Below are 288358 nucleotides of genomic sequence, written 5' to 3' on the forward strand. Positions count from 1 at the left end.
AGCCATGTCACCTAATTGCTTGAGCCCCAGCACCTCTTTCATTACAAATTAAGCACTGCCTGCCCCCAAGTAATCACAAAGGAATTACTACCAAACTATAGATTTCAGAGTAGCACTCCGATGAAGTGAACTGTAGCTCACAAAAGCTTATGCTCAAATAAATTGGTTAGTCTCTAAGGTGCCACAAGTCCTCCTTTTCTTTTTACCAAACTATACTGATTTTACAGGGGTCACAGTTTAAACCAGGCATAGAGAGCATTAAAGCCAGCTTGCCCTCCAGTGTCTAATCAATATGTAAATAACAATCCTTTCCCATGCAAAGAGAACACTTGGCATTTTGATTCAAGAGATAATGATTGGACTGTTAACAGACCATCTCACAAAGCAGGAAGACAGGAATGAAAACCCTAACTGTTCAAAAACAAAGATAGAAGTGTGCGCACCAAGAGAATTAGCACTGAAAGAAGGACTACACGGAAAAGGTAATAGGCAGCATTGGAGAGCTCCAATTTAACAAAGTATTCATCTAAACCAATGGTGGCTGCCAGATGTATACTGTCTGAATATCATATGTATTTTATTCTGTCTGTAAAGCACGGTGCACATTTTCGTCATCATTAGAATAGTGTAGGTGCAGAGTACATTTCTGAGAAAGTTTTAGTGCCTGATCTCTGTCATGTCAGAAAAAAATATTTTAGGGGCTTGCTTCAGTCTGACAGTCGGAGCACTTTGAACCTTGAAAAGAACAAAAACAGAACAGCGACCAAAAGAGATATCAGCAGGGGTGGTGAGTAAAGAGAGTACCGTAGACAGAAAGGCTTTTGTTCCCATAGTCGATTTCATGTGGCGATTATGGGGTGAATGGCTTTGAAATGAAACTGGTTTATGAAGGAGTTGCTAGGTCACAGGAAGCAGGACTGTCGGAACTTGTTTTGTGAGTTGATTTCTTAAAGAAACGAAGCTAATCTTTAAAAGATTTCACCCTCAATCTCTCTCTCACGCCCCCTCCTCTTTCGTAGTAGAAATTCATGTCATAGTAAGTGATCTTTGTTAGAAGGGGAGTTTCAAAAAGTTTGGGGGTGGGTGGGATCCATGTTACCTTGTCCCCACAATTCTGCCCTTTTAGCCAATAGTAGGAAGCTATGCAAATGAGTTCAGTAGTCTGCCTCCAACAATCCCAACATGAGCTCAGAGACATTGAAAATTTAGCAGTACCGAGACCTCTCAAATTAGACTGGCAAACCAACTGCAATTCTGGGACTATTTTCATTTGCTTTCAATAAGACATTACATGGGTGGGAAAAGACGTGCGATCTCGACGTATGCTGTCTAGTTTTAGAAGACTACTCCATATAAGCCTGCAAATATGAAGTATAAGGTAAGGAAGTGGCTTCTTTGAAGGGGTTTTCTTATTCAATACCGTATATGTGGGGCGGGAGCCATTTACATCTTTAATTCCAAAGGGATTCTGATTGACAGCTCCATTCCGGTGCACTGCGGGCTAGGAGAGGGACTGGATGAGCGGGTGTATTCCCTTCGATGGATGTAGAGCACTTCGCTTGAAATACAGTCTAAAAACTAGACAGAATTTAGGGTGTCACACTGTCCCTAGGCAAGCTCGCAGCTGATTTCCTGCAACTGCTGCAGATATAGTAGTAGCTCAAAGGAGGTGGGAAAGCCACGCTTCCAGGTCTCAGACTCACTTATTTTTGGATTCATCCTAAGGCAGTTTTTAAAGTCTCTCTTTCTCTTCTGCTGTGAATGACTTTGCCATGTGTGTTTCAAAGAGACCTTGCAAAATTCTACCCACCATTTTCTGAAATCGTTAATATTGAGGCTCGAAACGTGGATAAAGGGTGGATTTGTTGCTCTTTTCTGAAAATATAAGGCGTTTTTAGCAGAAAGCCTGGCACACATAAAGTGAGTAGTACATGAATTAGGTTACAGTTCTGTTGAACCCTTGTAAAAATTCTTCTTGCGTTCATCCCTGGCAAAACATTAACTGGCACTTTATAAGAAAACGGTCACTTTAACCTTGTGTCAGCAGGTACGTACTGTATTAATGTATAATCAAGAAAAGGAGCTAGCCGGCGGGGGGGGGGGGAATCTTATGCTGACTGAGACACGGTAGGATTCTGCATGAATTTCTTGGACCGAGTTCTGCTCCCCCATATTCCAGTGTAAAATCTGAATTGACTGCACAGAAGTCAAAGGAAGTTACTCCAGATTCACGACGAAAGCTTATGCTCAAATAAATTGGTTAGTCTCTAAGGTGCCACAAGTCCTCCTTTTCTTTTTTCCAGATTCACGATGGTGCAAGTGAGAGCAGAGTTAGGTCCCTTAAATGGAAAAGAAGTGTATAGTATATAGTGATAACCTGGAAGAGGATTCTCTGATTTTTTAATCTTGTTCGATTTCAAAGGAGAATGTGCTTTTCTGTAACTTTTTTGATGCAAGTGCAGCACTACACATCTGTACAAGGAACTAAAATCTCCCCTCATTTACACCAGCATAATTGCCGAGACTTCAGAGTTTCACTGGTATAATCAAGAAGGACATTTACATCTGTGGATGTAAAATGTATTTATAGATATATCAAAATACATCTTCCTAAGTGATTTCCAGCATTATTGTCCAGCACTGTTTATAAATATGGAAATTGTTGTTTTCCCCTTGTGAAATGATGAGCCTGTTTCCCACACTTTAACAACATATGGTTTATGTGAACATGCTGCAACTTTTAAAACATAGAATCATAGAATATCAGGGTTGGAAGGGACCCCAGAAGGTCATCTAGTCCAACCCCCTGCTCGAAGCAGGACCAATTCCCAGTTAAATCATCAACCACATGGTTGGTTTTAATTAGCTGTGAGCAAGAAACTAATTATATATTTGGAAATTAGAACCATATTCCTCTCTTCATTCTTTAACAAACCAACCAAAACACTTTAATGTATCAGATCTATTTAATACAGTTGTTCTCAAAAACATAAACATGAAGTGCTGATGGGTCAATCAATCATACTGTTACACAAATTATAAATAACTGGGCAGGGTACTGGATTGCTGCATTAGACTAATGTATAGACCCTACAGTAATCTTTTGTGATTGGAAAAAAGGGGGAGGGAAAGAATATTTTAGCTCCTCCCCTACAAAAAAAACCTCATCAAGGTCAATAAAAAGGTGAATTAGAAAAGTCACACCCATCATTCACACTTAAATTGCAAGCTCTTTTTGGGAAGGAGCAATCTTTTTATTATATTTGTACTGTATCTAGCATCAGGGAGCCCTGATCTTGAGGTGGTGAGTGTGGTTTAAGAACCTATATAGAGTGGGACCTCCAGATGCTACCAGAATACAAATAAATAGTGGCAATAATACTTGTACACCCACATTCACTTTTAACTGTGTACGTTCTTATTTGATCCTGAAGATGAGCTCAGTCCAAGCCTTTAAAAACGAAACACTCACAGACTTTAGAAAAGTTTGGATCCAGATCCAGACTTTATGGCCAGCTCCCATTTCTCTAATTAGCTGAACCCCAGATTCCATCTATGGCACTCAGATACCATAGCAATAGGGGTCATATATGACCCAGAATGACAAACAGAAACACCAAGTCATTTGGGAAGTTCAGATCTGGATCTGAACTCTATGGCTGACTCAGTGTTTATAATGGGCTGAGCCAAAACCACTGATCCAAATGCCCCCAAACTTTAGAGTTCAGGTCTATCTTTATTTGGTACTGGTTTGGAGAAAGAGTCACTTACACACAGAGGGAACGTGAATAATTAATAATATAACAAAATATGGAAAGCGCTGAAACCACTGTCTCACTTAGTGGAAACGGTCATTTGTTTTAGCATTAAACTTTAGCTAATTAAATATATTCTCACTCACAAATGACCTATACTGTGCTTTGACTGCAAAATGACAGATCTGCAAGATTATACAACTCCCTACAATCTCATCACCCTCCCTCCCTTGCACACTGCCAAGAAACAACTCTACAGTAGTAAGGTGATCATATTTCACACTAGCCACGAGGCACTGAGAGAGTATGAAATAAGCCACTTCCACAACTGAAATCTTCCCTGTTCTGTAATGTTCCTTCCCTGTCTAGTGAGAATGAGAGCTTCAGTTTGGAAGGGGATTACGTAATTCTAGATGGAGCAGGCTAGACAAAGAAAAAGAAAGAACCATAAAAAAGACAGAAGGTTTTTGGTCTCCATGAACCTTCCTGCCAAACTAGTGTGTTTACATTTCCTGGGAAGTCTGAAGTATTTATTTAAACTGTTTATCCAGGACAAATATCCTTAGATTTATTTCTCAGCCACGGGGAAGGTGGGGGGGGGGGGGGGGATGGACTACAAAGAGAATACCTGCTTGTACAATATTTCCTCACTTGAATATATTTTTTATTTTATATTATTTTTCTCTATGTCCTTGCTTACTGGAAGGAGAAGAAAATAATAGTATAAGTATTAATATTTTAAGTTTTGATTTGAAAAAAATGTCAGGTTGCATTTATGACAGGTGTACAGTATACAGTGTTTCACGAACAACTTCCTGTAATTTTCCCAGTGCAATAAGTGCTGGCTGCTGGTTTGTTTTTGTTTGTTTTACTTTTCTTGTACCTGTACATCAGAAGAGCCTCTGTTTACTGAGGTAACTGAGAAAATGGTTTTATTTCATGTGGAGTGTTGCTTCTTGGTGAGAGAAGGATCTGGCTCACTACCTAACCTGAACTACTTCTTTTTGTCTTGCTCAAAATCTTCCTCCAACAGATCTGGTAGTGAAAAAGGATTTGATCAGCTAAACTTCTTTCATTTGCCCGCCTGGTCCTCAAACTACAGGGGTGAAATTATGGCCCCCACTGAAGCCAATGGTAAAACTCCCATTGACTTTAATGAGGCCAAGATTTCAATCCAGTTTTTTTTGTCTGTGGCATTCCTTAATCCACTCCCTAGGTCAAATTCAGTGGAACTGTGTCTATGTACACCAGAACTGAATTTGACACTAAGGTAGATGAGATTTTTCTTCTATGCTTCACCATCAGTCCTACATCTTTAATCTCCTAGTTTCCCAATATTTAATTAGTCAGACCTTTATACCTTTCACCTGTGTTCTACCAGATGTACCTACATTGCAAGCTGTGTTGTGTATGTGTATTTGCATATTGACTGTGAAATGTCTCGTGATTTTGTATGAAAGACTATCAAATATATATTCCATTACATTGTGATTGTATTGTGGCATACCTCAGGTTCTTTTTTATCCAGTTATGGCATGTTACATCCTATAGACTTTTCACTGGGAGCACGTCATCCCGGTATTACATATTTCAAAATTCACAATTTCTAAATCCAAACCCAACCTATGATTTGGCAAACAAAATGTCCATTACTAAAACTTTGGACTACGGTAATGAAAATGTAATTAGGTGCTACCATGACTAGATACACTGTGACACAATGGAAGAGTACTGTGGTAACAAGGCTTTGATAGCTATTCACCAATCACAAGCAAAGGGGGGAAAAAAGTATGTTATAGAATCCAAAAAGGTGTCTGTGTTGGGTGGGTGGACTATGACTGTATTCCTCGCCTTGTTTAAAACACATAAGAATGATGTAAATGTCAAGTATGAGGTCGATTATCCATTTTAAAATAATTTGCCAGGCAAGAAAGGAACCTAAACAAACTGGTTTGAAATGCCTGCCATTTGTACTGGACAGTAATATATAGACTTAATTACAGTGCCCTGCATGCCAAGTCAAACAAAATAGTGCCACTGGGAAGAAATACTATATTTCCAACCAGAAATGCTTGTGAAAAGCTATTTGTAAACCGGGCAATGTACAACAAATTATTTGACTACGTGAAGGAAAAAGAACTGCCTGTATTTTACTGACCAAAACCCTTCTGTTTTGTTTACTCTTACATTCCTGACTTCACCCTGTGACTGTTGAGGTATGAAAGTGCAGTAAATAAGGTTTGTAAAACCTTATCAAAAATTACACCACAGAGCAAACTAACAAAGTTAAAGACTACCCTTCAGTCTACCAGGCAATAAACAGCGTTTAGACTGATTTAGTCACTTTATATCTTAAAGGGCAGATCATCATCAAAAAAGGAACATGATAAACTTGTAACAGATTTTTCTTGCTGATTTTTAGCAGTCTGGAAACCAGTATTGTTGACAGGAAGGATTTTCTTATTAGAAGCCAATTTAGCACTAACAAATTGAACAAGTTACACACACTTCTAGAAGACATTACCATTGACAACAATCTTTGCAAATCTGGTTCAGTTTTTGAGCCTGCCTCTCTTAAAAATGTTCCCTTTAAGAATTTAAAATTTACCTCATATTATACAATTCAGTAATACACATATATGTTTTAATTCATATTGGGCCATGGGACTAATCCTGCAGCCTTTACTCAAAAAAGATTCCGATTAAATGTAATGGGAGTTTTACCTGAGGGATGACCAAGAACCATACTGACCCCCATGTCAGTGGAGAGGGGCAATACAAATGGATGTATGTTGGGTGAATGTGAAAGAGAAGAGTACAGTCTCAGCGACCATGGAAATGCCTCTCTGCAGGTGCTTTGAAGGGTTTGTGCACCATAATGTAGGACAAATGGGTTACGATTGGAAAGCAGCTGTTAACCTTGACATCACGCACAAAAGGCGGTGGCAATGAACAAGGCAATGGTGGCATTGACATACTGCCAATGCCCCGGAGAAGACCAAAGGGGTTAGTAGCGATTAGATAGGTACTGGGCAGGTGGCTCTTGTCTCCATGCATCTTAGGAGTCTGCAGGACTTGGGACCAGACTGCTGGTCATTTCTGCTGAAGCCATTCCCCACCAAGGGCTGACTGTATCAGAGACCATAGTTATAAACTCAGTTCTCTCTCTTCTGTTAGTCTGTGAGGAGGACAGTATGGCATGGTCTCGCCTATCAACTGTCTATTTTAGGTACTTATAGGGTTCCCATCACCATAGTATCTAAGCACCTCACTCACAACACCCATTTTACAGATGGGAAACAGGCACAAAGAGGCTAAGTGATTTATCTCAGGTCACAGAGGAAGTCTATGGTGGAGCAGAGAACTGTAACCAGGTCTCTCAAGTACTAAGCGAGTCCCCTAACTACTGGGTCATCCAACTCTAAACGAACCTACTATAAAGTCATGTCAAAGAACTAGATAATGATGGGCAATTGTTTAAATGGTTTGTAGGCTCTCTACATAAGGATGCAAAAGTTCAGGTGTTGATGATAAATGTATCTGAACCTATTTAATCTGGAAATTTGGCTAGATTATCTATGGTTTCTAAACAAACAAAAATAAAACAACAACAACAAAACCAAATGGAACAAAAAGCCCAGTAGTTCCTGGTGTGGGCTGAGTCATTAGAAATACCATGAGAACAGTCTTACTTGTGATATTTTGTTACTTCTGCTTTCACTTGAGTCCATGAGTTATAGAGGCCTGGGAAAATTGTATGTAAAATGGATTTTAACCACACTTTTTGAGATCTCTATAAAGGTTCAGATCATGCTGTTAGTGAAGATTCAGGTCCGTTGTTACTCTAAGGCAGTTTGCCTCTATTAATAACACCTCAACTGATATGATGATGATGACCTTCAGAAGACCTGAACATTGTTTTTATATGCCAGAAGTGGCTTTTATGATCCATTACTAGTGTGGTGGTAGCAGCAGTAATAGCCTGTGAAGTTGCCCTAGGAAACGTATTCTGAAGATGGCTTTAGGATAGCCCAGACAGACAGAGGAGGAAATTTTTCTGTTAACTGCACAAAAACTGATGCTGATGAAAACATTACTGATAAATCTGGTTATCATCAAGGATCGCTGTATCCTAATCCTGAATTATAGCATTTTATCATTGACCATTGAACTCTTTGTGTGTGTTTACTGGGGAGCGGCTTACACTACAGTGAGCTTGCACCCACTGGAGTCAATACTCTGAGGTGTGCTGCGACTGGAGTCCTCAGAAAGAATTCTATCGGACTCAGTCAAAAGTTCTCCTGAGTCACAGACACTTGTAAGTGGGTGCAGCAATCTGTCACCTCCACACTCATAGACTCCACAGACTTTAAGGCTAGAAGCAACCATTGTGATCATCTAGTCCAGTAGTCCCCAACCTTTATATGGGAATAGCATATTCCTGTTCCCAGAAGACTGTGGCGGGCACCAGACACCCTGCTGCCGAAATGCCGTCGAGAAACAGCAGCGCTTCCTGGCGGCATTTCAGCAGGCGGTTCTCCTGCAGCCACACTTGGTGGCGGCATTTCGGCGGCGCGGTGTCCTGCGGGTGCACACAACTGCCCTGGCGGGCGCCATTGCACCCATAGGCACCATGTTGGGGACCCCTGATCTAGTCTGACCTCCTGCACAGTGCAGGCCACAGAACCTCACTGACCCAGTCCTGTACTAGACCCATAACCTCTGGCAGGGTTACTGAAGTCCTCAAATCATGATTTAAAGACTTCAAGTTACAAAGATTCTATTGTTTCCTCTAGTTCAAACCAGCAAGTGACCCATGCCCCATGCTGCAGAAGACAACAAAAACTCCCCAGGGTCTCTGCTAATCCGACTGGGGGCCGGGGGGGGGGGGGGAGAGACTTTCCTTCTCAGCCCCAAATATGGTGATCAGTTAGACCTTGAGCACATGGGCAAGACCCACCAGACACACACTTGGGAAAGAATTCACTGTTGTAACTCAGAGCCCTCCCTATCTAGTGTCCCACTGCTAGCCCCTGGATATATTTGCTACTAATAGTTGCAGATGGGCCGGCCACATGCTTTTGTAGGCAACCTCATCATACCACCCCGTCCATAAACTTACCAAGCTCATTCTTGAAACTAGTTAGATTTTTTTGCCTCCACTGCTCCCCTTAGGAGGCTGTTCCAGAAGGTCACTCCTCTGATGGTTAGAAACCTTTATCTAATTTCAAGCCTAAACTTGTTGATGGCCAGTTTATATCCATTTGTTCACGTGCCAACATTGTCCCTTATCGTAAATAACTCCTCTCCCTCCCTTGTGTTTATCCCTCTGATGTATTTATAGAGAGCAATCATATTTCCCCTCAGCCTTTGTTTGGTTAGGTTAAACAAGCCAAGCTCCTTAAGTTTCCTCTCATTAGGTAGGTTTTCCATTCCTATGATCATCCTAACAGCCCTTCTCTGCACCTGTTCCAGTTTGAATTCAAATTTCTTAAACCTGGGAGGCCAGAATTGCACACACTATTCCAAAGGAGGTCTCACAGTGCCTTATATAATCGTAATAACACTTCCCTGTCTCTACTGGAAATACCTCGCCTGATGCATCCTAGGATTGCATTAGCCTTTTTCAAGACCCCATCATATTGGTGGCTCATAGTCATCCTGTGATTGACCAATACACTCAGGTCTTTCTCCTCATCTGTTGTTTTAACTGATATGTCCCCAGCTTATAGAAAAAAAATTGTTGTTAGTCCCAGAGTACATGACCTTGCAGTTTGCACTAATAAATTTCATCACTTTTCTATCACTCCAGTTTTCAAGGTCATCCAAATCTTCTTTCATGATATTCTAGTCTTCCTCCATATTGGCAAAAGCATCCAACTTTGTGTCACCCACAAATTTTATTAGCACTTTCCCACTTTTTGTGCCAAGGTCATTAATGAAAATGTTAAATAAGATTGGTCCCAGGACCAATCCCTGAGGAACTCCACTAGTAACCTCCCTCCAGCCTGACAGTTCACCTTTCAGCATGACTAAGGCTACGATTTTGTCAGGGATGTTTTTAGTAAAAGTCATGGACAGGTCATGGGCAATAAACAAAAATTAACGGAAGCCATGACCTGTCCCTGACTTTTACTAAAAACATCCCTGACAAAATGGGGAGGGAGAAGGGTCCAGCATCCTGCCCCCTCCCCTGCCCCGCAGTGGCCAGGAGCTGCAGGGACCCCATTGCCCAGTACCTGGGAGGGATCCCCTGCCACGTGCGGAGGCTGGGCTGCTGTGGGCATGGTCCCCAATGTCACAGAGATCGTTGGAAGTCACGGATTCTGTGACTTCCGCGATCTCCGTGATATAATCCAAACACGGTATCTTATGATTACCATAATATCACTATTACTAGCTGGTTTAGGACCATTAAAACAACCCTTTAACAAAACTGATACCAGGTAATTTTTTCCAAAGCAATTTAGGAGCCTAAATCATATTTTCAAAGTGACTTAAGTACTTAGGAGTTTTAATCCCATTGATTTTCCATGGGACAACTAAGTTGCTTCTGAAAATTTCACCCTAAGTCACGTAGGCACTTTTGAAATTTTTACATGATCGATGGGTATCTTTCTGTGATTACAAGATGCTTTATACTAGGTCTTCAGTAGGAACTCTCACACAGACATACTATGGGGCATCAGTGTGTGTACAGCAAAGTAAACAGTGGTGAATAAAATATACCTTAAACACAATTTCTGCTATTGCTAATTAAAGCTGGATTTAGAGATATTAGGCCAAATTCTCTCCTGGTGTAAACTGATGAAGCTCCATGGATGTTAATGGAGTTGGACCAATTTACACCAGCAGAGAATTTGACTCTTGAATATTGCTGCCTATCACAGGCTGCTCTTGCAAAATGGCCCTTTGCTTTTTTCCCCTTTGTCTAGGCTTTAATAGTAGTGGAAATTACCCTCATTTTTAAGGGGTTAATTTTTCCCGAGTGCACTTTTGGGTGTGCCTTGTATTTGTCAGGAAATGGGACAGCTAAAGCTGCAGTTCAGAGTCCCAGAAACAGTTGTGCAGGATGACGAAAATTGTATATTTTTTCCCCTCTCTAGGATTGGAACCCACGCCTGCCTTTTTATTTATGTATTTATTTTCAAGCCAGTTCATTCATAGTCAGGCTGGATTAGCCTGCCCTGGAAAGGAAAAGCAATAATAATGGATTTACTCTACAGGAATGCAATCAGCCCATCAGAGGCCTTTTCTTAAACACGTCCCGTTCACTGAGAGGTTGAAATTTCAGCGGGAACAACCCTGTGAATCATGTGGAGACAATGGGTCCTGGGAAATGTAGAAGTGGCCTGGGAATAAATCTGGTTTCCCAATGAATGTCATCTTGCTCACTAGGGAAAACAGACCATGACAATTCAGAAACCCCCTTCAATGCACAATTCTTTATCCAGAAGCGAAAACAACGAAATGTATCCTTTGCCTGTCTGACACGTACTTTGCAGTAGCTGGGTTTGTGTGTCTTTTCTTAGTAAATTTACATTGAGTTAAAATGCCGGTGACAACCAATCAGTTGCCTAGGATTTTTAAGGTTCTATTGCCAAGAAGAGATCTTCTAGTGGATTTTTCTTTGTGTTGATGCACTGTATTAATCTGTAAATACAATGGACTTTACTCTCAGTTATACTGGTGCTATCCTACTGAATTCAGTGCGGTTTTACTGTTGTAACTGAGAGAAGGCCGCCTTATATATATATATTTTTTTATATTACATTACTGGGCTGCCTTATATATATTTTTTTTTATATTACATTATGTGTGCGTGTGCCTTCTGTCTGTCTGTTTACGCATTTATATGGTCCTCACAACCATAGTAAATATCTGAGTGCTTTATTATTCAAGCAATATTAGGCCTCGTCTACGGTACAACTTCAACTGTGTTGGAGAACCCCATTTAAGACACAGTTGTCTCCCACACTGGTGACACCACATTTGCAATATAAAAAAAGTCCCCAAACTGTGTTAAAGACTTGAACATAATGAACCACCCTGCTAACGTTTGGTCTTCACTTCAAAATGAGTGTTATAACTAGTCCGGGACCACCGTGTTGTCATGATTTTCCCTAACAAGTTGTACAGAGAAAGTGTAAGTCTATCTGGGAAAAGACTTGTTGCAAGTGCCTGCAAGTGGAAAGTTTCAAAACTTAAACCAGATTTAGGGTTGTTTTTTTTTTCTTCTCTTTCACATTGTTTTTCTGCTCTACTCTTTTTACCCATAAGCATGCAACATCCAGTCTCCTTTAACTAAGGAAGTAATTGACTGCCTCAGGGAAAGAATTTACGTTTTCCACATACTTCTATTTTTTACTGCTGTGGGGTTTAATCAGAGTGAGATCACTTATACAGTATTGTTTGCTTGGTGTGGTGCTGTTTTTGTTTTTTTGTTCTTTTGTTGCTGTTACGGAATGCATACCGGTCACTGTGCAGATTTGAAAAGCCCTTTTAAAATCATAGTGCTAGATCACCGCCCTTTGGGAAAAAACAACGGGTAGGGAAAAGATGTAGAAAAAATTGAGTTATTAACATTGAGGGAGTTTCCCCAAAAATGGCCAGGTTTTGGAGGCAGGACAAGGGCTGCAGTTTACCTTCCCACAGAGTAAGCAGGGACATGTTGCTCCAATGTTGCTGATTTTCCAAAGGTCTACAGGAAAATATGGTGAGAAATTCACATTTACATAGATGGTGTGGGCTCTTCTCTCCACCTGAAAGTACTGCTTCATCTTGAATTATAACATCAACAGCTAAGCCTGGTTTCTACACCATCTCTAAGAGGGTTTTAAAACACAGAGCAGGAGCCCACAGATGTTAACAGTATTGGGGTCAGCATTAACTCATTGCTATTTTCCTTGATGACACATAAAAACAGCATTACCCTCACTATCCACTTTTTTACCTAGCCATGACCTGCAGATTCCCAATTGCATAGAATCCATGCAGAGGGCATGCTATGTGGTGAGAGGAAGAGCTGTCTCCACGTTAGTTGAACTCTTCTTCTTTTGCATCTGGCAGGCTTTGATGCCATTTTAGTGGCCTTTCTGCTACTTTTACCCCTTCCAGAGCAAAAATTAAAAAGGGACAATTTGGCTTCTTATTTAGGCACTTAAATTTTAGGCCAGATTTCCCAAGTTTCCTTATCACAATCTGAGAAGCAAAAACCAAACCAAACAAAAAAAAACAACCAAACCCCACCTCCTCCAGTTTACTTGATGATGTAGAGATGTGGTTTATTGCTTTTCCAGGAATATAGTTACATTTACAGGGCATTATAATTTAACCAGAAAGTGGAGGGTTTTTGTTTTGCTTTTAAATCGCTTGTCCAGTTGAAAACGTCAAGCACAGAAATGACGAGAACAATGAGGTATTTTATTCACACAGGGTAAAGCACTGGTGTGCTTTCCCACCCTCAGTTTGAAACTCTCCCTATTTCTCCTTTCAGTATCTCCCTCCCTTTCCCCAGTGGATGGCTTTCATCATTGTGCATTAAATCCTCCTCTGGAAACTACCACCAAGATCTGACTTATCGGAGCCACAGATTTGCTACTAGACCCTCCGCTCAGCCCTGCAAGGTGCTAAGTGCTTTCCATACCTAGGGCCCAATGAAGTGTGTGTTACAGGACAGGAGTAGCTCCCATTATCTTGACAAGGAGTTACTTTTATTATAGGGCTGGAACATAGGCCCTTCATTGTTAAGGGTGCTCAGTTACCTCACAGGATTGGACCCTAAATTTGAATCCCCATCTGGGATCCATTCATGGAGCACATCAACATCTTAAGTGGCAGAGTGAAACCTCTGGGGCCTGACCATCCTATCAGATGACCACCTGTCACTCCCGTTGAAGTCAATGGGTATTGCGTCTGCTACTGCTGGCAGTGAATTTGGCCCAACATGCCAATAGGAAAAAACAGGAGGTAAACTAAAAACCCCTAACCCTGTAATCCACCTTTCTATATACCATAATATTGCCATTAAAGAGAGTTTGTTTCCAGTTTTTATTCCTGCCATCTCAGCTACTGATCACACACCACACAAAATGCACACACCTCCTGCAGTCCAGAGAAGTCTCTGAAATTTAGGCCCTTCAGGCGAGACAAAGGGGCTGGGACAGCTCAGTGGAACATTGAAATAATACACTTGCCTTTCTCCTCTGCAGACCAAAGATTTTCCACATCATATAACCTCCAGACAACTTGGCATACTGTAGCATGACTGCTCCAAAGATGCATAGGAATGGAATGGCACGGTACTTAGGACTGAAGACCTTCCCTTATTAGGCCTGGCTAAGGCTGGTGCTAGGAGACCCTCACTTTCATTAGCTGTAAAAATAAAAAAATCAACCTTCCTAAACTGTGGAAGGAAAATGCCTTAATTTCAGCTAACAAGACCTCTAATTATTTTGGCTGCTACCACTTCACCAGGGGGAAAAAGGTCTCTTTTTAAATATCACATTTATTATTTTTTATTATGAGTGAGAGGGGTAGAAAATCAGGGAAGTGGGCTGGTGCTGTGAAGCCTATGCACACTGGCTTTCCCTTTTGTCATCAGCTCTCTGAGCCAAGGAAGCCCTCCCTCCGTACTGCAGCTCACACCTCAGGATACCAGCCAGTCGAACTAAGGGACAGAAAGGCATTTATAAAATACTTCTTTGTTGGCATCTAGGCCATTTTACAATTCTTTCCCTGGGTGAATATGCACCTATATGTCCATATGTCTGCCCCCGTGTCTATATGCACGCATACATACCAGAACCTGTGATTGCTGCACTCACTGTCTGTCCCTCACTCCCCTTCCCTGCTCCCTCAGTTGGGAAGGCAAGCAGAAAACCTACCCTGAGGCAGAAGGTCTGACTTTGAGATATTGGTGGCAGAAACCACAGTATACTCAAACCACCTCAGGTCTGTAAGTGTTGTCTCTGTTACCTACATGGCTTGCAGCACTACCTCACCTTCTTTTCATAACAAGTTGTACCACATACTGAGCCCCAATCCCTTTAGTAACTCAGCCAGACGTTAGGGGTCTAGTACAGGCATGGGTGGATGAGATTCTGTGGCTTGCAATGTGCAGGAGGTCAGACTAGACCAGGGGTTCTCAAACTTTATTACACTGCAACCACCCTTCTGACAACAAAAATTACTACAAGGCCCCAGGAGGAGGGAGTGAAGCCTGAGCCTGCCTGAGCCCCAATGCCCTGGGTGGGGAGGCCAAAGCCAAAGCCCAAGCCCCGCTGCCGAGGGCTGAAGCACCACCCCTCCCGGTGGTGGGGCTTGGGCTTCAGCTTTGGCCCTGAGCGGTGAGGCTAGGGCTTTGGCTTCAGCCCCAGGCCCAGGCCATCTAATGCCAGCCCTAGATACCCTATTAAAATGGGGTCATGCCCCTCTTTGGGGTCCTGACCCACAGTTTGAGACCAGATGGTCATAGTGGTCCCGTCTGGCCTTAAAGTCCACAAGAGCCAAATGAATTCTTTTTAGTGTCCCAGAAGAAATCGTCCCGATAAAACCCAGTTTCTTACAGATAGACTTGTTACCTACAGTGCTTCAATAGTTTTCTTCCTTGAAAGTACAGTACAATAGCTCCTTTATTCTAGGGCAGCGATGAAGGAAATGGGCAGGGAGGCAGAACTTAAAAAAGAACTGATGCAAAACTGCCTGATAACTCTGAGACTGAAGCTGGTCTTTGTCAACAGGCACAATACAGCATGATTGTCTTTCTCTACTGGTGTGTTCTGAGTGGGCCCCTGCCACTGCTTGTGTCTAAGTCGTTTATTTTAGGACACTCGGATTTTCCACTTGGTTCCCCCCCTCCGCCTCTGCTCTGATGGAGAAGGAGTGAGACAAAGACACTGTGATTGTGCTTCACAGCACTATATAAGGGGCAGTGTAACATAAATGCTGGGTTCCTGAAGCTAACATCAGACCCGTGGAAATTTACTTAGTGACTTGAAGCAGAAACAAGGGATACTGACAAAAAACCTCAAACAAACCAAAAAAAAGGAGAATCAATATAAAATCATGTTATCGGAGATTAAAAATTATCCGGTCAAATGAAAGCCACCGGTTGTGCGTAGACTCACATCATTCCTTTATTTCTGTTTTCTTTCCCTTTTCCTGCAACTGTCTAACACAGAAAAGGGGCTGTTTGGAGTTTGAGGTAGTTTGTCTGATAACTGAAATGAGAAGTCTTGCCCTTCTTTGCGTAGGAAAGGCAATAATTATAAACCCTGTGTGCACAGGCAGTAATAAAAAAAGAATAGTCAGCCCACATACAGGTGTACACATAAGTGTACGTGCTCAGGAACATTTTCACCCACTTCCGCCACAGTAGCATGAGATTCTGGCAAAAGTGTGGTCGGTTAAACTTTTTCCTCATTCATTCATTAGCACGGCCTGGTGAGGAGTTAAATGTTGGCACTGCACCATAGTACTTTGCCTGTAAAGAACCCATTGTATTTAATCCATAATATGTCACTTATTATCTCACTATTTGCCTCAGTGTTTGCTTTATGGCAGTGTTCACCCAGCACAGTCTTGTTACCTACGTCATCCTCCCTGTTTATACTAACAGAAGGAATGAACCCTTCCACAGTTCTCTCCCTGTCACCTTGTCTTCTCCTCTCTTTAGCTGTTACAGCCCTAGTAGCCATGTTTTCCCTTTTTGTTGCATCAGAGGTGTCAGAGCATCATCTTACGTCCCTGCTCTGAAGAACAAACAAATCAAAAGGACAGCATGCCAGATTTTTAAAGGTATTTTGGAGTCTAAAGAAAGAGAGAGGTGCCTACTGAGAGTTTCAAAAATACAGGGTCCCACAGTAATGCCATTCAAATGCAGGATCTGTCTAGATCTCAGGCTCCTAACTCCTGTTAGTTTTAATGCCTAGGTTCTTTTGAAAATCCCAAAGATACAAGTAAGCATCTATTAGGTGCCTAAATGCTTATTAAAATCTGCTCCAATCTGCCTTTGCCATGCAAGTGAACTACTGGCCTCATAGTCTTGTTTCTTCCTTAAATTTCTGAAGAGAACACACTTTATTGAGTCCAGCATACAACAAATCCTTCTCTCAATCTGTCTTTGCTGGCAAATGCATTTGTGTTTACAATGATGGAATTCCTCCAGGTCTGTAGTTTGGGATGCTATTTTACTAAGTGTCTTAAAGCAAGGATAGCTGCTGTTTGAGGATTATTTAATGTTTTATAATTAGTTCTTTTTCAATTGAGATCATTTGGAATTATATAGAATTTAGGGATCCTGAAACCCCTGTTGATGGGCAAAACACTTGATTAGATAGTGCTTTAAATTCTACTCTTATCTCAAATATGCACAGTATTTGGGGTGACAAAGTTCTAATCTACATTCAACCAGAAATTATCTGTGTACAGTTTAGGTCTCTCATATAAAACTCCTAATCAGCTGCCACCAACATGCTTTTCCAGACCACTTCTACAGCACATGCTCCAGCTAAACCTCTAGGCTCCAACCACCAGGATCAGGCTTCCTTTGTGTTCCAGTGCCCAGAATTTGACCCACTGGTGACTGGACAAGGTTTCTCTAACATCCCTGCTTTTTTAATAGCCTCAGGGAAGGTAACTCTCGATGTTTAAACACCCAAGGTTAAGATGAGCTCTTTAAGCTCTTTGGAGCAGACACCATCTTTTTGTTATATGTTTGTACAGTGCCTAGCACAATAGGGCCCTGATCCCAGCTGAGGCCTCTGGGAGGCCTCCAATGTTACTGCAATGTTATGATGAGAACATAGCCTATGGCTGAGCTGCTTTTCACATCCAGTGATTTGTTGTAAGGGCCCAGGAGCACTTGTTGTTAAGGCCTGGCTGTTGTACCATTATGCAATCAGGGGTGCAAAGCACAGCCTACAAGCCATTAAGTGGCTCACGTAGCTTTATGACCCATGAAAGCTAATGCCCAAATAAATTTGTTAGTCTCTAAGGTGCCACAAGGACTCCGTGTTAGTCTGTATCAGCAAAAATAACGAGGCTACCACTCTGAAACCTGACAGCTTTATATCGTGGCCCAAGCTACCTTCAGCTTTACTAAAGAGGTCAAGAACACTGATGCTCCATCTTGATCTGAGCAGCCTGCTCCCTGAACCAAAGAGCGACTGCAATCTGCTCCATTTTGGGAAGCACAGTTGGGTTCCTCAGCTGAGCCAAGTTTGCGTGCCTTCATTACAGTATCATTAAAGTAACTGATCTCACTTTTACCTTCTATATTCCCTTCTCCACTACTGCCTGATAGAGCACCTATCTCGAGATTTTAGCTCCTGGCCTTTCATTAGCAATTACTGCATATTGTATTAGAAATATAAAGGGACCTTTGTACAATTTCCTCGCCTGACAAAACAAACCCAAAGAAAAGTTTCTCATCAGGTCTGCTACCTACAGCTGATTTTCTCACTTGTTAAGGAAGTAGCCTTAAAGTGCTCTTTAACCCTTCATCATATAAAGAGGCCACTGCTGGGCCTTTGCCTTCAATGTAACAAGCTTCAGACAGCCACATTAATACTTATTCAGTGCTTGATACTTCAGACAAGTAAAGTGACAGATCCCTGCAGGGGTGCTGGAACAATTTGAAGGAGAGCCATTGAACCAAACTGTAAACCCTGTATATGATGGAAACTACTTCAAGCCCCTAGTTCCAGCACCTATGCCTGCCCCAAGGAGTAAACTTAAATTAAACCCAGAATAACCCCGCCTGCTAATGAGAATGAGGGTATGTCTACACAGCATTTTGGAGCGAGAGCCTGTGTTGACAGACTCAGGTGCTAGTGCTCTAAAAATAGCTGTGGAGACAGTGCTTTGAAGCTGGGGCTCAGGCTCTGAAGCCAAGGGGAGGTGGGTGGATGTCAGAGCCTGAGCTCCAGCCTGAGAGGCAACTTCAAAGCTCCGTCTTTACAGCTGTTTCTAGTGCATTAGTGCAAGCCCCACTAGCCCAAGTCTGCCAGCTTGCGCTGGGAGGCTCCTTCCAAAGTGCAGTGTAGACACACCCTTTGAGGCTTCAACAGGGGTAGTAAGGAAGAATGGACTTAAGTTGCTTACAGCAGCCTAATGATATTCAGCTCTGTGGGCCTGGTCAAACGAAGCCCATTGATATCAACAGGAATCTTGCATCAGGTTCCATGTCTTCATCACCTCTAATCTCACTTGTGTAGTTAAGAGACTTACACACTGTCTGGCTGAGATAGGGGCTTGGAGGAGGGAAAATTAGCTGAGACTTAACCAGAGATGATGCATGGGGTCATGTACTCCCCCAGAATTGCTGGATGGCTTGTACTGAGCATGCTTAGTAACACTGTTGAAGCTGGCTGCCCTCACTCTGGCCCCCAGCCACACTATCAGGCTTGGATGAGGGATAATTAGCTGAGTCTTAACCCAGATGAAACTTGTGCTTGTTGACTGTGGAAAGCAACCAAAAGAAATGGCCACTCTTCGTTCAATGCCCTGATGGACTAAGTGCGCCTGCCAATTATCATTTAGGCTCACAGTTTGTAGATAATGCTATATCCTTGGCTGGATGTTCGTGTAGCAGCTGCGAGCAAGACTGTTCTTTCAACTGTGTCTGTGAAGGAGGGTGAAACCTTTTCTCTTGGATTTGGTCCTTGCTACAACTTTCCAGGCCTCTGACACCTACAGATTAAACTGCTACAAAGCATCCTACATGGGTTTTACACCATTTAGAAATTTAGCAGGCCGACTGACACTTTCTTTACTAAGTGATGTTTCATGTGCAAGGTCTATTGCACTAATGCAATCTGCACTGGCTTCCAAATAGTTTCCAGGTAGAATTTAAGGTGTTGCTTTTTATCTATAAAGCCCTACACAGTTTGGGACCTGACTACCAGAGAGGTGTCTTTTTTCTCTGCAATATTTTCTTTATAATAATACAGGGTCCTTTTGCTAACACCTTTTTAGTTTTAAGAGGGGAGGGCTTGAAGTAGAATATTTTCAAAAGGGGTTTCTCAATTCTAGAACTGACAGGTTTGATCCAGAAGATTTCAGATTTGTTGACCTTAATGAGACATTGATAGACTCCTCTACATTACTGATTTTTTCCTGAAGGTTAGGTTGAAGGAGAGAGGGCATATCTATACTTCAAGCTAGAGGTGAAAATTCCACCTCAAAGAGACACACCTGCAGAAGCTACCTTTAAGGTAGTGTGCTAAAAATAGAGGGTAGCTATAGCAGCTGTCCCGAGTGCGCACCCATCCAAGATGATAGGTATGCACTGGGTGCGGCTAGTCCCTCCCACCCCTTGCACAGCCATGGCTACGCTCTGTTTTCAGCATGCTAGCTCGATCAGAACCACCACAGATATGTCTCCTTAGATGGGAGTTTACATCTCCAGCTTGATGTGTAGATGGTACCCATAGTTTGATTTGGCAGGAAAAGTTATTATTCACATGGGCTGACTGAATAGACAATTTACTGAGCTTCAATACTTCATTACCGTATTTTGAAACGTGGTCATTTAAAAAGTAAAAGGCAAGTAAAGAATTGCAGGCTAAGAGGCAAAGAGAAGAGACAGTAGAGCAAAGGTTCCCATCAGGGAACACTTGAAAAGTCTGTTTATGCTGTAGTTCTGGAAAGAACCAACCTTAGTGGGACTGACATTGATCATATGAGTGATATCAGAACCTTGCCCTTATTAGAATTATTAGATCAAGAAGGACATGTTGTGACAGGAGACAGAGCCAGCAATAGGCGTAAGCAGACTAGCAATTGCTCAGGGCCCCGAGCAGCTCAAGGGCCCCCCCATTAATTATTTGCGTGTGCGCGCGTTGGGAATGGGGGAATATTCCTGCTTAGGGTCCCCAATGGGCTAGTACATGCACTGAATCAGACTAGATGAAATAAGGCTCCTCAAACAGCTAAATTCGAACATGGACTCCAAATTGTTCCTAAATTCTAAGGAAGTGTCATCTGCTCCTTCTGATTTAAATGGCGGCACTAATCCGTGTTGGTTGACTGCACCCGGCACCATCCATGTGCAGACAGTACAAGATTTAGCCTGGGAAGTTTAGCAACTTCAAAATCCCTCCCTGCACATAAAAATAAAATGTGTTTCCAACTGGATTTGTGGGTTGGTATTTTCCGTAGTGCCTTGTTTACTTCTCTGTGTTTCTGAAGAGATTTCAGAGAAGAAATGACTATGAGACAGGCAGGAAGTAATATACTGACAAATGGCACAGCCCTACAGTCTGATGTGTGGGGGTGGTGGTAATGATGAACAGGGCTGAGTAACTGATGCCTGGGGCAGCAAAGGTAACATTTGGACAGCATCATAACTATAAATAACCAGCTTGCATCTTCTGGTGCAGGGGAAGGGCTGTGATTTTCAAAAGTTATTGTCTACACGCTTGTGTGAGCAGCTTAATTTTTTCTACAGGCAAATATGCTAATGAATGTAGCACCTGGGAGGTATCTTATTTCCCTCCAGGAAATTAAAGAACTTCCCATTGAGTGAGAATCAGGACTGGGAAGATTTGCTCTGTCTCCGGGAGAGGGATGACAGGGGGGGAAATAACTGCACTGGCAACTGAGCAGTCAATGCAGTTACTACTTACTGAGCCCACCTACTTACAGGCAGGCACTAGATGAATGTCGAAAACTTCTAGTGGTCATTCACCGTTGGCTGAAAATATTCCCCTGCGAGTCAATACCTGCTGCATTGTTCCCTGACACTGATGGTGCTGCTGAGGGCCATTTTCAAAATTCTAATCTCTGCAAGCACTTGAGGACAATGGTGTGAAATAACTGACACCAAATGAGGATAACTGACCTTCTGGTGCCTCAGTTAACATCGACAATGAGGGCCGGAAAGTATTTGCAGCGAAGCAGTACTTGAGACAGACCCAGAAAACATTAACATACTGCTAACCAGATGGGGAGCAGGTCACAGGGAAAAGATAATAAGCAACTGGAAGGATTTTCACATGGGAATTTTTATCTGCTCTAATACTAGCACCGCTCAGGGCTTTGTCCGGCATATTGTTCCACAGAAACTATCAGGGTCTCTCAAATCTTTCATCTTTTGGTTTTTTTGGATTAGCCAGTCATTTATTCTTGATTTACTGTGGAAATATTGGTGGACCTTATGCAGTCTTCCTCCTCTTTCCCCATCTTTGAACTACTCCACCTTCAAAGGCCCCATTAAACAGCCGCGGCGAGCCAAAGAGGACTGAGACTTGATACCTAATCACTACAGTGAAAGGCACGTTAGAAGTATATGTAGATAGATAATAGATTAATCCGATTAAATAGACTGCACAGGAGTTCTTCCCTTCTGAGCTTCTTAGGGCCCTACTTTACAGAAAAATCTTTATAGTCAGGGAATTGTGATGTAACAGGGCAGATGGGACAGCTCTAAGCATGCTACAGGATAATCTTACAGCGCTGTAAAGACAGGGGCCAAGTTCTTCTCTGATGTAACCCCACTGAAATCTCTCAGCATCAAAGGCTCATTATATGAACGGACTTAGCCCAGGGAGGAATTTGGCACTGGTGCTGTAGTTTTAACTTGCAATACAGTTTTAAAATGGTTGTTCTGTCCACCCAGGTAAGACCAAACCGTATTTCATGTTGACCTCAGTGATAATGCTGACATAAGACAAATTAAGCCAACTGTTCCCAAATTTTTGAAAGCTGAGCTCACATTTGGAAAATGAAACCAAATCATATGCACCCAGTTCAGGCTTGCTGTGTGTTAAAGGCCTACCCATCTTCATGTATACATCTTCTGCACCGCCCAGTTAATCCTTCATAGTATCCCCATGGCACACCCCAGACTATGGGGAGCACTGAGCTAAGCAAAGCCAAGTAAGCTTGGATATTATCTAAGAAGCATGGGAGAAGGAGGGAGATCGATGAGAAAAGAGGACAAGTGGGGATAAAAAATATTGCTTTGGAATGCCTGAGGGGAAGGATAAAAATACACCAAATCAAATCATCATTAAAAAGCCTTTGTCAGCATCCTTTTAAATGAGGCAAGGTAAATCCATGAGCCGGTTGAAGCAAGCCACATGCCTTTTTTCAATAAATTAGCACTGTTTCATTTATGTGCACCGCATCCAAATATTTTAACTACAGCACTTCAAATACAGTACCCCTTATATTTTTCCCAAGTGCTTAAAATTAGTTTATAACTGTTTCTGCCGACTGCCTTCACTGCAAAGCAGGCAGGCGTGGAGTAGTAGTTGCCAGCACACTTGGAAACATCACCAGAGCCAAGAAATGAAATGCTGAGGGCCTTTGTGAGGGTTCCAGGAATGTCAGCATACACTGCCTGCCTACTTTCCATTGAATACCTCATTGGCTGACTACTCAGTACTGAATGTGCCAGACAGACAGACATGCATACAGAAAGAGAGAGCAAGAGGGAAAGCGTGTTTGGTCTGTGAAAGGCGACAGCATATTTTTAGATATGTATGGATAGGCTTGCATAATAAAGTTATATAACTAGATGGAAGGTCTTTGGGATAAGGACAGCACAATATGGTTTTGTACAACATTTAGTGCAATGTGTCCATAACCTCAACTGAGGCCTCTGGACATTTCAGAAATATAAATGTTTAATAATAATGATGAGACAGCATTCTCTCAATAGGCATATTCATTGTACACAAAGGAAAACAAACATATACTTTAAGGGCCCTGCTTTGCTGTTCTTGGGCATTATTATCAATGGACATTTTATCTCTATTAGACTGAAAGTGTTATTCCATGGCAAAGGAGATTATGGAAAGAATGAGGAAAGGGAGATTTGGATATGAACCACCACCAGTGAGTGGTGGTTTATAACAAAATTCTCATGCTCGTAAGTGTAAAGAGTAACCACTCTGATCATTCAGAAAAACTCAGGCCCGCAGATTATATTCTCCCAGTTGATCTTCTGAATTATATCACTTAGAGTTCTATTCACCTGCAAGGAATTTTTCTAACTGTAATTTAGTTAATCAGTACACCTCTGTGAGGCAGGCAAGTATTGTTGCTATCCTTATTATACAAATGGGAGAACTAAGGCAGAGGAATGACATGACTAGCTCAAAGTAATAAGTGGAATAGGAGGAATAGGTGTCTGAGCTGAGAGTAAAACTCAGGAATGCCTGGATTCCTCTATGTTCAGGCCAACAGCATACATGCAAAGCCTTTTTTGTTATCGGTATACTCTGATAATCTCTACCTGGCTGTTAGCATTACTGGGAAATCTCTCAGTATCAATATCTGTAATGTAAACTTGGCATTTTACCTGGTTTTTTGGAGAGAGAAATTCCATATTGTGTCTTTTTCATGTTATTTAACTTCTTTTTTAAAAGCAATTCTTATTCCTCCCAGGAAGCTAGATGCATCCAGAACTGAATGTGCTTTAAGCTCTGAATGGTGCTGTTGAAATTCTAATTCCTGTTCAATTTCTCTTCCCCCTTCCCTCCCCCCGTCTCTCTATAGAATCTTATGGCAAGAGCCTTGTATGATAATGTCCCAGAGTGCGCAGAGGAGCTGGCCTTCCGCAAAGGAGACATTTTGACAGTGATAGAACAGAACACTGAAGGGCTGGAAGGATGGTGGCTCTGCTCTTTACATGGCCGACAAGGCATTGTTCCAGGCAACCGGGTGAAACTTTTGATAGGCCCAGTACAGGATAGTCCGTCTAACCAGGACGTGTCCAATTCAAGATCAATGCATCATGCCTATAACCAACAGAAAGTCTACCAAACGCCAAGCTCACAGGCTTCAACTTGGGACCCGGTATACCAGGTGCCACCTTCCCATCTGAATCAGGGCATCTACCAGGTACCTACTGGGCATGGTCTACAGGAGCAAGATGTTTATCAAGTCCCACCATCTGTGCAGAGAAGCTTGGGTGGTACTGATGGTTCACCTTTCAACAGCAAGGTGGGTGCCTTGACCTTCAGATCTTTGTTTCAAAGCAGGTTATGTGCACTATGCAACAGTAGGGTAATAAATACAAAGTCTGAGCCTGATGGCTTAAGAATTTATGAGTGAGAATGATGTGCTGGGCTTCCACTCACTTTGCTTCTTAACAGGCTGCTATTTATCCCTGCAGATCCCCCTCTTTCCTGCTTGAACAGATGCTGCACAGGGAGAAGAAAGGTCAGGTGCATAATGGGTACCAGACTTCACAGCAAAGGGAGACTATTCTGGGCCTGCTCCTAGAGGAGCGGCTGGTGACAGATGTGGTAGCATCTTCCCATCCCCAAGGCACGTCTGCTCCATAACACTCCACCCACTGCCTTTGTTAGCACATAGGAGCTTAGAACTCATTAGGCAGTATGGTGTATTGCGTATTAGCCAAGCCATATTTACCTTGTTTAATTAAATAAAATGCCCAGTTTTTATGATGCACTGTCTTGATGGAGGATGATATTTAAAAAAAATTAAGTGTTGATAGTGGTGACAGTATGTCCCTACCTGGAAGAACTGGAAGCCAGATAATGGTGATAAGAAGGGATACTTTAATATAAAACCTAAAGTAAATATAAAGCTTGGCAGTTGTCTTCAGTGTACATGCATGATACAGGGAACCTGCCCAACGTGGGAGGAGGAACAATGTTGTAAAACCCTTTCTGTTTCACATGATATAGAACCGCTGACTGGCACAGCCATCAGTAAATAAATGCATACTAATCTGGAGCAGACAGAAGAGGGAGGGAGACTTGAGCAGGAAGTGAGGGACAAGAAGGTGCCATAGTTTAAACTTTCATCTTGAAGTTTATATTGGCCAGAAGGTCAGGTGTTTTTCTTTCTAGCCTCAGCCTTTTCCATTTTGGGCCTTTGGAAAACTTCCGAGACTTTCGTCTTATTATAGTTTTGTTTTCATTGGTAACAGGTAAATTTTCAAAAAAGGCAACAAAGAGTTGTGAAATCATTTCAACTCATGCTCTAGAGAAGTTTATTTGGACTTTCAAAGTTATTCTTTTTTGGAAGAAAAGCATCATTTTGTGCGTGAGGATCTGCAGGTGGATGAAATTGCCATCTGAAAACTACTGGCTTGCTTCACAGGTGGAGATATGATCTTTATTGGGGCAGTTAGACTGGTTTTATTAGTGGAAATCCCACCTCATTTCTCCTTCCCCCATCCCTGAGACTAGGTAGTAATGAACCTCATTCAGAGACCTCTGCCTGAAGCTATGTAAGTAAGCACCTTCAAAAGCGGTTGAAGGAGGCCTGGATAAATTGCCTCTTTGGAGAACATAATTGATGAGCAACTAAATCTTAGTCTGACAACCAGCTAGAGCAACTGAGGCCACACTATGCTTTCATTCCATGTGCAAAGCTACTCAGTGAAATCAATAGGGCATTCTGTACAAATATCCGGTTGCAGCATGAGTATGTAAAATCCTGGGTCTGTTCAATGGTTAAATGCAAACTTCTTATCGGGATGCAAACTCAGAGCACTAAAACACCTGTTTCCTCTAAAATTCCTGCCTAAACTTGGATTTTAGAAAGCCTGGATAGGCATTTTTCTGGCTGAGTCATTTTCTGAGGAAAATAAAGACCATTTGTTTAGACTGACTTATAACAGGATTAATTTAGTCCCTTGCAAGTTATGAAAGACCATCTGTACTGCATGAAGATACATTGCTAAACCGCCCACTATTTATAGACTATAACATGTTTTATAAAGCATTTGATCTCCAGCAATAGATGCTACCAGCCTGCTTAGCACTGGCCGGGAAGGAACGATTCCGCTGTCAGTTCAGCCCTGCATTCCTCTCCTGACTCACATCTGCTGGTTTATTGCTACTGAATACAACTGAAACTCTTCTTCAGGGCTTCACAGGAAGCCAGTGTAGGACTATCTGTGCTCCAGTTACTCAGGAAAGGATTATTCTAATCCTGACACGATAGAGGTTTGAACCAACAACCCTGATTCCTCACCAATCACACATTAATGACAGACTCAGTGGATGACAAACTCACTATCAGTGACCTCCCTTGATTAGCTGCAGACAGTGAGCATTACACATTTCCAGTTCCTGAAGTTTCCTCTGGCTGTAAATGAGCAAGACATGTTCTAGACCAAAATAATGACACTGAGATGAAAGGGAGCTGTAAGTCTGCTGGATATGAAAGGTTCTGAGATGGATCGGGGACTGAAGGGGGAAGGAGAAGGAATAAATAAAAGATGTGTCTTTCCTCATAATCTCCATATTGTTTTGCAATTTATTTATGCTACTGTTGCACTAAGAGAAAAGCACAGTAGCAACAAGATTCCAGAGCCTTTGTAAAAGAAAAGCCTAATTAAAAGGGAACTTTTTTTTTTGCCCTTGATTCCTTTGGCTGAATAATGAAGCAATCCCTCACCCCAAATCCGTACTCTCAAGGGATCGGTAAAACAGTCTGTAAGTATTAAAGAGAGCTTGAACACTTGATCCCAGGGCTCCTTGCTCTGACTTCTATAATGATGAATATCTTTTCTCAGATTTGCAACACCTGCCCTTCTGTCCTAAGCAAGCTGCTGTGCCTGCTTTTGTTAACAGAGTCTCTGCTTGTCAGTGTGTTGTGGGTCTTGGCGATGCTACTGAATTGAAAGATATTCGCCTCTCAAAGAACTATATTATTATGCACTCTACATATATGTAAACCTTCTCACTGCCCAAAATAATAGCTAGAGACAACCATACTCAAAGGAGCCTTCTAAGCAGCAGCAACATTTACACTTATACCCTTTTTGTACACAATTACCTATTTTCCTCTGACCAAAAATGGTGTTTGGCCTCCACACACAATTTTACACACACAACTTGGAAGCTCTTATCAGGCAGGAATAGCCTATCCTTAAGTCATAGAAAATCATCAGCAGCAATGATGTAAACAGATAAACCCTCACTTAGGTAATATGTCTTGCTGGCAGGAATTGCAAATCAAATCAAAAAGAAACCCGAAGGCAGGAAATTGTGGTGAGGTAACAATTCTGGAATGCTTAAATTGTTTAGAACGTAGCTGTATCAGCTCCTCTCATAAAATGAAAATACCACCTTTTACAAATGGCCTTAAATTGCCTAAGACAATGAGGGATGGCTTAGAAGATCCCTCATTGAGGATTTCTGGCTGAGTGGTGGTTTATAACAAAATTTTCATGCTCGTAAGTGTAACAAGTATCCAAGGAATAAGAATAAAAAGCCTTCTTTTACAAGTTTCCTTCTATCCGTGCTCTCCCTTCATGCTCTCAAAAAGATAGGAGAGTCTTGTTGTAAAGGGACAGTAGTCTGGCAGTCAGGAAACCTGGGTTCTATCCCCTGCCAGAGACTTCTGTGTAATCTTGGGCAACTTCTCGGTATCTCAGCTACCTCATCTGTAAAATATGCAGGGGTGAATTGAAGCTACATTCATTGTTTGAAAATTCCTTTGATATCATCAGCTGGAATGTGTTATAGAAGTATATGTTATGTGTACAGTAGGTATAGTCAATCCCAGATTAGTAACAGCTCTGAGCACTAAAACAATGGCAAAAAACCCCCTCACTTTTTCTCATTGATTTATGGAAGTGCCCACTGTCTTGGAAGAAAGGCCAGTCAAAAAATTTCTAATGAAATGTTTTCCCATTGGAAAATGGAGTTTCATCAAAATCAAAGTTTTTCACAAGAAAAGAGAGATGTCAGCAGAATTTTCTCTCAGAAAATTCAACAGAAGACAAAATATGGGACTATGATGAACCATAGCAGCTCAGGCACAGGGGGACTGTGATGCATCCTAGATGTCATCCAGCCAGGGAGCAGGACCTATAGGAGAGAATGGGGCCATGAGGGACCCAGAATGACAACTTCCATGAGGCACTGCAGTGACACAAGTGGATGTTGACCCATCCCAAAACAAAACATTTCAGCATTTTCTAGTTGAAATTTTTCAGAATTTAGATATATCAACGTTTCTACCATGGACTAAGCTAAAACAGAAAAAGGCACTCTTGTTCCAGAATAAGAGTGTACACCGAGGGGCTAATTCCAAAATAATTATTGCAGAATAGCTATTTTGGTAAAATTCAAGAGCAGACAAGCCCATATAGTGAAACAGAATCATTGCTACCCCACTCTGCCATGTTCCTTGCCCTTGCCTTCACTTGTTTTTTTAGGTAAACAAGGACTGAGGGAAACAGGCCTCCCCTGAGGGACTTGTATTTGTCTAACAGTTGCTGCTAGTTGCTTCTACTTTCTCATAGACTCATTTCCTCAGCAGCAGCACCACCCTGACAGCTTTGGCCCAGACTTCAGCAGTGCAGGCCAGTTCACCAGTTCAGCCACGTTCTGACGTTTCCCCTCCCAGTTAAACAACTACTGTCTTATTTGGGAGGAAACAAACAGCAGATGACGTTTGTTCCAGAAATATTCTCCCTCCCCGTTATTTTTTGGTTGCTTATTTGTTTCACATTCTGTAAAGAGTCACACTTTGAGCATGGTAAGAAAACAGCATTTATTGTGCCAGGATATTTTAATATCTAAAGGAAAGAAAAAGCATTTGTACTGAGTTTTGTAATCAAACAACAAATATTTCTATTCAGACAACATACAAATTTATCCTCTTTCAAAAATACCACAGTTTCCTGTGATATGATTGATTTAAATGACTCAAAACAATAAAATTAGTCTCTGTTTCTTTCACTTTCATGTTGCAAATTCTACTTTGGGGATTTGTAACCTTCGTAACAAAATGTTGGTTTAGTGTTAAATATACAGCAAAACTGCAGAGTACAGCATGAATTGAAACATTAGCCTCAACAGTCAGTGCTCTGTTTCATATAATGTGCTGAAAGAATGATTCCTTCCAATTTAATGCAACTGTTTATATATTTAAAACAAGGAAAGCATGCAACCTTTCACTATGTTTGGGTGTTTTATTATAACTTCCCGTATGACATGAGTAATAGAACAGTAATTTACAGATATAAAGCATGTGAAATTATCAGCAGTTAATCTAGCCTCCGTGGTGTTTTAGAGTGAAGAAACCCGCACCCACAAGCTGAAATAAGATGTAGTTAGGAGTTAGTCACTGATTTAACTTGTAAAGACGCATTGTAAGGCAAAGCCCACATTTTACTCAACCTTTGCTGTGTGAGTAAATAGATGAGCTCAACATTACTCACAACCTCTCAGTAGGTATAGGGCTCTTCTCAATCAGGTCTATTTGGAAAACACAGGGCATATTTTTTCTCCTGGTTACATAAAAAGAACCAACAATCTGATCCACACTGGTGGGCTCTAAATGAGCACCAGACTCTGCCCACAGAATCAGGTCATTAGTTTCAAAAAGAAAGTTTTGTTAGATTTGGAAGATTTAAATATTCCCCTGAAAGAAACCCAGCAGTGGAAACAACAATGGTCTAGTTCATGAGAACCAGAAGGAGGAGTTGACTTTAAACAGAAAGTGAATCTAATCAAAAGGAACATGTCCAATTTCTAAAGGGGGTTGAAAAAGAAAAAAAAAAAAAACTTTGAGGGAATAGTTTTCCATTAGAGAATTCAGTTCTGTTGAAATCTAAACACTTTCTGAAATCATGCTGATTTCAACAAAATTTCGTTTTGGAGAAAAAAGGGGGGAAGTTCCAATAATGTCAGAACATCTTGTTTCAACATTTGTGGAACGAAACATTTTGAGTTTTCCTTTTCCAAAATGACAATGTTTATTATGTATTAGAATATAAAATGTAAAAAAAGTCAAATAGATCTAAACTGATGGCTTTTTAAAATTTCCTTGTGGAGAATTTCAAAATTTTCAGGTTTCGTTCCTAATCATAATGAAAAAAAAATTTTTTAAAAATGAAATCCCCTGTGAAAGGCAATTTCCAGTTCTTCAGACAGCTCTACTTGTTTCACAGTCCAAACTGGAAAAAAATAGGGGGTAGCGTAAGGAAATCAGCATGATATATTTTAAGATTCATTTTTATTAATGCATTAAGCGTCACTTATCAGGATTTGTTTCCTTACACTGTAAGGGGATAATTCAAATCCCACTGAAGTCAATGGAGTCTGACCGTTAACTTCAGTAAGCTTTGGATCTTTTTGTGATTTTTATCTTGACAGTGTCCCTAAGTGATCTGGCTAAAATATTTCTTGCTACCAACTAATATACTGGGGTTTTGGGTGGCAAACACTTTCATGGGACAGAAGCAAGTCTAGAAAAAACTTGATATTTTTTCCATGAGGGGTTGTTAAATTTTTACAATCCCCTAGTGTGAATGCAGTCATATGGGTATAAATGTGCTATATCTGTACAGCTTATTACATAGATCTAGCTTATTTTGATAAATTTATGGTAAGTAACCTTCGTTAAATTGGTACAAAACTGTGTAGAACAGCCCTGAGAAATGTATGCAAACTGGAATCAGGATCCTTTTTCAAAGCAGCAGATCTCTGTGGCGAGCCAAAGAACTTCCTGTTGTCCAAACTGCATTGAGGTTCTCTTAGCTACAAGTTATTGTTTGACCCATTCTTAGAGCAATACTGCTCCCAACGTAAATAGCTCTGTGACTCATTTCTTTCTTGTGCCTCACAGTGACCATTAGCAATGCTTTTGTGGAACCATCTTTTTTCACTTTCTGAACCTCCTCTTATAAATAATACATAATTTAAAAAACCCTCTTCCTTTGAACATCTAGAGCAGTATAGAGGATGGAAGTTCCATTTTGCAAGGGATTTCAGTATTCGGCTTCATTCTAAATAAGCAAAAACTGAAAATTTTGTAATTCTCCTCAAAGAAAGATTCTAAATGTTTGTTTGCTTGCTTCAGGTTGATCAAAACATTGCCTTTAGATTTAAAAACTTGTAAAATTTTGAATTATATAATGCAAAATTTAAAAAATTCTAAATGAAAGATCATTTCAAAATGAAAACTCATTCCAGAAATATCAAAATCGGATGTTATGACACTGGTGGAATTTCTTTCACAACAAAATCTTGGCTAACATGATTCAGTTTCACAGAGCATTTTGATTTCAACAGAACCACATATTCCAACAAAATTTCTAGTAATATAATTATCAACAGTAAAAATGTTTTGCATTCAACAAATTATGCCTCTATAGTCTCTTGTTTTGTCTTTCATTAGACAATTTAGTCTTCCCATGTTAGAAAAGTCCTATTTTAAATATTTGTAGTGGGCCAGTCACCATAATATTGAGGTACTGAGTTTTGTCCATCATTAGCTAAAACTTTATCAGTTTTATCTTTATCAGCTAAATCCAAACAGAATTTAAGCCACAGGCTGCTTGAGGGACTATTTGTTCTTTAGCACAAGAGTATATTTTCCCAGTGACAGATGAGCCCAAAGCATTATGAATGAGATTTATCCACCAGACCTTCTACCCATGCACAAATCATTCACTTCAAGTACTCCAGGGTGCATGACCTGTCATGTCACAAATGTTGTGCTGCATCAGACCCTTAGTGGTTGTGGGAGTACACTGACATAAGAAATCATGAGGTCACTCAGTCTGAAATGATGAATTTTCACAGAGAGAGGGGATAAAGCCTATGTAAAGAGTATTGGATGAGTTTCCTCTTCTGAGAAGTTTTTTCTGCTCTTAAATACTAGTTATTTAGTGCAATCTGGTGCATTTCACCCTCTCCCCTCCATATCACCCCTCTTCTCTGGTTTGAATCAAGGTCTCTGCATTATTTCCTTCTTTCTCTCTTCTCCTGCATATTCAAAACAAGTTACACAACTCCTGCTTTACATTTTACAGCCTCACAGCTTAAAACGTGTCAAGCTGGCTCAAAAAAGACAAAGATCAACACTGATTTAAAAAAATACTTCTATTTTTATTATGATAGCACAGATGCCCCAATTAAGATTGGTCCCCATTGTACTAAGCACTTGACAGACCCATAGTAAGACAGTCCCTGCCCTAAAAAGCTTACAGTTTAAGCTCCCAATCCTACAGAAATGGAAACACATGCGTGACTTCATGCACTGTGAATTAATGTAATTAGAATTTACAGTGCATAGCGTTAAAGTACATACATAAGTCTTTGTAAGATTGGCACCTAAGCAGAGCAGGTCGACAAATGATGGGAGAAAAGTAAGTAGGAGTTAATTAGGATGCATGTAGTAACATGAAATAAAACAGTTCTAGGTAGGAGCAGCATTTGTCACATCTTTACTGATATCTTGCCCTCTGAAGCCTATTTCTAAGAAAATTCATGTGAGAACCTAAAAAAATTAGAGCTATAGATTATAGAATCTCACATTCTTCTCAATTTTCCATCAAACAATGAAGTATATATCTCCCTCCACCCAAGAGGAAAATGCTTTTGTTCATTTAATCTTTCCTTACAGTAGGTGTTGAGTTGATAGCACTATATATCCATGTCCTAGCCTTAGCCACAAACAAGGTACAGTACAAGAAACTGTTATGCACGCTTACCCCATGCTACCCTGTCAGTATGACTCAGCCTTTGCTTGAAGGGACTTCATTTAGGGGTAGCTCAGTTTCCATGCCCATTAAGCAACTATTCTCTCTGCTGAGGATACTATGATTAAGCATTTTATGGCAAGCCACACCATCTGCCAGTTAGTGAACCTGGATTAAAAATTAGATTAGGTTAAAACTTTACTTAAAAATGGCTTTTAAAAACATGCTGTATGTTTATAACAATGTGGTTTACCCTAACTCATGAAAGGAGCCTGATAGTCAAGTAAGAGTAATTCTAGTATAGGGGTGGGCAAACTCTTTGGCCCGAGGGCCACATCTAGGTATGGAAATTGTGTGGCGGGCCATGAATGCTCACGAAATTGGGGGTTGGGGTGTGGGAGGAGGTGAGGGCTCTGGCTGGGGAGTGCGGGCTCTGGGGTGGGGCCAGAAATGAGGAGTTCAGGGTGTGGGAGGGGGCTCTGGGCTGTGGCAGGGGGTTGGGGAGGGTGTGGGGGGGATGCGGGCTCTGGGGTGGGGCTGGGGATGTGGGGTTGGGGGTGCAGGAGGGTGCTCCAGGCTGGGGCCAAGGGGGTCAGAGGGCAGGAGGGGATCAGGGCTGGGGCAGGGGGTTGGGGTGCAGGAGGGGGTCGGGGTGCAGGCTCCAGATGACGCTTACCTTAAGCAGTTCCCAGAAGCAGCAGCATGTCCCCCCTCTGACTCCTACGCAGAGGCATGGCCAGATAGCTCTGCACACTGCCCCATCCGCAGGCACCGCCCTTGCAGCTCCCATTGGCCATGGTTCCCAGCCAATAGGAGCTGCAGAGGCAGCCCTTGGGGGCGGGGCAGCATGCAGAGCTGTCTGTCCGTGCCTCTGCATAGGAGTCGGGGGGGGGGGGCGACATGCTGCTGCTTCCGGGAGCTCCACGGAGTCACATCATGTGATGAGCAGGGCAAGCCCCGGATCCCACTCCCCAGCTGGAGCTCGAGGGCTGGATTAAAACGTCTAAAGGGCCACAGTTTGCCCACCCCTGCTCTAATATATCTAAACTTCAGTGGATTGTCACTAAGGCTGGGAGACCCACTGTAGATTATTAATAAGTAAGCAGTTAAAAAAAAATCAGGTTACTGCTTCATAATATGTACTTTTGTTCATTTATTGTGACAGGGAATACCGCTTAGTAGAGGGTAAATGTCAGTTAGTGATTTGAGATCTGGCTACACTGTTTTGCTATGAAAACTTGCAGGGAGTAAACACTAGGTTAATTTTTAAAAACAAGTGAATGTAATTAGCAAGATTCTTTCTGTACTCCTATTGTCTTCAGACACCAGTTTCTAACACATGTTCTTGCTGCTCAAATGAGCCACCAGTTCCCAGAAGAAAATTGTTATGTAGATGCACTTCCCTCTGTCTGTATGGAGTGCGGTGGATTTTCCTGATGACTACTGTCATTCTTTCCTTCAGAGGCCCAGAATCAGTTAAAGATAGTGAGGAAACCCTTTCATTTCAAATTCCCTTTCTCATGTAATTTCCCCATATTCTCTTTGTTTGCTTCTCTTTGCAAAACAAAAGTTGGCCAGGCTGTTATGTAACCTTCCAGGAGCCTGGGAAGCACTGTATGAGCAACTGCAGTTTTTGCTCTGAACACATTTACAAAAGCACTTTACCACACAGGCAGCTATGTGTTTTCTTTCATTTACTTACTTTTTAAAGCCATCTTTCCTGCCTCAAAGCTTAGACTTTCCCAGTTTCTCATACAACTGTCAGGCTCTTCCTCTTCAGCCTGTGTCTTTGCTCCATAGTGAGGCCATGCCAATGGTAAATTCCAGCTGATTTCAATAGAAACAAGATTGGGCCAGGGAAGAGGAGGAGGGAATTAGCAGCAGGCACAGATTAACCTGACCGAAAGGGGGTGTACTACTCTCACTAGCATCAATAAGCATTGTGAAGTTAGCCCTTCAGAAAAGAATGCAAATGTCCTTTTATAATATTTTTTAATCAAGACTGTTACCCCTAACCCGTATGTGCTGAATTGCCACTTTAACACCAAACTGTAGGAGTCCGTAGGGTCTGTGGTAAAGGCCTGAGAGTGGGAATTAGGACACCTATGCTTTATTTTTAGCTCTGCTCTCTGTGTGACTTTGGTCAAGTCACTTAACATGCCCGTGCTTCAGATTCCTCACTGGTAAAGCAGGACAAAGAGACGTACCCACCATTGTAAAGCACTGAAATAATGCGGAAGTGCTAAGGAAATAAACCCAATTCTGCTCTCAGTCAGGGCAGTGTATATCCAAAGTAGTTCCATTGGCATGAGTGGAATTACTCTAGTTTTACGCTAGTGAAATGGAGAATAAAATTTGGCCCAGTGGCTTATAACATTTTCCACGAAAAATCAGCTGCACTTTAAAAGCCACCTCCATCTGCAGGAATCATGAAAATCCGCCTGTTTGTATCTAATTCAGGAACATTAAGGCAATTTTCCTTCCATTTTAATGCTGAGTATTTAATGCTGGAAAGACAGTGGAAAGGCTTTTCCCTTATGTGTAAGGAAAATGGATTTAATGCACCACAGAACTGGGTACTTTACAAAGTACATGCATATTCAGCTCTTTTTTCTGGTTGAAGAACACACAACTGGCCTGCAAAAGGCCCAAGCAATTGCTTTTGGAGGAGCATGGCCCTCAGCAAGAACAGAACAAACTTTCAGCTCAATTGTCTTTGTTCTTAATGCTGCGAGTTTGCTGTATGCTCACTACATGTTTTACCAGAGCCAAAGCTGGTCCCTGTTAGTTGCTCTGCATGGATTAAAATGGTTGCAATGTTTTCAGAATGTTGGGATAGATAGTTTGTGGGCTCACCATCTGTTTCTTTTAATGCGTAAACAAGGAAAATTGTGGGTTTGAAAGGCAGGATTTTTCAAAGCCAGATGACCGCAGGCATTCTTTAGAAAAAAAGAGAAAGAACGACAACCTAGAGTTCATTGACATTTGTCAGGAAGTAAATTCCTAAACACCAGAAAGGGCCACTACCCATACCAGAGGGGAAATAAGAGAGGAAAGTTTTTCTTATCCTGACATTGCCTTTCTTCTGAGGTCTTTAACATTAAATTACAAAGTACTATTTTGGCTTTTAAAAAGTAAAGATTAAACAATTTAGGCCAAGGTTTTTAAAAGTGACTTGTGATTTTGGTGCCTTCATTTAGTCCAGATTCACCACTGTATAAGGGTCTGATTTTCTCAAAGTGCTGAGCATCCACCCCCCTCAGAAAATCAAGCACTAATCACTTTTGAGAGACCTTATTTCCCTCCTCCTCCCATTCCCCAATTGCAGATTATCTGAATTTGTGAAACAGCAAGGGGGCAAACACACACAATAAAAAGGATACTGCATCACAATATGGATTTGGCTTAGTTCATTTTGACAAGTCTAGTATGGTTTTAGTTACTAAGGATTATACAGCATAATATATTAGTTTTGTACAGCAGTACATGGGGTAAAAAGAGCAGGCATTTAAATTAATTTAAGGCCAAGAGCAGGCATTTAAATTAATTTAAGGCCTTGTTAACAGTAGTCAACTATTACAGCTTTTTCTGAGAGATGTGGGGAGAACTCTGTGGTGTGCTGTAAAAGAATAATTGGATGTACAAGATTCTACTGCATGACAGAGATCATGGTTCTGAGGGTATGTTTCTCCTATAAATGTTTGGAGATAGAATACAGCTTTTGTTCTATGTATACATCATCCTAGAGAGGGTTGGGATGTCGTTTAAATTGATACATTGCCATTCAGGCATATAATTTCAAGCACATAAAATGCTGTTAACAACAACAGACTTTTGTTTGTTAATAGCCACACATAAAATCCAAAATGATGCTGTTTAGGGCTCGATCTTGCAAGCCCTCAGTGCCTGAAACTGACACTGATGTCAATGAAGTCTATTGATGGAGGACTAGCAGCATTGGAAATCTAGCGTGCCTACTTTCAAGTACAATTTGGCTGCTCTATGGCTGACTCCCAGTGCCCTTTACTGTAAAACAGCAGTTAAGAATTAAGAAACTTTGAATTTCAACAATTTAGCAATCACTCGCCACCCACCTCCAGGGCTGCACTGCTATCTCTGGCTGAGTTCCAGAGCACTACAATTCTTCAACCCTGCGGCTGAGCATTTCCCCTATAATCTAATAAGCAGCTTGATGTCAGAGTTTTCACATTAGAGAAAGGATTAAAGATGATGGCTACCCAGAGAGCAACCTTTTGTTTCTAATTTGCAATGTCTTCTCTACTGGAGGATCATCTGTAAAACCCTGGGGGCTTATTATTGATGCAAAATAGTCACTACAATTTAGAAACCCCTGGAAGGGACACTGAGTAAACATGCTTAAAAGTGAGTCCTTTGATTCCAAGGCATTTCTCTTACACTATGGTGCTCAGCATTACTATGGAAACCTGTTAGTGGGCCAGGTGAGGTTCATTGTGTTTGCTTTACATTAATTCCTGTCTTTGACTGGTGTTTGGTGCCACACTTGGAATTCTACACAGCATCTGCCAGTCTAGTAAAAGTAAGCTAATAATGCCTTACATTCATATCATGCCTTTCGCCCTGAAGGATCCCAAAGCACTTTGCAAACTATATATATTGGCCAGACTCACTCCAGGATCTTCTTCACCGTCCCCTGATGGCAGAAAGACTGCATGGAGAAAGGGTAGATTGCTATTCCCCCTACCCTACTCCCCCAGGGAGTCCACAGGCAGACAACACAGCCCCAGAAGTGTGTAACAGTGGCCAGGGATGGGTAACGACCAAGGTGATCTCTTACGAAAAAGTCCTGTAGAATTTAATGGCAAATGATAACGTTCTCATAGGTTTTGCGTTTAATCATCCGATAAAATTTAATGGAGAATTCTAATCCTGATATAGAATTCTATAGGAAAGAGGTCGTCCTCTATTAAATTCTATAAGTTTTAGATTAATTTCAAGAGAACCTACTAATTTTATCTCTATTAAATGCCAGCCTGGCATCCTAGTGGAAATCAGAGCCTCCAGTGGAAATTTAAACTGTTTGAGCCTTCCCCCATCCTCTGGCAGAAACCCAAGGGTAGGGCAACTATGAAAGTAGCATTTACCATCCCCCAGAAGTGAATGCGACTCCTCTACCCTCCCAGGGCATCTTAACTTCCTTGCATCAACCAAGGAAGGTTGATTCAAGGTTGATTCAAGGTTGAATCCGGCTCAGACTATTCAGGAATGACATCAGCCACCTCTGTGGAGGAATTCAGCAGCTGTTTAACAGTGCAGAGGCAAATGCCACAAAACACATAGGACGGGAAGTGAAGAAGAACAGTGTATTCCATTGAATTTGCAGGGAGAATAGAGATATGCAGAGTGTAAACATCAGGGACTCAGTCCTGCAATCCTTAGTTAGGCAAAACTCACGGTGGAATTTGGCTAGGCCACTGGGACTTACTCCTGTAAAAAGTGTTGTGTGATCGTTACCAGCAGTGTGCTCAGGAACTCTGTTTAATAGCTTGCTTACTTTTACAAGGAAAATTAAGTCACCCTTGTTCACAGTTCTCCTCAGCTGAACCTGAAACCATTTCTTGTACAATCCTATGACATTCTGTCATTGTATGTCTTTGTTCTACACTGTATATTTCTTTACTGGAGCTAAATTGGACAGAATTTAGAGTAGATCACTATTTCCACTATAAACACTGTTTTTCAGGGGGTTATGTAACAACATTTCTTTTAAATCAAATTATACTGAACTCTTGCCATGCAGATGGTTGTCCCAGATGTAATGTATTTATTTTTAACCACATTTTATTTGAAGTAAGTGTGGGCAGTTTATGGTTTTGAAAACACGAGCAATGTCAATTCTCACCATCACAGAGACGGTTTTGTCACATAGTGTAGTTCAAGAACAGCTTAAATTTTCCAGTCTGTTAGCTGCTAATGTGGACTAATTATGCTTAAGCCCCAAGAGTAAATTTCCTGCTTTAGCATCTTCCATTTAAAGGAGCTTCAAAGCCACAACAAATGCTCCATTGTTTAGGACTTGCTCACACAAGTAGTCCTACTGAAGTCACTGGGACACATTAGTAAAGGTTGAAAGATTAGGATTTTAGGCCCAGATCCTCAAAGGTATTTAGGCACCTAACTCCCATTGTAATCAGTTGGTACCTAAGTATCTCTGAGGCCAAAGATTAGGATCATAGAGCCTGATCCAGCAAGGAATTGAGCACCAGTCAAGGTTACTCAACTCCTTAGTAAATAACTACTGCAGGAATATTTTATACCAGTGGCAGAGCTGCTCAAGGAAGAAATAATGGTTTCATTGTAACCAATAAGTATAGTTTTGTAATACACTTTTAAAAAAACATCAGACGTCTGTAGGGACTTTCATTAATAAAATCGCCAGATAAAAAGTGTAGAAGTTAATAACACTGGAATGTTTGTGTAGAGAAGCATATCCAATTACAGACAGAACATGCTAAATGCCTCAAGTAATTTTGTTTTCATCTCCTTCTCTTTTAACCCACAGGTAGTAACTCCAGTCAGGACAGGACAAGGTTATGTTTATGAGTTCCCTTCCAAATACCAGAAAGATACCTACGATATCCCTCCAGTTCGTCCTTCCCAAGGGGTATGTACCAATAAAACTGTCAGCGGCATTGAAAAGCTCCAAAAAGTCTTTCCATTCTATCTGCAGTTGAAGTACAGGAGACATTATGTCATTCCAAAGTGAAAATATTTTTCAATTAGGGCAGGTCTACACTACTGCTTATGTCAAAATAACATATTATTCAGGGGTGTAAAAAAGCCACCCCTCTGAATGACTCAAGTTACATCGCCCTAAGCACCGTTGTGGACAGTGCTGTGTTGTCGGGAGATGCTCTCCCGCCGACATAGCTACCGCCACTCGTGGAGGTGGAGTAATTACACCGACTGGAGAGCTCTCTCCTGTCTGCATAGAGGGTCTTCACCAGATGTGCTACAGCGGTGCTGCCTCCAACGAGATGGCCTTTTCCGTGTCATTGTGCACAAAATGCATTTGATGTTAAGATCTGGCAGTACACAAACATCAAATTCACATTTACTTGCCAAGGGATGCGATGCATTATTTTGGTCAAACAAAATACCCAAACAGAAGAAATATGTTCCCAAAGGAAGTGTTTTCTTCTTCTGGTATTGCACAGGTGGCACTAGTTTACTTAGTAAGGGCACAGTTGTCTCCTGTACTAGCTACTTCCATGTAGGAGGTTGTTCTTACCAAATGTCCGCTAGCTTATTTTCCTGACACTGGATTGTGCCCCTACTCCTGTGAACAACTAGGGAAGTTGGCCCCCAAAGCCTATGAATTTCCAGGATATAGAGACCCAGGAACTATGCACTTTGGCTGTTCACCAGGGCCCCTTAACAACACAGCTCCTGCAGGAAATGTGAAACTAAAGCTCCCCCTCAGCAGATGCCCCTGGCATACCCCTCAACATTCAAAACTGCCAAGGCACCAGAGTCACAAATGACCAAAACATGGAACAATCACCATGCCATACTGGACAGATTACATTGTTTGATTTTAAGTATGTTTCCTCATTGTATGCATTACATAAACAGGTTTTGTGAGATTATAACTCAGGCGGCTTGAAGACGTGGGAGTTTGGCGTGAGAAGTGGAGTCCACCCACGCAAGTGGGAGGGAGATTTGGAGGGAAAGGAGTGGTTCCTGATTAGGGTTCTCCTGATAACATTAATTCTGGATGCCCCATAAAAATGAATTCAGGCCCAGGACTCTGCTCCACTCCTCCTCCAATTCAATTAACATAACACCAGCTGTCCCTAAAAAGATTAATTCAGGCCACTCCTACCACTCTGCAATATTCCATTGCTCCTGCCCTGCCCCCACAGAGGTCCTTGTTGCATTGATAGCCCGGAGCCATGCTCCTCTCTAACAAGCAGAGAAAGCAAGCCCAAGAGATGAAACATTGTTTTCTACTCGAGGAAGGGGGAAGTTGGAGGGGGCGAGCTGGACCAGTACACTTCTCACAGCAAGTAGTGCCGCCTCCCCTTGAAGAACCCAACAGGTCAGGGCCTGACACACTTCTTGCTCCCCAGCCCTTCTTTAAATAGCGGGAGGGGGGGCAGTCTGGTCACTCCCTATTCATCCCTCCCCACCCCAAAAAGCTTGTTAGTTCCTTGGCTCGCTTCTTCTCTGAGACCACTTGCCTGCTCATCAGAGATGAGGAGCAGAGAAGAGTAGGAGCCCGAGAGCTGCCAAAAGAGAGTCTCCTTTTCCTTTCTCCATCCCTTGCTGCTGCTGCCTGTCCTTGCAGTGCATCACCTGAGAATGCAGTGCAGCAGGACAGGGAGGCAGAATCCTCTCTAGTGCACGACCTATCACACCATGTAGTACACTTAAAAGGTCTGGTCCCTGCAATCTTCTCAGTAGGGTGGCCCACATCACCAAGGGGGGCAACGGATACATAATGCTGACAAGGTCAAGCATTAAGTCTCAAAGGTTTGGGGAATGAGTGACAATGCTGCCACAGAGAGCGGTTATCCCCAACACTATCTTGGAGATACAAAAACCCAGGATATCAGGAATGATCTTGAGCCCCTAACGCTGGACAGCTGGCAGTGTATACTGAGCACCCTTACAGATTTCCCAGTACACCTACCTCAAAAAAAGGTGATCCTGGGTCCCTGTGCCCCCCACCACCTCCCACACTGCATGTATCAAATCTTGTGAAGTGTACCTGCTGTTGTGGCAATCTCTTCTTCTGTCTCCACCCCAGTAGAGCTCTGTCATGATTCAGTCCTCTCTGCATCTGTAAATAAGGAGGGGATGAAGGGATCCTATGTGCAGATCTTGATTTAACTTTGTGACTGGAATTCAAATGAAGTGTTTCCATTCAGAAACTTCATCTGTCCAGCCCACAGTCTACACAATCCTACTAAAGGGAGCTATCACAAGCATATTTGTCTCTCAGTACCCACCCTGCAAGCCTCCACATACACAAAAGCTAAAACCCTGCTCCTCTTCTTCCTTCTATTTCAAAATAAATAAAATATGAGAGAAATCATCTGAAATCACAGCTATCATGGGATGGCTCCATTTTCTGTAACAGGTTTATTCTCTCTTCAGATATATGACGTTCCCCCTGCATCAGTTAAGGGGCCTGTGCATCCAGTCCCAATGGGAGAGGCAAGAGGTCAAGGGGTGTATGATATACCTCCTATAAAAGGGGTAAGTCTGATGCAATTTCAGTAGATAATACATGCTTTTTCATGTCAGATGGAAGACGTGTTTAGACATAAAAGTGCATATGACACTGAATAAGGGTATTGAATTCAGGTACTTTAAACAGTCCCTCAGGCTTTTTGCACATTCATTAAAACTTTGTAACATAATTACTCACCTCATGTAGGGTAACTATAAATTAGAGCTAAAGCTACATTTAGGAGATCCCCCACCCCCCACCCCCCGCTTATAAAAGATTTCATGTTCATTTTGATGGAAATGAACATTTTTTAATTAGTAAGAAAACTGTGACTTCTTGAAATCCAGGGTGAAAGTCTGGCCCCATTGAAGTCAGTGGCAAATCTTCCGTTGACTTCACCGAGGCAAGGATTCCCTACCTTCTCCCCCTGAATTTTAATTTAATGCTAGTTCCATTGAAGACGTCTTTGCTATTTTACCTTTGTGCTCATGGCTTGCTTTCTGCATTTCAGATCTATGATTTCCCTGCATCTGCATGCAGAGAGGATACAGGGCTGAGGGAAAACTTGCTGGATTTCCCTCCTTCAGTGAACCATAATGCAAGACTGGAAGGAGTGTATGACATCCCTCCTCCTACTACCAAAGAACTTAGCAAGAAATTTACCTCTGACGTCCCTATACCTAATGATTTAATGTCACGCAAACATGGCCTGTATGACATTCCAGTGAGCCATCAAAATCAATTTCTTGGTCAGCAGATTGCTCCTCAGAAGGATGTATACGATACCCCTCGTGGAGTCCCATTTCCTGGACAGCAGTCAGGATTCAGCAAAAGCCTAAATCCAGAGGGAAGGGAAGGTGTGTATGATGTGCCACCACAAGACACTAAAGGATTGAAAGATGTGACAGATGGGATAAATAGATTATCTTTCTCCAGTACAGGCAGCACCAGGAGTAACATGTCTACATCTTCCACAACTTCAAAGGAGTCTTCTTTTTCAGCCTCGCCTTCTCACGACAAACGATTAATACTGGATCCAGACACAGCCATAGAGAGACTTTACTGGCTTCAGCAGACAGTGGAGACTGTGGTCTCTAACCTCATGGCCTTTGTTAACACAGACTGGCGGTCTTATGGGTACATGGAGAAAAATATCAATGAAATCCACACTGCTGTGGAGAAAGTGGAGCAGTCGTTGGTGGAGTATCTTCAGTTTGCAAAAGGAGCAACAGCCAATGCTTCCTGTCTCTCAGAAATCAATCTCTATAACAAAATGAGAAGGGAGCTGCAGAGACTGGAGGATTCTCACCAGATCTTGACCCAGACCAGTCATGACCTGAGTAGCTATAGCTGGTCATTGAACATCTTGGTGGTCAACAAATCCCAAAACAAATGTGATGATCTAGACCGATTTGTTATGGTGGCAAAGACAGTCCCAGATGATGCCAAGCAATTGACCACCACTGTCAGCATCAATGCAGAGATGCTATTCAAACAGGTATCAGGCAGATCACGTTTAAAGAATGTTTCAGAGAACATTATGAACACATCTGACTATGCATATAACAGCCCCCAGAATCAGCTGTTACATCATGGAGAGAAAACTCAGGACCACAGCAGTTCTTTGCCCCCACTTCTGAGTAAAGACCTGCATCCCCCCGGTATCACTAATGAGGGCTCTGAGAAGAGCTGGATGGATGATTACGATTACGTGCACCTACAGGTAAGCGAGCCAGACACATTGTTCTGCTCAATGCAGATTAAGATTTGTTGCATGCTCTTTTCTGTAAGAACTGTTCATGGCACGACAGGAAGCAGACTGTCACACCAAGATAATCTTGAAATTCCTTTTCTTTTTTTTAAATGGATGCATATCAAAAGTTGCCTGAGAAACTTCATTCAGCCCAGACTGCACATTGGGTACAGATTTTAAAAGTTAGTTTGAATCCCAAGAATGGGATTCAAATGGGACTACTCTGTACATAATGGCTGTAGCCTATCACCAACATAACATTGTCCATTTCCTATTTGTCCTCTTGTGGGTGTGCTACAAATTAAGATGGCAATACAAGAAGGTACATTTGTCACACTATCTGTGGGCATTTAATTATTAACTCTAGAGAATTACCGTTTGACACAATGTCTATTTTTATCTTGTGCCACACAGGGAAAAGAGGAGTTTGAAAGACAACAGAAAGAGCTTCTAGAAAAAGAAAATATCATCAAGCAGAACAAGATGCAGCTGGAGCATCATCAGGTACGTCCAGTCAGACTTGGAAAGCACCAAGCTGTCAGAATTGGAAGGCACCATGCAGGCCATTTTGTACCACGAGACGTGTCAGCCAAATAAAAGAGAAAGAGCTCATCTCTCAGCCACTTAATGGCGGCTTAGTAACAAAGGAGGCATGGGTGTCCATTCTCCCCTCAGATTCAGAAGTGGTTAGCATGCGAGAGAGTTTCCCACCATTCTCTCCTGTAGATTTTCTTCAGCCCTGGAGGCACTAAAGAATGCAAGTACCTCTATGGCAATTTAGCCCTTTCAGACTCTTGGAGATAGCCTGGGAGTCAACATCATCATCTCGTTTGTTACCTTGCTGCCATTAGATAGCAGAACTGCAGCTCTTCCTGTGTATTTGAGAGAGGTCTCCTCTGCTGGGAAGAGATCTGTCCCCTGAAAGCACATTCAAAACATGTCTGTTCAAGAGGTTAATTCTTTTTATAGCACCTAGAAGCCCCTCTGTACTAGGCACAGTATACACACATAGGCTGCGTCTACACTACACACCACTGGTGATAGCATGTAGGGTATGTGAAAAGCAGGCTCCATCCACACTGGCTGAGCCTTTCCCAGCTGTCTCCTCCCTGCTGGCATCTTTCCCTGCTGCCTCCCTCTGCCCGAGTCCTTCCATGTGGCAGGGAAAGGCTCTAGCAGCTGGGAGATGGCAGCACCTTTCCCCACTGCAAGTAGAGAGCGTGTAGGGTGTGCATTGGATACACACCCACACCCTTCAGGCATGTCTTTATGCTACTTGCCAAAGCCCAGGCCTCATGGTCTACATTGCTCTTTATGCCTGTGCTGGGGGGCTACGCACATATATACTCTACCCGCCACCAAAAAGAAGCATGCAGTTTAGACATACTCATAGTAAGAGACGAGTCCTCTTCCACAGAGTTTATATAGGAGGGGAAATAGAGGCACAGAGCAGTGAAGTGACTTTTCCAAGGTCACACAGCAGGACAATGGCAGAGACAAAAACTGAACCTCGGTCTCTTGAGTCCTAGTCCAGTGCCATATCCACTGGCCCACACAGAATACAAGTGTAGATTATGCACACCCACTGTCTAAATACGTACATCACTAAATTAAAAAAAAATCTTAGGATAACTTTAAAATTGTGATTTTTAAACACCAAAATGATCAGGTAACAAAATGTTAACGCTGTCATAGTAATAGTAACTCGCCAGCATGCTGACATGAAATGTACAGTTTTCATAAATATAAAATGTTAACAAATTTAGTAACGAAGAATACTCCATATGTGCAATATGGGAGTGGTAACCTTGATTTTTGCATTTCCTGACTTGTGAGCATTTAAAGCTGTAATCTTACCATTACATTAATGTAAGGTTTTGTATTTAAATTTCCCTGTGTGTTTTTGTTTGCTTGAAGAGCAATGAGGAGCTGAAAGATTAACATTTGATAGCTCACGATCATGCATAGATAGAAGTGTCAGCTATTTATCATAGGAGAGAGTCTCAAGTGGATGGACAACAACTGTTTCCGACTCTGTAGTGCCCCAATATATCAGTTCTTAAAACCATTAGCTTTTTAGATATAGCAAAGCTGTTTTAGATTGTTACGACTTCTCTGGCCCTGTGTAGTTGGACTCATGGAAACTAAAGCACCTGATTTTACAGGACGTGGGGTCCAAAGATGTCCCAATAAGTTTTTTAAAGTCTTCAAAATTGTCTACAGTAGTTTTCCTATATGTGGCATGTATAGATATACATGATGGTACACTCGGGCATAAAGGATTAATTGGCCCCCATTTAGATGAGATGTGTAAGTTACTTGTGAGTAACATAGCCAAACCAAATCATAGATTCATAGATTCATAGATATTAAGGTCAGAAGGGACCATTATGATCATCCAGTCCGACCTCCTGCACAACGCAGGCCACAGAATCTCACCCACCCACTCCTGCGATAAACCTCTCACCTATGTCTGAGCTATTGAAGTCCTCAAATCGTGGTTTAAAGACTTCAAGGAGCAGAGAATCCTCCAGCAAGTGACCCGTGCCCCATGCTACAGAGGAAGGCAAAAAACCTCCAGGGCCTCTTCCAATCTGCCCTGGAGGAAAATTCCTTCCCGACCCCAAATATGGTGATCAGCTAAACCCTGAGCATATGGGCAAGATTCACCAGCCAGATGCTACAGAAAATTCTTTCCTGGGTTACTCAGGTCCCACCCATCTAACATCCCATCATAGGCCATTAGGCCTATTTACCATGAATATTTAAAGATCAATTAATTACCAAAATCATGTTATCGCATCATACCATCTCCTCCATAAACTTATTGAGTACACACTATGGGAATAGTATTTAGAAACTGTGCTTGCAGCTTGCATACAGGATGTTAAGAAATCAGTGTGAAATGTATTTGCGTTTATCAAAGGCAGGATAGGTTTGTGAATTATAACGAGGGTGATGTGATGTGTTAATAGCTTTTTGAAGAGACTCTTCTCTTTGCCATTCAGATCAATCAGTTCCAGCAACTGGAGCAAGAGATCACAAAGCCTGTGGAGAATGACATCTCAAAATGGAAGCCACCTCAGAGTCTTCAAACTGCAAGCAGCAATGTGGGCTCTCAAGACAGAGAGCTGCTCTTCTTTTATTCTGACCAGTGTGAGACTCATTTCGTTTCTCTCCTAAATGCCATTGATGCTTTTTTTAATTGTGTTAGTGCTGCTCAGCCACCGAGGATGTTCGTCGCTCACAGCAAGTTTGTCATTTTAAGCGCTCACAAACTGGTGTTCATTGGGGACACGCTCACAAGGCAAGTGACTACTCAGGATATCCGCAGCAAAGTGATGAACTCCAGCAACCAGCTATGTGAATTGCTAAAGAACATTGTTATGGCAACCAAGATGGCTGCTTTGTATTATCCCAACCCGACTGCCCTGCAGGAGATGGTCGACCGAGTAACAGAACTGTCTCATCACGCACAGCTGTTTAAACGCTCTCTGGTACAGATGGCATCATTCTGAAACAAACAAAATGGAATCCAATCAATGGACAGTAAAAATTATTTTAAAAAACTGGAAATATGTCCTATTTTATGTAAATGTTATCAATTTTTGTAGATATTTTACATGAAATATTTTAAATACATTTTTATGGATTAGAAAATCTAAAATTCAGGGATCTGGGGGTATATCTGTTTCCCTATTATGTTTTTAATATACATATATATGTATACACTGCATATATGTATATGTTGCTACATTCCATAAGACACCATTATGTAAGCACCTTAAAAGTATGCATCAGTTAAGTGGTGCATATCACTGTATATACTGCCTGGTTTTCGATATATCCGTTAATTGGATGCTGCACTCTCTTTTTGGGGGGCATACTGTGTATTTTACTTCAACTTAAATGTGGCACATGGACAAGGCTGTCAAATCTATTTGTAGCAGTTCATGATGTAGATGTAATAGTTCTAATGGAACCCCAATCCCCTCCTAGAACTGACTTGATTTGAATTAATTTAGTAAAAAATTAACTGTACCCTCAATTTTATTTTGCATACAGGAGTCAATCATTTTGAGCATTGTATGTGTGTGTGTATATATATATATATATATATAAGTTACATAACAGACAATAAACCAAGGCTCAAACTAGTGGGGCAAAAATCATCCTCGTATAGCATGATAGACAGAACCTCCTCACAGGAGCAGGAAGGATTGTATATATTTAAAAATAACGTCTTAATGCCACAAAATATTTTAAAAACCTGGAAGAATTCCCAACAATATAAATTGGCATATGTTTATCCCACCTTTCCTTGCATTTGCAAATAATTATCTCTCTCAGACTTTAGAGACTTTTTTTTTTTTGCAGACCTAGGGACTTATTCAGAGTTGTTGAATGTCCCTAAATCTTGCTGACATCAGTGGATTCTGAAGTACACAACATCTCACAAGATCAGGATTAATGAAAATGCATGGCATCATAATTCCCCATGAAAATGCCATCAGTTTTGGAACATCTGATTAGAACATCTGTAATTTTAGAGGACAAAATAGCACTTATCTCTATGACAAATTCTTATGAATCATTTGCACTTTTGCAGCTCTGAGCTTCACTCAGATTTTGGACTTTTTCCAAATTTTCCTTCCTAGCCCAGGGACACACCATGGGTCTCCTGGGCTACACAGTCACCAAAGCAATACCCTATATTTAAAGGGGTAATTCCATATGTAGCCGACACAACAGCGACTTGACCACAGGTCACATTACATGGTCACTCCTAACTGTGGAGTAATGGCGATTCTGGCAATCAGGCTCAAGGGAATGAAGTCCAGGTGATGCTCAATGTACTTGTGATTCAAAACAAAAATATAGTTACCCCAGTTTCTTTGTGAGAATTCAGGCTACAGTCCCAAGTCTTTATGTATTCTGAGTGTTTGCATAAGAGACTAGCCTGATGGTAAATACAAAAATCACATCATCATGTAGAATACCTAGTCAGGAGGCACTTAAGTAAAGTCTTTCTTCATAAAACTATATCTGGTATTTTTGTTCCAGCCTATGTCTAAACACGTTCTCCAGTGCATGCCTCATTGCAGTGCATTTGTTTATCTTGGCTAACAGAACTGGTTTACCAGCAAATGAAGTTATGCTTTCCTAATATATTGTCTCAGAGTGATGACTGCTCATCATTGAAATTTACCATAATGTTGTTTTCAGAGGGCTCAAACCTGCTTCCGTTAAAGCCAGTGGGAGTTCAGAGAGACTTCAGCAGCAACAGACTCATACCCAGCACTTGCATCAGCTATAATATTTAAAGCTCCTCTCCATTTTACAAGAGGAGAGGAATAGTTATCCCATTGTAAACAAAATAGGATTGCCAGAAAATACCAAAGAATCCACTTGAACCTGTTTTGTATTTGTGTTATTTGGGATTTTTCTATTTTTTTCCATTGTAATATTTTTAGAAAGTGACAAAGTGTTTTGAACTTTAGCCATCATGTCAATAACTTTTGAGTTTTCAAAGGGGGGATTCTTTTCATGACAAACTTATATTATTGTTTACTTGTTACCTTGTAGAGAGTATTTTTAAAATCATTAAATATACAATGCTTTTTTTTAAAAAAAGTATATAATAACTAGTTTCATTCCTTCTTTGCAATTCTCTATGAACGGTGGAAGCAAATGTTCCAGGCTAAAGCTGTGGTGAGACGGAGTGCTTATGTTCCCCCCCACTAAAGAATGGAGAAAAGTCAATGAACCAGTCATTAAACAAGCTGCTATCATGAAGGAAGAAACTAACTGGAAAGGGTTTAGGGGAATTTGGTCTGTAGTGATCACTCTTTATAGGGTGAAGTTTAAATCATCCATAGCAAACCCCAGTAGACTGGCTTTGTATGAGTGTGGAGATTGAGGGGGTGAAGAAAATCTCTACTCGTTCAGAGGACGTTGGTGGAGCACCTGTGCAATTGGTCTGCAGCAGCTACCATGCCTCATAGATTATAAACCCAGCTACAGGCTGCTGCGCTCCTCATCTCCCTGCAGGGTTTATGGTTAGTGGATGCATAATATTTATGGGTCTATTTGGCCACTTCCCTATCTCATTCATGAATCCCCGGTGTATTCTCCCACAGAGACTGCTGCTGTGTAGCACTGTCCTATGGAACAGGTATAATCAGATGGAGAGGACATGTTCTCTCCCCTTTATACTATCCTGTTAACGTACCCATCAACACAGCTGCAGGACTCATTCCATCTCATGCCCAGTTCCATCCCTGCCCTCCAATCCAACTTGGGTGGTAACATCTATGCTCCGCGCCACATGGGAGACTGAGGGGCCGCTCCTCACAGTCTGTAGTCCCCCGGCCCCACACAGGTGAAACCTTAGCAGTTCAGCTGTGGTTCAGGCCTTGCACGTCTGGGGTGAGGGGTCAAGATCCCAAATAAGTATGTGGCTTTAAGGATCAAAAATCCCTCTCCAAAAGTTATGCCCTATTGGTACTGACAGGCTTGCCTCTCACTTACATACCTATTGAGCTTCATTGGTCGTAAGGATGAAAGCGGAAGCAATGTCTTTGTTTCCAAAGTTAGGAAAGAATTTTGCACCTTTCTGAGAGCTGCTCTTTGGAGTGTGACAACAGTTGGCCGTCAGTAAAGAAAGTCCCATTTTGTGTGAGTGCAAATTAATGCCTACTGCAGCTTACTCCATTCCTTGCAAAATGAAGAGGTTGCTTCCATGCACATTTGACTCTGGGTTTCATGGATTTGAACTCCGTGATTGGTGCAGGCAATGCCTGTTTTGATCACAATCTATAAGACATATTCTGGTTCTAAATTTAAAACAACCTAATAATAAAGGGGTTGGATAACTGAAGGAATTGGAAATGGGAGCCACAGCCTTTTATGTCTGAGTCACTTTGTCCTGGGACAGCAGCTGATTAGGCTGCTGCCATGTGACAGCAGCTTGGTGGCCAACCTGAAATGGGTTCTGGTTTCTAATGAATAGATGACCACATCACAAAAAAAAAATACTTAAAACACATCTAGCTCTTTACCTCAGAGCTCTTTATAAACATTAATTCACAAAAACCGTTTGGCACTAGTCACCTCTTTAGTTCAGCTACTGGAGGGATAAGGAGATAGAGTACTCTCATACTGTTCATTCTGGTTTAGACATGTCACCAGCTCCAGGGATATTCTTTATTTTTAAAATGGAGGATATTGCTAGCAATATTTTAGATCGTTGGACCTCTGAATGACCCGCTGGCTGGCAATTGCAGCATGGGCACTAAGGATTAAATGGACCGAGAGGCTGAAATACACCCTCAATAGTAGACATGATCTTGTTTGTGAGGCAGTTTCGATGACCTCTGCTGCGCATGCTGAAGGTGAACTTGTTTCCAAACTTCGTTGTCAGTCTAGAATCTTTGATGACTGTTTTAAAAATTATTTTCCCTGTAGAAGCAATTCAAGAGTGGCCATATCTGTGTAAATACCTTGTACACCCCCATATACATGTTCTGCTTCATGTCATGGTTTTCTCTTGGCTGCTTCCATTCTCTAGACTCTCTCAGATGCTCGCCTCTTCACTCTATCCAGCATTCGCCAGCTTTTCCCATTGCTCTGACTGCATCATTCTCACCACGCCGTTTCCCACACTGGTGCACTGTCTCTTTTTACACAAAGTTCCAACACCACAGTTAAGGCACTGCTCCTCTGTGCATCTCACCCCTCTTCCCATATGCCTGCTGCACATTTCTCACACCTTGCTGCTCAGCTTGTCTCCTACATGTCTTCTCATCTTCATGCCTGTTCCCCATATTGCTTCCTTTGCCTGGAATATCATCCCCCTGTGACACTACCCAGGGTACAATCTGGACTGTTGAACAGCAGTGTTCCCTTAACTCTCTAGCCTGGGGTGCCTTTGCAACTGCTTTGCTGTGGGAACAGCCACTCCTGGCCTGTCTGTACAACCTTCAGCATGCAAATTCACTTCCACCTAAACACAGGAGCACTCTGGCCAGTCACTCATGAATTGCATACAGGGTGACACCCAGAAATGTGCATCTTGTACTGTCCAGCACACTACTGAACAGTACAAGTTCATAGAAAGTCCATTTCATCAAAGGAAAACGATACATGCACCAGCCTTGTTATCTTAAATGGAGTTTCCCACTGTGATGTAGTGTGGATTTTCCCTTATATTGTATGTGAGCCTATGTGAGTCTTACTGTTTTGCATGAATGCTGTGTGTGCCTCAGTTTCCCTGTGTATTGCACCAATGTCTACGTGGTGGGAATAAGGGTGTGTGACTTTTGTGGGTGCTGCTCCAGCTGCCTGCATGGATGCTATGGCCGCCCCTTTAGCCCTGGGTCCCAGCAAGTCTAATGCTAAGGTTACAAAGGCGACAATGAGGCAACGGGGCTCAGGCTGCAGCCCCCTCTCCCCACACCCAGGGGTCATATAGTAATTTTATTGTCAGAAGGCTGGTCGCGGTGCAATGAAGTTTTTGAACCTCTGCTGTAGATAGTCACACCTCCTTGTGAGCCAAACATCCTTCCTGTCCTGCCCAAATACTATTTTCATCCAGTTTCCCAGTCTACTCCTCCGCCACTTGCCCTTCCTCCATGTCAACTTTTATAATATTAGGTTTGTAAGATTCTCTCACTGTGTGATTCACATTTTAATAAGTTTTAGCCCTTTTCTGTGTCTGTTACAGTATCTTCATGTTCTACTTTGGTTAAATTTAAATAGTAAATTAGATTGCACTTGTAAGGGCAGGGATTGTCTTTTCTCCATTCTTTAACTAGGGCCACACAAAGGGGCAACGCAGATCCCTGAAGTTGCTCCTTAGTGTCCTATCATGCTAGTGCTTAAGGAACTAGTGCAAAGGTGATTGAAATATACACTATCTTTGATCTGTTAAATTATTATTTTGGCCAAAATGATGGCTATTTGAGATCTTGAAGCAGAGTTCCCCAGATACTATTTGCAGATTTTTAATTTTATTTATTTATTTATTGAAAAGCTTTGAAGGGATTCTTAGTTCGCCATTTACACCAGATTCCACCAAGGACCCATGTCAGAGCATCCTTCCATGCCTTGGCTGAGAGGCCTAGATGCAGCTCTTCAGAGCCAGTCTGTACCCTGAGTAGCACAGCAAGAGGTGCAGCGGCCACCTCAGTGTCCTCACAGAAGTGTTTGTGGCTCACAGAGAAAGAAGAATGCAGGTCATGAGTCTGCTGGTTTGGCTGGCCTGAAGTATAAGGTAAGGAACATGTACACTGTCTCATCTCAGAAACATTAACTTTCTGGTCTTGCCTCTCTTGTGAGCCAAAGGCCTTAATAAGAGGTCATTTTCCATATGGATTCCCCAAAACTATTAACTGGCACCTTTGGTAATTTTAATCCATGAAGAGTTGCTCACCGAACTGCCCCCAACACGTTTCCTTTACTTTTAATTAAACTAGAGCTATGTTTTGACTATGGACAGCATCATTAACAATGTCTGATTATTCTGGGCAGGCTGAGGCCCATTGGTATTGCGCTGAAAATTCAAACATGCTGCCCTCATACCAGATACCTGAATGTGCTATCAAGAGATTTGTTCAGCAGAAAGCAAATAAAGTACTCTGAGCGATATACTGCCACTTAAACTTATTTCAGCCACCTTCGCTCCACATCATCAGTCGGTACCTCCTTTTGTTCCAGCTGCTGAGTCAGAAGCAGCGCTCTTTGTCCTGTCATCTATCCAACTCATTAGGTAGGATGATTCAGATAATTTTGGTCTCAAGGGAAATGACTGGACCTCCTGAAGTGAATGAGCCCTAACAGTTTATTGCATGAAAGTTAAGGTGAGAAAAGAGAAAATCAGGTCATGATTGGATACCAAAACCATGGAAAAGGGAAAGGATGTGTGTGGGGGAAAGCAGCAAGTTCATATAGAGTAAATTATGCCAAATTCTGGCCTGATAGAAAATAGCCAGGCTAACTTAGTTGCACATTATGGCATTATGTCTTCCTACCACCCTTGTTGTTTTCTCAATCACGTCAAGAGATTATTATTGAATGTCTCAGTTTCCACAAAGGTAGGAATGCTCTAAAACTCATGAACCCATCTTTCTTTAATGTTTGATAAGTCTTTCAGGAGCATATCAAAGTCAGAAAAATTGAAATCCATAGCAATTAAGGACAGAGAGAGACCTTTAAATGCAAAAATTGACAAATGTATGTTCATCTGAAAATGTCTCCTCTCTGATTATTCAGGTCCATCGTTCCTTACTACAGATTGTCCCATCTCCATGAATTCTGTGAGTCCCTGTCCAGGATTAGCCTACCATCTGGGAAAACCACTCCACAAAGAGGGCTGCTACATCTGTAACAGATTCAGCATAAGACATTTCCATATCAAAGCTTTCTTTATTCTGTGGAGCTTGAAGAGGCATGATATGTTTTTCCACACAAAGAGATATATAGTCTGATATATCAGTCTGAATGGTTCTGTTTAGATTTAAGGAGACAACTAAACAAGAAAGAACAAAAATTAAGTCTCCAGGAAAGTGCACAGCACATCTCATCTGTAACATACTGCATTAGCTTTGCTTCACAAAATGGCAGTCGCCTCTGCAGACAGTAGTCTCCTAGAAGTTTAAAGGTGTAGTATACCAAAACTAAAATCACAACAGTTACAGGCTATATACAGTGGCAGATTAGCCAATGGGGCCCATGCCCAGGGGCCCTGGCCAATGGGGGGTCCCAGAAAAATGGGCACCCCTGAGCCCCAACCCGCTCTGCCAGGCGCTCCTGCCAGGGAGCGGGGTCAGGGCGTGGGTGCTTGCCCCACTCCACCGACCTGGCGCTCCTGCTGGAGAACAAGGGAAGCCCCCGCACCCTGACCCCACTCCCTGGCAGGAGCACTGGGGGGTGGGGGACCGCAGGCAGAAGTGATGGGGAGGGGCCCCCATTTGCTCTGGCCCATAATCTGCCTTTGGCTATATATACCACAATATCAGCTCCTAAGAGCCAAGGATAGGACTCTACAGTCAAAAATGGAACCCTGATGACTGGCAATGGAATCTTTAAATACAGGTCACAGCAAGGGGAGCTGTTTTTTTTAAAGCTCTCTTAACTACAGAACAAACAGAGTTCCCTCTTCAGTGCAAGGCCACAGGAGGCTGAAACAAAACCGACATTTCCTTGCTCTCTGCTTCAGCTTTTGTCTTGTTCACTGTTTTGACCAAGGCTACGTAAGGTGCTTGCAATCAGGAAAGCACCATCGTGAAGATCCAGAAGCATCAACTGCTTTATATTATATATGAGGGGCAAATCAGGACAGCATTAAGTGAAGGTTGAATTTAAAATTTCACTGAGATGACACTATGAAAGGAAAGGAAAAAAATCAACCCCAAATGCCCTTCAGAAAGTGGTCTGGAGGCATCTTGTTGCTGCTTGTAGATATAGAACAAACTGGGTAATTTTCCCATGCAGTGACTCAGTTCTGGTTTTGCCCCCAGCTACATGGAAATGGAAAAAGCCACAAGGCTGAGTGGTCGTGAACATGAAAGAGAAAGATGGATTTTCGGCGGCTTTTCATCTTGTGATACAGGGTTTCTTTATGAAAGATGTTAAAATTCCTAAGTGCAGCCTACACAAAGCCTTTTATCATACAAGCTGATTTAAGCCAGATACCAATAGCAGCTATAATTAACCTGCATTCCAGTAGGGTTGAACATAAAAAATTTGGTATGGAAAAAGGCAAAATAAGAGAAACTAATCTTTGATAAATGTAAAGGAAAATGAGCATTTGGATTTTCCAATGTCTGACACTCTGCTCTTGTCAAATCTGGTGCTCGGTACCAAACATCTCCTCCAGTTGTCTAATAATAATGGAGTTACTTTTTCAGTCTCCATAATTACACAGGTAACAAATCAAGTGTGTGGAATTTGAGATCTGCAACTCTGAGAGATACTGGGTTTGTTTCTTTATACGAACCCTACTGAAGTTTATTCAATTAGCAACCTAAGTGTTCTAAGAGCACGTAGAATTGCATATTTACAGTAAAAAGTGGAAAACAATTTTATTCAGCTGCAAACCATGAAAACAAAAGGACCAAATTCATCCTTGGTGTAAATCCACTGAAGCCAGTGGGGATAAATCAGGAATAAAGCTATGTTTGGTTACTGATTTTTCAGAAGTGTTCCCCGTGTTCAACTTAAGACAGCTGGTGTCGGCATTTCAGAGGTGCGAGCACTCTCACCACCTAGTGAAGTCAACGGGATCAACACATCAGTGCTTAATTTGTGCCAGAAGTGAGCCTGGCACTTCTAGGCTTGGTAGTTCACAGCCCTGTACCTCTTTCATTACAAATTAAGCACTGCAGGACATCCCCAACCCATCTGAACGTCAAGCACAAGGTGCCGCCATTTGGGCATGCAGAATTAGCAAATATCTACAAATTTTGACTCTCTCTTCCCCCAAATAACCATGACATTTAAATAATGAACCTTGAACTCTGGTACCAAGTTGTGATCACAGTTATGATTTACTGACCCAGTACTAAGACCTACTGCTGAGAGCAGCTGAGCACCACAGCTTCCATTGCCTTCAAGGTTCTCATCAACACTCAAGATCAGGCCTCCCCTTAAAATCATATTGACCAAAATGTTCTCTGCACTGAATGGGAGGAATCATGTGTGTACTCAGGGGAAGGCTGCTCCCTTACTGTGTGAGAAGTTTTCTTGCCATTTCTATGCTAGTACAGAGTATGGAGTGAAGTTAGTTGAATGTTTGCTGTTTCCCGGCAGCTGTCATTCCCAACAAGGGTCATTTTTTCATGCCTGTGCAAACAGTTGTATTCAGGCAGATTGGCTCAGAACATCAAGCAGCCGCTATTTCCAGGGCTCACACAGAGCATGTTGAAAGGGGCTGATTTTAACTTTGCTTCGGTAAGCAGCACTAGATACAAAGTCATTGCCTTACATTTTCAAAGCAGCATGGAGACAGTCAGCTCCTACTCAAATGAATCAGAGATACACAGCTAAATCTCTGTGCAGTGTATGAAAGTTTATTAGCTGGCAAAAGAACAGTCTGGGAGTATGTCTACACTGCAGTTAGGCACCCATGGCTGGCCTGTGCCAGCTGACTCGGACTTGGGCTAAGGAGCTGTTTAATTGCAGTGTAGACATTCCAGCTCAGGCTGCAGCCTTGGTTCTGGCACCCTCCCATCTCGCAGGGTCCTAGAGCACAGATTCCAGCCCAAGCCTGAATATCTTTACTTCAGTGAAACAGCCCTTTAGCCAGAGATAGCTGGCACAGGCCAAGCTGTGGGAGCTTAATTACAGTGCAGACATAACCTTTCTAAATGTTTCAGGTGATTTTGGGTAAGGAACTGCTTATAATTGCACAGCATTTAGTTATGAAACTGTGAAAAAGTAAATAAGTTACAATTCGTTTTATGATTCAGAAACATTTGATGGATGAAAGAAATGCCTACCCCAAATTTATCCCTGTTATGAGTATGAGCCCCCCCCCTCCCCCCAGTCCCGCTTTTGGGTCAAGATCTCATCAGTTGGAAAGAGCATAAAATATTTCAAATTTTAATCTAAGTATATCTAAAGCAATAACCTTGTACAATACAATACAATACTTCCATATCTCTTTGCAGAACGCAATGTTTGGGAATAAGCTTGATGCAGTCATTGAAAAATTATCCTTATTCTCAATCTCAAGGCCTCCTCTAATTATGTAACTGCAGTTTTGCACCCACAATTAATTGCACCTATCTATAATGTGTAGGTAAAGAAAGCTGTGTGATCATGGGCAACTTCAATTTGAGTGACACATGCTGGAGGTCTCAGGCTGCTAGTACTAAAACATCCTTGCAATTTCTAAACATAACAGATAACAATTCCCTCACTCAAAGAGTGTTGCAGCCAACATGGGGAAATTCTATATTAGACCGTATCTTAACAGTGAAAGAGGAAACTGATCACAGAACTAAAAATTAATGGCATCTTAGATACAAGTGATCATGACTTGATCACATTTGCAAGATGCACATAGAACAAAGTCCAGACCAGTAATATATATACAGTATACTCCTGATTATCCTAATTGCACAGGGGACATGCATTTTATTCAACTAATTGGGAGTCTGGATAAAATGAGGGGGCAGGATCCATTCAGCAGCAGGGTGGCTTAAACCGTAGTCAGGGGCTCATTGCCCTTCTTCACCTCACAGTCCTATCCAGAGGTCTCCTCTCTATTTTCCAAACCTCTGCATTATCCAGGTCCCTTCCTTGTGCCCAAGGAACAGATTCAGATAATGCAGAGGATCAGATAATGCAGAGGTTTGGATAAATGGGAGTATACTGTACTTGGTGCTTTAATAGGACCAACATCAGAAAGCTAAAAACTATTATGAGTCAAATCAGCTGGGAGAAAGAATTTAATCATACAAATGTAAATGATAATTGGGAATAATCTAGGAACACCTTACTAGTTGCCCAAAAAAGCCATAATCTCACAATTGAGCAAAAAGGCTGTGCTGGTTAAAAAAATGACCTAGTTTAGAGGGGAAGTAAGGCAGCTGTAGAGAATAAATAGATAAAAATAACATATAACACATGAAAGAAAGGGGATGTTGATAGCAATTAATACAAATAAGAAGTTAGGAATTGTAGAAAACTGATAAAGGAAGCCAAGGGACACAAGGAGAAATCTATGGCCAGCAGACTTATGGACAATAAGGAGTTTTTAAAATATATTGGGAACAAAAAGAATCTTGACAATGATATTGGTCCATTACTAGATGGAAATGATGGAATGATAAATAATAATGCAGAAAAGGCAGAAGTGTTCAATAAATATTTCTGTTCTGTATTTGGGAAAAAAGCAGATTATATAGTCTCATCATATAATGATAACATTCTTTCCATTCCACTAGTATCTCTGGAGGATGTTAAACAGTGGCTACTAAAGTTAGACATTTTTAAATCAGCAGGTCCAGATAACTTGCACCCAAGAGTTTTAAAGGAGCTGGCTGAGGAGCTCAATGGACCATTAATGTTGATTTTCAATAAAACTTGGATCATTGGGGAAGTTCTAGAAGACCGGAAGAAAGTTCATGTTGTGCTAATTTTTTAAAATGGCAAATGAGATGACCCAGGCAATTACATGCCTATCAGTCTCGCATCAATCCCAAGCAAGACAATGGAACAGCTGATACAGGTCTCCACTAATAAAGAACTAAAGGGTAATGTGATTAATGCTAATCAACATGGGGTTTGTGGAAAAACAGACCCTGTTAAACAAATTTGATATCTTTCTTTGATGAGATAGTAAGTTGGGTTGATAGAGGTAATTGTGTTGATATAATACACTTTTGAAAGGCATTTGACTTAGTACCACAGGAAATTTTGATTAAAAAGCTAGAATGATATAAAATTAACATGACACACATTAAATAGATAAAAACTGGCTCACGGATACATCTCAAAATGTAACTAAATGGGGAATCATCATCGAGCAGGTGTGTTTCCAATGCTGTCCTACAAGGATCGGTTCTTGACCCTGAGCTATTTAACATTTTTATCAATGACCTGGAAGAAAACAAAAACCATCACTGATAAGTTTGCAGATGACACAAAAATTAGGAGAGTGGTAAATAATGAAAAGGACAGGTAACTGATTCAGAGCAATCTGGATCACTTGGTAAACTGGGTGCAATCATGCAATGTGCATTTGGACATGGCTAAATGTTAATGTATACATCGAGGAACAAAGAATGTAGGCCACACTTATAGGATGGAGGACTCTATTCTGGGAAGCAGTGACTCAAAAAGACTTGGAGGTCATGGTGGATAATCAGCTGTACGTAAGTTTCCAGTGTGACACTGTGGCCAAAAAGGCTAAGGAGATCATGGGATGCATAAACAGGGAAAACTAGAATAGGAGCAGAGAGGTTATTTTACCTCTGCATTTGGCATTGGCGCAACCACTGGTGGAATACTGCATCCAGTTCTGGTGTCCACAATTCAAGAAGGATGTTGATTAATTGGAGAGGGTTCAGAGGAGAACCACAGAAATGACTGAAGGATTACAAAATATGCCCTAGAGTGATAGACTCAAGGAACTCAGTCTATTTAGTTTAACAAAGAGGAGGTTAAGGGGTGATGTGATTACAGCCTATGCTTATCTATATATGGAACAAATATTTGAAAATAGGCTCTTCAGTCTAGCAGAGAAAGGGGTTACCCGATCCAGTGGCTGGAAACTGAAGCTAGACAACTTCAGACGGGAAAGAACGTGTACATTTTTAACAGTGAGGGTTCTTAACAATTGGAACAATTTACCAAGTGTTGTGGTGGATTCTCCATCACAGGCAATTTTAAAATCAAGATTGGCTGTTTTTCTAAAAGATCTGTTCTAGGAATTATTTTGGGGGAAGTTCTATGTCCTGTGTTAGGACAGGAGGTCACACTAGATGATCACAATGGTCCCTACTGGCCTTATCATCCATGAAAAAGATGGTCCATGCCTCAAGAGCTTACAGACTAAATATAAAAGACCAGAGACAACAGATAGATACAGACAGATGGGGGGGGTGCAAGGTAATAACAGGTATGTCTACACTGCAATTAGACACACATGGCTGGCCCGTGCCAGCTGACTCAGGCGCACAGGGCTCAGGCTAAGGGGCTGTTTAGCTGTGGTGTAGACGTTTGGGCTCAGGCTGCAGCCCGAGCTCTGGGACCCTCCCACCTCACAGAATCCTAGATCCCAGGTTGCATCCTGAGCCCAAACGTCTACACCACAGTTAATTGCAGTGTAGCTGTACCCAATGAGACAATATTTAGCATCATGATCCACAGAAAGAAAGAAAGAAAGAAAGAAAGAAAGAAAGAAAGAAAGAAAGAAAGAAAGAAAGATACACGGAAGGAACAATTCAGCCTCCCGAGCTATCCAGCCAACACATTTCACAAGTAGTACATTCATGAACAAATACTAATCTAAGTTTCCAAGCAAGGCGGGGGGGGGGGGGAATTCACTGTGCATTGTCTGCAAACACTGCCCATTTTCCATTCAGTAAAATAACCCTACTATAAAAGAAAAGAGAAGTATCATGTTTTGTACCAAAATGCATTCCATTGTTTCTCAAGAGAAAATATTGAGACAGGTCCTCTAAAAAGTGTTCCATCGGACTACACAGAATGGTATGCACTACCTTATTTCTCTCTTCCCCTTCATTTCTTAGAAAAAAATGAAGATCAAGAAGAGAGTTAATCTCATTTACAGAAGCGCCACCACTGTTTTGTTTTTCACTAATTAGGGTTCCCTTCATTCCCCCAAGCAAACTGTACAGCTGCAAACCTTGTGGGTGTGATTCTCCAGTGCCTGGCACTTTGAACAGTGAGGGAGAAAAAGATTGTAGAATGCCACCAGTGGTACACATGAGGGGAGAATTCAGATTTGGTAACACTTCACACTACTTTGCACAGGTGGAAATGACTACTCAAAGTAGTAGAAAAGCTCTTGTTGATTAAAATGGAAAATGTCCAATAATAGAGCAGATCACTCCCGGCAAACAAGGAGAGATTGAGCAGCTGTGATAGCTTTTCCTCCCTCAGAACACCATAGCTATTGTCTCTCTCTGCTCATTTATACACCCATTTCTTAGGCTACTGATCAGGGTCACCGGTGTAAAGAAGGTGGACAGAAAAACGTGAGCAAAGTAAAGAACACTATTTCATGTAGAAAACAGAGTGACTTCTGCAAGAATGATGGTCATAATTATTAACACGGTTGGGAAAAGGAAAGAAGATCATGATTTTTTTTTTTGTTTCTGTACCAAATTATTTGGTTTCGATCAAGGTTTTATTTAGCTGAAAATTTTTCAGCCCTCTCTAGCAATCATGTATGTATTTGGTGCATCACTCTTTTCAGCACTCCACATCATGCGCTGCCAACTTTTAAACAAGAGGCTCACTCAAAAACGTTCTGCTTCAGTCACCAATACAGGTGACGTTCCTTGGGTAAAGTATTTCTTCCCCTCCTGTTCCCCGCAAACTCCAATAACCAATCAATTTCATACTCTTCACCCCACCCCAAGCACAGACCTAAACCTCCAAATCCAAACTCTACTTCCATTTCTTTCAACCCACTCTTGCCCTTCCCAAGCTCCTCACAGGGGCTTCCCTACCAAGCAGCTGTCCCTCACGGCAGCAGCAACTTTGAGGGCAAGGCCTGTCCTGCAGCCTCTGGTAGCAGCATTGGTAACAAGCATGTTTCCTCCAACATCTAGAGCATGGGTGGAGGAGGAGTTAGCATACACACCCTCTTTAGTCATTTGGAGAATGGGTTCTTATTGGTTCTTGAGATGGGTGGGTCCCTTTGGCCACTCGTGGTCTCACCTACTTGGTGTGGGCAGTTATTCAGGAGAGCAACTCTACCTAACTTGTGTAGGGATTTCGGAGGGAAAATAGGGTTCCCTGGGTTGTGGATGGAAGCAAGAGGGCAGAGAAAAAGACTCCAGGTCTTCAAACTGCAGGTAGAAGGTCAGCAAGGAGAGAGAAGGCTACAGCTACTAGATTCACGCTCAGTGCAGCACCAATAGAAACAGGCTGCTTGTTTCTCCTCTACTGCTAGAGCTGGTGAGGGCCTTTAGATGTGAGCAGTCAGAAAAGGTGCCAAAGCTGGTGACTATCTGGTGGGTCTATGGTGCTGTCCTAGTCATGCAGGAAGGAAGCTTATCCTGTAGCAGTAAGCACATCTGCAGCACCACAGCTGCTTAAGAGCCAGATTGTAAATCCCTTGGTATTGGTGAGCTTTCATGTCCACAAGCACATCCCATACAACTATTCATGGAAATGACTGCTCACCAATGTGAGTAATGAGCTTACAAGCTGACCCTAAGCAAACACCATCCGATTCCGTTGCTGCTACAATGGGCAGGGAGCTGAAAGTGTTAATAAGCAGACCTGGCCCCAGCTTTAAGTCAGGCCTGCAAAACAACTCTCTACTTCTCCCTCCTCCTAAAAGCTGATTACTATCCAGCATGATCACAGCTCAGGGCCTACCTGGGGATTCGGGGAAGAGTAAGTGAAATGACTCCTTGGGATGCATTCCAAACACATACCTTCTCCATAAAACAATTCAGTTACATGTTTGGAAAGTGAGATCTCTAGGGCCTTATTTTTCCTCTCATACAGGCTCCTGCTACAGGAAGTGGAGCCCAACCACTTCCTCTTTTAAATCCCAGTGAGTTAGCCCAACATATAAATTAGTTTAATCTTAGCAAAGAAACTTAAAAGAAAAGAAAAAGCAGTTCTAGGCAATAAATGGCTGAAACCAAAGGAGAAAAGCAGTTTTTAAAAAAGGTTTGTGGAACAGTGTCTCCTCAAACCCCTTAGGGTTGCCAACGCTCCCAGATTGGCGGGGAGTCTCCCAGAATTGGCCTCAATCTCCGGGTGACTCTTAAAAGCAATCAGGGAGATTTTAATAGGCCAAAGTCCGGTTGGCAGCACAGTGGGGCTAAGGCAGGCTTCCTACCTGCCCAGGCCTAGCACGGCTCCCAGAAGCGGTTGGCATGTCCGGTTCCTAGGCGCAGGGGCGGCCAGGGGAGTCTCTGCATGCTGCTCCCACCCCGAGCACTGACTCTGTAGTTCCCACGGGCCGGAAACTGGTGGCCAATGAGAGCTGTGGGGGCAGTGCCTGCAGGCAGGGGCAGCATGCAGAGCCACCTGGCTGCCCCTAAACCTAGGAGCTGGACATGCCTGCTGCTTCCAGGAGCTGCCCAAAGTAAGCACCGTCTAGCCGGAGCCCGAACCCCTTACCTTCTCCCGCACCCCAATCCCTACCCAAGGTCAGAACCCTCTCTGGCACCCAAACTCCCTCCCAGAGCCTGCACCCCTCACCCCCTCCCATACCCCAACCCCCACCCCAGGTTGGAACCCCCTCATTCACCCAAACTCCCTCCCAGAGCCTTCACCCCAAATCCCTCCTTTACCCCAATCCCCTGCCTTCACCCCAAACCCCTGAGCTCCCTCCCAGATTCTGAACCCCCTTTCCCCAGTCCAGAGCCCCCTCCCACACACTGAACCCCTCATCCCTGGCCCCAGCCCAGAGCCCATACCCCCAAACAGAACCATCATCCCCTCCTGTACCCCAAACCCCTGCCCCAGCCAGGAGCCCCCTCCAACATACTGAATCCCTCCTTTGTGGCTCCACCCAAGAGCTCACACCCCAAGCCCTCACCCTGCCCCAGCCCCGTGAACATGAATGGGTGGTGGGGGGGAAGAGTGAGCCACAGAGGGAGGATAAAATGAGCAGGGGGCGACGCCTTGGAGAAGGGGCAGGGCAGACAAGGGTGTTCAGGTTTGTGCAGTTAGAAAGTTAGCAACACTAAACCCCCCATCGGACTCTGCCACTGCCTCAGTTTCCCCACTCATGTAAACCAGCAGGTCACTTCACCAGTCACTGCATCAGTGAGGCTCCCACTGGTGTCAGCATCTCATTCCTTTTTCTGAAAGGTCAATGTATTGATTAACCACAACCTCAAACAAGGCAGCTAAACCAGGTCCTGCCACCTCACTCCTTCCTAGGGCAGCTGCAGCTTCCTTGATAACAGGTATTAGCCAGCTGCTGGGGCCGAGGACCTGACCCAAGATTTTCTGCACTCTCACCCTTAAATGAGCTGCTTGCTGACCTTTTCTCTCACTAGCTGAATAGTCACTGGGGGGAAGGCTAAGCCCTTAAAGGGCCATCCCACTGTCTTGACAGTTTTTCACGTCTCTACAGTGAGGTCATCATAAGAGATGAGATTCTGATGTTATTACAGCATATAACTTTTAAATGTGCTGGAGTTGTCAGTATCCTATGCTTGTGATCAGGATAAGGGAAAAAAGCATTTCTAGAAGTAATATGCCTCTTTGATATAAAGAAATTATACTTGTTTTGGATAGTGAGAGGTATGGAAATCAGATCTAGTGTCCTACTCCTCCCTGTTCTGCTGCACGTTTTTCATTTGGGGAGTGCACGACGGATGAAGACCATAGAATCCTAGAATATCAGGGTTGCAAGGGACCTCAGGAGGTCATCTAGTTCAACCCCTAAATCAGTTTAGTTTAGTCCACAACTAAATCATCCCAGCCAGGGCTTTGTTAAGCCTGACCTTAAAAACCTCTAAGGAAGGAGATTCCACCACCTCACTAGGTAACCCATTTTGTGCTTCACCACCCTCCTAGTGAAAAAGTTTTTCCTAATATCCAACCTAAACCTCTCCCACTGCAACTTGAGACTATCCCATCTCCTTGTTCTGTCATCTGGTACCACTGAGAACAGACTACATCCATCCTCTTTGGAACTCCCTTTCAGGTAGTTGAAAGCAGCTATCAAATCCCCCCTCATTCTTCTCTTCTGCAGCCTAAATAATCCCAGCTCCCTCAGCCTCTCCTCATAAATCATATGCTCCAGCCCCCTAATTGTTTTTGTTGCCCTCTGCTAGACTCTTTCCAATTTTTCCACATCCTACTCGTAGTGTGGGGCCCAAAACTGGACACAGTGCCCCAAATGAGGCCTCACCAGTACCGAATAGAGGGGAACGATCACATCCCCTCAATCTGCTGGCAATGCTCCTATTTATACAGCCCAAAATGCCATTAGCCTTCTTGGCAACAAGGGCACACTGTTGACTCATATCCAGCTTCTCGTCCACTGTAACCCCTAGGTCCTTTTCTGCAGAACTGCTGCCTAGCCACACGGTCCCTAGTCTGTAGCAGCGCATGGGATTCTTCCGTCCTAAGTGCCAGACTCTTCACTTGTCACCCGATGATCTAGCCAGCTTTCTATCCCCCATCAGTGCAATGGCCTTCCCTACTACAAGGACAGCTAGATGCTATTCTTGGGCTACCAGGGAAGCAACATGCTCATCCTCAGCACTCTGATTCCCAGAGAGTGCATGAATAAGGAAGAAGGCAAGACTCAGACTATCCCCTGCATGGTGTTGTCCTTGAACTTCCACCCAAATCTAAACTATCACACATCCATTATTGAAAACAGTAATAAGTGCTACAACTATTTACTGTTCTGCCTCCCCCTGTGCAGAGGACTTTGCAATTGTGCTGAAGTATCAGCCACTCTAAATTTAAATCTTGAAGCCAGATGCCACCTTGTGGTGAAAAAAGTCAGGCCCCAAGTTGCTCTTTGAACTGGCTTCCAAGCTGATTCGGGTGGATGGAAAAGTGAGCTGTATAGTACTGTTCATGGTTCTTCTAGAGTCGTTTTCTTGAGTAGAGTCAGTTCAATGAGTATAGCAGTTTTCCTTGGATTTTGACCACACAATTTATTTGGTCTAAGGAGAATTTTGAACATTTCTTGGGTCAGGGCCCCTGGAAAAACAGGAACATCATCACCTCAGTATTACTGGATCCTACAGAAGAGTAAGTAGAAGCCTTATTGCACCATATGTTTAATACTTCTCCAGAGTCTGTATGTTGTACAAATATGAGTCAAGGTTCATGACAGTATTGTAATATAGTATGAATAATGCTACAGGAAGCAAGATTACATAGAAAGTCAACTGTGGAACTGGGAAGACAATCCAGGAGCCCAAATTCTCACTTTTGTGGTTTAATAACTAGACCAGGGTTCGCAAAAAGAAAAGGAGTACTTGTGGCACCTTAGAGACTAACCAATTTATTTGATCATGAGCTTTCGTGAGCCACAGCTCACTTCATCGGATGCATGTCGTGGAAACTGCAGCAGACTTTATTTATACACGGAGAATATGAAAAAATACCTCCTCCCACCCCTATAGCTTATCTAAAGTGATCATCAGGTGGGCCATTTCCAGCACAAATCCAGGTTTTCTCACCCTCCACCCCCCCACACAAATTCACTCTCCTGCTGGTGATAGCCCATCCAAAGTGACAACTAAGAGTTGTCAAACTCCAAGTCAAACTCCAAAGTCAAACTCCAAGGGATTCAGTCCTGGGGAGGGGGGTCTGTAACCTGAGCCCCGCTACCTGGGGCTGAAGCCCACGGGGCTTGGGCTTCAGCCCCGAGCTCCAGCAAGTCTAACGCCAGCCCTGCTGACCCCATTAAAATGGGGTCGCAACCCACTTTGGGGTCCCGACCCACAGTTTGAGAACCGCTGAACTAGACTATACTCCTGGGCATATGTGTATCACATTAACACTGAAAGGGGGGCATGGGGAGAGAAATCAGTGATGGTCATCTCAGTCCCAGGAAGCCATTTCAAGGGTAATGCTGAAAATGCCCTCTGCACAGGGTACCAGAAGTTATCTATTCAAATTCACTCACTATTCAGTGTTTAATTACTGAGTATTTTGTGGGTACAGCATTTGTACGCAGACTTGAATTCTTAGACACAAATCTGCTGCCATTTCTTTTCTGAAAGGATCTCAAGATCCAGTTGTGGCAGGCTAACCTCAGTGACACTGTGCTAGGTAACAGAGGTTTTGTCAATGCCAGAGAATTTCACCCTGTTGTAGCATCCTTGGGACATCTGAACATCCATGGTTATTTGTCATGGTGCAGTATGTCCATGTTAGCCATTTTGTTTCTGATACACCACTGCTCTACACCATACACAACATTGCCTGCAATCATTGCAGTACCAGAGCATTGTGGGTACACATTCTAGTGTTCCTATCATAGGTCTTCACAGTGGAGGTTTGTGGGAGTACCAGTTTACAGGTGGAGAGGTGCTATACCTTTTAAAAAAATGGAAGCCATACAAATGATGGTGTGTCAATGTATGAAAGAGCATGTGTCTCACCAGTATTATGCAATGGCTACACCATTTAATTTATTTTCAGCATGAAAAAGCCGGATGACTGAATGCATTGTCCTGTGTAAAAAAAAAAAACAAAAAACAAAATTGAGTACATATAGTTACAGAAGCTGCAATAACTAAAAATAAGAAAGTAATCCAGAGTACAGAAGACATTGCCCAGAGCGACCACTGAGAAGCACTGTGTTGGGAGGACAAAGACCTATTGCAACTGCACAGCTGTAACATTATTTAGCACTGAAAAAGCAAACTATGAAACAATAGAGAACACAGAGGAAGTGAGCCTTGCTCCAAACAAATGCTAGCAATACTTGCAAACTCTTGTTTGTAGATATGAGATGTGTAACAGAAAGCACAGCAGCCTCTTGCCATGCCAGAATCCTCCAGTGTAGCCAAGAGGAAATTGATCCCTACAGACTGTGCCCTGACAACTTTTAGCTGTTCTGATCAGCCACACCAAGAATGCAATACATAAATAGTACATACTGTACATAATGGAATAATTTAGTGAACCAGAAATTCATATAGCTGAGTAGCTTCTACAGTCATGGACTTCTAGGTGCAGATATATGCATACAAGTAACAAATACAAATCGTCTTGTTCTGAGTGCAGCAATAAATCTTGATATGCAGGTCTGGCTGTGGGAAGGGTTCACAGATACACACAGTTCAGATATGACTATGATGTAGGACCCATCTCTTCTGTGTTTTGTAAAGTTGAGACAGCTGACAGCACTCAAATAACCTAAAGCAAGCAGTCCTGGTGGCAGTGTGCATGCCTACTAGAAATGAAAGACACACCACAGATGCCTACAGCCTAGGGAGCATGTAACAGCCAGAGCGCAAATGTGCACACTTTTTTTTTTTTTTTTTTTAAAGATATGACCCTGTGTGCTGCAAAACACAGACCATATGTTTTAGATAGGCCATCTTTATTGAGCTGAGTTCCCCCATAAGGTTAGTGTTTACACAGCATCCATTTTGCACTTTGGAGGCAGTGTAGCCTACTTGACAGATCACTGGACTGGGACTCAGGAAACATGGTTTCTCTTCTTGGATTTGCCATGGCCTGCCGGGTAACCTTAGGCAAATTGCTTCACTTCTGCCTCCATTTCCCTAGCTGTAAAACAGGGATAATAATGATGCTTAACCTCCTTTTTAAGGAGACCTACTGATGAAAAACACTATGTAAGAGCTACGTGTTAGTTGGTCATGCCAGAAGTCTGAAATTTCAAAAGGCCTAACTTCTGGATGTGTAACCTTACTGCATTAAAGCTGCTCTCACTCAGGTCTCAAATTACTACTCCTGCAGATTCAACAGGCTTATATCTCCTCAATCTGCTGCCTTTAGTACCTTGGCCCACTTCCTACTCATCTGTGTTCTCTAATTCCTGGGCTTCCAAGACTATGGTTTCTTATTTTGCTTTTTAAGCTCTCCAGTAGCTCATCAGGTCACTTCAACCCCTTATCCCCATCTATGACCTTCAAGACACACACATCAGCCAGCTCCCTTTTGGTAACCTTATTCACTCCTGCGGGTTCAGCTCTCTGCAGAAGAATCAAATCTACATCCCACAATCTAGGATTCCTGCATTAGCTTCTCTATTTCCCCACAGAGTTCTCTTCATTTTCAAGGCACCTCACCTGACTAAATTTTGGCCATTTCTTCTCCTCTCTCAGGTCTACCTAAACCTCTATCCTGTCAACTCCCTTTTGTTTGAAGCACAGACTATGTCTACACCCTGGGGAATATAGCCACATAGCTATCATGGCACAGCTATGGCTGCCTAACTAAATAATGTAGACGCAGCCTACAAAGATGAAAGGGAGAGACAACAGGTAGGTCGACAGAAGAATGCTTCCGTTGACCTAGCTGTGTCTACATCGGGGTTAGGTTAACATAGCTACGGCACTCAGGGGTGTAAAAAATCCACACTCCTGAGGGCCATAGTTATGTCAGCCTAAACTAAGTATAGACCAGGCCCAAGTCTATTATTGCTACCTCTTATGCTTGGAAGTCAGTGTATCTACATACCCACATACACAAGCACCTGAAAGCCACCAATTGTGCTTAGCTTTCAAGACCTAGGTTTCAGAGTTAACAACCCACTGGGAATGAAAAAGGGTTACTTCATACCTTCTTTCTCATAATTGTTTCAGGCTGCCTGCAGACTCAGGAAGACAATATAGTATCAATTTACACTCTGTGAATTAAAACTTTCCAATTGAAAACAATCATCACAACCAAAACAAGTTTTTTTAAAATGACAGTTTAGATTCTGAAGCAACAATTCCATAAGAAGGAATGAATTGTGCAGCCAATTCAGAAGTTGCAAAATACATGAATGTCTTGGCCTATATACAGTAAGAAAATTTTTAAAAAAATATTTTCAAACTTTTAGACTTAATAGCCATATCTGTTCTTTATATTTAACACACACAACTCTCCACACCAATGTAGAGTAAGACAATGCTGACAAACAAATTTGTATACTGAGCAAAACAAAGCCAAAAGAAACCTCCCCCCAAAACGCCACACAGTACTTTAACTGGATCCTCCACACACATTGGACAGCACAGAAGACAAGGTGTAACGCAGTGTTCTGCCCACAAGAGTGCCTGTAGGGAAGAAAAACTGTCAATCCTCTTCGTGGGGGCTGGTCAGATAAAGGAGTGGAGTTAACTCAAGAGTCTTTCTATGCCTCCTGCTAGAGATTGAAGAAAAGTCACCATATCTTTCATGGTCAGTGTCAAAGACTGCTAACAAATCCAACGGAATCAGCATGGATATTTTACGCTCTTCCACTGCTGGGAGTAGGTCACAAATCAGCAACACCAGTGGACTTGAAAATATGTGACTGGGGACAAGGAAATCCAAGAATCCAAGTATTAGAGTTGCTCTGGCACAACCATCTTTCCTCAAAAGTGCAATGTTACTGCATTAATCCATTTTTGCAGATGAGAAAAGTGAGGTGGAATGAAATTGTAGCTTGCTTTAGGTCAAAGAGCAGAGACACAACATAGGACTCCCCAACGTGTGTGTTCTAGTCACAAGACTACACTCTCTCCCAAAGTGTATTTCCTCATTCTATCCCTCACCCCACCCCTAAATGTGCTTCCACTTTTAATCTAAAAAACCACCCCCATACTATATGGTGCTCATTTTTTGTTTTAAATGAAACTGATAGGTCAGTACTGATAAACAACCTTATATAGAGCCACACTAAAGTGTAACAACAATGTAGAGGGGGAAAAGTGTGAAAGGAACAGGTGTTAATTTCTAATTTGAGGGAATATTGTTTTAAAAGTTAAGGATGTTAATTTTTAATTAAGCAGTTGGCTATTTTTATAGATTCAAGCCATTTGCATCCGTTATAACGGTTGAAATCTGACCGTTGGGTTTGATTACATACTGTTCTGCACCCAAACTAAAGAACCACCATACTACTTTGCAAATGAGATACCAATACTCCTCCAAAAATATTAACTTGTACCAAAAGAGTTCTCATATCAAGTCTATTTTATTTTGTTTTTGTTAAGTTATCTGTGCAGTCAGTTTAAAAGAACAGTTAACATGATGAATACAGACAAACCACGGAAGCATTAGGTACAGTATCTTTTAACAGTTAACACTGAAGACGCAAATGACTACATTAAACACATTCTTTATTCTGGCTGTTGCCAAACAAACTGAAGTTGAAACATACATAGGTCTGGGTCAGTGTAAACCTAACGCTAAGCAGCAAGTTGCTCACTGATTGCAGCGCAGTATATAGCATTTACTGCAAATAGCTACAGCAGCAGTGCTTAATGAATGAACTGCATAGAATTAGCCTTGTGGGCAGGTGTTAAATAACCATGATAAAAATCATAATGGCTTCCTAACAGGTCTTAATTTTGCAATAGTCGTAAGAAAAATCCTACAAGAATACAACTGTCCTCAGTTTTCTCCTGAATTTGTAGCCATTATTTACCTACTCTTTTCAACCAGCCTATATTATGTGCTTGTTCTACGATCCCTGGCAGTAGCCTTTTCAAATAAAGTGTTTCACATACAAAGCAGATAACTGCTGCTCACTCAACCATTGCTACAAAAGTGATATGAATATATTTTAAATTAATTGACCAAAACCAACCAGCATATTCAGTAGAATGGTTGCAATAAGGCATATATATTTAAAAATAAATCTAATTAAAACAAAGATTAAATCAGTCATTTATATTTTTGCCTTACAAAATGGTTTTTTTAGAATTGTATTAATTAAAAACTAAGTGCTCAGCTACAACTAAAATACTTTAGATGTACATTGTTAAAAAAAAGTCCAAAACAAAATTTTTTGAAGACAAGAACATGAGTTCTATTGGACTGGTAAAACTTAATACCTTGGACCTGCTCACAGGCACATGTTCACATAAATACACCCTTGTTTTATAGGTGTGTGTAAAACCCCAATATGCCGAAGTTTCCACATGGGACATGTGCAGAAAACCCTTTTTATTTTCTCCTATTCATATTATACATTGACATCTTCATCACCGAAGCCACACAACTCACACTATCTCTATAATATAAATCTCATTGTCATGCTGCTACTAGGAGCATGAATGTTATGTTATAGGTGGATTTAGTGTTACTGGCAAGTAGGTCACATCAGCATTATTAATTAGTAAGAGTGTTGGCTATTTTTCACAAAATGACAGACAGACTAGATGAACTCCATGTGGGGGAAAATGTTGATCAGAAAGGCAGGACAAACTTGCTTCCCAGAGTTCTATATTCATTAGTTTTAATTTCCATGTTATTGCATACTTCCAGGTAGAAGTGTCAGCACTGAAACTTACTGGGTTTCCCTCATCAACTTACTCAAGGCATGAGGCACAAGGACTTTCGAGTGCTACCTTGCTTGGTATCTGTATAGCTGTAATTTCACATTTTTTCACAGCTGTTGAAATTAGAGCCTGTCTGTGGGTTTCCATTACCTCTTTCAGCAGGAGAGATTAGAAATGTCAGCTTTTTGCTGTCTGTGCATTTCCTATGTGTACTTATATTTCAGTTAAAACTGAAACGTACATATAGTAGGAATGCTTTATATCAAGATTATAGTCCTTTTGCAGACTAAAATTAATGAGAGTTTACAAAAACGTATGTTCTTAATGAAAAGATTAAGAAAAGTGCTCCCAAATCTGCTTAGAACTGTTCAGTTGAAGGTATACTGAACATCAAATGGACTATACTGTTGAGTATGTCCTAACAGCAAACACTTGAAACAAGCAGGAAAAGGAAACAATGTTGTTGAACAGTTTGAATACAGTACAATGGGGATATTACCTTAAATCAATAGCCATTTCCAGTTCCCATTCTCACCAGTAGGAAGTATGGAATAGGAAAAACTATTAATATGTTTTACATGTGTTTTGAGGATATGTGCAAACTGATGTGTAACCATGCTTGAAAGTGTAATCCTGTAATAAAGCATGTTTATACATACCTGCTGGTAAACAAAGAAAGAACATAGAACTTGCAGGGAAGGGTCAAGGACATCCATTACATATTTTAACACTGACACATTAGGAAGAAAGTTTATGTCAGCTGTTTGTGGTATATTTCAGTGAATACTGTCATCTTCAAATCCTAACACATTGGCTTTCAAATAATATCCACAGATAAATTAGAATATAAAGGCAGTAAAAATGTGCTCTTCTCCCAGACATAGGAGTCTATTCTATCAAAGAGCTAAGCATTGCTATTGTCACTAGAGGTTCAAGAGAGTTTGTCCACAGATGTAGGATTCATAGTTTGTATTTTTAAGACATTTTCCTGTAGAGCAGAATCTGAATGCAGGGAAAACTAAGGAGAAATTAAACAAATCAACAAGATGCATCCAAAGTTTATGAAAGGAAGTCAAATGAGCTTGTTCCAAAACACAGACACTGTTCTTTTTGTAGCTTCATCCCCCAACATCCCCCTTCAGAGGCAGCACCTGCTTATTCTTCCTTGTTTGATACACATTAAACTCTAGTTTACAAAGTTGCTAGACTGCTGCAATGTGGGATTTAATTTTGCTTGAAGTACAATGCAAAAAAATAATAATAAAAAAAGGATGTTCACCTGGAGTACAATTCAGGTACTGAAGAACTGGGAGAATCTGCTAAATTGCTGATACAACCAGTAACCACCACCACCAAACATGAGGTACTAAACACATTGCTACAATACTATTAAAGTGGTGTCCACCAAATTGGTCACAAATTCTTCATAATAAATGGCGCCAGAAAAAAAAAATCTGGTACCAAATACCTGATGTAAAAATGTTTACATTTTAAAGTGAGTTAGAACTGTGCTTGCCACTTTAGGATACTAAACAGTGAAGACACTTAACCCATGCTGCACCTCCCCATCTCCAGTAAAAATGGAGTCAGAGATTCAGATGACAAAACACAGACGTCTAGCAGAATAGTTTTACCTGTAACCCTTCTTGTGTCAAAACCAAGAAGCCAGGTATGGTCACCTGATTAGGTTTTTCTTTAAGGAGATAGTTACAACCTCCACATCACGTGCATCTAGTACGGATTCTCTCATGTACAGAAAAGGTTACTAAACCTCATTTTAGAATACCGTGCAAGCAGGATATCCTTTGAACATCTTTCAAGTTTACATGCATTGACAAGTTGAAGAATATATATATATATATATATATTTATATTTATATAGCTGAATGAAATGCAGAAATAAAATTAAATTTTACTACAACTAGTTGCAGTGCTGTGAAATAAAAATAAAGTTCGGAACCATTTCCAGTCTGACATGCTTACCCTGTTCAGACGAATGGAAAGGCTAGGTCTAGGGACCAGGAAACCGCATCCATTTGCAAGGGCGAGAGCTACAGCAGCTCAGCCTTTTCTAGGCGGAGAGATTCTCCCCCCACCTTCTTTTTTCTAGTTCTATATGGCTTACCATTAAAGCCCTTCCTGAACCGCTACTAAAGTAGTGTATATCTGAAATCCAAAAGTAAAGACTCACAGGTATTTGGCTTTTTTCAGCCCATTGTTTTTAGTAAAACCAAACCGCTGAATCACACAGAGCAGCAGAAGTGTTTAATCTGTTCATAGTTGACTATTTTTTTAAGTTGCTTCTTCTGCTGGTGCCCTTCTTTGCCGTGCCGATTTCTGTCTACCTCTCTGTGGAGTGGGTGGAGTCTCCTGTTCAGCTTCAGACTCTGAAGGCTCATTATCCCCCTGCTGGGATCCTGTGTCTCCTATCAACTCTCTCAGGAACTTGAATTTAGATAAAAACAGTTGCCACACCACATACCAACCTATGGGAGACAAAAACCAAAGAGTTACTCATTTATGTTATACAACTTCATATTTTTCCAACGTACAAAAACCCAGGCTACAAAAAGTGCATTCATCAACTGCTTACCAGCGCTCGGAAAAGGATTACCCCTTTCCAAAGATTTTAAAATGATCTACCAGTTCTCAATTTGATTCAACTAGTAGAACTCTCGTCTCTGGACCAGAAGAGGCCAAGTTCAAATTCCAGATTAGGACTTGAGCTCCCTGTGAACGTTAATATGTCAGCATAGCAACAGGGGGTAATGAATATCGCACAGTTATGGGTATCATCCTTCCAGTGTTAAAATGAGCTTCCTTCTTAGTTTCTTGACTGGCCATGACACTTTTTCATCGTAAAAAGATAAGCCCAGCATTTCTAGCCTAAACTTGCTCACTCAATAAATAGACCAGAATACCTCGGTCTCTGCATAAACTATTGCTGAATGCGATCATGCTTTGGCTGTTTTACTACACTGCTAGTTTTATAACAGGTGTGGGAAGATCTAAAATTAGGATTAAGTACAAACCACAGCTCTGTTCTAGAATCAGACAGACGAGGTTCTCATTCTTCTAGCCCTCAAAATATTCTGAAGTGATACTTCAACTGGAAGAGTTGATCCCTTCAGTTCAAAAGTCTTGCTTAAACAAGGTACTACCTCATTTACCCTTCCAGGATTCCATTACAGAAAAGTTAAAATGATCAGGGAACACTATTTAGTATTGGACAGCTTCTCCCACCCCAACCTCCATATACAGGGAAGGGACTATAAAAGGCAATTTAAAACATGTGCTGTTTAATCAGAACAGCAAATTACAGTAGTTAGTCTTCATTTTTAATGCCCTGCACAGCCTACCCCCAATCTAACCATTATTTTGAACAGGATATCAAGAGGTCATCTTTCGATTCTTACTACTGAGGGCATTCTGCGCCAAAAAATTAAAAATTCTGTGCACAATATTTTAAAATTCTGCAAGTTTTATTTGTCAATAAATAAATGTAGAGGCTCCAGCATGGCAGCGGGAAGCACAGGCCACTGGCTTGCTGAAGGTGGGAGATCACCCTGCAACCCCCACTCCCAGGACGCGGACTCAGAGGTGAGGCACCACCCAAACCTGACAAAGCACAAGGCTTGGGCCTGCCCCAGAAACACCCTGTGACCCTGCCCCTCTGCGCCAGGCACACCAGGTGTGGAGAAGGCAGGCTCAACCAGGTAGGATCCAAGTGTGGAGGGGCTCAGTGTGGGGGGGATTCAGGTGTGGGGTGAGAGGATTTGGTGTGGAACAATCTGGGTGCAGGCAGCTCAGAGGGGGGATCTGGATGCACAGAGACTCGTGGGGGGGAGGGTTCCAGATGGAGGGGCAAGGGGACTCTGCAGAGGCTTCCAGGTGAAGGTGGTTGGGGCTCAGCGGAGGGGTCTGAGCATGGGAAATCTCAGCGGGGGGTTTTGGGTGTGGGAGGAGTATGGCTTAGTGGAGTGGGGGTCTGGGTGCAGCTAGTTGGGGGTCAGTGGTGTGGGGGCTCAGGATGGTGCAGCAGGTGGGGCATCAGGGTGGGGGTTTGACTGCAGGGAACTCAGTGGGGGGTGGTATGGGTGCAGGGGTGGGGGTTCAGAGGCAGGTGGTGTGGGTGCAGGGGGGGATCCAGGTGCAGGGGCTGAAGTTCAGTGGGGTTGAGGTTCAGGTATGGAGGGCTAAGGGGGTTCTGAATGTGCCCAGTGAGGCTTGGCAAGAGTGTCTGGGTATGGGAGGTGCGGATGCATGGGGGTTGGGTGGATGGGGGAGCAGTTCCCTGTACAGTGAGCCCCCTCCCAACGGTTGAGGAGCGATGGGGGCATGAAACAGGGGAGGATGCTGAGCTTCCTGCAGCTGGGGGAGGTTTTTGGGGGTTGGGTCTGACACAGTCCCAGACACTCCTTGCAGGGAAAGAACAAATCCCGTCCTCTCCTGCCTCCAGTGCAGACAGGACTAGCAGCTGATGCTGGCTCAGGGTAAGAGCCACTGGCCCGGTGTCCCCAGCCCCGAGATGATTTACCTCTCTGCCAGGTTCTCCGGGTGCCTGAAACAATGTACCTGCACTGCTAGGGAGAGGTGTGTGACTGCTCTTACAGCTTCCCTTTGCTTCCCTGTCAGAAAGGGATTTTTCTGTGGGAAAGCAAAGAAATCTGCAGGGAACATGAATTCTGTGCACACGCAGAATTCTCCCAGGAGTAAATTCTGCTCTATCAATGTTTCCAGTCTTCAATGCCCAATTGTTACATTTTCCAAACCAACATCTTTATGCTGTCTTCCATGCCTCTCCTCAAGCATGGAAGGATCTCCACTAAATATCTGAAAAGCCATTTTATTGTCTCCCATATCCTTCCTTAAAACTCTCCTCTGCCATGATGCCTACAAAAAAAACTTGACCATATTTAGGGAAGTTACTGAACTGTGATTACTGGTCTTGTCGGCTAGCATTGTCTCATTGTTTCCCTGTGCTCCCTCTTTCTGCTTGTTGCATCCACCTGTTGTCTCTAACCATATACTTCAATCGTAAGCTCTCTGAGGAAGTGACTATCTCTGTTATGCATTTGCAAAGCATCTAGCACAATGGGGTCCTGATGACTGGGACTCTTAAATGCTACCATCATAATTAAGGCTTCAAGTTTGTCACAGAGGTCACAGAAGTCATGGATTTCGTGACTTTCCATGACCTCCGCGACTACTTCAGCAGCCGGGGCACCTGGCTCTGGCATAGCTCAGGCAACCCTTGTGGCAGTCGTACTGGCAGCTGCTGGGGCAGTCTTGGGCTACCGTGCCCCCCTTGCCTCACCAGCAGCAGTGGAGTTTGGGCATGAGAGGGGGCTGGGGCACAGGACTGGGTGAGGCAGGCTCTGGGCAGCTCTTACCCGGGGGGGGGCTCCCCAGAAGCAGTGACTTCCCCCTGGCTCAGCTGCTAGGCAGAGGCGTGGCCAGGCAGCTCTGTGGTGTGCGCTGCCTCCACCCGCAGGCACCACCCTCACAGCTCCCATTGGCCGCAGTTCCCAGCCAATGGGAGCTGTGAAGCCAGTGCTCTGGGTGGAGGCAGCACACACCACAGAGTTGCCTGGCCACGCCTCTGCCTAGCAGCTGAGCCAGGGGGAGGTCGCCAGTTCTGGGGAGCCTCCCAGGTAAGCACCACCCAGAGCCCGCCTCACCCTCTCCTGTGCCCCAGCCACCTCCCACACCCAAACTCTGCTGCTGCGAGGGAGGCATGGAGCCAGGTAGGGAGCCTTATGGCCCCGCCAACTCGCCCCTCCCCCGCCAGCACCCGGGCAGCCCTCCCCCAGTCCCACCCACCCTCAAGTTTTAGTCAGAGGTATTTTTAGTAAAAGTTATGGACAGTGATTTGAAAAATTATGCTATATAAAAGTGTTATGTGTTATACTAGAAATGTTAGTTTTATCCTGCTTAGAGTTAATCATTAATACTTTGACTCACATCATGAACTGGGAAAATCCTGTCAATCCCAAATTTAAGTCACTGGCCTATATGAATTTTAATTACCTTTAAAAAATCTTGTTTGCCCAGAACTAGCAGAACCAGTCCTGATTATTTATTTTAGGTGTTACCAGAGAATGATAATAGACATCCTTTAAATGTGGACAATAACGCAAGGCTCATCAAGGAAGATGATAACAATACAGAGACATCTAGGGAATCAGTGAGTGTGAAAGATGATAGTTCTCTCTCTGGAAAGATAGATTTTAAAAAGATTATTTTTTGTGCCCTAAGATCATGCATACTTCAACTGGCTCTACAGAATCTGTAGTTAAATCCTATTTCCCTCACTGGCCCAATTTTTATAGAAAAGCAATCAAACAATGCAAAGGCATGTTAGTTTCTACTCACAGGAGAGAGAGAGGAAAAAAACAATAAGTGTGTCAAATGAAAACAGAAAACTACCAGCAATATACATATTGCTAGGATTAAAACTGTACTCATTACTACTAGTTTTCTATTTTCATACACATTTAATATAGATAAATGATACTCAAGATATTACAAACAATTAAAGAAAACCTATGAAGCAGCTATGAATCTCCAGTTCTATAGATCCTCATTCTTGCCACTAAATCATACACTAAGATTTGATTTTTTTTAAAAAAGATGTAATGTACTTTATTAGACCTTACAAACGTATATATAAAGAAAAAACAGACAACAAATTGTCTATTTTTTTCCCTAGAAGCCCTTCAAAGAAAGCCAATTCACATAATAAAGAGTACAGTTTTAATTCTAGGGACAGCAGAGAACAAGATATCAAAATATTTAGCATCTTCCACAAAATAGTATAAGGTGCTCTAGAATAACTCATTTAAAAGATGAACGAAAAGTACTGAAATGTATTTAATACCCTAGATTACCAGCATAAATGGGGCACTGAGCACATCACTTGGTATTACACAATAAGTGTTCCTTTTATTTTTGCGAACTGAGCCATTCATCTTACAAATGATCATTTGTATATCTACAAAACTCTCTAGTTTAAGACAAGAATTTGGACATTTTAGATAACCAGCCAATTCAGACCTCACTGAGCAACTAAGAATCTACGGTCAACTAAGTACACTGAATCACTATACAGATTTAAAAAGCAGTGCAGGATTTTACAGAAAACCAATGTCTTGATACTAAAGAGATGGTCAATTTGAAATCTAGTCATTTATATTAAAAAAGTTAGAAGTACTCTGAGGTGCGACACCTGCTCCCAACTGTCACTGTCAATTGTGGAGGTTTTACAGCCATTTTCTTATTTTCTTCTCCCACAGGTTCTCTCCCCTTGTTGCTGTGTAAAAGGCATACCTAAACATGTAAAACTGACTGATTGTCCAGGGGAAACCCTGGAAGTGTCCCCACATAATGTAATCAAAGTGGATAAAGCCTTTTTTTCTAATTGCTTTCAGTCACAGTGTAAGAATTAAGATTTAAGAAAGTGTTATCTGAAGCAATACTAAATAAACAGATTCAGAGAAGAGTGATTTTTAAATTGTCTCTCTTTAAAAACATAGGTGTTATACTGGAATTGCTGAATGCCTGTAAGGACACAAACTGTTCCTTAGATATAACGTGGTCAGGAAGAAAACTGACAATCAAAACAGATTATGGAAAAAAACACAGAGGCCTGTCAGCATTTTCAAGAATCTCACTGAGAATGAGAAAAAGAATTGTGAAGAGCTCAAATACTATGGTAACACAGGCCATGTACATGCAATAGACATAGTATGTGTGGCTTGGTTCCACAGGGCTCTTTGAGCTTGACTCTCCCTCAGTGCAACTTTTCAAATACAGTCCAGGCCTATTTCCTTCCCAACAGGAAAAGAATTTATCGCCTTGCTAGCTCCTCTTTACAAACACGTTTTAAAGACAACTTCAAAGGAAAGGGCATTTTCTTTTCAACTGTCCTTAGAAGGACAATGTTGGTTTAGGTCTCTTAGGCTATGTCTACATTAGAGACCTTACAGTGGCACCTCTGTACCCATGCAGCGGCACTGCTGTAAGATCTCTTGTGTAGCCTTTCTATGCCAATGGGAGGGAGCTCTCCCATCAATATAATTAAACCACCCCCAATGAGTGGTGGTAGCTTCTCCCGCTGACCTAGTGCTGTGCACACCACAATTATGCTGGCAAAACTTATGTCACTCAGAGGGGGGTTTCCATACCCCTGAGTGACATACGTTTTGCCAACTTAAGTGGTAGTGTAGACACAGCCTTAGATTTTGAAGGTCTGCAAAATTAATTAAAGAGTTATGAAACAACTGAATGTAGCATTAAAGAACAGCTTGTGTCGTAAGTGTGTTCCTGTCTACAACTAAATTCAGCCTTCTAAAATAGTACACAGAAGTCCCCTATCTCAATGTTTGTTAAATCTGGTCTGGTTTTTTGGGGAGGGGGGTGGAGTTATGCAAGATGTAAGTCAAACCACATCCTGCTAGTCAAAAATTCACTAGAAATTTTCAGCACACATCAAAATGTACCTCTTTGCAGTCACAGTGTAGCTCAATGTGTGCGTATTGTGAGGAACTAAATCAAGTACAGACAACAAATGCCCAAGTTAGTAATATCACAGTTCAGCTTGCCTGACACTTCATCCTAACCTCACTTTCTGGACTGTGCTTCAATATTGTCAAGATCCCACCATTCACAAAAGAGTGTGTGCTGTTACATATAAACGATTATGTTTACTCAGGTCTGCATGACCTGAATAAACTTGTTTGTTGTCTGATGTGGCACACAAGTTTGATGACCATAGATCTTGGCATGTTAAAGCTTTTTACTACCAATGACAAGAGGCACGAGATGACCAAGGCTAAAGCAGTAAAGTGAAAGAAGGCAGGCTAAAAAAGATTGAGGAAGGGAAGGCTATTAAGCCAAAAGGGAAAATGGGAGGGAGGGAGGGAAGGAAGGAATTACTGGGGAAGCCAAAATCTGACCTGATGGAAGGGAATGAAGAAGAAAAAGGAAAGTCCTGAAATAGGTAGCAGTAAGACAAACAGATGGGGAAAATTATACAGATTTAAATGACTGCTATTTGAGACCCAGGCTGATACTTAAATTAGCTGTGTAATAACTGGGAGCATGCGCTCGTTTCACGGCACCAGGAATAGTGCTTTTCTCTAGGCAGAAGAGTCCCGTGCCTTGCTGCTGGAGCTCCTTACACACTGGAGACATCTCAGCTCTTCTACTGACCTGTTAGAGCTCAAGCGAATGAGGAGTGGCATACTCCCCTTACAGCAGATCCTGATGAGAACAGAAAAGTCACACATGCTGAAGGAGCCTAAGCTCCCATGGGAAAGGAGCTGCTTCAGATCTCACTCTTCTCCTTTGCTGCAGTATAAGGTGGAGGCATCCAGACTACTGAACAAGGCTCACTCTGCCTTGATCAGGAATTTGGTCAGAAACCAGCAAAGAGGATGGAAGTGGGAGAAATTTGAAACTCCTACCTGCTCGCTACCACCAGTCTTAATAACTCAAATGGGCACACAAAGAAAACAGGATAGCACACAAATGGCAGGGAGGAAAAAGCAGAAAACAATAACAAAATCATAAATAGTTGAGAAGAAATGAAAGGAAAAAAGGAACAGAAGCAAAGTTGCTAAAAGTGAAGTTCAACTTTAAAGAGTGACTGACAAACAGCCATGTTTACAGTTTCTCAATCATTTCTGTAATAAATGTGCTCAGTTTACCAATAGATTTTTTTTCTAACGGCAAGAGCTCCCCCACCCCCTATCTTTCTCCTCCCCAAGGTTCAACCAAGGCTCTGAAAGGCATCAACTCCCACTGATGACAATGGGAATTGTGGATACCAAGTAATTCAAGATCAGGGCACCTATTCAGGGATTTTTATTTAAAAAACAATGTAGGTGCCTAACTTTAGGCATATATGTTTGAATATTTTGGTCTATGTCTTTACACAGCTGAACATTTAATTTTTCTAATGTGATTAATTCCTGTTGACATTTAATGTTTTAGATTTTTCTCTTTTCTCCATAGAAGAGTGGTAAAGACTAATTTAAGTTGCATGATAAAAAACAGAACTAATTCAGCATAGCACACACTAACCATATTTGTGTTAAAGAGTGGAAATTCAAATAGCACTACACATGTCCACCAGATCCAAGTGTTAAATACAAATTTGTAACTACAAATAGGAGTTGTACACATCATCTTTGAAACATGAATCAGACATTTTTTCCCATTTGGTTAAACCTTTAAAAAAATTTCTGTAATTAAATAAAAGAATATGTAGTGCCAGTATTATTCCATTAATATGTTAGGAACAGACAATAAGCAAAAAATGAAATATACTGATTACAGAGTTCAAAGTGTATACCACTAAAAACAACATTGTAACAGGCCACAAGATTTGACTTCATTATGGCACGAGGAGTAGTCCCCCTACAAAACTTATGCCCCAATCCTGCAAACATTTAAGTACATGCTTAACTTTACTTCGAGTGGTCCCATGGTAGGGGGTCAGGGCAGGGAAGTAAGGTGAAATCAATGTAGCTGTGGTGAATTGTGAGCTTTCATGGACAGGGACCATGACTTCTTTCCTGTGTCTAAGTGCAAAGCACATTGTGGACACTGGGGGGAAGAAAGCAAAAATAAATTTAACTGTGTTAATGAAGTAGTGAACTTTTTAATGGTGTCTACTGTATATGTCTATATGCATGCAAACATTAATAGAAATTGTAAGTTGCCTTGCTGAAGCAGATTTGTTTAAATATTTGTTAAATGCTTAGTAGTAAATAATAGTTTTAGCTAAAGCATTGTATTGTAACGAGTGATGTGATATTAAACTGCTTTTTGAGACTACTACACTAACAGATTTAAACTCGGTATTGAGTCTTCCTTCGTAACCCAAGCATGCAAAGCTACCTCAAATCACAGGAAGTGTTCAGCAGTTTGATGGTGTGGAGAAAGGACCACGTTCAAGTAAAAACTGTTTGACATCAGTTGCTGTTATAGGGCAAGTGCTAAGCAAAATGGTATGATGGGGTACCTTATGGCACAAAGAACATATGCAAAGAGACACAAAGGCTTGGATTCCTGAATGGACGATCCACCCAAGACTGCTCATTTGGACCTATGGGGGTTTGAATTTGAAGGATCGTCTGTTGTCTCATATCAGTGTAAAGGCTCTGCTTATTTGCAAATCAGCAAATTTTAATAGTCACCAACCAATGAGAATCAACCTTTCTTTAGGAAAATAACTAAAAATTACAAAAGCAAAACAAGATTAAAAATGGTTTAAAAATCAAGATTTCCTGAACAAAACCCCCCCCCCCAAAATCCCCACACCACACCTCACAGCCCAAAACCAAAACAAACCCCACAATTTTTGATGCAAAAAGAAAAGGAGTACTTGTGGCACCTTAGAGACTAACCAATTTATTTGAGCATGAGCTTTCATGAGCTACAGCTCACTTCATCGGATGCATACCGTGGAAACTGCAGCAGACTTTATATACACACAGAGAATATGAAACAATACCTCCTCCCACCCCACTGTCCGGCTGGTAACACCATCCTGATAACACCATCCTGGCCACTATGGATGTAGAAGCCCTCTACACCAACATTCCACACAAAGATGGACTACAAGCCGTCAAGAACACTATCCCCGATAATGTCACGGCTAACCCGGTGGCTGAACTTTGTGACTTTGTCCTTACCCATAACTACTTTACATTTGGGGACAATGTATACCTTCAGATCAGCGGCACTGCTATGGGTACCCGCATGGCCCCACAGTATGCCAACATTTTTATGGCTGATTTAGAACAACGCTTCCTCAGCTCTCGTCCCCTAAAGCCCCTACTCTACTTGCGCTATATTGATGACATCTTCATCATCTGGACCCATGGAAAAGAAGCCCTTGAGGAATTCCACCATGATTTCAACAATTTCCATCCCACCATCAACCTCAGCCTGGTCCAGTCCACACAAGAGATCCACTTCCTGGACACTACAGTGCTAATAAAGAATGGTCACATAAACACCACCCTATACCGGAAACCTACTGACCGCTATTCCTACCTGCATGCCTCCAGCTTTCACCCTGACCACACCACACGATCCATCGTCTACAGCCAAGCTCTGCGATACAACCGCATTTGCTCCAACCCCTCAGACAGAGACAAACACCTACAAGATCTCTGTCAAGCTTTCTTACAACTACAATACCCACCTGCGGAAGTAAAGAAACAGATTGATAGAGCCAGAAAAGTTCCCAGAAGTCACCTACTACAGGACAGGCCTAACAAAGAAAATAACAGAACGCCACTAGCCGTCACCTTCAGCCCCCAACTAAAACCCCTCCAACGCATTATTAAGGATCTACAACCTATCCTAAAGGATGACCCAACACTCTCACAAATCTTGGGAGACAGGCCAGTCCTTGCCTACAGACAGCTCCGCAACCTGAAGCAAATACTCACCAACAACCACATACCACACAACAGAACCACTAACCCAGGAACTTATCCTTGCAACAAAGCCCGTTGCCAATTGTGCCCACATATCTATTCAGGGGACACCATCACAGGGCCTAATAACATCAGCCACACTATCAGAGGCTCGATCACCTGCACATCCACCAATGTGATATATGCCATCATGTGCCAGCAATGCCCCTCTGCCATTTACATTGGTCAAACTGGACAGTCTCTACGTAAAAGAATAAATGGACACAAATCAGATGTCAAGAATTATAACATTCATAAACCAGTCGGAGAACACTTCAATCTCTCTGGTCACGCAATCACAGACATGAAGGTCGCTATCTTAAAACAAAAAAACTTCAAATCCAGACTCCAGCGAGAAACTGCTGAATTGGAATTCATTTGCAAATTGGATACTATTAATTTAGGCTTAAATAGAGACTGGGAGTGGCTAACTCATTATGCAAGGTAGCCTATTTCCCCTTGTTTTTTCCTACCCCCCCCCCCAGATGTTCTGGTTTAACTTGGATTTAAACTTGGAGAGTGGTCAGTTTGGATGAGCTATTACCAGCAGGAGAGTGAGTTTGTGTGTGTATGGGGGTGGGGGGGTGAGAAAACCTGGATTTGTGCTGGAAATGGCCCACCTTGATTATCATGCACATTGTAGGGAGAGTGGTCACTTTGGATGAGCTATTACCAGCAGGATAGTGAGTTTGTGTGTGTGGTTTTTGGGAGGGGGGTGAGGGGGTGAGAGAACCTGGATTTGTGCAGGAAATGGCCCAACTTGATTATCATGCACACTGTGTAGAGAGTTGTCACTTTGGATGGGCTATCACCAGCAGGAGAGTGAATTTGTGTGGGGGGGTGGAGGGTGAGAAAACCTGGATTTGTGCTGGAAATGGCCCAACTTGATGATCACTTTAGATAAGCTATTACCAGCAGGACAGTGGGGTGGGAGGAGGTATTGTTTCATATTCTCTGTGTATATATAAAGTCTGCTGCAGTTTCCACGGTATGCATCCGATGAAGTGAGCTGTAGCTCACGAAAGCTCATGCTCAAATAAATTGGTTAGTCTCTAAGGCGCCACAAGTACTCCTTTTCTTTTTGCGAATACAGACTAACACGGCTGTTACTCTGAAACCTGTCAATTTTTGATGCATTATCTTAGCAATGAATGCTAAATATCATTTTCACTCTGCTATTCCACCATCATTTTTATGATAAATATAACTGATACTGTATTTTTAACAACTTATAGAGATGACTGAAAAATTCTGAAGTGTTTGAAACAGTCAAAAAGATTCAGCAAAAGTTTTTCTGAATTTTTGCATACATAGCTAACTCTGCAATTTGAATCCACATGTATTCTCTCTTCCCTGGGCCATGCATACTACGGTTTTGTACGTGAATTAAAAGTATTGAAAAAAGGGCCCAGAATAGTTTTAAAATCCCAGCTTCCCCACCAAGTTTGGTTTGGTAGAAAAAGGGCTCTCCCCTACGAACGGTGTCGAGTCACTACCTGACTTGAGTGAAATGGAAAGAAGTTAGCTTTATTACTACTATTACAACAATTTATATGGTGACTAACATTGTGGCATGTAGGCATATTGGGCCCAAACCAGTACAATCAAAATCAATGGGAGTTTTAACATTAACTTCAGTGGCAGTAGGGTTAGGTCCTTCTGGGAAGAATTAATCTACTGCTGAAGACTTCTAACACTCACAGAAAAAGAATTATAGCAAGAGGCAATACAAATATTTAGACTATTTGCCAAAACAACGAACTTGGAGAGAGTGTCTGGTAAATCATTTTTTACCCAAGAAAACACAGTTATTACCAGAGACTCTTCTACTTACGTTACTAGAAAACTCAGGGCCCAATCCTGCCTACATTCCAACACAAGTACCCCTAGTCGTGTGTGAAGTCTTGGCAGGATAGGGCTCTAAAACAATGGTTTTCAAACTTTGGGTCGCGACCCAGTACTGCATCACAGAATACAAGACACTGGGTTGCCTTGCTCAGCACCCAGGGACCCTGGCAGCCGGCCAGTAAAAACTAGTAGTCCCTACCTGTTCTGACACCGCACTGTGCCCTGGAAGGTCCGGCTCCTAGGCAGGGGGGGACCACGGGGCTCCACACGCTGCCCCTGCCCCGAGTACTGGCTCCGTTGTGGGGGGTGGGACCTGCAGGCGAGAGCCATGCAGAGCCACATGTGAGCCTCCGCCTAGGAGCCAGACTTGCTGCTGGCTGCTTCTGGGGCACAGCACAGTCCATGGTGCCAGGACAGGCAGGAAGCCTGTCTTAGCACCCCTGCTGCGCTGCTGACTGGGAGCCACTGGAGGTAAGCCTGCGCCCCAACGCCATGTTCCAATCCGCTAACCCAGCCCTGAACTCCCCCCAACCCAGAGCCCCCTCCTGCACCCCAAACCCCTGCCCCAGACCAGAGCTCCCTCCCATACCCTGAACCCCTCATTCCCAGCCCCACCCTGCAGGCCTTACCCCTGCACTCGAACACTCTCTTCCCCAGTCTTGAGCCCCCTCCCACACCCCAAACCCCTCATCCCCAGCTCGGTTGTGTCACGGGCATCAACAACTTTCTTTAACTGGGTCGCCAGAAAAAAAGTTTGAAAACCACTTAAATTCAGCCAAAATTTTACTTAAGAAGAGGAAGCTCCACTGTCCTTTAAGCATTTTTAATCAATTTAATACATAATTTTATTTTCTGACCAAGGTAGGTAAAAAGCATTTACGCAAAGAATTTCATAAGACTCTTTAGTTAAGTTCTTACCATGTGTTACATATGGGGAGAGAGAAAAAGAGAGGGGGATGCCTGAATATTACAGAATAATCCTAGTCTTTCAACATCACTCCTGTTACATACTTTTTACATAAGGTCTGCACTCCAATCAACATTTACCATGGTAGTGTAAAGAAAATGAGGAAGCTGACCAGATTGCATCTTACAGAGCATTCAAAACTCTTCTCTTTGTTTCTTTGATTTTTTAAAATACAACAGACACCTATAGAGTATCCTTAAGTGCCTCTCTTTATGGGGCTCCATAAACGTCCTTCCGTTAGTCTCAAATTAACCTCAAATTAGTTGTTTAAATTTTTTTTTAAAAAGCACAATTTTCAGTAGGAGGCTTTTTTAGTCATTCACTGGTATTTCTATTGCCGTTAATACTGTCCTATCTGCAGAGCATAACTGTTCAGCAACACGTTTCCCAAAAGGATGTCAACTTCGGAGCAAAAAGAACAGAAGTACTTGGAAATGCAGTGCACCCCACCCCCCCACATTCTAATGCACCCCTCCCCTCACGAACACTGCAATGCACCCCGCCCCCACCATTTGGATACCATTAAATTAGGCTTGAATAAAGACTGGGAGTGGATGTGTCATTACACAGTGTAAAACTATTTCCCCATGTCTATTACAAAAGGTTTTTTTTCCTCTCCTGTTGGTAATAGCTCACCTTAACTGATCACTCTCCACTGAATGCATCCGATGAAGTGAGCTGTAGCTCACAAAAGCCTATGCTCAAATAAATTTGTTAGCCTCTAAAGTGCCACAAGTCCTCCTTTTCTTTTTGCCACTTCAGACTAACAGGGCTGCTACTCTGAAGCCTCTCCTTACAGTGTGTATGGTAACGCCCATTGTTTAACGCTCTCCGTGGATATAAAATCGTTTTACTGTATTTTCCAGCGTAGGCATCCGATGAAGTGAGCTGTAGCTCACGAAAGCTTATACGCTAATAAATTGGTTAGTCTCTAAGGTGCCACAGGTCCTCCTTTTCTTTTTGCGGCTACAGACTAACACGGCTGCGACTCTGAAACTTCAGACCAGTGTAGTGAATTCAGTGTCTCTCCCTGACAACATTTCAAGGCTCAAAGATCTGGGAACACGCCAAGAGAGCGCTGCGAGCAAGCCCCACAGCGGGGCACCAGGCTCCTCCCCACTCCCTCCCCCGGCAACGCCGAAGCGGGCTCGGCGGCGGCGAGGGATCGGGGCAGGGACTCACACGCAGAGACCTAGGGGCGCGTACTCACCGCACAGCATGAACAAGAGCACACAGGCCAGCGTGGCCACGATCACCAGCAGCGTCAGCCCGACGCTCTGCCACATCTTGGCTGCCCGGAGCGGAAGGCGCTGGGCGCTGTTACCCGCAGGGAGGGCGCAGCGGCGGCAGCAGCAGCAGCAGCATCACCGCGGAGCATGGAGGGAGGCGGCTGGCCGCGCTCGCTGCGCCGGAGAAGCAACTGCGGGCGCGGGCGGTAGTCAGGAGCCACCCCCAGGACTCACGGCCGGCGGGGCCAGGCCGGAGATGGGGGAGGGGCAGGCACAGATTTAGGGGCGGGGGATAGGAGGAGGGGGAGGGGGGGTAGCGGCACTGGGACCCCAGGGGGCACAGCGGGGGACGCGCCCGGCCGCCGCCTCAGACCTGCCGGCGGGGAGGAGGTGACGCCCCGCGTGGCTCCGCCGCCGGCCGCCTCTGGAGGGAGCCGCAGCCCCGCGCCCCGCCGGAGGAGCGGCCCCCAATGACAGAGGCCGGGCGGCGGCGGCGGCGGCAGCTGCAGCTTCAGCTTCTCTCCCTGACAACCCGGCGCGAGAGGCCCCCCAGCCCAGGGGCGGGACGCGGGAGGCTGCGTAGAAACGCGTCACCGTGACGTCAGCCAGCCGCGCAGGGCACGCTGGGAATTGGAGTCTGGCGGCGGCCGCGGCGAACTACGGTTCCCGGCACAGCCCGCCGCGGCTGCCGTTAACGCCCCCCGTGGCCGGCCTCCGCCTCTGCCCCGCGCATGGTGTCCGGGCGCTCGCTCCTGGCTCGGGCCCCGCCTTCCCCTCGCCGTGTGCCCAGCCTCCGTGCTGCGCCAAGCACTGCCCCAGCCCTGCACAGCCCATACCCCGCCACAGCGACCCCGCCCTTCTGGTCATGCAGTGTCCTCCTCCCCTCACGGGCAGTCTAATGCGCCTCTCCCCGCACTCATACTGCAGTGCTCCCCCACCCCTCCCTCTGCAATACACCCTGCCCCTCACTCACACTCACACTGCAATGCACCCTCCCGCTCTGCAATGCACCTCCACCCCTCATCCTGCAATGCACCTTTCCCCTCATTCACACTGCAATGCATCTCCACCCCTCACCCTGCAATGCACCCTTCCCCTCATTCACATTCACACTGCAATGCATCTCCACCCCTCACCCTGCAATGCACCCTTCCCCTCATTCACATTCACACTGCAATGCATCTCCACCCCTCATCCTGCAATGCACCCTTCCCCTCATTCACATTCACACTGCAATGCACCCCCCTCAGTCATACTGCAATGCATCTCCACCCCTCACCCTGCAATGCACCCTTCCCCTCATTCACATTCACACTGCAATGCATCTCCACCCCTCATCCTGCAATGCACCCTTCCCCTCATTCACATTCACACTGCAATGCACCCCCTCAGTCACACTGCAATGCATCTCCACCCCTCACCCTGCAATGCACCCTTCCCCTCATTCACATTCACACTGCAATGCACCTCCACCCCTCACACTGCAATGCACCCCCCCCCATTCACAGTGCAATGCACCCCTCCCCTCATTCACACTCACACTGCAATGCACCCCCGCTTAGGGTGACGAGGTGTCCTGTTTTGGACCAGAATACCCGCTCAGAAAGGAATCCTTACAGCTCCAGTCAGCACTACTGACCGAGCCATTGTATGTTTGGTTTGCAACGCCACAGCGGGGCTGGCAGGCAGGCTCCTTGCTAGCGCTATGCCGTGGCCTGTGCGGCTCCCAGATCAGGAAGCAGCCAGCATGTCCAGCTCCTAGACTTAGGGGTTGCCAGGGGGGTCCTCATGCTCCCCCGACCACAGGTGCAGCTCCCATTGGCTGGGTCAGGGCAGGGGAGGAATTAGCGCCACTCGCGAGTGCTCCACAGGTGGCTCTTGAGGGGTCGCATGACGTGTGCCTTTCCCGCTGCTTCCCGGCCCTCTTCTCCTCATGCTTCTCGTGTGGCTGCGCTCGAGCAGCAGCATGTGCCCTGCTGTGAATCGCGGTCTGTCGTCCCCTCGCTGGCACCCAGGAGTCGGACGTATGTGTATCCCCATCTCCGAGTGCTGGGAATGGGGCTGCATACCCATCCCCCTCACTGCATCCCTCCCCCCACCATCCCTCTGTGATTACATCCCTCCCTGTCCCAGCTCCCGCACCCCATCACTGGGTCGCTTCCTTCAGTTGCCTCATTACTGTTTTGCTGCCGCAGTAATTTATACCAGGGTTAGTTAAGGACAGAGGTTATCTGATCTCTGATTAATGTTCTTCCACTTGCCTCTCTCCCTCCGGCCTCCCATATCTTCTCTATAATGTGACAGCAAAGTCAATTTGGTTCAGCTGTTGCAGCACTTTTATTTCTGTGCCAGGTGAATTCAAATTCCATAGGACCAGAGTTTTTGGCTCCTTTCACTATTGCTAGTATAGTGAGGCAGCTCTTTCCCTGCAGAGAAATTTTAGAGGAAAACTGTAGTTAAAAACAAGGGTAAGGGAGGAGGCGATGTGTTCCGGTAACTGAAGCACTGACCTAGGAGTTAGGAGACCTGGGTTATAGTACTGGCTTTTGCCTCGGACCTGCTGCGTGACCTTGAGCAACTCATCTTTGCCTCATTTTCTCCAACCATAGAATATGCCAAGACCCTCCTTTATAGATCACTGTGAAATCTATGAATGCATATACTTAAAGTATTATTAAATGACTGAACATTTGTATGTCTGAAATACACTATGATAGAAGTATTATCCAGGAAGATGCCATCTTTACAATCTCAGGGTGAAAATCATTCTTTCCTCTTTCACAACAGCTAAAGCTTCTTCATGTCCTGATTATTAGCTCTCAACCTTCTTCTCTCTGGCCACTCCACCATCCATATAACCACTTTCCCGTCCATCCTCCAAGGTTGGCTCTGACTTCACAACATCAAGTTTGAACTTCTTGTCCTTCCTTTTCAAGTCCTACATAACTCCACCCCCGCCTACCTTCCCAATCTGGTATTTTAGTGCATCTCACCCCTCCCATTTTGCCTTGCCAACATGTTCCTTAATGCACATTTTCTCAGCTTTCTCCACCAATGATTTTGTACTCCCCCACCCCATGCTAACTCCTAGTCCTCAAGTTCCCAATTCTCACCCACCTAGCCACTCCTCACACTTCATTCATGATTCTTCCTTAAGCATCTCTTCTTCCCCAATGCTCAAAAAAGGCAATAACAGCTACCATTTATATCTCAAAGTGCTGTACTAACATTAGTTTAATTAATCCATACACCCTCCTGTGGAGGTGTTTTTTGAGGCCCAATTTGTTTGGAACAATGTTCTACATTTTGGAGTGATATATAGATACTCAGTAACTGTGGCAGCAAGAATGCAGTTCCAGGAAATAAAATGAAAGACCAAAGCAGTTCATAGCATGCCTCAGGTTGCACCACACAGATGGACAAGTTTGTAATTAACATCTGTTCAACGTGAAAAATGAACTGCATTTCCTTAAAGCACCCTCCATCCTAGAGGAGAGAATATAAAGTGCACAGAAATCAAACTGGAATGCAAAGCAACTGCAAAGGTAATTGCTCTTAAAAGAAAGTCTGGAAAGACTAGCTTGGCTTATGAGCCATTGCAGCAGGAATGGCTGCCAACAATCAACAGCTCTGAAACACAGATGTTCTAAGCCTTTTGGTAGTTAACATCTCTGACAGGCTACAATGCGAGGAACATGAGAGTAACATGCTACAAGAACTGAACAGAAAAGAACATTTAGCCTATCAGGGAAAAAGGCTTCCCCTACAGCAGTCTATTAGATTGCAAAGTCCCTCACCAGACTTTTAAGGAAACTAAGTAGTTATGGTATTCATAGACTCAAACTTTAAGGCCAGAAGGGACATTATGATCATCATTCTAATCTGATCTCCTGCACATCAGAGGCTGCAGAACCTCATCCACCCATCACCTCTGGTTGAGTTACTGAAAGCCTCAAATGATGATTTAAAAACTTCAAATCAGGGGCGCCGGAATGGGCGGGGGGCCAGGGAATCAAGACCCCCCCCATAGGGTTGCCAACTTTGTACTTGCACAAAACCAAACACTCTTGCCCCGCCCCTGCTCCACCCCTTCTCCAAGGCCCTGCCCCACTCACTCCATTCCCCCCAGACCTCCATCGCTCACTCTCCCCACTCTCACGCTCATTTTCACTGGGCTGGTTCAGGGGGCTGGGCTGCGGGAAGGAGCTCTGGGCTAGGGCAGGGGGTTGGAGAGTGTGTGTGTGTGTGTGAGGTCTCCAGCTGGAGTTGCGGGCTCTGATGTGGGGCTGGGGATGAGGGATTTGGAGTGCAGGAGGGGGCTCTGGGCTGGGGCAGGGGGTTGGTGAGTGGGGTGGGGTGTGAGGGCTCTGGCTGGAGGTGCAGACTCTGGGATGGACCTGGGGATGAGGGGTTTGAGGTGTTGGGGGGGGCTCTGGGCTGGGGCTGAGGGGTTCGGAGTGCGGGAGGGGGCTTTGAGCTGAGGCAGGGGATTGGGATGAGGGGTGTGGGTGGGTGGGTTCCGACTGAGGGCGCAGACTCTGGGATGGGGCTGGGGATGAGGGATTCAGAGTGCAGGAGGGTGCTCTGGGCTGGGATCCATGGGTTTGGAGGGTGGGAGGGGAATCAGGGCTGGGGCACGGGGCTGGGGCCTGAGAGAGGGTGAGGGGTGCAGGCTCCGGACCACTTACTTCAAGCAGCTCCTGGAAGCAGCGGCATATCCCCCCCCCGGCTCCTACGCAGAGGCGCAGCCAGGTGGAGGGGGTACATGCCAGCTGCTTCCTGGGAGCCGCACGGTGTGGGGGCTAGCAGGGAGCCTGTCAGCCCCACTGCGCGGTAGCACCAACTGGACAGTCAGTGAAAACCTGGGCCCTATTATTATTAGTAGCACTTATCCTCCATTCTATATCTCAGAAATTAACATCTCTCATAATCACACAATTGCCAGTAGTATTTATTTCATTCAAACATTAAAGGGGTCTCTTTTCATATCCAAATTTCATATCCAAATACCCAAACGTTATCACAGGGGAGACTTTTTTCCCCAAAGTGATTTTGACCCGAACAGACTTTTTTATCCTTTCCACCACTTCTAATTTCTTCACAGTTTATCTCATCATTAATATACAATGCTACTTCACCATCTTTACCTTTATTTTGGTCTTTCCTGAATGGCACATGCCCTTCAATACCTGTACTGCAGTCATGACTGCTATTCCACCATGTTTCTGTTATCCCTATAATACCTGATTTCACTTCCTGCACCAGTAGTTCTAATTCCTCCAGTTTGTACACCAATGCACAGAGCTTGGCTAACAAACATCTTAATTGTTTCTGCTTGGCTGTCAAGGTTCCTCCCCCACTCTGAACTCTAGGGTACAGATGTGGGGACCTGCATGAAAAACCTCCTAAGCTTATCTTTACCAGCTTAGGTCAAAACCTCCCCAAGGTACAAAATATTCCACCCGTCGTCCTTGGATTGGCCGCTACCACCACCAAACTAATACTGGTTACTGGGGAAGAGCTGTTTGGACGTGTCCTTCCCCCCAAAATACTTCCCAAAACCTTGCACCCCACTTCCTGGACAAGGTTTGGTAAAAAGCCTCACCAATTTGCCTAGGTGACTACAGACCCAGACCCTTGGATCTGAGAACAATGAAAAAACATTCAGTTTTCTTACAAGAAGACTTTTAATAAAAATAGAAGTAAATAGAAATAAAGAAATCCCCCCTGTAAAATCAGGATGGTAGATACCTTACAGGGTAATTAGATTAAAAAAACATAGAGAACCCCTCTAGGCAAAAGCTTAAGTTACAAAAAAGATACACAGACAGAAATAGTTATTCTATTCAGCACAATTCTTTTCTCAGCCATTTAAAGAAATCATAATCTAACACATACCTAGCTAGATTACTTACTAAAAGTTCTAAGACTCCATTCCTGGTCTATCCCCTGCAGAAAAACCAGCATATAGACAGACACACAGACCCTTTGTTTCGCTCCCTCCTCCCAGCTTTTGAAAGTATCTTGTCTCCTCATTGGTCATTTTGGTCAGGTGCCAGCGAGGTTACCTTTAGCTTCTTAACCCTTTACAGGCGAGAGGAGCTTTCCCCTGGCCAGGAGGGATTTCAAAGGGGTTTACCCTTCCCTTTATATTTATGACATTGGCTTCACCCAGATTCCTCACCCGATTGGGTACAGTCATTCTACTGTCAGTATCGCCTGACTTTGACTGTAATTGGTATTGGCATTATCTTTCCTCTTAATGTCCATTCTCCTACCCGCTGCTGTTCCTTTCTTGATTTTCCTCTAGGTCACTATTAGAATCAGGAATGGAGAATACATTAGCATCTCCCAGCTGTCTCCCCTGAGTTTCAAGTTTAAGCTCTATTAATCAGTTGTGCCAACCTCAATGCTAGAAGTATATTTCCCTCCCTACTCAGGGGGAGTCCATCCTATGAGAACAGTACTCAGTCAATGAATGCCTTCCAGTGATCGAACATCCCAAAGCCCTCCTTATAGCACCATTGCCTGAGCCATCAGTTAATCATAATCTTGCCTTGCCACTGAAGGTCACCTGTCTTCTCCAGCCTGGCATAGTCTCCCTTGATGTGATCCAGTGAGAATCTAGCAGTATCATTTGTTCCCATGTGAACAACGATCAGTGGATTATTTCCTACTTCCATTAGGATCCTCTTCAGCCTCAGGTCCACATCCCATATTTTAGCTCCCAGCATGATTCACCCTTCTGTTCTGAAGAACAGCTCTGGTGACAAGCCTGTCTGTTCTTCTTAGTAGGGAGTCACATAGACCTGATTCTTCCTGGTGTTGGTGTGATTCTCTGGCCTTCCAATTGTTCTTTCTGACTGCAAGTCCTTTTGTCTTTTGTTTTCCTTTGCAATGTTCCGAGAGTCATTCTTTATCCTCCTGAGGCTCTGAAGTCTGGCTTTCTTCTTGTAGGACTAGCCGCTCTTCCCTTCTTCCTTGCCTCCCCCCGCCCCTTCTGTTACAGCCTGCTGTGCCCATTCTTCATTTTCCAATTCAGCAAACCTGTTCCTGAGCTCTATTTCTCTTTCACTAACCAGTCTTTTCCTCAGCCTGGTTCTTGTAGTGACATGCTTCCACTGGCCACTTTCTTCACCCATCAGTCTACCCTCACAGTTCTGCAGTATAGCTTGTATCTGCGACTCTTGAGTTTTCCCTTTAGCCTTCTGTTATCTTCCCTCGATCATCTGCTTGAATCCCCTTTGAAACCCAACCATAATTTCCACCTGCATCACCAAACCTCAGATCTTCTCTTCCATCAGATCTATCAGGTGGCACTTCATACAAATGAAGCTCTTTTCAGGTGCCCACCCCAGGATAGTGTTCATCCTGCAGCTTCCACATCCAGTCATCTTCATTGACTCTTCCATTGCTTGGGTCACTACCACTGCTGCCCCTGTACAGTCAGAGCCTTCCCGCCTAAGCTCCTGTCAAGGAAACAAAAAACAACCCCCCCCAAAACAAACAAAACCCCTACCAAAACACAAACAGAACACTACACATGCCGTCCTCCAACAAAACTCCCCCTCAAACTCCCCTGTGTTCAGCTCTGTTTGCTGGCACCTGTGTTACCCAGATGTTTTGTAACAGGGTCAGGTTCTTTATTCCCCAGACAATAGATGCTGGTAGCCAGCTAACCTCCCTCAGCCCACCAGGTAAGTATGTAAACAGAAGACTTAACAAGGAAATATCTTTCAAAACAAACAGGGTTTATTTAGGGAATTTAACAACAACAGGGAATGCAAGGGGGAAAGGGAAAATAACTCAGTGGTTTGCCCCAACAGTGGGCCTGAAGCCTGGTCTCCAAACAACCCTAGACAGTAGCCAAAAGTTTGTACTTGCAGGTCCCCAATGGACCCACTGGATAATGATGCATGCACACAGCAGCTTTTGGACGTAAGCAGTCATCTGCAGCTGGGCTAGGTGGATCCTGGACCTACCACTGCTTCCAGTGGTTGCCCGGGACAGGAGGAGCACAGGACCTTCAGCAGATCAGGAGCACAGGAACAAATGGTAGGTTCCCTGGGTCACACACGACAGGTAAGTCTCAGGCATAAGAGGACTCAGATCAATGGTGAGGATCGGTGATGACGATGATCTGTGGTGAAGGAAACCCGTGCAGATAGACTGTTACCAGCTGCCTCTCTAACGGACAGCAACTGCTGACTGGCATGCAGCCCTTATAAAGGCGCTGTGTCGCAAAAGTTCCAGAGAGTCAGTCAGAGCCAGTCCCTTCTGCTAGGTTCCAAGTCCTTTAAATGTTCCATAAGCACAACAGCATCAACATCATCAATAAATCAGTAAACATGAAAATAAACACAAAGGAAACAGCCCCTACGCCTGTGCCACTGTTTCTGTGTTGCAGCCTGGCTGCTTTGCTGCCTTTGTAAGCCCCCTAATAAGAGAAGGCCCCCTGAGGGAAGGTCCACTCTTGGATCAGCAACTGGTTAAAAGATAGGAAACAAAAGGTAGGAATGAAATATCAGTTTTCACGGTAGAGAATGGTAAACAGTGGGGTCCCCCATAAGTATCTATACTGGGACAAGTGCTGTTCAGCATATTCATAAATGATCTGGGAAAGGGATTGAATAGTGAAGAGGCAAAGTTTGCAGATGATACAAAATTATGTGAAGAGTTCTAGTGAGATCTGACATAACTGGGCAACAAAATAGCAAATGAAATTCAACATTGATAAGTGCAAAGTAGGGCAGATTGGAAAACATAACCCCAACTATATGTAGGGTTCTAATTTAGCTGTTACCTCTCAAGAAAGATCTTGCAGTCCCAGTGGATAATTCTCTGAACTTCAGTTCAATGTGCAGCAGCAGTCAAAAAGGCTAATCATTAGGAAAGGGATAGAAAGATAAGACAGAAAATGTCATAATGCCACTATATAAAATCCATGGTGAGCCCACACCTTGAATATTATGAATAGTTCTGGTCGCCCCATCTCAGAGAGGATATAGTGGAACTGGAAAAGGTTCATGGAAGGTGCATAAAGATGATCAAGGGGATGGAATGGCTTACATACAAGGAGAGGCTAAGGACTGTTCATCTTAGTAGAAAAGAGACAGCTAAGGGGTTATTATGATAGAGGTCTATAAAATCACGAATGGTATGGAAAAAGTGAATAGAGAAGTGTTCTTTACCCTTTCCCACAATTCACAAACCAGGGGTCACCCAGTGAAATTAATAGGCAGCAGGATTAATACAAAATAAGAGAAAGTACTTTTTCCACTCAACACAAAATTAACTGTGAAACTTACTGCCATGGGATGTTGTGATGGCCAAAAGTATCAGTTTCAAAAAAGAACTAGATACATTTATGGAGAACAGGTACATCAATGGCTATTTGCCAAGAAGATCAGGGATGCAATCCCATGCTCTAAGCAACCCTAAACATCTAACTGCAGAACCCAGGAAGGGAAAATGGGGTGGATCACGCCAACTTCCCTGTTCTGTGCAAACACATCTTGGTACTGGCCTCTGTCAGTGACGGGATACCGGGAGATGGGCCATTGGTCTAATTCAGTATGGCAGTACTTATATTTCCTTTTGTCTGTTCTTTTGTTTCCTTCCCTTCTCTTTGATTGATACTAATATATCACCTTTTACCTAAGAAATAGACTTAGATGCTTTCCCTCCCATGCTTCCATTCCATTCCCCTTTCATTGTGTGCTACACTTATCTTTTAAATATTATCTTTTAGCCTGTATGCTCTTTGGAACTGTCCTTCACTGTATGTTTTGTACAGAGCCTAACACAAAAAGACCCTGATCCTAACTGGGGCCTTTGTGTGCTACTATAATAATTAACACAGCTTTTACTGTATTATCTGGCACATTACAAACCAGAAAGCTCTAGACACTGGCATTTCTGATATCCATTAAAAGTCCAGTTGGTATGGGGCTAGCAGGCTCCCTACCTGGCTCCGTGTGGCTCCCCGGAAGTGGTGACATGTCCTTGCTGCTCGTAGGTTGAGGAACGGCCACTGGGGCTCCAAGGGCTGCCCCTACCCTGCCCTGCCCCGCCCCACCCTGAGCACTGGCTCCGCAACTCCCATTGTCCAGGAACCATGGCCAATGGGAGCTGTGGGGGCGGAGCCTGTGGGCGGAGCAAGCATGAGGAGCCACCTGGCTGTACCTCCGCCTAGGAGCAGCAGAGACATGTCACTGCTTCTGAGGATCTGCCTGATGTGAGCGCCGCCCAGATCCAGCACCCCAAAACCCCTCCTGCACCCCAGCCCCCTGCCCCAAGCCCCCTCCAACACCCAAACTCCCTCCCTCTTAGTTAACTGGAATTTTTGACTCAGCAGCACCCTCTATTCCCCCAACATGCTGGATAACAAAGGTTTACTGTAATACCACCACTGCAAAGAGATGATGACATTAACTTTATCTGCGCAGAGCCAGAGTAACTGAGTTCTTATGAAAGTGAAGTGTTGATGAGTTACCCAGGTAAAAAAAAAAAAATCCACCTTCAACCCACAACCAGCTTTTTGAAACCTGAGGGTTCCATTTTGCACCCAGATTTATGTCACTAAGATGTGTAAGACATTCACCCAAGTCAAGGTTTGTTGAGAATGTTCAACACATCACAAAAGAGTGTGCAAACCTAAAGAGTAGAAAATACAAATTTTTATATGAGATCAGCTTCATTTTTTTGGAAACAAGCAAGTTCTTGGCTGGCTGAGACCAACAAGGTAAAAAAAACCTACAGTAAAAAGACAAAAGTGAGAAGAAAAAATGTCTTTTGTTTTAATATACCTAGTATCAAATAGTTCAGCTATCTGCAATCTGAGCCACAGACTTTTCCTAGATATTGCTCCATCACTTGTCATGCATTTGTTGCAGTATCTAAAATTAAAATATATACAGTACCATCTTTTTCCAACAGAGGGTGCTAAAACACCAAGTTTACATGTGAAAAGCCGCAAGCCACTCTTAAACCAAGTACTCATAAAACTGCACTGCTTCTAGCATTCATTTACTTCATTTTTATGTTATACACACATAGCTATGGTCTAGCTATACATATATACATCACAGCAGCTGTAGTTTGAAAAAAGCAGCATAGGATAAATTACTTCATACAAAAGGGCTGAAGGTGGGGGGTGGGGGGAAGTTATTTGTTCAATTATTTTCATCAGACTTACGTGAATTAACTATTAATTCCCTAAGGAACCTGATTGTTGCCCCTCTCATTGGTTGCACCTCAGAGATCCAGGTATCTATCATGACTGGGGCGGAACTGTAAAAACAACCCCCGGAACCCTGGCCAGGAATTCAGACAAGGAGAACGTTATGAGCACTATCAGAAAACAAACAGGGAAAGCTATTCTATTACAATAGTTCTATGAATGAACCTCTAGCATGAAATGTTATTAGAACTCTCAAGACTATACTAATTTTGGGAAGGGGGGGAGTTTGTATATATATAAGTTGCCTTAAAAGAGAAATAAGGTTACAAAGTCAAGTGCTCAAAAATTAGAAAATATTAGAATGAAGGTAGCTTGTGCAAGTTTAATTCAACCCCCTTGTGCATATGCATGATGACAGTCTTTAATTACGTGATCACATACTATTTTTTTCACAGGAGCCCTCCTCATTCAGTGATGTTTGACATGTGTTTTAAACTATATTGAGCAAGATTTGTTTGGAGGCTTGAACTAAGAAGCTTTAAAAAAAAATCATATAAAGTCATAATCATCCAAAGCTTTCTGATGGCCCATGTCAAATCAATCAGTGATACAAGTCCAGTTCCTAGAGGATAGGTGTCTAATTACAATTGGCTCCTATTGCTTGCAATCATAGGCAAAAGGTCTGGGACTGGATGTGGATTAAAAGTCTGATGCAACTGCCATTAAAGGCAATGGTAGTTGGAGGGGGCCCCCCCAAACCCTAAAACTGTCTCTGCTGGCACACACTATTTGGAGCCACATTGATTTCAATTTCAGAGTAACAGCTGTGTTAGCCTGTATTTGCAAAAAGAAAAGGAGTACTTGTGGCACCTTAGAGACTAACCAATTTATCTGAGCATAAGCTTTCGTGAGCTACAGCTCACTTCATCGGATGCATCCGATGAAGTGAGCTGTAGCTCACGAAAGCTCTAAGGTGCCACAAGTACTCCTTTTCTTTTTGTGAATACAGACTAACAAGGCTGTTAATCTGAAAGATATTTAGGTGACTAAAGGAGATGGGCCACCTCTACGAACCCTCTAAAGGCCAACAGTGGCATTGGGGTTACACCTCACCTTGCTTTACCCTAGCTGGGTGTCAACGACCTAACATGGCTAAATTTGACCTAACCCTGTAGTGTAGACCAGGGCTAATTCTTTTAAGATGCTGGGGACAGTCAGAGCATAGGAAGCCTGAACCCAGCCTCTGACTGCCAGAAACTGGGAGTGAATGAGAGGGGATGGACCACTCAATGATTATCCTGTTCTGTTCATTCCCTCTGAAGCACCTAGTATTGGCCACTGTCATAAGACAGGATACTGGGCTAGATGGACCATTGGTCTGACCCAGTATGGCTGTTCTTAGTTTCTTGGGAGGGAATTGAACCCCAGTCTCAGTACCCTAACCACCAGGCTACAGGTTATAAAGTAGGTCACTGCTGCCTCCATGGTATTTCTTGCCAAAAAAAAAAAAAAACCCAACAACTTAGGTGTCTAACTCTTGGACAGGGTTCACAACTGAGAATCCCAAGCAGAGATAGATTCTTCCCCCAGGACTTGACTATTGGCTAGTTTAGCTGGCTCCCCACTAGTGTGCTGACTTCTGTGTATCCCATTCTTAGATACTTAAGTGCTGCCAAGAGCGTTCACATTCGAGCACTCTGGCATAGCTCCTGGAGGCCAATAACATTGATTATGCTGCACTACCCCAAATTCGACCCAGCAAGGTCAATTTTAGCACTACTCCCCTCACCGGGGAGGAGTTCAGAAGTCGATTTTAAGAGCCCTTTAGCTTGACGGAACGGGGTTGCTTGTGCAGACGCATTCATTATAAAATCAACCTAACGCGGCTAAGTTTAACCTAACCCTGTAGTGTAGACCAGGGTTAGTTCTTTTTTGAACCAAGTTATAGTCTTGGCCTTCACAACATCCTCTGGCAATGAGTTCCACAGGTTGACTGTGCATTATGTGCAGAAGTACTTCCTTTTGCCTGTTTTAAACCTGCTGCCTATTAATTTCATTGGGTGACTCCTGGTTCTTGTGTTATGTAAAGGAGTAAATAATACTTTCTTATTCACTTTCTTTACTGAAAGTGACCTCTGACCTCTACACCAGTCATGATTTTATAGATCTCTATCATATCCACCCTTAGTCATCTCTTTTCCAAGCTGAACAGTCTTAGGCTTTGTAATCTCTCCTCATATGGAAGCTGTTCCATACACTTCATCATTTTTGTTGCCCTTCTCTGTAACTTTTCCAATTCTAAAATATCTTTTTTGAGATGGGGTAACCAGAACTGCCCACAGTATTCAAAGTGTGGGCATACCATGGATTTATATAGAAGCATTATGATATTTACTGTCTTATTATCTATCCATTTCCTAATGGTTCCTAACATTCTGTTTGCTTTTTTGACTGCCACTGCCTGATGTAGAGAAGGGATTTAAATTTGAGTTTCTCACCTCTTAAGAGAGTGCCATCATCACTGGACTATGAGATGTTCAGTTGTAGGTCTCTCTCAGTCTCTCCTGTTGAAGTTGTTCAACTCTGTATAAATAATTAAAATCGCAGTGGGCTAGAGAGAATGACTCTATAGTCCAGTGGTTAGGGCACTCACTTAAGAAGTGAAAGACCCAAATTTCTTCTCTACATCAAGCAGAAGGGGGAATTGAATCCAGGTTTCCCCCAGCCTGGCAGAATATCTCCTAGCCATTGGGCTAAAGGTTATAAGGGAAGCCACCTCTTCCTCCTCTCCACTCTGGCCATTGAGTGTGGAATTAGATGTGCTCTGAGAACATCGCCCACCTTGAGCCCTGCAGACAACAGGCATGACAATGCCTAGTTTGAAGATCCCATTGGGCTTAGGTGTGAGATATGTGTCTATCTCATAAGGCTGTGTGCATGTTCACGGACAGTAACTCAGGCACCTAGGGTGCCTCCAGGCTTAGCTGGCAGCTAAGCAGGGCTTCTGCAGATCTCAGTGGTGCCTAAAAGGACTTAGGTGCCTACGTCCAACTTTTATGGATCTGGGCCATAGCGTACAGAGCAGCAGAAGAGCCAATCCAATGCTCAACAACATGAGGGAGAGAGCCCACTTTTGTGAGGCATACAAGGATTAGAAGTTTCCTATTCCCTCTTCTCCCTTTAACACATCCATGCAGCAGAGGGGCGGGTTCTAGCTTACAGTGTGGTGGAGACATTCATTCTCATGTAACATTTAAAAAATTTAACATAGGTACACGGCAGATTTTTCTACTGTTTACATCCAGTGAGATATAATTAACCGTGCTAGACAGACCCTATGTAAATATATGTTCTTATTTTACTTACATAGTTGGCTAGAAAGCTAAATTGAGGCCTTGTTTGAACAATACCTTACTGCTGATATGTGTGCAGTTTTATCTGTAGGATTCAGACAAGCAAAGTGGAACTCCTAGTATGCACACCGGTGTACCAATACATGTAGCATGTAGAGTTTTGAGCTATGAGGCTATGTCTACACTGCACACCTTACAACGGCACGGCTGTGCCACTGCACCATTGTAAGGTCTGTTGTGTAGCCGCTCTTTGTCACCAGGAGAGAGCTCTCCTCTCGACAAAATAAAACCACCTCCAACAAGGGGTGGTAGCTTCATTGCCAGGAGTAGAGCTCCCACCAATGAAGCACCGTCCACACTGGCACTTTTCATCCTTAAAACTTCTGTCATTCAGGGGGTGTTTTTTCACACCCCTGAGTGACAAACGTTTTAACGATGAACGTGCCAGTGTAGATAAAGCCTAAGACTAAACAGGCTGAGTTACACTGGTATCATTTTAAAAAAAATACCCCTTACTTTATTTGGCACAATGGTCTTGGACTCTCACTGACTGTTTGGGCAGCAGGCTCTCTGGTTAGAAAGCAGTCCTGAATTAAAGAATATGGGTAATGCAATCTTGCTCAGGCCAGCCATGCAACCATTAGAGCCAGTGTCCACCAAAGGATACATGAAACCATAAAACATTCTAGAAAACCTACACTTTGTCTTCCACCAGCGCCACTGTGCTGAAATAAGAGGGTATTCTCTTGAAGTCTTGCTACCTGCTGGAAGGAGAACAGCAACACCGGTAGCATGAACATACTCAGTGCATCCTTCTTTAAATGTATATCTTTAGTGGGCCAATTTCTACTTTCAATTACTCCATATTGATAGTGGGGTAACACCATCAATTTCAATAGAATTATTTCAGGTTTAAACTTTAAGTGAGAGCAAACTTTGACCCAGTAACTTTTAGAATACTGAATCTTGGACTAGTTATGTAAAATACACAATTGATTGGGACTACATTTAAAATAAATGAACACTTAAGGGAGCTTTTTCTATTTTAAGAGTTTGGTACTTAAAAAAAAGCAGCCAACTCCTAATTCAACTTTTAAAAGTGACAGTAACTTTTATTACTCTTTCCATTGAAGGGCAATTTCAATTATGTTTGCTATGAAAGTGTGATTAATTAATCTGAGACATTACTGATTTAAAACAAAAAAATCAAGCCATTATTAGAAGTCAAAAAACCACAATGTTAATGAACATTAATAATTATGTTTCAGCCAAAGCAAGTCAAGAAATTAGAAATGATACTTCTTCATATAGCAAATTTGATATGGCACCATTCTATTAGAAATGCTGAGATTAAACTGGAACACCAGAACCTTTGAATTATTGGGAAATTGGGATCTGGATCAGAACTTTCTGACTCAGGCCCATCTCTAGCAGATGTAGATGAATCACATTCAGTGGTTAGTATGGTGCTTTTTTGTCAGTCATCTCCTACTTACCCTGGGGCAACCCAGCTCCAACAGAAGAACCAAAACAGTAACATTATGGAATGAAGAGGCCAACTTTTTGCTTATGCAGCCATTTCTTTGTGACCAAAACGGCTGTCCAAAAGTGACCATTTCTCTCCTTTCTCCAGTGCAAGAGTAACCTCTGCATTTAGTAACTCATCAGGAATCAAGTGAATAATCTAAAGTGAAGATGAATAAAATGAAGATATTGAGGGTGAACCTCAAAAAGTTGGCTCAGTATAGAGAGCATTCAAGAATATGGCTGGTTAAACAAATTACTTCAGACTGCAAAGCTGGGCTGGAAGTCACCTAAGTACAGGTCTTTGAGAGATAACTAGTACTTCCCATTTCTGGACAGGTAGTCAATATTGTGAAGATAACTGCTCCCAGTACGCTTGTCAGATCTCCGGATGTGGTTCCGGCAAGAACTATGGAGTGAAGCAGTAACAAACCCACCCCCCCCCAAATCTTTGCTGTTCAAAACAGTTGGCTTTCATTTTGGGGAAATGATCAGGTAGGTTCTTGCTTTGGATAATGGTATGAACATATATACTTCAACTACACTTTAATTACGCAGGTTCATTCTGTTGTGTGCCCACCACGAAAAGCAAAAGACAAACAAATAATAAAAAAAAAAAGAGAATCCCTGAGAGCTGGTCAAAAGTTTTCAGACCAAACATTGTTTCCCCCCCGTCAGCAAACACCACTTTGTCAAAAGTCAAAACTTTCTGCAGCACTGTCAATACAATTTTGTTTCAAAAATCAAACCAATGAAATTTCAATAGTCACAAAATATTTATTTTCAGCATTTTCAGAACACTATTTAGATTTTTCATTTTCAAACTCACTTTTTGTTTTGAAATATATTTTGTTTTACATTAAACAATTTTTAACTGTAAGTCAAAATCAAACCAAAATATTTCTGTTGACTTAAAATTCTAAATTTTTGTCTTGTGGGAAATCTCAAAATTTAATTTCAGTCTAAATCCAAATGGAAACAAAGTTTGAAATGGGAATATCGCACAAAAACACAAATCCCAATTCCTTCACAGGTCTAATTATCCTGGCAAAGTATCATGACATTGAGATTTTCTCCTTGCCACCTGTACTATCCCTCCTCCCCAGCTACCCAGTTGGTCACTGTCTCCTGCACTCAGAAGCCTCCTTTGTCAGTTTCCCTGTTCCAGTGGAATGTAGCTGTCAGGAAGATCATTGTTCCAGAAGGAGATGTGATCTCAGGTAGGTTGGGCCCATCACAGGAGGATTTTGAATATCAGGACTGAGATCTTTAAGGTGCTGGAGTGACAGTCCTGCAGACTGAAGTCCTCTTCAGGGAACAGATACAGCACAAGCAGCAGGAGTACTACCACCCCTCTTTGTTCCCCAGCTGCCCACTAGTGTCTCAATCCTGATTTGGAGGGACTACCATTAGATTCAGGAAGGTAGTTCACTCTTCCTATCTTTTTAGTCCTTGACTTACTGATGACAAGGATGACATTAATGATGATAAAAATGAGGACTCCTTGTGGCACCTCAGAGACTAACAAATTTATTTGGACATAAGCTTTCATGGGCTAGAACCCACTTCATCAGATGCATGGAGTGGAAAATACAGTAGCAAATATTTATACATAGTACATGAAAAGATGGGAGTTGCCTGGGGGGGGTCAGTTTAATGAGACAATTCAAAATATACCTGCTACTGTATTTTCCACTCCATGCATCTGATGAAGTGGGTTCTAGCCCACGAAAGCTTATGCCCAAACAATAAGGTGCCACAGGGACTCGTTTTTGCTGATGCAGACTAACAGGGCTACCACTCTGAAACCTGTCATTAATTATGATGATTTTTGAGAGGCAGAAACATTCACAGGGAGCTGATTTGACACCATCCAACCAACCTTGGCTCTTTTCCTGCTGGACTTCTGCATTATTTTCCCTTCAGCTATTTACTTTCACTCTTTAACTTCTTGACGCCTTACAAATTTTCTCTCGTCTCCGCCACCTTAAGTAGTTTTCTGAACAGGAGAAAATACTTGGTCTTGTTTCTTACCTCCCCTATCCAGCGGTGACACTTTCTTGCTTTTAAATGCAGGAGATGATCGCAGGCAAGGAGTAACAAATGGTAGCAAAATTATTTTCTTTCTTATTATTTCCTCTTCACGCCTGGCTCGTTTGTTTCTGCTGGCTTGTGACATTTCCCCTCTGTCTTTTGTGGAAACCTCCTTGCTGTACTAAAAACTGCATCACAGATAAGACTGCGCAGTGCCTGTGTTTTGGCTCTCAGAGCTCAGCAGTCACAATACTGTTTTCTTCACGCTCGACGTGCATCGCCCTGCTGTGCCGCCTGGTTGTGGTCACCTGTCACCTAAAGGCACCCACGCCCAACCACGCACCTGTAGTTGCTTTCTAGTCACTATAGGCATTAGCCCCCTGCCGACACAGGCGGAATTCCCGGGGCTAAAGAGCTTACACGAGACAGGCTGTTATCTCCAGCCAAAGCGCCCCTGCTTGCAGGCTCGGAACGACCACACAGCTGACCACGTTTGAGGGGAATGCTCCCGTGCACGCGGCTGCTGCCAGGAGCTGTCCTAAGCAGCCTCGATAGCCAGCCACCCTCTTCGGCTTGTGCACCTGCCTGACCAGCCAGCCAGCGCTTGCGAGGGCGGTGGGAGAGAACGTTCCCCGGATCCGCCTCCCCTCTGAAGTCACCAGCTCCCGGCTGCAGGGGGAGCATGTGGAGGCCAGGGCCCTGCTTAAGCTGGAGGGAGGGGGAAGACGAGGCAGAGCAGGAGCTGAGCGAGAGCGCGGAGCGAGCGGCGGGCGGAAGGGAGCTGGATACCCTGGACAGCGCATCGCTCCTCTCGCCCTCCACAGCGCCCGCCCGGCCACCGCACCCCTCTCGTCCGCACCATGGTGAGTGACGGCGCCAGCCCCGCGGGGGTTGGCGAGCCGATGGGGCCCCGAAGCCGCCCGGGAAGGAGGGAGCCGGGCAGCCTCAGCAGCTCCCGGCCGCCGCCGCGCTGTGCTCGCTCCCTCCCATCGTGCGGGCAGGGAAGGAGCAGGGGGCGCACCCGGCTGCAGCCGGACTCGCTCGGGCCGCACAAGCAGCGGCTCCAATCCGCCCCCCCATCCGCGACCCTCGGCGCACCCACATCTGGCCCGGCCCGTGCCCGCAGCCCCTGGCCACACAGAGACCCCCCCCCCCCCGCCCCCCGGCGCGCTGCTCTCCCCGCACGCCCAGCTGGCAAGCGGCCAGGAGCAAACAAGGGAACAAAAGGAAATGGCTGGTGAGTGTCTGCAGAGGGGCACGTGGGGGAATCGGGCTACACCCCCCCACCGGAGCTGGCAATGTGCAGTTCACACAACCCACGCCATGGAGCCTCTCCAGCCTGGGCAGTGCACCCCGGCTCCGAGCCCCTGTCCAGCTCCCGGCAGGAGTCAGGGGCCCAGGACTTCCCCCGGGCCCCCAGCCCGGCGTTGGTCCCCTGCGATTGAAGCCTGCCCTGTGGAGAGGCGGTTAAACCCTACTGCCTTGATCCACCGCGCCACTGGCACAAAGCGACCCTAAAGCCGGCTTAGCCTTGCCGGATTGCTCCCCGGGGAGAGGATTGCGCGGGTGGGGCAGAGCTCCCGCGCCACCCTCAGCCCCTTCCTAGGGCGCCTTCAGGGAGGATGGCCAGGGGCAGGGCTGTGTGGCTGGGGTATCCCTATTGCCCAGCAACCGCATAGCTGGGGTCTGAGGGAGAGTAAAGGACATTTTAAACACCCTTTCCCTCCCCCTCCCGCTCCAAAATAAGATCCCGGATCGGATCAGATGGGCTCCAAACTGAGGAAGTTTAGATCTGAACTTGGGATCTGAGTGCATCTTAAAATGGAACCAATTAATTGGGCGAGTTAAGTTCCTGGAGCACTCAATGTCTTCATTTCATTTGTTGCTGGCTCTAACCACTCCAATATCCACATCTCTTGAAGGGTTTGAGGATTTAGGTTTCCTTATCTTCATTAGTGGATAGGGCATTAGTGGGATGGGATTCAGAAGACCTGGGTTTAATTCATGGCTCTGCAACTATTGGGTGACCATGGACCAGTCAAGTCCCTCCCTGTGCCTCAGGTTCCCCATTGGTTAAATGAGGATAATCGACCTCTTTTTAAAACTTCCTTGAGATCTAAAACTGAAGAGTGCTGTAGAAAACTTGACATTATTATTGTGGTTATTTATATAGTGTGACTCTCTCCAATGAAGTGCCACAGAACATTTTGAGATTGTATTTAAACTAGTTTGGATTGAACCTAGAATGCAAACTTGTTTTTGTGGTTTACCTGAGCAGAAAATGAAAGGCCAGTAAATATGCCTCATGAATATCTCAGGGAGTGAATTCAGAAGGAGAAACAAAATGAGAAGGAAGACTCAGGCCACGTCTACAATACAAAGTTATGTTGACCTATCTTACACCAGCATACAGCCACAGCAGTTCTTAAATTGTTTGTGTCAGTGGTGCGTGTCCTTACCCGGAGTGCTTGTATCGATTGTATTGTCAGTGTGGTGCATAGTGGGATGGGTTGTGAAAGTCAGCAAATCAATGTAAGCAATGCAGTGTCCACACTGTCGTGTCAACCTAATTACATCGACCTTGACTCTGTGCCGCTCAGGGAGGTGGTATTACTAGATGGGCATAGTGAGGCACTTATGTCAGCAGGAGCCAAATTTAAGTGAAGACATTTCCACAGCTAGCTTGAGGCAAGACAGCTTATGTTGACCTAACCATGTAATGTAGACCAGGCCTTAGTCACAACGCCGGTACATGGTGGTGGGTTTGCATTTAGTTAAAGCCTCAGACCTGCCCAAATAGAAAGTCATTAGTTAACTTATGGGAGGGAGTCTTCTACCTCAGTGACATTTGACATTAGCTTTTTCACCTGTGACAGCTGTAAGTCATAGATTGACAGGAGGGAAAGATCAGCTTACCAAAAGTAATCTAACAATGTTCCTGAATTTTATGAAAGTGAAAGAGTCAGTATTTTGGACCTGCTCTACCTTTGACTGAGAGTCTGTCAAGTGTGTATTAGTGTTAGAGATTCTATTGTTTGAATATTGCAACCAATATGCATATGAATGCATATGAATATTGCAACCAATGCCACAGTCCTTTATGGAAAAAAAAGTGATTGGTTTTATACATAAAGAAAGGTTAACATAATGCATAGCTTCAATTCCAGTTATATGGATTTCACAGGGTTCACTCTAAAGAAACACAGCAATATAAAAACCTATTAATCTGATTTTACAAAGTTCTTAAACCTAAAACCTCAGTTTCTACTAATTCCATCTTGAAATTGAGTCCTTTATTCTGCATCTTCTTTATTTCCAAGTATTCAGGCTAATGCGCACACATTATTGATTATTCATGAAGGTATGTAAATACACATTTCTGCATTAATCTTGCATAAATACGGGTTTTAGGGGAACAATTTTTTCATGACTATAAACAGAATAATTTTAACACTCACTTTTGGGGTGCAAGAGTGTGAGAACTACAAAGTGAAGTAATTCTTGCACCCACACTGCAACTCCGAGGATATTCTTATAAAATATTACTATTTTGTATGCATAGAGTATATTCTTCAGAGGAATCCAAAGCACTTTAATAACAGTAATGAATTCAGCCCCACAGTAGCCCTGTGAGTTAGGGCACTATGACCCATTTTACAGATGAGGAGAGTGAGCGACAGGGAAGTTCAGTAACTTGGCAAAGGTTCTATCATAAATTTGTGGCATGGTTCAGAACAGAACACGGTCATGTGGGTTATCAACAAGACTGTTCTTCCTCTTCAGTGGTATGCATGTTATCTGATGAAAAGCCATCTGCATAAAAATAATTTGAAAGCAGGTGTTTCAGCCATATGTGAGGTCCAGAAAGACAGCCACCACTTTTGAAAATGTCTAGGCCCTTGAAATGAGCAAGTTAAAGAAGAACTAACTTGGTTCTCCCCTCAAAGGGTCCATATATCTACATGTTGTCTCTCTAAAAATGGGGCTGAAGTTATCCTTTGTGAGTCTTGTTTAAGTTGACCACTTAAGGGCCTGATTGTACCTGACTCAGACCTAGGAAGGTAGGAGGGAAACACATGCTACGTTCACTAAATGGGTGAGAGAGACAGTGCTTTAGTGTAGTGTATGCTGCTTGCTGGAGGAATTCCGACTGCAGCACTCACAATAGTGAAGAGCATGGCTTAAAAGTCACACTCCTGCCACAAATGATTAACCCTTTTCCAAGAAAGCTTTTTAAAAAGGTATTAGGTCTGATCTTGCTCCCAGCGAAGTCAATGGGAATTTTCTCATTGTTTTTAACAATTGGCATCAGATCCAACATCAGCTATATTTTAGACACAGATGCATATGCTGCATTCAAAAAGTGGGCCTGATTCACCATACTATTACTCCAGTTTTGCTGGAATAAATGTTGAAATCAGCTCCAGTAGAGTAGCATTATGCCCATATATTGGCACATGAAAATGATTATGTACATGGGTGGATACATTTTGCAATGGCACCCATGTATAATGAACTCCATACTTGTAGAGTATATACACATTATGTTATTGATTCTAAGTTCCTGTAGTTGTGCAGAACAAAATTAAGCCAATTCCATATCTCAGTAATACATTACTTAGACTACAGTGATGATGATTACAAGTGAGCCTCGTGTCCCAAAGAATACTGTGCAGCATGTTTTGATGAAAGTATGGAGGTAATGATGTACAATACAATTAAAAGCCAGGTGTGCAGAACGGGTGAATCAGGTCACAGAACTCCCACTGAGATTTTCTTGGTAATCAAAATTAATTAAACAGAGCAGTTTGAACCTGTCAAAATGCTTCATTTTTTTTCCTCATTGGAGAGCTGATTTCAGGCCAGTCACATTGATATAAGTTTGGAGTAACTCCATTTACATCAGTGCAGTTACTCTGGATTTCCACTAATCTATCAGAGACTGATCCTGAAACTCTTTTCTGGTTCATACAGTGGTTAAATTAACCTCTGAGTAAAAATGAATAGGTCTTTGGATGTCTGTCATCAATATACAGAAGGCCAAGCTCTGAGTCACATGTGGGTTTGGTATGTTTCTGTAAGCAAATTTTATCTATTCTTCTGCATCTGTATTGATCTGTAAGGAGGTGTTCCATTTTCATTTCTTGTCACAGAGCTACTTGCATTGCAAAAAGACTCGGCCTCATGATAATGACAGGGAAAAAACTCAAAGTAATATGAAAATACACTTCTGGGTTTGTACCAAGATGTGGGTACATGCAAAATGTAATAAAAATAATTTACTGTGGTTTGCTTTTTCATCAAGAGTGAGAAAAAATAATTTTAATGGAAGCAAGGTCAGGGCAGAAATCTTGCCCGAGTAAAAATTCCCATTGGACCAAATTTATTTCTGAAGTAAAAGATTTATCCCTGGTATAATTTCGGACTCAGTAACTTCAATGGGATTTTTGCCAGAGAAAAGACTTCAACTGTCATTTGCCATTGACTTCAATGGGGAAAAAAAACCTAGGATCTTCCTGAGAAGGTCATCATGTTGGCTAAAATATAACTAGAACTGTTGAGCCATATTTTGGTGGTGATGCTGTCTTGAAGACTTCAGATGAGTCAGGGGTATAGTGACAATGCTGTAATAGGGAACAGGTGCCTTAAGACAAGCATGGTAACTCAAATGATAATGACTCAAAGCTAAATGTGCTACCCAAGCTAATAAAAAAATCAGTTGAGAATCTGGATTATTGCCCAGAGAGTAGTGAGCACTGAAACACTGTTAGTCTGTCTTTTTACACCGGTGTAATCACTTGTACAGGGCCCAGCAATTTTATTAGGTGTCCTACTTAGGAAGAAACTTGCAGCCATGGAGCACACATCTGCTCTCACTTGAGTCCAGTGTCATTGACCTCATTGCGGTTGGGTCGATGTGATGGAGCAGAATTTGGCCCACACTGTAGAGAAATGCTTATTTTTTCTTTTTATTTTGTTGAAGAAGCAACTCTAAGTGTAGGAGGTCAGACTAGATGATTATGATGGTCCCTTCTGACCTTAAAGTCTATGAGTCTTTGAGCTTTTGCTATATTTTGCCTACACTGAACTCTTGGTTTGAAGCAAAGGATATGCTGGGCCGGATCCTCCTCTAGTATAACTCAGTATAGCCCTACTGACTTCAGGGGATATATGCAAGTTACATCAGTTGAGGACAGGGCTGTTCTTAAGATTTATGGAGCCCTATGGAGTATTATTAAACTGATACCCCTATGCCCGACTTCCTCTTAGCAACACAGACATAGGCTTACAGTATTGGAAAATTTGCCACATGCACTTTATTAAAAACAGTTTAATTGTGCTTCCTTCACCCCTAAGCTCTGCACAGTGCTGTCTTCACCCCTAACCCCTGCACTTCCCTCCCACCTGGACCCCCAAACCCAGCCCTGTGCTGCCAGCGTGCCCTGCCACACCGCCCCCCTGCCCAGCAACCCCCATGCCCAGTGGCCCCTCACCCAGAGATCTCCACTACAGGTCCCTCTGTGCAGCAATCTCCTACCCACAGACAACCCCCACTGCCCAGCGCCCCCTCACAGCCCGCCTCAACCGCCCAGCACCCCATATTCCTGAGGGAATTCAGCACCAAAAAATTAAATTCTGTGCACAATATTGCAAAATTCTGAAAATTTTGTCAAATAAATGTTGAAGCTCCAGCATGGCAGTGGCAAGCATAGGCCACTGGCTGCGTGGAGGTGGGAGTTCACCCTGCAGGCTTTCCCCTCCCCTCCTAGGATAGGGACTTGGTGGTGAGATACCTCTGTGTGCATGTCAAAAGGCCACAGGGAAGCCTTTTACATGATGGCTGGGATGTCAGCCATGACTCCAAATCCATTTGAATGACAAAAAAGAAATAACTGATACCAGTGGCTGAGCCCAGCTCTCATCCAGGCCCTTGCCTGCCACTGCTCTGGGCCATCAACACCCAAATGGCCTTTCATTCTCCCTAAAATAGAGCATTTCCCTCTAATCCTGAAAAATAAAGAGGTGCTTGGCATGTGAAGTTTAATAAGAAAAGGAATTAAATTCAGGCACCAGTGTTTTTTTCTGCCCTGATTTACACACCTGGTTGCCACACACGGCTCAGTGGGATTGTACTGGATATAACTCAGCATGCAGTTTCAACAGTGCTTCAACAGTGAGGCTGGAGCCATAACCAGCCAAGTCTCATTTGAACAGTGGCTCTTGTTTTGGATTATTTAAGGCCATTTTTAAAGGTCTTTCCCACAGATGAGGAAGAAGGTGCTGCATTCTTGAAGGGACCTTTAAAATACCACCCGACTCTGTGCTGTTTAGAACTCTCCCTCGTTAACACGTTACCAGCTTGAGAGACAGCCCTGTAGATACTTGGATCCACAAGAAAAAAAAATCACGTCCCTTTCCCCCTCAATAAAAGTTTTCAGCCACTCAAGCCTTGTCAAGTGCGAGTCCATCTTCCTCCCCAGCTAAGAAGTCATTCCCTTCCTTGCAATCTGCAGTCCTGCTGCTTTTCTGCTTCAGGTACATCCCCCTCCTCCCATTGTTTTAGTGTCAGTTTCCTCCTGTTGACACTGGAATATTGTGAATGGGCAGGAAAAGCAAACACCACCTTCTTTTATTTTCCTTTAACTTTCCCTCCTCCTGAACAGGAGCAGCATCTTCTCTATAGGAAGGAGGCAAATATAATAAGAACCAAAAATCTTTTCTCATAATCCATAAATGTTTGTAAATTGCTTTGAGAAACTGCAGTAAATAGTGCAGCAGAAATATAGCGTCGTATGTATTTTGTAATACGATGCCTTAGTCACCTTACCACAATGTGCTGTAAACTGGCCATTACCATGTGCTTTCTGCACATCCCATCTCCATGCACTAGCATTCCTAGGCATTTATACAATGTGCCATCAAATGGGAGAAGGAGATGGGTTTCTGTTTGCCAGAAACTATCCTGGCAGAAATCCACTATTCACACAGGACCCACAGCAAACAAAGATGTCTCGCAGCCTATTTCTGATCTCATGAGGCAATCAGCCCCACCAGTCCTTCCATTCATAGAATCATAGAAGATTAGGGTTGGAAGAGACCTCAAGAGATCAGCTATTCCAACCCCCTGCTCAAAGCAGGACCAACCCCAATTAAATCATCCCAGTCAGGGCTTTGTGAAGCCGGGCCTTAAAAACCTCTAAGGATGGAGATTCCACCACCTCCCTAGGTAACCCATTTCAGTGCTTCACCACCCTCCTAGTGAAATAGTTTTTCCCAATATCCAACCTAGACTTCCCCCACTGCAACTTGAGACCATTACTCCTTGATCTGTCATCTGCTACTACTGAGAACGGCCTAGCTCCATCCTCTTTGGAACCCAAAGTCCAAGACAATGTATCAAGTCTACACAAATTGTTACATAACTGCTATGTATCTTTTACACACTTACACTCAGAAACCACAATGGTATAGGAGTATTAATATGTTAGGATATGATGTTTGGGTATGAAAACTCCTTTTTTGAAGTTTAAATACATCACATTTTAGACTTTCCATGGATTTCACAAACAAGAAGGAAGAGATGCTGGCAGAATCAGTACTGAGCACATTTAAAACATTTATACTGCCTGTCTGCATTACGCATAGAAGCCAGGATTTGGTCCTTGTGTCTCTGCTGTAGTCATAGAAAATGCTTTCTCTGGTGGCCAAAAATCTCACCGGTAGTTTTAAAGCAATTTTCAGATCCACTAACCTCTAGTGTGGCACCCTGACACAAACCATAGAGGTGATGGGCCCCGTTCTCCAGTGCCTTTATAGCTTGTATAGTTATTTACACAGGTAGAAGTGGTTGTAAAGAGGCTACCACTCTGATCAGCTACCTCACATTGTACAGGCATCAATGGCTATGCAGAGATCAAACTAGTGGAGAATAAGCCACCATGACTTTTAAAGGAGATCTGTGAGTATTTTAAAGTGAAATAACTGCAGGGTTGTATGCCGAATGACTCGATAACCTGAGTGACTGAGGTAGTCAGCACAAATTATTTTAAACTTCTTTATCTGTTTCATGCCTGCTGAAGCAGATCCATCAGAATAGTACTATAATGGAGAAGTGGTAGTGCGGAGCTCTGAAAGCAGCTTGAAAACCCAGATCCTCTGGATGGTGGCGGGTTCATTCGACATCTGAAAATCCTCTGGTTCGTTAGCTCTAATCACTATATTCCCATAAAAATGCACAACAGTCAGTAAAAGGAGAACTGGGGCTCTAATTTGCATCAGGCTCCTAGTTTTACATCAGTGTATTCCCTCTTACTCCCATGGAGTTTCTCTTTGCACAGTGGCAGAAATCAAGAAACTCAGGCTCAACTGTATTTCTGACTCTAACAGTTAAAAATACAGCAGTTATTGTAAGGACAAACGTTGCAGTAAATTCTGAGTTTGCTTAAATATAAAGAACCATTTTATTCCCTGGTGCAAGTCTGTTGAACTCAATGCAGTGACATCAGGGATGAATTTGCCTTAACGTTTCTTCGAGTCATGCCCCACTATAAAGAATGTTTTATTAATCTGTACATATAAAGCTGGTTTAAAAGCTGAGCTGTTGCTAGGCATTTAGAATTATTTAATAGATCTGATACAGTTGGAGTCTAAAGTATGTGAACAGTGATAGAGTAATACTTGTTAACTGCAAGTCAGGGATTAGTTTGTAAAGGAGCGGAGGTGGGAAAGAAAGGTATGCACCTTGGCTGGGATTAGAATTTACTGACCATTTAGAGCCAGGAAACAAAGGTGTTGGTTTATTTTTGGTGGCCTTTGAGGAGGGCATAAGTAAATGAGTGGACTTCCCTGGCTTCCCATCCTCAAAACAACCCCTCCCCCTATTCATTTGCAGTCCAGTGTTACTTTGTCTCATGCTTCAGACTGCAACTGTATCATATTTAACTAACACTAAACGCCTAGCAACAGCTCAGCTTTAAATCATTTTTTTTTGCATATTTCTCCTTGTTGTTTGCATCCTCATTTGCTAAAAATGTGGACCACAGTATTTAGCTCAGACTGCCTCTTGGAGAGCTTCTTATAGCTTCCTACACTGCACTGCAACTAGGAATTGGATAATTTCCATATTGCAGTGATATATTTAAGAGTTCAATATAAAATAAAGATTACATATTATTGTGTAGATTATTATTTTTCATCTACTTAGAATAAGACCAGCCAACCAAAAATGGATTAAGGTTTTAAAGCCCAGTTGTGTAAGTGTAGGCGAGGACGCCCGGAGCTTTACTCCTACTGTTTGCCAGTGTAGGGACTTGGCACTAGGACTGCAGCAATAAACTCCTTGAAGTATCTCCATTTCCTACTCTAGCCCATGGACCTGCCACTAGTAAAATGGGAGAGTAGAGGGCCACAAGCTGCAACTTGTTAAAGGGTGCAGAAGCAGCTGTCATTCTGCTCTTGACTCTTCACTCTCTCTTATGCCATTGGGATTCCACTGAAGTCAATGAAGTCACACCATCATGAAGTTGGTTTAACAGTACAGAATCAGACCAAATGTGTCAAAATATTGTGCTTTGTAATTTGGATTCTCTCTCTCCTTCCAAACCTCTGCTTTGAATATGGTAAGATGGGTGGGCTTGAATTGAGCACTCAGTTTCCACTAGGGCTCCAACCTTCGCTAGTACTTTTGGAGTTCAGCTGTTGTGGGCACTGGGCAGGAGTGGGAAACTTTTGAAAGCTTCTGTAATTTAGACAAGGGCTTAAAAAAGAAGGTGTTTAAAAATACAGTTTTATGAGAGATAATGGTAAGTTATGCTGGACTACATTATAAGGTCTTCTAATGAATCTTGGATGGCACTGCAGCTATTTCAATTGGAGCTGGTTGGAAACCAAACATTTTGTTCCATGAGCAATTCCAACATTTTACATTCCCCATTGGAAATCTGAATGAAATATCAAATTTCAAAACTGATCATGAAATGAAATTTTAGAAAAAGTTCTTTTGGGACAATCTAAACTCTGTTTCATTTTAAACTTTTTATTTAATATAAAAGAATTTGAAAAAAATAATCAGTGTCTTTATCTTATAATGTTCAAAATGCTTCATTTCTATTTTTTTTTCTAGACAAAATTTAATTGAAAATTACATGGTCCTGTGGAACATTTAGATTTCAATGGATAGAATTTTCTGATTGGGGAAAAAAACATTGTCAGAAATTTTTTAACCAGTTCTAAAAATTCTATAAAGAAATGGACTCTTGTGCAAATGGTGTCTACTAGACAATGACATGTGATCTTTGTGATAATCAGACATATACATAGCAATGTATTAATATTGGAAGCTTCTGGTAAAATATTCTAGGGGTTATAGGAATAACATGGAATCATAACTTACTAGCCAAGGCAAAAATTATGCTTTTTCAATCAACACATGGGACTAAGAACTCTTAAAACTGTATTTCATTTGCCAGTGGAATGAGACAAATTGTCAAAAAATGAAAAAGTTCACATGTCCCAGATTTAAAAGATTAGTACATTGGTACGGCAGAAATTGCTTTATGAGCATTTTACTTATAAGATTAGTGACAAAAGTTGAAGAATTTTCAGTTGCTAGGGAGGAATTTTTCCTCTTATACAAAGGGAGACAGTTGTAAAAGTGATAGTATATTACAAAGGAGCTGTTGGGGGAATGGTGTGGCAGACTAAGATTTTGGTTTTGTAAAAGTGTGTTGCTTGTCTGTAGTTATTTTTTGTGCGGTATTGTATAATTGTTAAAATAAATAAGGACTTTAAAAAAACAGCCAGAAATAGTTCCATTTATAGTACAAGTGCTTTCCATGGATTTTACACTTAAAGTTGAGAGTGAGGAAAATTCAGCAAAGGCAGTAGTTTCACTGGTCCTTATAGGTCTTCTTCTAACCTGTGTAAATGGCTAATTGTGTTCTCAAGTAACATACAAGCCAGGAAATAGGAGGCATAGGCAATGAATACTCCAATACACACAAGAGTAAGTCACAAATACTAAAGGAAAAAAGCTAGTCTGTATTACTATTGCCAAGGAAGAAAGCTATCACGTGCAATTTACAGACAGAGTACTTACCCAAAGTAAGTAATCTGATTGAGTTACTTTATTTTAAAGGGAAGGGTTGATTTCCTTTAACTCTGTCACTTCTTGTCTTCATCGATGGTGAGATGGTTTCAGTCCAACACTTAGAATAATAGAAGATTAAGGTTGGAAGAGACCTCAGGCAATCATTTAGTTCAACCTCCTGCTCAAAGCAGGACCAACTCCAATTAAATCATCCCAGCCAGGGCTTTGTCAAGCTGGCCCTTTAAAACCTCTAAGGATGGAGATTTCACCACCTCCCTAGGTAACCTATTCCAGTGCTTCACCACCCTCCTAGTGACATAGTTTTCCCTAATATCCAACCTAGCTTCTTTTCCACTTACTTCTTTTAGTTTTTGTGTTACAAAAGACCCAAATAAGTGTTTAGAAATAGATTTTCAGTCAGTGCTAGGGCCATAGTCTACACTGATCAGGTAAATAAGGAAATGCTATTTCCTTTTAATCACTGCCAAAAGGCAGATACAAGGATGTTTTGTTACAAGAGTCATCACAATAGTGTCAGGTGGTTTTAACATAGATTTTAACATAGACACATCTCTTCATGGCTTGGCAACATATATTATGATTATGCCTATGTGCCACATATCTACCCTGTACTTACAAGTGACCTGCAAAGGGAAGAAGAAGCGGGTTTGTGCCCTGTGTTCTTTATGATAGAAAAAACATTCAGGCCTTCTTCTTTCTCCCTAGTTTGGTTTTTACTTTAAAAATTCAGGTCTCATCTATCCTATTTTTCCTGGAAAATTCTGTAGATAGCTGGTCAGTTTGATATCCAGACTAGACAACAGGGAAATCTCCTACAAAGCCACAGGATTTGGAGCCCTTCCTCACTGAAGACCTCTACAAGGAATGGGAAGTTAAGTGCAGATCCCATCGATCTGCGGATATGAGTTATGGCTGGCAAGTTGTCCCAGGGCCCAAAGGCACTCATATCCACAGATCCATCAGGAGGTAGTCTCACCTGATGGACGACAATGAGGAGTAGTTAACTTTTGGGACTGTGCTTTGACTGGACAAGAGATATCCTAAGGGAGTTTGCTCAAGCTGGGTAGGAGAAGATACTTCCTCCTCCTATCTGATGATAGGGGTATGGGGGAAGGGGGAAGAATCAAGGGGAATGGGGTTTGGTAGGAGAGTGGAAAATTCTCAGTCATAGGATGAAGCAGCCACACGAAGCAGTGGATTAAAAAATACTCACAAAGGAAAGATGCACTGGAAGTTTGGGCAGCAGAAAGGAAGGGAATGGACTGGCCAAGGTTAGAGAAGAAGAGCTGGGGGAGAGAAGGCACCATGTTTCAGAACACAAACCATGCACAGGAACAGAAGGTTTTTGGCCAGGCCTAAGAGAGCTCTGACACCTGGATTGGAATACTGTGAAGTGGTGAGGAAACTGAGGCAGGAGAAATGCCTGTAGGGTTTACTTTTTGTATAGATCAGTGTATTTTGTGTGTGATTAAATAAAGAGCAATAATGTGTTATATGCTGCACCTACCACATGGTCCCTTGAAGATGTAAAGAGGGAGGCTCACACCGTGGGTGGGATTCTGGGAAAGGGTGCGTTTTAGCTATAGGAGAGTCTGAGGAGTCAGCATTGGTTGTAGGTGCTTGTAGCTTTCAGGATGGATGTTGGATAAAGGATCTGAATCCCAAGAGTGTGCCTAGGAACCCCAAGAGGGAAAGTGGTTAGAATCTGTTCCAACTCTGCAGGGCAGGGAAGGGGCTTAATACCTGGGAACTCAATTTTTGAATCCCATCCCAGCAATCTGATGAGCAGGGATAGTGTAACATTCTGGGGTGCAATCCAGACCAGTGAGGGGTTGTCACCACCTGCCCTGTAACCCCACATGCCTCAAAATGTTCTGCTGCTGTGGATCTCTTGACTAGATGCTTCCAGCCAACAGACATACATGAAGTATCCTGAATGTCTGTGTGCTGTGCAGCTGGGTTGCCGCTTTGACCCCAGCAGCCTTCCTACAACACAGCAGCCCCACTTTAGTCTTTATCATCAGTCACCATATGCAGGGGTGACCTCAGCACCCTCTCAGTTCTGAATTTTCCCCAAACCATGTATTCTGCTGTTTCTAGCCCTCTCCTGGAACATTTGGAGAGCTATTAAGATCGACTGTTCCTTTAAAGTTACAGTACCTAGCAGCTTGCTCCATGAAGTAGAGTTAACAGTCACTTTAAATCAAACACAGCACTGAGCTGGTTTAGATTAAAAGTAAAACACATGTACTAATAAAAGGATATAGGATTTTAAGTGAGTTCAAGTTTGTAGGGTAGAGTTAGAAATGGTTACAAGCAAATAAAAGTGATAAACATTTTCTAGAGGCTAAGACTTAACAAAACAAGCTAGAGCCTTTGTTCAAGGTCGTTTCCTTACCAGTCTACCTTCCAGCAAGATTGCTGACGACCTCTCAGGTCAGGATCTCTCACAAAGTCCAAAGTGCTCTGCTCTTTTGTTTTAGGTGAAAGGTAACATGGGGTTCTCTGACCCTCTGTTTATAGTCCAATGAGCCTTTGAAATGGATTCTTCTTATGCTTAACCCCCAAAGTAAAGTTCATTCAAGCTGTGAGGAAGGTGACAAGGAGTCTCCTGGGGAAGGAAGTTTCATGCTAGTCTCTTTCCCCACTGGTGTTTGCTAAAGTGCAAATTGATTTGTTTCTTGAAGTCTCTGCCTCCTGCTGTCTTTATGGTCCTGTTTACCATCTATGTACCTTGCATGCCCATTGTCTCTGAATGTACCTTGGAGATGCCTTCCAGGTGGCAGAACCATAGTCCTTTGTGTAGGTTGGGGTAACTTTAGCCCTGACAGACACACTTTGACAACATAATTCCCAATATTTTTGTAATTTTGAGTTTGTCCTCTATACCTACACCACACAACAATCTTGATGATCTGTATGTGATTTGCTTTCTATTGATAGCTTACATGACATTGTTTTGATACAGATATGACATTACCGAGCTGGGGTACACTGGACTGGTCAGGCCAAGTAAAACTCACTATCAGATAGCATTGAGCCTCTGGCCCTCTCACACTGGGATGTTGTTAGGATTATTGGGGGCTTGACCAGATCTGTGAAGCCCAGCTCCTGGAGTCATGTGATTACATGAGAATCAGTTTTCAATTTTAAAAAAGTGTGTTTCTAGCCCTCATGATTGTGGGGGAAAGCTGAAACCTCTTGCCCCTAAAGTCTCAAAAACAAGAGGGAAAATAGGGAAAACCCGGAAGTATTGTCTTAAAACTCGTGATGTGAGATTTTAAACTAATCTCATGAGTCTGGAACCTGATTTAAGATTTTTGAATACTTTAGTTGGGCAATACTGCATTCTCAGCAAGGGCCAAGGACTGAACCAGGGGCATCACTTCAGAAAAAAATTGTGGGAGGGGCAAAGTTGAATGAGCATCTAGAACATTATATGCGATTACATTATATCCTGCAAAACCAGGGGAGAGGGGAGGCAAAAGTGGATCATATAGACTTATGAAAAGTCAGGGGGTGTGGGCGAAGCAAACCAAGTTCTTGGTGGTGGGAGGGCAACTGCCCAATAGCAAATGATTTTGAATGAATAGCAAATGAATAGCAAATCTGCCCAATAGCAAATGATTTTGCTGCCTGGAACCTGAATTACTATCCACCCTTACATGTGTTCCATCAGACAACAACTAAGGCATGTAGATATTGCAAAGTTCCGCACTCTACATCATCTCTGTCTCTGCTACTCTTAGACAGGATTTTGGTCAGCACAGGTCTCAACTCTTCCCCTTTCACTCAAAATACACTGTGGACTAGATTCTGCCATCTTTTTCAGGCTGAGTAAATCTGGTCCTAGATGAACAAGTATAGGGGTGAGAAAATAAAAAAGCAGTTGCTCTTGTTACATGGTAAAGATTTAAACCTTGTTTGTAGTAACAGTTATGTTAATAATGAAGTAAGTTCAATTTGATTAGAATGTGGCTACATCCAAAACCTGCTGTGGGCTGTAGTTTGTGCCTGATTCAAAATGATACATGAATTCTTGCATGGAAATATACATGCATCCAATGTAGTGAGGTCTGCAAATCAGGTAACATTTAGATTTCTAACCATACCTGCCCCTGCAAGTTATTGTTCTGGCAATTTTGTGAATGCAAAAAATAGATGCTGAGTTAAGGTCTGTTCAGAAATTTTTCCCTTAGCAGAAGTTATTGACCTTTAGAAAGTATCAGTTAGAGGTTTCATTGTAGGGGTCACATACCCATGGTATTTCTACAGCAGAGATTTTTAAAGGTGGCTTGTATGGAAAGGCTATTAAAATACAGGATCATCAAATATCTCCTGCAGTGCAGCCAAAAAAAAAAAAAGGCCTTGGATATCATCCCTTGCTTAAATGGACACCTGCTGTACTCTGAGCAGGAACAAGAGTCCAAGACCGTGGTTCACAATGCCCTTTCCTTTAGTCTAAGAGAACATAATTCATCAATGACAAATGATCTTGGAACAGATCTTCTAATGGGTTCAGCACCTGTCACTCCCATTTGAGTCTCACAGTTGATGACAGAGGTCAGGAGCATCTCAATCTGTGCTTGTGAGACAAGTGACCGTCCCAAGAAAACAGTCAGGATGATTTCCACGATCCTGGGCCATGTGACCACGCTCTTCCCCTTAAACAGCACAGACATCTGCAGATGTCATAGGGGAACAGCTATAAATAAAAATACAAAATAAAATACTGGAATCATCTTTGCCCTTTGTAGGCATGGACTGAATGAGGGTTAATTATAGTTCTTAATGGACTGGCTTCCAAATAACTTCTTGAGCCTTTAACTTTGTTTATATCTTTATGCTTGCTAAAGCCTGAGGGGAGGAGATTGTTGGGACTTGCAGGAGAGGTATTGGCCACATCTTTTCCTCTCTGGCTCCATAACTATGGAATGACCTCTCTTGATTGGAGAAGAACCATGCAAAAAGATCTCTTAAAGCAGGTTTAAAATCTTAAAAATCAGACTGGCTGTTTCTTTTTCAAGTTGTTCTTTAAAAAATACTTAACCTGTGTTTGTTTTATCATGAAGCATTTAGGCTTCTGTCTTTGACCAAATTCAAACTCCAGGTAAGCAGATGCCTCTCCTGTAAAATCAATGTGGCTGAACCCATCATATTTCAGTTGTGGTGCATTGCATACAACAGGTCTGAACTGGACTCTAAATGCCACTAGCTCGAACGGGGGGTCCGTGGAAGGGGGGGGCGGGAATTTTACAAACACTTCAAACTTAATTGCTTTTTGATATGTTCACTTTGCATTTTCAAGACATTAATGTGAAGAGGGTTATTGTTCGCCAAAAGCTGGCGAATGGCTGTTCTCTGCATATATTCACATATGAACCAGGGTGTGGTGGATTTGGACCTGCTCTGTAACTTATGAATATTGTACATTGACCTGGTTATTGAGATGTTTTCTGTATTGCTATATTGGTTTAATAGAACAGGAAACTGTCTGGAAAAAAAGTAGAACGGATAAGAATAACTCAAGAAAAGCCACCTCTCTGCAAACACTTGATGGTTGTTAAAGGACAATGCCAAGATTACTAACTGAAGATTTTTTTGCCTCCTCTCCAGCTAGCCTACAAAACTGGTTTGAACAGGGCAGGAAAAGGTCCATGAAAACAGGAGAGATTTAGCAGACTTAAAAAGACACTGTCTCAAGAGAGCAGGTAGTTGTTTAGGGAAATCAGGCTGATAGACACCCAATGGGTGCTAGTCTGTCTGCCTAAATTACCATCGGGGATGATGAGCCTTTAGGGAAGATAGCTATGTGAAGACTGCTGTTTTAAAAACCATGTTCCTCTAAATGCTTTCTTCCTACTGTTAAAATAAACAATACTTTGGTTTTAAGAAGGAAGATCTCTGTATCACTGGTTATGGGCTCCCAAAGGAAAGAACTTTAAGGACATGAATTCAGTGTGACCTTCTGGGTAAGCACAGTTCTTCAAAGGGTACTGTAGCCCAGGCTCTGGTCTAAGAGTGGGAGAATTATGGAATTCCACCCTTGGAAAGGTAAAGGCATGAGACCTGAGGGTGGTGGGCACTTGGAGACAAGAAAGGGGACAGAGGTGAGGGTAGCGCTGTAACCATGACAAAGGTTATTTGCTGCTCATACTGGGAGTGCTCCCTTCTTCATAATGCTTGTCATCCAACTAAAAGGCAGAAAAAATGTGACTAATCACATAACACCACTAACAAATACTAAATAGTCAAACTAGTTGGTGTATAGTCTAGGATATCCATCAAGTGTGTAGGTAAAGGATGTTTGTTCATAACTTCTTTATATAAACTTGTGGGGGGGAGTTTAAGGATAACTAAAGTTAAATTAGTAAAACTGTTAGAATATGTTGAAGTTGGATGAGCTACTTATGAAAAATATATTCCCTTCATTTCAAGTTTAATCATATTAAAACTGCCATCAGCCATAAAGAGGATCGTAAGTATCTTTGTTGCAGAAATGAAGTGCTTACACAAAACATCTGAACACTTACATAATGTAATAAAATAGCATTTTGGAAAAACAAATACTGTTTTATTGATGCAAGAGTCACATGACCTTCTATCTAGCTTTGTAGCTAGCAAGCCAAGTTACTTGTATATTCCATCCATCCATCCAGGAAAAGAACATGCAGATCACTCAGAAGCAAAACTGCTCTAGAAGGCATTATTTGGAACTGGTTTTCCAATGAATGGAATGCCAAAGCCTTGACACAGTAATCCTCCTTGAGGTCTATGCCAGCCATTCACTCTCTGCCAGTTTGAAAGCACATTACTCTTTGGAATGATTCTATCCATGCTGGCAGCAGAACTGTAGGGAACAAGGTTGCTTTACTTCAAGCTGGCTGTGAAAATATATGTCTGAGGTGGGAAAAGGAAGAAGCAGAACTTGGATGACATATGTTGTGAAGTGTCACTTGAGGATACAAACTAATCCTGCAGAAACAATAACCTCTGCATCTTAGACTGGCTGGTCCCTATTTTTTAAATACATTTAGGAGAAAAGATGTGGGTTTAAACAGCTTTTCTGAAGCTGCTTGTATAATGTGGTTTCTGATTCACATTTAATTGTGTATGTTTTAAAGGAAACCTGAGAAGGAAAGGGGGAGAGGAAGAAGATGGTGGAGGGGAGGGCTTGGGTTTACTTTTTTTGCTTCCTTATTGTTTTAAAAAGAAGCTGTTGTTCTTCCTTGAACCTTCCAAAATATCAGGAATGTCCACTGAACTGCCAAGAATAGCTCTCTCAAAATATATTCAATGTAATCAATGTCTTCAAAATGTAATTTCAATGGTATGAGCCACTCTGCTGGCACGGGATAAGACATCAGGCAAACAAATTAGTTTTCCCCTCTCCGCTGATTCCTGAAGTCAGTGTCCAAGAGTTTAATCAACACCCAAAAATACTGGAATCTTTCAAATCTGAGATATCCAGGGAATACCTAAAACAAACCATCCTTATCATGGAAACACCCTAGGGACTTAAACAAACAAAAAAAAAAACAACCATTTTTGGCATGTTCAAGTCTACCCATGTTTAAAGCTCTGACACTATATTTCTCATTAAACTAATACAAAGGACAGTAGAAAGTTCATATTTTTTAGCCATTGGCTGTAGGAAATGTGGGTAATAAGGATGTCATCCCATAGATGCACAAATATTTGATGAATGGGGACATAACACTATCTGTCTGATGGTATGGGGTGGGGGATATGTTACCCGTTTGTCAGTGAATATTTCTGTTATCAATATGGTCTTTTGTATCCTCCCACCCCCCATGTACCATTTGACCCCTATCTTTTAAGATTGTGTCAGTCAGGACCTTAATCAAACGTGTGTGTGTGTGCACATACATATAACAAATCCAGTGACCAATGCTGGAGCTAATGTGGAAATGTAGAAAGCTTTAGTCATATCTGGTGGGATTGTCTAGAGGCCAAAGATTATTAGGGCAGAATTACAGAACATTTCATGTCAAAACTGAGAGAAGTCTTCCTGGGGACCCATTAGTGAATCTTGTAGGTCTCACTTAGAGATGAACCTTTCAGTAAACACCACACACTTGATTTAGAAAAAGAAAGCGCTCCCTTCTGTTAGTTCTTGATAAAAGGGAGTTTGGGACATAGCGGTAATGAAGAAACTAATGCATAACAAGGGAGATCAAAATCTAACTTCTCTAGGTAGCTGGCTTTCTTTATGTACACATTTTCAGATAAGGTACATCTGCCATCTATAAAAACCAAAACCTTTAAATATTGTAACTATTTAACAAGATGTTAGTTTTAAAAACTTCAGAGAAGACAATCATAAACAGTAGCAAGAAATACAGAATAGATTCATGGCAGTCTCAACTTGGTTTATGCTGTCTATCCACCAAGATCACCTGTAGGTCTATGGGGATGATCTCTTTTCCCTTCAAACAAGGGATCTGGAAGCTTTGTCACCAATTAGTGTTGCAATTCTCATGTGAGTCCAGCTGCCTCATTGTTTTACCTGTCACATGTGCATCCTGCCATATTGCTGCCTCTTTTGTATGATTTTATTGTGCTACTGTGTCTCAGATCATGTGTCACAATGTATGTAGCACACTAAATTTAAATACAAACAGCAATAGATGACAGCTCCACCTTCCCTCCCCACCAAAAACATCTGAATCCCCACCTCCTGGTCCCACTTTCCTTTAGCAAGGAGTGTGTACCTGTGGCAGGTTCTGTCAGTTATGGTGGATATACAGTGACACAGGGGCTTTCCTGAAACCATTAACTCATTTTACATATCATAGACCACTAAATGACTATCACACTGGGTTGTTCTGATCTAGTGCCTTAGAAGTGAAATTGAAAGGTTTTGTACATAGTAGGAGATCAATGGTGAAACCTCAGATGTTCAGCTCTATACCTGAGAGTCCAGGAAGGTCCCAAACACCCCAAATATCCAGCTCGTTTTAGATTTAATCTGTTTCTATAATGAGCAAGACAGGGCTTCAGAAAGTTCAGGAAAGACTCTATAAATGTAGGCAACATTTATATATTCGCAGGAATTGATGTAGTGAAAAGCAGCAAAGAGAAATAATCCTATCCCTTTTAAGGGACAAATAAATATAAACAGACTTCCCTCAACCAAAGACCCAAAAAGCAAAGTTACAAAGTGTGGCTTGCTTCCGCTGTGGTCCCAAGGTGACACCACACAGCGTGACTCACCTCACCAGAATTTCTGAAAGGGAAAAGTGGTGAGGAGGCTGCTTCTCTTCTCAGCTGCACTTTCTTCTGATACAACTTTCTGCTCTTACTTTTCATTGCCACAGTCAGTCCCCAGGCTCCTCTACTGCTCATCTCTTATATTTGGGGGGGGCGGAGAGGGGGTGAAGGGAAAGGGAAGGGAGAATTAATTCATAGAATCATAGAATATCAGGAAGGGACTTCAGGGGTCATCTAGTCCAACCCCCTGCTGAAAGCAGGACCAATCCCCAACTAAATCAATAATTCTTCACAGTTGGCCCTACTCTGCAAATCCCTGCCCTCAGGGCAGACAATTATAATCTTTCCCATAGCCAGAAGGAGAGACGGTTAACCTTTTGCTTGCCAACTTTTGGGGGAAGATCTAAAACATCCTGTCATAATCACATTAGCAGTCCACTGAATCACCTGGTGTCCATTTATCTAATATCTTAATTATAACAATGTAACTAGCAGGGCTGTGTCCCTTTTCCAGATTTATTTCATTCTGAGTTTTGAAAAGATATATAATTACTAAGGCCCAGGTACTCTAAAATATTCAGTTGTCTGGGATCTGGGGCAAGAGACCCAATCCTGCCACTGGTTCCAGACAGCTGGACCCTCACTGATTTCAGTGGTTCTCTGCAATGGTACATGGTTACCTTACAATAATGCAATAAAAGTTTGTAGTCCTTGATCCTCTTGTTTCTCATCTGTATCTTCCCCTTTTCCCATAATTTATCCTATAATCTGGTTAGTTTTAATAAAATCTTTCTCATAAAAACTTTCACCATTAAATATGTCAAGAGCTGTCTGTAAGTATGTCTGTTTAGCTAACAGTGAGAGGGACATTGCCAAGTGTGATTCTGATAACTCCCAGTAATTATTTTTACAAACTAAGCATACCTCAATGAACAGTGTTTTGCAGTGAAATATAATATTACCTCCTCTAGGCAAATGCAGACATTCATGGATTATTTATAAGGAAACAATCAAATAATAATTGTTTAATGATTACAACTGAGATCTGGACTCCCTTATTGTGGTCCAAAAAGCCACAATACCACAATTGAGGAAAGTGGTCGTGCTGGTTAAAAATTGGACTGATTTAGAGGGTAAGCAAAGGCAGCTATAAAAATTAAATATAAGTCAGAACCTAAGAATTGTAGAAAATTGATAATGGAAACAAAGGGATACAAGGAACTATCTATGCCCAGCAAAGTTGAGGATATTAAGGAGTTCTTTATGTAAATTAGGATTTGTTTTATTTTGTTCCTAACAATGGTATTGGTCCATTGCTATGGAAATGGTAGAATTATCAATAAAGATAAGATGCAGAAAAGGCAGAAGTGTTCAATAAATATTTCTGTTCTGTATTTGGGGAAAAACAGATGATGTATTTGTGATGGGTTGGATCCCCCTGTCCAGCATGCCATGTGATGTGCTGGCGTCTCACTGAGCCTACCCATTCCACCAGCCTGGGCTTCCTCACCCTGTTTATGCTGTGCCAGGCCCTCAAGCCTTCTCTAGCACACACACAGAGGTAAGGCCACACCCAGCTGCAGACATAGCCTGATGCCAGCTCTGTGTGAGAGGATTCAGCTCGGAGAGTGACCCAGCACTCAAGTGCACACCCCCTTTGGGGAGTAAACACCAAATAATACTGTCTTGTGCTGTATAGAGAGATCTGCACAATGCAAGCTCATAAAAATTCCTCCCTCCCCCAAGGTGGAGAGAGATATGCACAGCTTTTGCCTCCCTCCCCCCAGGTATGAATTGCATAGGCTAGGTTTTGAAATGAACAAGAAAAAAGTTTAACTACAAAAGGTAAATTTTAAGTGATTATAAGGGATAGCAAACAGAACAAAGCAGATTACTGATCAAATAAAACAAAATACACAAACGAAGCTCAATACACTCAAGAAACAAGTTATAAAATGTAATTTCTCACCCTCAATGTTTGTTTTAGGCAAGTTGCAGAGTTTCTATAGCTTAGAGTTCCAGTTATTTCTCTTTACAGACTGGACCCCTGTCTCAGCCTAGATTCAACCCTGCCTTTCCCTCCAAGTGTTTTTAACAGTCTCTCTTCCTGGGCAGGCAATGGAGGAGAGTCCCGAATGCCTTCCTTCCCAGCCTTAAATAGAATTTACATAAGGTGGGAAGCCTTTGTTTCCAGTGGAAAAGTATCAACAGTGTCCAAAGTGGTATTTTGTACCAGGTGACCTTATTCACCTGATTTGCAGTGTCAAGGCAATCATGAAACAAGGTTTATTTTCAATGTCCACAGGAAGGAACTCGGGAAGATGGGAGATCCACATCTTTGAAGACTGCTTGTCTTTTCCTAATGTTCCATTAAGGCTGATTGCTTACTATCTGGTGGGCATTTCCCAAGCACATATCCACACAGTTGTAATGGTTATATATGCAAGATTCCTAACTTCAGATACAGAAACAATACATGCATACAAATTGGATGAATGTATTCAGTAAATCATAACCTTTCCAATGATACCTCACACAACCCATCTTGCATAAAGCTTATCCTTAGTTATGCCATATTCACATCATAACAATATTTCTATGGAGAATGTGGGGGTCCAACATCACAGTAATAATATCAAATGATGATGATAATGCTCTCAATATTCCACAAGTATCTTGAGAGGATGTAAAACAACAGCTACTAAAATTAGACATTTTTAAATCAGCAGATCCAGATAACTTGCATCCAAGAGTTTTAAAAGAGCTGGCTAAAGCATTCACTGGACCATTAATGTTGATTATCATTGAGTCTTGGACACTGGGGAATTTTCAGAAGCATGAAAGAAAGCTAATGTTGTACCAATATTTAAAAAGGGTAAATGGGATGACCTGAGTAATTATAAGCCTCTCAGTCTGACATCAATCCCAGGCAAGGTAATGGAGTGGCTAATGTGGGACTCAATTAATAATGAATTCAAGGTGGGTCATATAATTAATGGAAAATAGATGCTGTCAAACTAACTTGATATCTTTTCTGATGAGATTACAAGTTAAGTTGACAAAGGTAATAGCATTGATGTAATACACTTAGACTTCTGTAAGATGTTTGACTCGGTACTGTTTGACATTTTGATTAAAAAAACTAGAAGGATATAAATAACATGCACACATGAAATGGATTAAAAACTGGCTAACTGAGAGGTCGCAAATGTAACTGTAAATGGTGAATCATCATCAAACGGGTGAGTTTCTAGTAGGATCTGGCAGGGATCAGTTCTTGGCCATACGCTATTTAACATTTTTACCAATGACCTGGAAGACCATATGAAATCATCACTGATAAAGTGTGCAAACACAAAAACTGGGAGAATGGTAAATATTGAAGAGAACAGGTCACTGATACAGGGCAACCTGGATCGCTTCATTTGCTGGGTGCAAGCAAACAATATGCCTTTAATATAGCTAAATGTAAATGTATACACCTAGGAACAAAGAATGTAGACCATTTTTACAGGATGGGGGAGTCTCTCCTGGGAAACAGTGACTCTGAAGAAGATTTAGAGGTAATGGTGGATAATCAGGTTGACATGAGCTTCCAGAGTGACACTGTGGTCAAAAAAGTTAATGTGATCCTTGGATACATAAATGGGAATTTGGAGTAGGAGTAGAAGTAAAGAGGTTATTTTACCTCTGTATTTGCACCAGTATGACTGCTGCTGGAATACTGTATCCAGTTCTGGTCTCTGCAATTCAAAAATGATGTTGATAAATTGGAGAGGGTTCAGAGAATGATTAAAGGAAGCATGCCTTATAGGGATGCCTTACAAAACATGTCTTACAGTGATAAACTAAATAGATTGAGCTCCTTGAGTTGAATAAAGAGAAGATTAAGGAGTGATTTTATCACAGTCGATAAGTACCTATATAGGGAACAAATATTTGATAATGGGCTCTTCAATCTAGCAGACAAATGTATATCATGATCCAATGGCTAGAAGTTGAAGCTCACACTCAAAATATGGCATAAATACTTAATCATTGGAACAGTTTACCAAGGGTCATGGTGGATTCTCCATCAGTGGCAATTTTGAAATTGATTGGATGTATTTCTAAAAGATATCCTCTAGGAATTATTTTGGGATTGAGTTATACAGGAGGACAGTCTAGACGATCACAATGGTCCTTTCTGGCCTTGGAATCTAAGAATCTATGAAAACAAAGCGTTTTTAGAAATTCTTTAAATTTTGGAGTTTATGTGATTCTTTCACTTTTAAAATGCACCTAAATATTTTTGAGTAAGAACCTGTTGTGTAACTCAGTACCATGTTTCTGTTGCTTCATGTAACCCACAGATATTTGTCCATGTTCAGGGAAGTGAACATATTGGGGTAGATTCTGCCTAGTTTACACTCTATTTAATTTATTGACTCCAGTGGTTTTGCCCAGGATGTATGTCAAGGCAGGTTTAGGCCCAGTGAGTGAGATCCTCAGTGGTAGGGGCCTAAATACCTTTGAGAATCTCACCCAAGGTACTTTTGGGGAAATTAATTGACCCAATTCTACTCTCCATTCATGGATACAAATCCCAAAGAAGTCAAGGATGGTTTCAAGAGGAATAAAATGGGACAGAATTTGGCTCAGTAGCTTTAAGACAGGATTAACTGAGGAACTGTTACGGGGTTTGAAAAAGTAGCCAGAAAGCAAACGCACAGGAATTACAACACTTGCTACTGCTGGCTGCAGTGTTGCCAATTCTTCTGGTTTATTACAAGTGTCCTGATACCTGGTGTATTTTTAAAGCCTCAGCTCCTGACATTATGATGTAACTAGGTGAGAATTTTCACTTTCATTTTTAAACAAATAAGTTTCTAGCCATTATGGTTTCAGGGAAAAGCTTGAACACGTGATCTTGGGTGACCATTAGAGACATGAAAACTAGAAAGTAAACACCGCCCTTCCCCCTTCCCCCCCATGTATTATTTTTGTAAAATCTAATGAATTTGGGGGGCTTGACTTGTCATTTTCACACACTTGGGACTGGCAGTACTACTGTGGTTACTCGGGAAGCTCAAAAAGGGCTATGTCCTCTAGGACCTACGTGCACAGGACTCTTAGTGGTTTCAGTGGGGTTTCTGTGCACAAAGGGTTTGCAGATTCAAGCCACACAGGTGACTTTTTAGAAAACTTAATGTTATTAGAAAAAAAAAAGACAGTGATTAGAATGTAATGCAAGTGTATGGCACATTAGGTGCGTTTCAGGTTTATTTATACCGTTTAATGAGGGAGTAATTCTGTTGACCTCAGTGGATTTGCACAAGTATGAAACCAGTGTGAAAGTACTATCAGGCCCATTATTATTATTTGTGAATTTAAATCTTGTCTGCCACAGTATGCATCCGTCTAGGTTTTTGTATTGTGCCTATCACCATAGTAGCTAAGCACCTTGTTTAATTAAATAAGCCTTAAACCTTTCTAATGTGCACATATTAAGTGATGTACATTTTTTGAAATCTTTTATTATAACCAGGAAAATAAATAGTGCTGAGTAAAATCTAGACTTCAGAACACGTGACCAATCATTTTTTCAAGTGGATAGATATAGCAAACAGTATGTCATGCTGCATGCCTTTTAATAAGTACAATTATTTGCATTACTTTTGGTTAAAATACATTTTTCATGAATCCTGAAGTGAATAAGGTATAATAATTATTGGGTTTGAGACAGAAAAGCAAGGTGCTAATTGCATGTATATTTCCCAGGTTTTCAACATTTTGTTTTTGAAACAGCTCTCACCCAGTTTTTAATTCTTATTATATGGTCCACTGGTTGTTTTCAGTCGATTAACACTGTTTTCTTTCCTGTAGTGATGTCTTTAAGGCTAATTAGCATTGTAGGAGTAGGTGTTAATGAAGCAGCTAGCAATTTGTGTGAGTGATTAAAGGCTTTTCTGGATTATTAAAATACTCCAAAAAAGACAAGTGAAATTTAAAACTCAAGTCTTAGGTTGGTGCACAGGGTTAATGCATCATTCTCTGGATTTGTGGACATATGGCCAAATCAAGGTGATACTTTCACAGTGTTCCAGTGCTGATTGTATACATAGAAAGTGACTGCTTTATTGTGAACTCAGCTCATTAACATTTTAGTAATTAAGTCTCTGAACAGTTGTTGTGTAGAGCTTTTTAAATGGCTGCTGCAATTTGTCTGCCATACAGGATGACGAATAATGAAACATTGTTTAACTACAGTCAGCATAAATTAAGTGTAGCAGAAACTTGAAAGAAGCAAGTCCTGACATAGATATATGTTCAGAGTGTTTGGAAATTCTAGCCCCAGCAATTCAAATACTTCTGTCCTCTCCATTGCCATTTGCTTGCAGTAGAAGAGCTGTACCCACAACAAAATTATGCAGGGCTAGCTATGGAGCTAGAGTCAGGGACCATGTGGTAGGAAATCCTTTATGATCCTCCCCGACTGCAACAGGAGGGGTAGTCTCTTGTACATTAATCCTAGTCTTGGGGACACACAGTTACATTACAGATGGCTGGGACAGCAACCAAAAAACCTAGTTCTTAAACAGAGTCTCCTTTGTCTAATTGCACTACTAGGAATTGTGGGAAAACTGAAGCTGTTCATTTTTGTTTTTGAAGGTTCATTGTCTAACTAGCATAGGGGTCCTGTGTACAAGCTTAGCATCTACTATGCCTCTTATGGCTGAAATGTGTTGCAGTGACAGACTGAGAAAAGATACACACTATGCTAGAACTAATGTGTCCTCTCTCCCCTAATCCCTGCTTTTCAAGGTTGAGAGTGAGAAATTAAATGTGGAATCGTGTATGTCAATTTGCAAAAAGTACATTATATTCCATGTGCTTTAATGATTCTATAGGATAAAATTATAACAGCAAGAAAGCCATCTCTCTCTATATGTATGGGGGGGGGGGAACAAAAAAAATAAACCACTTAGACACAATGTAGCATACACAGGAAACTAAGCACACACCAATCTAAGTTGCTGTAGCCCTTTTCTTCCATCTCACCTCTCACACTGTTTATTGCTATTATTCCTCATGTTAAGTCACAATGTAGACTGTGAGCTCCTTGGGGCAGGGACTGTGTGTATTATTTATCATTAAGGCACTAAGCACATTTTGGGTGCAACATGCATAAATAGGGAAATATTTTATACTGTACTATTATGTTCCAAATGCAATTAATCTGATTCACAACCCTTGAATGAGCAATTAATCTACACTACTTCGACAGAGTTGTTTCCATGTCATACTTCTTTACATACAGTTGTCTATATTGCTCCTGTGTAATGATAACTTCTAAGTACTGTTTCTTCATTTTAGCTAGTTTCATATTGTTAAGCCCAGCTGCTTGGAAACAGGTTAAACTTTCAGAAGGCAAATGTATGCGTATATTCTGATTTTGGTGCGCATGCATAACTCCTAGTGAAGTCAACAAGAGTTGAACATACTCATTCAAAAGAGAATATAATACAATTATCCTTTCTGTAAAAACATTGCTGTGATTCTTCAGTTGTAGCACAGGTTCCCTTAGTTTCCATGCAACCTTATTCTAACCAGGGCGAGTGCCAAAGGACTATTCCTTTCTCTGAGAAAGTGACCCACTAACTCAGGCAGGTGTGACGAGGCAGAATTTTCACCTGCCTTTTCATTTTTTGACTGTTGTTTTCCCCCCCATTTAATCCCAATGCAGTGATACTCACAATACGATCACTGACACAGCTATATGTAATCACTGATGTTATAGTGTTATTCAAAAGTAGTGGTTACAGAGTTTGTTTGTTTAAGTTAATAATTGCTGCCATTTTCTTGAGAACTGACATGCCGCATCAAAGATGCTTCCCAGAGAAATCTTCTATAATTACAAGTTAAGCTGATGTTCCATTATGAAGTAGGTAGAATAGAGTAGGATTACTTTTAAAAGGATTGTATTGATCTGCTTTGGAGGCCGTTTCATTTTGCAACACTAATAATAAGTGGATAGATTATGAAGATATGCTACGAGGGCTGTAAATACTTATTTGACATATATAGGCCATAACGATGATCCCTTTTCTTTCGTTTTGTCAACGTTTGCGATTTAAGGCAGACGAGATTCTATTTTGGGTGATGGGATTGCTATGTCTAACATTAATGATTAATATTTTCCATTTCTTAACTTTAGCAGTAAAACAATAGGAATGGAGAGCATCAAATATACAATATTTAGAAACAATAAAAGCAAGAAGCAACAGGAAAGTAACTTTTTCAACATAAAAGAGAAAATATCATCCGTCTTTGAAAAAAATCAGTTAGGAAGATAATACAAACAGTTAACAGCTAAGGCACATATCTACAAGGATTTAAGGTCTAATTAGATACTGAGAACAACAGTAAATATTTCATTCATATGCTACTTACATTTATTCAATGAATCAATAGCACAAGAATCCTCTAACTTACTATTTCTAGCATTTAAAAAATCAGTCAGCTAGTCACATTATAAAACCAATAGCTCTTCCTACCAAATTTGATCTGACAATGACATGGATAATAAAGTGAAAACTTAGGGTTGATATATTGAATGTGAGGAACTAACACAATCAAATGTTTATAATGGTTCATGGTTGGTTGAGTGAAGTCTGTAAACACAAAGACCTTGTGTCCAGGAATTAGCTTATCTGCACATGGACATTCACCACATAGGTAAAAATATTGCTCTACTTCTTAGGACCTAATTCTCCTCGGCCTTGCCTCTTGTATAGTTATTTACACCTGTGCAAAGTGAGTGTAAAAGAGCTACCAGTGTGATTGGCTCGCTTCTTACACCCACCTTGCACACACTTTTTGCATGTATGGTTGGCTGCACAAGGTGCAAAGGAATGTAAAATTAGGCCTCTTATTATCACCTGAAGATTTGAACACATTTTTTTCTTACTCACATATTGCTCCCTTCTTTAGCCATCAACATCAAGATTTTCTTTTGCAGAATGTAGCTCAGACCTATGAGACATGAAAGGCCAAATTCTGCCATCAGCATACCCACTAATAGACAGTAGCGATGCATAGCTGTAGTGAAAAGTTATAATTTTGCCATTTGTGATTTAATTAGTGGTTCACAAGTCATCTGCACATAGCACACTCCCTACTGTACAGGCATGGCCTGCAGTTTCCCAGCTGTGCTGGTGTTGCAAATTAAGTATTGGACTATGAACATGGGGTATGTAACTTGGAGATTCATAACTCACACAAATTGGGCAGGTTTGAGTGAACTAACCTAAATACATTTTTCTTAAGAGAACAGGAGAAGACAAGCACGTTGCACTTTCTCTCTCCAACAGGTTGCAGTGTGTGAACTCTATTTGTGGCTCAAAAAGGAAAACCCAGAGATTTGGGTGGAATTTTACACCTGGTAGTAATTAGTGGATGAAGAAGCTTAAGAGATCTATCTTATGTGATATGTTCATGGCATACTCAGAGCAGTTACATAAAAACATAAATGCATCGCAACCTTCCAGAAACAGTAACACTATTTTAGTTCTTAAAATCCATAACGTTAACACAGAGAGAAAAAACAGGCCGCTACCTAAGGCAGAGAGACACAACTCAACACACCTTGCCCTAGGCTGGTTCTTGGCAGACTGACTCTGATCTCACACTTCCTTACAGAGTACCCTAGGCTGCAAGCAGTGCCAGGAAACCCCCCTTCTGATTAAAATGGATAGCTTGTAATTTTATTTTCAATATATCACATTATCTAATCTGTCTCAATGATTATACCAGGTTATTAGCTTTGGTCTTTCAGCAGAGCCACAAACCTGAAGCTCTGACCACCTTTTAGAAACTAAAGAGCCTGTGCTACTTTTAAAACATGTAATATAAATGTTAGCAATAATTGGCATTTCTATAGCGCTTTCTGGGCAAAGGACCACAAAACTCTTTTAGTCGTCCCAATACCCCTAGTTAGGTAGGTGAGTGTTACGTTCCCACTTTGTGGATGAGGTAAATAAGACAGAAAGATGACATAATTGATCCAGGGACACTAAATCAAGGATTCTAGCCTCATAGTTCTGGTCAGATTCCAACTTGGGCAACTAAATTATTTGGTCCTGGTTATTTGCAAAACCACCTTTCTCCTCATGTGATATCCTTCTGATCAGCTGAGGAGCTTGAGCTACCCTGCTTTAACTGGGAGAGAGCTACTCATGGGTTATTTTTGTTTTGTGGCTCTGCCTACCTAAATCCCTCCTTTTATTATCCGAAAATTTATTGCACAGCGTTTCCCAGCTACAGAGACCACCCCACCCCCGAAGTCCCTGTTTCTCCTTTTACTGTAGCTGGAAGCTGATCTCACTTGCTTCCCCACCTATGAGAGGGCCCTTACAGAGCCAACAGGAGGTCAGCCCCAGTACAAGCCAGGGAGGAGCTACCTCAGGCTGCAAGGGGAATGGCTTCAGGTGTTTTACTCATGACACAAATTGCTGCACAAGTCTCTTAACACGTTCAACCACGTTAAAGTAGCAAGTCATTGTTTGAATTTGCTAGTATAAAATTAATGGTACACTAATTTAGGTGGGACTTTATGGCTCCACTCATGTGCTGATGGAGATTGATACATTTAAAGTGGTTCTGTCAGTTCAAAGGAAGCGAGAATTGTGGCAGTTAGTGATACTCTGCTGTAGCACTGTTGAAACAAAAGTCCTGCAACAACAGGGGTATGGTGTGCCCTTGTTGTTGGTGTTTGTTTAAGGTTAGGAAAAGCTCTTGATAGAGTAAAAAAACCAGCACAAAAGCACTTATAGTTTGATCTTCATTTTGTGAGACAAGCTTTTAGGATGAGGACAGTGGGGAAACTCAAAAGGAGATTTTAAAACGTTTGCGTTTTTTCCTTACATTAGGTTATCATCAGCTGTTGTATATCTCACAAATATGACAGGTTAAATCAAATGTTAGAAAGAGCACTCTACCATTATATAAGATTTTGTTCTAGAAAAGCAGGTAAAATATATCACTAACTCCTGATAGATTCAGGTCTGTGAAATTAATGAACAAATGTTAGCAGTCTGGAGGCAGCTCACACCCATCCTTAATGGCTAGATAGACCTCTACTGTTACTGAGCTCTACGCTTTGCAGTTCCCTGCACCTGTGGAGGCTGCTACATCTAGAGGGAAATTCACATCCCAGTAGTATTTCAACTGCTGCTCTTCCTCAGAGGTTATTCCAGGAAAGGGGAGGCTTAGCTTCTGAAAGGCATTCCACAGAAATCCTACCAGCAGAGATGACGCATAACTGTTGATAGTGGGATGGCACAGTTTAAAGGTGCTGGTGGTATGCAGTGGGGTTCAGGGCAGGGCATATAAACCCTGGCAGAAATCTGGGGGGGAGGGAGGACATGTGAACCCACGTGCCCCCCCGACGTGTTGACTCCCTTTCCTTAGCCGCACAGCACACAGTGAACCCCCCAGCAGAGGGGAAGGTTGTGATCTGCGTGAGCCACTATTGTTTGTCTTTGTGTGGCTCCGCTTTGAGCCAAAGAGGCTTGTGTCAAGGAGGGCGGTCACTGTTGCTCCTTTGCCAAAAGAAAAACACATGGACCTTCTTAGATACGCAACATTTATGACAATTTCATGCATATGGGGTGGGTGGGGAGAAATAGAAGTGTTGAGCTTTTATGAGAAATGCTGAGCCATTTTCAGAAGCTAAACTCATTTATACATTCATTCAGTTGCTAGTAGTAAAGGTGCTGGTTTAGTATTTTTACTCCTTTGAGCTTTTCTGTTGTTTTAAAGGAAACTGCTATATTTCACTCTTCAAATATGCTGTGTTATAGTTGTACTATATGTATGTACTGAGTTATAGTCAAGGGTGGGATCGTGTAGCGCTCGGTACCGTCCAAACTCTCAAGAAAACATGGGCCTTGTCCCATTGAAGTTGCACTCTAATGTATGAGATCTTTATCAAGTGATCGCTACAGAATTTGACTAACTTGACTACAGCCAATAGCTCTGGTGAGTTGTGCTCCCTTCCACTTACACTGACTGAGGGGCACAAGGGTTAGTGGAAACTGGGCTGGGCTGCAAAAGGGGGAAGCATGCCTCTTCCCAACAACATTCCTGTTTCAATTCCTTACCTCTTCTCAAGAGAGGCTGTCACTTGACCCAAGTTAGGTGATGAAGTTGTTGAATGTCACCATTCAGGGCAACTGCACCTGTGTTTCCTACTCATGGTCCAGCAAGGACCCCAGCTCTCCAGCTTCCAGCTTCCCCCCATGCACCGTGCTTGTGTAGAGACCTCCATTCCTCTTCCTCCTGACCAGGATATTTCCTGGCTACACATTTTCCTGACCCTATGGTGATATTCCTAGAAAAAGACAGACTACTTTTGAAGGTCTGTTTTGCTTTTCTCCTCAGAGATGGCACACAGTGTGCTCGTCACAGCTAAGTTGCCACACAAACTCTTTCTAAGCAAACATGTTTAGTCTTTAAGGCATTACAGAGAAACCATATTAAAAACATACACATGTGGTAATAAGCGTATTAGAGATCACCCCCTCACTCCCACCAGGGCTCTGGTCAGTGATTAGTCCTTGAAACCCTGCACAGGGATTTTTTCCTGTGGTCACAAGTTTTGTTCCAGATCAGTCTAAAACTTTGGCTTGCAGATGTGAAAGGTTGTGTGAGTCCAATATGCTTACTGTTCTGCCACTCCAATTTTAATTTAAAAAGAGGTATTTGAAACAATGAAGTTGCAAATGTAGCACCAGTCACTGGAGCCCTGTAGCAAAAATCTGCAGGGATAACATGATTTTGTTCGCATTAATCCAAAGGAGCACATTTCCATAGTAAGGCAAGTTTCTAATTCTCTAAGGAAAAGAGGCGACATTTATCAAGAGGAAGGAATACTACTATTTCATTACCATAGACTTTGGTAGCACCTGGATCATTTTAGGAAGGAACACAAGAGTGGGACCATGTGACATAATGAAGAAAACTCACACAGCAAAAAGAGGCTCTGGAGAACAGAGACTAGCAGATACAAATTAATTTAAGAAAGAGAAAGCACATCAGAAGATCTATACTAAGAAACCCCTTCCAGCTTGTGCTCCTAGCAGGGAGTGCAATCTTTCACAATATTTCATGACTGTGGCTGCATAAGTACTCCTCACTCCCCTGAGAAGGCAGTGGACCTTCTCACATAGGTAGGAATTACTCCTATGAGTAACAGTTCTCAGTTCTGAGCCCAGTGTGAGTGAATCAGAGTGCTCCTAAATCTCTTCTTGCTTGCACTAGATGTGATAGGGTTGGTGGCCTGCTTTGAGCACTAGTTTCTTGTGTTTACCAACCTTATGAGACCAACACTGAAAACAAGAACATGTAAAAGATCCCATCCCTCTCGGTTATGTGATACCAGCCAGAGCACCAGGCATTTAATAGAATATTGCTTTCACTGTGAAATGAGCCCTGGAGATCAATATACCTTTAGTGGCATTGCTTTAAGATTTGCCATTAAAAATAGAAACCCAGATTCCTTTACAGCCTACTCTGAGATGCCCACTGATGGGCCAATAACATCTTGAAAATGGTGGGCCTACTGCATAAGGGACAAAAGCAGCAGATACTTCCCACAAAGAGACTCCACAAACTGCTTGGAGTGTGCTGCACAATGTATCCCTAACATGGGTCTCTATTGCTCACTACAGAGCAGGGGAATATAAGCATATCTCCATATCCAGAAGTAACTGGATGCAGCCCAATTGTACAGGTACCTTGGCCTTATTTCCATGCTGGGTTGAGGAATATATTTCCATAATTCCCTCCTATTTCCCAGAGGCATATGCCAGTTTATTCAGCCTTTGCTTAGGCTCAGGATTGGTCCAGTGTAAAGATTTTAAGGCTGCTGTAAGAGGGCTCAATTTAAGCTGACATAAATGATCAACATTTTAACTTAGATTTTTAAAAAACTGATCAAGACAGCTGGCTGGTGGCAAAAAAGTTGTGTGGCAGTGTAATCTCTTCTGAGCTAAAACTGAATGGCACCCTCTGAAAACATATACAGCAAATTTGAACAATAAATCAAGGTGAATCAAAGTAAGCTCAAATATATTCTGAAATTCAGGCCATCTGAAATACTACATTCTTACAAGGTTATGTTTTTAGATCTAATGCAGCTGAGCAGGAGGCAATGGATTATTTTTTGGTGGACGTAAATGCATTAGGAAACTACCGAACCACATGAACTAAACCATACATTAGAGAACTACTAAACCAATGCCAGGGTGAGAGGAAAAGGACTTAGCAACACTAGATGCTGCTCATGATTGTATTTCTTGACTTCCTTATGTAATACTTAACTTACATAAGAGAAAGGAGAAAGCAGAACTAAGAATAAAGTTCATAATCAAGCTATCCAATATATCTGTGCTGGTCAATCCTGTTAGAATGCTTCTCATAACTTCAAGAGACAAAATGGGTGAGGTAATATCTTTTATTGGACGGACCAACTTCTGTTGGTGAGACACACAAGCTTTTGAGCTACACAGAGCTCTTCTTCAGGTCTGGGAAAGGTACTCAGAGTGTCACAGCTAAATACAAGATCAAACAGATTGTCCTAACTACTAATGCTAAACATATTCTAAGGGACCATTCCAGGTGAAGTGACAGACAGGACAAATTTGGATACTTCTATTCCCGAGCATCCATGGGCAAACAGAACCCTTTGTGTTTACATTTACCCGAGACATAGTTACTTCTATATATTTTCCCTCCCGCTTGCCCTGCCAGAGAGGCAGAGAAGGAGTTTCCAATCTAGAGCATCTGATGGTAAAATGTTTGCGGAACAGATGTTCATTGGCAAACTGTTCCTATTTTTGCTTCTTCTACATAAAAACCTGTACTGTATGGACAGTATATGGATTATTTTTGCATAGCTCATGTTGCCTTTACAGGAAACCAAGGCAACCAGGAGACAGAGGTGTAAGTGTAAGGCAAGTATAAGACTGATTTTTTCCCCCATATCAACTGACCTTGAAGCAATGTTTCAAATATAATCAGCATGAACATATCACATAAGCACATTTTGTTGCTACTCATTCATTTCCACTTCTGTTGCAAAAATAAATACCTTATGAGAAATCTGTACATTGCATTTTGTCATATGATGGCAATTTTTCCTCCTTTCAGTTGTTCACACCAGTAAGGGTTGGGGTTTTTTTGGGGGGAGGGGCAGGAAGAGGGGAGAGAAATGGGTGAGAAAATTGATGACGGTGCCAATATCCAGAGCCGTATCCTATAAAGAGAGGGAATAAAATAAAGTCTATATTAATCTTGAGCCTGGTAACTCAAGCTTCTTGACAGATAAGAGACAGAGAAATGATTTGCCAGAAATGCAGACAAGCAACAAAAATGTTTATGCTGCAGACTGTTTCTGTTTTCTTGTATTTTTACATACAATGGGCTATGTTGTACTATATCTCCACGGCAATCACTGAAGAGTTCTTCCAGAAGCCAGTGGCATAATATGGCCTACTAATTTCTTTTTAGAAAGTTTTATTTTAATTTCTCAGTAATTTTTCAAAGTAGTCATCGTGGTAGGTAAATAAATGTATTTTCTTGTTTAACTTATGCATGCATAGGACTTGGTCAGCAAAACATCAGTCTCTGAATAGCTTGGAGATATGCTAAGGGGTAAGATGGTCAAGAAGTGTGGAAACCAGGAGACAAAGAGAGGCATAATTCTCCTGTTCTGCCTCTTCCACTACGATGGTCTGTGTAAATGAAGACAGCCACTGTTAACAGCCTTCATAAATTAAGCTGGCCTCTGGCGTGTTTAGCTTCTGGTACCAAGCTCCTTCTTGATGTTTTCATAGTTAGCTCATTCACTTTTGCACCTGTACAAGAACACAGTATCACATACGAATGCAAAAAACACACATGATCCTACAAATGTATTTAATTTACAATGCACATATCAGTTATGATTTTTCTTTATTTGATACATCGTCCATGCATGATAACCCCTCTTTTAGGCATGGATAGTTAAATGTAGTGGTGCATTCTGATTAATGAATTTACCACCCTCTGCAGAAAGTAGGCAGGTATATTTTTTTAAAAAAAAATCTCCCTTTTACTCTCCTCTTCTTTCATCTAAGTAGTTACAAGAATTCAGTCTGTCAGCAATTCTCATTAAATTGCAGCCTAAAGTAGACTTGCCTACAAAATTCAAATATATAAGGAATTTATATTAATGATATTACTCACAATGTGTACATATTTACATAATCTGATCATGAATGCAAGCAGCTTTGTAGTCTAATTCCAATAGCTATAAATCATGTAAATCCGTGTGTGTGTGTTTAAAAACAGATTAATCTCCAGACAGTAGTACCTTTGTGAAACACAGAATTGTCAAGGGTAGGATCTATTCTATTGAATGGAACTGCTCTTGAATTGCACTACTTTGCCACTGACATGGCAGTTGGTTTCAGAGTGGTAGCCGTGTTAATCTGTATCAGCAAAAACAACGAGGAGTCCTTGTGGCACCTTAGAGACTAACAAATTTTTTTGGGTATAAGCTTTTGTGGGCTATCGCCCACTTCATCAGATGCATGCAGTGAAAAATACAGTATATATATTACAGCACATGAAATGATGGGATTTGCCTTACCAAGTGGAGGGTCAGTGTTAACGAGGCCAATTCAATCAAGGTGGAAGAGGCCTATTCTCAACAGTCCACACAAGAGATCCACTTCATAGACACTACAGTGCAAATAAGTCATGGTCACATAAACACCACCCTATACTGGAAACCTACTGACCACTATACTTGCCTACATGCCTCCAGCTTTCATCCAGACCACATCACACGATCCATTGTGTATAGCCAACCCCTAAGATACAACCACATTTGCTCCAATCCCTCAGACAGAGACAAACACCTACAGGCTCTCTATCAAGCATTCTTAAAACTACAATACCCATCTGGGGAAGTGAGGAAACAGATTGACAGAGTGAGACCCAGAAGTCACCTACTACAGGACAGGCTCAACAAAGAAAGTAACAGAACGCCACTAGCTGTCACTGATGGCCCCCAACTAAAATCTCTCCAGTGCATCAGCAAGGATCTACAACCTATTCTGAAGGATGGTCCCTCACTCTCACAGACCTTGGGAGACAGGCCAGTCCTTGCTTACAGACAGCCCCCCAACCTGAAGAAAAAACTCACCAGCAACTACACACCACACGACAAAAACACTAACCCAGGAACCAATCCCTGCAACAAACCCCATTGCTAATTCTGTCCTCATATTTATTCAAGGGACACCATCATAGGACCTAACCACATCAGCCACACCATCAGGGGCTTGTTCACCTGCACATCTACCAATGTGATATATGCCATGTGCCAGCAATGCCCTTCTGCCATGTACATTGGCCAAACCAGACAGTCTCTACGCAAAAGAATAAATGGACACAAATCAAGAATTGTAAAATTCAAAAACCAGGCGGAGAACACTTCAATCTCCCCGGGCACTCAATAGCAGACTTAAAAGTGGCAATTCTTCAACAAAAAAAAAATTTCAGAAACAGACTTCAACAAGAAACTGCAGAACTGGAATTAACTGGCAAACTGGACACCGTCAAATTAGGCCTGAATAAAGACTGCGAGTGGAGGGGTCACTACAAAAAGTAATTTTCCCTCTGTTGATACTCACACCTTCTTGTCAACTGTTGAGAATAGGCCAATTCCACCTTGATTGAATTGGCCTGGTTAGCACTGACCCCCCACTTGGTAAGGCAACTCCTATCTTTTCATGTGCTGTAATATATATACACTACCTACTGTATTTTTCACTCCATGCATCTGGTGAAGTGGGTTTTAGCCCACGAAAGCTTATGCCCAAATAAATGTGTTAGTCTCTAAGGTGCCACAAGGACTCCTCATTGTTTTTGACATGGTAGTACAGCAGATGTACAGATCACTGATGGGAGCTAGCATGGCATTTTCCAAATGAAAATGGGCCAAGTCTTCCCTTTCATAAAACTTTAAACAAATAGGGGACTGGATAGCTCAGAGATACGATGATGGGCGAGAGTTTCCAATCTGCGTCATTTGACTAAACTGTGGTGGCTCAGTAGTGATGCCTGTTTGAAATTAGTTTGCTGGTCTCAGAATAAATTTCTAGCAGACATCTCTCTGTTTCACAACCCACCAGCACAGCAGGTATCTTGCTGGCAATCTTAGCAGAAAGCCCCAGCCCAGGCTGGAACTATCCTCCAACTTCAGAGGTCGCTTCCAGCTCAGTGCAGGGAAAACTTTGGCTGCTGGTATTGGTATCTGTTCTCGGGAGAGATGCCAGTTTCTAGTGCCCCCCATCATCAAGCACCTTTCAAAAAGGCTAAACTTTTCAGCAACAACATTTGCCTTATCTCAATGATCCCTTTGATTGGAACCTTTCCCGTCATTTGTAAATATAAAACTAAAAAATGAAATTGGTTTTTGTTCTGGTTTTGTTTTACTGAGATCAGATGAACCACGCAGCATTCTGTAGAGATTAATTTCTTCACCCCCTTAACCCCTTCTGAGACATTTTCCTTAGACCTGGAGCAAGTTATGTGCAAAGATGGGTGCAGAGAGGTACACATTTATTCCCAATAACCAGCCAATTCGTTTTTAACATCTGGAATAACCCAAATCCTGCCCGGTGATGTGCAAATGCATTGGCGGGTAGAGAACTTCGGAAGTTCTCCTCCAGAGTGAAACAATTGCGCAGCAGTACAGTATTGCTACGCAACAGTCAGGAGAATTCAGAGGGCACAGTAGGGCATTTTGGCTGGCTGGTCCCCTATTCTTTCAAGATTGTGATCTCTTGCAAGGAATTGGACTGCACTGCATGGGAGTATATGAAGCAATCGGTGTGAGAAGGATGGCCGTCTAATTAAGGCAATGCACTAGAACTCAGGAGAGAACTCTTCAATTCCCAACTTTGCCAAAGACTTCTGGACCACCTGGGATAAATCAGAGTAGTTCTATTAACTTGGGCCTTTGGCAAATCACTTAGTCTCTCTTTGCCTCAGTCCCTCTCCTGGAAAGTAGAAATAATGAAACTCAGATGCTCACATTGTGGTGATGAGGGACTAAGGATGTGGAGTACAGAGATTTTGCAGGTGGAAAAAAAATCTTCCCTCTTCAAAACAGAGCATCAGTACATTTAACTAGTACACAATCACATTGCTGCTGACAGCAGGTGGCTTCATAAAGCAGATCAGGGATACTGACTGCTCTTTTCTCAAATACAGATTTTAATGGGAAAACTACAAAAGCAAGCATTGCTGGGGTTTGAAGAAGGCCAAGGTATGCTTTCTACACAAAAAAAGGCACCTGCTACAGATTAGGTTCATTTAAAGACTTGCTCATTTTCATTTCTAAAATCTCCATCTAAATTGCTTTCCTCAGGGGTCGATTGTGGTAGGTACTGCTACTTCCACTAATGGGGTTAATGGGAGCTGTGGGTGTAGCCACAGCAGAATAGAGTCCTAAATCCTTTCATGTCAAAAGAGCACTTTTTTAAAATGGGGATGATTGTTGTCAGGTACCTTGAGACACTTGTGTGTAAAAAGGCTCTCTGCAGGTTTATTTTCTATGTGAGGCATGAGATAACAATTTGTCATGTGTCTTTGTAGGAGCAGCTGAAGGCTTTGGACTGGGAAATAAACACATTTGTGGATTATATGTTTGGATCTCGAGGTAAGTGTGCTTTTCAGGACTCAGAATGCATGATCTTTTAATGTGCAAACAAAAGCTGTTTATATTGCATCTGAAGATGATTCAATAACTGAAAATAAGAAAAGCAGTTGTTTTCCTGAAGACAGTCTCCAAGATGTTCAAAGCTGACTAGAAATTTTGAATGCCTCACTGCAAATGCTGTAAAGAGGCCAGGCTGGATTTTCTGAAAGTGCTAAGCACCCACCTTCTGGAAAATCAAGCCCTGGAGTCTCCTGGATTGTCCTGGAGTCTCCGGGAATTTAGATTATGTCATGTGATAAAACCTCCAGGAACACGTCTGGCCAAAACTGGCAACCCTATCAAGCCCTGTGAGGTGTCTCAAGTGAGGCATTCCAGAATTGTCTCCCAAAATCACCAGTTAGTTATTTAAGAAAAAAGTCTTTAGCACATAGTGTAGTTAAGAAAGAAAACCAAAAATCTGTTAAACTCAGGAACTCTAAGTTACAGTGTCAAAAACAGCCTTAATTTTAGCTCATCCTCTAGCTAATCACACACCACTCGTTTACACCCAGATATATCCCATTACGTCATCATCATCTGCATTTCCATTCTAGCCCACAAATAATATCCGAAGTGTTGCACTACAAACCACTTCTCCAGTTATCACATTTGGGCCACTGACCCCACTACAAAGTTTCCCTCACTTCAGCCATCTAATACGTTGGCCATATACCTAGGGTAAGCAGGCGTGAAAAGCACCTTCCTTCCACCCCTAAACACATCCTAGGACCAACCTGGCCCAGAGATAACTAAATCTGGAGGGAAAAAATGATTATAGAATAAACAGAACGTACTTCTGTTACTGACAGCGCTCCTTAAGTATTCACAGAATATAATATGTAGCTGTGTTTTCATGCACTCAGACGCTATGGTAATGAAAGCCGTATAAACACAAATCAGACACTACATATGAGTTTTTCCTGTCTCATTAATACTTGCATGGTATTGGTCACTCAGATTATATCGCCTCAAAAATGTGTATAATAATATGAGCTGGTCCAAAATTTTCTTACGGAATAGTTTTCCATCAGAAAATGCCAGCATGGCAAAATCACTATGTTTTGTGAGAATGTGTGCATTTGATCTGAAGTTTCATGGAAATTAATGAGATGTTTGGTTTCAATACGGTCAAAGTGTTTCATTTCCACTTTGTTTTGATTTGTCATATTATTTGTAATAAAATAACTCAAAACATTTTGATAAAGTCAAAACAAAATATTTTTGGAATGTTTTTCATGAAAAATTCTAAGATTTTGACTTTTCATCCTGAATCAGTATGAAACCAGACTTCAAAATCTCCAAATTTTCTGCATAAAGGAAATGCCATTTTTTGACCATCTGTAATAATAATCCCATCTTCATGTGGTTCACCTAATTAACAAACTGATGAATCCTGAGAGTTGCTGACTGCAGTGAAAGTTATGGGCATCCAGAACCCCTCAGGATGAGATCCAAAATCTCAGCAAACCTGGTGTAGATTCAGAGGTCACTTCTTTCTGGTCTTTGGCTACTTGCTCTACTATCACCTGAGGAGGTCAGACTTGCTTCCTGAATCAAAATATGAAGACCTATAGCATAGTGTAATCATAAAGTATAAATTATATTATAATACGTTTTCAGATGCCTCATGCTTGCATTTCATCAGATTCTTCAAATCTTAACATTTCTTCCTTAAAGGGAAAACCGTTACAGGATTCTTAAAAACTGGAAAGTAGTATTTTTTTATTCCTCTGAGAGTGGCAATCACCTCCATCAACTGTGAAGCATATATGATCTTTGCAAAACTTTGGCTTGCACAATTTCTGGATTTCTACCTGAATCTATTTTAAAAATGAATAGAATGGCTTCCTAGAAAATACTTGTAAAATAGGTCTTTAATACTAGCAAGCTAATGCAGTCCAATAACCATATGTGTGAAGGTTTCGTTCCTTTTTACATACATAAAGGCTATGCCTTTTCAACCTTCTCTTTCCAGTGCCTCCAGAGCCAAGTCTTTGAGATGGATGAATTGCGGTTAATATAACTGCATAGCAAATACTATAGCTCCACTGAGTCTTCAGAATGCACTTCAGTAAAACAAGTACTGCCTGTACCAACTCATTCAAAGAGATTCATGGTTGGCATTTGAAAAGCAAAGTCTCACAGGAATGACTGCCATTTGAAAGGAATTGAATGTTAATGGCCCAAGTCAACCAGAGAAACAAAACCCTTTGAAAACATGTGTAGTGCTCAGAGAGATGGGTCTAAAGACATTCATGCACAGATACACATCCCAAGGAACTTATTGGAGGAGAAATAAAATGGGACTTCTGTCCCTCAGCATGACAGGATCTAGTGTCACTCTACTTCCATGTCAGTTGCTTCAAATACTTTCCTGAGTTCACCTGTGCTCAGATGTCAGGACTTTTCCTTTTCCCTCATTTATTGCTGAATCGCCTCTTATCAGTTGGGGGCAGGACCTCAGTGGCATCTTACTCTAGCTCTTGGGGCTGATCCTGGTCCTTACTATGACCAATTTTCATTGATCCCACTGCTCTAAATTGCATCTTTGGACACAGATTGGCACCCAGAGACACCACGATCAGGGAAGCTTAAAGGTAGTTTACAGCCTTCCTTCGCCTTGGCTGTGTTGGATGCAGAAGGGCCAAAGCCAAAGACACAGCCCTTTGACTTGGACATATTACCCTGTGTCCGACAGATATGCTGTTAGCTGTTTTTTTACAAATGTGCTGAGAGGCCTTCAGTTATGAACACCTCTAAGTTGAAACAATTATTTGCCTCTAAATCCCTTCAAAACTGGTATCTCTCCCTGTTGTACTAGTTTAACCCAGCAGAGGGTAAGGTTACAAGTTATTTTGAAGCACCATATTACTGAAGGAATGCTTCCATGTTGCTATTTTCTTCTCAGCTGGCAACAGGCTTACTTTTCATCTCCTTTTCCTCTCTCTCTGCTACTTACATCTGCTGGCAAGAACAGAACTGCAGTGTGTTCAACAGTGAAACGGCAGCCCAAGTGGTGCAATTTTATACTGTATTTCTGAATTTACCTGTGGCATTAAATTGTGCAATCATCAGACCAATTAAGCCACTGGACGTAGCTATGCTAGTACAATTACAACTAGAAACGAGTGGAATTACAAATGGCAAATTGTGTTTTAAAATACTCAGAGGACAATACTATCAATTCCATCACATCTCTAACACTAGCGTTGAAAATACAATCTTGTTTGTCTACGGTCCCACACAGTAGCATGCACTTTTGCTTTAGTGGCCTGTGTATGTATAATGACACAGTGCAGAACAACATGGCACCCTGTAAAATGGTTATATAGACAGATGACTCACAAGAAGTTGCTGGACTGACCCTGAGAGAGAAGTTCTGATGAATTCTAGTGAGCTTACCTAAAAAGGCTAAAATAACAAAGCATTACAGATTTCTTTCTATTAGCTATTTTCCACCATTATCTGCTCTTGGTTTGACAGCAGGCTATCTGAAATACACGACTACTCTGTAAATCCATCTTTTTTATTTTGCTTTATTTTTAGACAATAGCTATTTAGGTGACAACCAGGGCAGTTCTAGGGGCAGGCAAGCAGGGCAGTCACCCTGGATGCCAACTTCCAGGGAGTGCTGAACTGCTGTGCCACTCAGCCTCCCCCCCCCCCCCCCGCTCTGCTCCTGCTTGGTTGGATTTGGAGGGGCAGGATTGATGCACCAAAAGTGTTTTTTGCCCTTTATAGACCAAACATTACTTTCTAAAAGCAATTTCCATTGGTGACGTTGAAACTCAGCTAACACAGGCTGTGATCCTGCAATGGAAGGCAATGGAAGCTCTGCCGTTAATTGCAATGAGTACCATCAAGCTCCTGTGTGGTTCTGTCTCCTGATGGCTACATCTCACAAAGCAGTTTAAATTGGCTGCAGCTTCTGAATTAACCCCCCTTTTGACTCAAGCAGTAGAATAATGCTTAGCTCTTATATAGCACTTGTCATCCACAGATCACAAAGCACTTTCAGAGGAGGGTTAGTATCATTATCCCCATTTTACAGAGGGGGAAATTGAGGCACAGAAAGGCAAAGGTGACTTGCCCAAGGTCCCCAGAACACCAGTAGCAGAACTGGGCATAGAACCCAAATATCTTCAACCCCAGCCATGTGTTCCCCATCCACTAAACTGCACAGCCATGCTTTTAGATCCAGAGGTCCTTAGTTCAATCCCTGTATACCACACTGTTACCGTGAGGTGCTTGCCCTTATTTGCTTTAGATTTTCTTTGATGTATATCAAAACAGGAAAGGCTCTTTGCTCAGGACACAGTGATCATTCAGGTATAAGGATCAAAATGGGGCTTGCTCAGTTTGATCCTTTAAACAGGATTCCACCATGCCTCTCTAGTACTGCAGGTGCATTTATTAGTTTTTATGTTAAGGAGACGAGAAAAGTAAAAAAAGAAAGGATCATGACATAGCTATGTGTTGTGGAATGACACTGGTTGCAGGAACTACAGCCAGTGGTTTAGTTTGTTTTATTCATGGACAAAAACAAATTTAAATTGGCAACATATTGAGAGGGGATATAATTTTGGAGAAGTATGATGAAGTCATACTAACATACCCTTTATGATATGTATTTTGCCATTAAATATTAACAGCATCAAAAACCCACTCCAGAAATCCATACCCCCAGCCACTAAGCGATTCAGATTCTTCCCAGATACAAACAGGCCCCCACTGCAAGTGACTGAGTTAGAACCCAGAATATCTAACCACCTGGGTAAAGTCTCAGTGCCATTGTTTTGCCACTGAGTTCAGTGGTGTCAGGATTTCCCTCCATGGCTCTGGTTCATCACCATTTTTCATTGGGAGTGAGTTAGTTTGAGATGGAATCTGAGCTTGTGCACAACTCTCTCTCACCACATATAGTGTTCCAGTGTTCTCGCAGTGCGGTGTCACTCACTGCTCTCGCCTGGGATTCAGTCGTTGGAATGATTCAGAACTGTCAAACTAATGGTATGTCACGCTTTCCCTCGTAAGTGGATGCATTTGAACCTGTTTGAACATAAAGGAGCACTGGGAGTCTGACAGACGGTAGGCACTAATGTTAACTTCTCTTTCTCTTATTCTTTTTGTCAAATCCATACAGTTCCCACCAACCCTCCCCCCAATAATCCTGTGCTGTTTTTCTAAAAAGAAAACAAAATCAATCAAAACCAAGAGCCCCGCATTTATGGGCCCCCTTACTAAGAGGTAACAAGTGTGACTGTGTGCGCATAAGGAGAGGCAGTGGGAGAAAGGAACAAGTTTCAATTTCAAGAGGGAGCACCTAAAACCAATAGTAAGACTTAAACATAATTTTTAAGTTGCCTGTTAATCCAGCCATAGGTCACTTTGCAGTTATTAAAGTGTTAGAACATGAGCTGTGCTCTTTTAGCAACAATGGGAAAACTTGCTTTCTGTGCTTAGAGTAGAAGCTGTTTTCATCACTTATCTAATTTTCCACTTTAGCTCAGCTCATCATCGGATTTCTACCAGTTACTTTTCCTCTAGTTGCAAAGGCAGTTTCTGGTTACCTTCTCACAGTCTCCTGTGGAACGCCTTTGCTCTGGAGACTGTATGCACATGTAAACTCTCTTTCAAAATCAGTCTTCCAAAGCAGGCAAGACTGGTGTTTTCTCTTTTTTCTAAAGGTACATTCTGTCAAGCTTTGTATGGCTTGAGTTTAATTTACCTTTATTTTCTTATGCCTTATCTCTCTTGTTTGTACTCTCATCCCATGCATTGGATTATGGCCCAAGATCATCTTGAATATGTCTGGTCATCTTCCAGAAGGACAGAGAACTTTTTCCAATACCGTCCTAACTGTTAAGACTCTTATGTTCTTGTATAGATGGTACTGTGTCTTCGTACAATATGCTGTCTTGGAACAGACAATGCTAGTGCCAGGAGACATGCTGGATATTTATTAATTACCACATCTAAGAGATCATAAACACATTTTCAGATTCCAAGGAAGGAAATAGCATTCTAGCTTGCTAACACAGAGTGATCTGAACTGACAAAAGCAAGGAAATCACAAAGTGTGCAGCTCTATTACTTTTTAGGCAGATTTATTCTGCAGCTCTCTCAATAGTGAGAATGAAGATGCTTCTTGGGAGCCAGTTGGGGGTGGGGGAAGACAGATGCAGAGTCTTCCAGCTTTAATAGATCTGGCTGACACAGTCTGTGCTTTGAAGAGCTTACAATCTAGTTGAAGACAAAATTCAACGAATGAATATAAAATAATAAGAGGGAAGCAGGGAGGAAGGCAGAAGGTGATAGGAACAATAAGAACACATATTTCCATAGGCTTGCTGTTCGCAACAGGATAGTTCTAAGTCATTTAAATTTTGTTGTTAAAAATAAGATTTTCTGATGAAAAAATGCATTTAACAAAACATTAGACAATATCTTCCCCCCCACCCAGAAAACCTTTTAATGTTTGATTTAATCATCCCCCTGAAGAATTTAAGCCCAGCTTTGAAGTATTGTGCAAGAGTGAAAAAGTGAAACCGTAAACTCACGTAGTATTTCACTGTCCAATTTAGCAAAACAGAAAAAGTAAACATGAATGGTGAAACAGAGGTAGTTTTTTTTAAACAAATCCAAATGATTAATAATGCAGTTAAGGGTTGTTTTAACATACTGTATGACTTTTTAAACCATAACTCATGTTTTAGATAGAGAATATCTTTTGGAAAATTGGACAGACTTGAAAGAGAATAGCATATATGATGAAGCAATTTCATTTACCCATAAAGTCTGTTGCTGAAGGGATTTTGCTATAGTAAGATTGCTTTCCCTGGAAACTCAGTCTCTCCATTTGCAGATCCATTGGCAGGAGGGAAATTATAATTCTTTGCTGCTGGCATCCCTTTGTTGACCTGGAAAAGAATGATGCTGCAGATTTGGCATATGAGGCTAGATCATGCTCTTCTTATTCAAACAAGTGTTCTTATTACTGTAAATGAGATTACTTGTGTGAATAAGGCAAGCAGGATTTGGCCTGAATGCTTTATTTCAGGATCAAGCAAGTGTACCATGTGAGCTAATGAAGGAGCAAGCCTTTGGTTTAAACAAAAAAATATATTTGATAATCAGCAAAACACTGAAAAAGTAATGACAAATGAATAGATTTAATGTGTTTGAAAGTTTTCAAAAGCCCTCCAGTAAGTAAATAAATAACAAACGTGTAATAAAAGTGAAGAAAGTTGCTACTGTCTGTGAAGTAATAGTTTTTCAAATGTGCATTTTTGCATGTATAATACTATTAAAAATGCAGGCTATTTGTCCATTGAACAGACTATGATTTGGTATTTAATTTAATTTTCATTTTGTATTTAAATTTTAACCACAGATCTATGTTGAAATGAATAGAGCATCTGTCAACCCATTACCATACATAGCATATCCTTTGGAATGTTACCTCAGGTCATTTGCAATGTTATAGTAGCCATATTGGTCCCAGGATATGACAGAGATAAGGCAAGTCTTGGCACATTCCCACTTGTGCTTTTAGCAGACACTCTTCTGAATATGGGCAGCCTCCTTTTAGCAGTACTGAGCAAGCCATTTTTAATTGCTCACTGCATTTGTTTCTGTTCAGATTCCAGGGTCAGAGGATGGTTCCTGTTGGATTCTTACCTGCCCACGTTTTTCCTTACTGTAGTATATCTACTTTCCATATGGCTGGGTACCAAGTTTATGAAGAACAGGCCTGCATTCTCTCTCAGGGGTCATCTCATTGTGTATAACCTTGGAGTTACAGTGCTTTCTTTGTACATGCTCATAGAGGTAAGTTTGTTTTGTTTTTAAATGCAGCACCACATCCGAGAAGGCCAAGTACTAAGTCATTTTTCACCACAGAAATATTTTAGTAAAACATACTTCCAAGGTAATCTGGGCTTTCAAATTGCAACCTCTTTCAGCCCGTTTAACAATTGATCTGTGAGACTATGTAATAATTTGACTCGTATAGCACCTTCTAGCCATGGATCTCAAAGTCATCATTAATGAGCTATTCCTCACACCTAGAGTTAGTCAATTTCTGCTAAAACAGAAACTTTGCAAATATGCATTTGAATTTTCAGTGACTGCTCTGTTCAACTATGTCTGTGCCTTTTTGTTCACCATTTGTGAACATTCCCATGAATTATGCAGTGCAGTTGTACCATGTTGGTCCCAGGATATTAGAGGGACAAGGTGGGTGAGGTAATATCTTTTATTGGATCAACTTATGTTGGTGAGAGAGCTTGAAAGCTTGTCTCTCGGACCAACAGAAGTTGGTCCAATAAAAAATTATTACCTCACTCACCGTGTGTCTCTAATTCCCGTGAATTGGTTTTTTTTTTATTTGCATGTACATCTCTGGAATGGCTGTTTGTTCAAATACCCATAATTGCATGTGACTGAACAGATTTATTTAGAAGAGTATGTGCTAATCATTCATTATTTGCTATTCACTGTCATTTGTTTACAATCATGTTTAACAGGGTTCTAGCATCCAATCATATGCTATGAAAAGCAAAAGTTCAGCTTACTGTGAGAGTTTAAGAACCCCTAGGCTGACTGTTCGTTGACTACTTATCAGTAAAGAATACACTCTCAGAAATTATAAGCTATTAATGAAGAAAAGAGGGTTCAATTTGTCTGATGATTTAGTCAGAATGAATAATTCAACCAGCTCTGATGTGAAGTACATTAGTTTTCTTATTTTACAGATTAAATGACTTGCCCAGAGTCTTACAGGAAGTTTGTGGCAGAACTAGGGATAGAACCCAAGTAAGCCTGATCCACAAGGGCATTTACTCCGCCATTTAGGTGATGTTTTGAGAAAGTGCAGCCTTGCATTCTTGCATCCATGTTCACTCTGATCCTATGAAACTACACTGGTTTAGAAAACTTCATAGTAACATATGTGTGGTTCCATTCCCAAATGTCTGTCAGTTGAACAAATTAAGATCTTAGCTTTAGCACCTAGTGCTGACCCTGGCTTGCTCAGGCTTGTGCCCATAATGGACACTACTGGGTGAGCAATTAGATAGATTTTGAGCAACTCGTCCTCCCTTGCCGGTTAGAACATGTGCAACTGATGAGAAATGGCAACAGCAGCATAGTGGCCCCTGCAGAAACACTATGCCCTGAGTTCATCAGAAAGATAGAGGATAGGAGAAGGGTCATAAGTCTGAAATAACAAAACTGGTGTTATTTAGTAACCACAGTTCTAAACTATCCCACATTTAAGATGTGTTGGGTTTCCGACTAGTTAATTGTTATGGATCATTCCAGTTACTTGACCTTAGCGTTAGCATGCTAAAAATAATCCTCCCATGTTTGTTTGATAAATAACCTAGCCTGATGAGACAGGCAGGCTGAATTATGTGCTTGTTTTTGGAGTGACTTCTGGAGGTGCTAGATGACATTCCTTGTTTAGACTACCCGCGCAGCATTCCAGGCTTCCCAGTGTCATGTAGGGTACCAGGATCGAGTCATCGACAAGAGAAAAACAAATACTGTTTGTTCTCTCAACAGAATGGCAAAACATTGCTTTGCTCAGAAGTCAAGCAGGGCCTCATGAAAACTTTCAAGTTTTAGGGGAATTAATTTCTTTTGATCTTAACAAGAGGCAATTTTCCTGATCAAAACTATGGGCTCAGTTCTGGCTTGTGCAGACACACAAGGGGCTAATCGCACATGAAGAGTCTCATCCCATTCAGAATTCACACAGGCTTCAGCAATTCTTCTGGGTGCTTGAGGAATGCAGGATCAAGCCCAAAACATGGGAGAAATGAGCACAATCCCCCTTACTGGATGGTTTGGTCTCTACACAACAATTTGGCTCCTTAATAAAAAAGTCACACTTCAGGGTTAACATTTAATTTGTGGTGGAGGCACACAGAATGTTATCCAAATAGTAAGGTTCAAAGAAAATGCAGCATAATACACAGAAAAATCAGAACCCTGCTCTCCTGTGCCTGCAGGCAGGCTCAGCCCTCCACTGAGCAGCTGAATATATCAGAACTTAGCAGGTGTAAGTTATACAGATGAAGTGCACGTATCTTTGCTGTAAATGCATTGCACAGACTTCCTTTAGGTTGCCTGATCTTTCACTTTCTGAAGATTGTTTTGCTGTACACAAAACTAATTTGTCAATGCCCCTCTGATTATTCAGCCAGGCCTCACTTCTGCAACCCATGGCTCATCAGCTTTTGTGTCCCGTTCACACACATGATTTCTGTTGTTCATTACAGTGACAGAGCTTACCGTTCCATGTTCTACATCTGTTATGGATCAGTTTGAGGACACCGCTTAAATCATTTCCCGTACCTTCTAGCCAACCCTGGTCCCAATGCCTCTCAGAACTCCACCTGGCCACTTCTGAGTTGTGTCACTGCTATAGGGTCCTTAACAAATACTACGCCAGAAGCAGCTCCACTGCACCCCCTCCCCACCTGTCCCTTCTCCCTGCTCCAGGTGGAGAGGGTACAGAGATGCAACAGAGGCAGCTTCCCTCCAACGGGAGAATTCTGTGCTAGGCCTTTGCAGCTGGATTGTGGCTCTGAGGTGCTTGCTGAGTGGTGCACAAGGCTTGTAACCCAGCTTGAATATCTGGTTCACAGTCCGAATTTCATCAGTTCACTAACACTTGACTTATTTTTTTCTTCCCAAAAGATTTTGATTTTTGAAGAAAAATCCAAATGCTGATGGAAAGATTTTTTTCAGGAGCAGCGGTGGTGGTGGTGGTGGTGGTGGTGGTGACGGTGGAGAACCAAACTGCAAAACCTCTGCCCAACGCTAACCAGCATCCTAAATTGTACCCAGAAATGAATAGTGCGCCAGAGCAATCTGGGGAGCACTGCAGTGACATGCTGTCTCTGGAAAATCCCATTAAGTAGTCAAGTCCCCGGGCGTTGCACTGGACATAGATAACTCCAGCAAAATTCACATCAGAAAGAAACTGTTACAACTCTCATGCTACATAAAGACAGTAACAAAGACACTTTTGACTACAGACAACATTTGGTACTCCAGTAGCCTGGAAGCTCAAAACAGAATCCTGAACTGTGACTTTAACAATTGGAAGCTACATTTCCTTAATAATGGGAGCAGCCATGAAATCTATCAAGTTCTTGAGTTGTTTCCTTCAGCAGTCAGTGCCATCTCCCTCCTGTTTAGATTAAACCTCACCCAGCAGGCTCTTATCCACATCCTATCTTGTTCAGGCACTGAGAAAACCGAGACACTGCACCACCTGGGTCAAATCAAGACGACGTGTAGAGCAGAGAGGTGTGTCATCAGTATATGGCTGCCATTGCAGCCTATCTACCCTGTGGCTTCATACACTTATTAGTTCACCTGCACCAGTGAGGCATGTGAATTTTAAGTGAGGGGAGGTAATAGACTAGACCACCATGCATGAGAACCCTGTCCTCAGAGTAACAGCTAACAGAGCCTCTTGGGATCTATCTGAGAGGAAAGAACAAAAACACACCTGAGCAAGCCTATCACGTCTTGCCAATTTTCACAATTAAGTCAAGATAAAAGGTTGCCAGTATAGCTAAAAGCAGCACTATGAGCACCCTCTCTAGGAGGAGGTCATCAACCAGCAGGTTCAGTATTACAGACAAGCTTGAACCCAGATTGACAGGTATAAAGACAAACTGAGGATTCCCAATAGCACCAGGAGTTGCCTCCTAACCACTTTTTCAATTACTTTACCCAATAGAGGCAGAGCAGAGACAGAACAATCACGATATTGCAGTCAAGTCATAAGCCTTATTAGTTGGATTGTGTTGGTCTTTGCAAGCAAACTTTGGAATTACGATGACACCTCACCAATTGGTACTAATGAGCAGAAAACCCATTAAAATATTTGAATTTGGCACAATAGTGAACAAGATAAATAAAAACAAAAAAGGGACACTGCATCACAAAATATATTTTGTTCATTTATTTTGGTAGCTGAAATTTTAATTATTTGCTTCAAAACGTGCTGTAGTAAATTTTGCAAGAATAAAGAGGCCTCTACTCCACCTAGCCTGTTAAATCTTTGCTGAGCAGCAGGGCAGGGGACAGCATTTTTAATACAGCAAGTTAAGAAGAGGGCAAATCTGTGAGGTTTTAGTGTATAAAAGATCCGATGCAGGCTCTCCTGGCACTTCAGTGAAAGCACAGTTCTAGAGATCAGAATTCAGATCTCTGTGGAAGTGCACTGAGCCTGAAATAGGTGAAACCTTTTATTAGTAGGTTTCGGAGTAGCAGCCGTGTTAGTCTGTATTCACAAAAAGAAGAGGAGGACTTGTGGCACCTTAGAGACTAACCAATTTATTTGAGCATAAGCTTTCGTGAGCTACAGCTCACTTCATCGGATGCATAAAGTGGAAAATGCAGTGAGGATGTTTTATACACACAGATCATGAAAAACGGGTGTTTATCATACACATTGTAAGGAGAGTGATTGCTTTAGATAAGCTAAAGAGTGGGGTGGGGGGAAAGAAAACCTTTTGAAGTGATAAACACCCATTTTTTCATGATCTGTGTGTATAAAACATCCCCACTGCATTTTCCACTTTATGCATCCGATGAAGTGAGCTGTAGCTCACAAAAGCTTATGCTCAAATAAATTGGTTAGTCTCTAAGGTGCCACAAGTACTCCTTTTCTTTTATTAGTAATGAGAGGCCATCCCTTCCCCATAGCAGGTGACCAAAGCAGCTTTCACGGACTCTAGAGTGGTCTGAGGAAAGGGAAATGGAGGTCCCATTGTCACAAAAAGGAAAATTCCAGTATGCATTACATGACTGCAATTCTTTGTGCGAGGACCCAATCTTGCAAGCTGCTGAGCACTACTGACTGAAGTGGGAGTTGATGGTACTTGGAACTTTAGAAGAAGATCAGAGCCTTATGGAAGAGTCCTATATAATTTAAGAGATAAAATTAATGGGGCTGTACAAAAGTTATTGACAGTCCTATAGAACTTGGAGGAAGCTAATATCCAATAGGGGTCTGATTGTCAGAAGTGCTGAGCAGCTACAGCTGCTATTGTCTTTAATTGAAGTTGTGAGTATTTGACGGTTTTAACCCCCAAGAATCCTATAAAATTCTATAGCAAAGGTCTAGATGTCTTTATTAAGTTCTACAGGATGGTTTAAAAAAACCCTATGAAAAGTTGCCCTTTTCCATTAAATGATACAGGACAGATTAACACATAGGTGGGGAGTAGTGAAGTGGGTAATAACACCTGGCCAAGAGAGATCTGTATCTCAATTGTGCCTGAGTCCAGGGCTCACATAAACTGAAAGCTTACTAGGTGTGCTAAGCATAGCTGCTGCTAATTTCTCATTTAATTAATGCAGAAAGGCCTTATTCAGTCTTGTAAGAGGAGAAGCAGCAGGAAAGGGAAGAGGGAACCTGGAGAAAGCCAATCGAGCAGTCTTTTGTAATTTGGAAAAAAAATCAAAATTCTGCATTTAAAATCATTTCCCATAGTGAGTGAAAGGTCACTGAGGACACAGCACAAAACAACGACATGCGAATGTTTCTATCGGGATGAGAACCCTGCATGGTTACGGTTCCTTTCTCAGGGGCTGTTCTTTCTTGAGCTGAGTCAGGAGATCTCAGAGGCTGACTTTGCTGTTTTCAGTAGCCGTTGTTCTAGCCGAACATGCCGTCCTTATTTCTCTCTCTCTCGCAGTTCCATGTGAAATAAATTAAATGGGTTGTGTCTTTTCTACTGACCTTTTGAGCTCCATATTTTAGGTAGAGCATGATATTTACCCCTTTCCTCAATAAGGCAATGCTCAGATTTACAGACCAGCTCTTATTGATTTCAGTGGGAATTATATCAGGTATCCAAGGACAGATTTGATATTAAATCAAATACAATTAGCTTTTCAAATGCAGAATTGCTATTACTTTACCAGTACCAGAGAGTTGCATGTAAGATCTGCTACTCTGAATAGCTCCTATAACCATGAAGATGTAAACATTCATATAAGCACTTTACATCTTCAAGGTTACTTGCAAACATCAGCTAACTAATCCTCATTCCACCCCCCGTTTTAGTTAAGGCAATATTAACCCATTTTAAATGGGGGGAAACTGAGGTACAGCAAGGTTATGTGACTTGTCAAGGCCAGACAGTCAGTGAGTGACAGTGCTGGGATTAGAACTCAGGAATCCGTGTCCCCCAGTCCGAGGCTGATCCACAATGTTGCCTCCCTAGACAGTTTACAGCTCTCCTGACAATAGAGTATTTGAGGTCTTCAGGACACATGAGCAGCAATCTTTAAGTCCTGACTGCACTGCTTCTCAGCTGCCTATGTAAAACCTTGGATTATAGTGTGATTCTTTGAGACTCGTCTAAAAATAGGCAACCTACATAGACACACTTCCATGGATAGCATAGGGTAAATTTTCATCTAGACATGCAGGGATTTTATTACACAAGTCTGCAGGTGTTGTACAAGTAAATTTTGCACCCACAAAGCATATCCAAGACCATAAAATACATTTTTTGTTCATGATTTACTTAATCACAAAAGAGGGATTAAAGGTCTTTTCCCTGTTTATCTACTGAAGAGGCTTATTAGTAAAATGTAAGCTTCCCTCCATGCCCCACCAGCAGGTCTCAACCTCATCCTGATGATGCTATGTCTCAGGGTTGGAAGGTAGTTCAGTCTCCATGCGCAGTCAGTCTCAAGCCCCTGTATACAGGCACTGCTCACAAGAGTGTTGATTAATGTTGAACAATACATATCTCATTTTGAACTATTTTTCCTGTAGTTTTTGATCAGCTGATGGCTACACCATCTGAGCTCTCTCTTTGTTCAGGAACCACACAAAAAAAAAAAGTTTTTTTTTAAAATGTATTCACAACCAATATGAGAAACTACTGTTCAGAAGACAAGAAAAACAGATATTTCCTCACCAAAGAGCCAGCATGTGCCAGCTGTCACTTTCCTACCTTATAGTATGTCTGCATACAGTGTGGCTATAGTATGGATAGGCATACTCCTGCTAGCTTTAATCTAGCTAGCATGGTAACATGATGCAGCACCACAAGCTTTAGCCCTGGCTAGCAACCTAAGTATGAACCTCCTGGAGACCCTGTGTACTCCTACTGAGATAATTCAGACCTTACCTGCTAGATCCAATTGTATAGTGTGACAGGGTCGGGCCAGATGGCTATAGGAGAGTAACAGAAGGCAGATCTATTAGCCCCAGGCTAAGTAGGTCCCTTTTCCTTGGGTAAGGTAACAGGGAAGGTTCCATGCTGCAGGAACCTTCTGGAGACCATTAAGACAGGCTGATTAGAACACCTGCAGCAAATCAAGAAGCTGCTAGAATCAATTAAGGAAGACTAATCAGGGCACCTGGGTTTTAAAAAGGAGCTCACTTCCGTTTGTGGTGTGCGTGTGAGGAGCTGGGAGCAAGAGGCACTAGGAGCTGAGAGTGAGAATGCGGACTGTTGGAGGACTGAGGAGTACAAGCGTTATCAGACACCAGGAGGAAGGTCCTATGGTGAGGATAAGGAAGGTGTTGGGAGGAGGCCATGGGGAAGTAGCCCAGGGAGTTGTAGCTGTCGTATATCTGTTCCAGGAGGCACGCTAGACAGCTGCATTCCACAGGGCCCTGGGCTCGAACCTGGAGTAGAGGGCAGGCCCGGGTTCCCCCCAAATCCTCCCAACTCCTGGTCAGACACAGGAGGAGTCGACCTGGACTGTGAATTCAGAAAAACGGCCAAGCTGAGGGCTGCCGTGAAGCTCCAAGGCGAGCAAATCCACCAATAAGCGCAAGACCCACCAAGGTAGAGCAGGAACTTTGTCACAACTGGTGTCGGAAGTGGGATCTGGTGTCCACAGCACGGTGGAAGAAGGAGGGTGTTTGGAAGGGGGGGGGGAAGAAAAAAAGGGAAGAGCGTCTATTTTTATTTTTTTTCACCACAATGGAGGAGGTACTGCAGGCACTGATACAAGCCACAGCTGCCCAGGAGGAGGCTACTCGTGTCCAGGCAGCCGCCCAACAGGAGGCAGTGCGGCTGCAGCAAGAGACAAATTGCCTGCTGATGGACCAGGCTGCTCAAGACCGGGCTATGTTGCGGGAACTGGTAAACCAGGTAAAGGCCCTTACAGAGCTGAACCACGGCCATGATGGGACGCAGATCATGCGGGCCAGCAATTGGCTGCAGAAAATGATGCAGGAGGATGATGTAGAGGCATACCTCCTGGCCTTTGAGAGGACAGCCCTGCGGGAGGCTTGGCCCCGAGAACAGTGGTCTGGCATCCTCGCTCTATTCCTGTTTGGGGAGGCCCAAAAGGCCTGCTATGATTTGCCTGAAGAGGCTGCGGCATACTACCCCCAGCTGAAAGCAGAGATCCTGGCCAGATCTGGGGTAACGACCACAGTGCGGGCCCAGTGATATCATGAGTGGAGGTACCAGGAAAACAAAACCTCACCGTCCCAATTATAAGACCTCATCCATCTCGCACGAAAGTGGTTACGAACTGAATCCCAGAGTCCAGAGGAAATACTAGAGGTTCTGGTCATCGACCGGTACATGAGGACTACCGCCAGACCTTCGTGCCTGGGTAAGCCAGAACGAACCCTCCACTTACGACGAGATTGTCGCGCTGGTAGAAAGGCAAAGGACAGTGAGGGAGCTGACCCGACCAGTTAAGGAAGAAGCACCCTGAGTTAAACTAGCAGCACCAAGCCCTAGAGCTCGGGTGACTGGGCCACCAGGAGAGCCCAGGTGGAAAGAGAGAGGGGCTGAAGGCCCACCAGTAGCCACAAAGAGTCGGAGCACTGAGGGGGAAGAGGATCGTGATGTTAGACTACCCAAACCAAGAGACCGGGGAATGCCTAGAGCTCCATACAGGCGTTACGCCTGCAGGGAGTGGGGACACATAGCTGCACAGTGTCCCAATGCAGAGGAGCCTATGCAGTGTAACCTGGGGAACTGGGCAGACCCATGCTCCCTAATCCACCTTGTGGGGGTCTCACTAACCCCACATATGTACACTAGACCAGTGAAGCTAAATGGGATGGAGACCACAGCACTAGTTGATTCGAGGAGTGCTATCACGCTTGTCTTGGGGAAGCTCATGAAGCGTAGTCAGCTGCTGTGGGCTAAGCGTACGGGGATAACATGCATCCATGGGACAGTTGGTTATTACCCCACCATCTCAGTAAAAATCGAGATTCAGGGGAACACTACTGAGGTAGCAGCAGGTGTAGTCCCTAAACTCCCATACCCGGTGCTCATAGGGAGGGACTTCCCAGGATTTGGAGACTTACTCCCGGTAGGGGAATTGGAGAAAGGGGGAAGCCCTGAAAGTAGTGAGGCATCCACAGTAGACTGTCAACCCCAAACCTTCTCTGAACTATCCCCAAATTTGTTCTTCACTCCCAGACAGCGTAGAAAGACGAAAAGGGAAAGAAGGGCCGCTAAGGCCTTGGGAACCCGAATACTTGCCCAAAGCCAGAGGGTTGCTCTCGTAGGTAGGTGGACCCGAGCAGCTGAAAAAGAGGCCACCCAGGAGGGAGAAGCACCCGAGTCGGACCCACACCCTAATGCCTCCGAACCAGTAGAGGCAACAGAGACTGGCCCCCTAGATCTTGGGCAGATTAGCCCCAGGAGAGGAAATTTTGGACGGGACTAGGCAGAAGACCCCAAGGTACGACAACATTAGGAAGGAGGTGACCAAAATAGATGGGGTCCCCGTGGAAGGGAAAACCCAGAGACCAGGACCCTACTTCATAATGAAGAAGAATCTCTTATACCGGGTTGCACCAGTACAGGGGCAGAAGGTACAGCAGATCCTAGTACCTCAAAAACACCACAATGCTGTACTAAGTCTGGCCCGTAGTAATCTTTTTGGGGGGCATTTGGGGGTAGAGAAGACCCTGGCACAGGTTCTGTGACGATTCTTCTGGCCTGGAGTACCTGAAGAAATGCAGAGGTACTATGCGTCCTGCCCGGAGTGTCAGCTGCACAGTCCCCGTCCTCACTTGAGGGCACCTTTAGTACCCCTTCCCATCATAGAGGTCCCCTTCGAGCAAATAGCCATGGATCTAGTGGGACCCCTGGAGAAGACAGCCCAGGGCCACCAATATATACCTGTCATTCTGGATTATGCTACTCGCTACCCAAAAGCCGTCATCCTGCGGAACACGGCCTCTAAAATAATAGCTAAAGAGTTGGTGGGGATCTTTGCCCGAGTGGGGCTACCAAAGGAAATATTAACAGACCAAGGTACCCCATTTATGTTGAAGCTAATAAGGACCTGCTCCACACGCTGCTCCATATACATACCCTGAGAACTTCAGTCTATCATCCGGAGACCGATGGGCTGGTAGAAAGTTTTAATCGAACCCTCAAGGCAAGGATAAGGAAAGTGGTAAGTCGAGACGAGAAGGATTGGGACACCCTACTACCCTACCTTATGTCTGCAATCCGGGAGGTACCTCAGGCCTCAACTGGGTTTTTCCCCTTTGAATTATTATACGGACGCCATGCCTGTGGCATACTAGATATTGCAAAAGAAATCTGGGAAGAGGAACCCAATGAGGGGAGAAATATAATTGACCATGTGTTGCAGATGCGAGAACAGATAGCTCGGGTCACCCCTATTGTACGGGAACATTTGGAAAAGGCGCAGGAGGCCCAGCGAACCCATTACCATCGCCAGGCAAAAGTCTGACAGTTCCAACCAGGGGATCGGGTGATGGTGTTGGTACCCACGGCAGAAAGCAAGCTTTTGGCCCAACGGCAGGGGCCCTATGAGGTGGTTGAACCCGTGGGGGAAGTAACCTACAAGGTGCGGCAGCCAGGACGCCAGAAACAAGAACAAATTTATCACATTAACCTCTTAAAGCCTTGGCACCAACGAGAGGTGTGTGTAGCCCAAGAGACCCCGATCCAGGGAAATAATATGTAGGAGCAGATCAGGATATCCACTGATCTGACACCAAACCAGAAGAAGGAGGTAACTGAGATGATCAACCGATACCAGGACGTGTTTTCAACCAAACCACTGAAGCATATCACCACGTTATCACAGACCCTGGGGCAAAGGTAACTTTAAGGCCCTATTGGGTCCCAGCAGCAAAAAGGGAGGAGATCAAAGCAGAGGTAAAAAGGATGTGGGAGCTGGGAGTCATCAAAGAGTCCCACAGTCAGTGGTCAAGCCTGATTGTGTTGGTGCCCAAACCTGATGGCACCACTAGGTTTTGTAATGGCTTTCGCCGGCTGAATGAGAGATCCAAATTTGATGCATACCCCATATCGATGGGTTAGTTGACCGCCTGGGCAATGCCCGATTTTTGACCACCCTTGATTTAACAAAAGGGATACTGGCAGATTCCCCTTGCCAAAGATGCTGTCATAAATATAAAGGGAAGGGTAAACCCCTTTGAAATCCCTCCTGGCCAGGGGAAAGCTCCTCTCACCTGTAAAGGGTTAAGAAGCTAAAGGTAACCTCGCTGGCACCTGACCAAAATGACCAATGAGGAGACAAGATACTTTCAAAAGCTGGGAGGAGGGAGAGAAACAAAGGGTCTGTGTGTCTGTCTATATTCTGTCTTTGCCGGGGATAGACCAGGAATGGAGTCTTAGAACTTTTAGTAAGTAATCTAGCTAGGTACGTGTTAGATTATGATTTCTTTAAATGGCTGAGAAAAGAATTGTGCTGAATAGAATAACTATTTCTGTCTGTGTATCTTTTTTGTAACTTAAGGTTTTGCCTAGAGGGGTTCTCTATGTTTTGAATCTAATTACCCTGTAAGGTATCTACCATCCTGATTTTACAAGGGGATTTCTTTATTTCTATTTACTTCTATTTTTATTAAAAGTCTTTTTCTAAGAAAACTGAATGCTTTTTCATTGTTCTCAGATCCAAGGGTTTGGGTCTGTGGTCACCTATGCAAATTGGTGAGGCTTTTTATCCAACATTTCCCAGGAAAGGGGGGGTGCAAGTGTTGGGAGGATTGTTCATTGTTCTTAAGATCCAAGGGTCTGGGTCTGTAGTCACCTAGGCAAATTGGTGAGGCTTTTTACCAAACCTTGTCCAGGAAGTGGGGTGCAAGGTTTTGGGAAGTATTTTGGGGGGGAAGGACGCGTCCAAACAGCTCTTCCCCAGTAACCAGTATTAGTTTGGTGGTGGTAGCGGCCAATCCAAGGACAAAGAGTGGAATATTTTGTACCTTGGGGAAGTTTTGACCTAAGCTGGTAAAGATAAGCTTAGGAGGTTTTTCATGCAGGTCCCCACATCTGTACCCTAGAGTTCAGAGTGGGGGAGGAACCTTGACAGATGCAAAAGAAAAGATGGCATTCTCTACACCAGAGGGTCTGTTTCAATACACTGTTCTTCCTTTTGGACTGCATGGGGCACCCGTCACCTTCCAGCGTCTTATGGACAAGCTCCTTCGGCCCCATACCAGTTATGCAGCGGCATACCTGGATGATATGATTATTCACACCCCCGACTGGGAAACCCACTTAGGAAAGGTGGAAGCGGTTCTGGACATGCTAAGACAGGCTGGCCTCACAGCCAACCCAGCCAAGTGTGCTATAGGGCTAGTCGAGGCTAAATACCTTGGCTACATTGTAAGAAGGGGCATGGTCAAGCCCCAACTAAATAAACTAGAGGCTATCCAAAATTGGCCTTGGCCAAATCAGAAAAAGCAAGTCTGGGCATTCCTGGGTGTGGTGGGGTACTACCGATGATTTATTCCCCATTTTGCTACCAGAGCAAGTCCCCTGACAGACCTGAAAAAAGCCCAGGGTCCAGACATAGTGAAGTGGACAGATGCCACAGAGAAAGCATTCATGGATCTACAGACAGCCCTCTGCAGTAACCCCGTGCTTATAGCCCCAGACTTCAACAAAGAATTCATTTTACAAACAGATGCAACTGAAGTAGGATTGGGAGTGGTCCTATCGCAGATGGTTGGAGATGAAGAACACCCAGTCCTCTACCTCAGCAGGAAACTCCTCCAGAGAGAGCAGAAGTATGCCGTGGTTGAAAGAGATCGTCTAGCTGTGAAATGGGCCATGGAAACACTATGTTATTACCTTCCGGGGCGACAGTTTACCCTTGTGACCGACCATGCACCCCTCCTGTGGATGCAGCGAAATAAAGAGAAGAACGCAAGAGTGACCAGCTGGTTCCTGTCCCTACAACCTTTCCAATTCACCATACAACACTGGGCTGGAAGCCACCATGGCAATGCAGATGGCTTGTCACGAGTACACTGCCCGATGTCCCAAGTTGCCCAACCCCGTAGTGTTGAGCAGAGCGGGGGTATATGTGACAGGGTTGGGCCAGATGGGTATAGGAGAGTAACAATATATTAGCCCCAGGCTAAGTAGGTCCTTTTCCTTGGGTAAGGTAACAGGGAAGGTTCCATGCTGCAGGAACCTTCTGGAGACAATTAAGACAGGCTGATTAGAACACCTGCAGCAAATCAAGAAGCTGCTAGAATCAATTAAGGAAGGCTAATCAGGGCACCTGGGTTTTAAAAAGGAGCTCACTTCCATTTGTGGTGTGCGTGTGAGGAGCTGGGAGCAAGAGGCACTAGGAGCTGAGAGTGAGAGCGAGAGCGCGGACTGTTGGAGGACTGAGGAGTACAAGCATTATCAGACACCAGGAGGAAGGTCCTATGGTGAGGATAAAGAAGGTGTTGGGAGGAGGCCATGGGGAAGTAGCCCAGGGAGTTGTAGCTGTCGTATATCTGTTCCAGGAGGCACGCTAGACAGCTGCATTCCACAGGGCCCTGGGCTCAAACCTGGAGTAGAGGGCAGGCCCGGGTTCCCCCCAAATCCTCCCAACTCCTGGTCAGACACAGGAGGAGTCGACCTGGACTGTGAATTCAGAAAAACGGCCAAGCTGAGGGCTGCCGTGAAGCTCCAAGGCGAGTAAATCCACCAATAAGCTCAAGACCCACCAAGGTAGAGCAGGAACTTTGTCACAATAGACAGCACTCTTCTGTGACTGCTTAATCCAGACCTGGAATTAGAGACAGCGTGGTGACACCAGCTAGCTCAGCCTGGGGGAGCTAGCACTCCAGGGAAAGTGACAGTGTCCTCTTGCCTCAATGAAGAATGACAGTTATATTCATTAGAGTCCTGACTCTCCTCACACGCAGGATCCCATCATTTGGATCAGACTAGCTGGCAGCAGCACTTCCTGTTGATAACTGACATGAGCTGCTGCTTTGGGCAGGGAGGGTTTCTTGTCTCCCTGCTTCTTTATTTTCTTATTCTTCTCTTTCCTTTGTTCTATCTGCTTCTCTTCCCCTTCCCCATCACCTTCTGCTTTCTTTTCTCACCCCCTTCTTCCCAGACTCCCTTCCCTTTTCTCCTCCACTTTTTGTTTCTTCCTATCCCTCTCCTGCTCAACCTTTTTTCTCTCTATCCCTGTTCACTTTCCCCAGTACTCTTCCCCCCCCCATGGGTTTCCTAATGACTTTTTTAAAAAAGTCAAATATATATATAAATATGCATAATGTTCCTTTTCAGAGGAAGCTGAATGGTGCTAAAGTCATCTTAAATTAAACTAATTGCGATGTCCTTTTGTCCCCAGTGTAAATGCCAAATCCAACATCTGTCCTAGCTCATAATCACAGCTGAGAACATGCTGCAGGAGCCCGGGCTTTTAGAGGGGCTGTAGCAAGGAAAACAAGAAAACTTGTGCTGGAGATGGAATCTGGAGTCAGTAGTCAATGGGGAATCCATCTGATGGGAGGCCCAGTAATTATTGTGCTTGGATGCAATGCCTCTCTCCTCTCCTTATGTTCTGGGCCAGGGGAAGCAACCTGTCTTTAAACCATGATTTGAGGACTTCAGTAGCTCAGACATAGGTGAGAGGTTTATCGCAGGAGTGAGTGGGTGAGATTCTGTGGCCTGGATTGTGCAGGAGGTCAGACTAGATGATCATAATGGTCCCTTCTGACCTTAATATCTATGAATCCATGGCTGTTGGACATGTGCTTACGAAGCCACACATGGGAGGCTTGCAAGGTGTTCCACTTCTTACTTTCACAGCTAAAAGCAACTGTTTCGGTCCAGAAATCCAGTGTTAAAGTCCATATAAAAATCACAAGTATTGTAGTTCAGTAATTAACATGTGATTCTCTCTCTTCTAATCTAGTATTAGAGGATAATGCACGAGAAAGTTGTGATTATGTGGCTGTAATCCCATCAAGGGGGATCCGATGATGTATTAAACTCCAGTAGTTACTTTGTTGCTTATTCTAGCATTCAGCCAGTGGAGAAATTTCAGCATCAGTCTCCAGCATGGCTTGACCTGCCTCAACAGTGAGCCTGTACTGACAGACCTAACTTCAAACTGTAACAACACAATTACTCTTTTTAAACAGGCAGGAGTAATATTAATGTGTGGCCTCAGCTACACAGGAAGGAAAGGATTAGATCTAGTGGTGGAGTGAGGACACCTGGTCTGCTGCTGACTCACTTTGTAACATTGGGCACATCACATAGGAGGATACCGAGGCACATAAGATAAGTCAAATAAATATAACCCTGGGTGGGAGGGTTAATTGAACCCCCAACTCTGCGTGGGCAGCTGCAGATTCAGCCCACATCCCCCTCACCCACCATACAAACTTTTAAAATATCCAGAAAGGATCCATTAGGTACTCCCCAAAAGGAGTCCCAGTCTTAAAAACTATGTCACAAAGCAGAATGACAGTCCATAGCTGAGGAGGCTTCTTGTCCATTCCCTGAAGGAGACAAGATGGCAGGCAGGCAACCTAAAAGCAGAATGAAGAGATCATCACTGCTACCAAAGCTAAAATGACAAAGTTTTTAACAGAGATTAAGGCACTCACAACCAATTTTCACTCCAAGCTGCTGGCTATTAAAAAAGGCTGACCTAGGTGACATGGACAGTGCAGCTGAAATTGGACTTGGGGATGGGAAGATTGCTTGGTGATGCTATGTTGAAACTTTAGGCCAGAACCAAACAGCTGGAGAGACAAGAGCATATATGATCTAGAACAGGGGTTCTCAACCTTTCCAGACTACTGTGCCCCTTTCAGGAGTCTGATTTGTTTTGCATACCAAGTTTCACGTCACTTAAAAACTACTTGCTTACAAAATCAGACAAAAATACAAAAAAGTGTCACAGCACACTATTACTGAAATATTGCTTCCTTTCTCATTTTGTCTGTATGACATTTTAGTTTGTACTGACTTTGCTAGTGCCTTTTATGTAGCCTGCTGTAACACTAGGCAAATATCAAGATGAGTTAATGTAGCCCCGGAAGGCCTCTACATACCCCCTGGGGTACACATACCCCTGGTTGAGAACCACTAATCTAGAAAACTGATAATATGGTGAATTCTGCAAGAAGGAACAGTAAGAGCAAATAAAAGCCCCTGAGAACATGAAGAATGACAATCTTACTGCATAGTGCAGAATATTAGAGGGGTTTTGAATCTGAGCCCAGTAAGAAATAGGGCCCTCTTTCCCTTTGCCCTCTAGGAACTGTGGGGATTCACAGTATCAATGCCAAAAGTTCAAAAATCATGAGTTAGGTCCCAAACAATCATGAGGGTTTTTTTAAAATTAACTCTTGGGTTCTTTGTCTTTCCCTAGTGGTTTCTGAGCCACTAGAGTCACATTTGCAAGATTTTCTCTACCATCAACAAGGCTAGAAATTTACTTTTACTTTTTTTTTATTTGACAAAAGCTGAGACTGTCACATTCTCACTTGTCTCCAGGAGGCGGGGATTTAAGTAAACCTCAAATAATGCAAGATTCATGATAAAGTCACAAGAGTTGGCTACATAGGCATTACCAAAGTGGCATAATTCTAACAAAAAGATCTGCTGATGAAAAAACTGCCCAGAGTCTGAATAGAGCAACTGGGAGAAGCAGAAGAAGAACTAAGTGGGGAAAGAATGTAAGCAGCAGTAGGAGCTTTCTTCCTTTTGCAGCTTTATCTTCGGGCCAAATCTTGCAACTGGATCCTGGTTGGCCACCCTCTGACTCTAGTTGCAAGATCCCACTATTTTAGGAGCTGGGGGAGGGAGAGGCAGAGAAAAACTACTATTATGAGCAATAGCAATGCTTCCTTCCTTCTTGTTTTCATTAGCAATATTAGTGGTTGAAGCTTTTAGCAAAGCTGGTTGCATTTATTTGACCCAGCCGAAGACATTCCTCACTGGAACTCCTAATGTCACCGTCAGTAAAGCGATATCCTATTCAAAATGCTTTGCTCAAATGAGATCCTATTACTCCAGTTCTGTATCTGTTGCCAGTCAATGGCAAGATGACAAACTGAGGTTCTTCCAGCATGTCTGAAATGACAAGGTAATGACTAATCAGCTGATCTAAGAAAGCTTGTTAGTAAGACTTTCTTGCCTATACAAAAAACGGAAGTACCCATTCAGGCTCCTATGCTCCCCTCTGCTTTGCAGAGAAAGGCAAAGCTATGGGAAACTGTTAGGAAGGGCATTGAGAGAGGCTGGACAGAAAGGCAACTAGGCACTAGCATCCCTCCCGCACCAAGTAATTGCCTCTGCCAAATGCCACAGGGGAGCTCAGCTCTGCATGGTCAAAGTGATGCATAGCAGGGGGGATGATTGGTGAGTTAGGGAACCTCCGTTCAGTGCAGTAAATGCTCTGTTCAGAGGACTCTAATTTACTATCCATTTTGTATTGCAACTCCCCCTGTACTGTTTAGCACAAAATCCAGGAGGGGGTGGGATCAGGAAGGTGGTGGAAAGCCAGCCAGTAGCAGCATGCCAGGGCAGAGTGCTGTGATGGGAGAGAGGAACGCTGCAGTAGAGGGTGGGTCAAAGGTCTTCTACTGGTATTAGTTTTCCCACAGATCGTGGCCCAATCACAGCTGTGCTGAAAATGCCCCTGCTTTTTCTATGGTGCCGCCAGCCCCTCCACTTTAAGGGGGAAATGCAAAGCCACAGGTTGACTAAACCTGTTGAGACCTGGGGGTCTTCTTCCACCCTCTCTTCCACAGGAGAGGAAGTGAGTACACGCAGGCCAGAGAACACAAATCCTGGAGGTTCATGGTAGAATGCAAGAAATGGGAACTGAAGCTCTTTGGCAGAGCATGTTGTGTGACCTCAGCTGCACCAGGCATTTGCAAAGAGTTCTCCAGATGAATATTCTAGGCAATGGTCCCATTCTGCCAGTTTTAGTGACCTGTAGCACACATTGTAAACAAAACCAGTGGTATTTGGACTGTTCTAAAGGAGGGGGGGGAAATCTTCTCTCCCGCCGCCGCCCCCCCCTTTTTTTAAACACAATACTGACCTGGAAAAGTATTTAATTATTGTCACTTCATAAATCCACTTCTCTAACACCCATCCTTGCAGCACCGCAGATGCTCTAAGGCTTGTTTTGGCTGTAGGCACCTGACATTTTAAAATTAAAGGGACAGCATGAGACTTCTTTTCATATGTATTTATAAAAAAATATGTCCTATTCTATTTGCCAGTGCTTTAGATATATTAAAACTGAAATAATTCTAATTTAATTTTCACCATTAATGGCACTGGTTTACATTTGAACTTCACTCAGTTTGAACAACGCAACTGGATTAGTTCCCCTCTCTGAGTTTCACAGCCAAAGCATAAGGTGGCACTGCCTGGGTTGCAAACTCTGCTGGAGGCTTTAGTTAACTCAAAAAGGTGTTGGTGGAGCAGGGGACACTCTGGTTTCATTGACAAGTCATTAAGATATTTCAATAAATTTTTTAATAATTTTAGAAAGCGATTCTCTCTCTTTAAAATAAAATATCCTAAAAGTGTGAACTAAGACAGCTGAGAGTATCCTTAAGAGATTTAAAAGTTCAGTTTGCCTGAACCAAAGCAGTAGAGAGTGCTTTTCTCTTTTTCAGGTAAAAAGATGAGCTTGCTTGTGGCTAAGCCAAGGACCAGAAGTCAATCAATTTGAGTTCCATTCCATGCTCTGCCACAGACTTCCCTCTGACCATAGACAAGTCATTTGTGGACAGATTTTCAGAGGTGAAATCAATGGGACCTGCAGGGACTCAGGATAATGAAATGTGACCTCATAACTGTGACCACAGACACAGCGGACAATGAGGATGAAACCTGTGGCTTAAGGAGGACAAGCCGCGATCACTTGAGTTAAAGCAGAAATGCTTTAATTGGGGAAAAAGTAGCAAGCTGCTTAGCTGTTGGGTCCTGCGACTAAAGAAAGACATTTCCATCTATCCTAAGCCAATGTCTTTCGTTGCCACCTCTGAAAATCAAGGAACTAATCTCCCTTTTGGTCTATTTCATCATCTGCCTTCCGGAGCTGTTGTGAACTTAGATTCGCAGATAGAAGGTGAATGTAGTGTAAGGTCTAAGGTTTGTTTTCTTCAATTAGGCATTTTTACAGTTCTGTACTGGAAATAACAGTACCTTGTAGAAGAACTTGGGGCTCCACCTATTCTGCTTCAGGGATAAACTGTAGCATACAGAACACTGGCCTGCAGAGCCAAGAAATGTAAATGAAGGGTTTGCCAGAGAATGAAGACATCTCTTTTTCCCCTTATGTTTTCCAGTATTTTTTTAACCCCCTGTAAGGTACACAGAACGAGCCACTTGCGTTTCTCATGCATAAATGGGCGCGTTATGATGAAACAAACAGTTTAAAAGGACATTTTCACAAACTAACAACTCTTTACAGAAGGATGTTAAGTGACCCATTCTCACTCTCCACACAAAGATCTGTTCTGACTGAACATCATGGAACAGTACAGCTAAAAGGTTGAGATATCTTGTTTCTTTGCATATTGATTGAAGAGGACATTAAGTCACAGTTGCTTGAATGTCCAATGGGAATAGCAATGATTTCATCCACAGACAACCTTTGGGTTGCAGATAGAATAGCTATTTAAACTTCAATGGCAAACTAATTTGTAAACTATGAAACCACTGTAGGTTTGCTGCACAGTATATGTATTTCTGTTTAATAAGTATGATACACTTGTATGTATACACACTGTAGGAAACATTGTCTTAAGCCTTCTGTGGTGGGGAAAAGAGAGACTGGCAATCATTGAGTAGAGGGTTTCTCATGGGGCATGTCAAGGTCAGGTGTGGCAGCAAAAGTCAATACAGTACTCAGCAGTTCTTGTCATTGCACTACCTACTAGAGTACAGGAACGGTGGTTCCTGAACAGCACCTAAAGCTGATCAAAGGCAGAGATGACCTTCAGTAAATGGCAACATGCATCAAGACGCAGACTTTACCTCAGCTCGCTCTTCAGAAAGAAGAAAAACAATCCTTTAGGAGACAAGCTACTGTTTTTTTCTCATCCTTCCTCCCCTCCTCCAAATACATATATAAATAAAACCAGAGATGCTTTTCCAAGGGCCAGATTTTGTAGACTGTGTCACAAGTCAGGGCAACCACACCGGTATCCCCCCTCTGCAGTACAGTAAGGACACCCTTTCTAGGTTTCTGGCTCCTCAGCCATCACCTCTCTTGGATTCAGACCCAAGACTCTCTCTCCACTGAGCAAGGTTTTTCCAGACTGCATAGTTCCTTGCCAACACTGCGAGTTCCCCAGAAAGCCAAACCACCTAAACAGGTTTGTGTGTTTGCACTTTGCTTTCTCCTCAGAGGCTATAAACAGCACAGTTGCCCACAGTTATAAATTACCACACAAGTACATTTATTCTTAAGATGAAAGTTTTACAGAGCAAACATAGTAAGAATAGAAGACGCTACATGCATGCTAATAAGCTTAACAGAGATCACCCCAGTAAATCTAACAAGGGCTCTGGTCAGTGACAGTCCTTCTAATCCTTCCACAAGAATTGGACCCCCTCCTTTTGACAGGTGGTTCTGACCATTTTCTGGAACAGAAAGAAGGCCTTAAATCAGTTTAAATTCAGGCTATTTATCCCAAAGTCCTTTGTTTGATAGTCTCCGGAGAATCCAGTTTGAACCAGTACATGCAAGCCTCTACAGGTGGCTGTACCTCCCTGGAGGTGTTACAGCCTGAGTGGATTAGTCTAGTCACCCCCATTGGTCTTTGATTCTGGAAGAGCTGTGCTTACTTTCCCCTGCGTGGACTTCCAGAGACCCACAAAATAATCACAGCGATACCCTTTGCATTGCTGAATTTGTTTTGTAGCGTTGCATGGTGTTAACCCATCACGTATTCATGTGACACTTTAATGCAGCATCAGGATACTCCTATGGAATTACTTTAAGACTCTTTGCCACTTCATTAGTACAATATGTACTCTCGTCTCCTGGGAGATTATATATGTAAATAAATGATATGGGAAAACATATATTCTCTCCTTCCTTCCCCAGCCCAAATACACTTTCAGTTTATTTGGAGGAACAGGGAAAGATATTGGCTGCACCAATAATCTGTTTAGCACTTCTCCTGCTGCCCTGCGTGTGTCAGATAGAACAGGTCTACTCAAAACGTAGGATCTCTACAAAAGATGCACATGACTTCCTAAAGAGCTGCAGGTTGAGCAGCACTGTTAGAAATGACAGCCTATCTATGATAGGTTTGAAGTTTCAAGTCCAACAAAATGAGAGAGGCCGGGTTTGTTGCATTGTGTATTTCCATCACCACCTTCTAACCTTTTAATTCCAGAACAGAACCCTATTCTGATATATGGAAATAGACTATTTTAATAGCATCTGTTCGTGGGATGAATCGGCAGTGGCCCAAATTCTGTGCCATTTCCACTGCAATGCTGAGCAGAAGCACAGAGGAATATGAATGAATACTTTTGTTGAGTGATTTTCTGTCTGTTTTGTTCCAGCTTATTCTCTCCAGTTGGGAAGGAGGCTATAACTTACAGTGTCAGAACCTTGCCAGCGCAGGAGAAGCTGATATCCGGGTGAGGCAGAAACAGCAACTCAGTAACGAAAAGATGTTGTGGTCTATTTCTCTATAGGCTTAGGTGCTATTCCCTTGCATCACTGGCCTATTTAGATTTTAGGCTTTAGGATTTTTTTAAAACAATTTTATTTCTGTTTGTTACACAGTGGGATATGTATGTGCTGATCCAGGTTGGATGTGTCCTCATTCCCCTCTATAGGGTAGAGAACAATGTGAGAAGTATATTTTTGGTCTGGAAAGGCTTTTACAAAAGTTTATTTCCAACATTTCTGGCTCATCTGGCGTTGCATCATTAATTATCAGAACAGATGCCAATACAAAATGGAAATGTTTTCTATGGAAAACATAAATCCTTTAATTAAAAACCTATGGTGAAATTGTCCAAGCAAATTTGGGTTCTTATGGGTCCAAACCAGTGCCTGAACCAACCTGAACTCCGGGAATGCTTGGATCCAGATTTTGCCTCTTCGGTTCATCTCTAGCCTTGACTCTTATTACACACCTTAAAATTCAAAGTTTTGTCCTTCTACTTTTCCAAATTCTCCATGAACTCTCTCACCTGATATAATTAATCACTCTTCCTTTTCACCCCAACACTCACTCCATTCCTCCATTTTGGCCCCCTTTCTCCTTCTCTAGGACTTTCCACATTTTGGCTTGCAAGGGTCACTCAGACACATTTTCCCACCTATGTGATGTTTTTCCTGTTCCTCACTGGGAGATACTACTGCTATAAAATTTTTTTGCTCCCCCTTGTTTTATAGACTCTGTGAATCTCACTGCCATACCCTGCTTTAAGGGTCCTGTGAAACTAAAATATTATTAATTGGCATACCTCCCTATGGAGGATCTGCTCCATTGTGTCCAGGGGGCTTTAATAATGGATTATGCTGACTGCCTACTTTAATTACTCTTTTGAGAACTTGTATATTACAACACATTTAAAATAGTCATTTTTTTTTCAGATCATGTTTGAAAAGTATTCCAATAGCAACAGTCCCCAAGTATCCCACTAGTTCATTGTGCTTCACATTCTTCCCACTCCAGTATCTGCCTGTAAAGCCCCCTAGAAAAAGGCTATTGTAACTTTTTGATACAGATGAAGAGCAATTAGAAAGCCTTACTGTGGAAGTTTAGATCAGAAGGTATTTTTAACTGACATCTGTTCAGAAAAATCTTTATTACATGCAAAACAGATTAGAGGTCTAAGTGTACTTAGGGAACAAGAAACTTTTGGCCAAATCCTGCCATCTTTCATCAATGGGAAAATGACTTCAGTGGGAATTTTGTGAGAGCAAGGACTGATTAAGGGTTGCAGAATTTAGCCCTTTACGGACAGACCTTTATTTCTCTCTCTCTTGCTCATACAGGTGGCCAAGGTGTTGTGGTGGTATTATTTTTCCAAAGTAATTGAATTCATGGACACTATTTTCTTTGTACTGAGGAAGAAAAACAGTCAAATTACTTTCCTTCATGTATATCATCATGCCACTATGTTTAACATCTGGTGGTGTGTTCTGAACTGGATCCCTTGTGGACAAAGTAAGTGGTTCTGTCATTTTCTCATCAGTATGTTAAGGGGGTAGATGTAGGGAATTTGCACACAGCTATGCATGTCAATCACGTTAATAGTAATAATAGCTATCTGCAGAATTATTCACAAATCCCTATAAAAGTCAAGGTGAGTATAGAGTCATATGGGCTTATTTTTAGAGGTGCTGAGCATTGAAATAATAAAGAATTGTGAGTGCTCAGGATCACAGACTACCAGGCCACCAAACTATTGCTCCATGCTCAGATACTACAGTGATGAATAAGGCTACAATTTAGTGACAGGTATTTTTAGTAAAAGACCTGGACAGGTCAAGGGCAAGAAAAAAAATTCATGGCCTGTGACTTGCCCGTGAATCATAGAATAGAATCATAGAATATCAGGGTTGGAAGGGACCTCAGGAGCTCATCTAGTCCAACCCCCTGCTCAAAAGCAGGACCCATACCCAATTAAATTATCCCAGCCAGGGCTTTGTCAAGCCTGACCTTAAAAACTTCTAAGGAAGGAGATTCCACCACCTCCCTAGGCAACGCATTCCAGTGTTTCACCACCCTCCTAGTGAAAAAGTTTTTCCTAATATCCAACCTAAACCTCCCCCACTGCAACTTGAGACCATTACTCCTTGTCCTGTCCTCTTCTACCACTGAGAATAGTCTAGAACCATCCTCTCTGGAACCACCTCTCAGGTAGTTGAAAGCAGCTATCAAATCCCCCTTCATTCTTCTCTTCTGCAGACTAAACAATCCCAGTTCCCTGAGCCTCTCCTCATAACTCATGTGTTCCAGACCCCTAATCATTTTTGTTGCCCTTCGCTGGACTCTCTCCAATTTATCCACATCCTTCTTGTAGTGTGGGGCCCAAAACTGGACACAGTACTCCAGATGAGGCCTCACCGATGTCGAATAGAGGGGGATGATCATGTCCCTCGATCTGCTCGCTATGCCCCTACTTATACATCCCAAAATGCCATTGGCCTTCTTGGCAACAAGGGCACACTGCTGGCTCATATCCAGCTTCTCGTCCACTGTCACCCCTAGGTCCTTTTCCGCAGAACTGCTGCCTAGCCATTCGGTCCCTAGTCTGTAGCTGTGCATTGGGTTCTTCCGTCCTAAGTGCAGGACCCTGCACTTATCCTTATTGAACCTCATCAGATTTCTTTTGGCCCAATCCTCCAATTTGTCTAGGTCCCTCTGTATCCTATCCGTGCCCTCCAGTGTATTTATAGTGACTTATACTATAAATACCCGTGACTAAATCTTGGCGGGGGGCATTGCTGGGGAGGCACTGCTTAGGGGGGTTCCCTAGGAGGCCACTGCTGCGGGGGTCCACTGATTGGGGGGGGGCACCCTGGGGCCAGTGGCACCAGCTGACGGGGGCTGCTGAGCAGCAGCTGCTCTGGCCACCCCCAGGACCGCTGCTGGGGGGGGCCAGGAGGGTGCTGCTTGGGCAGGGGGCTGGGGCCAGCGGCACCAGCTGTCAGAGGCTGCCCCAGGACCACTGCTAGGGGCTGCTGAGCAGCGGCTGCTCTGGCCACCCCCAGGACCGCTGCATGGGGGGCCAGGAGGGTGCTGCTTGGGCAGGGGGCTGGGGCCAGCGGCACCAGGTGTCAGAGGCTGCCCCAGGACCACTGTTAGGGGCTGCCGAGCAGCGGCTGCTCTGGCTGCCCCTGGGACCACTGCTCAGGTGGTCCCTAGGATCAGCTGCCCAGGGCCTCCTGAGCAGCAGCTGGTAAGGCTGTTCCCAGGGTCGCCCAAGTAGCTGGCCCTGGAGCCAGCTGCCTGGGCGGCACAGAGCTCAGCCACACTGGCCCCTGCAGAAGTCATGGAGGTCATGGAAAGGCACAGAATCTGTGACAGACCCGGTGCCCTAGTAATGAGCACAGTATAAAGTGCCTAGACTGATAGATAGGACCTGATTCTCCTCAAACCAGTTTTATGCAAGTGTATCTCCCTCAAATAGTATAATTGAGAGAAGAATCTGTCCCATAAGATACTTAAGGCAAAATAATGAAGTCAATGGGAATTTCACCCCTGCTGTATAGCACAACGTTCAAATGCTTATAAATTTTTGCCTTCTTGCACTAGCAAGATCTTTCATTTATAAATGTGTAACTAAGCATCTGTGACCAGCATAACTGATTTGAAGACATTTAGAAGTACGCAGGCCAAACTGAAAAAAAAAGTGTACTCAAAACCACTATATAGCAATAAAGAGAATATTCAAACTCCATCCAGGGTAGGCAAAGCCCAGTTTGTTTGCCGATGAGGAGCTGCTATTACCTTAGTGAAGGTTTATGCTTCCCTCTCAAGTGTTCCTATTTCTTGTGAATATTTTAAAAAGTTATTTAACTTTTCAACTTCACACACTCCTGAGGAATCGTAATTGCATTTGTCACCCAACCTTTGACAAGTCAAGAACTATCATTCTCAAGTCCTTGTTTTGAATAGGTAAGGGCCTGATCCTGCTCCCCTTGAAGTCAGTAGCAAAAATTTCCACCCATTTCTATGGGAAGAGGATTCAGCCTTAACCTCATATGAGGTCTGGACTGTTAGGAGAGAAGGGGACTAAGTCTGCTCTCACTTATACAAAAGTAAATCAGAATTAACTCTACTGAAGTGCAATGGAGTCACACTGTTATGAAACTGATGAGAAATCAGTATCAGAGTACACCCTGTACTTGGAAGTGTAAATGTGAAGGCTTGTCTACACTTACATTTTATAGCGCTCTAACTTGCTGGCTCAGGAGCATGAACAATCAACACCACAACAAAAGGACCACGCTCGCACTTCAAAGTGCTGCCGCAGGAGCGTTCCCATGGCAGCGCTTTGAAGTTTCCAGTGTAGCCATGCCCTAATACATTCACGGTCTCTTAAAAACATTCCTCTCTTTGAATCACAGACCCTACATTCATGAATTTGGCTTGTTTTAAAGTCCTATTTTGAAGACCTGAAATGTGACTACATAGTTGGTAGGAAGTCACAGTGATGCAGAGTAATGTGCATTTTATCCAAGTGAAACCAGACGTCTTTGTGACAGAAAATTGGCCTTCTCTAGCTCACTGCACATCAAAAGTCAGGTATAATAATTATGTTGTGGAATATATCTGCTATTATCAGATCATGTTCATCTTGACTGGAAATTGTCACCGTCTCCTCCCATACCCAAGGGAAATAGTGATAGTTAGACTGCTCTCTCTGCATTCTGGATTAGAGTTGAAAGTGGAGAATTATTTCTAGCATCAAATCAAGTACGATCTTGTTAGTGGGTAAATTGAGTGATTTTTTTCTGTAGCCTTGTCATCTAAGTTGAAAAGAAAATTAATGTTTTAAACTTAGTTTTTAAGCGTTGGTTCCCACATCCCTCAGAAAAAGTTATCTCAACCTATACAAAATTCAGCAGCTCTATTTTTAAAGTAATGTGTTAAGTTCTTATTTTTAATAGTGTAGGATCCAAATCTCCACTGCCTAGTGCAGTCACTTTGATTGTTTGAAGTAGGTGTAAAATGCTCCCACAGACCCTGTGGAGAATTGTGATTTGGCAGTGATTTACACATGCTTTGTACAGGTATCAAGGACTGCTCATGGGCGAGGCAATGGACATGCCAGCTTCTGTGCTCTCTTCTATGGTTAACACACAGGACCTGATTCTCCACTCTGTTCACTTTTACAGCAGCATAATTGCAACACAGAGGAGAATGGTGATGCTTCCCGGGCTACCCCAGGTTTTGAGGCACCTCACTTCCACCTGTCCCTCACGTGAGGATGCCTTGTCCGTGCCTGCTGGAAGTCAGCTCCCCAGCTCCACCGGCCACATGCAACACAAGCAATTGCCTCTAAGCCTCACAGGTTCTGCTGTCTCTTTACAGGTTCATACGGGGCACATTGCAACCCTTGAGCCCCCCACCCCAAGCATCTCTCTGGAATGTCTAGCCCGTTCCGCTGGACACTCACCATATTCAGATTCACTGCTTAACTCTTCCAGCTGAGATCCCCTCTCCGCTTAACCCACAGTGCTTTGCTGTAACTTTTCTGCCAAGTGGAGTCTGTAACAAGACAAGGTTTAACATATAGGGGCGTTCCTCTTACCAGTACAAAACAGAACCATGCTCAAGCCCCACGCAGTAACCTGGAAAAACTAACCACCCCACCTAAGAGGCAGTACTTCCCCACTCGCAAATGCCAAGTCTGTGTGTAACAAAAGAAAAAACTTATTAAAAAGGGAACGGCAACCCAGCATTCATTTGGGAAAACACAGCAACCACAATCTGAAAGCATCTAACCCTAAGCAAACACCCACCCCGCAGTATGTTGGGTCATGTCCTTTTCCTCAGTTTCCCACCTAACAGGAAACAAATGTCCCTTTAATACACTACTCCCCTTGTCCTCTACTGCACTCCGCTCACAATTGGTTGTCTTTGGTCAGCTACTGTTATCTCTGCCGCAACTGGCCGCTCACTCCCACCTCTGCTGCTGTCGTCTGCCACCACTCAGCTCTGCTGCTGCTGTCTTTGCTGATACATGCCACTCACTACCTCTGCAGTGTTGCATTCTGAGGGTCCACCACAAAACCCAGCTCTTAGTGATCTTACCGAGTAGGGGGAACTCAGCTGCTCTCTCTCTCCATTATCTTTCATTGCAACACTGTCTCCACACCAGGTCTAAGGCTTAGCCTCTAGATCTGCTCATTAGTGATTTCAACTCCAGTAACTACTGCACAGAAACAAGAACTCTCAGTTGAGTCCCATCAGCTCTGTCCTTAGACCCTGAAGAGGAGAGGCTCAAAAGGTGTCTAGGACTTTTTAGGCAGAATCTGTACCATCAGATAGGAACACCCATCCCACCCCCATCTCATTTTCACTGGGATTTGACATCCTTAGCCCCTGCTTAGCAAGTGAGTTTCAGTTTAGGGTGACCCCCTTAATCAGGGCATGCGAAGTACAGTTCTGCTGCCCTTTAGTATTATCCTTATTGTATGAGTAAAGTGAATTGTAACCCCAAACCAGCCAAACTTGATCACTTTAGCAAAGCAGCTGTCTGCTGAATACCTAGGGAGAGTGAGTGTGTCAATGCAAATATGGTCTGCTCCTCAAGGCTTTTCCCCCAGTTCATCATTGGATGTCAGGGGACAGCTCACTGAGACCCTGCTTACATAGATATCAATGTATCAGCGCAGCAGGTCTCTTAGGTGAAGGACCCAGTGTGTTCTTTGCTTCCTAAGATATCCAAGTCACATCCTTTGTTTTCATTCATAAACAGGACACCTATTGGTACTTTGTTTCTTCCTGTAAATTCTGTCTTGTAGATTTTACAACTTACAGCTGGAACCTAAGCTCAAGGCAAGTCTATACTACCATGCTACGTGGGTGCAGCTGTGCTGCTGTAGCGTGTCTGGTGACATGCGATGCCAACGGGAAAGGGCTCTTCTGTCGGCATAATTACTCCACCGCCACAAGAGGCGGAAGCTATGTCGGTAGGAGAGCCTCTGCTGCTGACATAGTGCAGTGTGGACACTGCTTATGTCACTGTAACTTGTGTCGCTCAGGGATGTGAACAGGACACCCCCCAGAGCAACGCAAGTTACATCCCTCAGAGAAGCCCTCAGTCAGCAAATAGGTCTCCATTGTGAGGTAGACAACACACAATACACTCATCACCAGACAGGGAGGCGAGTGTCTGTTACCGCCTCGCTGAAAGGAACGTGTCCGATGCATGTCACCTCCTGGAGACTTGCCTTAACTCCAAGGCCTTAAAAACACAATTTTCAGTATAGAGACATAAGTCCTTAAATATTACTCCTACATGCATTTTGCAACGATTACGTCAACCAGTGGGCTACTGGCTCGCGGTGAAGATCTTACGTGTCATCCTTTAGTGAATTATTATGCGCATACATGACTAAGGGAATTCCTGTAAAACCCTATGTAGCCCCTGCACCCGTGGCCAGTAGGCACTGAGAGGGCCTTGTGTCACAAGAATCAGACCGATAGTATCTCTGACCAAATGTTAACTTGTTCTGTAGCTGCTGAACATTCTACTAACTAAGAATGAACACATGTAACTCAGCAATATTGCTACTTCCCGCTCAACTATCTCGGCAAAAGCGTACACGGTAATTTATCCACATCATACAGAATGCTAGAATAATATTCAGTTACTGCAATTGATTGTAATGGTGAAATATTGTTTAGACCCAAATTCTGCAGTCCTTAAGTAAGCAAAGCACTCACTGAAGTCAATGAAAGTTTTTCCTCAATTAAGGCAACAGAATTTGCTCGAGTACATGAATTGTAGTCAGACACAGAGTAAAGCTCTCACAGCTGTGTTTAGTAATGGGAGTTGTGCATTTTCTTTTATCTTCCCGGGGCATTAGGCTGCTGTTTATTACAACATAATAATCTAAAATAGCTGAGTATTTAGAGCTTAGAATGACAAGACAAAGGATTTTTAGAACAAAGAAGGGATGGCCTACAATCTAGAAAATAAAAAGGAAGAATGGAGAGAGGAAGCACAGAGTAAAATATACAGCCTATGACATCAAATAAAAAGAAACTAAGGAAAGAAGAAAAGCTGGGTGTATGAGGCACTTCTCAGGGCATCCATGGCCGAGTCACCTTGTTCCCACTCACCTCCCGCATGAGGGAGACTTGCCTGTGCCAGCTAGGCATTAGCTCCCCAACACAACCAGCCTGTCAGCCACTCTAGCACTCTCCTCTATACCAGCCCTGCAGGTTGACAATAGATGTACCCCAGCCTCTGAGTCCCTTCAAAGTGTCCACCTGTGGTAAGCAGTCACTGGATACCCCCAGAAATCCCAGAGCCTCCATTCTCAAAGGAGCAGTGTGCCCCAATTTACCCATTTTACCTTAGAAAACTGCTTCTGTACCAAGAACAGCACTTGAGTTCAGTTACAGTAAAACAAAAGGAAACTGGTTTAAGAAAGGATAGAGATTCAAATCAGAAGCAAGTATAAGCCATGGAAACAAATGGTTACACACATCACAAAATCATAAAACACAAACTAGGACCTACATTTATTAATAGTCCCCTTTACTATTTAATAGAGTCGATTCTCACCCTAAAGTTCAGTCTTTTGCAACGCTTGCTAGTTCCAAAGAGCCACGACCCAATCTTTCAAGAAGCACCCCCACTCATAAAGGTACCTCCTCAGCGAGTGGATCCAGCATATTTTTCTCCATCCTGTGATATACTCAATGAGTTTTTATTCACAGAGAATGTGATCCCCAGGCTGTCACATTGTTCCTTTTCACTTCCAAGTGCTTTCAATGTTTATAGTTTATCTTTGATGGCTTCCATTGACTTTTCTGTGTTGGTGCAACGATGGACAATGAAGCAATGCATTACATATTAGCCTGGGAGGGGTGACAACCAATGGTCCCTCTAATTTTTGACAGGCCGTGTGTGCAAAAAATTTCTTCTGTGCAAATTTTGGACAGGCCGTGTGTGCAAAAAAGGTCTTCTGTGCAAATTGTTGTGCTTCTGTGCAAATTTTTGTGCGTGTGGTGTTTCGCCGTGTGCGCAGGGTTTAGGATCTGTGTGCGCGCGCTCACACGCACAGCTTAGAGGGAACAGTGGTAACAATTCCCTCCTGCTTAAACTAGTCATCACTGAGACATTCTCCTTGTAAACCACTTTCATTCCAAGACCATAAGGGTGTAATTTTCAGTATAGTTACATTGTTCCTTAACTATTCCCCGTACACACATCCCACAATGATTATGAGTATCGATAAATTACAGGCTTTCAGTACCGATAGCACATGCTAGACTTCATGGATAACTACAATGAAAGCACTGTGTGTGCCATGTCTGAGACAGGAGTTGCTTGCAAAGAAGAGTGAACGCTCTGCTAGCTGGTACCAATGGAACGTGTCACAGTAAGACTTTTTTGTGGTGGGGCGGGGAAGGGAAGGTGAGCAATCCCTAGTGTTGAATCCAGTGCAAGTCCAAGACCAGAAGTGAGAAAAGAAAAAGAAAAAGGTACAGAGGATTATTACTAGATGCAGTGGTAGAATGCTAGTGATCAGTAAAAGTTTACCAGGAAACATGTTCTTACAATTTACAGGGAGGGAAAGTCCTTCACCCCACCCCCAGTGATACCACTGAATAAAATGTTTTCTTTGTTGGATTCTTACAGGTTTCTTTGGACCCACCTTGAATAGTTTTATCCATGTTCTCATGTACTCCTACTATGGATTTTCCGTCATTCCTTCCATGCGCAAGTATCTGTGGTGGAAGAAATACCTCACTCAGGCACAACTGGTACATTTATATTTCACTTTCTCTTTACTTCGAATAGATGTTTTTTGTCCAAAGAGGTGGCATAAAACTGTAACCTTGAATATAAATCTTTTGAAATGTGGGAGAGGAAGGACCTCTGATTCAAATTCCTGTACCCAAATTCAACCCCAAAGTCTTTGTTTCCAGATCGGATCCAAAAGCAGCAATCTGGTGGAAAAAACCTCAGAGGGGTTCAGTATGATCAAATTCAAATTGTGCTGTCAAATCCAAATTCAGCCTCAAACACTAGAATAAACTTAATGTGGATCAAGATCTGAACAGGGTCTATGGAGCCAATTTTCATAAGGAATATGTTTATTCAATACTATCTTAATTCATCTGAACTGAACTCACAGAGTGGAACAGGACTGAAGTACTTAGCAAGTTATTTAAGCATGAGGATAGAATATCCAATTACTGTGGCTTTTAAAGTGTGGTTCTTCTCTGCAAAATAACTACATACATTAGACTTACTCCCTCAGTTTATTCAGTTACAACTGCTTACTTCACTGATGATGTTTTTATTGCTTTTTACTCCCGTTAGAGCTGCAAAGTCAATACAGCTCTGGCTCACACAAGACCACTAGGATTGTTAGCTAGGTTCTACTGTAGAATCCTTGTTGTTGGTGATACATGAGCCAGTGAGAATCCAGCTTGACCTATCTGTACTAACAGAAGTTAAACACACACACACACACACACACACACAAATGAACAAACATCCTTTTACTTGTGAAGTTTTCAGGTACTATTTGGCATCACTGAGAAACAGTCAATGTGCCCTCCTCCTCTTGTGCCATTTTTAGAGAGTAACTTTTAAGAGAAGAACCATTCTTTAAGTGAAACATGTTCATAAATGCAAAAAGGCAGACATATTAACTTGACTTAAGAGATACAAAACCTTACTATTAAGGCTAAGGATGTGAAATTGAGTTTTGCACCTACCTTAACAGCCATTTTCATTCCAAGTTTTTTGTTGTTGTTGTTGATATTGTTGTTTTTAACATAGCACATTGATTCTACTTATGGTTTAATTCTGATTTTAATTGTTTTAACCTTGTAGGATTACTGTCGGAGTCAAGCTTTTTAAAAGTGGACTCTAACTTGTCAGCATAAAAGAAAGATTTGCACACTTTTTTTGGCTGCCAATCTCTTCTTTCATTTAAAAGAAAATCTGGCCTATATTCTGTATTTGTTTAAGGGTAAAAATCTTAGGATTCATTTGGAAGTAAATACAATGGGCCTAATTCTTGCTATCAATAGAAGTTCACTGTGTGCAGTACTTTCCAGGATTGAGCCAGTAAAGATTCAAATGTAGCAACAGTGCAATGCAGTATACTTTGACAGTCTCATGTTTGGGGGCACAATTAAGACCAGTGTGAGGCTGTGTCACCACCTGTCCTGTAACCCTGGGTGCCTGAAATGCCCTACTGTTGTGCCTCACAACCTGGATGACAGCAGCTAGCATACAAGCATGCAGGTCACATCTTAAGCGTCTGTGTGCCATACATGCCTGGATCAGCAACTCTGACTCTCGCAGCCAGCCTGCAGCACAACAGTCTCACCATGGCTTCCACCAGCCTTGGTTACTACTAACAGACTGACCCGAACACACTCCCAGTCCTGTATTTTCCCAAAACCATGTACCCTTTAGCGTCTGGTCCTTTCCAGAACCACTCAGAGAAATAAAGTTAGTTGATCCTTTGAAGACAGACAAAAGCACATTGTAGATTAATTTAACTGGGGTAAATAACCCTTCCCTTCAAACAAATCACTGAATTGGTTTATAGTAAAAATAAAACAGATCTAAATGGTTACATGCAAATAGTGAAAACATGCATCTAAAACTCTAGAACTTAGTTTAGTTAGGTATAGACTTTATTCAAGATAGTTGATCTCACCAAACTGTCCTCCTTCCCAGCCATGGCTGACTTTTCCTCAGTCAGGACTTTCCACAGAAGTACAAGATGTAGTCTCCCCAGGTGAAAGATCTTTGCCTAAGCAGCTCTCTCACCTATATTCAGTTCCCAGAAATTCACCACCCTGCTGGTCAAAGGACCCATTTCTAATCAGCTTGCAAGAGAGCTTGGGTCTGTCTAGCGATGGATGCCAAAGATGGTTTCGGTCTTTGCTTAGATCTTTCAAAGTTCAGTGACCTAGTTTCAAGAGGCAGGACGAAGTAGAGAGTTTCCATTGTTTTGATTCTACAATTCTTAAATTTACATAGGAGACAGGTAAATAGCTCTGCTGATCCCACCTGTCTGGCAGAGACCTGTTTCTCCCTTTGATTGGACACAGACTGTGAAGTCTAATATCAAGGAGTATCCATAATTCCCTACAGTGTTTATATAAATATATTAAGCACCAGTGTGTCATAGGCTTTCATAAAACAGCTTATTTGATGAACTTTGTATACATTACTGTATTATTAAATAGTTGATTCAATTGCTGGTCACTTGAGGTTCAGACCCCGTCCATATAGCTCAGATAAAGTTTCTCTTTCCTTCTAGAGACTATCTGCACCCGATTGTTAGCTTGATAGCTTTGTTTACCTAATATGTAAATGGACCTTCACTCTCTCTGCCTGTTGACCAAGCATTCCTTTGTATAGGGCAGACCTATTTGCCAACTCTCCCTGCCAGACCTGGCTTAAACACATTTTAGTCATTGTTTCAGCATATAGCCATCACACTTAATACACACCACATACATTACTCAAGAATATTAATGATGTATCAGTAAGATATTAGATTTCGAATGATACATTACATGCTACCTTTTAAATAAATATCATGATACCATTGTGTGAGGTGTAATAAGTATGTCAGGCCTCACAAGTGTTGCTTTCTACAGTGTTATTGTAGCTGTGTCAGTCCCAGGATATTAGACAGACAAGGTGGTTGAGGTAATATCTTTTTACCTGGTGAGAGAGAAGCTTTCGAGCTCCACAGAGCTCGTCTGTATAAGCTCAAAAGCTTGTCTGCCTCACCAACAGAAATTGGTCCAATAAAAAATTTATTATTTCACCTACTTTGCCTGTAAGAGTTGCTAACACAGGATAACGAACCACAAATGGGCTTGTGTGTCATGAACAGTACACCATATTACTCAGTGAGGGAAGATAGTATTCAGTAGTGATTCTAGGAGACACTCAATAGGTCGTAAACCCTCCCCCCCATTATTTATGGCCTTCTTCATAGAAAATGGACACTACTAAATCATGGGAAATGCACCACTGATTAAAAAGTCATAAAAGCTATTAATTATTAAGATGATATACAGCTCAGTCAACTTTCCTATAGAGCTTTAAAATTGTATGACTTGAAAAAGCTTTGCATCAGCTACTGAGATGCATCAAAGTCTCTCCAAAGCAGGAAATGTAACCATAGTACAAGAAGAAAATGCAGAATCACAGAAAGATGCAAGAGCACAAGACAAACATTCTCTGATTTAGAAAAATCTGCTTTAGGCTTTGTGTACTGGATCCAGACATGTGCCCTTTGTAGTCAGCATTAATACATCGAGAATTATGCTGTTTCAAAAACATATCATGCTGTGCTCCTTACTGGTAGAAGCATGTTCTCTACACATTTGCATTTTAAAGAAGGCTTCTTTATTCTTATTTTGGGAACAGACACTAGCAAAAAAGCTCTAAAATGGTCTTGTGAAAATGTGTATTCTTGGAATCAGGAGTGCATCTTAGGTCTAAGTAGCTGATGCAAAGCTTTTTCAAGTCATACAATATTTGTTTTCCTGCACACTTAAAACAGAAGAATGCCTCATTCTAAATAAACTATATGCAGTACATTGGTTCCAGGAAGTACCCCATAATTCAGTTGGTTGAACAGGGTCATATGATCCAGCTAATTAGGCCGTGTTTGGTAATCCAAAAAAGTGAGATCTTTTGCAGCTCCCCTCCCCATCTCATTTCTGCTTTATTTGCTGTCTTCTTACACCTACAAACACAGTTCTTTACCTGACCCAGACTTCTAGTTTCGCTTTTAAAATGGATGTTCCATTTTTAGCTCAGTCTTCTGAAATGGCTTCCTCAGGTCTCAGATATTCCTCAGGTTTCTCTCAGGTTCTGCTTTAAAGATGATGCTGTAGGTGGCACAAAGTGTTCTAGGGGACATCACAGCCCCATTAAAAGAGAATAGCTACCAGTTTGCCAGCCAGTCCTGTAAGAAAACTTGTGTTTTCAAAAGTATCTATAAAATGCCAACCCTTAATTCTTTAGACCTTATATGAAAATAATTCTTACAGCCTCAGAACAATGCCCCCAACATAACGCTCACAAACTAAAAAAAATTATAATATGGAGAATGCATAGGAAATACCTGATTAAATGATCACCATCCTCTTTCCTGAAAATGCTCAAATAGTAATAACCCCCCCAAAAATAATCTCATCTAAATTTATATAAATAAAATGTCTGATCTATCTTTTACAGATTCAATTTCTGCTCACCATTATCCACACTCTTAGTGCAGCTGTGAAGCCATGTGGATTTCCTTTTGGTTGCCTCATGTTCCAGTCTTCATACATGGCCACACTGGTTATTCTGTTTATAAACTTTTATATTAAGGTAAGTTGGGGAACGTAAAAATCATACACTGAGGTCTGATTTCAGGTTATATTTATTTATCAAGCTCCTGATTTGCTGATGAGTGCAGCTTTCTGTGAATTTACACCACCATGCACTGTGCTACCAGAAATCAGAGATCTGGAATGTTTTGCCAAATGGACTGATATATGATATAAGAAATCTTAATACAATCAAGTTTTGGTAGCATTTTATTAAAAGAAAATGCCAGATTTTTTTGGTTTTGGTGGGTGGGTGTTTGTTGTTCTTGTTTTGTTTTGTTTTTTTTGTTTTTTTTTTTTTGCTATTATAGCAGTTGAGAAATATGGATGTTGTAAACTATGTAAAAAGATATACCTTCAAAAATTAAGTGATCCTGAGTTCAGGGAGATGCCATTTCCTTTCTCATTAAGTGCCCAATTCTACAGTGTTCTGAGCACTTTCTGCAAGCACCTTTCTGTCCTCAACTGCCAAGAAAAATAGCAAAGGAAATACAGTGACAGATAATAAGTGTTAACTTTTGAGCATTAAGGGCCTAACTGAAGTCAGTAGAAGGACCTCAGCAAATTCAGCAGGCACTGGATCAGGCTAGAAGGAACTAATCCTTCCAGCCTTCCTTGTGCAGTTAGCCCCATTGACTCCATCAGAACTACTAACATAAGGTTTATTCTCAAGAGTGAAGGCAGGCACTATCAAGCCAAAAATACAGATGCAATAGGCAATATGAAATGTCATAGGCAATTCTAAGAGTAATGAATAATGGTCATGGATTTTCTTTTAAACTTTATATTTGGGGTGGAGTGGTACCTTTTTTCATTTTTATTACCTTTTTTTTTTTAAATATAAAGAAAAATCAAGTACATGCAAATAAGCAGTAGGACTTATTTAGAATAGATGTAGAAAATATGCAGGAATATCCAAAACCCTATACAACTTTATTGATGGAGAACAGAAGATAATTCTCGTGAAAACAGTAGCATTAAATGGAGAATTCTGTATAATAAACTGCAAAATACATTTTAAAACAGAAAAAGTATATAGGCATTCCTAACCGAACCATTTATGTTAATCAGTTAATCATAAAGTGTCAGATTTACCTTGATAAATTGTCTAAGTATCTATCATGGAATCTGGCCCCATTCAAATCGATGGCAAAACTCCCAATGGATTTCAGTGAGGCCAGAATTTCACCCCTGCATTTGTTTTTGTTTGTGTTTTTTTTTTAAACTGTTAACACAACTTTTAACAGATGTTTGGGATTTAAACCAGACCTTCTTTCAATGTATTCTGTCCAACTAGGTTAAATGCAAGAGGCCAAATTATGTTCTCAATTCCACTAATCATCATTTTAAATTCAGAGCAATTCTACGGAGGTCAGGGGGGTACTCTGCATTTTCAACCATGCAGAAAAGCAGAGTTTGGCCAAAAGGAGTTAGTTATGCTTAATATATCCTTGCTTATAAAAAAGAACAAACAAAACAAAACAAAACAAAAAAAACAGGCAGTCACTGCAAAATGCAAGTTCCAGCCTCAAAGACTGAATTTGGTGCTGTTTTAATACAATGAGCCTTTTATCACTGGATAACCCTGTTGTAATGGCTGCAAATTAAGAAAAATTCAGGCAGAGTAAGTGATGTGTATATTAAAATGCCTTATCCAATACCCATGGAAGAATGGGGCATCAGATGGGGCCAACAATGAGCTGTGTCTCAAATTACATCCTTGTAGCCAGTTGATCAGATAAAAAAAAAAATTGGACAGACTTTCATGCAAGATAATAGTTGAATTCAACTCCCTAGTAGGTCTCACATCCTATCCATACAATTTAAACAGTGTTCAATGTGTACTGAACAGGTTTTGAGGCATTACTTTGATTTCACTTTCATTTCTAAATGCATGCTTGGAAATATCATCCTACTGTAGAAGTGAATTGAAATAAATTTCTTATTTTTTCCCATCCTTACATTTTCCCATATAATTTTTAAATTTTGATATGCTGATTCAGGGTACAAAACTCCAGAAAAGAAAGTAGAATTTTGATATAATTTTACACGTTTCCCCAGTCTTAACACAAACGAGTAGCAGTATCTGTTTTTGGAAGCTTTACGTTTAGGTCTTGTCTACACTGGCAAGTTTCTGTGCAATAAAGCAGCTTTTTTCAGTGTCACTCCCGAGGTGTACACACGGCCAAGCCACTTAGTGCGCAGAAACTGCAGTCGCAGCACATGGTGCTATAACCCCCTCCCCCCCCCGACAAGAGGCGTGCAGCTTTCTGCACCAGGGCTACAGCACCGCGGTGCCAGTGTAGACATCCTGATCGATGACAGCGCTGCAATTGGCCTCCGGGAGGTGTCCCACAATGCCTGTTCTCACCTCTCTGGTCATCAGTTTGAGCTCTACTGCCCTGCCCTCAGGTGGCCAACCATGAGCCCCCCGCCCCTTAAATTCCTTAGGAATATTGAAAGTCCCCTTCCTGTTTGCTCAGTGACGCGTGCAGGGGTCTCAGTGCATCTTTCCAGGTGGCCATGCCTGCTCCACGCGCCAGGTGATCCCCCACTTGGAGCAATGCCGAGCTTCTGGACATCAGCATTTGGGGGAGAGGAGGCTGTCCAGTCCCAGCTGTGCTCCAGCCATAGGAATTAAGATACCTACGGACAGATTTCACGATGCATGACAGAAAGAGGCCATGACCGGGACACACTGCAGCGCAGGGTCACAGTGAAGGAGCTGCGGAACGCCGACCACAAGGCACCAGAAGCAAACCGCCGCTCTGGTGCTGCACCCACGCGCTGTCGGTTCTACAGAGAGCTGGATGCAATACCTGCCAGCAACTCTACCTCCACTGTGAAGACCATTGTGGATACTTCGGAGGTTCATGTGCCAGTCAAGAGTGCACCAAGCCAGGAAGAGGAAATCTTGGACGAGGAGGGGGAGGGGGACCCAGAGGCAGAGGACAACTCGGAGGCCAGAGATGCATGCAGCCAGGAGCTCTTCTCTATCCCGGGGGAGGCTAGCCAGTCACAGCAGGTGGAGCTTGGTGAAGCGCAAACAGGAGAGGAGGCCCGGGGTAAGTGGCTTTGATTCTGGGAATTGCTGAAGCGAGTTGTTGGGGACTGGAGGGTTGAAGAAAGCAGTCTTGTGTTTGTACGATGTGCGTACCACCACATGCCTAGTCTGAGCAGCGGAACAGGGTGTTGATTGACTCGCTCACTTCATGGGAATCTGCCTCACGGATCTCCACAAAACCCTCATGGAGCCACAGTCTTGGAGAAGACCGTCCCTTGATTCCCTGCTCACCCTCAGCCTCAAGATATCTTCCATAAGGAATATAGCCTGTGGAAAATGTGGGGGACAGGAATGATTAAAAGGCCCCCCCCACACAGTGCTGGCTCTCCCCAAGAGCCACATGCCCAGTGTACAGCAGGGTCCAGGAAGAGTGATTTCCCCTGCCCCTGCAGTTACTCACCATTTTGGGGGTTTTGTGGCTCATGTGTGCTTGCCTGGGGTCAGCCAGTGACAGGTATGTGAATAGTTGCTGTGTTTTAAATCACCGAATCAGTGGTCTCTGTATTGCAAACAACACTGCTTCTGTAAAACGTTGCATTTTGGCTTCACAGAGATGACCTTGGGAGCCCATATTCCCTCTTTGTTATTGCCAGCTGAAATGCTGCACAGAATTAGAAAGCAGCCACGAAAAACTAAAGAGGACTTTCTGCGTGATGTCATGATGCACTCTGCGGCCAAAAAACGTGAATTGAAGGAGTGGTGGGACAGAAGGAGAATGTTGTGGCATGCCAGAATGAAGCCACGGAGCAGCTCAAACATTATGGAGTGCCAAGCGGACACATTCCAGGAGCTATTAGCAGCTCTGCGCCTGCCCACCCCTGCAGCTGCTGTCACAAAACACTTTCCTATGCTCCCCTGGACACTGCCAACACACTCTTATCAACCTCCTGGCTCCAGTCTGTACCCGCTGCATTCCACTCCCATCCCGTCACAGTCCAGCCCTGTGGACTTCCAGTACCCACTGCACTCAACACCCATCCCTCTGTAGTTGAGCCCTGCTGAAGAACAGTACCCGCTGCATTGTACTCCAAAGGACAAGGTTGCATAGGATACCTGGACATACACAAATCTTTAACCGTCCCGGGACCCCACATCCTCTTGGGACCTTCCCTTCCCCCATCCTCCTCAGCAGGGATGTATTTTTTGTTTGTCTCTCTCCTCCAGTTGTTTTTTAATAAAAGAATTGTGTTGGTTTGAAAGCAGTCTTTATTCCATCAACTGAAAGCAAACAGAGACCTGAAAAGCAACAGGCAATTTTCTTAAACCTTCACAATGAATCATCTGCACCGATCACAATCACCTCTTAGCATTACAAGCACTGCACTCCCAAGCATAGCAACAAATATTAGTGGACTTCAGCTTCAGATTGCTGCCTCAAGGCATCCCTGATCCTTATGGCCCCGTGCTGCGCCCCTCTAATAGCCCTGGTCTCTGGCTGTTCAAATTCAGCCTCCAGGCGCTGAGTCTCAGTGGTCCAGCCCTGAGTGAAACTTTCACCCTTCCCTTCACAATTATGATGGAGCATACTGCACATGGCTATATATTGTCATTGGCCAGGTCCAGCCTCCCATATAGGCAGCACCAGTGGGCCTTTAAATGGCCAAAAGCACACTCAGCATTCATTCTGTGCTTGCTCAGCCTGTTGTTGAACCACTCCTTTCTGCTGTCAAGGTTCCCTGTATATGGCTTCATAAGCCATGGCATTAAGGGGTAGGCAGGGTCTCCCAGGATCATAGTGGGCATTTTGACTTCCCCTACAGCGATCTTCTGATCTGGGAAGAAACCCCCTGCTTGCAGTTTCCTGAACAGGCCAATGTTCCGAAAGATGTTTGTGTCATGCACCTTTCTGGACCAGCCTGCGTTAATGTCTGTGAAACTCCCACAGTGATCCACAAGTGCCTGGAGAACCATTGAGAAATACCCCTTCCGATTAATGTACTTGGAGGCTAGATGGTCTGGTGCCAGAATTGGAATATGCATGCCATCTATCGCCCCTCTGCAGTAAGGGAAGTCCATTTGTGCAAAGCCATCCACAATGTCACGCACTTTGCCCAGAGTCATGGTCTTTCAGAGCAGAATGTGATTAATGGCCCTACAGACTTCCGTTAACACGTGTCCAAAGGTAGACTTTCCCACTCCGAACTGGTTAGCAACCGATCGGTAGCAATCTGGAGTAGCCAGCTTCCACAATCACCACGCGCTTCTCCAGCAACAGGGCAGCTCTCATTCTCGTGTCCTTGCGCCGCAGGGCTGGGGTGAGCTCTTCACACAGTCCCATGAACGTGGCTTTCCTCATATGAAAGTTCTGCAGCCACTGCTCATCATCCCAGACGTGCATCATGATGTGATCCCACCACTCAGTGCTTGTTTCCCGAGCCCAGAAGCGGCGTTCCATTGCGGTCAGCACCTCCGTGAATGCCACAAGCAATCTCGTGTTGTAGCTACTATGTGTGGCGAGATCAATGTTGAACTCCTCTTGCATTTGTAGTGTAAGGAATAACTCCACTGCCCCTCGTGACATGTTGGTCAGAGCAAGCAGCAGACTGGTCTGCAGTGCGGGATCCGTTCCTGTAGCCCGAAGAGACAGGGCGCGCAGTACACAAACCGTTGAAAGATGGTGCCAAATGCGGACGGAAGTACAGGGATTGCTGGGATGCGAAGCAATGTATCACGGGTCATTGGGACAGGACCCAGGATGCCCCGCGACCCCCTCCATCTTCCCACAACTCTTAGTGGCGGAAGAGGAAGAGATGCTCTGTGGGATAGCTGCCCAGAGTGCACTGCTCTGAATACCGCTGCAAGTGCCGCAAGTGTGAACACGCTATTGTGCGGGCAGCTGTCAGTGTGAACACACAACAGCGGTTTCCCCTCAGAGCTCTCCGAGTGGTGCTGTAACTGCCCACAATGTAACTCTGCCAGTTTAGACTTATTTTAAGAGATTAGGTAAGGCAAGTCAAAGAATAATAACCCCTGATCTTGTTGAAATCAGTATTTAGACTGATTATTGATCAATTATTATTAATTATTGAAAAGAGATTAACTACTGATCAACATAGATGCCCACTTCAACTTGTCTGCATTTTCCTCAGTAGGATGCATGCCCATTAACGTCTAGTTGCTCATTTACCAGTTGGGATGTGAACAGGCCTGTTGCGAGACCACAAACTGTTTTATGTGAGTCAAAGAAATATGGCCATACATCGGCAAACATTACTAGTTGTAAGTAAAGGACTCTGGCTAGAAGTTGTAGAGGAGGATGAAAGAAAAGGAACCTCTATCAATTTTTAATATTTTGGGGAGGCTCACATAGAAAGAGCATTATTAGAAAAAGTCAACAGGCATTGGTGCTTAGCTCTAAAAGCGAGCATCAAATTGAAGAAGTGTCAGGTGCAATTTACATTTCTCAAGTTTGTAAATGGAAAATAATTTTAGAAATTATAGGTGACAGGAAAGTTAACACATTTTAAAATATCAGCTGTACAGTATGGGGTTTGGAGCCTGTTGAGGTCTGTTAAAATAAACAGGTTGAGATTTGCCGAAATAAATCGGTTAGTCTTTAAGGTGCCATCAGACTCCTTGTTGTTTTTGTGGATACAGACTAATACAGCTATCCCTCTGATACTTGTTAAAATACATGTTTGCTTTAGATAGATTGGATGGATAGATTAGATAGATCAAAAGGGAAGAAAATTAAATGAGACCCACAAAGTACAGTCAATGAAAGACACAGTGATTTGTCTAATACTCAGAACACAGTAGCTCAAGGGTTCTGGTCTAAGCAGAAGTGACCCATCATCCTGTTCTATTAGGGTTCCTATCCTGCACTCATCATGGTGGTATGTTACAGTCATTTGGTGGCCTTTGTGAAATGTTTTACTTTCCCCCCCCCCTCTTGATTTTTATATAGTTCTTATCACTCCAGCTTCTGAGCTCCTCACAATCATTGATTAAATTAACCCTTACAATAGCCTTGTGAGGTAGTAAAGTATTAGGACTGACTCAGATGATCTGGCTCTGCCATAGACCTTGGACAGTGGCTCGATTCCTCATATGGAAAATGGGGATAATAGCACTTCCTTTGCCTGTGTTGTTTATTTCAGTCTTTGGGGCAGGGGCTGTTTCTTACTCTATGTGTACATACAGCGCCTAGCACAATGGGTCCTTTGTCTCAGTCGAGATCTTTAGGTGTTACAGTAATACCAATAAATACATCCTATATTGTACATAGGACAGCTTTCTTAGTTCAACCTATAAGCAGATACATATTTGCCTCTAGAGAACAGCTGAGAGCTCTAGTCAAACTTTTACAATTAACTGTAAGAAGTACATTGGTGTGGGAGGGGAGGGGAATGCTTCTACTAAATTAAATCAATTATTTACCTTGGGATTTTGCTCTTTATAGACATACCAGAAAAGGCCTTCAAGAACCGATCTGAAGAAGGTCCCTCCTGTGACAGAAATCAGGAATGGTTTCCATAAAGACTACGTTGCTGCAGCCAATGGGGTTCTGAACAATAAGAAAGCACAATAAGTACAGTAACTCAATACTACATTGTAGTATTTTTCACTTTTTCTAAATAAAAAAAAGAGACTGAGTTACAAGACAGTTTTAGTGTAAACTCTGACTCAGTTTGGTTACATTTGTCAGGTCTTTGTACCAAACATTTATTAATGTTTTGCTATTTAGATTTTAACAGCGTGTAGCTTTAAGTGCTTTGTCCAAGATCCAAAATGTCCAAAATGAGAGAGGCCATGAGAGACATCATCCCCTTCCCACATGCAAAGGTACATTTAACAGTCTCTAATGCTGACACAATGCCTTACAAAACATTTCACTGGGAAACCCAAAGAGTGGTCACATTTTTGTGGTAGCCTTCAAAAGGTAGGGTTTTATTCAGACTAAAAGGTTTTGGCACATCCTGTGTACATGGAGGGTCTCCAGAGTGTCATATTCCTTCGCTGACTTAAGCTAAAAGGCAGCTGAGTGGTCAACCTGTTTTGACTAATTTAGCCGAGACCACCTATGGAAATCAAACAGGATAGATAATTCATATCAATGCCCAACTCCATTAGCACCCCTGTTCAGCCCCTTCAATGCATCTCTCAAAACACATTCCATCATGTGTCAGTCCTGTGTACATCAATCCTCCCTCCATCATCGTAAAAATTATTTTCATTTCTGGAAAATAATGCAACTAATGGCAGAATTATTGTCATAGTCCCTGTGCCCCACATTTACAACTTCAGCATGCACAGAAATATGCACCACACATATTTGCTTTATGCCTAATCCAAAACTCTTTGAAGACAACGGGAGTCTGTTGACTTTGGTGGGTTTTGGAACAGATTTACAGTCTCTTTGGCCTTGTCTAGATTAGGATTTAAAGGTGTGATGTTAGATGCAGTTACCTAACTCCATTTAATTAACTCCTTTGAGAACTCTAGTTGAGACAAAGCAGTTGTACTTTAGAGGGTGCTGGTTGGTCCAGTTAAAGCTAGGAGAAATTTCTGCGTAAATTCTTGACCACTTGTCACCAAAGCAGAGTTGACAGGAAATCCCATGATTTTTAATTTAATTTAAAAACATAACCTAGTGAGGACAAGCCCTTAAAAGCCACAAAGAGTCTCAAATGCATGTGAAAGAAAATACCAATGCACAAGCAACATGTGAGAATCAAATTCACATGCTATATGAGAAAGGGCTCTGGAAGAGCAATTGAACCTTAAAAGGAGTGAATCCAGGACACATCCTATAGGAATTGCCATATCAGAACTGATCAGTCGTCCATCGGTCCAGTTTCCAACAGTCACTTATGGAGAGTGCACCATATGAAGATGTAAAAAAGTACCAGGTTGTGCTACTGTATTCTGTAAAGAGGGATGGAGGAGAAATTGTTTCCTATCTATAGCTATTGAGCTGGTTGTGCCTTGAAGTAAGAAGATCATTGGCCCTTGTAATTTTATCCTTACAGATACTATTCTTAGTCAAATAAATGCTATTAGTCAATTTTATTTACTCTTACCAAACTATTCACCTCAGTAACATCCTGCAGCAGTGAGTTCCCTAGGTTAACTGGACATTCCTTTTTAAAAAGTATTTCCCCATATCCATTTCATTTATTTATTTTTGCATTTACCTGCCTAGTCCCATCCTATTCCTGCATTATGAGACAGAGCAGAGCACATCTCCTCTAATTCTCTTTTTCAAACTAAGTAGTTCTAGCTTCTTCAAACCCCTCTTATATGGAAACACTGCTAACTCAAAAAAATCTTTCTAGTAATTTTTTACTGCCCTTTACTAGATAATGAACATAAATCCCATCCCAGCAGCTCCCACAAGTTCCAAAAGCTTTGTAGAAATGCTATTGACCGGCCCTCTCTCTCATTGGCTTGTTGAGGTGAGCACCTGAGAGAGCAGAGGTACCGAAGGGATGAAAGAACTTCAAAATCCCTGGCCACAAATTCTCCCAGACTGTCTGGTGACTCCACTCTCTCTTCTGACTAAGCCCATGGCCCCAGAAGTAGCACATGTGAAGAGACGGCCAACTGCCTCAGGAAATAGCGTATGCAGGCAGACACCAGGTTAAGTGAGTAGAAATATTAGTAGAAGGAAGAAGGGGCAGACACACTAGGGACTTGGAAGCAATAAGAATAGGAGCAGATTGAGGTGATGGGATAATACAGGAGAGGATGAACATTTTCGATCAGTGGGAAGAATGGGAAGGGGTCATTTCAGAGTTCAGTCTGAATGCGTGCCTGTAAGCCCATGGACCTGTCTGAAGAGAGGCAGATCCCTGATTTGAACCTCTTCTAGTTATGACTGACTGCTTGAATGCAACCATTATGCTGAAGCAGAAGATTGAAATCCCCACTGCAGCACAGACAGCTCACTTAAGCAGCCTTGTTACTGTGCAATGTCTTAATACATCAGATTACCAAAACTAGCTGCAGTAGTCAAGTATTTAAATAAATGACACTGGAATATCTTCTAACTCCTGCTCATTGCATCACACAGTCACATTCTTGCTCCTCCTTGAGCTGATGTCTTCATTCTGTCCACAATGCAAGTCTCACCCTTCCCAGACACCTTTAAAAAAAATACAAAAAAACTAAACTCAGAATTAATCAGCATCGATGAATAGCTTAAGTTGGCTCTTCAGAAAGACCTTGCTTGGCAGTTCTCTCCAATAAACATTGTAAGAATCCCAAGAAGTGAGCAACTAGACAATCGGATTCAAATGGGAAGTTAGAGACAAGGTGGGTGAGATAATATCTTCTATTGGTGGGAGAGACAAGCTTTCAATCTACACAGAGCTCTTTTTCAGGTCACTGAAAGACATCATCCCATCCATCTGGTCTCTCCAATATCCTGGGACCAACATGGCTACAACAACACTGCAAACCTCAAATGGGAAGTGAAAGTTCTTTAAATGCGTGTAAAACTTTGGAAGACCTTGCAGGTGTAGATTTTGTATGAGAAACGTCTCCAACTGTGACGGGCACAGACAAAAGCAGGTCAACTGACTAGATGGGGGAGGAGGCAGCTGGTCAATGACTAGAAGTAAATTGAAATGATGGGTTATTAGACTTAGGAGCTAGTGCCTAGGCACCACCTGTCACCAAAGCAGCTGACAGGAAATCCCATGATTTTTCATATAGTCAGTTGTCACTCTGCCTCTCAGACACATTACTAGAAGTCATTTTAGCCTCATATCAGGAGCAAGATTTCAGAGTCAGAAGGCATAATTATTAATTGGGTTGTCACGCAAGTTAATCTCAGACACACGATATACAGGTGGGGCAATGAAGAGGTTTTGTGGCCCAACATGGAATCCCGAGTTTAGTCTGAATAGAATCCATAACCTTTGGGTGCAGAGAGCAGGAATATGTTCCTAAACATTCATTTGACTGGCAGTCTGGAAAACATCAGCATTCTAATGGTTAAAGTCTACTCAGAAAACCAAACCCAGATAAGTTTAAAGGTTGTCTTGTTTCATTGAAGCCTAATTTTAAAAGGGGGAAAAAAAAAAAAAAAGGATTACCTTACTTGAAATGTTTAAAGGGCTGAAAAAATATATATACATAAATGCGTCACCTTACCAATCCAAACCACCAGGAAGACTGGAATCAGGTATATTCCGAGTTCTTCACACGTATTTTAACACCAAAATGCTGCAACTTTGAAAAACAAAAAAGGTGTCGACTTTTTAAACTGATTTTCCTGTAACACTTAACATGGTAAATAAACAAAAGTTTTACAATCAGTCTTTTCTTTGTTATTTGAGGCATAAATAGCTTGGGGGGGGGGTCAGACTATCTGAGGCAATCTTTTCCTGGAACTTGGACAGAGAGAACCGTTTGACGGACATTCACCTGGGTGTAGATGGTCTGAAAAAAACCCTCCACAGCTTCAAGTACCCCCTGCCCTCAAGCAAGTTTCACTGAGCAAAGGTTTTAGGGCAATTGCTGGCTATGCTTCCCCTTGATGTCAGTTTTTCAGGGGAAGCTACCATTGAAACTGTGAATGGGTGGAGTTTCCAACCCCACTCTGCACACATGAATTAGCATTCAAACTAAGCACACGCACGCGAGTGTCCAAACAGAGGGAGAGTGCATCTCAACACCCTGCATTCCGAGTTAAGCCTTTGCTGGGGCATAAGTGCTGGAACTAGGGGTGATGCTGAACCCCTTGGTTTGAAGTGGTTTCCATTATATCCAGGGTTTGCAGTTTGGTTCAATGGCTCTCAGCACCTCCCACTATAAAAATTGCCCCAGCAGCCCTGTCCTGGAGTTTTCCCTTTTCTTAGGCTGAACTTCCACCCAAACTGGACTGCTTCCAGAATTTTTTCCATTCGATTCCCTGCTGTCTCACGTTCCCTAACCCGTCTCCCTGCTTTATAGATTCCCCACCTTGCATTCTCTCAAGTTGGAGATAGTGGGACCTATCTGACCCAGATGACATGACACACACAAAAAATGAACAGCCTTGAGATGGTCTCAGTGAGAATTACATTATGTATTGCACAGGAGGGAGAAGGTGAACCACCACAATCCAGTTCATATTGTTCAAGCTTATTCTAGCACCTATTTGAAGGATTGTAGATTTTTTTTTTGGGGGGGGGGGGGAGAAATGTATTCTGAATCAAGTTCTATTCTAACTACAATCTTCCTTGCCCATTTAAATAACAGAGCTCACAAGCATATTTTGCCAGGCACTAGAATTTGAGGGTGCTGTGGAATAACTTTGCAGCATGGTGATATAGCTTTACAGTTTCTCTTACGGTTAATAGGATTCACAGAACTTGATCCTCCCCCTGAATTCATACTCTGGTAAAGGAGAGTTATGCTAGTTTATGCATTCATTTGGAGAGAGCTGGACAGAGATGGGCCTCAATCCAGCTTCCTTTATTGCATTTGTAATTAGTTGTGCCCACAGTTCCATTATTTGAAGATTTACCTACCCGATTTAAGGCTGAGGCAATTTTAACTTACAAACAAAACAAACCAACCAACAGCCAGAAGTTTCTGGAACTCCAACCACCCCCCCCCCACTACGACACAAGCAGCTGGATTTTGTGTACCCAATAACAGTTCTCTCAATAGTCACGGTTTTCCTTAGGGAAGGGTAAAGGGTACATAGGCTTGAACACCCATTTCAAACGGTTTCATTCTACTCTAATTTAGTGGCTGAAATGAAGTCATGCATGGGAAGTTTCAGCCACAAAGGAAAACTGTCAAAGTTGTGAGCACTCAAAAAGAGGGCGCTAATGCTCAGAGATGCTGAGTAGTTACAGTTTTCAAAGGCCATGGCAGTTATTGATGCTGAACACCCATTAGGATTAAACCCAGTCTGAGAGTGCTCTCAAGCTTAATTACAACAGCTCTGAATGCTACCCTAAGACTCTGAATTATTATGGGAAGCAGGAAGAGCCCCGACGACTGGGTCATGAAAGAAGTACTTCAATAGTGTTCCTGGAAAGAGCTAAACAAATCAGTGCCATGACCACCACTGGTTACAAAGAGGATTCAGTTTGGCAGACTGCCCCTGCCAGCAACCATAAAATGGCTTTACCAATAAAAATGGAACATGTCTCCATTAGTACGGTATGGGACACACAATGCCATTTTCACACAAAGCGGTGATATATTGCAACGTTGTCATCTGCTCAAAGCTTGTCAGTCTCTGAACATCCTTCCCATCCCCCACCCCCATTATGGTAAATTCATATGCAATTAAGTAAGTTCTCCACCTCAGACCAGCTGAATGTGAAGTCTGACAAGAGCAAAGAGACCCCAGACCCATTTAATTTGGCAGTGCATTCCTCAGCTCCATGGGAACAAAGGAAGGAGATCTTCCCCTCACCCCCAAACACACTACAGAGCAGTAACAGTGTTGTTTCTTGTCACTAACCTAGCCTAAAGGTTCTACAGCCTCTCTCTCTTTTCCACTCATGGAGGAACAACTCTAGATCCAACAATGGGCTTCCTTGCTGGGAGCTCCCATGGTGTGCAGGGGATGCCAACCACCTGCATGAGCTCTTCCCATCCAGCCTTCCCTCTACAACGGAACTGCCATGATCCCACTATGTCTGAGGCCCTGCCCTCCTACAGAGGATTTGGGTCTAAGAAACTGCTTTTTCTTTTTTATTGTCAGACTGAATGAGCCTCAGGAGTAGACAAGTGTCCTGGTTAGATAAACAGCTGCCATAGCATACCTCAGTGTATTGCAGTTAGGAATAAGTACCACAGTGGGACAGTCTTTCAACTCACTTCATAAGTCTTTTGTAATCTATGCCATTCATTTACTACAATCATTTCCCCCTGCATTTGTGGTTACCTGCTATGATACACATTGCCAAAAATTAGTTAAATTACTCCAATCCACTAACATATCAAACAAGCCAAGCAAACCTGGTGTGCATTCACTTATATTTTTAATCTCTAGTGTAACTCTTCGCACACTTGAAAGGTCTTGGAAGAATTTAAACAACAACAAAGCTATTGCTGGGGGGGAAAAAAAGCCTCAAGTTTGGCTGGCCCAGTTTTTCTTCTAAGCTCCCAGAGGAAAATGGCCAAATGTATCCATCTGTAAAGGAACTTGAAATTTTAAAAAAAAGTTACCCTCATCCACCAATACAAGACACAACTAAACTGAACACAAACAATGCTTGCTATAACTCTGCTGAAGCTCCTTTAATCGAACACAATCTCTGAAGGTGGACATATGATCTGATAAACATAGATGAGGTTATTTTAAGCTATCCCTGCTGTATCTACTGTGAAATAATTCATGCAACACATCAAATATTTCTGTCACTGCCTCTTGACAGGCAGCATTACCCACTAGAACCCTAGCAGGCTGAAAGCTGTGGTTTGAAGGAGAATCCTCTAATACCAGAAACAGACACATGGAACCACAGTCTTAACTTTATCACTCCTGGCTTTTGGTATTTCTAGGTGTGTACTTGAAAAGACTAAATCCTCCTTTAAGAGGCAAGTTTTTAATCAGAGGATGGTTTCTATAACTTTTGGGAATGGGTCAGTTTGCATTTTCTAGCCTCAGATACAGTCCCAATCAAAAAAAGTCATTGAACCAAAAAGGGTGCAGTGTCATTTATAATATTTATAAGATAGTCTTGTCCTCCTGCCTACACAATTCAATAACATCTGAGTTTACATTGTACTGTACTGTAGCTCTGCAGGCACTTTCAGTCTCACAGGAACTTTGAATTCCCCAAACACTCCCTGATTATAGGCCTCGTTTAGAGGACAAGTTTTTACAAATGTTTAGTTAGTTTTTTTTATTTAAATTGGTCCTTGTCTGTTGGCTGATCCTTTGATTCCTGCTTTGATTTCCCATTCTTCCTCCCCCACCCCAGGAATTCCACCAGTAGGTGTCTGGTAAGAAAACCAGATCAAATATAATCAACAACTTCAGATTCAAAATTAAAACAGAGGCAGGTATGCAAGTGCCTCTCCTATCTTTCACTGAAGTGCATAAACCTCTCCGTGGGGGGGCATAGCAGAGCAAGAGAAGGAAAGGACATGACAGAGAAAATAGTGGATAGGCAAACCCCGTATAACATCACTTTCACATGTTACCAGCCTTCAGGGAAATTAAAAACATTCATTTCTGAAGATACTCTATTCTAAATATTAATTCTTCTTAACATTTAACTACAACCCAGAGGCCACATTCACCTTCTGCATGCCAAGTCTGTGAGGATAGGCTAAGGGAGAAAGGAGAGAGAAGAGGGTCCTCCACTTATTAGGGTCCTATAGAAAACAAAACACACAAAAAAAATCAGACTGTTCAGGGGATCGTCGTCCTCCTTTAAGATCAGCTTTGCAGGGTTTCGTAGGCACACATATTGCAGCTAGTGGTCTCAGCACTGTATGATTGCAACGTGGTAATGATTGTTTTGGGGGTGGGGTGGAAGACAGCCTAGTTCTAGTTCCAATAGGAGAGGTCCCGATGCGCCCGTGAGCAGCAGATTAAAGACTGACCACCACTGGATTACTTTTCTTAGGACAAAAGATATAGTTCATAGTGGTTTATAGTCACCATATTCTATTCCCCCAATTTTGCCACTACCATCATTATCATCCCCCATATTCCATGTAAACGGGCAACAGAAATATCAAACGATGATTCAAGGGAAAGGGATCTTTTTAAGTGGGTTACACGGTTCTAGAGCAACTCTGTTCACATCAGAATGTACATATTTCATTGCACGCAGTTGCATTTACTGCTCTTTTTGCTCCTTCAGTCACATGAAGGATTTCTTCCCCTCTAGTTGTACTTTCCTTTAAAAACTAACGCATCTATTTTTTTTTTTAAATGTGATGCTCAGGCAGTCAGGTCTGTGCAAACACACAGAAAGAATCAAGTTCCCATGCTCAGTTTTGTCAGGGCAACAACCCCTCAGACTACATGAAGTTCAACTATGCCTAGATACTAGCAGAAGTGCTATTCTCCTCATTGAATCACACGAATGCTGGTTCCTTAAATAAAGTTCACCTCTTGACCAGGATTATTTTTAGTACCAGACATTTAAAAATATAGATCACATGAAAAGTTATGGAAAGTGCAAGTTACATCTTGTTGACGAATATATTCAGGCTAGCATAGATACATATAATATATATAATATTATTCACACTATATATATTAGCATTTATTAAGCATAAGTAGCATTAAGCACAATTATAGCAGTTATATAGCCTAAATTGGCCTTTGATTTTTATATAACCCTGCTCACTTATGCTAAGTATCCCATAATCCCTTGCACTCACTGAAGTAAATTTTGGCTTAAGGAAATAGGGAATCTGTCAAGATCAGGATAGATCAATTCTTTACCATAGCAACAAAGAGAGCTACCCTCACAGGCCTGTACTGGAATGTCCCAAAGAAAGAGGACAAGGCATATGATTGTTCTACCCTAGAACAAACCTAGGAGGGGTCTTCATATCCTTTGGCACCTGAAATGCCTGTGTTCAGAACAAAGAGGTAAGGGGTAACCCATCGTACCAGAAAAACAAGAGAGAGAGCCGATTCGTTGAACCTAGCTTCAGCAGATATGCATGGTACCTTTTACTTGTGAGGTGTAACTTTGGAAGTGCAACTTCTGTGTAAGGTGAATGCAACATCGCTTCATGAGACAGCTTCCCAGAGACTGGTATCACATAAAACCATTTTCCTGTACCATATTATTACTGGGCTATAGAAATAAACCTGACTGACACTGATTATTTCGTATCCAGTATATTCCATAATAAACTAGAGAGCGTGGTCAAGCACTTGATGGTACAAATGATCAACAATCTACTCCATCCTTCTGGCAAACAAAAGCTCGTTACCAACATCTTATCTATTCTCAGAGGTCTGCTCTGTTTGATTAAACCCATCTCCAAATTGTTCTATTATACATATGAAATTGGACCATTGGATAATGATTCTAAAAGAGATATCACAGCATTTATGCGCAAACAGAAGCGTTACTGCACAATATATTGGGCGCTGTGTGTCTGCCAGAAAATACAATACCAGAACTTACAAAGCTGCACTGACATTCCCCCAGGTGGAAAAGGGGCATTTTTGGTTTTAATTTTTCCAATCAACCTTTACCGTAACAGCAAGTACAGTGCTTATCTGTAGCTGCTTCCTCTTCCCCTCCACCCCCCTTCCTGCTGGAACAGAAATCATGCTTCCAGAGCATCAGCTAAAGCTATCAAAATGTAGGCATGATCTTCAGCAAATGATCATGTGCAAAGAGACACAGACTACACACTGCCCTGCTCTTTGACGCTATGTTACATGATCTTCATAGGCAGGAATAGCATGATCTCCAAGGAGGCAAACTATGATGAAATTAGACACTGACAGATTTGAGTCATACCAAAAGTAGTTTGTTATGAACTTTTTATGTAATTTACAGCGAAATATTCCCTTGATTCTAACGCTCACAGTTAGCCAGGATCTGTTTTATAAAGCTTTGAACTTCATATAAATCATTTATAAATCAGCACTAAATTAAATTAAACATGAAAACTAGCCATGAGAATTGTTCAATTCATATAAAATTCTAGCAGTTTTATTACTATTTAGGCCCCAAATCAAGCTCATTTAATGTTTTTGTGAAGATACATTTGAAGGTGATCTGATGCAAATACATTTTTTTAGTTTCAAAGTTTAAATCGTAGCGATTCATGAGAACATTACTCCATTTAGAATGAAAATATTGACAAACTCAACTGAGGAGCTTTCTATACATAAGAACAAGGCGATTATTTTAAATAGGTGCTTGTATTGAGCTGCACATGACAAGCCAAATTCCACGGCATTGGGTGCATATTCAAAATGTCTCATTGAAACTGCTCAAGAGATATTCGATGTGCGGTCATTTTGAAAATGAAAAGTGCTGAACTTAATGTGCGTGCAGTCATTTGGCAGAAGTTGTGAAAACTTAAGCTGTATAAACACACAAGACCATTGCAGGTCTAGCTCTCTTGTTAGTGAAACACAAAATATTAAGATAGATTGGAGGCAATTTTCTTAATATCAACCTCCCGCTTTGTCTCTATGCCAGCTGAAACCCTCACACTAGCTGCTGTCAGTAAAGCCAGAGGATAACTTGGTATCCCACTGAGGGCCACTCCCAAATTTCTTAAAGTCTCTAGGGGAACGGAAGCAGAAACATTCCAACAGAATATGTTGTATTAATTTGGATGGGATAAGATTGAAAGGTGTTAATGCGACCTAGTCACTGTCCAACGTTAAAACAGTTGAAAAGAAGGTTCAGGGTTTTGTAGAGAGAGACCTCAGCCTGCTTACTACCATGGCAATTACACCATTAAAAAAAAAAAATCTTGTAAACCTTGTATTAAAGATAAAGAAGGAAAATCAGTTCAAGCATTTGAAATGTCAAGTATTGAATAAGGCTTTTGTTTGCTCAACCCTTGTTCCCTTTCCCTTTTGCTGGACAGAGGTTTTTTAAAAAGAGCCCTTCCTTCTCGCCCCTGTCCCCATTGCCTGACAGTCTCTTAAATGGCATTCAAGATGGTAATAACTGTCCTTTTGAGGAAGAATATAGCAGAGATGGGCTGTTGTTGTAAGAGGCCAGTCCCTTCTAGCAGACAAAACAAGACAAACACACACAAAAGGGGAAAGAAAAGAACAACAAAGACAGAAAATGCAGCTTCTGTCTCTGATCTGTCTTCTGTCTCTGCAGCTTCTGTCTCTTTGACTGTCATTTGCAAATTCGCTGCTTGGAAAAACAAAAAAACCACAGGAACAGCACACTGTCTTCTCTCCTATTCTGAGACTGGCAAACTTGTAACAGCATTGGGCTGTTTAGGGAATTACATTTAGCTGCCATTTTGGTCACTGTTTACAGCAGTGATGCAAACTACGCAGTCTTGGCCAGCTAAGCAAGACTACTATTAGACAGAAAGCAAAAGGAGAGAGATAGGAAAGAAAAAAATACGGCAGGGATGGGAAAAACACACACACACACACACACACACCTACCTGGGCAGGGGAAGAAGAAGAGAGAGTCGCACATCCCAAGTTGTGTTCTGGATTTAGCTAAAGCCAGTAGAGGTGGTGCTGCCATCTGGCTCCCTCTGGTTTGGTCGGGACAGGACATCACTCACGAGTAGGAAGAAGAAAGTCTCAGGAGATGGCAGGGGTGGCAGTCATGATGGAAGCTCATGCCTTCCCCTTCTTTCATCTTTCACTCAGCCAGCATTCACAGCCCCTCCTTGAAGTCAGCCAGCATGGTGGTAGCCAGCTTCTCTGCCCCCCACCCCAGGGTCTCTTTTTGAGGATCTCAAAAAAAGGAGTGGTGAGGGGAATAGTGCATCCCCTCATTAATTCATCCACCAGTTAGGCCTCATTTCAGACATGCCAATTTTGGTTCATTGATTTCTAGTCCTACACTTCTCTTATTTACCAGGCATGATCTTAACACAGACCTTAAGTTACATCAGCAGGGCTTTTAGTTTGCACTAATTTAGTCAGTCTCTCTTTTGTTCCTTTTCCCATCAACAGTTCTTGTTATAGGTTATTGTAACATTTTATTAATTTTCACTCACTTTTCACAGTTGAGCTCACAATTATGGTAAATGTGTAGGCCCAAATATCACAACAGACCCCTTCCTCCACCCTTCAGTGCCTGTCCTGGTGGGGAGAAGGTCGTGGGGGGACCAGGTCATCCTTGTCCTCAATGGCTGTCTCAGTGCTGCTGGACTTTGAAAGGATGTAGACAGACATAGCAACTTGCAAATTTACCAAGTTTCAGTTTCTGGTAAAGTCTTTGAAGATATACTGGCACATGGTATCGCTCTACTTTCTGCTATACCATTAAATGCAGCTTGTCTGTACAGGGCAAACATGATTTACTGAACTCCATTTAAGTAGGAGTCTTCATTAACTCAACTTTGCTTAGTCTCTGTCCAACCTCAGGAAACATTTCCGGAGAGCCAACATTCTCTCTTCCCTGAGTTTTGGGCTCCCACAGGCCATAGACATGAGTCTCTCCAGTGCCAGCCAGCTTCAAAGTAGAAGGTGCTAACTGAAAGATAATGGTTTCAAAGCCAGAGGGGTGGGACTCTGGGGTTAGAGCCCAGTGAAGAGCATGGAATCTTCTAGATCCAAGAGAGGCATCCTTGTGGACTTTGATATCTGCCAGCTGGGATGGTGTGGGGGGTGCTGGAGCTTAGATTTCAAAGTCTATTGTGGCAACACTCTTGACATCAGGTGCACAGAGGAGGGAAGTGAGCAACAGGCTTGACAAAGCCCTGGCTGGGATGATTTAGTTGGGGATTGGTCCTGCTTTGAGCAGGGGTTGGACTAGATGACCTCCTGAGGTCCCTTCCAACCCTGATATTCTATGATTCTATGAACAGAGTCAGAGGTGCACCCTAGCTCACCCATTGGGCCCTGGAAATACATCCCAGCTAACCAAAACAAAAAACAGGCTTTTCTTAAGTTACTAAAGGGTTACTAAAGGGTTAAAGAGATGGCAAAATTGATATTTTCCCCATTTAGAGAAAATGATTTTCTTCTCTTTATAACACAAAGAAATGAAGGGGAATTTAATTGTCACAAATGAGCAACATTTTTGCTTAAATCATTAAATGAACAGCCTATAATGACTAAAGGAGTTTATTTGTAAAGGTATTAACAAAACGTGTAATGCAATCCATTTTACATCAATTTGTGATATAAAGCATGATGTTTATTTGGATTTCTGTTCATCCTTGAAACTCAAATTTAAGTTGGACCTAAAAGATAGCACTGCAAGGAACCCAAGGGTACCACTCCTTATGGACAATGGAAGGAGACACCTGAGTAATAAAACAAAGTCAAAAATAGCATTGTAATTATTTTGAGAGGCGAGAGATTGAGGAAAATACATCCTCCATATTCTCCACAAGACTCAGAGTTCTTCTATAGAAACAACGTAAGATGTGTGATGTCCTCAAAAACTGTTTTACAGTACAATATAGTGTTTTGTTAATCAGAAGCAACAACGAACACCTTACTATTTTCTTCCACCTTCTCCTGTGGATGTTCATACTACAGGGAGAAAAAGAAGAGTATTTTAGAAAAAAATATGAGCATATTAATATAAAGATTTTCAAATGTAATCTGGAATTAATTGAAATTTAGAAATAAATTTTTAAAACGGTTTATTTTTAATTGCCCGTTGTTCAGTTAAGGGCATAATACTGCAAGGTACTGAGCATCTTCTGTGATGTGACAACTCCAGGTTTCAGCGTGCTGCATTTCATTTTCAAAAGTGCTGCCCACAACAAAGCAAAGGGCGCTCTCTCCACTGGCAAGTGCTCGCAAAGCCACCAGTTTCATGGGAAACAGAATCCTGAATTCAGGATCTGACATGTAAGTGAAAGAAGATTTTCTTTGAAGTGCCATATTAACATCATTTTAGCTCGTATAATTATCATCACTAGCATATGGTTTACCTTCCTTGGCATGGGGAACTGGCTTTCTTGAGCTCCTAAAGCACCATGCACACCAACTGCATTATGCACAAATCACAAAAACCAGAAGATCCCACCATCACAGGAATACTAAGGCAGTGGTCACAAGCTTCTAAAGCTATGCCAGAGACATTATACAGGTCTACATATAAGAAATGAACAGTGGCACTAGTGTGTGTGTTGGGAGTGCCGAGGAGGGGTTGAGCTTGATAGAACCCAATTCATCTAGAACATTTTGAATGTTTAGTTCAGCTGTTAAACATTCTCCTGCTGAAATCTAGCACCAGCTCAATGGCTTATGCGAAGTATGTAGCTTAGATCCTTGGTAGAGTCATAATTCAGCATCAGTTTTATCATCTCCTACTGTAAAAGGAATCAATATTTATTTTAGAGATTTTTCACTTTTTAAAATTAGGGTTTGGATTTTGCTTTAAAAAATATAAAGGAACAGGAAGTAAGAGAAAATTCGAGTGACCTTCTAGAGTTATGCTCTTTAAATAATGAAGTGACCACAGGAGAAGTATTATTCTAGCACTTTAGAAGATTAATGGCTCTATTATGTCATTAAATCTTAGCCATAATTAATAGTCCCCGGAGGAAAGTCTCTCCTTGTTCCCCATGGGTGATGGTAGAGACCTATGGGGGCACTAGAAGGAGGTATGACTGTGCCTGGCCCTTTCATGGTGTGAATGCAAGAGGAGAAGGATCGGGCAAAAGGTTAAAAATGGCACTTTACCAATTCTGCAGTTTTGTACTATTTTTAATTGGTTTCAGAAAATGCTGATTTCACTGTTCATAAGAAGAAACACCAAAGTGACTTTTTGGCAAGAAAAGGGACAAAAAACATGAATTAGGAAAATCTAATCTCAGTGCTGTTGGTTGACCTAGAGTTTGTTTCAGAACAAGCCAAAGTTTTATGATCAACATGCATCATGTTCAACAGATTTTGTAAGGAGCTGTTTTAGAGGTTGCGGAATGATGAACTGGGCTTATATGCACAGAGTTTCCCAGCCAATCATCACGAAGCATGCTGAACCAGATGATGAAACATCCTAGATGGGATATTCTTGCCTATTCTACTTAATGGAAAAAAGTTTCTCATTAACAATTCCTCAGCAAATAGATTCGTACTTCATTTGCTGATCAACTGCTCCTCAGCTCAGAATCCAGATACAAAGCTGCTGGTGTACAGCACCTACCGTTGTATTTTGTATTGTATCTTTAAAACTCCTCACAGTTTCTTCCAATACTGAATCCATAGTCTGAATCCTGGAAGAAAAATAAAGGTGGAGAATCTCATTGGATGGCCTCCTTTCAGTGTGCCCACGCTTACTGTTTCATAACTAAATCCCTGGGGTTCCCCTAACTGCAGCTCAGCAGCCAGCACAATAGCTAGCATAAGAAAAACCCTTGGACTTCTGTATCAAGTGCACCCGGCTCCCACTGTTAGCCACAGAGCGAACATGCTTTTATTTTGTCCAGTTACCCAGACTGAATAGCGAGAGCCTCCAGTCTCCTCAAGAAAACCACTTCAGAAACGTGGGGGCAAATGCAGATCAGGCATGCTCTCAAATACAGAAGAAGATCAGGACCAGCCATCTAGCACTTCCTCAAAGATCCCAGTCAGAGACCAGCTGCTCCATAACAGAAGATACTGGAGCAGGGATGTTGACCTTGACAAGCTATTTTAAGGTGGTAAGGAGCTGTAAGGACCAATTTGGGGGAGTCAAGGGTTTCCATTTGCATTTTGGGTTTATGCAAAACCAAAACTCCAGGGAAACCTGCAAAGAACCACAGCCACGTTAGGGTTTATGAAACCTGCTAACCTACTTCAAGCACATGTGAGCAACATAAAGGTGGTCCTGTACCAAAACCTCAGATCCAAGCACCTGAAAACTATGGGACTATTTAAATCCAAATTTTGCTGCTCTGGTCCATAATTACTAGTTACAGGTTTCCAAGCAGCACTGATTAAAACAGAATAAAAGCTTGTTTCTCACACCAACAGAAGTTGGTCCAATAAAAGATATTATCTCGCCTACCTTGTCTCTCTAAAATAAAGTCACAGAAGTAATGACCAGCATCAGAACTGACCATTTAACTAAATAACTAAGACTGAGCAAAGATATTTCCTATCTCTAAAATGACATATTTAAGAGACAGCTGGAAGATAAATACCTTTGCCTTTGATGATTACAGAAAGAGCTCAGTTTGATGGACTGTTTATTCCAAAAGTCCTACAAGAGTTTCCCAAAGAGTACACGTGTTATTTTGGAACTGGACATTCAATCCATGTATGGGTCAAAAAACAAAAAGACATACACACCACTGTGTCCTTCTCAAGGATGGATAAAATTTGAGTATCCTTCTCAAGATTGGCAAGTTCTTGGACAACAACCTTGTGGAAGTTCTCCAATTTATTCAGTCTGCAGGCAATAAATAGAAGTTCAACATCTTTAAAATGCAGCATTACAAGACAGCAGATGACTGCTGCAATTTGGTTTATGAATTATGTAGGCCACAGCTCTGCAGATTTGTAAGGAAAACAAACAAAAGCAGGTGTTTTCTTTCCAACACACCATCAGCTGATTTTTTAAAAAAATATCTATTTAGCAGAACGTAAACCATTTGTTACAATATAGCTAGCACAGGAAATACTATGCCAAAAAACCTGAGTATACGTCTTCAGATGAGTGCAAGAGCAACATATTGCAAAGGTAAACATAAGGAAATTCTTGGAAAGAAGGCAAAAGTAGGTACATTTCTCAAGTCAGAACTATCCCCAGGGACGTACATTGCCAAGATACCATAGCCATATACACATGAGCAAGCAAGAATAATTTGCACATGGGGATTAGAGGATTCAGGGGATTGGTTATATAAATGTAAAGGCTTTACCTTCCTAGGGTACGGCTTTTAGATAGGTGCCTGAACAGTACGTACCACAGGTGTTATACTAGATGGCAGCTTTTCAGTGGCCTGCACTGGACAAACATCTCTGTCCAGCTCATAGTGAGCAATTATAAAAGCACTGACTCCTGCTGCTCCTGGGCACCTCTAAAGTCAGTGGGCCAAAGGTGCAAACACATGCTTTAAGCACATTTTACAGTGGGTTTTGGCACCACAGGACAACAACTTCATTGGCCCCGCTCCTCTGAAGAGTATATTAATCCCATGGGCTTATCCAGGGATATCGCTGTTAAAATGGAGCCTAAAAAGAAAAGGAGTACTTGTGGCACCTTAGAGACTAACCAATTTATTTGAGCATAAGCTTTCGTGAGCTACAGCTCACTTCATCGGATGCATACTGTGGAAACTGCAGAAGACATTATATACACACATGGTCTCTGTGTATATAATGTCTTCTGCAGTTTCCACAGTATGCATCCGATGAAGTGAGCTGTAGCTCACGAAAGCTTATGCTCAAATAAATTGGTTAGTCTCTAAGGTGCCACAAGTACTCCTTTTCTTTTTGCGAACACAGACTAACACGGCTGTTACTCTGAAAAATGGAGCCTGTTGCTGATCAAGCATGTCTGTTAATGGGGACACAAGGCCATCCACCAAGTTTTCCCCCAATTAAAAATATTCTACTGAATTTGAAAGTGACAGGGAGAAAGTAACCTAGGAGCTGGGTTTTCAAATCTGAAAACTGACAACACTTCCTAATTAGAAAGAGAGCAAAAGTTTTGGTTTTTTTTCCTGTTAAATGGCGGTTTCCATTTCTGACCAGTTCTAGAAAAATCTGCATACAAAGGCACAGCAGCAGCTTTCTACTGTAAACCCACGCTAAGCTTCGGCGAGAGAAATGAACAGATTTTTATTTTTCGCTTCTGTATTTACTTTCATCAAGACAGGCGCTTGGTACCATGCGAGCTATATATTTTATACAGCAGGGATACAATGGGAGGTACTTGTATCCTGTGTAGTTTGTAAGTTAAAGGTGCAATACTTGCCATGAATTTGGAACTATTTCACACTGCCAAATCCTACACACTGACGCACATTCGTGAGCAAGGACATGAGAGATGTTCATGATTAGTCTATATCAATATTGATCCCAAACTGTGCTTGTGCATTAATTAGATTTATATTTATGCAGTTAAGCATCACAGCTTAACTGACTATAGAGATGACATTAAGAGTATGAAGAGCTTTCTAGAAATTGACTTCTGTTTCATTATTTTTCTGTTGAAAGGGGAGGCAAGTGATACCATTTGAGTGTAACAAACGAAAAGAATTTCATGGAAGCAGACTTTTTAACCTGGACTTCCAGTCAACGGGACACAAAATGCCTCTGTTGTCCAGTCTCTTGGCTCCAGTACCCTTTGCATTGACTCCATTCTCATCCCCCTTGCAGGGAAAGTGGGTTATGCACAACATTGCCTACACATACAGCTCCACTAGTGCAGGAGGGATTCATTATACGCAAACAGCCCTACTCACCACAAACAAGTGAGCATCACAGGAGCTCTCCTCCCAATGGATTTTTTTTTAAACAAGTCAGCTACTGTCATTTTGTTTTGTAACCCTAAGAAGTGCAATACTTTACTGCCAAGTTCTATTACAAAAGGCATTCATTTTTCAGGGTTACTAGAAAACTCATGCAAATTTTAAGCTGTTTTTGGCAAGTAGCAAATTAGTTACCTGCATTGATGTATCTGATATAATAAAGCTGACACACTTTTTTCAGATGTCTTCAAAGCATTCTTTGCACAAATCTCCATTCTTTTGTACCTGGACTAGAGCACAATATAGACATCTTAATATACAATGTCAAACCAAAACAAAACACTTAGTCTAAAACTTGTCCACATATACATTTCTACTGGTTTAGCTGAACTGGTGCCATCCCTTACATGGCAAACTTATTTTGGTTTAGTTTAAACCTGCTTCTAATCAACGTAAGCTAACCTGAAATAAGACACAAACAAACAAACAATTTTTTTTAAAAAAGTGTTTACACAAAGGTTCACACTGGTTTAACTAAATCAATTTATTTTCACTCCTTTACTTATATCATTGGAACTCTGTAGATAAAGCCTTAAATTACACAGAGTATGCTACAAGTGAACATCTAACCCATAAAGAGAACAGATTACTGCCTGAGAAGTTACTAAGGGCCTTATCCTACAGTCCTTACTCACACCCTGAAGTGGGACAGAAGGGCTGCAAAATCAGACCGTTAGTTAGCACCATCTCAGGTCAACAACAACAACAACATGATTTTTTCCCCCCAGTGTGTGTTGGGGTCATAACTAAGTTCCATGGTAAATCAACTGCCTCCATGTAATATAAATCCAAAGAGACATGTCTAGGTCCTTATGAGTACATCTACACAGCATCTTGGAGCAAGCCTTCCAGCCTTGGTCAACAGGCTTGAGCCTGCAGGGTTTGTGGTGTGCTCTAAAAGTAGCAGTATAGACAGCGCTTTGAAGTTGTGACTCAGGAGGTGAAGCCTTCCCACACCCCAGCCCAAGTAACATCCTCAAAGTGCTGTCTTCACAGCTATTTTTAGAGCACTAGTGCGAGGCCCACTAGCCCAGATCTGTTGACCCACACTGGGAGGTCTGCTCCCACAAACTCCAAAATGCTGTGTGAACATACCTGGAGGTCTACATAAGCTCTAGCTACTCAGTCAGCCTATATAGTTTTCTGACTCATTACAGAAAAGATGCTTACTTAGTTTATGGACATTACTGGTCACTGTTCTCTCTGTACAGTAGCCAATAATTTCCATAAATTAAAGAACCCACCCAAAACAATACAATTATCTCTCCCCTTCCCCCCCCCCCTCCTGCTGTATATGTCTGCTTATACACTCTAAATATGTGTGGCCCCAACCCTGCAACCAGAAGAAGTAGGTATGCCACTATTAGGTTGGGATAGGATTAAAAAGGGTTGTTCCTTTCCATCAAATTATTTGGAACATCTAAATACAATTAAATTGACATCACAGAATAAAGTTTCACTTAAAAGAACTCTCCATTCCAATTAAAACCATCCTCTCACAACCAATCCATTACCTCCCCTTGGGCATTTCTGAGAATAGCTGGGCCTTGCAGCATACCTAGATGTGGGGGAATGAGTTCCTGAATAAAGGACTCTCCAACTAACTCCCTTCCCCCAGATGTATTAATTTAAGGACAGTAGGGTCAAGCATCCCAGCTAATCAGCTGTTTGGTTGCTTTGTTTAGGTCTACACATGCCAGACACTGAATACACACTAGGAATATCATGCACACTGTAGAGTTACCCAGAATGTTTTTGTTAGTTGGTTGGTAAAGCTTTCAAAGGCAGCAATGACACCAGAATCACTGACGTCCTCATGCAGTATCTTAGAGACAAAGGTGTCATCTGAGTCATCTGATTCCCGACCTGCAAGAGAGGAAGGTACAACTCCATGCAAAATGTTTCCCAAGCACTCGAGCAGACTTGATCCTAATTGTTATCTGTTGCACTGCAGCACATTCCTTCACTACACGAGATGCAAGTGACAACCTATGTTAGAGGCGAGACGGTGTTTCACGGTCACTCTTCCAAAGTTCTTGGAAACTGGAACAGAACAACCTCAAAATTGAGGAAGTCTGAGAAGGAGTTGTCAATCTATTACAAATGACTGTATTGTAGAACAGATATTTGGGCACCAACCAAGTATACAATGTATTAACATGTAAATATGGGGCATCAGACCAAAAAATATTGGGCTTCTTAATATCTTATTGATGAGCAGGCTTGTTTCCAGATAAACCCTTTACTAAGAATAGAAACTATGTACAGAAATGAGGCAACAAAAACATCCTGCTACTCTCTGGCTGCAACCTGCGACAGCCCCGTCCTGGGCTCCTTTGCTTCCATTCCCCAGAGGGAAGTGTGTCCCAGGAAAACCAAAGACTGTCTCTCTTCATAAAGTGTGTGGTCTCTGCACTTTCTGGAGGACTTACTCTGTAGCACAGGCCTTGATACCACCGCTTTGCCTCTTGTGTAGTCCTTTACAGTCACTGTGCATTGATGCAACCCGCTACCATTCTGATTTGGCAGTGATTTCCATGTACTTTCCACAAAAGTTGCTAGTATCTATAGAAGGGGCAAGACAGTGGGCTTGACTGTCCATTAAGTTGAAATCTGGGAGCAGGTACACTTGAAACTGCTGTCATTTCTGGACGTTTATATGTCCATTCCATGCAGCTTCCACACCAGAACTTGCAAATAACGGGACCAATTCTCCTCTAATGTATACCTCCAACTCCATTTATTTCCATGGAGTTAACAGTTATTTACACTTTTTCAAGTTCACAATTTGATCCCATTAGAATGGCTCACTTTAAGAGGCATTCACTATAGTTCTCTCTAGGTTTGGACACAAACTACAATTTCATTCAATAAGGCCAAGTTACAAAGGTTTTGAAATGCTTGTTTTAAACACCGGCCTGGTGTTACCTGTTTGAATCTCCTTTTTCTTCTCTATTGAATCAAAAAGTTTTCTTGGCTCAGGAGAAACGCCAGGAAATGACTGATCCATTTGCCATCTTGAAAGTTTAGGCTTTTTTATGACACCACCAAGCGATTGATCTAAAAAACAATACTGGTACAGTAGAGATCTATAACTTAGTTCCACACTGAATATTTAGCAGGACTAAACAGTGGCCTACCAACCTTGCAATAGCTAGCATTGCTTTCTGGTTTACAAGAGTCTCAGTGAACAATCCAAATTTATCTGAGACACTGGTTGTACATTTCTGCAGGACAGTTTGGAGTCTCCTTATTCCTCTGCACAGGCTACCTACATCATCAGACCCTGCACAGCCTCTACAGAACTGCTGCTTCTCCCATGCACACATGGCTGGAAGAGTGTGCAGACAAGGGCAGTGAGTGCACATAGCCTCATCTCCACCTCTTCCAGCGTGCCAGCAAGAGCAACTGGAGAGAGGGAAATAAGGATCACAAGTAAAACTTCAAACTTCACATACCAATTTAACGCTCTTAGGGCTTAGGCTCATCTAAGGAGACAGAAGCCATATTTTAAGGAGTACACTTATAAAAACAGTCCTCATTATCAGCTTTAATGATGTGCAACTGATGACGTGTGCATGGTGCAACATGTGCTTTTTGAAGTTTATCAGGGCTAGGAGAAACAGGAACTCTGTGGATTATTCCTAAACTCTGTAAGGCAGCGCACAGCAGGAGCAGCTGTGGCCCCTGAGCAGCTCACAAGCGCTACAGGGCAGTGGTATCTTGGGGTGCTGGCACCCTTTCAGAGTTCATGCCGTAAACTGAATATTCAATTACGCCCCCAAGAATATCTCCAAACAAAAGCACACAGAATATCACAATGCATGTTCTCCATAAATAACCAGATAGCCACCCAATTCAATTCATAGAATCTCAGGGTTGGAAGGGACCTCAGGAGGTCATCTAGTCCAACCCCCTGCTCAAAGCAGGACCAATCCCCAATTTTTGCCCTAGATCCCTAAATGGCCCCCTCAAGGATTGAACTCACAACCCTGGGTTTAGCAGGCCAACGCTATGTAATAGGGTTATATTTACACTGTAGACTAGAGCTACCACAACTGCTGACTTAAAGCCACCATTAACTGCAAATGATAAGAAATTCAGACACGCTGACTCCCTTCTCTCCTCTATGGTAATTCAGGAAAGTGCTAGACTGATCTGGTGTATGGGTACTCATAGGTTACATCTACACCTGGTGCTGGGGAAGGGATTCCCATCTTACACAGACACACCCACTGAAGCCTGAGGTTCACTTCCTACAGCCTGTACCTGGAAGATGAGGTCTCAGACTCACAATGGGTTTTTGGTGGGTTGGGTTTTTTTAAACCAACAGTTCCTTGGTATAACATATATACATAATAACACAGTAGCAACCTTACAGTGAACCAAGTGTTTTGTCTGGTAATTGGATCAGTGTCGAGAACGTCTGCATGAACATCACACACCAAAACCCTATTGTCGTTTAGCTAGCGTATTGCTGGTTTTCTTCCAACAAGGAAGGATGTGCTGCAGCTCCACTTGAACAGCAGATTAGAAGAGGATTATGTGAATTCATCCTCATTGAAGACATGTCCTTACATGTCACTGGTAATTTATTTACTTAGAGCAGACGACAGTAGTTTGTACTGATGCTTTTTAAGTATGGGAATTAAATATTCACAAACAGGTTGAAAACACAAGCAATACCCCGTCATTAAACTGTACACAAAATAGGTCACAAGAGGGGGAAAATATATTTTAAAAAGTAGTGATCATAGGAATTCTTTTCACTAAAGCCAGGCAAATTTGTTTGATTTTGCTTCAACTAAGATTCACAGCATTGTTAATAAGCCGTTATTACAGAACATCTTTAATGCAATAAAAGTCATTAGCAACTTGAAGAACTGAGTGACCAGGCAAGACACGAATCATGCACCACTATCAGAGTGGCATTCCATTTTGATGCCTCAGGTCAGAGAACTTGAACCCTCATGCTTCTCTAACAAGATGCTAACCCTCCACACCCTCTTGGCTTTGTCCTCTTCTAGTTGCCAGACAGTTATGCAAAGGCCACACAGAAAGTGTTAGTAGAGAAAGGTGCTAGGGAAAGAAGATCCTTGGATGTTCCTGCAGAAGCAGTGTCATATTGCAAATTACAAAGATAAAGCATACCCTCAAGATAAATACAACTACACATACACTCTGCGACAAATTAATTGTGCTCTCTCAAAAGGACAGCAGATGGTAATCAAGCAAAACGAGAAAAGGATTCGATTTCTACATGCTGGTGCCCAACAAGAGAGCAGCTAAAACCTTTCAATATTGTAAAGCCTCCACACTGTGCTTGCCTTTAGTAGAAATACTGTGTAGTAAAACGAAAACAGTCATTATTGGAAAGGGATTAAATATAAGGACAACCTTGAGCACAAAGTTTACCCTCCGCTCTTATAGCTGGGGAATATAACTGACTATTTTTAAACAAGTGCTGATTTAATTACGTCATAGTTCCAATTCTGTAATAAGGTTCAGATTTCCCCACCCCCACCCCATTCTTAGGGTCTTTGCTCTGCGTGTCTCTGCTCAAGATGGCCTCAGTTAACCAATAATGTGACTAAAAATAAATATGAGAGTCTTAGACAGGAGTAAAGTCGTATAAGAGCTACAGCACGGAAACAGTCTCACAATTTGCACAACAAGAAAATGAAGTCTATTCAGACACTTGACGTATGGGGGAGATTTTCAGAGACTAGGGGCAGTCAGGCACCCCGCTTCATGCAGAAAAGCTTCTGTGTTTACTTAGATGGTGTCTATTATACCTGAGCCTTTTCGTTTAAATTTGGAGACTTTATCTTCTCCTGGGAATTTACTGGATACCTCCTCATATTTCTAGAGAGAGGGGGAAAGAGAAAGGTGCATTGCATTAGCTGTGTAGACAGGGAAAAAAAAGGCCACCTCATTTCCAAACAAAACTTATTGTTGTATAACTATTCATATTAAAAGTAATATAAACAGAATAGAACAGGGTAAAATGTAAACCTCACTTTCTTCTCTCCAGCATCAGAATAGTCATGGGAAGATGCACTTAATGGTAGTGTCAGATCATCTGCTTCCAAATCATCTGAAAGAAGTGCTTTAACTGCATAAGTGATGAATTATTAGACAGGTAATACAGGCAATCGATTCTGGATTGTATATCGACCAAGTGCATTGAATAGTGAGTAACAACCACCACCACCTTCTTCTACAATCAGTACGAGAGAGAGCGCTATTGTATTTTGAGCTGCAGTTGAACAGCATTCTTTCCCTTCCCAGGACTGCTGCAGTGGCAATGAGCACATCTGAAGCAAATACACGCATCACTATCTATTCCAGCAAGTATGTTCCTGGAGGGGACAAAGTAAGGCAGAGAAAAATGAAAATACTTCAGAGCACTACATATAAAATTCTATATTACCAGGCAAACTACAAGCAGGGACATGACCAGCAGGATAATTTTTTATGATGCTAGGACATGAGAGGAATGAGATGGCATTTTATTACAGTAGCTTTTTCAGACATGGAGACATTAGGCTGTAAAAACTGTTGGACAGACAGCTAATTTTTCCAGCCCCAAAATGTAAGGTTTAGCTTACCATAATACACATTATCACACTGGATCCAAATATCCCAGGACACAACCGCATTGTGTATATAGATCCATAACTGCTAGTTACTTGCATACAGTAGAAGCTCTGAAGGCAGTATGTATATGTATGGACAGATACACTAATATACCTAAATTGAAATTACATTGTAAGCTGTAACAGAGGACTGTTAGGAATGTTTACGTCATAAGAGAGACCACTATTGTGGAATGGAAAAATCTTCAGCAAAGATTTGTTTCAAGTTTAAAACAATACAAATCATTAATCAGTTTAACAGCCTCTTTACAAATTTAAGAGTGCTATTCAGAAAAGAAAATTCCAATTTTCGTGGACTTGAGCCATTGATGTTGATGTCATATTCAGTTCCCAAGTGCCAGAAATCCTAAATCTGATTTCTTCCCCTTCCTCTCCCCTCCATCTATTGGTATTGGATATTCAAGCATGGATGACAAACCAGTCTAGCACAAAGCATAAGCATAAGCATAAGCAGCCCTCCCAATGTAGCAGGAATTTCTGGGGAACAGGGGGATAAAGGGAATATAAAAACGTATGTGGCTTCTTTCTAGTAGACTGTATGGGAATGGGGAGGAAACAAAACACTAAATACCAGGGAGTTCCACTGCAGAGAAATCAAGCCTCATTGCACTGGATTTGATTTCCTTCTTCAGCACTTTCCTGTGCATTGTTGGTCTTGAAACACCAACCTAAAATATATGTATTTTTAAAGTACATATTTTATTCAAGAAGCAAAATAAACATTAGTAGTGACTAGGCTATTAGCATGTATAGGCTCCTCGAGGGAGATTTCCTGAAACACCCAAGGGGTTTAGGAACATAAGTGCCATTGATTTGCAAGGGACTCATGCTCTTAAATCTGAGGCACTCAAAAATTTCCACTTTAGCAAGTACCGGTTACAACTCAAGTCATTCTTCATATGAAACACCACAAAGTATTTTAACGGAGAGCAGAAGGAGAGAAAATGTAAGAAGCCTGGTATAAGCTTTCTGATAGTTACTGACTATTTATCATGTTTTCGCAAACATCCTTGACTTCATACAGTATCTCCTATGCTCACAAGACATGGCAATACTAACATTTGGAACAGTGGAAAAGTTTGGCATCACTATTGTCCATTATTTGAAGTGTAGTTTGGCGGCATGCCATGCAGCCTGTAGCCATGTTTATGGTCCATATTTCTGAATCAAATGGAAAAATTGATTGGGAGTGAGAGTTATCCAGGGAGTATGGGAACATGAGCCCAAAAGATGGCCAGAGGGGAGCCAGTCTACCACTGAAGGAAGTGGGACAGGAGGCTCAGACAAAAACAGAGGAGGGAGGGGAGAAGAGAAACAGTGACAGAGTAGAGGAGCACAGGGTCTGCCATGAGGTTCCAAATATTCAAATAAGCTGCTGTAGCTCATCAATGCTTATCTAAACTGAAGTATGCCCGGGTTTCCAAAGCTGATGTTGGATTATACAGGTTAATTCCTGCCCTGCTCCCAAGAATGACAGGTAAATAAAATCTAAGTGAGGCTCATTTGCGGTAGAAATTCTATGATTTTACATGTTCCATATGCCTCTAGGCCTTAAACCTCCAACTAAAATACATCCTACCCCTAACCTCTAGCAGATTCCTTACTAAAGGTAGAGGAGAATGTAGGTAAGATCCTTTAGTGAACACTGCTTTGAAGTGTGTAGTACACACCAAGCTGCACTCCAGGACTTTCACTGCACTGTCGTGATGTCCCCCTGACTAGTTACTGTGAAGCAAACTGGTGTACTGTAAATTCACACTCTGGGTTGCTGCACAGTCACTCACCCTGTAGACAAGCCCTGAGATGCAACACACCTGCAGCTAGCAGCTCAATATACCTTGATGCTAGCAGACTAGTCTATGAATTATATGTTCCTTCAAAAGGATAAAGTATTTAGGCTGTATTTGAAAACCCAGGTATAACTCTTGATATTTACCTAGCTACATGCTACGTATTCATCCCTTAACGTGCTTCACATAAGTAATGCATTAACATCAGTAGCAGCATAATCTAAAAACCATAGCATCTTACTTTCTTTGTGTGGTAATCACTGCCACTACTTGCAGACGATAACGGCAACACTGTAAGAGAAAAGGTTTTATCCAATTATTGGCAACATGGCACACTTTTGCTCCTCACCTGTCAATTTACAGTTATCTGCAACATGGTTAAGTCTCATTCAATTTTATTTGGATTTTCATAAAATGTACAAGGCCCAACTTAACGGCATCTCCACACTAAAATTTAAAAACCACTCATTTGCTTACAGAGCTGCCCATTAGCGCAAATTCAAATACTATTAAGACCACTTCAGCCTCGAACATCTGGGCAAAAAGGTGGACGTTGCAGCTGGTTTGGAAGGGCAACAAATCCAAAGTCGGGCAAACAAGCGCGGGGATGAATGGGAAGGGGGCTTAAAGTTGAGGGACCTTCCCTGAGGACATTCTGCTGCTACTTCATTTTTTTTTTTTTTTATTACTACTACTACTACGCTAAAGGGCTCAGTCATGACTAGTTGTGCAGATCTCATCTCCCCATGCCAACGGTGAGGAGGTCCCAACCCATTCAGAAGATTATAGGTTAAACTCAAGAGGTTCAGAAACCACTGCTGATTATGGAGCACTGGAGCTGTGTCTGAACCTCTTGAGTTTAACCTATAATCTTCTGAATGGGTTGGAACCTCCCCCGCCATTGGCATGGGGCGATGAGATCTGCACAACTAGTCATGACTGAGCCCTTAAGCGTAATAGTAGTAATAAAACAAATGAAATGGCAGCGGAGTGTCTTTGGGAGAGATATATGGTATATGATGTGTGAGTGAAAGACACTATCAACCTTTAGAATGTCCATTTATATTTTATTGCAGAAGTACCCAGAACAGAAGATGAGCACTCATGAGTCTGAAAAAGTAAAGAAGTCAGCAGCCTCTTTCTGCAGCAGGTTCGGTTTCTGCTGGGTTTGAAGATGCAGCCCCATCTAGCTGGCATTTCAGCAATCTTAAAGAGACAAAGGCATGGAAAATTGTAGCAGAGTCCCCAACCTCCAGGAAAGCTCATAACATTCTTGCTGGGCAGAGATAGAAAGCCATACTTTGAACATTGCCACTACCTGAGCATCTATGAGCACCCCAGGATCTCATTTTATACCTAAATTACAAACATGTGTTGTTAAGAACCGATGCACTCCCTCAAGGCAGGGACAGGCAGGCAAAAATCTTGGCCAACTCTTCCCTAACCTATTAGAATACCAGCATGATTTTAGTCTTGTGCAAACTGGGCCACAGCCAGTCAGTTTTCATTCAAGTCCTCAATCTCACAAACACTGCCGAACCGAAACCAAGACTTGGACATTTTCACCATTCAGTTTACACCTTGGTTACACAGTAGGTTACATCAGCTATGTTGTGCCACACATGACATAGCCCTTACCTTTTAATTTACTTCTGACCCTTGGCCTTCTTCGGGTATAATCTAGGGTTTTTGTTAATGATTTTTTCTGAGAATCTAGGATCCAGCTCTTTTCACTCTGACTATTGCTTGGAGAGTCGCGATTACTTTCGGAGAAAAGATGTTTCCTATAATCAGACTAAATATACTAATAAGTCAGTTCTAACTTCCAAAAATGAATGGCAGTGCAAATCTTTTCACCAGCAGAGGCCCACCACACCACCCTGTGTGGAGGGAGGGGCCCAGACCTCTGGCTCCAGCCCAAGCCTGGAAGGGTACACTGCAATGAAACAGTCCCGCAGCCCGAGTTCCGCAAGCACAAGTCAGCTGGCATGGGCCCATTGTGAGGGTCTAGTAGCTGTGTAAACATACCCTAAGTGGCTAAAGCGGTCGGTCCAGCACCTCTTATCAGTATTAAGATCACATACACGTTTAGGGTGCAGGTGCAGCCACCACCAAATCGTAATTTCAAGACAGCAATAAAGTCTCCAGTGGATGCAGGTTTTTCTTTGCTGTGTAGACACTCTCAGCTGCTCTGAATCACAAAACAATAGCAGCACGCAACATAAGGACTGTCAATACAAACTGTTAGCCCGTGGCAAACGGAGTACAAATCTACCCCACACTAGCCTACCATGGCCTGTCAGCATGCACCCAGCCAGGGCCGTCCCTACCTATTTTGGTTCCCTATGCAGCCCCAGACCTCTGCGGGGGTGGGGGAGGGGAGAAGGCTGGCCACTTCCTACAAGAAGTGGAGTGACCTGGCCCCAGCCTGCTCTGCTCCCCTGGCTCCGAAGCTTGGGGGGGGAAGGGGGGGGGGAACTCCCCCGAGCACTCGCCAGCAGCACATTTGGGGCTGGGTCGCTCTACTTACCAGTGAGTGCAGGCCCGGCTGACCCTTTCTGAAGTCCTCAGGGGAGTGGGGGCGGGGCTGGGGAGGAGCAGGGTTGGGGGACATGGGGAAGAACCGGAGCAGGGGCTGGAGCAGCATGCAGCTGTGCAGGGCACCAGGAAATTTGGTGCACCAAATTTCCTGGTGCCCTACGCAGCTGCGTACTTTGTGTATGGGTAAGGATGGCTCTGCACCCAGCTGATGGGTGTTATCAGTTCATTAGAGTGCTTTGAGCTAGTCTGCTTTGAAAACAGGACTAACTCAAAATGTTCTAACAAACTTAACACATGTCAGCAGGGCGCACATGGACAGTTAGATTATGGTAGGCTAGTGTGGGGTAGAGTTACACCACAGTTTGCCACAGTGTAACTGTTCATGTAGACAAGCCCCTCAGCCCCATCAGTAAAGCCCCGTTCCCTGCTCACCTATCTCAGGCTCCTGTATAATACAGGCCATAGAATGGCACCAAAATAATACCTAGAGCAGCTCTCTCAGAACAACATCCAATCTTGATTTAAAAATGGTCAGTGATGGAGAATCCACTACAACCCTAGGTAAATTGTACCACTGGTTAATTACTCTTACCATTAAAAAAATTACACCTATTTTCAGTCTGAATTTGTCTAGTTTCAACTTCCGGCCATTGGATCATGTTAGAACTTTTTCTGGTTGATTGAAGAGTCCATTATTAAATATTTGTTTCCCATGTAGGTACTTACAGACTAATCTAATCACCCCTTAACTTTCTCTTTGTTAAGCGAATGAGCTCCTTAAGTCTATCACTATAAAGGCATGATTTCTAACCCTTTACTCATTCTCATGGCTCTTTTCTGAACCCTCTCCAATTTATCAACATCCTTCTTGAATTGTTGACACCAGAACTGAACACAGTATTCCACCAGCAGTTGCACCAATGCCAAATACAAAGGTAAAATAACCTCTCTATTCCTACTCAAGATTCCCCCTATTTTTGTATTCAAGGACTGCGCTACCCTTTTGACCACAGCATTGCAATAGGTAGGTGCTCATGTTCAGCTGATTAACCATGACAACCCCCAAATCTTTTTCAGAGTTAATGCTTGCCAAGTATCCTCTAAGTATGGCCTACATTCTTTGTTCTAAATGTATACATTTAGATTTACCTATACTAACAATACATTGTTCGCTTGCAACCAACTTACCAAGTGACCCAGGTTACTCTGTATCAGTGACCTGTCCTCTTCATTATTTACCACTACCCCAATTTTCAGGTCATGTGGAAGCTTTATCAGTAATAATTTTATGTTTTCTCTGAGGTCATTGATTTATAGAGTAGGGTCAAAAACTGATCCCCTGTGGTACCCTGCTGGAAACATGCCTACTCAATGATGAGTTCCCATTTACAGTTACATTTTGAGACCTGTCAGCCAGATTTTAATCCATTTAATATGTTCCATGCTAATTTCATACTCTAGTGTTTTTTTTAAATTAAAATCAAGTTAAATACCTTACAGAAGTCTATTATATCAACATTACTACTTTTGTCCACCAAATTTGTCATCTCACAGAAGATATCAAGTTAGTTTGAGAAGTTCCATTTTCCATAAACCTAAGGTATTGGCATTAATCGCTCTCCTTTAAGTCAAGTCTCATATCAGGCACTCCATTATTTCGCCTAGCATCAATGTCTGACTGACAGGCCTATAATTACCCAGGTCATCTCATTTATCCTGTTGAAATATTGGCATAACATTAGTTTTCTTCCAGTTCTCTGGAACTGTCCCAGTGTTCCAAGACAAAATAATCATTAATGGTCCAGTGAGCTCCTGAGCCAGCTCTTTTAGAAACTCTTGGATGCGGATTTAAAAATGTCTAACTTTCATAGATGCTCTTCCTGAGATATTAGTGGAATAGATAATGTGTTACCATATGACTAAATCATCTGTTTTTCCCCCAAATATTTATTGAACACTTTTGCCTTTACTGCATAATTATTAATAATTCTACCATTTCCTTCTAGTAACAGACCAATACCATTGCTCAGATTCTTTTTGTTCCTAACAATTTTTTTTTAAACTCCTTCTTACTATCCTTAACTCTGCTGGCTATAGATTTCTTTGTGTCCCTTTGCTTCCCTTATCATTTTTCTTCAATTTATAGATTCTGATTTATACTCCTTACTATCAACTGCCCCTCAAACCCCAATTTGCAACCATCTCCACTAGCTGCCTTCTCTTCCTCTCAAAACCAGTTTGGGCTTCTCTCTCGGTTACGACTTTTTGGGCCAGTAAAATGTTCTTACACAATTCCCGATCATCACTCATATTTTTTCAGATTAAGTTCTTCCTTCCAGTTGTTTTCAGCTTTGTGAAATTAGTCTTTTTAAAGCACCAAGTATATACATATTACTGGACAATATGGGACTTCATTCTGTTTGCATATTATAAATGTGATTTAGTTAATGTCACATACATAATCTAATTTTTAGTTCTGTCATCCTCTTGTCTGTTAAGACAAGGTCTAATATTCCAATACTTTGTAAGATTAGGAAATTGTCATCTATAATGTTCAGAAATTCCAAGGATGCTTTAGTCCTGGCAGCATGAGACCTCCAGCATGTGTCACTCAAACTGAAGTCCCCCATGGATCATGCAGCTTCTTTCTCCTACACCTTATAGATAGGGGTGTAAGGAGCCGGTCATCATGTTCCCTTGGTGTCTGCTACAGATCACCAAATCACACAACTAATACCCCATCTTGAACTTTATCTATTAGCACCTTAATCCATAAGCATTTAAAATCATTTTCTTCTAAGTTATCAGTGACTCAGAAACTGGTAATGCCATTTTTGACAGGAAATTGCACTCCTCTTCCCTTTTGCCCATGTGATCCTTTCTAAATTGATTTTAGCATGCCAATCATCTAGGACCATAATGTGAACCGTCCCACCAGGTTTCAGTAATACTAACTAGATCAAATATTCTCTCATAAAATGAGCAATTACAGTTCCTCTTGTTTGTTATCCAGGCTCCTACCATTGGTGTATAGGCAAATGAATAATTTTTTTTCTTCATGTTGTTCAGTTCCTTGATTAAATTTTGTTCTCAACATCTTGATTTTTTTTGCTGAGTGGTCCTATCTTCCTTCTTTTTACACTCCCATTTTATTATTAGTTTAACCCCCTCCTGACTACTCAAGCCTGGCTGTCTGGGCATCAGCTGTCTGACTTCAGATCCAGAGCACTGGGAACAAGAGAGTGCATGTAAATTTTCAGTTAAGTGGTGGTCACGACCCCACAAAGAGTGCAGCATAGGTGCTAGCTCCCACAATAGGTTCTCCACAGGTATGGAAGTTTGATTAGCTGAGAGAAAGTTATCATGCATTTGAATAAATCTGGGGAAGGTTCACCATCACCAATTTTAACCTCTCCATTTCCCCAAGTGAATTTAAACAGGCCATGCTTTCAGTTTATTTACATGCAGAAATAGGCCACTTAATATTTACACATATGCTCTATACAATCTACCATAATTAATATATATTACCTACCGGCCTTCTCTCTAGTTTGGTTGATTCCTGTTTCATGTTTCCATTTTCGTGACTTCTGTTGAGTAATCCACAATTATGCATGTTAGAACTAGTCAATGAAGCTCACAACAAATCATGATGGATTGGGAAAGATATGACCATTCTGCAAGCAGGAGCACTGCCAACCCTATGTGTTCAAAAATCATGAGTCAAACAGAAATAAGATTTTTTTAAAATACTTAATTGTGGAGTTTTTTTGCTTTCTGGTTTCTGAGTCTTTAGGATGCATTCATTTCACAAGTTCAACTTTTTCCCTGCAACACTCAGGACCAGAAGTTTTTAATATTTTTTTTAAATGGAAGTCAAGATTCTCAGGCCAGTTTCTTGATTCCAGGTGCTGTTGCTTTAAGAAAGATACCAACTACTGTGAGCCTCAGGATAAAGATTGAGAGTTGGAAACACTGCAGGAACAGCTTGCGTTAGCCAGGGGTCTGAAGGGCAAAGGAAGATAAGGGTGATATGTTTGAGCTTAGAAAAGGGTGACTATGGAAAATCTTTTATAACACTCTCCTGGCTGATCCTTTTGTAGGCACCAGACTTCAAAGTATCCAGCCTCTTTCCCATCAGAAGACAGATGTCTGGTTAGTGATGCATCTGATGAAGTGAGCTGTAGCTCATGAAAACTTATGCACAAATAAATTTGTTAGTTTCTAAGGTGCCACTAGTACTCCTTTTCTTTTTTAAAAAACAAGAAGAATAGCAGAGAACACCAATTCCTCAGATGCACAACTCCCCCCATCCCTCTGAAAAAGGTAGTCATAACAGCAGCCATCATTTAGAGGCAAAAATGAAGGCCAGATCCTACTTTCTATATTAACACAGGTAGTTATTAAACAAGATTTAAAGGGGCATCTAAAGCTACGTGCCTAAGTGGCCCAATTTTTCCAGAAATGCTGAGCCCCTCACAGCTCTCGTTAATTTCACAGGGATGCTGAGAGTGGTGTAACTAGCACTGCTGGAGAAGCGGGAGAAAAATCAGGCCATTTTAGTTGGGTGCCTAATATTAGGCACCCAAGTTAGAAAATCTCAGGCACTGAATACAACAGGATCTCTTTTGTAAAAAAACCTAACAGGATTCGGACGGTTATTCTCTTCTCTCAGTCTTTCTGTATCAGATACAATACCAACAACAAAGATATTTCTAATGTGTCCACCACCATTACACATAGGCAAGGAACCACCTTCAGAAAAATATATTGGCATCTTCCTTTTTGTTCTAACTTTATAAAAGCAACATCTTCTTAAAAAAAAAAAAAGACACTGTGTTCTTTACCAATGCAAGATGTTACTATGAAAAAGATATATGATGCTGTACCTCTGGTTTTGTAAAGAAATCTTCTGGCCAAGAATTTTTTGTTTCGCTTCAGTGACCTAAAATAGAAGCCACGTATTTTAAGTTTCAATATCTCATACAATATTCTATTAAATGAATACATGTCAGGTCTTGGAAGGGATAAAGAGGGAACTGACTAAAAATATTCCAGAATAAGACTGCTTTTTAAATGGGAGGAATTAGTTAAGTGAAACAATATAGTGTGAGATAGAGGTTTCTCAAAACAGCATTTTTTCACTTTTGCCTTGCTTTATTACGAAAAGAATTCTGAATCACAGAATATATTACTAAAATGGTATTCAAATCAGGATAACCCTGATAATTGCCAAGGCACTCTGGATAAAACACAAAATGCTAGACATGGCAAATGTTGGCTAAAAATATTGCTGTTTATCTCAGTCTAAATAAGTGTAACATATTGTAGAATGTAGGAGAGTAGTACTTTATGCTGACACCTAGTGGTAGTATTGAAAGATGTAAGGTGCCAAATACTTGACTGAGATTCAGATTTTTCCTTTCAGCTAGAATTTGAGAGGCATTAAACCAGGAAGAGGTAATATTTGAGTGGATAGCAAGCATGGGGCAGTAAATGGAATCTGACCGAGAGCAGTTAAACTGCTGTTAGTTACAATAACCTCATTTCTTTGCACCATCTGTTTAAATATTTCACTACGTGCTGATTAACATAGAAGTTCAGTGAATTCCTAGGACAACAGTTGAGTTTTGACACTTGGCTCTGCATTTTTCTTTACATTACATCAAAAGCACTTAAGGTGCATCAACATTAGCAAACATCTTAACGTCATTAGCAAAGGTCTTAATGGTTAGTCTCTCAGGTGCCACACATACTCCTTTTCTTTTTGCGAATTATGTTAATGTTTCACCAGTGTTGAAGATGCACCAGTTCTACTCCCAGCAACGGAAGCTTTAGGGGCACCTATATTCACCACAAAACAAACAAGAATTCTCCAGCCCTAGTGGCACTTAGTAGACTGGTCTTACCTTATGTAGGCTAGTTAATGTTACACACACACAAAATTATTTCTGAAAACAAACAGTGAAGTTGCAAAGCAACTCTAGAGTTAAAATGCCAGAATTAAAGTTATCCATGCAACCTTAATTCAACTCCCTTGTGTGTATGTATTGTGAAACAGTCATCATTTACATGATCACGTACTACTTTTTCCACCAGATTCACTGCCTCATTCAGTGCACAGGATGGACAGTACTCACGTAACAAGCAGCTATTCAGTTTTTCATTTCCTCCTCATTGTTCAATGTGTGACCCCAGGCCTTATTTTACTGCACACTATTCAAACCCTGAAAACAGAATTATTAATTTCCTCATGGGCTTTTCCTGGTGCCCATCTCAATAGTATCCGAGTATTGCACAAACATTAGTTTATCTCTACAATGAGAGGGTATGATCTCATTCTTACCAATGGGGAACTGAAGCACAGAAGGATGAAGGTCAAAAATATCCACTCATTTTGGGTACCCAGTTTGTGATCCCTAGGAACTCATTTCCCCCATTCCCAGAGTCTTTAGCTTTATATAGCACTTTATACATACAAAGCACAGCTCCCATTGATTTCAACTGACTGAGTGCTCAGCACTTCTACCAATGTAAATAAATAGGGTGTCAAGTCAGCCATTCAACAGCCAGGGGATCATCCCTTCTTTTCCTGCAATCCTCTGCCTCAGTCACCACACACATTCCAACTTATGCAACAAATGAAGCAGAGGTCCTAAAGTCTTTCACCACACACCCCGATCCAGCTCCAGCCTGGGTACTGAATGAGGCAAGGGTCCTGTAGAAAAAAATTATGATGTGATCATGATCATAATGTATACATGACAGAGCTGAGGCTGAATCCCTGGTATTTTCTATCTTGTGAAGGCTTGTCTTTATAATATCCTTTTAATTTAGGTTTTTGTGTGCAGTTTTCTCTTTTTTTTAAAACAAACGAACAGTCTTAAATAAAAGAAATTTAATCTTGTTGCATCATACTGACACCACCCTGGGTAGAGTGGAAACTTTTAGATCCACTGGGGAGACATCTGCCACTTGAAATTACAATGCATTAGTAGGTTATCATCCTTTCTGTGGACCACCACTAGATGAGAATGTGAGACCCAACAGCAGAGGAATGGTGAGACTCGGGAATCTTTGGCTCTGTTTCAGGCTCTGGAGAGTAGCGTTTTCCAGAGGGCACTGAATCTTTTGCCCATCCCTCTCCACCCCATGCCTGACTCGTATTTCTGTGCCAGTCCTGTCTCTTCCCCACCCTGGCTCCTTGTCCCAGCCTCCTTCCCCAGCCAGTCCTAGTCTCCTCTGCTAGACTTTGCATCCCAGTTCCCCTAGGACTTTATATATCCCTTTCACCCTTCTTGCCAAATCGTTCTCAGTTCCTGCCCACCCAGCTTCCCATCCTGTCTGTCTCTCTGCCCCTGACCTACCATCCAGTGGCTCCTGCACCCATGCTCACATTCCTTATCCCCACTGGCTCCCAGTCCCTCTTCTTTGCCATCCCATCCAGTCTCAGTGAAATTCTCTCTCACACACACACCCCTCTACCCCTCCTTGTTCCATTCTCTTTCCTCAGCCAAACCCAGTTCTCAACCAATACTTTGACTTCCCATCAGAAATGTCCCCCCTCCCCAATTCCACCTCCATTCCCTCATCTGAATGGCTCCTAGTCTTCATGTCCAGCCTGTCCCAGTCTCCTCTCTCCCCTCTACTTTCAGTCCCACTGTCCTTGCCAAGCCAGCCTCCAGACCCTCCCACCATTGCCAGCCTCCTTCCTAATCTACTCACACCAAGTCCAGCTCTCATGCCCTCTGCATTTGACTCAGGCAGCTTTCTTCTCCATGCTGCCTGGGCATCATAAGGGTGGAAGGGGCATTGAGAGCATGAGAGCTAGAGAGAGAGCGCACAAGTGCCTCCCTGCTTTCAGTTCTGGTGCCCAGACCTGGATCTGACCTGCAGCAGCCCAGAGCTGCAATTGCAGAGAAAGTCCTCCAGAGCCTCTGGCTGGAACATGCTCAGGATGGATGGAATCTTCAGAGATTTTTAGCTGTGCTTCTCTAGCAAGTCCCAAGTACCTACAAATTGTAACTTTTCAAAGGCTTAGAACTCTTTTCATGGGGATGAAGAGCGGCACATCCCTCATAAAGGCTATTGACCCCACCAGCTCCCGATACACACACCAAATTTCAAGTCCATGCTCCCAAATATGGAGTGTTAGAACGTCTCAAACAAAAAGGTCACCAGAATTTTAGTGTGTGCTACCACTATTTTTCCCTAGCATTGTTCTCAGAAGTGACAACCATTTTGGTTTAACTTTTCCAAAACATTTCAGCCTGAGGCAGACACCCAGCATGGAAAATTTCAGCCAAAATGGTTAAAGTCAGAAAAGTTATAAGCAACTGAGAACAGGATATGAAAATGAGAAGGGTCAGGCAACCATAATACCAGCCCTGCCTATGCCACCACTTTGAAGGATAGGGATGAAAGACTATTTTTGTATGCTACCAAATGGTAATGATAGTTACTGTAACAAAAATCAGAGGTTTCATGTGTGGAAGCTATCCGGAAGGAAGTTACCAGAAGTACTCAGTAACTTCTTGTAAAGACCTAGACCATTCATGCAACTTTTTGGCTTTCATTAAAGTTCTTGACAAGTTTCAGGCTTAAGTCTGACACCTATTTTATAATGAAGAATGTCTTCTCAATTATTGACTTATTTGGGGTTTCTCAGCCTGTGAGATATGACCACCTTCCATTTCTCTATGGCAAGACCGGGATCCCAAAACCTTCTGTTGTAACATGGAGTCATGATATGAAAGCAGCTGAGAACCACTGACTTTAGTTCATCCTCTCTATTCAGGCAAGGGGAAAAAATTGACTATTTAAACACAGCAAGATATTCTTAACCTCATTTGAATCAAGTTACTGTCCGTTGGTAAGGAAAACAAACTTGATGGTATGGACTCAAATGGCTGCACCATATTACATCCACTGCAACCTGCAACACATTAGGACTACTCCTTCAGATAGAAGCACAAGCTTTTGCGTCCAATCCTATGAAATGAGACATGAGTCTCACATCTCGTTTTCATCCAGATCTATCATCGTTTGTTCCTAGCTTATAGGATCAATTTCAACCTTCTCAGAAAAACTTTTCACTTCATCTGCAGTTAAGAGACGCAGCCTGTTGAAACTTATTACCGTCAACTGGTTGTTGAATATAAAGCAAATGTGATGGTTTTCGTTTCTATGCCAATATTTTCCCCAAACTTTACCTTCTCATAATTCAGAGAGTCAGATGAATTTTCAAAGTCATAGGAATTCATCCTGCAAAGCAAAATGTACTTAATATGTGAAATGTTTCTGGCATACAATTATGAAAGAACACTCAACTTGCATAACTTCACTAAAAATAGAGAGTGCTGAAAAAAACTGCAGCCATTTACAATATTTATCATTAATATTATACACAGAGTTCATGTATCTAAAACTTACCAAGATGCATTAACAACAGTCTAAGCAAGCACTTATTCCTGTTTTAAGTCTTGGTTTCTTATCCCTTCCTCCTTATCACTACACTTTTCTTGTGTTTGGTTCTCATGCCTTGTTTCCTTTGAAAGTAAGTTCAAGACAATTTTGCATCTTTTATAGGTCCTTTAAGCCAACCTAGCATGTTACAATATGTAAATTAGGTATCTCTCTGCTCCCCAAAAGCCATCAATAATAGTAGAGAAAGGCAAGAAAAAAATATCACTAGTGTATGCTGATGGGATTTTGAAAAGAACCCAAGAGGCTTTCAAAGGGACCTTTTCCCTAGCCACTTCTGAAAACGTCACCTCTTAATGGTTGCTCTCTAGTCACATCTCTATATCGCATCTTGAAATAGGCCTCATATTTCCCCAACATTAGTAAGAGTGTGTAAAATCAGTGTTTCTGAGATTCAGCACCACTGTAAAAATTAGCTGTCAAAATGGCTGTGTATTCTACTCTTCTGTTTAACAGTGGAAGAGTGGTGCACACACAGAACTAGGTCCTTTCTCCCATGCTGCGGATTCCCAACAGGAAAGATGGAAGCTGCTTTGCTTTTAGAACTACATTGGATAGAACACTAGAGTGGAGCAATCCTACAGTGGCAGAGTGACGGAGGGCTAGACAGCCTAGTATTTCATATTCTCCATTCCTAATGTCTGTGAAGTCAACCCCTTTCTCAACAGGAGGCACCTGTTGTGACAAATTCAAATATTCACTAAGATTTCTATGTTTTAAACCAAAGATTTTCTATGTCAATTATTCAGTTTCCATCCACAACCAATTCAAAAGTTCAGCTAAGTTCTTTTTTTGTTTGCTTGACATCTGATTTTTGAACACTTGGGGATTGAAACTGCCTCATTTTTAGCTATCTGCAATGTAAACCTCAATATCATCCTAATTTTAAGGACAACAACAATTCTCAGTGTTACTAGAACAAATAAGAATCTGACAATAGTAGATATTCAAAATTTAAAGCGTTATACATATGAAGCATAGACACATCACCTAAGGACGCAAAAAGAACACCCAGATACTGTGGAGAACTTTGAGGGAAGTTGCTGTCCCTACAAGCAGCAGTGAATTGTTTCCATAGTTTAAATGCTATAAATTGTGTTTGAAACAACACCCAGTCATATGGATGGATAAGCTTTAGCAATGGTTTCTTCCTTGCTGTTTTTCTGCCTGCAGACTCAAGCCAATAATGCCTGAGTTTATAGTGGTATGGCTCTCAGAGATGTAGACACAAAAAAGATTATATGCAGATTTTAGAGAAAATAGATGTATTTGAAAGAAGCAACTAAATGCTTTCATTTTCTATTGTCTTCATGTGTGAGTGATTGTCTAAACCCACTAAATGGAGCCAGTCAGCTAAACCCCATTATGATGAAGGTAGCTTAACTGTAGCTCACAAAAGCTTATGCTCAAATAAATTTGTTAGTCTCTAAGGTGCCACAAGTACTCCTGTTCTTTTTGCGGATACGTACTAACATGGCTGCTACTCTGAAACCCATTACCTCTCAGCCTTTTAGAAGAATTTCTCCAAGTTTCACTTTTAACTAACTAGTCTAGAAAATGGCAGTCAGCATCCTTTGCTACAGCAGACCATGAAGTAGTCCATGTATGCCTTTAGAATCCAAAACAACTGGATTTTAATCCGGTGGCTCACAGAGTGGTGTTGTGTTGTTGCCGTGGCACGGGGAGCAGTTCAGGAGCATGGTGTTAAAGCATGGCACTCTGGCTATCCTCTGCTTCCTGGGTCCCTGAAGGGACCACTCAAAAGCTAGACAGACCCCTCCAAAACCTAATTATACCATCAGTCTAGTGTTTTCAAGTTTAAAATATAAAAAAACCCACTATATACTACATGCAAAAAAATTATCGATGGAACTCGTTACTATAGGATGTCAGATAACTTAATTTCAGAGCAGATTAGACATTTGCAAATTAAGTCACTGGCAGCCATACTAAAGTAAATTTACAGAGGCCACCAGTCTTCCTCTTTCAGGGCATAAATATAATCAGTGGGAGTCAAGAAGAAATTTCCTCTGTGGTATATCAGTTAGCTCTTGTATGTTATTGGCAGTGTAGGAATGGATCCTCCTCTGAAGCACTGGTAACCTCAACCAGACTGAGTAATTGCTATACTGGAAAATATCACTAGAGGGCATGGCTGCTCTAGTCAGTCAGTTTACACTTGATTTTAGCCGAGAGCAGCCGAGAAGCATTTTTTACTTAAATCAGTTTTTAACACTGAACATGAATGCTAGAAAATTTAAGCTACAGTGCACCAAGGTTTAGTACACATTCAAGACTCATATACTGTACTTTGCTTCTATTTGTTTGCTCAAGCTTGTTCTTCTATTTTTCTTCTCCCATTCATCAGCCTAAAAGAAAGGAGGTTACAGGATTTAAAACTATGGCACACAGAGTAAAGCTATTTACTCAATATGTTGCAACTGAAAATAGACACACCCATCCATATTAGTTCATAGAATCACTCCAAAACTAATTAATATCATAATCCACCATAATACCATGTTCTGTAATACTTTATACCCAGAAGTTAGGGAAGGGGTGGACCAGTAAGGGAACAACCAGAAGGGGGACAGAGAAGACTGAATACTTAAAATCTTTAACTCATTCACAGGATAGGTACAGTCATGAAAGTTTTGGCCTTGCCTGCCCAGAAAAGACAAAAGTAAAAGTTTCTTTCATGGTACCTGGGCACCCGAGGCCAGGCACCAGTTACAGTAGGTTGAATTTTCATAGGTGCTGAAAATGGACCTCAAATCAAATATCACTTTTATTTAGGTGTCCAGGTGTTCAAATCCTTCTGAAAAGACATCAGGCTATTTCTGCTGAGGTACCTTATTTTAGGCATTTTTGTTTGAAGATTCTGGCTAAGGTTTCTAGGTTGTTTATTATTATTTCTCCCCCACATTACAAGGGTGGAAGAGCAGACCATGAGGCAATAGTTTATTATTTGCCTTGTGGGAACACTTAGGAGCCCCAGTCACGGGCGTGGTTACCATTGTGGCAAATACTGTACAAACACAGAAGACTGTTCTGTCTCAGTACATAATCAATATTTGCAGTGTTCTAATTTAATTGTTCTACTGTGCAGAAAAGGAAAAAAGCATTTGAATAAAAATTTTGCATGTAAACTGTGCCCCAAAGACAGACATACCTACCTCTAGGGAATATTCTTCTACAACCTGTATATCTGGATGTTCTTCTATGGGTGGTTCACTATAAACAATGGAAGGAAAGGGTAAGAAAACAGTTCTAAAACTACCATCAATTTAAAGCCAATTAAAACAATATGAAGGTAATGTAAGTCAATAGCCCAGTTAACTCCAATGCAATGAAGGTTAGGGGAAGAGGGGAAAGAACTGTTCAGTTCCAACAACGCTGAAACTAGTAATAAGGAAAGTATAATTCTGTACTACTGTTAAGGAAGAGGAGATAACTAGGCACTAAGGTTGGAGCCATGACTACTACATGGTAGAGATAAAACTCTTTGTATAGCTACTTTACAACCAAACAACCCAGAGCACATTAGAAAAGTGACCCCTATAATACAAAGTATTTGACCAATTTTTCAGATTGGTTAAATTAAAAGACAGCAGTTAAGGTCACAGCAAGCCACGAAGAGCAGGAATAGCACTCAGAAGTTTTGATTATAGAAGAAAAGTTTTATAATCACTAGGCAGCTTCTCCCCACTCCAACCCTTTTTCCTATTAATGTAGTGTAACCCCTTCCAGACCCTCTGGGGGACTCACTCCTGGATTATAGCAGCAATGGTTACAGAGGCTCAGGATTCCGTCGCCCAGATTGCCTAAGATCCAAGGTAGAGAGACTTGGCTAGCAACATTACCACAACCAACCAGAAGCCAGAACTCAGAGACAAAGGGTTTGGTTTTTGGCTGTGTTTGGTGTGTAGCAGGGAAAAAGACATCACAGCCAGGGAGGACCCCTCTATTCTCCACACTCCTTACTAAGAGAAACCCTTTGGGATTCCTGGGACATTGAACAGCATCTCAGCAGAGACCAGAAACTTAGAAGGCTGAAGAAAATCATGGTCTGGCTACCAAGAACCAACCTAACAGCAGTGGAATCCAGACCAGAGAGCCACAAGGATGATCTTACCATCCTTGGTGTGGATGCTTTGTAAGAATACCCTTGTTTATTTTGTTTTAAGATGGCCACTGAATCCTCATTGCACCGCTCATCACAGATTGAGCCTAAATTCAGTATTTGCCTAGGCATGTTCTGGCAGGGAGCACAGCATTGTTTCTTCTGGCTGTAAATGTTGGGAGAGGTAGAGTTATGTATTATGGTTTGTGCTTATCTTAATCCTCTTTGCCACTGGTCCCTTATTCTGAGTGCCCCATACCTAATAAAGCCCCAGTTACTGTTTTATTACTCTGGGAATTGGGATAGCTGTTTTATTTGTTTGTTCTGTCTGATACTCCTATGTATGAGATCATGTGTGAAATATTTTCACAAGGGATAAGCCCTCTGTGTTCTCTGAGCTAGGAGGGAGTGGAGACACCAGGCACCCTTATAGGTAAATCCAGGACTCATAACTATGAAGAGAAAAGGAGAAGGCTGCAGCCATGCCTTAGGGCTAGGTTTACAGTAGTAAATACCAGTTTTGACTTAGTAACAACTAAGTTCTGGATGGCTTGTTAAACAGAAACATACAAAAGCCCCCCAAGGAAATTTTAATTTTTTGGACAAGATCTTGCAGCTCCAAAGTGCTTACCTGGTTTTATCATTCAGTTTAGGTGATGGAGTTTTAGACTTTTTTGCTGAAAGTGTTTGGGAAACTGCAGCTTCACACTCTGAAAATTTTAATAGAGATAAAACCGTATTTGTGCAGGTCTACAAAAGCAAACCCTTTCTTAAGTGTTATACATGAATGATATTTATAAACTACAAGAAATCATGCCTGACCTTGGCTTAGCTTAGCATCTTCGGTTTCAGTCTGTTGGCTTCCCATGCTCGTAGTGACACCAGAACTAGTTTTATGCTGGTTTGAGATATGAAATTAACAACATGATATGCACGACACTAACATTTATGTTCCTACTCCCAGAGAAGTATGGCCAGGAAACATTCTTGAATATTCAAATGTATTGTTCCATTTGGTGGGGAAGTGCTAGTCTGTGGGACTGAATTATGGCTACACTTATGAACTGAAACATTCCTGGGCAGTAAAGTCTAGCATCTTTTTTTTTAAAGTTTGGGAAAACACATTTTTACCTTTCCCCGATAGCTGTGAGACTTAGAAAGACTGGGGAAAATTTTCTAAATGGTCTAAGTCACTGAAGCACATTTGAAAGTGCCATCCACCATGTCTATGAAAAGAAGGGAGAAACTATTATATTTCTACATAGGATTCCAATCACTCATACTTACTGATTGATCACTATATTGAGATGTCAGGATGTCAGATAAAGAATCTGTTTTTTCAGTGTTTGTAGAATCTTTCTTCCACTGTAAGTAGCTGGATTCACCAGTTATTACTGTGAAACAGTAATTTGAGAAAGGTTTCAGAGTAACAACCGTGTTAGTCTTCGCAAAAAGAAAAAGGAGTACTTGTGGCACCTTAGAGACTAACCAATTTATTTGAGCATGAGCTTTCGTGAGCTACAGCTCACTTCATCGGATACATACTGTGGAAAGTGTAGATCTTTTATACACACAAAGCACGAAAAAATACCTCCCCCCACCCCACTCTCCTGCTGGCAATAGCTTATCTAAAGTGATCACTCTCCTTACAATGTGTATGATAACCTGGATTTGTGCTGGAAATGGCCCAACTAGATTTTCTCACTCTTCCCCCCCCCCCAAAAAACAGCAGGAGAGTGGGTTTGTGTGTGTGTTGGGGTACACTTTCCACAGTATGCATCCGATGAAGTGAGCTGTAGCTCACGAAAGCTCATGCTCAAATAAATTGGTTAGTCTCTAAGGTGCCACAAGTACTCCTTTTCTTTTTAGTAATTTGAGAAAGAATCTCTTAATACATAGATTTTTCCCCTTCTATATTTCCAGCAAAATGTGAAGAGCACTACAGCCTTCTAGATCATATTGAACAAAATCATACAAATCCTCCACATTGAACATGTAGCCAATAGAAGCAACTAGGTTCATATTGTGTTCCCCCGCTACCTCTCTGTTGTGTTCTACACCTTTGTCCCTAATTGGGCTATAAACTCTTTGGAGTAGGGACTATAATTTGCTGTGCATTGTATGAACATGTAATGTGACCAAACCCTTCTCCACAAATCATGACTAGGTCCTCTCCGCACTATTATTCTGCAAATATAAAAAAAACTACATTCTGCAGTTACCATTAACCCCACAAATACATTCCATGGAGCATCTGGGTGATCAAATACTTTTAAGGGGTATCTATTTTGGGGAGGTTCGCCTTTGTGCGTATTTCAGATGGACAAAGAATGAACAGCAGCAGCTTCTGATCTACCTGCTGTCCACTTTACACAGATGAGCCTCCACTGAATTTGGGGAACTTCAGTAATAGCTTGATTTAGGGGCAGTAAGGTTGGCAGGGAAAAAGCTACTAAACAAGTGCTAGTTACTGTCTCAGATAATTGGAACTAGAAAACGTAGTTGAGTAGCTGTCTTAGGCATTTCTGATGCTCTAATTGTGGCATCAATGGATTGCCATAGCTAATAGGAAAGTGGGGAGTTGCCTTTATGCTGTACACCAAAGGGAGAGTGCTGCCTAAGAGATTTACTGCAAGCTTTGTCAATTAAATCCAGAAGTCACATGAATGGTGGTAATTAGAGGATACTGTAGGAGAAAAAGCCCAGAGGATAAAGACAAAACTGTGGTGCCTTCTTTGTCTTACACCTTCCTGCGGTGATAATATTCTGCCCCAGCAGCATATAAAGACAGGGCCCAGGTCTAGTCTTTCTAAGAAAATTGGGTCATGTTGGAGTCTTTGCAGTTAGTGTGAACAAGGACAAGTCATGTGTAACAACTTATCAACTAGTCGTGGCGTACTCGACAGAAACTAGGGGTTTTACCCAAGTCCAGGTGCGACAGTGTTAAACGTAGTTTGTCCCTGTCAATATTGACTGCAAAAATGTGATTAATATGTTTGTTAGTATGACTTCAAGGTAGTCTTTTAACATGACCTAGTTTTCTAGAAGAGAAAAGCCCCAATTTACCAATGTATAACTACTTGCATTATTTCTGAATTTGGCCATATTATAATACACAAACAAACAAACCAAAAAGAGGCAGATTTACTTGCCAAAACAAGTAACCATCCCACGGGTTCAATATTCAACATGAGTTATGAAAAGGTCTACAGTTTTAAGATTTTATTAGGAATGCTTTATTTTTCAATTTCAAAGTTTGGAAATAGGATTTAATTTGAAAATAAATTGGACACAGCATCATTAAAAGTCTCCAAGGCAGGAAAAAAAAATGTAATCATAAGAACTGCAAGAAAACATTGCAACTCTGGAAACAAAAGGAAACCCAAAAAGCACTTGCTGGTGTTCTTATGGAAGATGACTTGGTAAAACTTTTTGAGGTGCTTTGGGACTTACCCTCCAAAGTCACCTAAGTGAACTTTTGGGAGTTTTACTCAGTCTTCTCATTTCATAGAAAACTTACTTTTTAGAGACTAATGCCTAGACTTCATATCTGAGTCTTCTATTTTCCAGAGATATTTTTAAGGCATAAATTCTACTTCAGCTGCTAAATCCTGTTTGCAATTTTCACCCTCTTCATTAAATGTTATTTGTCTTGAGACATCTTCAACACAGCTGTATGACTTCAGCAACAGTACCTCAGTTCCCACTGTTAAAGATCTAATCACTATGGAAAATATCTAGAAAGTTACTTTAAATGAAAATCTCTACACCTGCTAATGCTTTCTGGAGAATATGCAGTTTTCAGGTGTCATTCATAATTCTTAGAATTCCATCCGCTACAGGAAATCTATGTTTTTTAAAAACTCACATGTTCCATTTTGCTTTGTTTGTTCCTCAGTGCTGATGAGATCCTCTCTATCAGTCTTGATCTGTTGGGGTAAACTAATCTAAATTACTGTTTGTTTTTTACAGATAAACCAACCAACCAAACCAGAATTCTTTATCCAAGAAACCCAATTTCCTGTACAGAAATGTGTTTAGGTAACAAAGCATTGAATAATGCTAATGACATATAATGTATTTGCTCTCAGTGTATTACTGTAGTCAATACTTTGAAATCATTTACGACACATCTTTATTCCCTCAGTATTTAGGCACTTCCATGGGTCCCATAATGAGAGTTTCTCCCAAGTACTTAAAAGACCAAACAAAGTCAGTCTCTCTTTCTTCCTTGCCCATAGTGTTTCATTAGTTTACAGAGTATGATCATAGTTTTTTACTTTCATCTGAACATTTGAATTTTGCAGGACCCACAAGCTTCTCTTTTCCCAATGTGCATGTCATGGTCCATTTTACATTATGAGCTGACAAGAAAACACATTTGTATTTTTAGGTTACCTATTTATCTAAATGGAATGATGTACTTCAAAGTGCAATAATAGGATAAACTTAAATACTTGTATTGAATCAACTATGCAGGTAAACAAACCCATTATTAGGCAGCTAGTAGTATCTCAAGGCCTCACCTTCTAAACACAGCCATTCTTTTGGGCATTAGAAAAAAACTTTTGAAAGGGGCAAGGAACATCTTCTCTTTTGGTCAAAGTGCCACAGCATCTAACTTACATATGGACAGTCACTGAATATTAGAAGGAGAAGGAACATTTAATTACAGAAACCCATAAGAGAGCAGACACCAGTATTGCACTGCAGCATTAACTAGAGTTCATGTCCAATATTCTGGTGGAAGACTAGGTAAACACAACCTGAATTTCTACTGTAGAAGACTAAGAACTAGTCTATGCTACAGAGGCTTTGCTGGTGTAACTAGACAGGTATAGCTATTCCAGCAAAGCTCCCTAGCATAGGCATAGCGTATGCCAACAGGAGTTTGTCTGCCAATTTAGCAGTCTCTACACTGAGGGTTTTGCTGGCATAGCTATGTTGGCTAGGATGTTTGGGTTTTCCCCATACTCTTGACCAACATATCTATGCCAGCAGAACTTTTTAGTTTAGATCTGGCCTCAGTAGGGGAGACAAGAAAAAGACTGCATGGTATACTAAGAAGGCTTGAAAGATTTTTCATAGCATCAAAACAGGAAACAAACATTTTTCTCCTTCTCTGGTTAAATCTAACAGCTGAGATCTTTCAGGACTAGTTAAACTTTTAACCAATACATTTGAAAAGTGAACCAGGATGTTAAAAAGTCTTATGACTGTAAATGGTTATACAATAAAGCCAAAAACTAATACTTGCCATCATTTTGTCTTCTCCCAGAACTTCATTGAGTGTATTCAAAATATCAAATTTGGCATTGAAGTGAATTTTGATTTTTGTTACTTCTTTGCCATTGATCATAGTAGGGTTCTTCAGGTAAATTTTAACCATCTTTTCTCCATTATCTTCTATTTTAAAAAGGAAATTAGAATCTGGTTTAGAATTACACAGAAAGTGGCAGTATATCACTGAAATAATTTGCATGCCATTTCCCACACCAAGGGAGTCACTCTTTTGAAAAGTACAAAAATTTTGAGTATGCACAGAGTTTTATCCTCCTCTCTTTACAGGGTACAAATAAGACTATAACCACGTCCTGGGCCTCTCCATAAACCAACCAGTGCATTCAGATGACACAGCCCTCATGGAGCTAAATTCTATACCATGCAGAAGGTTACAGAGTCCCCCTATGAGCCATCTCTGCAGTCTTGCTGCCTGCGTAGCTAAATTGTAGCAGCTAGGTTGTGGCTTTCTACTTCACCATTACAGCTAGGAGTCTTTACCCCTAAGGGTCTATGTTTGCCCCTGATGGGAGGGAACCGCCAATTACATTTATGGGAGTGGGGGGAGGCCTAAATTAGTATTTATTGCTTCACAGTCCTGACACATATTTTATCTCTATTTTAGCCATGTTAGACAGAATCTCATACAACCCTAAAAAGTACCCTTTGCTAGGTTAGCCTTAGAAAAAAGCCTTTCAGGGCCCATTCTCCCTCCCAGTGAGTCTCTTTCCATTGACTTCAGTTAGCATTACTTTGGGTCCATGGGGAAGATAATACATTTTCATGATAGGTATTCATAACAGCAGACATTTGTGTATATGCAGAATACTTAAAGTTATTTCAAAAATATGCTATTTGTTACTACAGGAGTGGATTGAACTTTATTTCAATTCTTATTTAAATATATTGCATAATATAAACCCCAAAACACCATGAAAGTTTCATGACTTAGACTGTCAACCTCAAATTATGTTGCAAATTTTCACATGTTCGAAGCTGACTACATTTGGCAACTGTGATCCTATTGGATGCTTCTTGGAAGTTCAGTGTAAGGTATTAATATAAACCTGCAGTTTCTTTTGGCTACTTTTGATTGTAAAGATAACATCCTTTGGGTGACCTTACCTCTCAGACTGTAACTACTGACCGTTTCTGTTGGCAGTCTCACTGAATCCCAAAGAGCACCCTAAAAAAAGGATTTGGGAGTGAATTCTCTTCAAGTATTTTAGCCTAATCAAAAAGTAATCAGAAGATATGTTTACCTCAGTGCTGTCTATGTAGAAAGACACACACTGACTTCCAACATTGAAGTCAATCCAAAACTCCTCCAGTTTCTCATCTGATGGCTTCTTCACCTTAAGAAATAGAACAGCCATTGCCATTATTTCCAGAAGAGCCCATACAAAAAACACAGTACTGTTGTTCTCAACTGTGTTAACTAGCTTAACTAGACTTGAATATCTTTATTATGAACACTTACATTTGTTTCTAAATGGTATGAAGAGATGAACTACTAGCCTGTAACTGACTTACAACACTAGCAGAACCAGAAAATTACTGTACATTAGCCAAGGAAAAATAATGTTTACTCTTGATTGAAGTAAATACTGTGCAATTGTTTTGTTCAAGTTTCTAGGAAGTCCTATGTATTTGTCAGCACTTATTAAGCAGAGCTGATGGTAGCCTGTTGAGACTAATACTTCTGTTACTTAGGTTAGTTTGGTAACCTAAGGAGCACAGTGCCAAGTACTTAACATTCACTTACATAATTAAAGAACTGTGAAACTGAGCCATGATATAAGGATCCTCATGTGGATCTGTAGGGTGAGCTGCTAGCCTGTGATCTGTTCTGTGGGAGTAGGGAGGCAAACCTTGCCCTTTGACACCCATTTTGGGAGGAACTGTACAAGGGAAATCTCGGTTTTCCTCCCTGTTCCCTTCGTAGTGTTTTCTACAGGAACAGGTGATCCATCTCATGGTCTTTAAGACAGAGCCAGTCTATTCAGTGTCTTTATTGTTTGGCTGACACAAATGGTAGGTAACTTGCCAATAAAATGGAAAAAGAAGTAAAACAGCAGTTTGGCAAAGCAAATGTACAGGAGCATGCCTTTCACACGGTTGTAGGATGCAGCAAAACTAAATATCTTTTAATCACATGAGGTTATTTTGTCCATTTTAAAACCGTGTACTAACAGTATAAGGAATGCATCAGAGGACATAAAAACACTTACCTCCTCCATGTCAGCAAAAGCACATATACAGGGAAATGAATAAACTCTGCAAAAGAAGCATACTTGAACATAATAACTTGTTCCTGAACACAAGTCAGAATGGGAATTTAAATGAAAAACCAAAAACCTGAATGAGAGGTTAAGTCTCTCTAGACTTGTTGATCAAAAGATTAAATTTTCTAGAAGTCACATAAGTTTGTTTTCCTTTAAGCATCTGCAATATCCTTTCAGGCAGATACTATACAGATATTGTGTCTTCATTCTGTCAGTAGAGAAGATCAACTCTAATACTTTATTTCAAGCGTCAGGTGACCCACTGATGGGCTCTACAGAGTTAGTTTTAAAATGTGTACTTTATAAATGAAATGGTGGCCCACAGGTCACACATTTTCTAAACAGCAGTAAGGAAAGAATACTAACTGATGAGTACAGATGAAAGAATAGAATAAGTTATCCCCGTGCAAACAAATAATTGTGTAAACAAATAATCTTCCAAGGGAAGTATCAGTAGTTCAGCACATTGGTTGTGTAACATTGGACGGAGAAAAAGGCTAGATAAATTTATAGGAGCCACTATGCACTAACAGGAGACCAACTGAACCAAACAGATTCTCACTCATTGGTAGCTTTTATAAATCTATGCAACAGACTTTTATTCTATCTTATTCAGGCTCTTCTACCTCCCTCATCACTGCCATTTCTTAGCACCTTTCATAGTTATTTAGATGATCATAATGGTCCCGTCTGACCTCCTGCACAATGCAGGCCACAGAATTTCACCCACCACTCCTGCAAAAAACCTCTCACCTATGTCTGTGCTATTGAAGTCCACAAATTGTGGTTTAAAGACTTCAAGGAGCAGAGAATCCTCCAGCAAGTGACCCGTTCCCCATGCTACAGAGGAAGGTGAAAAACCTCCAGGGCTTCTCCCAATCTGCCCTGGAGGAAAATTCCTTCCTGACCCCAAATATTGCGATCAGCTAAACCCTGAGCATATAGGCAAGATTCATCAGCCAGATACTACAGAAAATTCAGGAGGGCATTAAGTGATGTGACTAGCATAACCTCATTACCAACGCTCAGAAAGGAAGTTAAACACACAATAAATGAATTCAGGTTTTTAGATGTGAAAGCTTTCTCTTCCACCAAAATAAGTGCAGATACCAGGATTTGTAAAAGGGATGTATTAGCCACTCATTTATACCCATGTTGCAATTTACACACCACATAACCAAAGGTTTGGCAACCTATACATATGGAACCAAAAATGCAATCACTGGGTCTGCCCAGCAGGCCATATATTACATTCTGTGTTCACTGTAGAGAACTTACCTTTTTTTATCCCCAAGTCTGTCATTTAGTTGATTGAGAAATTTTCTGCAGTCCTTTAAAACAAAGGACAGCTTGTTACAAAAAAAAAAAAAATTAGTTACTGTTTACACTTGTAAGCAATATTTTGTTGGGCAAATAATAGTGTGGTGACTAAGACCACTAACAGGATCACTGGAGCTGTCAGATGATCCAAACCCAAGCTGTTCGTATTGTTGGAGCTATCAGTTGATTCAAACCCAGTTTAGTTAAAGCCCACATAGGAACCACACAAATCAGTACAGGAGCACTTGCGAGAAGGGGAACAATTCAAAGGAAGAGAACATATTGTAACGTTACAGGTCACATATTGTAACATCCAACTAATGTATGTTCACTGGGGGCTTAGTTTAGTTCCCACTGAAATCAATGGGAGTTGGATTGGGCCCATAATAGGAAAAAGCTCTCTACCCAAATTATATGTAGCATATCACATTAAGCTTCTGCTCAGTTTTCTTGAACTGTTAGACAACACTGAATGGCTTGTCATTTAAAATGTAATTCCCCATGGTTATTTAAATTCATGTTCTATTTGAGCAATTTTCTTAATAGAAATGTTACTGTTATGTTTTTGGCATTCATTGATCTCACTGAATTGAGGGCACATTACATGGCTGGGTAGAATGTTCCCACATGCTCACATCTTAGCATAATCTGTCCTCTTTCTGCTGTAACTGTCTATACTACATCCACTTTCTACTGGTGGGAAAGGGCATTTTAGCTCCGATATAAAGCTTTGATGAATAAGTTAGGCCACTCTGGAATGACAGAATGCCTGTGGAGAAGTCTTGAGCACAAGTTTTAAAAAAGGGCTTGACATAAGATGGAATGTTTGGATGTAGGCTTGACAAGGCGTATTTAATAGCAAATGACATGATGCAAACGGCTTGAGTCAGCTGTCCTTATTTACAGTGAGTCACATCTTACTCACAATAGGACTACTTAAGAAGTAGGGTTGTGAGAATCTGGTCCTAAACTATGGATTTAACTGTAGACGATCTGGTGTAAGAAGGAGAAGGCAAGGCACAACTCTAACACACTTGTTCTTGTAGCCTCTATTCCAGGTGATTAGTTCTATATTAATATGATTATGTACTTTTTTTTTTAATGCTAACAATATATAATTACTTCTTTGGCTTACTGAAGGATACCTTACGTTAATACAATGACAATATAATTGAACCAATTTCTTACAAGGACATTAAAACATCTCTTCAACATGATCAGGAACTTTATATACTAAACCCAGATGAAACTGACCCCTATATAGAACAGTCAGTTTTTGTTTTCAAAATAAAAACCCTTACCGTCTCAAATTCTCTATCCTTTATCTCTTTGAAAGCTTCAGCAAGATAATCATCTTCAAACCAGTTGTGAACAAGGTCATCCCTCCATTTTTTTGTTATCAGCCTACACAGTGCTTCCGAAAGAGCAACCTGAAGGTCATAATCTACAGGTGATAAATAAAAGAATAGAAGCATCCCTCAAAAAAACAGAAGGTTAATACAATGGCTTAATGAATATCAGCCTACTGCATTAAATTTTAATCCTAAGAAGCTGGTGCTTTGATTCAGTGATAACAAAAGCCAAAACTGTCCTGCAAAATATCACAAGCTACTTTGAGGTCTCATATAGTTCCTTTATTTTATTCAACCAATTATTGAGCACTGTTAACTCTCTGTGCATGAGTGTCTGGAGACATGCCCTGAAGTAAAAAGGAAGAGGACTTCACCACCTCCATAAACTCCTTATGGCTGTTATTTCACCTGCCAAACACAGATACCTCAAAATGCTATTATTAAGAGAAAGGCTACATTTACATTATTTACTTGGTCAAAGCTATTGGACAAAACAGATGAAACTCATAAGTTTTATTTTTAAAATGGTAAATAGGTAGATGCACTTCTTAACCACTTAGCAGGCTAACAGAACAAAATGCTAACACCAGATGCTGATCTCCCACGTATTCCGTTTTGACTTACTATACATTTTCTGTGTGTATCACAGCATAACCTTTCCTACCATTTCATTACTTGAGTGTTTTTAAAATCAGTATTAGTAGCTTTCTGGTGCAAGAATGAACTTGTCTGAAAATATATTTCATCTTGATTGTTGAGGAAAATAAAAATGATGTTCAAAAAGTTAAAAATACGATATGAAGTGTAACAAAGTAACAATTCATTAGGGATTTTAGGGGGAAAAGAGTTTCAATTCATGAAAATAATGACTAAGTATTTCTTACCACCAACCTCCAGAATTGTTTTTGCAAGATCTTTCCTGAAACAAACATAATCCATTAATGCTTTTTCCTTCCATTTTAATCCATTCAAAGCATATGAACAGTAAAAAAAAAAATACATATTTTTTCTATAAATTTGAACAAAAGTGCAATCACTCACTAAATGCTCATGATTAAAATAAAAGGAGAAGCTTGCAACTTTTATCCACGCTTGTACAATCCATCATCTTTTCACCAATTAGGATCTATCTATAGATTACCGCCTCATATTGTTGAAAAGCAAGTTACACACCATAACTAAATGCTTTTCTTGCTGCAACAAATGTTACAGTTGCTGTAGAGATACTTACGTAAGCGAACACATTTCTTCAGATGTAGGAAATTTTCTTCTCTCTTCCCGTGGTACACTGTCAAGCATAGAGTTCAGAGTCCTCAAAGCCTTTTTTGCAGGGATTTTTTTGGGAGAGGTGGGGGAGGGAGGGAAGATGGTAGAAAGAGACAGTATGGAGAAGAGGAGAAATAAGTCATTAAAACATATTTTTATTGTTAACATTTTACATACGTTTGTATTCTCACTCGAGTCTCACCTCCTGCCGAAGAGCACAGCCAACATTTGTTTCAGTCACTAGCTGTCCAAGGTCAGGTAAGAATGAATCCAGCAACTGTTTCTTTCCTTAGGAGAACAGTCAAAGTATTACATCTGGCATAAGGCTTGTCTACACACACAGAATTGCACTATTTTAGCTATACCAGTATAGTTGAAATAGTATGACCGCCTAGCCTGGATGCAGTTATACTAGTATAAGGGGGCTTCTACATGGTAAGGTGAATAAGCTATTCAGATAGAAGTCTCCTTCATATAGCTAAAACTGCACCCCTGCTAGAGGGGTTGTACCAATTTAACTATTTCAGTAGAAAAATCACATCTCTAACCAAAATAGTTAAATTGATCCAAAAAGTGTGTAGACCAGGCTATTAAACAAGCATGTTCTGAATAATGCGGTTTCTCCTCTGCTTTAAAAATAGCAGGCTATAGGAGGAGTAAGCAACTTATCTCTTATTCCATGGGGATGCCCTTATATATGTAATTCCCTTTTGCAATTCTTATTAACCCAGAATTCTAGTTTCTAGACACAGACAGATTATAAAATTACACAGCCATTTTCAGTGGCAAATGGTCTTTTTTAAAAATATTCTTGGGCGGAGAAGGGGAAGAGATCATCAGGGTTTTGACTATACTAAACCCATTTCAATGGTACCATTTACCTTGGAACAAGCAAAATACTTACTACAAACAATTTGAAACAAAATATTTCATTTTAGTTGTAACGCTAGCAAGGCTACATGTTCTCAGTATATCCCAATAGTTACTAAAAAGGTTTAATACTCTTATTTGTATGTTACAGGAAATTTTACTGTAACTAGTTATACATGTGGCTTTGGATGAACTCTTACTCATACAAGGTCTATTTTCCCCCTTTTTTAAAAAAATAATATAAAGAAAAGGTTACTGAGACATGTGCAGAATAAAAGTATTTGGGAAATCACTGACCTTCACTGTTGCATTTGCAAATGACCTAATGGGGGGGAAAAAAGAGGTGAATCTAGATTACATACTGGATACAGTAATAATTAACAGTTCTAGTAAAGTGAACTGCTGTGTGTTTATGCAGCCACCACCATCCTATTCACCCCTCACTGGCATTTCTGAGACACTTAAGCACCCTAGTAGAGTATAATTTCAATTTTACATCCAGATAAACCCTCCAGAAGTGCAGTTATGTTAATTAAAATTGTTCACTAAAACCCTTATATATTGAGATTTGCAGAAGCACTTAAGAGAATCCTCATGAACTTCAAAGGGATTTGGGTGCCTAATTCCCTTAGACCTGGTTCCTTTGAAAACCCAAACCATAGTGGGAAAAAGTGTTATTTTTGCCATCTATTTGTATATATACACCATTGAAACTTGTATGGTATAGTGCTAAATGTCATAACAAGACATTGATATCTGAAACGTATCTGAAGTTTTGGGGGAAATTTAAGTAGTTTTAGAAAGTCAAACTGACCTGGTTTAAAGTGGACATGAAAGCTGCTATTAAAAAATAAAACAATTATATATAACAAGTGGAAGAAAGGGGAAAGTGATAGTAATTAATATAAATCAGAATTTGGGAATTATAGAAAATCTATAAGGGAAGCCAAGGGAGACACGGATAAATTCTTGGCCAGCAGAATTAGTGATAATAAGGAGTTTTTAAAAATATATTAGAAACAAACAGAATCCTGACAATGATATCAGCTCATTACTAGATGGAAATGGTAGAACTATCAATAATAATGTAGAAAAGGTGGCAGTATTAAATATTTTGTTCTGTATTTGGGGGAAACAGATGATATAATCATATCATATGATGATAACACTCTGTCCATTCCACTAGTAGCTCTGGAGGATGTTAAGCAGAAGCTATTAAAGTTAGACTTCTTTAAATCATCCACTCCAGATAACTTGCATCCAAGAATTTTTAAAGAGCTGGCTGAGGAGCTCACTTCATCATCAGTGTTGATTTTCCATAATTCTTGGAGCACTGGGGAAGTTCCAGAAGAATGAAAAAAGCTAATATTGTGTCAATTTTTTTAAAAAGGGTAAATGGGATGACTTGAGTAATTATAGGCCTGTCAGCCTGACATTGATCCTGGGCAAGATAATGGAATGGCTGATATGGGACTCAATTAATAAAGAATATAAAAAGGGTAATGCAATGAATGCCAATTAACGTGGGTTTATGGAGAATAGATCCTGTCAAACTAGCTTCATATCTTTTTTTAAATAAGATTACATACTTGGTTGAGAACAGTAATAGTACTGATGTAATAGATTTAGACTTCTGTAAGGCATTGGACTTGGAACTGCATGACATTTTGATTAAAAATTAGAATGATATCAAATTAACATGGCACACATTAAATGGATTTAAAACTGCCTAAATGATAGGTCTCAAAATGTAACTGCAGACAGGGAATTATCATTTAACAAGTGTGATCCCACAGTGGGTCGTGGTGAGCTCTCAGGTGACACTGTGGCCAAAAGAGCTAATGACAGGTTTCAGAGTAACAGCCGTGTTAGTCTGTATTCGCAAAAAGAAAAGGAGTACTTGTGGCACCTTAGAGACTAACCAATTTATTTGAGCATAAGCTTTCGTGAGCTACAGCTCACCTCATCGGATGCATACTGTGGAAACTGCAGAAGACATTATATACACAGAGACCATGAAACAATACCTCCTCCCACCCCACTCTCCTGCTGGTAACAGCTTATCTAAAGTGATCACTCTCCTTACAATGTGTATGATAATCAACTTGGGCCATTTCCAGCACAAATCCAGGTTTTTGTTAACCTATCCAACTATACTCTCAGCCCAGCAGAAGAAGCTGTCCTATCTCAGGGCCTCTCCTTCTGCCCCTCCACCCCCACGAGCATGATACAGTTCTGTGGTGACCTAGAATCCTATTTTCGACATCTCCGACTCAAGGAATATTTCCAAAATACCTCTGAACAACATACTAATCTACAGAGGCCTCCCTACCAACATTACAAAAAGAAGGATTCTAGGTGGACTCCTCCTGAAGGTCGAAACAGCAGACTGAACTTCTACATAGACTGCTTCCGCCGACGTGCACGGGCTGAAATTGTGGAAAAGCAGCATCACTTGCCCCATAACCTCAGCCGTGCAGAACACAATGCCATCCACAGCCTTAGAAACAACTCTGACATCATAATCAAAAAGGCTGACAAAGGAGGTGCTGTTGTCATCATGAATAGGTCAGAATATGAAAAAGAGGCTGCTCGGCAGCTCTCCAACACCACTTTCTACAAGCCATTATCCTATGATCCCACTGAGAGTTACCAAAAGCAACTACAGCATTTGCTCAAGAAACTTCCTGAAAAAGCACAAGATCAAATCCGCACAGACACACCCCTAGAACCTCGACCTGGGATATTCTATCTACTACCTAAGATCCATAAACCTGGAAATCCTGGGCACCACATCATCTCAGGCATTGGCACTCTGACAGCAGGATTGTCTGGCTATGTAGACTCCCTCCTCAGGCCCTACGCTACCAGCACTCCCAGCTACCTTCGAGACACCACTGACTTCCTGAGGAAACTTCAATCCATCGGTGATCTTCCTGATAACACCATCCTGGCCACTATGGATGTGGAAGCCCTCTACACCAACATTCCACACAAAGATGGAATGTGTTAATGAAGTAGTGAACTTTTTAATGGTGTCTACTGTATATGTCTATATGCATGCAAACATTAATAGAAATTGTAAGTTGCCTTGCTGAAGCAGATTTGTTTAAATATTTGTTAAATGCTTAGTAGTAAATAATAGTTTTAGCTAAAGCATTGTATTGTAACGAGTGATGTGATATTAAACTGCTTTTTGAGACTACTACACTAACAGATTTAAACTCGGTATTGAGTCTTCCTTCGTAACCCAAGCATGCAAAGCTACCTCAAATCACAGGAAGTGTTCAGCAGTTTGATGGTGTGGAGAAAGGACCACGTTCAAGTAAAAACTGTTTGACATCAGTTGCTATTATAGGGCAAGTGCTAAGCAAAATGGTATGATGGGGTACCTTATGGCACAAAGAACATATGCAAAGAGACACAAAGGCTTGGATTCCTGAATGGACGATCCACCCAAGACTGCTCATTTGGACCTATGGGGGTTTGAATTTGAAGGATCGTCTGTTGTCTCATATCAGTGTAAAGGCTCTGCTTATTTGCAAATCAGCAAATTTTAATAGTCACCAACCAATGAGAATCAACCTTTCTTTAGGAAAATAACTAAAAATTACAAAAGCAAAACAAGATTAAAAATGGTTTAAAAATCAAGATTTCCTGAACAAACCCCCCCCCCCCAAAATCCCCACACCACACCTCACAGCCCAAAACCAAAACAAACCCCACAATTTTTGATGCAAAAAGAAAAGGAGTACTTGTGGCACCTTAGAGACTAACCAATTTATTTGAGCATGAGCTTTCATGAGCTACAGCTCACTTCATCGGATGCATACCGTGGAAACTGCAGCAGACTTTATATACACACAGAGAATATGAAACAATACCTCCTCCCACCCCACTGTCCGGCTGGTAACACCATCCTGATAACACCATCCTGGCCACTATGGATGTAGAAGCCCTCTACACCAACATTCCACACAAAGATGGACTACAAGCCGTCAAGAACACTATCCCCGATAATGTCACGGCTAACCCGGTGGCTGAACTTTGTGACTTTGTCCTTACCCATAACTATTTTACATTTGGGGACAATGTATACCTTCAGATCAGCGGCACTGCTATGGGTACCCGCATGGCCCCACAGTATGCCAACATTTTTATGGCTGATTTAGAACAACGCTTCCTCAGCTCTCGTCCCCTAACACTCCTACTCTACTTACGCTACATTGATGACATCTTCATCATCTGGACCCATGGAAAAGCAGCCCTTGAGGAATTCCACCATGATTTCAACAATTTCCATCCCACCATCAACCTCAGCCTGGTCCAGTCCACACAAGAGATCCACTTCCTGGACACTACAGTGCTAATAAACAATGGTCACATAAACACCACCCTATACCAGAAACCTACTGACTGCTATTCCTACCTACATGCCTCCAGCTTTCACCCTGACCACACCACACGATCCATTGTCTACAGCCAAGCTCTGCGATACAACTGCATTTGCTCCAACCCCTCAGACAGAGACAAACACCTACAAGATCTCTATCAAGCATTCTTACAACTACAATACCCACCTGCGGAAGTGAAGAAACAGATTGATAGAGCCAGAAGAGTTCCCAGAAGTCACCTACTACAGGACAGGCCTAACAACGAAAATAACAGAACGCCACTAGCCGTCACCTTCAGCCCCCAACTAAAACCCCTTCAACGCATTATTAAGGATCTACAACCTATCCTGAAGGATGACCCAACACTCTCACAAATCTTGGGAGACAGGCCAGTCCTTGCCTACAGACCCCCAACCTGAAGCAAATACTCACCAACAACCACATACCACACAACAGAAACACTAACCCAGGAACCTATCCTTGCAACAAAGCCTGTTGCCAACCGTGCCCACATATCTATTCAGGGGACACCATCACAGGGCCTAATAACATCAGCCACACTATCAGAGGCTCGTTCACCTGCACATCTACCAATGTGATATATGCCATCATGTGCCAGCAATGCCCCTCTGCCATGTACATTGGTCAAACTGGACAGTCTCTACGTAAAAGAATAAATGGACACAAATCAGATGTCAAGAATTATAACATTCATAAACCAGTCGGAGAACACTTCAATCTCTCTGGTCACGCAATTACAGACAAAACAAAAAAACTTCAAATCCAGACTCCAGCGAGAAACTGCTGAATTGGAATTAATTTACAAATTGGAAACTATTAATATAGGCTTAAATAGAGATTGGGAGTGGCTAAGTCATTATGCAAGGTAGCCTATTTCCCCTTGTTTTTTCCTACCCCCCCTCCACCCCAGACGTTCTGGTTAAACTTGGATTTATGCTGGAAATGGCCCACCTTGATTATCATACACATTGTAAGGAAAGTGGTCAGTTTGGATGAGCTATTACCAGCAGGAGAGTGAGTTTGTGTGTGTGTGGTTGGGGGGGGGAGGGGGAGAAAACCTGGATTTGTGCTGGAAATGGCCCCACTTGATTATCATACACATTGTAAGGAGAGTGATCACTTTAGATAAGCTACTACCAGCAGGAGAGTGGGGTGGGAGGAGGTATTGTTTCATGGTCTCTGTGTATATAATGTCTTCTGCAGTTTCCACAGTATGCATCCGGTGAAGTGAGCTGTAGCTCACGAAAGCTTATGCTCAAATAAATTGGTTAGTCTCTAAGGTGCCACAAGTACTCCTTTTCTTTTTTTGAAAAGAGCTAATGAAATCCTGGGATGCATAAACAAGGGAATCTTGAGGAGTAGTACAGAGTTTATTATACCTCTGTATTTAGCATTGGCAGGACCACAGCGGAATACTGCATTCAGGTCTGTTGTCCACAATTGAAGAAGGATGCTGATAAATTGGAAAGGATTCAGAGAAGAACCACGAGAACGATTGAAAGATTAGAAAACATGCTTTATAGGATAAGTCTATACTGCAACAAAATACCCATAGTTGGCCTGTGTCAGTGGACTTGGGCTCATGGAGCTCAGACTGCAGGACTATAAAATTGCAGTGTAGACATTCCACTTTGGGCACCTGGGCTCCAGCACACTCCTGAACACCTACACTGCAATTTTATAGCCCCGCTGAATAAGCCCAAGTCCACTGATATGGGCCAACCATGGGTATTTTATTTCAGTGTAGACATTCATAGGGATTAGACTCAAGGAGCTCATCTATTTAGTTTAACAAAGAGAGGATTAAGGGGTGATTCGATTACCAACTATAAGTATTTACATGGGGAACAAATATGGAATAATTGGCTCTGGACTCTAGCAGAGAAAGGTGTAATATAATCCAGTAGCTGGAAGTTGAAGCTAGATAAATTCATTCTGGAAATAAGGTGTACATTTTTAACACAGAGTAATTAACCATTGGAACAATTTAGGAAGGGTCACAGTGGCTTGTCCACCACTCATAATTTTTGAGGTCAAGATTGAGTGTTTACTTTAAAAGATCTGCTCTGGGAATTATTTTGGGGAAGTTCTAAGGCCTGTATTATAAAGGAGGTCAGACAAGACCTTGGAATTTATGAATGGAGACAAATGAAGGAACACAAAAGGAACTGACCTAAAAAATAAGGATAGGAAGACAAAAAACTAGAACATAATGCAATTATCTATTTTTAATTTTAAAATATATGAATTGCCCCCCTGCACCCCCAACCATGCATAAATTATGGATACAATTCCACTTCTGGGTTTATTAGTGGCCTGAACAAGACAATTTAGCTCCACCAAAGTATCTTTTATAATGTCTTAATTATAGGAAGACTTCAATTATGATTACCTGCAATTGCTAATTGTGCATTACTGTGGTCAAAACAGGTTTTGATATGTAGACTTCACTCTACAGCTCAGCTCATGTACAGCAAAATAGGGGATGGCATTTTCTATATACACATATTGCAAGATAGCTTATACAAACCATTTTCCAATTCTCAATAATAGAAAAAAAATGCTTCTTTTCTGATAGTCAAAGCCTTAGCACCCCAAACTTATTAATTTTAATCACATTTTCAATGAAAATGAGAGAAATTAGAGCGGATTAAAGATTGAAATTTCTAAACCACAGAAAATTCTGATATTTCAACATTTCTTTTTGTCCTGAATTGGGGACGAAAAATCAATTTGTTTGTTTGTGGAATGTTCAGAAAAGTGTTTATTCAACAATGCTGAAAATTTTTGTTTAGGCCTGATTCAAGATTAAGTTGTCTGCCCCTGAACAGCCAGACTACATCTTCTGTTATTCACTGTGATCACAGGACTCCCATTCTATGTTATGATAGTTAAAGAAAAGCAGAGACCATGGTGCACCATTGGAGATGTAGTCTGGCCAGGCAAACCAGAGAGGGAGACTGGGGTATCAGTCACCTTCACTACAATTCTCATGAGGCATTGCAGCAGCTCAGAGAGACAGATTACATGTCTCATTTTGGCTTGGGTCAACATTTCAACTCTGTTTGACTAACTGAAATGTTTCAGTTTGGATCAGCCTGACATGAAATATTTTCTTTTCATTTCTGGGAGAGGAGGGGTGCAAGAGTGTCAACAAAAATTTCTAGTGGATTTTTTTTTTTTTTATTTTGCAGGATCTACGTTTTCATCAAAAAAACATTGATGGAAAATTCCCAGCCATCAGGTATGGTTAAAGGGATCAACAGACAGAACATTTAACTTACTCTATAAGTATTAGATAGGTTTCCCATCAGGGCACAAAACTATCTGCTCATAAAAGTGAGCACTAGCATGTATTAAAATCCAAATTAGTAATAGCCACTCCATTCTAATGTCTCTTTTTTTAAAGGAGGAGCTTTTTAAGAGATGCCTCCTTGACTACCTAGGATTGTAAGAAATACTCATACTCAGTTATAACCTTTCAAATTGCTATTACACATTAGGAACGTCTCAAAATTTGGAACACATTCATGAGGGGAGCATTCAAGGAAAAGGCATAACACCACTATGCAAGTTCTGTGTTTATGTGCTTTTCTGCTTGTTTTCTGAGCTACAACAGTCCTTTATCTCAGATGTATTTCTCAAGAAACAACAAAAGGGTGCCAAAAGTTTCCTTAGGTTTTTTCCTTAAGTTTGTTGAGTTATTTAAATAAAAATGGTGTTCATTTTGTTAAAAAAAAGAAGAAAAAAGGCAAATTCTGGTGTTTCTTTTCTACAATGGTGGTGTTCTGAAAGAATAAACTGCCTTTCTAGTAGGTTGCCCTAGGATCCATTTCAAACAAGCTTACTGTAGCTCTTACTTCTTTTTACCATCTACCCCGAGCTGCACCAGTGCAAACCCATAGTTCCGTTTACATTAGTGCAACACGATTTGCACAGGTGCAGTGTAGCCTGGTCTCAAAACCATACCACATTACATGGTATCTGTATTATGGAGTTACACTGATACAACTAAGACCCAGATTTTTAAAAGGTATTTAGGCATTGCTGTGCTCACTATTGAAACATTTAATAGATTTAGGAGCCTGAGTAACTTAAATTGTTGCAGTAGAAGATCACTAGTAAGTGGGGGAGGCAGGGGTTTCTCCAAAGAAGAAAGCAAACTGATTTTTGAGTGTGTGTACTTACCAATGCAGAGTCAAAGAAATCTTCCACAAGTCTCAGCAGAGATTTATTCTTTGCTGGCTCTATGAGGATCAAAAATTCTCTTGCTCTTTCAAACCAAGATACCATGTAAAAATTAAAATAATTAATAAAGCAGAGATTGCTAACAACAATTCAGCTGTATGGATTTTCACCTCAGGTGCATCAGTGGCTTGATATATTACATGAACACACAAGATTGCTTGATCACTGAGCTTAGCAGTGCCACATTACATTAAAGAAAAGGAGTACTTGTGGCACCTTAGAGACTAAGGTCTTCATCGGATGAAGTGAGCTGTAGCTTACGAAAGCTTATGCTCAAATAAATGTGTTAGTCTCCAAGGTGCCACAAGTCCTCCTTTTCTTTTTGGGAATACAGACTAACATGGCTGCTACTCTGAAACATTACATTAAAGGTGACTCGTAAGTGAAATTAGTAGAATCCCATCTTTTTAACAGTACTTTGTGCTATTATTATTATTATTGCCTCCCCCTGCACCCACTAGTTAAGAAAAAAAAGTAACAGTGAACAGCAGTTTCTTTTTTCAGCAGCTCACCTTTCCTCTGCCTTTATGGTCCCGTGAAATCTACATCCCCACTGCATCTGACCCCTGCTCTGCTGTCATGCTCCAGCACACACTATGCTGGTGACATTATAGCTATTGGGGAACTCTTCTGAAGGAAGTCTTTTTTTTTTTTTATTCTCTACTGAGGGTTTTGCAACGTCTCTTTATTTTATAAAGAAATGCTGTTAAACCATGTGAAATAATACACAAAAGGACACCTCTCCATCCTGTATAGGTTACAGGGAGATCTAGGATTCTGTAGAGGTTTTGTAGTAGGCGCTTGTAAGGGCTTTGCAGAAGCTAGTTGGCCAGCCTGCAACAGTGGATTGCACATTGCAGGACCTAAAAGGAACCAGGTGAGGAGAGAAATAATTTCAGCTCACATGCAGACTGTCCCTCTTAACCTGGTTAATGGTGAGTATTCAGTACATTGTTTATAAAAAGTTTTTAAAAAGTAAGACTGCTTTCTTTTAAATACTATATAAATAGTATAAATAGCAATATATACTAATGCTTCTATTCTAAGCAATGCAAACCAAATGTAATATTTAACTGAAATTGAAGACAAAGCAATTAAAAAAGCCCTCCTCAGTTTGGTGACCTAGTTCATTTCATCCATTAAAAATTATCCCTGGGATTTGATTTCAGAACAGTCACATCCTAATGTTTTCTCTAAAATAAAATAAATAAATAAATCTCATCTCAACAAATGTCAGTCATTTGATTACAAAACTAAATGTGAATATTATACTTATCTTTGGTATCAGCCCTTGCTGAATAAGCAAGCTTGCCCCTTCTTGAGGATCACTTTTAAAGTACATCTGAATGCATTTCAACAACAAGGAAACATTTTGGAATTCATTCTTGTCCAACTCCTATAAAACATTTTCCACCATATTTTCACTAACATAATTGTCTAAGATAATAATTATTTAATTTGAGTTTTAAAATGATACAGTATAAATTATGCTACTTGCCTTTTTCAGCACTTTGTCAAGTTGGTTAAACAATTGTTTGCTGTATTTTTGAGGAGAGTAAATTTCTTTTTCTTCAAACAGTTCATTTATTTTCTGAAATCCCTTTCCCTTGAAAGCATCAGTTATGAGTGATTCAAGCTGTGCAGGAAACCATGAAGAATGATCACTTTGAAAATAATCTTTCTTCTTTGCAAAAATTTTGTTTATCTTCCCACCTAAAGCTCTTTTAATTGTTGTAGCACTTGTTATGGCGTGGGGGGCAGGAGTGGGAGAGAACAGGACTTTCAATGAGAATTAGAGCATTAGATTTTTAACTTGTATATCACTTCCTGTAAAAACATGGGCATAAATTTTAAAAAGTGACTAGTGATTTGGCATGTTTCAATTTTTCAGTGTTTAACTTCAGGCACCATCAAAGGGCCTGATTTTCAGAGAGTGGATACTCTTAATTCTTCCAACTCAGACATTTCTTAATTCATTTTATCACTTCTTAGCATTCTCTAGCCAAAAGATGAAGTTGATAGTTATCTACTTGACTTGTAAATACTGCTAAGATACCAAAATTAACTGATGCCACCTCCATTTAAAAATTTACTTTTTCAAAAATCTTTGTTTTTTATACACATTGCCCATTTGTGTGTGTATATATATATATGTATATATACACACACAGAGTTATGCAGATGACTATGGCCCTGTTCCTGAAGTCAGGGGTCCTGTCCAGGCATATCTGAACCCATGGATGGACTTCTATCCAACTACATCAGATGGATTCACTAGCGCAGACCAGCTGCAGAATTAGGGCCTACATTTGGCTCATAGCATATTAGCCTTCTTGCTAAATGTTCTGTTGCATATACAAACTGATAGAAATGGAAAATGTATGTCATTATTTATTCACTTTTTTGACCACATAAAATTAGGCAGTTGAGAGTATGTTGAAAATTGATATATATAAGATCACGTCAGTAATGGCTGTTCAAAGGAAGGTGAAACAGTTTGCAGAGGGTTATTAAAAAGTATTTACATAGTATTCTGTTCTGGATGCCATGTTTCCCTTTATCTCACTGCTCTGTTCTTGACTTTCTTCCTCCTTTAAATTAAAAGGAAAAGGAAAAAATGGCACTCATTGCTGCTCAAAAAGTGAAAAAATGTACTTGGTTATCAAAATCTCTTTTGATCAGCTATTTTTACTTGCATGTTTTTAAAGACACTATTTCAAAATTTCTCCCCAATCTTTCAAATGGCCATTGCTTAAAAGTAATAACTAATCCCTAAAACAAAATTATAAATATGGCAAGCCAGGTTCTCATTCCATTACAGGCCACTCTGCAAATATGCAGTTTTACAATCAAATTCTAAATTCAATTATTCTCTCCCCAGCCCCATCATAAGAGTTTCCACAACTAGGGGGGAGACTGCAGCAGTTGGAATGGTAACAGTCTGCCAAAACAAAGACAAACAATGTATGTGGAAGAAAAGTCTTGCTACTAATTTACAGAACCAACATAAGTTTTATAGTTACCATTTCCCAAATTCTGTAAATGAAAGTTTACCACAATTAATCTAGATTTAATTTTGCTCTAAAAGCTACAGAAATCTTCATTAAAAATAATCCCTCCCTCTCCCCATCATCATAACAGTTGGGATAAAGTGAGCTGTAGCTCACGAAAGCTTATGCTCAAATAAATTTGTTCGTCTCTAAGGTGCCACAAGTCCTCTTTTTCTTTTTCTGAATTCAGTGGTAGATTTTAATATCCAAGGACAAACAAGGAAGAGCTCTCAGCTCTGGAATTCATTTCCCTGATTTTCTTCCAGAGCCAAAAGCTTTTGGCCTTTAGGTCACACCAAAGACTAGAAGCACTAAATTGAGGGCTAGTTTTTATTGCCTAAATAGCCTTTATTGACACCATGATTCCTGCACTATATTTTTGTTTCTTTAACCAGAGACAGATCTTTGCAGTGGGGACATCTGAGGTGGTAAATCAGCATCCTTACAGTGCAGCCCAAGAGACACATGGAACTGCATGGGGTAGCATGCCTACAGGGCATTGGGGGTGGAGAAGAAGAGGATGATTTGAAAGGGATGAACAACAGGGATCACACCGTAAAACCATGCCACTAGATGGACACCGAGGACTGAGGGCGATGGGCCAACCGATTTTAAAGCCAGTTAGAGGGCTAGAGCCCCTTTCCCAGACAAAGGGGACTAAGAGCCAAGGGAGGGAATTGGAGAGGGGCCCAGGGCAGAAGGCCGGTCCCTTTTGCACTTGGGGGGAAGAGATTTGGAAAAGGAGGAGTCAGAGCCCCCTTTACCTGCCACAAGAGGCAGGGGACAGCCCCAGGGGGCGGTGGGAAGAGGAAAGTGAGAGAGAACGAATACCCCCCGGCAGGGACAGCGGGAGAAAGATAAGCCCCTATCAGCTAGGGAGCTAATCCATGGGGCAGGAGCATTTCCCGGTCTCGACCCCCGGCACGGCGCGCGCACTCACCTTCAACATGGTGCAAACCCCGGGGGAAGCGAAGAGGCGACCGCGAGCCACCCCAGCTGCACCCTTAATGAGACGCCGGGCAGCCCTCGTGTACTGCCCAGGTGCAGCTGGTTACGCAGCCCGGCGCGCCCCCTGCCTCGCTCGAGGGGACAGCTCGGCTTGGGCCAGGGACCCGGTCCCGGGAAAGGGGAGCCCAGAGAGATTCCGCCTGGGGGGGGATCTGGGGGCGCTTCTCGCTACGGAGCGTGTCTCCAGCCTGAGCAGCGGGCATGGCGCTTTGCGCCCCTCCAGGGGACAGGAATGGGGACCGACCCCGGGGAGCCCGCTGCAGGCTCTGCATCGCAGGGAACTTAGATCTCCTCACAGAGAACTTACAGTGAGGGCTGGTTTCTACGGGGGGGGAAGTAGCAAGGGTATTTCTCCCTTCCACGGTAGGGGTGTGTGATTTGGGGGCAGGGTCCCCTCCGCTAAGCGAAGGGAGACATGGAGGCTGCAGTAGGACCGCCAGATTTGACCGGTGATTTTCAAACTTGTTATATGGGGGGAGCATTGTAACTCTGTGTAATAAATTCAGCAGTATCTCACAGTAGGTTACTAATTGTACAATTACAGATGTTTTGAAGGTAGGGAGAGTTGTACGATAGAGAGCTCATGTAGATGCTACTGCACTAACCTTTAAGATGCAACCAACTGCAGACCAAGGAGACTGAACACCAATCCTTGGCTTCTGTCGCCCTACTCATTAATACGGATTACTCCCAGCAGTTAGTTTGAGGAAGAGGCCCACGGATTTGTAATAATACGTCTTCAGAACTAATACAATGAAAAGCTAAATACTGTTCAAACCCATGAAACACTTTGTAGGATCAAGGCCTTCGATTGGAAAACACTTGAAGCACATGCCTGACTTTATTCATATGGGTCCCATTTAGGTCAATATGTTTAAGTAAATGTACGCAGGTGTTTAATTGCAGGATTAGGCTTTAACTGGTTAGGAAGAGAAACAATGAAACCGCCTCTACACAAAGTAAACAAACTGAAAAAGAGGAGAAAATATTTTTGCTAATCTTTCAGTTTTAGAAACCTTAAAGGCCACTTGCAATTATACTAAATAAAAAATTTGCAGACTATTTCCAAATTGACTGTGTTCTTTCAAAGCTGATACTAAATACATAACACACGTGAGACCGCTAGATGGTATTCATAAACTGTTCAGGAGGGGCCTGAAAACTTTTTTTTTTTTTTTTTAGGTTTCAGAGTAACAGCCGTGTAAATTGGTTAGTCTCTAAGGTGCCACAAGTACTCCTTTTCTTTTCTTTTAGTAAAATAGATATACATTGGGCCTGATTACAACTGTGCAAAGTAGCAAAATACTACTAAATAAGAGCTTTCCACTTGCACTGACAATCATGTTTTACATGCACTTTGCACAGGTGCAAATGACGGCAGGGGCGCAAGGCAGTGGTGAACCAGGCGCCTTGATGACAATGGTTTCCCCCGTTACACGTGCCCCCGCCGCGGGGCGAACGATCTCACCGGGTTTTCGCAGGCACTTCCCTTCTCCAGCATTATTTCATGTTGAATGACTGCTCAGTGCTTTCCTTTAATGATATGGTCAGGCCGGGAGAGGGGGGGTGGGGGTAAGTGCTTGACATTTAAACCCAAACAAACAGGAATTAGTGATCTACGCCTTCCTGGAGAGATCCTCTCCGTCCCCTCAGCCGCCTAACAAAGGAGCAAGGGCCAAGGGCGTCTGTCCCGCAGCCCAGCTCAATCCACGGGTGCCCAGGGCAATCTGTGCCAGTGACGTCTCCGGGCATCCTCTGGAGACGGAGTCGCTCTGCAGGCTTCTCCCCCTGATACCCCCTCTCAAAGGGATAGGGTCCTTGGCACAAGGGGCTCTGCTGTAAAGTTAGGGCAGACTCAGAGAGCAAGAACTTTTCCGTGGGCTCCCTACGGCATCGGCCGTGAACTTGCTTGCTCCCCTGAGAGGATTTTCCACGATTCTACTAGAATAGCACTAGAGACAACTAACCTTCCCCCCCCCCAGCACAGTAGACGACCACTTCTACAAGTAGGGCTAGAAGGGGTTCTCTGACCCTAATTGGTTTGGACCCAGCCCTTCTTCGGTTAATCAATGGGCGCTTTGCTATTGACTCAATTTCTTGGAGTGGGGAAATTGCCTAGTTCAGAAAGAACGTTCTTCTGAGCCAGATCCGGTAGCCTTAACTCTGTCCCAAACACCCGTGGCCTCGCTGGAGAGTTTCGCCTGTGGAAAGACGGCGGGCATCTGCTCCTACATCTTACAAATGCTTCGCTACAGCTGGTCGTTGTAGCCCGGGGATGGTTACGCTGAACATTAACAGCTACAATTCTTTCCCTAATCTCTGTCAGATTTTAGGAAAGAAAATCTCTCCTGAACCCATTAGGGGAGGGAAGCGGGGCCTTTTCTGCAATGGAGAAGGAAGAGTCTTCTTTTGCAGGGGCCAGCTCAGATCGGAATTATTTTTGTGTGAAAAATGTTACACAACCCCAAAAGTTTTATACAGCTAAAAGGACACACGATAGACAGTTGAACAAAGTCGTTAAGGGAATTTTTTTGAGTGCCGTTGTTAGCAGACGAGGAGAAGCGGGACCCTTGCTGGCTTTAGGATTTATTTTCCTATTTAAAGGACGAAGGGAACTGCCATTAAATTAAGGCGAAAATGTCGTATATTTCACAGGTGAACGAAAGCGGAACCTAGTTAGCCATTCGGAAATTCTGTGGCAAGGCACACAACGGTTTCACGTAGATGTCCAATTTCCTTCCAGCTAAAAGATAAAGCTGGCTTCCAATGTCTTGCCGCATCTCCATGATATTAAGCGACAAAAATGTTTTACTTATTAGGTTTTCTAATGAACGAGTAAAAATAAAAAGTTCTTTCTTTAAAGCACACCAAATATTGTCATGCAACGATAGTACCAAGTTCCACGGAAGACGCTGCTACACGTTGATGAAAGTAATCGTTGTTTTATTTCTTAATGTAGAGTAGTGTAACCATTTCGAATAATGACAGGTTTCAGAGGAGCAGCCGTGTTAGTCTGTATCCGCAAAAAGAACCGGAGGACTTGTGGCACCTTTGGAGACTAACACATTTATTTGAGCATAAGCTTTCCTGAGCTACCGCTCGCTTCATCGGATGCATGCAGTGGAAAATATCCGATGAAGCGAGCGGTAGCTCAGGAAAGCGTATGCTCAAATAAATGTGTTAGTCTCCAAAGGTGCCACAAATCCTCCTTTTTTCATTTCGAATAAGTGTGTGTAGAACGGGCACAGATATGAACAGTACAACAAATTAATTCGTAAGAGCAGCATTTTTTCTTGGTATATATGCATAAAGCTAAAGAACAATAGGCTATATCATAGTGATAAGTAATCACTCCCAAGCGGTCTTTTCAGATCCTAACAAACTTGTTCAGACATATTTGAAATTAGAGGTTAGTGATCTGAATTTCTTTAATACATCCTAGTTGTGTCAAGCTGCAAATAATCATATATGAAATAAAAGTTCAATCCGAATGAACTCCCATTGAGTTCAATGGTGCAGGATTTAATACTATGTCCGCTTATATTTGCGAAAGCACCTCCAGATAAATGAGGATACGGATAGCCGCTTGCGTGATTGTGTGTCTTGGAGAGACTGCAGGGGAGATGAGCAGTAACCTGGTTCCTGCAGCTGGAACCCCTGCGTAGCTGCAAACACACAACAGAAAAGGCAGATCTACTCGAGCACGATTCCCACCGGTTTCCACAAGGATTTTGCCTGAGGAATGATGGCAGCATAAGGTGGCTCTGCAAAATAGGAAGATATTAGCAATCGCAGACCCTTAGTTCCTCTACAAACTGTATCCCGCAGCAGCTAGAAAAATGATCAGCTGTACTGTGGGGAAGAGACACCTATTGCGTTTAATTGTGAACGTATCAGCTTGGAAATAAGTAAGGAATACACTGTCAAACAATGATTTCAGCTGAAGCGTGTTCTCGAAATAGTTTGTTTTATAGTGTAGATCTGGTGCCTTGTTACGTGAGAAGAAATGAGTATGTTCCCCTGTATCTATTCTTCTCTGATTTTCATTAGGAGGCTTGACTGGATGGAACGGGGGAGAAACAGATTTGTAATGTAGATTGCAGCCAGATGTGTGTTAAGCAGATGGAATTCCTTCTGAAATAACAGACTGACCAGATTTCCCACAAGACGGGGGTAAACAGCAGCTCCTTCACAAACTCAGGGGGAAAGGAAGTGGACCTATTTTTGTAGTGCCAAATTTTAAACAACTACAAGGAAACACTCGAAGTGTTTTTAGCTACTGCTGAATGCGATAGCAACAACTAGAGACTCCGAACCTAGTGGTTGCTCGAAACACCTTCCCACGTACCATACTCAAAGGCTTGGAGGAGCACAGGTGTACCATGCCCTCCCGAAATTACAGGGCTGGATAAGAATCAGGCAGTTTTTGCTACATGATCAGCAAAAATGCAGCTCTGTAGAGTTTGCACATATGTAAACTCGTGTCTTTTGCACATTCTAGAATGCAGGTGCTTTAGAAATTTATTTTCCCCCAACATAAATCATTAACCGAATCACTGTGTACACACTATATTGAATATATTGTCTTACTGGGGAGGCAAAACTTTGGACACTTGCTATTTGTCTCACTCAGAACTGGAGGTCAGATGAATAAGGCTTGATCTAAACCCAAGAGACAAGCTGTGATCTTGGTTATTTAGTATAGCCTTGAACTCATTATTGTCCTTCATTTCTAGTTTCTAGAAATCAGACTCAGAGTGCGTGTGTGGGTGGGGGTGTGGGGGAAGGAAGGAATATTTCATACTGCAGCAGTTTATTAGTTGTTAACTTATAGGACAGTTGCGGAGGCTCATTCATTCTGCGTTACTTGTCGGAGTAAAAACTCCCACTGGTGCAAGTGAAGGTGCCTGCTAGATTTCAGAACTGCGCCGTGACTTGCTGAACGTCTTTTCCATTTGCCTTCCAGCTATGTTTTAGAGTTAGTCTTGCCCTAAGCCTGGTATCAAAATAGAATAGATAAAAAATCAAATACCGGTGGAAGTAGCTTCGCGTTTTCATCCTGCCACTCGTAGGCGCCGCATGCAAAACCTCCCTTTCGGAGGTGTGCCTGGTATGGACTGCAAAACCAATTGTCCAGGTGTGACTAGTAAGCAGTTATTCGGCCCTGTCGGTGGAGATGATCGCGCTCCTGGCTAAACACGAGGTGATTACAAACCAAAGCGACCTGCGCGCTGACTTTGAGGATTGGGACTGTTTTTGCAATATCCTAGTGCCCCTGCTGCCCCCTTTTGCTCTTTGCGGCCGGCTCTGGTTATCCATGGACTCGGTGTCCAAGTGTCTCGGATTTCCAAACTTTTTCTTTGCGCATAGTGACTAGGGGGAGGAGTCGGCCTTGAAACAAAGCGGCCCCCCCACCCCCCCGCGCCCGCAGCGTTTAACACAGACCGTGCATGTGGGAGGGAAATGGACAGGGCAAGCAGGGAGACTGTCTCACATCCACACATAAAAGCGGGAATCAAAGGGCGCAGCAGGAGCTGCCCGCTCCTTTCAGCACCGCAGTCCCGGGACAGGGCAAAGCGCGAGCGCTGCACGCGCCTGCCAAACTCAGCGCCTTGGCCAAGCGGTAGCTGCCCTGCACGCCGCTTCTCCTTCGCAATTCGGTGTCTGTTTAGTCCTCCTCCCGTTTGCAGACTCTTGCTGCGTAGCGTCCCGGAGCAGAGGGGGCAGCTCCCTGCCAGCCGATGGTGAACATGTCCAAGGGCCCCCTCGAAGACTCGGACTGCGTGTGCTCCTACGGGATGAAGCTAACGTGGGATATCAATGACCCCAAACTGCCCCAGGTAGGAGGGAGAGAAGGGTGGTTGCTGCTGTGGGTTGGGGGAGCAGGGATTTGATCTCTCACGGCGATGCTCTTCGCTCGGCTCTAGCCGGCCCAGAATGAATGAGGGACCATTGTCCCAACCGAACAGCTGATATTTGCGTTTACAGAATTCAAGCACTTCTTTAAAGCGAACAAGGACATGCTCCAGAACCGGACAGCCTGCAACCCTGGCTGCCTCGGGGCACTTGGAAGTCCCATGCACAAAAGACGTAGATTCTGGACTCTGGGTAACCGTTTTAATAAAACTGGTTTAAAGCCCAGAGTTTGTCTCATATTGGCAAATTAGATCGGTGAGGTTAAGTGGACTGGGGAATCGGAATGAAGACATCCGGGAATCTGAAGTTGTAAAGGAAAGAAACCAGAATTATTCTTCTGCTGTATTTGTTTGCTCGATGGTTTTGGTCTTTGTGGTTTCTGAAATTGGTCAGAGAAGAAACGAGATCTCGGAGTGATTGCTATATTTTAATTCTGTGCTAACAAGAAATTATACCTGCCTTGTTTCTCTTCAAAGGGATAGACTGTGTATGTTTGGATAGTTCTGTGCCTGGTGATATCGTTGTATATTTGTTTATTAGGCTACTTTACTTAGACTGGTATAAACCGAGAAAGACAGACTAGGTGGGGTAATATCTTTTATTGGACCAACTTCTATTGGTGAAAGAGACATGATTTCCCGCTACAGAGCACTGGGAAAGGTACTCAGAAATGCCACCGCTAAATACAAGGTGGAGCATATTGTTAAGCATGCGGATATCAACTAGTGATTTGTTGAGAATGATGGGGGATGGTCACATTTTAATCCTTCTTTATAATTGTATTCAGGTACTTTCATATATATTTAAGTGCTTAGAAAACATTTATGAGTGCCATAGAAAGCCCCCCTTAAAATAAGTTTAAAATTAGCTATTACTGTATGTCCAGTGGAGAAATGGTTCCCAGACCAATATTAAAACAAAAGCAAAGTTTCAGGACCCTCTTCCCACCTAGCTATAAAGAAAGGGAGACTGGTCTCAACCTCCCTGAATCTTTTTTTTGACTGACCACCCCCCACCCCTGGCTGCGACCCCAAGTATGAGAGCTCATGCTATAGGGGATGAAGCTGGAAGAAGAGATTTCCTGACTTTACCTACCCAATATCCCTTTTAGCCTCAGAACTTTCAGTCTTTGATTGGATTCTATAGAATATAAAGTAGGATTTGTTATATAATTCAAAAACAAATGGTTCTTACTTTTCTTTACTGCAGCTGTAAAAATCTCTTTCATTCTACCATTTGTCTAATAAATTACATTTTGGTTGGTAACTCTTTGAAAGCAAGTCTTAATATCCCAATTTCAAAACATACTTCTTTTAAACTATATTGAGTATATTCCACAAATATAATGATAATCAGTTAACATTATTTTGGTAGAGGGTTTATTCAGGTCTTATTAGATACATTTTAAGAAATAGTGGTATAACCAAACTTGTTCTCAGAATATTTCTGGTTTTTATTAATCTATAAATGCTAAATCCTGAAACAGGTATAGCATAAGAGAATGAGAGCTGGAGATTATATTTGTCCTTGTGCAGCAAACTGTTTATTAAAGTTCCTGTTACAGGCCAATCAGTTACAAATGTCAGGTTTCAGAGTAACAGCCGTGTTAGACTGTAATCGCAAAAAGAAAAGGAGTACTGGTGGCACCTTAGAGACTAACCAATTTATTTGAGCATAAGCTTTCGTGAGCTACAGCTCACTTCATCGGATGCATCCGATGAAGTGAGCTGTAGCTCACGAAAGCTTATGCTCAAATAAATTGGTTAGTCTCTAAGGTGCCACCAGTACTCCTTTTCTAGTTACAAATGTGTAACCCAAAGAGTGTTGTATTGCAAAGGTTTCTGATCACGGGCCTACATAATGGACTGATCACAGACAGTTTTATTATGGATGGTGATGGGCAAGATGGAAGGAGCTCAGTTTGATTCTCACAACCCAGATTAAGTTTACAGGGCTAGCAGTTTTTTAAAAAAAATTCTTTTTGCTTGTAAATTGAGCACATTAAATTTGGAAAAAGAAAAGGAGTACTTGTGGCACCTTAGAGACTAACCAATTTATTTACTTCATCAGATGAAGTGAGCTGTAGCTCACGAAAGCTCATGCTCAAATAAATTGGTTAGTCTCTAAGGTGCCACAAGTACTCCTTTTCTTTTTGCGAATACAGACTAACACGGCTGTTACTCTGAAACCTGTCATTAAATTTGGAGTTATTGAGAGGCAATAGGCATAGAACCCGACAATGTTATTTTTACGGAGATATGTTTTAGAATAGAGCTGTGCTTTAAGGACAGTATTATTTCCTTTTGTTGTTCTAAATTTACTGCTCTTTAACTTCCTTAGGTAACTTCTTGTTATGTATAATGGGACAGGATAAAAAGGATAGACTGAGTAGTTTTTACTATGCTGAGATACTCTGTTAATACGTTCTCACTCTTTCTCGCTGGTCTCCACTTCCCTCTTCCTTTCTATTGTTGCCCCTCTCCCCTAACCCAATTGTGGTACAGGAGCCCAAGCACTTTGATGGCTTCCAGGAGTGGCCAGATGGCTATGTGCGATTTATCTACACTGTTGAAGAAAAGAACGCACAACGGCATCTCAGTGGCTGGGCCATGCGCAACACCAATAACCACAACTGCCAGATCCTCAAGAAGTCCTGCCTTGGAGTTGTGGTTTGTGCCAGGAACTGCACGCTGCCGGATGGTACCAGGCTGCAGCTCCGACCTGCTATCTGTGACAAGGCCCGCCAGAAGCAACAAAGTGAGAGAAGTCTGAGGGGCGAGACTCCAAAGGCTGAAGCATTCTTTTCAGTTGGTCCTGATTTCAGACCCAAATGAACCTAAGTCCCACTCACAGACAGTGCTGACTTATCCTGCTCTTATTATTAGTGGCAAAGAGGGTGTAAAGCAGTAGCTCCAAATTTCAAAAATGTGTGTGTCTGGTAGATAGTCCAGCAGAGACGGGCCTACATAATGGACTCAGATTTAAATCTAAACATCCCTGACATCCAAAGTGAATATATCAGGTATTCATCTTGAGTCCATTAGTATATAGCTCAGCTATGCTTCTTGGTGTACCTTATATTGTTTGAATATTATACTTTGATTTGGAGTTTAATTGAAGGATCAGTTATAGAGTGGTTGAATCCAACAGTGTTCTCAGCTGATTTCTCCATTTTAACCATGCTCTTCAATACCAGCCTTATCTGATTTCACAGAGAAAGCCTGTCCAAACTGTAACTCAGCCCTAGAGATAATTCCTTGCCGGGGACACAGTGGCTACCCAGTCACTAACTTTTGGAGGCTCGATGGCAAGGCAATATTTTTCCAGGTAAGCTAGAAATAGTCCTTAAACTTACCTTCCTTCTTATTATTGCTATGGATTTATAAAAGCTCTTGATGAATATTGCATACAATTACAAACATGAGGCTTTTTCTTACCTTCACACATTTCTTAAGATAGAATTTCATTAAAGGCCAAATGCTGTAGCCCTTGCACAGATAAGACTTCCAGCCCTTACCATGGGCTGAATCCCATATGACTTAAAGAAACTCTTCTGCTGAATTTCATGCATAAATTGTATGGAGTCAAGTAAAATGGGAGATTTGCCTGCACAAGGACTGACCAGGATTTAAATATGTCTCTTAATTAGATTTTACACCATTAAAAGAACTTTCATTTAATTGATCGTTTGATTAATTCAATGTGTAGGAATTAACATCAAACTTTTACTGAATTAAGAGGAAAGTGAAGGGAAAGCTTGGCTAGTGTGGTACACTGCATAAATGTGATTCCTCTGATCATGTTCCCTAAACTCTGTGTATTCCAAAATATTCCCATTTTACTGTTCAAATGTTACTTCACAGAAGGGCAGAAACTGAAAAGCATATTTCTTTAGCAGAATAGTCACAGATTACAAAAAACAATTTTACTCTTTCTATTCAATACAGGGAGATTTTTATACGCTATTTTAGTTATTCCTATACTTAACTTTACCCATCTGAGTAGTGCCATTGAAGCTAATGAAGCGTGAGCATAACTGTTTGCAGGACTGGGGCCTAAATCTAAAGGAACTGCTTCACTGAGGCTCAGTAGCGCTGGTTGCTTTTTAAAACTTACATGGCCTGAGTAGCATTTAGATTAAAAATCCATATTTAATATGAACATTCATAAATTAAATAGCAAAATGATAGTATCCTATAGCAGATTTTTGTCATTTCAGAACATGAGGTTTCTTTCTTCACCAATAGGTTCATATTACAATAGTGATCATCATTCCTGCAAACACTTAAGCATGTAAATAGTCACATTGACGTCAAAGAGGATCAGGATCTAAAACTAAGACAAAAATCACAACTATAGAAAGGTAGAGAGATGAAAGTTTTAGATAGAACCATACTCCTTTTAACAGAAGAGCAACTCTGGATGTCCTTCCACAGAATGCATTTCAGTTCTGCTTGAGAAGAGTTGTTTTTAAAGTAAAGAACGTTTGTCAGCAAGTTCAGTGCAAGCTCTTTAAAGCTTATGTATACTGTTTAATGGTGGCTGTTATGAAGCAGAACTAAGATTCTGAACAGCAGAACTCCTAATCTTTCCTCCCAGATCCTCTCAGCTACTCCTGAGCTCCATGGCTGTGGACAACATCTGTATTCTCCGTCATCCAAATCCAGAATTTTGGGGTCATATTTGACTCCTCCCTCCCTTTTCCTTCCCACCCACATGCAGGTGGTGACCAAATCCCATTGCTTAATTCTTCACAGCATCACTAATCTGCAACCTCCCCCTTCTCTCCACTCTAATGGCTAAATTACTGGCCCACGCGAAGGTCATCTCACACCTTGCACTGAAATCTTCTCCTCAGTCTTCTTGTTACTAACTTCACCCCATTTCCAACCCATCCATAATGCTGTTACCAAAATCACTAATCTCCCGTATCACTGCAATCATGTTACCTTCTCCTTTGTGTCATTTCTTTGGCTCCCCATAGTGCTGCCCATTAAGTTCAAGCTTCACAGCTTTGTTCTTAAGTCTCTTCATCACATCTACATCTACATGTCTGAGCTGGTCCCCTTTTGTATTCCATATCAGCCATCCCCAGCCCCCTTTGCCTGCAATGACAACCTCGATACCCTCTCTGCCTCCTTCTGCCACAAACGCTTCCATGTTCTCTGCTGTGCAGCCCCTTTTGCTTGGGATGCCCTTTTGAAATCTATTCTTCAACCTCTATCTGCATCTCACCTCATTCACTCCTAAAAACTCAAGTATACAGCATGGATTAAAATAATTCTTTGCCTTGTTTAAAAATAGACACGACATACAAAACATTTGAACTATGAAGCCATCTGTCTGCTTACCTGAGTAACCATGTCATCATACCTCCATAACACATGCTCCTCTATCTGTCTCCCCTTCCCAGGGGAGATGGAACAATTTGTATAGTGGGGATGCTGAGAGCCATTGAACCAAACTGTAATCCCTGGATATAATGGAAACCACTTCAAGCCAAAGGAGTGTGGCCACACCCCCCGCTTCCCTAGTTCCAGCACCTATGCCCCTTCCTGGTGTATGTTACACTTTTCTAATAAGTCCGTTGTTTATACGTAAGTTGTTTGAGCATGCACTTTTCTTCTATCTTTTCTGTGATGCACCGAGCAATCTTGTGGGTGCTATAAAATAATAAATGATAACCATAAGCTTTAGTTGCCTACTTATTAATGTCTTTAGATAAGCAAATTATTAATGTGTTAATGCTACTGCAGGCCAAAGGAGTCCATGACCACCCTAGACCAGAGAGTAAATCAGAGACAGAGGCAAGAAGAAGTGCCATTAAGAAACAAGTGTCCTCTTCTCACCTTTCCCAGAAAAAGAGGCTTATAGACTCAGAGGTAACTGTAGAGCTGGATTTTCATTATGAAGATGGTGTAACCATGTACTGTAAGTCATAAGGTATAACAAAATCCTTACAAGACACCACAGCAGCTTGCTTTGCTCCTATGCGCAGAGGGGGTTGTTAAAGCAGTGAAGAGGCTGTCAAAGCTGCAAGGAGCAATAATACTAGTAAGCCTATAGAGCTGTGTGTGCATGTGTACAATATTTATTTCTGGATCTCAAAGACCTGTTTTCATATTCTTTTCAGACAAGAAGGTATCATGATAGCAGTGGTCATTTCAACAACATTCATCATTTGTCATGCATGGAAGGCCCAGAAAAATTCAGTATCATTACAGACACCAGCTTCCCAATTGCAGCTCAGCCTTACCCTGAATTTCAAACTACAGACCCTTACAAAGCTACTTATGACTCAGCCAGCCTCCAAGGGGACACGGCATCACCATTCCAAAAGTGTCCTAACCCAAGAATCTTTCTACCTGGGCCGGGGGGCTATGAATTTGAAGTTCCTAGTTATATAAGTTCTAGCTCATATCCAACATTTTACAAAGATTTGGCAAATACCCCAGTGGATACAGACCCCCTTAATTTGACTGGACTTCAGTATACTGGTAATTCATTGAATGCCCATGATAAGAACTTTGATAGTGGACATCATGGGCTGAAACACATTTTGGGGAAAACTGGTTATGGAGATAGGAGTGACTATGGACAGATTCAAGCAAATGCTAATCCCCCTTACTACAGTGGGGAGTATCCTTGCAGGTACAGTAGCAATCCCTCTCCAGCTGCCACAGCTTTACAAACTGTTATCACTACAACTACTAAAGTATCCTACCAGGCCTACAAGCCCTCTGTGGTGAAGTACCGTGACCACATGTGTGATGTAAAAAATCCTCAGAACTGTACCCATACAGCAGAAAACATCTCAGGAACTGTTTATCCAGGGATAAAGATTCAAGAAGACTGTAGTGTGGTCAAACCAGCTTTGTTTTACCAGCATGATCCAGTTCCCACAAAGTCAGAACAAGGGGAGACTGTGGATACATATCAGTATGGGCCAAACCCAGGAAACAGCTGCTCTGAGCATGAAGGACAGTCATTCAGATTTGAGAGTGGTGAATACTAAATGCCATGTGTTTTAATACTAATCATGTGACTACTAAACCCTGGTGATTGGAAGTTAGGGTGATCAGATAGCAAGTGTGAAAATAAGGACACTTTTTTCAGGGTGTGTAGGGGTGTATATAAGACAAAACCCCAATATTAGGACAGTCCTGATAACATGGGGATGTTTGGTCATGCAATGGGGAGTTTGAGGACTGGCAAGCAAGCAAAACATTAGGACAATTTACTTAGTCGTGACATATGCCTTTGTGGAGATCTGCTGAATGTCTCAGGTCCCATCCATGCACAAAAGTTCAAATCAGTCCCTTCTAGTCTCTTACATGGTGTGATAGTGAGGCCTACTCCAAAATATGGCCCCACACTGAGCCAGGTCAGGATTAATGATCTACTTTGGAGACAGGGACTTAATAAACCCCCTTCACAATAGCTGCCAAAAACGTCAAGCCCTGAGGGAGGGCCCTTCATCTGTGACTAATAATCAACAGGTAAGAAGAAATAAGAGCGGAGGGGACTCAGTTTATGAGGCCTGAAGACTGCAGCCAGCTGGTGAGAGGAAAGACAATGGGAGGTTGGGTTCCTCAAAGAAGGAGAGAATCTCTCATTAGTATGTTTGCCGATATGGTGAGTAAGAAAGACTAGCTTAGGTTTCCCTGAAGTAAGGAGAAAGGCTAGCAATGTCCTGTATGTTCCTCTTTGCTTCCCTGTGTCATGTCTAAAGGCTGTCCAGTCCTTCCACCAGAAAAGGAAAACCTAGAGATGGACTAGATCAGTGGTTTTCAACCTGTGGTCCGCAGACATCTAGGGGTCCGCAGAATATGTCTAAGATTTCCAAAGGGGTCTGCACCTCCAATTGAAATTTTTTAGGGGTCCGCAAATGAAAAAAGGTTGAAAACCACTGGACTAGATGACCTCTGGGACTGACTTGTCAATACCTGGCTTGGAGGCAATAAGACTTATAGGCAATTTTTCCAACAGCACCCACAGATGTGTCTTTCTTCTTTACTCCAGCTTGGCATTCTACTGATGCACATATGGTTTTATTAAACCATTTGCAATGTGACTCTTCCTGTTCAAACTGGTTAGGGAAACTGACCGCACCTTCATGACCTCTAGGCATGATCATAACCACTCATTATAGATAAAACAAAGCTCCATCTGGTACAAAATGCAGCAGCCCACCTATTTAGCAACACTGATCACCATGAACATATCACTCTTGTGCTCCATTCCCTGCCCTGGCTCCGTGGCTCCCCACTGAATGCAGAGCCACCTGAAAGGTCTCTTTCTTGCATGGGACTTCTCCTAGCTACCTGAGAGATCACCTCTCCCTTTCCCACCATAATCTCCCATGACAACTATGTTCTACTGGTAAAATGAAAGAAGCCAACCAACAGTGGCAGGCTTGTGAGTGCAGGAGACAGAACTTACACAGGAGCTAGAGCTAAACAAAGGACACACATAGACACAAATCCCCAAATCCTATAAACTAAACAAGCTTGTTCTCTTATAGGCCGGGAAGGAAAATAGAGAAAGTTGCTGTTATTTCTATGCTTAAATATTTGGAAAACACTCAGATAGTATGGTGATGGAGGCTATCTAAGTACTGAGAAAGACGTTAAAATAACTTAACAAGGACTCTGTGTGAACATGGTTTGTTCTAACACAGTTTAAACTCGAGTATGACAGGTCATTTCTTTTTGTTAGTTACCAACGCCCCGATCCACAAAGGTACTTAGGTTCTTAAACCCAGACTTAGGCACCTACGTCTCTGTGATCCACAAAACTGCTGCCAAACCTGTAGGTGCCTAAACTCACTCAGGTACCTAAGGTTTCAGGGTAAAAGTTCCCTCAGCACCTAATTTTCTGCCTCTGAGCATGTGCACTGCTGCCTCCTTCTAGGCATCTGGATGCTTAAGCCCCACTGTGATTCACAACCTTGGGGGCAGACAGGCATTCCTCTGCCTAAGTTGCATGCAGGGCCTGATCCAGTAGGTGTGCTCCAAGGTTGCCTACCAGATTGAGTCTCATTTAAAATTTGGTAGCTTGGGCTTCCTTCTGCATCTAGGGCCCAGATATCCCCTACCCCACCCCTCTGGTTAAGGGGACCCAGGTTTCTCCCTCTTGCCCTGCTCCCTGTGTGTGGGGCCAGGCTGCCTCTCACCCTGGGAAGACATGCACCCCATGCCTCTGCTCTTGGGCAAGGGCCTTGGACTTTCTCTGGAAGCGTGTGTGTGTGCACATGTACTTCCATCTCTCCTCCCACTCTGAGCAAAGCCTACCCCCCATTCTGCCCCTCTGTTCTGCGGTGGGTCAGGAAGATGTTCTGCCCGAGGCAGAGTCATCCCTTTTGCCTCCAGGATCCTCTCATAAAGGGAGGTTGGCTTTTCTCTCTCTCTTTTGTGAGGCAGACTCACCCGCACCCCCCCCCAGACACAACCTTTCTCTGGGAAAATGGGATCTGGGCTGCCCACTCACCTATTGTCTCCACCACCGCACCCTTTCACCAGTGACCATGGGCTCTACCAAACCTCACCGGGCTTCTCCACTTCAGCTCCTATTTTTCCCTTTTCCTGCCCATCTGTGCATTTGGTGCGGGGGCAAGGCGGTGTTTAGGTTTTCCCCTTCCTACATTTTCTAGGAAGGAGAACTCCTTCTCCCCCTTTGCAGAGTCTGGTAATGTCCGGGCTTCCTCCCCTCCCACAGGGCAGAGACACTGACAAGTCTACTGTACAGGGAAATACATGGCTAATTATTAGGGTACACTACTGTTTTGCATGAAACTGACTTATTACTAATGAATGTAAGAAGTGTTATGCGCAATATAAGGAAATGGTGATGTTTACCTTACCTTATCTGTAGTGCTAGACCTAATAAAAAACATACTGGCGACAGTTGCATTCATTCTCCTCTTTACTCGCTCTCACATATGAATGTCAGGGACAACATATCTGCACATCAACTCTTTGGATCAGAGGACAGATAAAACACACTCCCATATGTAGTCTGCTTTGGAAAATACACAACATAAAGACAATTGCAACCCCTACAACAGTTTAACGCTAAGATCAAGTGTCTACTTGTTTGTTTATACATTTGCAGGATTAGCTTTAAAAGCATCTCTCTCAGGCCAAGCAGCATCCTGGAAGAAGAAACGTTCCCCTTCAGTCCTTATAAGCAGCTCCCTTTCCATTAATCATTCCCTTAAAGCTTGGTTTCTGGTCCTGCCTCAAGCAGATGAGCGGGCTGCCTCATCAGCCCACATTGCATTTTATTTTGTACATCTTTGTCTAGCAAATTCCCGTTATCGTGGCAAAGCCTTAGAAAGTGGTAGCTTTCAAACCTCAGCCGCCTGGGGCTCCAGTTTCAGATGAACTATGAGGGCACTACTGAGTAAAAGTGCCACCTGTCCCCATATCCAGGCTGCCTTTTAAATGAAACAGAGCATTGGTCTTAATGGCAAAGTTTTCAAGCCCTATTTTTAAATGGATCTGACCCACAAATGTCAGCCTGTTTAAAAATACGGTTACAAGCTGCCACAAGCCAGCTGAGTTCTCTTTCAGCCTGAGTTTTTTGTTTAACCCCAAGAGATAGTTTGATGCTGTTTTCAAACAAGCCACAGAAATATACTGAATCATATGCCTACACTTCTACATTGTTTTGTGGTCCATTTAGTCTTACTGCTATCTTCAGTGGCAAACAACTACATTGGTAAAGACTAAAGAGAAGGATGCTCTAATGGTTAGTGTGATAGCCCAGGCCTTGGGAGGCCTGAATTGAAGTCCCTGCTCTGCCACAGATTTCCTATGTGACGTTGAACAAGTCATTAAGCTTCTTTCTACCTCATTTCCCCCTTTGTATGGGGATAATAGTACTTCACTACCTCACAGGTGTATTGTAAATACATTAAAGATGGGAGATGCTCAGACACTGTGGTAATAGAAACCATGTAAATACCTCATAGATAGATGTACAACTAACACTAGAGTTGCTGCCACCCCTCTAGTTGTAGATGTAGAGTACCCTTTTTCTTTCAAGATGTAGGGCCAAATTCTGCTCTCAACTACACCAGTGGAAACCAGAGTTACTCTATGGAAGTCAGTGGTGTAACAGAACAAAACTTAGCTTGTATGCCTTTTTCTCCCCTCCATTTTTCTTAGGGGAAGCAATAGAATACAACAGAATTATACCTGCTCATGAAAGAAATAAGTGTTTTCTGAAGAGCCGCACTTAACAGAATGTGGAGTGCTTTTCTTGGGATGCTGTAGAGTTTTCTAAAGGGCCGGCTGGCTTAATGGATGGCCCACCACAAGTTTAACAGCTCTTTTCCACAACTAAGGAGCCAAAGCATGCCTTTAGACGTACCTACATAGTTTCTTACTAACAATGGCAGCCATGCATGTATCCAAGAGAATTTGGAATGCTATTTTTTGACATGTCCTTCCCTAAAGGTGAGGATGGAAGATTAATCACTGTAGTTGTATTGAAGGTTAATGCCTCACCTGTCTGCAGCAGAATCAATGAGAATATTGTATTGTTTTATGTCTGATTAGCTGGATGTTCTGCCAGACTTCACCTCTGAGGAAAAGGTGGTAGGCACAGCATATCTAACCTGGCATTGTGCAGACATTACAGGGCCTTTCCCATGCATAATAGGGCCTATCCTCCACAGTGCTGGACAAAGGGAAGTTTACAGAGTTTCTGTGGCCCCTGAAACCATGAGGCTTATTATCCTACACTGGATGGGCCCTTAACGAATAAGACTCATTTCAAACTCCTGACGTAAAGACAGGATAGTATTTTTGGAGAGGTGGGGTTGAAATGGTGTTGTTGGGCTCCTAAACAAAAATGAAGTCAATGGGATCTGCAACTAGTCAGCATCTTAGAAGCCATAATATGGAGCCTGGTTTTAGGAACCCATGTACATGCCTCCATTTTCCCAACTGTATAATAGGGTTGATACTTGCCTATTGTATAGAAGCATTGGAGGACTGATTAATGGCTGTTGTACAGTATTATGTTTAGAATTGTGCAAAATGTTGTGTGCATTTTAACCTGATATCTCAAAGAGGGAATGCAGGAGTCCCAATTCTTCAGTGAAATCAGTGGGCCTACACAGCACATATTTTAGCTCATGTCATGCAAACTCACACAAACAAACAGAAGCCAAATTAAGTTTGCAGAACCCCCACAGCATTTCACACAGCTCTAATAATAGAGGACAAGTTTGTTAAGAGCTCGGTTTCTGTACACAGGTTGGCATGAGAGCAGGGTGTTGATATCTTTAAAGATCACGAGCAAAGAAGCATCACCATCAGCTTTCAACGGAAAATAAGAACTGTTGGCTCTGTGCATATTTTTGTGTAAAATGAGTCGGGAAGCAGGTGCAGGAAGATGCTCTCTCAGGTCCTTTTGCAGGGGTTACAAAGTGCATTGCTCTTCATGGATCTCTTAGTCTCAGGCTGTTATCTTTCGTTTAGGGTCCTGGTTCATAGCGAGAGCAAAGCACATTACCTCTGTTATGGCTATAGGATGAAATGAAGTGCTAACTGATTGGTACATGTTGTTGGCTCCACTCCTTTGTGGGGTATTGCTATTTGGTGTAAATAAGGACAGTGCCTCCTGAGATCGTTCTGTCCTTTTACATGTGAAACACTAAGGACTGAAGCACAAAACTAAAGCACAAAACATGAACAGAAACAAGTAATTGATAACTGGGCCTGATTGTATATTTGTTGCACCTGTAAAACTAGCATTCACGTCAGTTCAAGATCAGATCTAGAGCTTGTTCCATAGCACTTCAATATTATTAATCATGTTGATTACAGTAGTACCTAGGGACCAACCAATGACAGAACCCCATAGTGCGAGGCACTGTATAAACAAGGTAGGCAGTCCATGCCCTGAAGAGGTTATAATCTAATGAAAAAGACAAACACATGGGAGGAGAAAAGCATATAACATATCAGTTTGTGGCTAACACCATGTTAGTTCCATGATTATTTATTTACTTGGCGTAGGGGTGGGAGTTGTTAGGCTAGGCTAAGATAAGTGGAAAGACAATGGAAGGAAGGGCAAGAGGGGCTTGTGTAGAGTGACGCTGAGGTAAAGAGACTGAGAGTGAGGAGGCCAATCAGCACAGGTAAGTGAATGTCACATCTCTTTTTTTTTTTTTTTTTTTTGGAGCAGACACAGATGGACCATATACTAGCCTAGAACTGCATGGACCACTCCTCTTGGTATCAGTAGTGCTTCCATGTGTTAATAAGTAGTATTTGGCCTTAACAAGCTGAACCTACAAAGACAATTGTGCTGGTAGAAGCCTCTGCCCACATGGTTTTCTCTGGAGAATTAGGAGCTGAATTTGGACAATTTATCTGTGATGATGTCCCCTTTCTTTATGCATCCCTTCTTCATCATTTAAAATGTCAATATTCTTACATTTAATAACTACTGCTAAAGCAGCATTTAAGGTTGTAAAATCCTATGCAAAGAAGTCAGGAAATTTCAAAGCTTTTGCAACATTAATTCAGCAATGTTATATATTTTACAGTATGCATCAATAACCCAGAGAAATACGGGTAAGAATTAAATTTACAAAAAGGAATAGAAAATGTTACATATGTGCAATAGAGTTAAAATGGCTAGACTAATGGATGTTGAGGAGAAGTAGGTTAGTTTTGTATTTATATAAAACATAATGTATATATTGTACATACTAAATACAAATTTTAATTGTG

General features: G+C 42.0%; 5 protein-coding genes and 1 long non-coding RNA gene across 6 annotated transcripts; 3 read left to right on the forward strand and 3 right to left on the reverse strand.

The window, feature by feature from the left end:
• Positions 1-1179: 1179 nt before the first annotated feature.
• Positions 1180-48287, forward strand: NEDD9 (neural precursor cell expressed, developmentally down-regulated 9). Its single transcript, XM_084618503.1, has 7 exons — positions 1180-1378; positions 24264-24710; positions 39728-39829; positions 42328-42429; positions 42915-44126; positions 44571-44660; positions 47165-48287. Exons 1-7 carry the CDS (start codon positions 1367-1369, stop codon positions 47672-47674), a joined length of 2475 nt encoding a protein of 824 aa, XP_084474629.1. The 5' UTR covers positions 1180-1366; the 3' UTR covers positions 47675-48287.
• A 25560-nt stretch (positions 48288-73847) lies between these two features.
• Positions 73848-89850, reverse strand: SMIM13 (small integral membrane protein 13). The gene is made up of 2 exons (XM_084618229.1): positions 89325-89850; positions 73848-75291 (listed from the first exon to the last, which is right to left on the reverse strand). The coding sequence occupies exons 1-2, from the start codon at positions 89398-89400 to the stop codon at positions 75098-75100; spliced, it is 270 nt and encodes an 89-aa protein (XP_084474355.1). The 5' UTR covers positions 89401-89850; the 3' UTR covers positions 73848-75097.
• A 7247-nt stretch (positions 89851-97097) lies between these two features.
• Positions 97098-107523, reverse strand: LOC311516326. Its single transcript, XR_014710382.1, has 4 exons — positions 107437-107523; positions 105375-105562; positions 98147-98222; positions 97098-97483 (listed from the first exon to the last, which is right to left on the reverse strand). It is a non-coding gene; the product is annotated as an uncharacterized lncRNA (long non-coding RNA).
• Positions 107524-108153: 630 nt separating this feature from the next.
• Positions 108154-204246, forward strand: ELOVL2 (ELOVL fatty acid elongase 2). Its single transcript, XM_084620285.1, has 8 exons — positions 108154-108299; positions 148472-148535; positions 156217-156404; positions 178406-178483; positions 179856-180027; positions 188192-188316; positions 192785-192919; positions 200385-204246. The coding sequence occupies exons 1-8, from the start codon at positions 108297-108299 to the stop codon at positions 200511-200513; spliced, it is 894 nt and encodes a 297-aa protein (XP_084476411.1). The 5' UTR covers positions 108154-108296; the 3' UTR covers positions 200514-204246.
• A 9755-nt stretch (positions 204247-214001) lies between these two features.
• Positions 214002-268632, reverse strand: SYCP2L (synaptonemal complex protein 2 like; the record flags this gene model as incomplete). The annotated part of the gene is made up of 36 exons (XM_084621087.1): positions 214002-214064; positions 215689-215758; positions 216668-216726; positions 216816-216915; positions 219137-219231; positions 220746-220867; positions 221930-222061; positions 224797-224866; positions 225022-225116; positions 226232-226328; positions 227692-227741; positions 229089-229245; positions 233527-233581; positions 234881-234936; positions 239204-239255; positions 241785-241843; positions 242651-242708; positions 244229-244307; positions 244420-244495; positions 244885-244991; positions 247466-247526; positions 248855-249003; positions 250003-250063; positions 250140-250232; positions 251109-251154; positions 252441-252493; positions 253784-253926; positions 254719-254753; positions 255066-255154; positions 255303-255388; positions 256268-256292; positions 264574-264674; positions 265906-266029; positions 266132-266269; positions 267159-267224; positions 268624-268632. The coding sequence occupies 36 exons, from the start codon at positions 268630-268632 to the stop codon at positions 214002-214004; spliced, it is 2931 nt and encodes a 976-aa protein (XP_084477213.1).
• Positions 268633-274432: 5800 nt separating this feature from the next.
• GCM2 (glial cells missing transcription factor 2) lies at positions 274433-281622 on the forward strand (the record flags this gene model as incomplete). The annotated part of the gene is made up of 5 exons (XM_084621171.1): positions 274433-274531; positions 277112-277364; positions 277822-277934; positions 280364-280489; positions 280741-281622. The coding sequence occupies 5 exons, from the start codon at positions 274433-274435 to the stop codon at positions 281620-281622; spliced, it is 1473 nt and encodes a 490-aa protein (XP_084477297.1).
• Positions 281623-288358: the final 6736 nt, after the last annotated feature.

This window comes from Lepidochelys olivacea (assembly GCF_965140295.1).
Source record: "Lepidochelys olivacea isolate rLepOli2 genome assembly, chromosome: 2".
Lineage (NCBI taxonomy): Eukaryota > Metazoa > Chordata > Testudines > Cheloniidae > Lepidochelys > Lepidochelys olivacea.

What these genes read in the sequence shown, in the direction of transcription:
- ELOVL2 (XM_084620285.1), top strand. An exon ending in TTATATGTTTGGATCTCGAG is followed by an intron (nt 148,536 to 156,216) that starts GTAAGTGTGCTT and finishes GTTTCTGTTCAG; the next exon opens with ATTCCAGGGTCAGAGGATGG. An exon ending in CTGGATCCCTTGTGGACAAA is followed by an intron (nt 180,028 to 188,191) that starts GTAAGTGGTTCT and finishes GGATTCTTACAG; the next exon opens with GTTTCTTTGGACCCACCTTG.
- NEDD9 (XM_084618503.1), top strand. An exon ending in GTTCACCTTTCAACAGCAAG is followed by an intron (nt 24,711 to 39,727) that starts GTGGGTGCCTTG and finishes TTTAACCCACAG; the next exon opens with GTAGTAACTCCAGTCAGGAC. An exon ending in ACGATTACGTGCACCTACAG is followed by an intron (nt 44,127 to 44,570) that starts GTAAGCGAGCCA and finishes TGTGCCACACAG; the next exon opens with GGAAAAGAGGAGTTTGAAAG.
- SMIM13 (XM_084618229.1), bottom strand. Translation starts at nt 89,400, where the DNA reads ATGTGGCAGAGCGTCGGGCTGACGCTGCTGGTGATCGTGGCCACGCTG. An exon ending in GCTCTTGTTCATGCTGTGCG is followed by an intron (nt 75,292 to 89,324) that starts GTGAGTACGCGC and finishes TGTCTCCCATAG; the next exon opens with GTTGGTATGTGGTGTGGCAA.